The 288,358-nt window shown below is 43.6% G+C and overlaps 1 protein-coding gene across 1 annotated transcript; it reads right to left on the bottom strand.

The window, feature by feature from the left end:
• Positions 1-74,989: 74,989 nt before the first annotated feature.
• On the bottom strand, positions 74,990-216,387 carry LOC124620266. The gene is made up of 2 exons (XM_047146934.1): positions 216,338-216,387; positions 74,990-75,273 (listed from the first exon to the last, which is right to left on the bottom strand). The coding sequence occupies exons 1-2, from the start codon at positions 216,378-216,380 to the stop codon at positions 74,990-74,992; spliced, it is 327 nt and encodes a 108-aa protein (XP_047002890.1). The 5' UTR covers positions 216,381-216,387.
• Positions 216,388-288,358: the final 71,971 nt, after the last annotated feature.

The raw sequence follows: 288,358 nt of genomic DNA, 5'->3' as shown, positions 1-288,358 counted from the left end.
TCAGACTCCAAGCGATTCACTGTCCTCCTCCAAATTAATGGCCGGCCGATGTGGCCGTGCAGTTCTAGGCGCTTCAGTCTGGCTCCAGCCGCTCCCAGCTTCAGGCGGTGTTGACTTCGGTCACACAGCTTGAGGCTGTAGCCAATGGGCATCACTGTGGGGGTACGGATGGGGGTTTTTCGGGGACGGCCAGCTCGTCCCACGCATCCCCCGATCGGACTACGACTGTGGCTGCCCGGGATACTGCCCACATCGAGGCTGATCCCTCACCTGTGGTAGAGTGGGAGGTCATCTCGAGATGTGGGAGGGGGCGAAAGACATTCCGAAGGGCTGAACGGAAGGCCTCTCTGGTTTGTCTGACGAACCGGTTTCAGGCTCTGTCTCCAGCTGATACTGATGTTTGGCCGGAGATGGCTGCTTGTCCTGTTCCAGAGGTTGCCCCCCAGTCTGCAAGATCCGGACGGTCGCAGAGGGTGGGCTTACTGGTAGTTGGGAGCTCCAACGTCAGGCGCGTAGTGGGGCCCTTAGCGAAATGGCAGCAAGAGAGGGGAAGAAAACCAATGTGCACTCCGTGTGCATACCCGGGGGAGTCATTCCAGATGTGTAAAGGGTCCTTCCGGATGCAATGAAGGGTACAGGGTGCACCCATCTGCAGGTGGTCGCTCATGTCGGCACCAATGATGTGTGTCGCTACGGATCGGAGGAAATCCTCTCTGGCTTCCGGTGGCTATCTGATTTGGTGAAGACTGCCAGTCTCGCTAGCGGGATGAAAGCAGAGCTCACCATCTGCAGGATCGTCGACAGGACTGACTGCGGACCTTTGGTACAGAACCGAGTGGAGGGTCTGAATCAGAGGCTGAGACGGTTCTGCGACCATGTGGGCTGCAGATTCCTCGACTTGCGCCATAGGGTGGTGGGGTTTCGGGTTCCGCTGGATAGGTAAGGAGTCCACTATACACAGCAAGCGGCTACACGGGTAGCTGGTGTTGTGTGGCATGGACTGGGCGGTTTTTCAGGTTAGATGGCCTCGGGCAAGTACAGAAAGGGCAACAGCCTCAAAGGGTGCAGGGCAAAGCCAGGACATGCGGGGACCAAGCAGCAATCGGTATTGTAACTGTAAACTGTCGAAGCTGCGTTGGTAAAGTACCGGAACTTCAAGCGCTGATAGAAAGCACCGAAGCCGAAATCGTTATAGGTACAGAAAGCTGGCTGAAGCCAGAGATAAATTCAGCCGAAATTTTTACAAAGGCACAGACGGTGTTTAGAAAGGATAGATTGCATGCAACCGATGGTGGCGTGTTTGTCGCTGTCAGTAGTAGTTTATCCTGTAGTGTAGTAGAACTGGATAGTTCCTGTGAAATATCATAAGTGGAGGTTACACTCAACAACCGAGCTAGGTTAATAATTGGCTCCTTTTACCGACCTCCCGACTCAGCAGCATTAGTGGCAGAACAACTGAGAGAAAATTTGGAATACATTGCACATAAATTTTCTCAGCATATTATAGTCGTAGGTGGAGATTTCAATTTACCAGATATAGACTGGGACACTCAGATGTTTAGGACGGGTGGTAGGGATAGAGCATCGAGTGACATTATACTGAGTGCACTATCCGAAAATTACCTCGAGCAATTAAACAGAGAACCGACTCGCGGAGATAACATTTTGGACCTACTGATAACAAACAGACCCGAACTTTTCGACTCTGTAAGTGCAGAACAGGGAATCAGTTATCATAAGGCCGTTGCAGCATCCCTGAATATGAAAGTTAATAGGAACATAAAAAAAGCGAGGAAGGTTTATGTGTTTAGCAAGAGTAATAGAAGGCAGATTTCTGTTCCGACACTGACAATGTTGAGTGTTTATGGAAAAAGTTTAAGGCAATTGTAAAATGCGTTTTAGACAGGTACGCGCCGAGTAAAATTGTGAGGGACGGGAAAAACCCACCGTGGTTCAACAACAAAGTTAGGAAACTACTGCGAAAGCAAAGAGAGCTTCACTCCAAGTTTAAACGCAGCCAAACCCTCTCAGAAAAACAGAACTTCAAAGATGTCAAAGTAAGCGTAAGGAGGGCTATGCGTGAAGCGTTCAGTGAATTCTCAAGTAAAATTCTATGTACTGACTTCACAGAAAATCCTAGGAAGTTCTTGACTTACGTTAAATCAGTAAGTGGCTCGGAACAGCATATCCAGACACTCCGGGATGATGATGGCATTGAAACAGAGGATGACACGCGTAAAGCTGAGATACTAAACACCTTTTTCCAAAGCTGTTTCACAGAGGAAAACCGCACTGCAGTTCTTTCTCTAAATCCACGCACCTACGAAAAAATGTCTGACATCGAAATAAGTGTCCAAGGAATAGAAAAGCAACTGGAATCACTCAACAGAGGAAAGTCCACTGGACCTGACGGGATACCAATTCGTTTCTACATAGAGTACGCGAAAGAACTTGCCCCCTTTCTGACAGCCGTGTACCGCAAGTCTCTAGGGGAACGGAAGGTTCCAAATGATTGGAAAAGAGCACAGGTAGTCCCAGCCTTCAAGAAGGGTCGCCGAGCAGATGCGCAAAACTACAGACCTATATCTCTGACGTCAATCTGTTGTAGAATTTTAGAACATGTTTTTTGCTCGAGTATCATGTCGTTTTTGGAAACCCAGAATCTACTCTGTAGGAATCAACATGGATTCCGGAAACAGCGATCGTGTGAGACCCAACTCGCTTTATTTGTTCATGAGACCCAGAAAATATTAGATACAGGCTCCCAGGTAGATGCTATTTTCCTTGACTTCCGGAAGGCGTTCGATACAGTTCCGCACTGTCGCCTGATAAATAAAGTAAGAGCCTACGGAATATCAGACCAGCTGTGTGGCTGGATTGAAGAGTTTTTAGCAAACAGAACACAGCATGTTGTTATCAATGGAGAGACGTCTACAGACGTTAAAGTAACCTCTGGAGTGCCGCAGGGGAGTGTTATGGGACCATTGCTTTTCGCAATATATATAAATGACCTAGTAGATAGTGTCGGAAGTTCCATGCGGCTTTTCACGGATGATGCTGTGGTATACAGAGAAGTTGCAGCATTAGAAAATTGTAGCGAGATGCAGGAAGATCTGCAGCGGATAGGCACTTGGTGCAGGGAGTGGCAACTGGCCCTTAACATAGACAAATGTAATGTATTGCGAATACATAGAAAGAAGGATCCTTTACTGTGTGATTATATGATAGCGGAACAAACACTGGTAGCAGTTACTTCCGTAAAATATCTGGGAGTATGCGTGCGGAACGATTTGAAGTGGAATGATCATATAAAATTAATTGTTGGTAAGGGGGGTACCAGGAAAAGACCTTAGAAAATGTAACCCATCAACAAAGGAGGTGGCTTACAAACCACTCGTTCGACCTATACTTGAGTATTGCTCATCAGTGTGGGATCCGTACCAGGTCGGGTTGACGGAGAAGATCCAAAGAAGAGCGGCGCGTTTCGTCGCACGGTTATTTGGTAACCGTGATAGCGTTACGGAGATGTTTAGCAAACTCAAGTGGCAGACTCTGCAAGAGAGGCGCTCTGCATCGCGGTGTAGCTTCCTTGCCAGGTTTCGAGAGGGTGCGTTTCTGGATGAGGTATCGAATATATTGCTTCTCCCTACTTATACCTCCCGAGGAGATCACGAATGTAAAATTAGAGAGATTCGAACGCGCACGGAGGTTTTCAGACAGCCGTTCTTCCCGCGAACCATACGCGACTGGAACAGAAAAAGTGAGGTAATGAAAGTGGCACGTAAAGTGCCCTCCGTCACACACCGTTGGGTGGCTTGCGGAGTATAAATGTAGATGTAGATGTAGACCGCTACGGTCGCAGGTTCGAATCCTGCCTCGGGAATGGATTTGTGTGATGTCCTTAGGTTAGTTAGGTTTAATTAGTTCTAAGTTCTAGGGGACTGATGACCTCAGAAGTTAAGTCGCATAGTGCTCAGAGCCATTTGAATCAAATTAATGTCTTAAGTCCAGTCTAAGTCAGACACTCACTGTTATTTCTAAATTTGCGTGTTATCTGCCAGATTTCGGTTCCTTCACTATCTATTGTACTAGGTACAATGAGATAATGGATTACAAGCAGACCGTGCTAATAAGACGTCCAAATTGGAAATAATTTTTTTAAAACCTTTAACTTAAGGCTACACAGCCGTCATTTCATCTATTATAAAGGCTTCGACGATTTTCAAAACTGTTATTGCACATTAATGTCACTTTACCTGACGCAGTTCTAGAAATGTCTGACCAATTTTACTGTACTGTTAGCGGGCACATCCAAACGTGCTCATGTACTCGCAAAAGCTGTCCTTACACGGGACTTGAAATTGGAAGTGGACGAGCGGCTTGTCGAGTTTTGTGAAGGTAGAACGTGGAATTTCACGATGCACAGCATTCCCAAACGTGAAAGCAACATGGAGACGCGTCAGATTTTTGCATCTTGTAGAAAAACTTGGTCAATGAGATGCAAAATCGCTTCCTATGTCACATGCAGAATTTAGGAGACGCCACGTTGCGGTACGTCGTTTGCGGTTGAAGAAATTATTTGGTAGTTTTTACATTGTAACTTACGAGCTGTGAATATGTGCTGTTTATAAGCAACCGTACGTTGAGGATCTCTCGAAAACACGTAGCTTCTGATATTACTTGTTACAACATGTTGTAACGAGGGAAACGACGTAATTTGTGGATAAACGCTATACGTTTTCTAACTTGTATGCTGCTAAAGTATCCAGTTCCAATGCCTTGGCGCACTGGATTTTCGAAGAGATCTCGTTTTCAGAACGATTTGTTGTACGTTTGTCGTTATGTTCGTGCGCCTGTTTATGAAGTGTCCAACGTGTAGGTGAGTCGAGTGGCCACGCGGGGTTAGCCGAGCGGTCAGGGGCGCGACAGTCATTGTCTGTGCGGCTGGTCCGGGCGGAGGTTCGAGTCCTCTCACGGGCATGGGTGTGTGTTTGTCCTTAGGATAATTTAGGTTATGTAGTGTGTAAGCTTAGGGACTGATGACCTTAGCAGTTAAGTCCCGTAAGGTTTCACACACATTTGAACATTTTGAGTCGAGTGGATGACTGAACAGTGCATGTACAGTGTAGTGTTGGGTTTGTATTGTTATCGATGAATGGAAGAGAGATGGTGAAATGTGGCCCAGGATATGGGCTAATCCTGTCTGTAATAGCGCCAAGGGGCGCATAGCTCAACGTCCCCGTCTGACGGACGTTTCACCAGTAACAGTACCATGTCATCATTTCATGAGGCACTGAGAAGAGGTTAGGAATTCAACACGTCGACTGCCACACTGTTAATGGTGGAAGTTTCACCGCTAGGCCAGACCAGCCGCACGGCGTTAGTCACGAGGTTCTGTTACGGCAGGAGGCGTGTTAATCTAGGACACTCGTGATCAGAAACTTTACGCCACTACCTCATCTCCCACTGTAGGCGAAATAAATACTTGTAGTGAAAATGTCCCGCTGTCAAGATTCCAGCCAGCTTACCTCCGACTGTAGCGCCACAGAATAGCCTTGTGTTAGCGACCTCGGCTACGGAGGCGCGAGTTAAAGACGTTCCGGTGGTTGAAGTCTTCAGGACAGCAGAAGATCAAAAGAGTCAAGATAACGTTCGTCAAATGTACTGTAAAGGATTATGGAGCACATTCTGATCTGATGGTTGCCTGTTCGCACCTTGCTTTCACTATAAACTTTTATTCTTCAGAGACCAAGAGAATATGAAGCTCTGTAGCAGTATTGCGTCATCGAAGAAGCAGCAGCCGGCAAGTTTACTGTTTGAGAGGAAACCAGAGTTGCGTCAGAGGAGAGAGTGCAAACGTCACACGTCAGCATGTGTGCGCAGCGGGCAGTGTTCGCAGAGTTTCTGGTTGGGTTCGTGTTGCACAGCTTACGAACAGTGTTTGCCGCCAGTTGAGCGAAGGAAAGCAACGATTAAGCAGTCCGCCCGCAGTCACATCTGCTGGGTGACGTCATGCGTGTTGTCTGAAAACCTGAGCCTCTGCCGAAATGAAGGGTATCAATTTCGCTGCTTGACCTTTGGTACTATAGCTCTACGGACACGTATCTTCACGGACGGCGGCTGGCGGACTGCCGTCAAAACAATGCCTGGTTTATTCTTCTGTATTACAATTAGCCTCTTTATCACATAATATATTTTCTTTAGCTATTCATTCTATCTATACTTAATCCCAACCTAATTCTTATTCTCTTCTTCCTCACTCTCTTTCTTCCTTTCACAGACCACTTACCTTTTTATTTAAAACTAGTTGTATCAGCAGTTCTCTTAGATGAATAACGCTGGCTGAGAAGTAACAGGTTGTGCGTGCAATAACATGAGCTGCCCTGACATGTTTGCCTGTTCGGATAAGCATAGCTCGGGATGCATTGTAAATTATGCATTGTGTAATCTTTTTTTATCATGGTATACGTTCACTGATGTAGCAAAATTGTTTCGTTCTCTGCTGTACCCTTTTAGAGGTCGACGTTTATGTCTTTTTCTTTGTAAAGTAGCCAATGTTCTTCCTCTCGTTTCAAGCTATCTACATAGCAAATTTCATTTAATTTGGTTCAGCGTTTAGTCGTGAAAACGTAACGGACTTCTTTATTGTAATTCAGTTTAATTGATCTGGCAACTGGTTCGGAACTACCATATTCATTTTCAACCAGGCGCATGAAACATACACTAATAGTGCTTGGTTAGGCGACAATCAGTTCACACGTAAGTAATACACGCACGAAATATATGGGTGGACCATTGATCGTGACCGGGCCAAATATCTCACGAAATAAGTGTCAAACGAAAAAACTACAAAGATCGAAACTTGTCTAGTTTGAAGGTGGAAACCAGATGGCGCTATGGTTGGCCCGCTATATGGCACTGCCATAGGTCAAACGGGTATCAACTGCGTTTTTTTCAATAGGAATCCCCATTTTTTTATTACATATTCGTGTAGTACGTAAAGAAATATGAATGTTTTAGTTGGACCACTTTTTTCGCGTTGTAATAGGTGGCGCTGTAATAGTCACAAATGTATAAGTACGTGGTATCACGTAACATTCCGCCACAGCGGACGGTATTTGCTTTGTGATTGATTACCCGTGTTAAAATGGACCGTTTACAAATTGAGGAAAATGACGATATCGTGTAGCTATATGGCTATTGTGATCAAAATGCCCAACGGGCGTGTGCTATGTATGCTGCTCGGTATTAGAAAGCGAAGAGTGTATAAATTTTGAATAATATTATTATTTCTGAAGAGAAGAAGTTTGATGTAAGACTGCAGCACTGCGCAGCTAGTTTGTCACAATACTTATTGTCAGCTGGTTAATTTGCTCAGAGCTGAGAGAAAGACGACCCCATTTCCCTGAGTCATGCATTAACATATCAATTGATTTAGCTGTTTCTTTTTTATAGAAATTCTTTATTAATATTGTGCACCTTTTAAATCATTGTTCACTTTGGTATGCATAGTATTGTTCATACCAATGTCATGTGTGAAGATCACGTGAAGTTTTTTCTGTCTTTATTAATACTTACTTCATTCTAAAATCGTTGGCTGGGACTGTCATTTCATAGGAATAGTTACTCTGTTTACCATTACCACATTGTGATATGTGGTATGAAACCGTTGGAGTATAGTTTGGAAATTTTATTTATAAATGAAAATCTAGCTCAGTCGCTGGTTGCTTGCTGCTGTGCTTTCGAGAAGTCTGCAACAATGTTGTCAAGACGCGAGGTAAGTGCAAATTTTGTTTAGGGCGATATAGTTGTTTTACATCAGTTGGGCATTTAAATAAAGCGACAAGCTGCATTCAGATCAGATACAGTTCAGTTCAAATTAGGTTCTGTTTATTCAAAGGTTAGCGTACGAGTTTAAGCTGGATAACAGTTTGTGGGGACATAGTTTTGGTAACACGCAGATTTTATAATGTGGGGAGTAAAGTTGAGCTAAATTCCATACAGAAACCAAATATAGTGTGGAGGTTACACAGCAGCAAAATAAAAGAATTTGACAAGCAAATGTTATGTAGCTACCATTATGAATACCTTTCATTCGACAAGCAAGTCACCGATATGGCGTCAACTCGAAAAACTTGCACCAGGCGACAGATCTATCCGACAGAAGGCCCTAGCTACAAGACATTTCCATTTTTTCCCAATACCTTTTATGTATCAGAGTTATTTAGGAAGGTATGAACAGCAATACGTAATTTTTTTAATAGTACGCAACACTTTTTATTCAGCATTTCCATTTCCTTTCCTCAACACGGCGCATCGTCCTCGTAAACGTAAATGAAGATCGACTTCGACTCCCATCTACTAGCGCACAGTGCAGATACCCGGATTAGTGTAAATTATCTACGAGGGCTATCCACAAAGTACATTACGTTTTGAAAGAAGAAATAAATAAAGTATTGGAATTTTTTTTATTATATACAGATGAAAGCCACACTTAAATACTACTTTTCTACATAGTTGCCATTTAAATTAAGGCACTTATCGTAGCGATGGACGAGCTTGGAAATTCCTTCGTCGTAAAATGCGGCCGCCTGCGCCTTCAACCACGTAATGACTGTCTTTTGGGACAGAAAAGGTGTGATTTTTGTGGATTTCCTGGAAAGAGGTACTACAATAAACTCTCAAAGGTATTGCCAAACTCTGCACAACCTCAGGAGAGCAATACAAAACAAGCGCAGGAGAAACTTGGGCTCAAAGATCTTGTTGATTCACGGCAACGCCCGGGCCCACACGGCAAATGCCACTCATGAAGTTCTCGAATCTTTTAAGTGGGAGTTGTTTCCTCATCCGCCGTACAGTCCCGACCTGGCACCGAGCGACTTCCACTTATTCCCAGCAATGAAGAAGTGGTTGGCTATGCAGCGTTTTGATGACGACGCACAGCTTCAAGAAGAGGTAACCACGTGGTTCAAGGCGCAGGCGGCCGAATTTTATGACCAAGGAATTTCCAAGGTCGTCCATCGCTGCGATAAGTGCCTTAATTTAAATGGCAACTATGTAGAAAAGTAGTATTTAAGTGTGGCTTCCATCTGTATATAATAAAAAAAATTTCCAATACTTTATTTATTTTTAATTCCAAAACGTTATGTACTTTGTGGATAGCCCTCGTACTTGCTGGAGGTGACAGTAAACAGAAGTATTATGCACCCCAGTCAATTAACTCAGGGCCGGCCACGGCCTACCAGACTTCACACGCGGAGTGTGTACGGACCCGACACGGGCCAAAGTCTGGCCAGCTTCTCGACTTTGCTCGGTCCTCCTCGGAAGTAGCCGGGCAGTGCGCTATGTCATTTTAAAGTCGGCACTAAACGATGAGTTGGGTAGAATCATGGAGTCAGCGACCAGGGGAGAAAGCATTCCGATGGTTGCGGACATCCACACTGGCCTGATGCGGTGCACCGTCATGTTGAATCCACATCCTCTCACAAATAGCCAGGGGTACGTTCTCCAACAACTCAGGCAGAACTCTTTTGCACGAACTTTAAATACATGTGGCCATTCAGACAGCCAGAGAGACGATATGGCTCGTTCTTCTTTCGTTGCGGAAAATAAAGAATGTACAAGTCAATAAACAGCACACTACTCGTAAACTAGTACTCATGTTACTTGTAACTAAGCTGTAAAACAGTAATGCTAGAGAAAGCGGTGGACAAATTTACTTCCATATCTCCTTAAGCTGGCTTCTCTGTCCCCAGGTTCGCTATCTCAAATTGCTCAGTGGAGCATCCTCAATGTCCTGTTAAACTTTGCACGCTCTTAGGGGAAACATGCTGTATTATGAACCCGCAGTAGTTTAACTGCGCTAAAGGCACGATAAGTTGGCTGCTAGCCCCCAGGTGCCGATCGCTGAAAGTCATCCCATTCGGAACACTTCTACTCAGCTGCCACGCTCAGTGACGCCAGAGTTGTGACATTAATTGTATGACGAAATGTTGCGTTGTCTGTGTGAGCGAATGATTAACCGATTAACAACAGTACTTGTACTTACATTTAAATACGTTATACGATATGATACATGGTCTCTTGATATTTACTAAATGTATTGAATGTAATTTTCTATTCCTCACTGCATCGTATTACAACAGCCTTAAAAATGGTTCAAATGGCTCTGAGCACCATGCGAATTAAATTCTGAGGTCATCAGTCACCTAGAACTTAGAACTAATTACACCTAACTAACCTAAGGACATCACACACATCCATGCCTGAGGCAGGATTCGATCCTGCAACCGTAGCGGTCGCTCGGCTCCAGACTGCAACGCCTAGAACCGCACGGCCACTCCGCCCGGCACAACAGCCTTAATTTAATTTCAAAACCCTCGCTATAAATATCTACCGCACTTGAAAATGACCGTCTCTTTAATTCACAAATCAGTTACTTCAGTAAGAAATTTATACCACAGCAGCTTATCGGTAATAGTAGTGTACGTCCGTAATTTGTCACTTCTGGAAGAGAAACTACGCAACATTCCCCCACTAACATCCTCTTATTCTGCAGTAACTGCTCTACTTACATCTCAGACCCTCCAAGGTATGCGGGGCTACTTTATTCAGCTCACGGCCGAATTCACCACTGTCAATTAAAATTAAGCACATCTTAAAATATTACTGTCTCTGTAAGTATTTTTGTTCTTCAATGAGCAGGAAAAAACTGAAAGACAACGTTAGATGGTTTTGGATCCGGTAGCTAGTTGCTAGATGCATATCTATATTACTGAACGACTGACCAGCTGCACGGTGATCCAGGGAGAAAAAATTCAGTATTTCATACGATTATTACCGGAGCTTAAATATTTTTAAATGCTATTAGAATTTACTCATTGAGTGGTATAATCTTACGTGAACGGTTTAATACATTAAGACAAGTATCTAATTTAGGACATGTGGATGAAAGAGGCAGTGTAGCTCTGTGCGTACCAATTTACCCAGACTACATTCATCCAGTATCTAAGAATGAGACCACGTAGCGACTTCCAACAAACTTCCCTCACATTTTCTAACCTTTATGAAACTTTTTCTCGCTCACACTGCCGCATCATGACAACAGTAAAAAAGTTTATATCATACCACATTTTCGCCATTGACGCAGTAAAACTCCAGCATTAGGCATGACGTTTTAATTTATTACATATTTACTGTTAATTCCACTCGCAACGCATGTTGTAGAGAGTATCCACCCATACCGATAAATGTACCTGCAGAATTACTTAATTAAGCACATACAACGCCATAAACATTGAGCTGTGTTAGAAACTAGCTTTTGCGTAAAATGAAGGGCAAATTACCTAATCTACACTCATGTAGTGTTTTTTATAATGAAAACACTTAACGAGTTCCATCAAACGTTAAACATAATCTCGAACAGTTTCCTAACTTCGTCTCGCTTGCATGCTAAACATCAAAAATTTAACACATTAACTTGTTTGTAAAGTAATCAGAAGTTTCAAACAGTTTCAAACATGGGAGTTCAATTTCGTACAGAATTTGGGATTAACTGGTTGTTATAAAATTTGACTGAAAAGTGTGAGCGGCACCAATACCTGATTCGGGCCGGAGACCGCAGTTGACGAACACTGCTCTAGGTACATCAATCTGCCCTACAAGATTTTATCAACGAGCCGCTGCGCATTAGAAGGTTCTCTTTTCCAGATGATTGACAAAGATTTCCGCTATAATTCCGGATATGCTTATCTATAAAATCAGCCTCCATCATATAGTTCATTTGAGCTACAAATTATGATTTTCTTTTGTTTTTTGTTTTTTAATTTGGCCATTGCCTAAATCCCGGTATCGATGTTTAGAGGCTTCGGATGCAGAGGTTTTTCTTATAGTAAGTCTGGCATAAGGCATCTCTTTTTCTTTTTCTTTTCTAATTTTCGAATACAGTTCCCTGCGGCGGTTTATCACAAAGACATTCGCCGGCGCGACTGCTTTTACAGGTAGAGGCGCTACAAACGAACGCCCTTTGTGGGTCGTCGCGCTCGCTACAGTATTGCAGGGGAAGCGTCGCTCGGGTCGGCTGAGACCATTAATATCTCTGGATGCGGTAGCGTCTGAGCGTCTGGCGAACGCCGCTTTGATCCGCGGGGCGGCAAATTAACGCCTAGCGTTTTACCCGCCACATGCGGTTCTGGCTTTCAGCGGCATACGAGGAAACTCTGTTTACAGATTACCCAATACAAGCGTACGGTTCGATGGTTAGCTTATTTGCGTAAGTAGAAATACTTTTGCGAAGTATCAGAGGTCAAATGAAAAATTCGTAAAGGTAAATGAAAGCAGAATTTGCAGATAGTACAAGCGGCGTGTGCAGTACGCTGCTAGGGGCGTTCAGGAGCTGGATTTTGGAGAAGTGTGGACCTCAAAAATGGAACGAAGGAACTACAAAATAAGTCGTAGCAGATCTTGAGTGAGCTGTGGAATACAAGGTTAACCTCCACAAAAAGGAAACTTCGGTAGTTAATCAACATATACATTTTCTCCGCCGTGTGCAAACTCTAGGGACCGATCGATGAGAGAATAGGGAACAAAAGAGGTCTAATGAACTTTGTTCCAAAATGCCTGGTTTCCAACCTAGAGACCATTTATTTAGTCCTACATTGTTACAGAGACTGCGGTCTAATGCGCGCCGTACCGTACAGCCACGGTTACAGTAAGTGCTGAACATGGTTTCCATGTGAAACTTCCTGGCAGATTAAAACTGTGTGCCCGAACGAGACTCGAACTCGGGACCTTTGCCTTTCGCGGGTAAGTGCTCTACCATCTGAGCTACCGAAGCACGACTCACGCCCGGTCCTCGCAGCTTTACTTCTGCCAATATCTCGTCTCCTACCTTCCAAACTGTACAGAAGCTCTCCTGCGAACCTTGCAGAACCAGCGCTCCTGAAAGAAAGGATACTGCGGAGACATGGCTTAGCCACAGCCTGGGGGATGTTTCCAGAATGAGATTTTCACACTGCAGCGGAATGTACGCTGATATGAAACTTCCTGGCAGACTAAAACTGTGTGCCGGACCGAGACTGGAACTCGGGCCTCGGTCAGGCACACAGTTTTAATCTGCCAGGAAGTTTCATATCAGCGCACACTCCGCGGAGGAGTGAAAATCTCATAATGGTTTCCATGTGCTTCAATGCATGCGTGCACGCGCCGTAGCGTGCTCTGTCTCACGTGTTCACACCTGCCAGCCTGCATCCGAGCTGTGGAAAGGCGGCATGAATACGCTGCTCCAATGTTTCCACATCTGGAATGGTTTCTGCATACATGATACTTCTGAGATGGCCTCGTAATCAGAATTCGAACGGATTGAGACCCGGTGAAAGAGAACGATTGAGGTGTGTCCGGACGTTAACGGTGATGTGGGCTGGAGCACTGCCATTTAGCAGTCACATAACCCTTCGAATCGTCAATGGCACTTCTTCCAGCAGTGGAAGCAAATTTACCCGCAAGAAACGCCGATAGTTACTGCCTGTTAGGTGACGTGGAAGTAAGACCAATCACAAAATAGGTCTGCAATTATCCTGGCCCACAGATTATGGCTGCTCTGAGGCTAATGATTCGCTGTCACATTACTATGGGGGTTGTGCGCACTGTCCCGCAGTTGAAGATACCACTCCGCATGAAGGTGACCTTATCTGTGAATAGAGTGGATGACACAACTGTCGGAATTGGCTGGTGAAGAAAACAGTGATAATTCTGCTCCAGATGCGGAAAGTCTGTCGCTAGGGCACCCTACACACGCTGCCGGTGTTAAGTATAGTAACAACAGTCATGGAGAATGTTCCACCCGGTCGTCTGGCTTACCTGTACTGCCGGGCCAGCTGCCTGGTACTGACACGGCGGTCGTCTTCCACAGTGTTAATCACATTTTCCTTCAAGTCTCGTGTCCGAACATTTCGGGTACGTCCTCCATGATTTCCTGCTTCGTGAGACGACCCTGTCTCAGTCATATGGCGAAACACGGTTGCAAACATTGAATGCTGTGGTTGTTGTCGTCGGGGATAGGTCTCCTGATACAACCTTTGTGCCCGCCGCACGTTGCCATTTGTCCTTCCGTAAGTGAACAACATGTCGGCAAGCTCTCGATTCGAATACGGAACCTTTGTGTACAACGCTGTATCACATTCACTACAAGTTGAGTCAGCAAGAGTAGTGAATCGGACAACATTACCAATTGCGGCGGCAGGAGAGGGCGCTAGGGCATGACGTATGAGGAACAGTACCACGTTCTACATGGATACTGTAACTGCAGCTCCATGGTACAGCGCGTATTAGACCACAGCCTCTGAAACAAAGTATGATTGAATATATGAGCTCTAGCATGGAAGCCATGCATTTCGGACGTAAATCCATTAGACTTCGTTTGTTCCGTATTCTCTCATCGATCAATCCCTATAGTTTGTACACAGTGGAAAAAATCACCCCGTATTAGGAGTGACAATCATCTGTGGTGATTATTTAACATTACATTAATCGACAGCGGATAAAAAAATTGCATGAGAATAACAAGTTATTCGCAACTGCACATTTTTCCCGTGATCTGGAGGGTTAGACCGTGGTGGTAGAATAACAAAATTTGGCTGAATCACGTGTAAGTCATGATAAAATCAGAACTCTCCCGATGCATTTCGAGATCATGCTCTCTTGTTCCGATAAAATATCAAAGAATCTTTAAGAGAAAGACTTACCTGAGGATGTGAGACTGTTCCAAAAACGCTCCATGTGACTGGAGACTTATGTGGCTGGGTAAAATTTTTATGTTTTATTAAACTGTAGCGCTCAGCTGATGACACATTTGGGAACCCAAGGAAGATCGAGTGCAGATTCAATACTTACAATTTTTCTATTATTTTAGAAACATAGAGAACATAGCTGACCGCTCTATATTCTGTTGTTTAAATAAGGCAAAGCCTAGAACGGAGTGAAACAGACAATTGTAGTATACATATTATGGGATTATTAAATATTGTTTTCAACGGATAACGCAAGGGACGTGTTTCGTGAGAAGCATACTCCATCAAAGAGAGACGGGAGTATTGGCAAGGTGGAACCAGCATCCCTGTTAGGTTAGGAAATGAAATTTCCCTGCGCAGCCTTGTTTAGAAGTAGCCGGTAATGGTTTCATTTTGTGGTGCAAACAGCTGATGGAGGTACTGTTGTGTCTAGACAAGGCAGCCTAGACACAATGAGAGGAAGCCGAAAGGCACGCGCTACGCTCACGCAGATGGGCGTGAGGTCTGAAACAGGGTACGTAATGAATGCTATAAAGAAAAGTACGTACCTTCTGGAATGCTTAACTTTAATCCATCATTTTGGTACATCTGGAGATTGTGGCGATACAAGTGAGACTCTTTAGATACATGCAATGTTACTAATGGCGCCTTGCTAGGTCGTAGCCATTGACTTAGCTGAAGGCTATTCTAACTATTGGCTCGGCTAATAAGCAATGCTTCGTCCATGTAGTCGCTAGCAAAGTCGTCCGTACAACTGGGGCGAGTGCTAGTCCGTATCTCGAGACCTGCCTTGTGGTGGCGCTCGGTCTACGATCCCTGACAGTGGCGACACGCGGGTACGACATGTACTAATGGACCGCGGCCGATTTAAAGCTACCACCTAGCAAGTGTGGTGTCTGGCGGTGACACCACAGGTACAACCGAGCCTCCTGTTTTGGCTCTCCAACAAAAATGTCATCGAAGTACTGTGCTACAGTATGTTCCAATCTCCACTGACACAGGCAGTCCGACAATTTTGTTTCCAGAATGAGATTTTCACTCTGCAGCGGAGTGAGCGCTGATATGAAACTTCCTGGCAGATTAAAGCTGTGCTGGACTCGAGTTCGAGTCTCGGTCCGCCACTCAGTTTTAATCTGCCAGGAAGTTTCACGACAATCTTGCTTGGAGCAGTGACAGAGCACCGCTTATGGAACAGCCATTGAAATTTCAGGCAGAGTCAGCCTGTCATGACTGGGGCAAATACGAACTACAGCAATGTGCATGGATAGCGGGTGACGCAGGTCCCCAGAGGGGGGCTACTCTAGCATCAGCTGCCGACGCCTCCAGGACTTGTAACTAAGCAGAGAGGTCCGAGGAGATAGTGCGGAGGACAGTAGCGACTTGCTTAATTGAGAAGGATAAAGTAAAAGAAGAAATTAGAGAATTCTGTGTTCTACAGAGTAAAATTACATAGGAGTGGATGAAGCAAGGCAATATCAGAAATAGATTAACAGTAGTGATGAAAGCTTACTGCAATAAAGGAACTATTAGGTACGGAAGGTAAATGCGGACCATTGGAAATCTGGAGAAGAAGAAACTGAAAGCAAGTGAGGTTTGGTGTTACCGAAGAACGTTATAAAATAAGTGATGAAATGAAGTGCGAAATGAGGACGTTCAAAAAAATAGAATACCAAATAAGTAAAAGTAGGCCCCATAACGGAAGAAGTGCATGTGCTATGGTATGCACATCCACACTATCGAATCCACCTACTTGTGTTTGGCGGAGGTTACCTTGTGTAAATCCCACCTTTCCTGTTCCAATGGCAAATAAGGGTCCACGGGAGGAACGAATGTTTGTTAGCATTCAAGTGAGCTCATCCATCTCTGCTCTTACCTCCATAGTCTTTTCGTAAACCATATGTACGAAGAACGTATGCTCTCGGAATTTCAACCGTAAACCACACCACGATGCACAGCGCCTATCTTGTAGAGTGTGCCGTTGGAGTGGGCTAATTATCCCCATGACACTTGCGTGCCTGCTAAATGAACCTGTAACGAAATGAGCTGCTTTTCCTTGGATCTTCTCTTTTCTTTTTCAGTCCCGTCCGATACGGACCACAGACTGAGGAGCAATATTCAACTGCTGGTCAAACGAGAAATTTATAAGCTCTTTCGTTTATGGGCAAATTATATTTCCTGACGATTCTTCCAATTCATCTCAGTGTGGCTTTACATGTGATTTGTTTTATGTGGTTGCAAGAACCCCCCCCCCCCCCCCCACACTCGAACTAAACCTCCAGAAATGTCACAGTTTAGCCAGTGAGTCCACAGATGGTGATATAAGGGGCGTGAAGTATAACTGGCCACGCTTTCCCACACGAGTTTTGCGATAATTAAGCCAGTACGTCCTTGAACTGACTTAGTGAGCCGCCGCGTATGAATTCTGCCTACCTATTACGTGAAGATGCTTTCATAGTTTCACGTCCGTTTGTAGAGCCATACCAGCACCGTCGGGTTCTTACAGTGCACTACTACCATCTATGTTGTAAGAAGCGGGAGGAAGTTTTCTGTGTAAATAATTTTTTCACGAGATGCCATTCTGGTGCATTTACTTAACAAACGCCATAAAATGAACTTGCTCACATTGATTATAAGCTAACTATTAACTGTACGAGAGCATGGTCTCTCGCATGACTGACGGCCGAAGTGGCCGTGCGGTTCTAGGCGCTGCAGTCTGGAACCGCGAGACCGCTACGGTCGCAGGTTCGAATGCTGCCTCGGGCATGGATGTGTGTGATGTCCTTAGGTTAGTTAGGTTTAACTAGTTCTAAGCTCTAGGGGAATAATGACCCCAGAAGTTAAGTCCCATAGTGCTCAGAGCTATGTGAACCATTTCTCGCATGACTAGATCGGAAGGCGTGCTATCGACGACTGCCCACTATTGCGCACAGTCTGTAATTTGAACGTACAGTCAGTTTCTTTCGTATAAGATCGTACATCTTCGGATATGCCAGAGTTATTCATTTATTTATTAATATCAACGTTTCCTCACACCGTAAAATTATTGGGAGATAGTATTTATGACCCATAGACTCCTCCTTATAACTGAGTGGCAAAAGCAACTTTTGTTAGCAAATATTTATTAATAAAAATTACTTGATTCGCGCCAGAATAAGTATACTTTTCCCTATGTATGTCTTTGGTGACGTAACGAGCGACTTCTGCTCGGCAACTCATACCACTGGCTCTTGAAGTGTTGGATGGCCAACCGTCTCTACTAGCCTTTCGCTCCTTACTCCGTACGTACTGCAGCGTTCACATATGTGAAACAGAAAAACAGGGAATAAAGTAAAATGCGCTCTTATCTGCAAGTATGGGGTACCGTACATGGTACCACTTGAAATAGCTTGTACCCACACACTCCCAGTTGTCTTATGGACGTGACTGCATCCAGTGACCATCCTGTAATCGTGTTATCACACTTTAATGGGTCTCTCTATTTGTACGCAATGGGTTTCATTTGTCTGTGTTGAGGGTGAATGCTAATCCTTGCACAAAGTGTCGATTCTCTGGAGTCTTCCTGCACTGCACTGCAATTTTCAAGCGCTGCGATTTGTCTGTTTACAGCAGCACCAGCCAGTCTCGTGGAACGTATCGAGGATACTTATTCGGTAGTTTACGTATACGAGTATATTGCGAAACGTAATAGTCCTATAACATTCCTTTGGGGTGCACCCAAAGGTACTTTTACGTCTGAAGACCACTTTTCGTTGAGAATGACATGCTTCGTGTTTACTACGAACTGACCCAATCAGACAGCTGGTGTCATATTCAGCACGTTAGCACTTTCTTCATTAGGCGGTACGGCGGAAGTGTGTCTAACGCTTTCTGGAAGGTAAGGAACACGACTTCAGTTTAGGAGCCGGATTCTATTGCTTCTTGAGTCTCGTGGACAAACAGAGCGAGTTCAATTTCACGCCCTCCTTGCTTCTGGGACCGATGTTGATTCCTGCGGAGGTTGTTTACGGTCTCTATAAATGTTTTAACAGATGAGCGTAAAAACATATTCTAGAATTCTAAAATTAAAGCAAAAGCAGCCGTCCGTCGCAAATGAGTCTTTCGACCTAGATTTCGGCATTGCTATGAGTGCCTTCGTCAGAAGTAGAACGCTCAAACTGGCATGTCACATATAAAATCAAATGTTAAGCGATGAAGCTTTAGTCGCAAAAGCTAGGTCAAAAAAACTCCCTTTTTTGCGACCGAAGGCTGCTATTGCCTTAATTTTACTTTGTAAACGGTCGGTGACCACGCAGCCGTATTCAGAACTTCTAGACCGGCGTCAGCCATTTAGGCCAGTGGTTTTGTGTCTGTTAGACGACATTTCTTGTAAAAGGGAGTGACCTGCAGTTTTTCTTTCCATGACTACGAATGCTTCCCTTCTCTAGGTACGTACGTTACAATATTGGCTGAAGAGCAACAAGATCCCTTCGAATTTTCTATGTAAAATCCCATCGGATCCAGTGACCTTTCCTCCATTCAGCTATTTCAGTTGATTTCCTTTATCTTGCTCACTTATTTCACTACACGCCATACGGACCTTCGTGGGACGATTTAAAGGGGGAACTATAGTGCGATTTCCTTCAGTGAAATAGTTTTCACATATGAGTTCAGTATTTCGGCTTCCTCTGTGTCACACCTCGTTTCGATACCACTGCGTTCACACAGTGTCAAGAAAGACGATCAGTACATTGATGTAACGTAATACCTTCTTAGGATTTTTCTGTTAGATCCGTATCAAAGAACAGTTAACCCGGCGGTGAAGGAAGAGGAGGACGTTTGGTCTAATCTTGGGTAGGGAGGAAAAAGGTTAGCTCCACAAAGGAACAGGTGGCAGGGCAGCACCAAACGACGCAGAAGACATAACGAAAAACGACGAGGATGGAAAGAGAGGGAATGCGGATTAGGAGTTAAAAAACATAACGGGATGACTTCAGTAGGCGGCCAACGAAACCAACTAGAATTTTTAAGTAAGGAGCAACTGCATGTCTCTCACACATATAACGCTGCTGTGGACAACAAGAAGGAGGGAACTAGTGTTACGAGTGATCTTACCAGCAATGTTGTCGTGAACAGTGTAGGATGGAAAACTCTGGGTGCTGGATGGTTACGGAAGCATCCTACCGTTTGCTTAAGCGAAGTAAGGAAAGTACGGAAAAGGTAAATGTGGATCGGCGGCGTCCCGACTGCGAACCCACGGTCTTAGTTACTGTACCACCTCGTCCGGTGTGGTTACTGGACAGGATTTCCAGATTGCGAACGGCTAGTGCGGGTAGCGGCGCTCGAAAGTCCCCCAGACCAACTGACTCTGGACTTCCACCCTCCGCCCTCGCTAATCAAGTGACCATTCAGCGCCTTGTGAACAACTTCCGGGTCCCTACCAACCTCTCGGATTAGGTGGGACGAGGCGAAACGGCGGTGGAGAGGAGTTCCAGCAGAATTTTCAGTATCCTGTCTGCTACCAAAAACAGTTCTCATCAAAAGTCATCATCGTCTGACAGACACTTGTTATACGGAATGAGCAGAATGAAACCAAGCGGGAAAATATTTCACGCCAACTGCACTGACATCATGCGCAGCCGGGAAGAATAATGTGAGGTGGGGTGCCTATATGAAGGTGCAAGAAATATTTTCTGGGCAAGTTACGTTTTTCCTACCCTGTACAAACATTTCGTTAGTGTCAATTGATCCTTCACTGTTCGCTTATAAACTAGAGACGAGTTTTTAGCAATACCGTGATTTACTGTTTTAAAACATTCAATGTGACAACCACAAATTAAAAAAGAAAACTACTGTATCTTCATGGGACACTTATAAATGTTACTCATTTGAAGCGTAGCGTTGTGGAAGGCATACTGATCATGAGAACAGAGTTTTTAGAGCTGCGTTGGAAGTCCTGAATAGTCGGTCATCAGGACATCACGCTGACGTCAGAATTCGTTTGTGTCAGACAATCGTCTCCGGTGAGCCTCAGTGATTCTACCAGGTCTAGCCACAATACAACCTTCTCCTTCAGTTGGCAGCATAGTTCTGTCAGGTTTCCATTACGAGACTGCACCTAATCACAAACTACCGACCAGCAGAGGTATCGCGGCATGCTCTTCTATACAGGGTGGTTACCATATCAACACAAACTTCGGGACAGTTAACTTATACCAAAGACAAAAGCCCCGATAAACTTGATCTCCAAAATCCTTTGTTTTGATAGATATACACTCTAAGAGAAATAAGGAAACAGATGATGTGCCACGAAGAAATGGGACGGAAAACTGCAGACGTGACTTAAATGAAAGTAAAACCAATGATCACAATTTCAGAAATATTGAATGAGTTGAGAGAAAGAGCTTCACAAGTCACTTCTGGCACTGATGCAAGCAGTTATACAGCTGGGCATTGATTTATAGAATTGATGGATGTCCTCCTGAGGAATATCGTGACAGATTCTGTTCAAGTGCCAAGTTAGATCGTCTGAACCTCGGGATGGATGGAGGACCATGCCCGTAATGCTCCAATCGTTCTCAGTTGGGTAGAGATCCAGCGATCTTTCTGGCCAAGGCTGTGTTCGGCAAACACGAAGACAAGCAATAGAAACTCTCGCTTATGTGGGCGGGCATTATCTTGCTGAAATGTAAGCCCAGGATGGCTTATCATAAAGGGCAACAAAACGAGCCGTAGAATGTCGTCGATGCACCACTGTGCTGTAGGGTTCCAGGATCCTGCGGTCCAGGTATGAAATGAGTTTGCACCCCAAACCTACACGCTTGGTTGTCGGGCCGTATGGCGGCCGACAGTCAAGTTGGTTTTCCTCCGTTTTCCGGGGCATGTCCAGGCAAGTGTTGGCTGGTCATCGGGTATCAGTTAGAAGCAGGACTTATCACTACAGACGATTCTCCTCCACGCAAGAGATTAAAGGACGCCCCAAATTATTGTGGGACATGAACCTGAGTGCTAGCCGCCTTATGGTCCGATGACTGGGAGTAATGGTCTGGGTGCAACTTCATTTCACATCAAGACCCCTTTGGTTGTCATCGAAGGTATCCTTACAGCACATCAGTGCGTCAACGTAACTCTACGCGCTATTTTGTTTCCTTCATGGCAAGCTATCATAGGGTTACATTTCAGCAAGGCAATGCCCGCCCGCCCACGGTGGAGGCTTCTACTACTTGTCTTCTTGCTTGCCAAACCATACTTCGGCCCGAACGGTCACCACATCTCTTTCAAACCGAGAGCGTTCGGAGAATTATGAACTGGGCCTACCAAACAGCTCGGCATTTTGACGATCTAACACACCAGTTGGACAGAATTCGACATCTCCCTCAGAAGGAAATCCAACAATTCTATCAATCAATGTCAAGCCGAACAACTGTTCGCTTAAGGGCCAGAGGTTGACCAGCGCGCCATTGACTTGCTCAATTTTCGAAGCTCCTTCTCTTGAACAAATGATCCAATTTTTCTGAAATTCTAATCATTTGTTTGTCTGTACATGTATATCCACCGACTTGTGTGCCATTAGGATAATTCCTTCGTTGAGTTGCGCTCTTTTTTTCTTTTTCTTCTTACATTGTACTTCATGCACCTTAAATTAGGCGATCCAACTTACATTTGACAGGTCTATCCGTTCTCTCAAATGTTCAGAACGCGTTACTGGTGCTGTCTACAGGGATTTCATTCAGAACACTCTCCATAACTTACTAGGAAATGTATTACTACAAATAAGAGGAAACATGTAGTTTAGGCACGATGGGGCTCCCTTAATTTTAATGTCATTGTCCAAGATGTACGACTAGTATCTACTATTGACAGGTGGAGGAGGGCCATTTTTGCCGACCCTAATTCAAATGAGTTTCGTCTCTGAGGTAATCTTAAACAATTTGTTTATGCAACCAATTTGGATGCACAAACTCTTCATCAGTGTATAATGGAAGGCATTTGTAGGAATGTGCCAGTCCATGATTCGATAAGTGCTCCCGTTTTTGAAAGCCAAATTAGATCACATTAAATATCTGTCATGGTTTTGTAAGTTTATGACATTTTCGAGCTGACAATATGTAATTGATGTGTCGAAAATAAACTCATTAATAAACCAAGGTTTTTTTGTCAAATATTGAGTTCAACTTTTTATCTTGTTTTGGTGTAACGAACGTGTCCTAATTTTTAGACTTATTTTTTAACGACTGTACGTAATGAAACCTACCTAACAATTACTGCCATGTCGATAAAAATTAATAATTACAAATGGAGAGGAGATACATTAAAATTAAAATACATAGATACGCACAGATACGTTCATTCTCAACGAATAATTTTGTTCAGTGTCCTACTTTCATCTAACAGTCAAGGATACGTCATGCGTTAAACAAAAACCACGCTCCGGACTCAGCAAGTGCCCTTCAAACCTAGGACCAAACAGTTACATCTCCCTGTATGTGCCACGCTGTAGCATCCGAAGAAAGATTTGACGAATAGGGTTCGGTTGCTGGCGGACCGAAAGTACACTCGCCGTGCGCCCTCTCCTCTAAGGAACACCATCACGGAACGGCTTCCATATGGCACTGCAGTTCTATGAGCAACTTCTTTTAGCTGACTGTGAACCGACGGAGCAAAGCTTTCCGGTCTGATCGCATAATCATGTACGTCATGCGCGTCAAAACGTAAAACTTCAATACAGTACTGCTGTTTTCGCTGAAATAATACTGTAAATAGGAATTTGCATAAGGGTAAGATGTCTAACATCAGTTTACTCATCACGATGTACTTATATACCGTATGTCCAAAAGCGTCCGGGACTGATTGTGTTCCTGGCGTACAAGTGACGTTAGCGTTGTTACGACAGTAGCAGCTTGAACTAACAACAGTATAGAACAGGTGTGCAATGTGTCGTGGGCGTGCAATGGAGCAGCATCTCTACATCAAGTGTTCAGGGCATTTTCCAAAATGTATTGAAGAAGAGAAACGTGTGTGAAAGTTTGTTCTCCATATCTTCACTCATCAGCCCCCCCCCCCCCTCCTCCCAACTCCCACGCTTCCTCCCATTTCTCCAAACATACACATAAACAACAAACTGGAGGGTGGACGCCTGCCACGACTTTAAGGAAATAAAAAATGCGCACAATTACGTTCTGAAAAAATTATCACCTGTGACGAGAGGTAAATGTTAGTTACCAAAACGAACGTATCACAAAACAATAAAGTTCTGAAATTCACGTGAGGGATCAACATGACCGTTGTAACCGACACTCAAGCCAATGAGAGGCGCGTTTTCAAAGTCTCACAGTTATCAATCTGTATTATGAGCAATCAGTAAAGGAAACAAAAGAAAAATTCGGAGTAGGAATTAAAATCCACGGAGAAGATATATAATCTTTGAGGTTCGCCGATGACATTGCAATTCTGCCAGAGACAGAAAAAGACCTGGAAGAGCAGTTGAGTGGAATGGACAATGTCTTGAAAGGAGGATATAAGATGAACATCAACAAAAGCCAAAAGAAGATAATGGGATGGAACTAACTCGGGTGATGCTGAGGGAATTAGATTAGGAAATGAGACACTTAAACCAGTAAATGAGTTTTGCTATTTGGGGAGCCAATTAAGCAATGATGGTCGAAGTAGAGAGGATATAAAATGGACAATGGCAATGGCAAGACAAGGGTTTCTGAACAAGGGAAATTTAATAACATCGAGTATAGATTTAAGGGTCAGGAAGTGATTTCTGAAAGTATTTGTATGGAGTGTAACCATGTATGGAAGTGAAACATGGACGATAAATAGTTTGGACAAGAAGAGAATAGATTCTTTCGAAATGTGTTGCTAAAGAACAATGCTGAAGATTAGATGGATAGATCACATAACTGATGAGGAGTTACTGAATAGAACTGGAGAGAAAAGAAATCTGTGTCACAACTTGACTAGAAGGGATCGGTTGGTAGGACATGTTCTGAGGCATCAAGGGATCACCAGTTTAGTATTGGGGGGCAGCGGGGAGGGTAAAAATTGTAGGGGGAGACCAAGAAATTAATACACTAAGCAGATTGAGAAGGATGTAGGTTGCAGGGGGATACTGGGAGATCAAGAAGCCTGCACAGGATAGAGTGGCATGGAGAGCTGCATCAAACCAGTCTCCGGACTGAAGACCACAACAACAACACAGTTATCACGAAAGTTTTGTTCACTGTACTCGAATGCGGTGTTGGGAGACTATGTAGGACACGTGATGCATTAAACTACCATCTTCATGTTACTCTACTTTTCCCTAACCCAGTCTTGAATTTATTTGGACTGACGGATAAAAGTAATCTGCCTGTAACATTTGAAAAAGAGGAAAAGTTATTATCGGCCTGAATCACTTCGTGCATTGTTGCCGCGTAACGAAGTGGCAAAGTGATCAGCGCTGGCGATAATTGTGAATTGCGAGTTTTCTCGGCAGCCATTGACACTGTGTGCCGGCGTGAGTCTGCAGGCAATGCGGAGCATATGCAGATAAGCAAAATTATTTATTTTTGGCAATTTGTGGTAAGGACAGTGTTACCAAACTGCTGAGGTCATCGGTCCCTAGGCTTAGGCACTACTTAATCTAATTTAAACTAACTTACGCTACGGACAACATACACACACACACACACACATTCCCGAGGGAGGACTCGAACCTTCGACGGGGTGAGCTGCGCGGACCGTGACAACACGCCCTAGACCACACGCCTACCCAGCGCGGCAATTGTTTATTATTCCTTTGTGCAGGAAGAATATATTTGTAGTACATGCGGATCATTTTGAATGTAGATCGTAGATCCTCGAGCTATGTGAGCATACAATCATGATTTCGCCTTTTTGAGCAATGCTGAGTCGTGACTAAAATAAATGTTGTCCCTTGTGGAATTTCCACAGCCACACTAATAGCCTGCGTAACACGTCAAATGGCCGAGCGGTTCTAGGCGCTACAGTCCAGAACCGCGCGACCGCTATCGTCGCAGGTTCGAATCCTGCCTCGGACATTGATGTGTGTGATGTCCTTAGGTTAGTTATGTTTAAGAAGTTCTAAGTTCTAGGGGACTAATGACCACAGCAGTTAAGTCCCATAGTGCTCAGAGCCATCTGAACCATTTTAAGACGTCAAATCAAAGTCATGTGTAATACCAAAACATTTCAGCCAACAGCGTCTGATAAAGATCGAATGCCTCCTTCTTTACTGTGCTGTGGTTAATACTTGGAATGAGGACATCAAAATGGTTCAAATTGCTCTGAGCACTATGGGACATAACATCTGAGGTCATCAGTCCCCTAGACTCAGAACTACTTAAACCCAACTTAACCTAAGGACATCACACACATCCATCCCCGAGGCAGGATTCGAAACTGCTACCGTAGCAACTGCGCGGTACCGGACTGAAGCGCCTAGAACCACTCGGCTACAGCTGCCGGCGTGAAGACATCAAGTCAAAACAGTTTACAGAAGTTTGCGATCTTCGGCGATGCGTTAAGATCCAACAGCAACGGCACACATGGACTGCAGTTTCAGCAGAAATGAGGCCAGTACCATGGACGCTGTGCTAACATTTGTAGAGGGCAGGTTATTATAAAATAAAAATCGTAACCAATTATAAGAGAGTAGTAATTGGCACCATAATATCATGAACTGCTTGACAAAATATCTGTAAAAACAAAATTTTCGACCATTGGTTTCGAGGCGATTATCTACTCGGAACTAGTTAAATCTCAGAACTCGTTTCGTTCATTAACAATAATATCTGAAGCGGTGCCTAAGTTTCTTAAATTTCAGTTTCCCAACGGTACGTAACCAAAATTGAGGAATTAAGAAGACGACTTGCAGCAACTCCAATGGATGAGTCAAGAGAAACTGTGTAAATAATCTCTCAACAAGAAGAGGAGTACACCCAGAAGCATCGCATCTTTACCAGCCTACTCCAAGCCTTCCGACATCGAGACATGAATACACTTCTAAAACTAATTCTACACAACGTGTAATGAATTATATAAAATTATACTATTTAAAATTCCACTGTATGTCGAAGAGAAATTTTAAACGAGACAATGGCTGAAATCGACAATCTACTAATCCATGCACTGCCAAACCATGAATATTAATTAACAGGAAAGGAACTGGACTAGGATTTGGAAAAAATATCCATAGGTCCACCCTACTAGCATCTGCTAGAGTTACGTGGTACGAAGCAATTAGTGAGACGGTATCCACTCGATAGAAAAGACGAAAGTAGGAACATCTCTTTTTTTGGAACTGTGCTATATTATAAACGCAGTAGCAGGTCTGTTATGCGAAAGTTGTATCCAGATTTGGAACTGGAATAGACTGAAGCTGTCGTTCATAAACAAAACGTTTCCCCACACTCTCGACGCAACGCAAATACAATCGCAGCCATAGCAACTGCTCAGCGGTTACTGTGTTCAGTACATACTCAAGACAACGGTTTATTGAAGTACCTCGCTGCACATCACTGGTCATAGCACAGCATCTCTGGAATAAGTACATGACAGTTTCTCACCGGCCGATACGAACTACGTTACGCCCGCATTACACGTGCCCAAGGTAAAATAAGAAAAAAAAGAAAGTCTGGGGTTCTTTTAACCAAGAACTTTGGTAAAGAATGATCCTTGACTTAGTGATTTTCAAACAATTTCTGCCAAATTACTGTGTTTGCTTTCTCTTTATAGTTAATTTTATTGCAGAAAATCTGCGAATGCAGAACATTATCATTGTGCTGGTCATCCAACTGACTATGGAAACATACATCCAGTTACTGGGTTCAAATGGTTCAAATGGCTCTGAGCACTATGGGACTCAACTGCTGTGGTCATAAGTCCCCTAGAACTTAGAACTACTTAAACCTAACTAACCTAAGGACATCACACACATCCATGCCCGCGGCAGGATTCGAACCCTCGACCGTAGCCAGTTACTGGGAAAATGTTGTTAATGAAGCTGTTCACATTAAACCAGTAAGTGACCTCATAAAGAGACGGATTGCTTATATTATGTCTAGAATTCTTTTCTCTCCATGTTCGAAAACAACAAACAGAGTTGCTCCTACACTGTTGAATAGTACTCGTATTTTACTATCGTCTACATCTGGCGTTGTCTATCTTTTGCTGTATAATGGCGCTAGTTGTTTACGGTTTGTGTTGTCTCTCTGCATACACTGTCTTTTGATCTGGTTCAAAAATGGCTCTGAGCACTATGGGACTGAACATCTTAGGTCATCAGTCCCCTAGAACTTAGAAGTACTTAAACCTAACTAACCTAAGGACATCACACACATCCATGCCCGAGGCAGGATTCGAACCTACGACCGTAGCAGTCCCGCGGTTGCGGACTGAAGCGCCTAGAACCGCTCGGCCACCGCGGCCGGCTCTTGATCTGGTTGTGCAGCCTGCACATCGAGGACTTCAGTGAGGACGCAGAGCGATATATCGTATAATTTGTTTCTTGAAAATGGCGGATTCTTCACGCGTTGAAATAGCAGCGACAGCGTTACCCGGCAGCATTCCAGAGAGTTATTTGAACGCTCAATACGAGGGAAGACGCTAAAGTTTCACATAGTGCAGGATGCAGAACAACCAGCCACAAATTAGTTCCAAATTATGCAAACTCGACCGTTATTGTTAATACAGCTTACACGCTTTCGTCAAAACATATGGTGTACTGGTTTACTGGTGAGCTGCTCTCAAATATTCAGTAATACAGAGTTACAAACGTGTAAAATTTATTTCTCTGTCTACTGTTTTCTAAATTATGTTTGTAATACTGTAATTCAAAAAATCCCTTTTACAGTGAAGCGACAAAGAAACTAGTATAGGCATGCGTATTCAAAGACAGATATATACAGGCAACGCCTACATAACACAACAAGTGCCTGGCGCAGTTTTTAGATCGGTTAGTGCTGCTAAATGGTAGGTTATCAAAATTTAAGTGAGTTTGAAAGTGGTGTTATAATTGGCGCACGAGCGATGGGACACAGCGTCTCCGAGGTAGCTATGAAGTGGGAATTTTCTCGTACGACCGTTTCACGAGCGTACCGAGAATATCAGGAATCCGGTGAGACATCAAATCTCCGACATCCGTGCGAAATAATTGTGAGACGTCCTCTGCCCGAAGGGAAAACGGACGAACTAATATATTTAAGGCCGGTTGAAGCTCAGGTATCTCCAAAAATTTGTTTTCCAACTCTTCTTGTAATTCGCAAATTATTTGAATATTATCTGAAAAATCCACATCTTCTTTAACGCTAATGCACTGTTTTTCCACAAAATAAGCTTTTTTTTAATGCTTGAATCGTCTGCACTGAATCAACAACAGAGTTATTTTTCACCTTGGAGTGAAATGTTTAAAGTATTTATCTGACCAGTTTGGTCACTCAAAAAATCCAAATTCTTCTGGACTTCCTTTCATTTCCAAAAAGGTATTGACTTGGTCCCTCAATCAGAAAAACCGATGAAGCACCTTCTCTCTGCTCAGCCATCTTGCTTCGGCGTGGTAGGGGATGTCCGAGTATTCCGCTTCGATATCAGCCAGAAATACTTGAAACTGGCGATGCGTGAGTCAATACGAGTGAAGATAATTAAACGGTGGAACAATTGTGTCCATAGCATTTTTTATGTTGACAAACTTTGCCCACAGTGGCTCCTGGTGTATAAGACAATTGACTGCCGCGAGTAAGGAACAAAAACTTCAGCCATTTTCGACCTGTCGTAGTCCAGGAATCCAGTGCGTATCCCTCATAGCGCAGTGACTCCATCCGTTGTTCCATTGGTCAGGTGTTCCCATTTTAGACCCACTGACTCGAACACGTTTTCCACGGCTAGAAATATATCCAAACCCACGGTTGTGTCTTTTAATGGCATAAGGTCGAGAAATTCTTCGGTGACACGCAGATTGTCGCCGATACCCTGAATGAATACGACGAGCTATGTCCGCAACGTCTGTGGACTCTTCAAGAGCGATAGAAAATGAAACGAAGTTTGCCGCTCTCTCCGTTAATTGCTGCTCCATAACTGAGACCATGTCTTCTACTCGACGGGAAAGAGTTGAGGCGAAAGAGCTATTTTTTCAAATTTTTCCGCGAGGTCTGCAGGACTAATACAAGCTACACCGTCGACTAGACAATCCTTGATGTGATTCCCAGCCGCAAAAGGGTTCCCTTATTTCACAATTCTCAGCGAGTATTTGTAACTTGAGTTTGCCCACCTGTTTCCTGCTCCTACCTCGGCAATAAAGGAAAAAAATGCCGTTGGAATTAATTTTGTACTACACCGTTTTTAAAACATTTTTATAATTTTAACAATTGATTGTTTCATTCATTGAAATCCAAACAAAAAACTAACAAAAAAGATTAGTTTTAGCTGCGTTTTTCCCTAGTTCCTCTGTAAAGCGGTAGTAGACACTAGCAAGAACAGCGAAATGTGGTCGCAAATTAAATTTTTATTAATTGGAATATTTGCGTTTTAATTAATTATAAACATAGATAAAACTACAACGCATGTCTTTCCATACATCAAAACACAAATACACAAAAACAAAGTATGACTGTTAATGACACTTTGCTGTCCGGGAGAGCATTTGTGACGGCTTTTCAGAAAGCGGAAAAAAGTAACGCACCTGAAGCTTTTTCTTACGTCTGTGCTACGCGATTTAATGCAACCCTAATATAAAAATTAACCGAAAAGAAATGTTCCTTGTTGCTGACAATCAACTGGCACATTGCTGAATCACATACCAGATTATAAAATATAGTTATATTTATCAAAAAATGTTCAGATGTGTGTGAAACCTTATGGGACTTAACTGCTACGGTCATCAGTCCCTAAGTTTACACACTACTCAACCTAAATTATCCTAAGGACAAACGCATACACCCAATCCCGAGGGAGGACTCGAACCTCCGCCGGGATCAGCTTCACAGTCCATGACTGCAGCGTCTCAGAACGCTCGACTAATCCCGCGCGGCTTATATTTATAATTTTTATAAATAACAAACAGTCATACGACAGGAAACCATTGTAATGATGCATGAAATTTTCTTTTAGTTCTTCAAGCTTTGACTGGCGTTCCTCTTGCGACAAATCTTAGAACTGATCTTTGATATAGGTTCTAAAGTGCCGTTCAATCGAGTACTTTTTTAAAATACATGAGGCTCCGATTACATACTAAACATTTGGTGTGATTTTCGACAGCAGTACAAAGAATATTTTCTTCTCAGGTTTAAATAGTGCGGATGTGTCGCTCCTCCGCTTTTTGTCTGCAGCTGTTGGCCGTTCATCTCGATCCAGTGTAGCCTTACGTCTGTTTACAAACGGCTTTACGTCGTATCAATGCTTTTGTCTTCCGCATGAAGCGCGCGTACAGTCGCATGGTGAGGCGCGGCGGGCGGACCGCACGGCCAGCTAAGCGACAAGGCTCAGCGACTGCAACAATATATGAATTCGCCCGGGGCGGTGGCCTCGGGCGATCGCGGGCGCTAGCGCCCCAGAGGCACAGTTTGGACGAGCCTGAAGTAGTGGATCATGTGTCATTGTCAGGGTGGCAGCTACATGTATGACCTGTATGGCCGTGTCAAGCTAGTAGCAAGTTTCTTCAGCACAGCCAGCCACAGCTGCGCATGCGCGCATCTGCTGCCAAAAACTCGGTTCAGTCTGTGCTGCCTCACTCTACAAGACAGCTGGCGGCCCTGTGTGTGTGTGTATGTGTGTGTGCGCTACAATAAACAGCACTGCCCCGGTCGTCGCTCTGCTTAGGTGAACCGCCAGCGGGGTAGGCCATTAACCCTGCCCGCTATTAAGAGTCGCCAGTAAGCGAGGCTTGTCTGGTATGTCAGCTTTCAGATGTATCCACAGCTATCAATGTTTGTTGTTGTTCTCTGCATAACTACCGCAACCTTCATTCATATGAACGCACTTACTGTATTCAAGCCTTTACAGTTTTAATACCCCCCCTCCCCCCCTCCACTTCACTTCCTCCACCACCAAACTTACAATTTATTAATGCCTCACGCTGTGTCCCGTCATAAACGTTCTTTTAGTCAAGTTGTACCATAAATTTCTTTCTTCAAAAGTTCGTTTCAGTACCCTGTCATCTGCTATTCAGTTCAGTGCATGCATACTTCCAAACCTTCAGTCCGGAACCGCGAGTCTGCTACGGTAGCAGGTTCGAATCCTGCCTCGGGCATGGATGTGTGTGATGTCCTTAGGCTAGTTAGGTTTAAGTAGTTCTAAGTTCTAGGGGCTGATGACCTCAGATGTTAAATCCCAATGATTTGAATGGCTCAGAGCCATTTGAACAATTTGAACTTCCATACGTCAGATCCTATGTTTACGTCATTAACAGGAGGAGTCATGCATGTGGTTACAGTCCTCTTTAACGACATGAGAATCCATTCACACCTAAAACGACGCAAGCTTTTCCAGTGATCGAGATGTCCGCTAACCAGCACTAACTGTAACCGCAGGCTGTATGTTTTGAATGGTTCAAATGGCTCTGAGCACTATGGGACTTGACATCTGAGGTCATCAGTCCCTTAGAGCTTAGAACTACTTAAACCTAACTAACCTAAGGACATCACACACATCCATGCCCGAGGCAGGATTCGAGTCTGCGAGCGTGGCGGTCGCGCGGTTCCAGACCGAAGCACCTAGAACCGCTCGGCCACACCGCATGGCTGTATGTTTTGATACGTACCGCGACAAGTAATACCTTACTCATGGCGCATTTCTGAGCGTGATATAGATGGGAATTAGAATTTCATGTCATAACTGTATTTCTGATTTCGAAGGAATACATCATCCCACTGGGTCGCTGATAGTGAAGGAAAATATAAAAGACGGACACCCTGTACCAGTGTCAACAACGTTACCTCTGGAACTTTGAATTCTTGCTACACAGCAGTATCCTCAAGGTATTTATTCCATCGAAATCTAACATTGCTGCGGACGTTCTCCGAGCTCTGGTCAAATCCCTGGACGACTACACACATTTAAGTTTCTGACCACTTGACGTTTCTCTTTCTGCATAGCCTAACGCTCGTTTACAGTCAACAGTCTAAGAATATGCAAATATGCGTTTCTTTCTAAGTATGTACCACTGCACAGTTATTTCGAGCAGAAGCACTAGAGGTATAACACATTTTCGTCTACCAATTTATCTGCCAAATCCGAACAGCGATGAATTATATACGGAAGTAACTTCTGCATGATGTGTCACGGCCTAGTAATGTAGCTCAGTGAATCTTTTACTATACATAGAAATAATTGCTACGGTATTGTACAGAAGGTTGAGTCGTGGCCCCTCGTTACTGGCGCGCCAGTCTCTTCGATGTCCATTATCGATCATTCGATGTTTCTTATCTTTGCTTGCCTCGTTGTTTTCCGCATTCGCGTGGCAAGTGGCAGTTGACGTTTGCTCGGGCTACCTGCTGAGACACCGCGAGGTACGAGGTGGGAAGCAACCACGTATATGTGGAGTTGGTTTTATGTGGTCTGCCGGTTCAGCATGGAGGATATGTGTTGGCTGCCTGCCTGTCTGCTCTCCTGATTTTGCTCGCCGTGCCTTGCGACCGCCTAGCTTGGGTTGGTGCCTGGTGTATCCTACACGAGCCGTACCGGACGTCCAGCAGAAGCCAGCAGAAGTTTAGCAGCCTTGTGTTTCTCTAAAGAAAAGGAGCAGATGTATAAGACCTTTTGTAACCAATTTTGGTGGACTCTTAAGCGTGGCCTTCGCGTTTACACTGCCTTTGGGGAGAGCTAATTCTTTTAAATTTAAATAGTTGGGGTTCAAAACAATGGTTCAAATGGCTCTGAGCACTATGGGACTGAACTGCTGTGGTCATCAGTCACCTAGAACTTAGAACTACTTAAACCTAACAAATCTAAGGAAATCATACACATCCATGCCCGAGGCAGGATTCGAACCTGCGACCGTAGCGATCACGCGGCTCCAGACTGTAGCGCCTAGAACCACTCGGCCAGACCGGCCGGCACCATTTACACTAATTCGTATCTCTGCGTCTCCAGCTGCCATCATTCCTCACGTAGCAAGGGTGTACTACGTACACTCGTCCACCGGTTCCATGCAACTTCAGAAGAAGAAAGCATGGTAACAGAGCTCAACCACCTAAGGAACTTATTCAAGATGAACCACCACGGTGAAAGACAAATCCGATGTGCTTTCAGGCACTAGGTCCAGGTCCAGGAAATAAAACACGCGGGGGAGCATAAGACAACTGTCGAACAAAATCTGCGTCACCTTGGCTCGATTACATGTTAACTTCGTTTTCCGTCCTCCGAAAACAAGTGAACTATCAGTTATGGTGAGGGATGACTTGGGGCTTCGTAAATCAATTGTCTACATTATTCCATGAAAATGTGGTGTGGTATATATCGGGAAAAAGAACAAAAAGAACTACTAAGACAGGTAAGGTACTGGCTCTAAAGAGGGGGCTATCGAAATGCGTGTTGAACTGCCAGACGGGCTGATCAATAGTGTCAGCGCTTTCTGTCTCAGTAAACCGTGGGACCCACCATCAGCCAACTGAAGTCACGGTGTTGGCTGAGGGCGACTTTCGAGCCAGGCGTGGGTGGCAGAGATACCACGGAGCCGGCCGTTTTGGCCGAGCGGTTCTAGGCGCTTCAGTCTGGAACCGCGCGACCGCTACGGTCGCAGGTTCGAATCCTCCCTCTGGCATCGATGTGTGTGATGTCCTTAGGTTAGTTAGGTTTAAGTAGTTCTAATTTCTAGGAGACTGCTGACCTCAGATGTTAAGTCCCGTAGTGCTCAGAGCCATTTTTTGCTCAGAGCCGTTTCAACAAATTAGACATCGCGGAACCGAATTAGAGTCTAGGGCTCGGTGCCCGGCTGGGCTGTGAGAGAAAGGGTGAGGAACCGCGCAACCGCTACGGTCGCAGGTTCGAATCCTGCCTCGGGCATGGACGTGTGTGATATCCTTAGATTAGTTAGGTTTACGTAGTTCTAAGTCTAGGGGACTGATGACCTAAGATGTTAAGTCCCATAGTGCTCAGAGCCATTTGAACCATTTAGTGTGAATGGTTTTCCTGTGCAAACTGATCCTCATCATATGGTTCGCTTTGTACATGACTAGTAAGTCCAAAAAGGGAAGTTCGTCATTCTTGTGTGTTTTCATAGTGAATTCGATAATGACGTGCAGAAAGAGTGGACGCCGGATAACTACTGAAACCTTTCACTACCGCTTGGGTACACAAAGAGCATTTAATCCACATATCTGAAGAAGAATATGATCGTCATTGCGTTGTTTTTGCTTTTTTTTCAGACATTACCTTTGAAATCTTCCATGAATAAGTTTTTCACAATCTGTGACAGAGGGCATCAATAGTGACGCCTTTCGGTTTTCGTCATTGAAACAAATACAGATTTGAGGACGAATCGGAAGAAGTTGCCCCACCTAGTGTGGTAGGACCGCTGTTGCTCTCTATATACATAAATTGATTGGCGGACAGGGTGGGCAGCGTTCTGCGGTTGTTTCTTGATGATGCCGTGGTTTACGGTAAGGTGTCGAAGTTGAGTGACTGTAAGAAGATACAAGACGAATTACACGAAATTTCCTGTTGGTGTGATCAGTGGCAGCTAGCCCTAAATATGGAAAAATGTAAGTTAATGCGGATGAGTAGGAAGAACAAACCTGTAATGTGTGGTGTCACCGCCAGACACCACAGTTGCTAGGTGGTAGCCTTTAAATCGGCCGCGGTCCGCTAGTATACGTCGGACCCGCGTGTCGCCACTATCAGTGATTGCAGACAGAGCGCCGCCACACGGCAGGTCTAGAGAGACTTCCTAGCACTCGCCCCAGTTGTACAGCCGACTTTGCTAGCGATGGTTCACTGACAAATTACGTTCTCATTTGCCGAGACGATAGTTAGCATAGCCTTCAGCTACGTCATTTGCTACGACCTAGCAAGGCGCCATTATCATTTGCTATTTATCTTGTGATGCATGTACCGTCAGACCGATGTTCACCAGTTATGGATTAAAGTTAAGTATTCCAGAGGCTACATACCTTTTTTACTAGTCTCAACTCCTTTAACTGTTCCAGACCTCACGCCAGCCTGCGTGAGATTAAACGCGTGCCTTTCGGCTATCTCATAGTGGTTTGGCTGTCTTGCCAAGTCACAACATAATGCTCTGATGCAATATTGCCAAGTCGTTTATATATCTGGGCATAACGTTGCAAAGCGATACGAGGCGGAACGATCAAATGAGAACTGTGGTAGGGGAGACGAATGGTTGGCATCGATTTATTGGGAGAATTTTAGGAAACAGTGGTTCACCTGTAAAGGAGACCGCATATAGGACGCTTGTCCGGCCTTTTCTTGGGTGCTGTTCGAGTGTTTGGGATCCGTACCAGTTCCGATTGAAGGAAGACATCGAAGCAATTCAGAGGCGGGCTGCTAGATTTGTTACCGGTAGGTTCGAACAACACATAAGTGTTGCGGGAACTCAAACGGGAACACTGTTGAGAAAAATTTAGAGAACCGGCATAGGAAGCTGAGTGCCGAACGATTCTGCTGCCGCCAACATACTTTGCTCGTAAGGACCACGAAGATAAGATACGAGAAAATAGGGCTCATACGGAGGCATATAGATAGTCGTATTTCTCTCACTCTATTTGCGACTGGAACAAAAAAGGAAATGACCAGTAGTGGTACAGGGTAACCCCCGCCACGCACCGTAAGGTGGCTTGCGGAGTATCTGTGTACGAGGGCAGTTCAATAAGTAATGCAACACATTTTTTTTCTGAAACAGGGGTTGTTTTATTCAGCATTGAAATACACCAGGTTATTCCCCAATCTTTTAGCTACACAACACTATTTTTCAACGTAATCTCCATTCCATGCTACGGCCTTACGCCACCTTGAAATGAGGGCCTGTATGCCTGCACGGTACCATTCCACTGGTCGATGTCGGAGCCAACGTCGTACTGCATCAATAACTTCTTCATCATCCGCGTAGCGCCTCCCACGGATTGCATCCTTCACTGGGCCAAACATATGGAAATCCGACGGTGCGAGATCGGGGCTGGAGGGTGCATGAGGAAGAACAGTCCACTGAAGTTTTGTGAGCTCCTCTCGGGAGCGAAGACTTGTGTGAGGTCTTGCGTTGTCATGAAGAAGAAGTTCGTTCAGATTTTTGTGCCTACGAACACGCTGAAGTCGTTTCTTCAATTTCTGAAGAGTAGCACAATACACTTCAGAGCTGATCGTTTGACCATGGGGAAGGACATCGAACAGAATAACCCCTTCAGCGTCCCAGAGGACTGCAACCATGACTTTACCGGCTGAGGGTATGGCTTTAAACTTTTTCTCGGTAGGGGAGTGGGTGTGGCGCCACTCCATTGATTGCCGTTTTCTTTCAGGTTCGAAGTGATGAACCCGTGTTTCATCGCCTGTAACAATCTTTGACAAGAAATTGTCACCCTCAGCCACATGACGAGCAAACAATTCCACACAGATGGTTCTCCTTTGCTCTTTATGGTGTTCGGTTAGACAACGAGGGACCCAGCTGGAACAAACCTTTGAATATCCCAACTGGTGAACAATTGTGACAGCACTACCAACAGAGATGTCAAGTTGAGCACTGAGTTGTTTGATGGTGATCCGTCGATAATCTCGAACGAGTGTGTTCGCACGCTCCGCCATTGCAGGAGTCACAGCTGTGCACGGCCGGCCCGCACGCGGGAGATCAGATAGTCCTGCTTGACCTTGCGGCGATGATGACACACGCTTTGCCCAGCGACTCACCGTGCTTTTGTCCACTGCCAGATCACCGTAGACATTCTGCAAGCACCTATGAATATCTGAGATGCCCTGGTTTTCCGCCAAAAGAAACTCGATCACTGCCCGTTGTTTGCAACGCACATCCGTTACAGACGCCATTTTAACAGCTCCGTACAGCGCTGCCACCTGTCGGAAGTCAATGAAACTATACGAGACGAAGCGGGAATGTTTGAAAATATTCCACAAGAAATTTCCGGTTTTTTCAACCAAAATTGGCCGAGAAAAAAAATGTGTTGCATTACTTATTGAAGTGCCCTCGTAGATGTAGATGTTAGTCACTGTGGAACTGAATTTCTCATTGACGAAGTTGACAAATTCAGAAAGCGGCACTCTGTAGGAAAGGAAGTCTGCATCGAAGCTAACCGTAAGGTACCGGTCAAGAAGGTGTAGTTCTTACACCTGTTGAATGAAACGTAATGATATCCTGATATTGTGGTAATATTTATGGAAGTATCAGCTAACAAAACACCTGACGGCAGTACTGAACCCATACGTCGGGAAATGTCAGCTCTCGTCTACGCAAACTATTTATAAATTGAAGCGACTCGTAAAGCTAGCCCACAAGTGTGTCATCAACATATCTGAAAAAGAATATCGGGTTCCTATCGGTATGAAACCCATACGTATGCGGTAACTAACATACAGAGTACTGGGATCGCTTCTCTTCTTCAATATATATTCTTTGGAAGCATGAAAAACCGCTTTGTGTTTTATTCGAGTTTAACTTCGTTGTTTCCGAGTTGTTTCTGTTTGAGAGGGAGTGTAGGCAGTTCATTCTGATTGTCTTTCATTCTGATTCTCTCTTTCTTTATAATTGACGAAATTGATCATTCTCAAACAACTACACACTACAATATACGCAATTCAGAGCGCCTAAGATATTCACATCTTTTCCTGATTACGTATGCTGCCGGATACGATCTTCTTCACTACATGATATTTTGGCGATCCATCTGGCCGCCATTTTCAGGTGCGATCGCTGAGTACACAATCAGTTCCGGCGTGATTGTGTACTCAGCGATCGCACCTGAAGATGGCGGCCAGTTGGATCGCCGAAATATCGTGTAGTGAACACGATCGTATCCAGCAGCATACCCGTGAAGATCATAAACATGTAAGACGCCAGGAAAATCTACGGTATCACATCATTCAACTGTCTGTCCCACAGTAGTATACTATACATGAAATCCAGTGTGTTCGCTGAACAGAAAGGAAAGATAGCACTGGTGCAATGGACGGATGGGTAACGAAATCCGCAGTGGCAATCCATGCGTTTGCCCAAATCAATTTACAGAAAACATTAAGGATCGAAACGTAGATGGCCGGCTGTGGAATTGAACTGTCATCACCATAATGTGAATCTCTTGTGCTAACCAATTCAATATTTCGCGTGGTAGATTAGCTATGAGTAAGAACAGTAAGAGAAGATGCCTTGGTGAATTCGTTTGATAGTATTTTCTTTAAGAATATTCGCACACATTACAGGATTCTACTTGGAACCGGAAATCTTCTTCCTACAGCTGCTAACCTTTATGCCAAATAGATGTTTTACATACGGAAGAAAAGTTAATTTACGTCTAGCCACTACGAGTGAGTATTATGACTTTCGCCAAGGTGCAGATCGCATGTAGCCAGAGCTGGGAAATTAGAGCAGTTATTTACCTTACACTACTTTCGATTTTCTTTGCTGTGTTACATTAGTTGCGTGTCTGATATCTCAATCATCGCCAGTTTTGCTGACGCGCAGATTGAAAAGAGAGAACCAAATTCTTCCGTTATGTCCAATACGGCTTCTTTGTGCGCATAACTTCTTTCGCAGCTTCTTGAAGGATTATGAGGAATGAGCTCTACGCACACCAAACAAAATGACCTGCGGTAACTGAGCAAACGGTGCGTACGAGACTTTGCGATGATACATCTCGCCTGGCAATACGGTGAGATAATAATTACAATTTCTGTTGACATACTCATTTTTGTCACGACTGCTTGGAAATTCTACGTGTTGGAAACGTCTACGTACTGTGCAGAGAAAGTGCCAGAAGGCCTCATTTATATAGACGTATCTCCTTGCCCATCTAGCCGATCCTGACGAAATACACGGAATCCATTAAAATTAACGTGGAATCGGTGTGAATCACGGTAAGTTAGTGTTTTAAAATTTCTTTATTTTAGGGTGTAGGTAGAGCGTTCCAGTGTAAAGTTTTCCTTATTGGAGTTCTTGTAAGGTAGATCCTTTACCTGTTAAAAAAGAATGCTAACAATCACTGGTGTATAGCTAACAGGTCCACAACTTCTGAGTTCAATGACTGAACTTGCTTTTTAAGACCAGTGACCAGATTGGTTGATTGGTTTAAAGGAGGGAGGGGGAGGGGGAGAGGGGGGGAGGGGGGGAGGGATCAAACTACGAGGTCATCGGTCCCTTGTTCCGAAAGAACAATACCACAAGGGTGAGAATAACACAATGAGACAACACAAAACAGAATGATAGGAAAAACCACAGTAACGACTGAAGAGCAACGAACACTTAAATGGACAAAAGGGGAAAAGAAAACCACAAAGACGCAATAAACAGGGAGAATAGTTTAGGACAAGAAAGCAGGTTACTATGGCTGGCTGACCATGAGGATAAAAACGAAAAGCCAGCCACTCTGCAACACATTAAAACCTCCATCCTGAAAGCACTAGGGTGGAGGATACACTGAGACAAAGGACATGTGCAAAAAACTTAGAGCAAATGATGAAACTCACCCTCACGAGGAAAACGTAAAACTAAAGGTGCAGTTGAGGCATTGTCGTCCAACACCGAAGGTAGAGTGCTGAGCGGCTAGAAGTGGGCAATCCAGCAAGAGATGGACGACCGCCATTCGTCAGCCACGGGGACACCGAGGTGTGTCCTCGCGACAGAGGTGGAACCATGCGTCAGCCACGTATGGCCACTGCTGAACCGACGGAGAACCACAGAGCCCCTGCCAGAGGCTGACACGGAGGCCTTCCTCACATTCGTAGTCTCCTTAATGCCATGCAGCTTGTGCGCACAGAGGTTATGCCATTCCATCTCCCAAAGCCGCAATCCCTTGCGGCGTAATACTGAACGCAGGTCAGTTTCAGAGAAGCCGATCTCCATAAGCGGTTTCCGTGTAGCCAGCCGTGTGGCCAGCCTGTCGGCAAGTTCGTTACCTGGAATTCCGACGTGACCTGGGGTCCAGACAAATACCTCTGAACTACTGGACCGTTCCAGGACATAGATGGACTCCTGGATGGTCGCTACCAAAAGATGACGGGGTTAGCACTGGTCAATAGCTTGTAGGCTGCTCAAGGAGTCAGTACACAGGAGAAATGAGTCACCTGGGCATGAGCAGGTGTGCTCAAGAGCACGAGATATAGCCACCAGCTCTGCAGTGAAAACACTGCAGCCATCTGGTAAGGAGTGCTGTTCTATATGTCCTCCAAGAACATAGGCAAACCCATCGATCCATCGGTGTAAACCACTTAACGGCCCCGGTATATGTCGAGAATCGAGAGAAAGTGACAGCGGAGAGTCGCAGGGTTAACTGAGTTCTTACGGCCATGTCAAGGATCCAGGCGAAGCCGCGGCCTAGGTGTATACCATGGAGGTGTTCGTGAATGAATCTCAAGTACATGTTGTAAAGGCAAGGACTCCAGATCGGAGAGAAGGGATCGCACACGAACTGCAATTGTAAACCCTGACCTGGGCGGCCGATGAGGGAGATGAACCACTGTGGGCGGGAAAAGCAGACGGTAATTCGGATGCGCAGGAGAACTACAAACGTGTGCGACGTAAGTGGAGAGCAACTGCGCACGCCTAACCTGTAATGGAGGACCCTGGTCACCGGACTCGTCCTAAAGGCTCGTGTCACTAGGCGAACGCCACAGTGGTGCACTGGGTCGAGTAAACGCAACGCTGAGGGTACCACCGAGCCATAAACCACACTCCCATAGTCAAGGCGGGATTGATCTAGGACTCTGTAGAGCTGCAGCAGCGTAGAGCGATCTGCACCCCAGTTGATGTTGGTCATGCAGTGAAGGGCACTGAGGTGCTTCCAGCACTTCCGCTTAAGCTGATAAAGGCGAGGAAGCCAAGTCAATCGGTCATCGAAAACCAGTCCTAAGAATCGATATGTCTGCACTACCGTGAGTGGATCGTCATTAAGGTAAAGTTTTGGTTCCGGATGAACGGTACGACGCCGACAGAGGTGCATAACACACGATTTTGCAGTCGAACACTGGAAACCGTGGGCTAGAACCCATGACTGCGCCTTGTGGATGGCTCCTTGTAGGCGCCACTCAGCAACACCAGTATTGGTGGAGCAGTACGAAATGCAGGAATAGTCTGCATACAGAGAAGGTGAGACGGACCACCCTAAAACTGCTGCTAGAGCATTAATGGCCACTAAAATTAGAGATACACTCAATACGGAGTCCCGCAGGGCCCCATTCTCCTGGTTATGGGGGGAACTATGGGAGGCACCAACTTGGACACGGAAAGTACGAAGCGACAGGAAATCCTGGATAAAAGTCGGGAGTGGGCCTCGGATACCCCACTCGTATTACGTGCCAAGGATATGATATAACCAGGTCGTGTCATACGCTTTTCGTAAATCAAAAAAGACGGCAACAAGGTGTTGGCGTCTGGAAAAATGTTGTTCTGATGGCAGACTCGAGGGACACAAGGTTATCAGTGGTAGAGCGACCCTGGCGGAAGTCGCCCTGAAATGGAGCCAGTAGGCCACTTGACTCCAGGACCCAACCCAACCGCCAACACACCATACGTTCGAGCAGCTTACAAAGAACGTTGGTAAGACTGATGGGCCGATAGCTATCCACATTAAGTGCGTTTTTCCGGGTTTTAGCACCGGAATTATGGTGCTCTCCAGCCATAGCGATGGAAAGACGCCATCGCACCAGATCCGCTTGAAGATCACGAGGAGATGTCGCTTGTAGTCAGATGAGATATGTTTAATCATCTGACTGTGGAGCTGATCTGGCCCAGGAGCCGCGTCGGAGCAATGTGTAAGGGCAATGAGGAGCTCCCACTCTGTAAATGGGGCGTTGTAGTGTTCACTGTGGGGTGTAGCGAACGGGAGGACTTTCCTTTCCATCTGCCGTTTGAGGGTCGAAAGACTGGAGCGTAATTCTCCAACTCAGAGACTCGGGCATAATGCTCAGCAAAGTGCTCAGCAATCCCGTTTGCGTCGGTAAATAACACGCCATTGATGTTAATTCCATGGACAGCTGTTGGGGTCTGGTACCCAAAAAGACGTCTTATCTTCGTCCAGACTTTGTAAGGTGACCTATGGCACCCAATGGTCGAGACATATCTGTGAAAAGATTAATTTTTCCGTAACTTCTTCGATGCCGGCAAGACGCAAGGAGTTCTACGGTCTGGTTTTGCTTGTGAACTGCTTCTCTCTAAATAGAGTTGTTTTAAAGCGTTTGTGGTCGTGGTCGGAGAGGGGGGAGGGGTGGTTCCGAACGGATCCGCATTTGCAGCACTCAATTCTAGTGGCAATTCGCTTTGGTAGCGAACGAACGAAAATCTTGATCCGATTTGGGGTGTAAACGAAGGTTCAGTTTGTTTCTGAGATTGCTCGTGTGTTTCGGTGCTGTTTATTTGAAAGTTTGGGACAGTGCCACGGTCTTCTGTGGCCACGGCAGACTTTTATTTTCTTCAAGCGATTTCCGGTTGTTAGGTTCTTGGCTTCGGTGTAACGAATAATTCCTTAAATTAATTATGCTTTACTCACGCGCAGTTTTATGCTTCGACAATTTCAGTCCATTTTACTATAAAAGTAAGATTAGATTTTCACGTCCTGTCAACTACGAGGTCATTAGAGGCGAAGCACAAGCTCGGATTTAGAATAGATGGGAAAGGAAATTGGTCAGGCCATTTGCCTTAAGCGGTTTAAGTATCTACCGGAAAATGTATGGAGAGATGGGTAATGGTACGCTGTAGTGAGTGTAACGCATCATGAGAAGTCAGGTGCTTCCGAACCAAGACGCATGTGAGTGGTATCTACAGACAGGTTCACCAAGCCCGGAGTTGCTTCAGTGAGAGACGTTTGAGGTATTGTTGAATTTCTGTTTTGCTACAGATTCTTCTAAGAAGGTTTCCGATTTCTAAACAAGGTATGCAGAAAATTGTTGCTTTTACGTGCAGCCAAAGTGTCTAATGATATTCTGTGAACTATGGATACGAAATTCTTGCATCACATCTTTAGTTATACGATCTGTTTCAATGTGAAAAGGAACAAAACAAAATGGCGCAATCTGATATAATGGCAGGGCGTTCGAGACATGGCGCTTCCTGCTGATACACTACCCATTGCGTACTTATAAACTGTTTGATTTTTAGGTTTTGAAGATAACCAATATCTGAAATTTACTATGCTTTTTGTAAGCGAAAGATTATGTCTCCAAACGATTCCGAATTATTCCCGAAAAGTAATGGAGCTTATGGACAGGAAACACTCTAGCTGCAGCCGTGGTTGCAGTTAGAAATGGAAAGAAAATTAGAGAAACCTGACAACAGTTAGATATTTATGAGTCTACACTTCGGAAAAGGTTGAAGATTGGTGTTACTGTTGGTCCAAAAATGGTCACAAAAGCAGTGTTCAGTGAACAACAGTATATCGTCGAAATTGTTCTAAGCGTGAGACTAACAGAACAGAGGCGAAATCCTTACGGATTTGCTGATGGTAAACATTAAAAATATTGTTTTACCTCTAAAACTAAACTGTCAGAAAGATATTTGAGTCGGCAGCAAATGGAAGTGTGCGAACACCTGAGTCGACAAGTGTGCACAAGATTATTGCATGTAATAAACAAGAGATACAAATGCCTTATTACAACATCATGACAGTTACTGAGAAGCATATATTTCCACCTTCACGGATTTTCAGTGACGACGAGAAGGGAATTTCTGCTGTACAGAAACCTCTATCAATCATCGATCTGAAATTAAAGAAACAATTAGGAATTGCTACAAGTTAGGAACGTGGTCGAAACACAACTGTGAGTTGTGCAGTTAGTGCTATGGGCATGTTTATACCGCTCATGTTTATTTTTCCATGCGTCGGAATGTCGACCTCATTATTAACATGTGGAGAAAGCAGGTAGGGTGGATCACTAATAAATTGTTTCTAAGATGGCTGAGACATAGAAGAGACACAATTGTAAATTTAACCCTTCTCATTATGGACGGCCATTCCTCTCTTAGATCCCTCATGAATTACAGTTTCTGCAAATAAAATGGCAATATAGTGGTCTCCTTGCCGCCACACACTTCCCGTCGGTTGCAGTGGTCAGATACTTCTTCCACGGACCACTTAAGGCTGTTTACGAAAAAAGAACGCTCTCTCTTTATGAGACGTCGTCCACATGAAAGGATCTGCAAGGCAGACATCCCTGACTTATTTAGCGCTGCTTATACCACGGTTTCAGGAATTGATGAAGTTGTACATTGCTTTCAAAGGACAGAATCATTCCTCTCATACCTGATGAGTTCTCAGAGGATGACTTCATTGCAATGAATGACTGGCCTGTGAAGGTACGAACGACTGGAAGACGAGACGAATCAAACGCAGATGAAGAACGTATATGCAACGCTGCGGTGGATCTATTCTAGACACTTCTGCAGCACCTAGAATGACCACAAACCTATTTCGATCCATCAAATTAAGGCATAAATAACATTCAGTAATACTAACTTCCACTTCAAGGAAAAGGATATTGGAAGAAGCGAAAGTGAGGAAGGACAATAAAATGTTTTCTGCTACAGCAGCAGCAGAATCGGATGTACTTACAAGAAAGGAACAGAATATGGAGGAAAATAGACTGTTTTGCGGCGATAGCACTTCCCCGTATGAAACTGATAACACAGAGGGGCTGTGTCAGGACAATGAACTGGATGATGTTGACACTCATGAACTAGCCTCCAGATTATACAAGACAGATGAGAATCTGGTCGTGATGGAGTACTGTGATATCGGTGCATCCTGTGTTCTGGGTGGGTTCAAATTACGTATGGTTCAAATGGCTCTGAGGACTATGGGACTTAACTGCTGAGGTCATCAGTCCCCTAGAACTTAGAACTACTTAAACCTAACTAACCTAAGGACATCACACTCATCCATGCCCGAGGCAGGATTAGAACCTGCGACCGTAGGGGTCGCGCGGTTCCAGACTGTAGCGCCTAGAAACGCTCAGGCACCCCGGCCGGCTCTGAATGGGTTTACGCAGACGTTAGTCCAGCCAGTTCCGTAGCGAACTTCAAATGCGACTACTGCCTTAGTAACAGTTACACTTAAAAAGATCTACACAGTTTGTTCCATTAGCATTTCTTGTTACTTACGAAAAGCATATTATACATCATGTAAAGTTACTAATAAGTATGCCTTGGTATAATATGATGCCGTAAATATGGATCTTGAATTTAATTATATCAGAATGACGTTTAAGTATGGTTTCGGTGTATGATGTGTGTATGAGAAAGTAACTGTCTGCGTTCTATTACTCCTTACTGTTGGGGAATATTTTGCATATTTTGTGTATACTCTCATAATGTTGCAGAGAAACACAGATACTCTGGCGGAAAACAAAAATCGCTACACCAGACAATAATTAATGTAGAGTCTCGAAATTTCAGGAATACATTTGTCTAGGTAACGTACTTAGATGATTAACGTTGCAAAATCACAGGTTAATGTAAGCGTGAGAAAAACCATTACAAATGTAAAATGCTGATTCATTAATAATCGGTATAACCGACAGAAAGTTGAATGCAATCATGCAAACGTGCGTGCATTGTATTCTACAGGTGCCGGATGGCAGCCTGTGGGATGGAGTTTCACGTCTGTTGTACATTGTCGGTCAATACACGGTCGGTTAATGCTGGTTGTGGATGACTAGAGTTTTCGCCGGCCGAGGTGGCCGAGCGGTTCTAGGCGCTACAGTCTTTAACCGCGCGACCGCTACGGTCGCAAGGTTCGAATCCTGCCTCGGGCACGGATGAGTTGATGTCTTTAGGTTAGTTAGGTTTAAGTAGTTCTAAGTTCTAGGGGACTGATGACCTCAGATGTTAAATCCCATAGTGCTCAGATCCATTTGAACCATTTTAACTAGAGTTTTCAAATGATGTTCCATGTGTGCTCGATTGGGGACTGATCAGGTGATCGAATGGGCAACATTCTGTACTCTGTCAACCATGTTGAGTTATAACAGTGCTATGTGGGCAGGCCTTATCCTATTGGGAAACACCTCCGGGAATTCTGTTCATGAATGACTGTACAACAGGTCGGGTCATCATACTGACGTACACATTTGCAGTCATGGCCGTTGGTATAACCACGAGAGTGCTCCAGCCCTCATGCGAAATCTCACCACAGACCATAACTCTAGTTGTACCTCCATTGTAAGAGCCACTCAGATAGACAGGTTAGTTGTAGGCCCTCAACTGGCCCCGTCCTAATCAACAAACAGCCGTCACTGGTTCCTAGGCAAAACCAGCTTTCATCGGAAAACAACAGACCTCCCTGGCCTCCAATGAACTCTCGCTTGACACCACTGAAGTTACAAAATGCGGTGATTCAGCACCAGTGGAATGCTCGCCACAGAGCGGCTGCTGTCGTTGAAGTAACCGATTTATAGCAGTTACTTGTGTCATTGTGGTGCAGATGCAGCAGGGTGAGTCAGAGCCATATGCCGAACACGAGGGACTCCAATGTCTCTTCAAAAATGGCTCTGAGCACTATGGGACTCAACTGCTGTGGTCATAAGTCCCCTAGAACTTAGAACTACTTAAACCTAACTAACCTAAGGACATCACACACATCAATGCCCGAGGCATGATTCGAACCTGCGAGCGTAGCGGTCGTGCGGTTTCAGACTGTAGCGCCTTTAACCGCTCGGCCACTCCGGCCGGCTACCAATGTCTCTAACACCACGTGACTGTCAGGTGCCAGGTATGCTTGTACCAGTACATTACCATGGCCAACATTGCAAGGCATCATGTACAATGGCTACATTACCGCCAAGTCTTTCTGCAGTATCGCAGAAGGAGCATCCAGCTTGTCTTAGCCCTAATACACGACCTCGTTCTAACTCAATGAGCTGTTGACAACGGCGTCTTTGTCACCTTAAAGGCTTTCTTGACTAACATTAACTCGCAGATCACTAACGGTCACGATCGTTAAAGCGTGTATTTAAAGCAAACCCAATTCTCATCCTCATATTCGCGCTACTAATGCCACACATATGCTACTGGCCTGAAATTGTAATAGATATCATCTTTCAGATGTAGAAACTCGTCTACCAACTTTCGTTTACGTCACAGAACTCCTACCTGGTGTTGCGATTCTACTCCGTCAGTCCACGTTTAAAATGTTGAAATGTGCCTGAATTCCCAAGGGACCGAACTGCTGAGGTCATCGGTCCCTAGACTTACACACTAATTAAAGTAACTTATGCTAAGAACATCACAGACACACACACACACACACACACACATATATATATATATATATATATATATATATATATATATATATATGTGTGTGTGTGTGTGTGTGTGTGTGTGTGTGTGTGTGTGTGTGTGTCCGAGGGAGGACTCGAACTTCCGGCGGGAGGGGCCTCGCAAACTGTGACATGGCGCCTCAAATTGCGCGGCCAATCCCGGAAGCTGTCAGTGTATGATCCAGTCATGATTTGTGCTTAAAGTTAACCTTTGGTAGCGAGCATACAGCAGTTACTGGCGGTTCAAATTTAAGTGTGTTCAACTTCCCATCTTTCCCATACGTACGTATGGCCGGACGGGGATTTGAACTGTCGACCTTCAATGCGAGTCCAGTGTGCTAAGCACGGCACACCTCGCTGGATCATTCTATTGTATTTCCTTTCACCATAGGACTCCGCTTTGTGAGGTTCGCAGGCGACTGAGTATCAGCACAGTGTTTACAAGTTTGGTTTGAGCGACTTTTAATAGACTCGTCCGTGTTAAGCTGTTTAAAGCACGGTTGATCTTGGCATTCCAACCCGTTAATGAGTAAAGGATTCCACCGACATTAAATGAGACCGACGATAAAGAACTTCAATTTCAAACTGCTTGGTCCTCGTTTTGATGCTAAAAGCCTTTACTGGCAATCTTTGGTTTCATTTGGTCCCTCATACTAATTAGCCTGGCACACAGTTTTAATGTGCCAGGAAGTTTCACATCAACATTGGACTCCACTACAAAGTGAGAATTCATTCTGTAAACTATCCCCTAGGCTGCAGATAAGCTTATTTTCTTCCAGTAGTGCTAGTACAGCAAAGCGACCCGGAGACCTTCTGTGAAGTATGGGAGAAAGAGGAGAGGCACTGGGGAAGATGAATCTACGATGATGGGTCGACATTCGTGCTTTGTTAGCTCAGTCGATTACAGTATTTCCCATGAAAGGCAATGTTCTGTGTTCCCATCCAGATCACGTTTTTAGTCTCCGTGTAGTTTCAAGCTTAAATCAGTTTATTATTCACGTAGACGTTACGGAAAGAAAGTTGAGGGAGTTCTACATGACGACCAGTTCGGCTTTAGGAAAGGTAAAAGCATCAGAGAGGCAATTGTGACGTTGCGGGTGATAATGGAAGCAAGACTATAGAAAAATAAAGACACTTTCATAGGTTTTGTCGACCTGGAAAAAGCGTTCGATAGTGTGAAATGGTACAAGACGATCGATATTCTAAGAAAAGTGGAGGTAAGTTATGGGGAAAGACAGGTAATACACAATATGTGAAAGATCGAAAAAGGAATAATAAGAATGGGCGGACAAAAATGAAGAACTAGAGTTAAAAAGTGTGCAAGAGAGGGATGTAGTATTTCGCCCCTACTGTCCAATTTGTACATCGAAAAGCAATGACGACAATAAAAGAACGGTTCAGCAGTGGAATTAAAATTCAAGGTGAAAGGCTATCAATGATACGATTCGCTGATGACATTGCTATTCTGAGTGAAAGTGGTTAAGAATTACATGATCTGCTGAATGGAATGAACCGTCTAATGAGTACACAATACGGACTGAAGGGAAATAGAAGAAAGTCGAAAGTAGCAAAAATTGGAACAGCGAGAAACATATCAGGACTGATGGTCACGAAGTAGATGAAGTTAAGAAATTCTACTGCCCAGGCACCAAAATAACCAATGACGGTCGGAGCAAGAGGAACATCAAAAGCAGGCCATCACAGGCAAGAAGGGCTTTCGTGGTCAAGAGAACTTTACTATTATGAAATATAGGCCTTAATAAGAGGAAGAAATTTCTGAAAATATACGTTCGGAGCACATCATAGCATGGTAGTGAAACATGAACGGTGGGAAAACCGGAACAGAAGAGGATCGAAGCATTTCAGATGTGGTGTTACAGACGAACGTCGAAAATCAGGCGGACTCATAAGGTAAGAAATTCCCAGTCACATCGACCCGTGAGCCGGTATGATAGCTACTGTCTGTTTTCTGCGAATTAGGGAAGGTTGTACTAAGCTGTATGGGTCTTGTGTAGAAGTTAAATTTATTGGAAACTTATTCTTTCCTGTAAGTCTGATAAATGTTATGTTGATGTTGCACTAAGATTTTACTTGAAACAAAGCCTTTTCCAATACTATCTACTGTAGGTTGCGCGCGTGTCTACACAAGGCCCTTACATATACATGAAATGAGACGGACAAATCCAATGTGTAGCTTTGTCGGTCCGTGAAATGAGAAAAGACTGTAGACGACTGAGTTCCGATAACGTCAATATTGTATCAGCTTTGGACGTATATTGCGGATATGAACTGTTGGTTTAACAGTTATCTCTTTGTTGTGTCTAATCTTCTTCAGTTTCTGCCCTGGTAGGCACTCGTTACAAATTTTACAGTTCGTGGATACAACGTCCATGTCTCTGAAGTAGACCTTTTTCTCTACTTTACATTTCACCCCCTCTTCTGTACGACAAAACACGTTTTTTGAGTTTCTGCTCATTGTGGAGATCGGTTCCTTTAAGCAAAACCCTCGTTGGCTACAACTGGGACAGCCCTTTCCACTGCCCAATGTTGGTATGTGTCCATGGTCGTCGCCCCCCTCCCCCATCCACGCTCAGACACACACACACGCACACACACACACACACACACACACACACACACGCATATTCAAATTTTTTAGACCTAGAAGTCACTCTACTGAACTGCTACAGCGATTTCTTTCGGCAGGATTCAACACATCTTCATGGCTTGAAAGACAAGAGAGCGGGAGTCCAACTCACGAGAGGACAGAAAGGAACAGATACAATTTATTCTTCCCCCTCACAGTGGCACGTTACACCTGCTTGCCTGAATTCCTTCACGTTGACAGAACACTAGACAGAAATCACAGTGCCGTATTTACATTCGGTTAGCGTGCTCAGGAAGGACTGATTCAGCATATAGGAATATTAAAATAATCTTCGGTGCAATGAAGAGCAAGATCTTCAGCATTACCAGTGCACTGGGAATCCCACAGTTGAAAGCAGAGGAGAGACCGGAGACGTGACAAGAGCACATTGGAGTCCCTATTTGATGATGTGATGGAAGAGAAATAGATGTTGATATGGAAAACATACGGAATACGGGGTTAGATTTAGGGTTTAACAGAGCTTTCGAATACGTGCTATCGAATAAGGCATAAGGGAGAGATAACATTACTACACTACTTCTAAAATCATGGAGGTACGAGGCAACAAGGCGCCTAATAAAGCTTGTCTGTAGAGTCTACAAGTCTGGAGAAATACATTAAGACTTGCACAACAATATCATCCACACAATTCCAAGGAGAGCAGGAACAGATAATTGTGAGAACTGTCACAATCAGCTACAAAGTAGATACAGCCAGTCTGCTGAAAAGTATGATGTACAGAAAAAATTAGAAGTTTACAGTTCGTGGATTTGTTTTAGGAATAGTTAAGTCTATGAGAGGCAATTCTGATGTTGCACTTGCCAAATACAGCAAGATATGTTCACAGACTTTGAGGACTTAGAAATAACTATACATTCTGAGAAGAATAGGAAAAAACTATAGGGAAAGACAGGTAATATACGATATGTAAAGAATCAAGAGAGAAAACTAAATAAGTGAGACCGAGAAAGAAGTGTCGCAATAAATAAGCCGTAAGACAGGGATTTAGTTTGCGGCTCCCAATGTGCAATCTATGCACCCAACGATCAATGACAGAAATAAAACAGAACTTCAAAAAAAAAAAAAATGGTTCAAATGGCTCTGAGCACTATGGGACTCAACTGCTGAGGCCATTAGTCCCCTAGAACTTAGAACTAGTTAAACCTAACTAATCTAAGGACATCACAAACATCCATGCCCGAGGCAGGATTCGAACCTGCGACCGTAGCGGTCTTGCGGTTCCAGACTGCAGCGCCTTTAACCGCACGGCCACTTCGGCCGGCTACAGAACTTCAGTAACGAGAATAAATTCAGGATGAAAGAATATTATAGTTTTACATTACATTATTGGGAATTAGTGCTCTATCAGTTAAACAAAATTAGTAACAAAAGGAAAGTCCTAATCCCACCGTCATTCATTATAAATATGACTGGTTCCGGCCTAGCTAGTAATAGGCCACCTTCAGGTAATGCACCATGACAATTATGACGCTTGGAACAGCGATGCTGACCCCTGCCGCAAAGCTGAACGGATATCAGTAATAAGATTTTCTGATGATGTTGCTATCCTCAGTGAAAGCGAAAAAGAATTACGAGATGCGTTAAATGGAATGAACATTCTAATGAGTATAGAGTGTAAAGGGAGACTAAACCGAAGAAAGACGAAAGTTAAAAAGAAGTAACAGGAGTGAGATTAGCGATAAACTAAACTTCATAACTGAGGACAAAGGAGTTGACGAAGTTAAGGAAGCAAAGTATTATAGGCGAACGAAACGAGGAGGACATGAAAAGAGATTATCACAAGCAGTGAGGGCATTCCTGGCCAGGAGAAGTTAACTAGTATTAAACGTAAGCTTTGATTTGACGAGTAAATGTAAGAGAACGCACGTTTAGAGTGTTTGAGATGTGGTGCTATAAAAGTATGTTGGAAATTAGGTGGACTGATAAGATTAGGGATGAATAAGATTTCGCCGTGCTGGATTAGCCGAGCGATCTAGGGCGCTGCAGTCATGGATTGTGCGGCTGGTCCCGGCGGATGTTCGAGTCCTCCCTCGGGCATGGGTGTGTGTGTTTGTCCTTAGGATAATTTAGGTTAAGTAGTGTGTAAGCTTAGGGACTGATGACCTGAGAAGCTAAGTCCGATAAGATTTCACTCACATTTGAACATTTGTGAATAAGATTTCCGAAAAAATGGTGAAGAAAGGAACATACTGAAAACACTGACAAGAAGTAATGTCAGGGTAATAGGGCGTATTTTAAGGCATCATACAATTTCCACCGTAATAGAATGTAAAAATTGTAGAGGAAGACAGATATTTCAATATATCCATCAAATAAGTGAGGACGTAGGTTGCAAGTGCTTTTAAATATATCTTGAATTCGATATATCTCTGTTTAGTTCGGTATTTTTATCGGAACTCGATACACCGATATTTAGTCAAGTATCATTATCGGAGCTCGATACATCGATATTTAGTGAAGTATCATTATTGGAACTCGATACATTGGAAAGTGATATCAATGTATCACGAAAATATATCGGCTCTACATTATAAATATACTACTAGTTTTAGATCTGTACATTTGAGTACTGATTTTTTATTAGATATTTTTTACACCAACAAGCTAGCTGCATGCTTTTCTTCCTTACAGCAAGAATTGGAAGGAAAACGATGCACATTCACACTTCGCAGTGACCATATTTCTAACAATGGTAACTGCATGTAAGTGACGCAATGAGAGATGCCAGATGGGTCTGTCGTTCGGTTTCGTCACATATCGGATTTGTCTGGAACACCTCATGTCGAGTTTTTCCTTCATTTCTGCAAACAGCAGTGACCTAGCAGTTGTAGTATTAAATCTGTAGGCTTAAATGTTGCTATTTAGGCTGGTAGCGCCGAGCGCCGGTTACGTCAGCATGTCGCCTCACACGTCACCACCCACCGCAAAAACCGCATCTTGTCATTCAGATTATGGTTACCTTTCTCGACACCTGATTTTGGAGAATGCCAATGTGAAGAAATAGTTTGATATACTTCATACATCGAGAGAAGAGCTCTGACAGCTGGCAGTGCAGTTGCCAGTATTCGACACGGACTGGCAGCGAGCCAGTAGCGGTCACCCAGCACTACGGCAACACTGGGGCGTTGCCACGGTAATGTAAGCAAAAGCTCGCGATCTGATTGGCCGGCATTAGGGTGACCAGACGTCCGGATTAATCCGGACATGTCCTCCTTTTTAGCTCTTTGTCCGGGGTCCGGGCGTATTTTTACAGTTTCCGGCTTTTTCACAAAGTTGAGCGTAATACAGTTAAATTTACAATTCGTCCCGTTCTATTGCTCTTTTCTTAAATACTTTAACTATTGGACAGCCTTCGTGATAAGCACGCACCAAGGTGATGTTAGTAGGTGGCACCAGGATCGTCGATGTTATCGTTGATCAACCTATAAGCGAATGCAAATATCGATTATTTAAAATTTTCGTTTCGTATCTTCGCTTTGTATTGGCTTGGCTTCCTGTAGTGCACGTGTGATTAGTGAGTGTAATTTTTAACCGAGTGAGTTACGTAAAATATTTGGCTATGCCTAAACGAAAGTGTACATTTTCTGATGTCCGTTCCTGCAAATATCCGGCTTTAAGAAAGGGAAAAGTGAACTGAAGCGGAATGTAAGGTATGTGGAGCTGGTTCGTACGTCTAAGTGGCCAATAAAGGTAAGAAATAACTCGACAGATTGTCATGGTTTTATTTCATTGTTTCATAGTCATTCGATTTATTTGTATTCGGAAGGTTGAAGTGCAGTTTACATGTCGTCAGCAGCTGCTTGAATTGTAGATGTTAGTAGCGGTGCGTCGAATGAAGGGCGGTAAATGGTCTTAACGTTTTTCGCTTTGTAAACAATTCCGTGTTGTTGACAAAACAAAACAATTGACGCTACACTGTCACCACAATCAGTGTTTTTAATTTTTTTTTTATATTGCTCGTTTAACCACCACCTGACCATTAGTAACAATTAACTACTAGATTTACCGGTACTTCCCGTCAGTCACGTGACTTCTCCAAAGCTGACGGATGGTATCCTCATCTGCAGTTGACCCGTTTGATGTGTCCTCGTCTTTCTTCCTTTGTCCGACTTTTTAAACAATTGCATCTGGTCAGCCTAGCCGCCGTGAATGCGCGAAGCTCGTGCGTTGAGTCTGCCTCAACTGTCAGAGCTCTTCTCTCGCCGTACGCACTGTAGTTGTTTTAAAAATTGTCTTTTAGCGCAACTGGTGTGCTGTTCCTCCACATCAGAGATCTTGTTATTCCATTCACATCGCCATCTCCAGTACAATGGACTACTACTTTGTGCCTCCTATACTCGCTGCACACAGTCTAAGAGAAAGAGTGGACACGATGGGAGCTCAAAAAGCGGTAAAACTCCTTCGTACAGTGAAAGAATAATTGTGCTCTACAATTTCATATATTTTCCGAAAACTGCAAAAAAATATTGTATGAAATAAAAATATCGACACTCGATATGCTACTCGATATCAACATATCGATATGTTGGGGAAATAAATCGACGCTATTTATCGATATATGCTGTAACAACACTACCACAACAAAGATCAAAATTTAATAATGATTGTGGTGTTGCTCACGCTGCTAAATGCTGCATTTTCGGGCAACAACAAAGTTATTACGTGGCAGGTGTCATTAGAGCACAGTTAATAAAGTCATTACATGTAATAATGAATAAACTAGGCACTCATCTTTTCGTGTTTCCCACGCTGGTCTCGTTGTAAAACCATGGCTCAATCGTCGAAAATCTAGGTGGTCATGATTCCAAGCTCGGATGCAAAGAGGCCTAGGTTTAACTCTGCTATATTCAAAAGTTTTGTAGATGCGCTTAAAAAAACCATTCTTGAAGATTAAACCTCTCAGAGTTAGCACAATGGTGTTGTAAAAAAATAATCAGCACTCCGAATTTAAGTTGCACTTCCTTTTTATTGCTTTTGTAGCAATATCACGTAACACACAAAACATCACTTTACAATACAAAACATACTTGAAAACATCTTCCTCACTGTTAAAGTTCACGTTTTATAAGCTGACTACAATATGCGTCTTTCCAACATGACGTCCAAGACTTGACTTCATCAAGGTCCAACTCTAACTGCTTACACGCCCAAAAATCAGAGTTACAAGTACGACAAAGATCATAGTGACAAAAGAAAGCATACACATAAGAATAATATCATTGCAATATAAACATATCTCTACATTAATGAAATCAAATCTGAATGTTGTCTCAGAAACATGTTAACTGCTTTACAAAGAAATGGCTCTGAGCACTATGGGACTTAACTTCTAAGGTCATTAGTCCCCTAGAACTTCGAACTACTTAAACCTAACTAACCTAAGGACATCAGACACATCCATGCCCGAGGCAGGATTCGAACGTACGACCGTAGCGGTAGCGCGGTTTCACACTGTAGCGCCTTTAACCGCTTGGCCACCCCGGCCGGCAACTACTGTATAGAAAAGCAGTAGAATATTGCTGGTATCGAGAGGTTCAGGTGAGCTGCCGCTCAATCGTCGAAAATCTAGGTGGTCATGATTCCAAGCTCGGATGCAAAGAGGCCTAGGTATTATTCTGCTATATTCAAAAGTTTTGTAGATGCGCTTCACAAACCATTCTTGAAGATTAAACCTTTCAGAGTTAGGACAATGGTGATGTAAAAAAAAAATCAGCACTCCGAATTTAAGTTGCACTTCCTTTTTATTGCTTTTGTAGAAATATCACGTAACACACAAAACATCGCTTTACAATACAAAACATACTTGAAAACATCTTCCTCACTGTTAAAGTTCACGTTTTATAAGCTGACTACAATATGCGTCTTTCCAACATGACGTCCAAGACTTGACTTTATCAAGGTCCAACTCTAACTGCTTACACGCCCAAAAATCAGAGTTACAAGTACGACAAAGATCATAGTGACAAAAGAAAGCATACACATAAGAATAATACCATTGCAATATAAACATATCGATGTATCAAAGTACCTCTGCATTAATGAAATCAAATCTGAATGTTGTCTCAGAAACATGTTAACTACTTTACAGAAACACAGTAGAATATTGGTGGTATCGAGAGTTTCAGGTGAGCTGCCGTAATGGTTACGTAATTCAAGTACCATTACAATGCGGAAGGTAATACCGATATATCGGTATGTTATCTATATCCCTAGTCGGAAGGTACTCAAAAAGGAAGTTCTGTCGATGTGTTTTGACTTTCGCAAAAGACAGGGTGCAGGAGAGAACAGTACAGTGTGAATGTAGCACGTAACAAACGCTCCACCGACTGTTTCAGTGTCTCCGCAGGGCCACGTGGCACTTGGGTCTGTGATTTCATCTCTGAGGTGAGATCGCTTGTGGATCCACTCGACTGGCTTCCACGGCTCCTTTGGGAGCGGTAGTAACAGCAGCAGCATAAGGTGCAGCAGGAAGGCTGGCGGACAAACGCTCGCTATGCATTTCACCTCCGGCACAATGGGGCGCGAAACTCAGGCCTCTCCACAAGGCACCGCAACGCGCCGCGCCTGCTGCCGTGTGCAGACAGGGATAGACATCTGCAGGCGAGGCAGAAGAGGCGCGTCGTGATTTTCCGTAAAAGTTCACAGTGACACTATACGTATCATGTCAAATGGTTAAAATGGCTCTGAACAGTATGGGACTTAACTGCTGAGGTCATCAGTCCCCTAGAACTTAGAACTACTTAAACATAACTAACCTAAGGACATCACACACATCCATGCCCGAGGCAGGATTCGAACCTGCGACCGTAGCGGTCGCCCGATTCCAGAACCGCTCGGTCACCCCGGCCGGCAAAAAAAACACAAGCAGTTCCAAATGTAATTCATAACGATAGACATAAAATGGCGTTCAACTTCTTGTGTCTGTATATGGAGTCGGTTTACTCTAACTGCTCAATCATGAAATGGGTAATTATCACACAACCATTATCTAACTGCCGTTTTTATCAGTGACTGAGAACATTAGATCAAAGATACACACTCTCTCTCACAGCGTAGCACCAGCGCTTGAATTTGTCACCTGCTCGGTGGTGCGTGAGAACTTTGCACATTAACAAATGAGAACGGAGGTGCGTCACTTTACCACAATCTGCCACACGCAAGGTACTGCTGTTGGTGCGCCGCTGAAATTGCTCTATACCTGTTGTTGGGGTTGGCACCCCATACCCGGCGAAACACGACCAGTTGCAGTGTCATCATTCCCACGTCATGCGTGCCAACCTTCAAATAAGAACTTGCCATCATGGCCCTGGACTCTGTATTCCTAACTTGTGCATGAATAGTGTGGCACAAGACCACTAGTCTCCACACTCACTATCAGCTACACACACACAATGTACAAATTGCGGTGTTCCCACAGCAATCGAGCTACTACTATCAAAGTAACAGTAAGCACCCTCAAAAGACGCACATGACCTCGAGTTCTGCACGGAAGCATTTGCCTAAAACGCGCCACCTCCAGTACTCACTACCACATCTACGCTGCATGCAGACTTCGCTGCTTCGCCTCCTTTTTGACCCACAGTAGGAAACCGCCGGTTTATTCGTCGTTGGGCGGTCTTATGAGTGTCGCCATGTTGACAATACGTTCAGGAAGATTGTAATGTGTAACCAAAGGATAATGTGGTCTCTGAAATGAACAGTATAATGCCGAACCTAAATATTCAGAAATACATATTTTATTGTCATTTTTACAGGAGAAATCCTTCAGTATTTCACACCCACCGTTAAAAGTAAGTAATACTACGTTACAATCTTTTTCTTTATAAAATGATTGAAACAGAATCAAAACATATTGTTTATGTGATGTTGTTGTTGTTGTGGTCTTCAGTCCTGAGACTGGTTTGATGCAGCTCTCCATGCTACTCTATCCTGTGCAAGTTTCTTCATCTCCCAGTGCCTACTGCAGCCTACATCCTTCTGAATCTGCTTAGTGTATTCATCTCTTGGTCTCCCTCTGCGATTTTTAAGCTCCACGCTGCCCTCCAATACTAAATTGGTGATCCCTTGATGCCTCAGAACATGTCCTACCAACCGATCCCTTCTTCTAGTCAAGTTGTGCCACAAACGTCTCTTCTCCCCAATCCTATTCAATACCTCCTCATTAGTTATATAATCTAACCATCTAATCTTCAGCATTCTTCTGTAGCACCACATTTCGGAAGCTTCTATTCTCTTCTTGTCCAAACTATTTATCGTTTTTGCCAGTCTACTTTCTATATCCTCTCTACTTCGATCATCATCAGTTATTTTGTTCCCCAAATAGCAAAGCTCCTATACTACTTTAAGTGTCTCATTTCTTAATCTAATTCCCTCAGCGTCAACAGACTTAATTCGGCTACATTCCATTATCCTCGTTTTGCTTTTGTTGATGTTCATCTTATATCCTCCTTTCAAGACAGAAGCGCCTAGAACCGCTTGGCCACACCGGCCGGCTGCAACGTTTGTAACCTGCAACGTAAACATTATATGCAAATAACAAATGGTACCGTCTCGTGCGGAAAATTGTTTCTTTCAAAGATGTGTTCGTTACTTCTCTTCTGAATGTTGTTGCAAATGTTTCCACAAAGTTTCATTGTTCTACGAGCAATAGTTTTTCATGAGGGTCCTCTAGAGTAACTAAAGTTTAAGTATAAGCACCATGTACAATGGTGGCAGTCCCGCTCCAATAAACATTGCCTAAACTCGGGGCCAACAGCACATCGCGAGAACCACTTCACTATCCTTCAAAAAATTTCCTTTTAAGTTCTCCAAGCATTTCTGTTAGTTGATTGAGTGACGTGGTGTCACCGCCAGACACCACACTTGCTAGATGGTAGCCTTTAAATCGGCCGCGGTCCGTTCGTATATGTAGGACCCGCGTGTCGCCATTATCAGTGATTGCAGACCGAGCGCCGCCACACGGCAGGTCTAGTCTAGAGATACTCCCTAGCACTCGCCCCAGTTGTACAGCGGACTTTGCTAGCGATGGTTCACTGTCTACATACGCTCTCATCTACAGATACGACAATTTAGCAAAGCCTTCAGCTACGTCATTTGCTACGACCTAGCAAGGCACCATATTGAGTTACTATAAGTACTATCTTCAAGAATGTTTTCTGAACAGATAATATTGTGAATCATGTACCGTCAAGAGCGACGTTCATCATTAATGGATTAAAGTTAAGTATCAAACTAATTACGTCCGCTTTCTGAATTCTCATTCCTTGTCATGTTCCAGACCTCACGTCAGTATAGTTCATTCCTCCTCACGCCAGCCTGCGTGAGCTAAAACGCGTGCATTTCGGCCTCCACTCGTAACACGGTGTTGGCTCTTCTGCTAACACAAAAAGTTGACTGTAGCAAGTAACTGAATTCGTTAGACATCATTTTTTCTGCCTGCTTCATAAGAACTCTAAGCACTCTACTAAAGGGCTAATACGGTAAACTAAACTCTATTGCAGTTCGCCTTCGTAACCGCTCCCAGGGGCAACAAAAATCTAATTTTCAATATTCCATAGAATTATTTACCGAATTTAAAAATTTGAAATGCTCTCATAATTTACTCCTTACGGGGTATAATCTTACGTTGAAGATTCAAAACAGTAAGTCAAATCTTAAACTATGTGTGTCTTGACGCAGCATGACTCAGAGCAAGAAAATTACCCAGACAACATTTTTCCAGTAACGTATTTTAGAATGGGAGCACTTATCGACTTCCAACAAACTTTAAACCTAATTTCAAACCATTTGAAACTTGTTAACTCTGGCATCCCTCGTACAATAAAGGGAAAAAAAAGGTTAATCGGTTATTACATTTTTCCCCTCTTCGTGCAGCAAAACTGCAGCACCAGCCAGGGCGTTATTACATTTTTACTACCAACTCTTTGCAACACATACTGGCCATAGGTTCACATATACCACTCAACTTAACTGCAAAATTAAGTTACTGTGCGGCGCATAATACAAGGAAAAGTCTTAAAAACCTTCGAGATGCGTAAAAGACTAGCTTTACTTAAAACCGAGCGCCGATCGTCCAGATTACATTCATTCAATGTTTGATAATGATAAAACATAGCGACTTTCAACAAAATTTAAACATAATTTAAGGTATTGTTGCAATAACCAGGTACGACACGTTTATATAATTTCGAGTAAAACGGAAAATGTCCACAAACAGGAAACAAATTTTTTCATCGGGTTTGTCTTTAGGCCACAGGCACACCGCTGTACCTTCCTACAATAGGCGAACAAAGACTTATTTGGCATTCATTGAATTTCAGCTGTCATTTTTAATATCATGTGAAATAACCAAATAACTAAAAAAACAGCAATTATAACACTTTAAAGGGTAACGAGTATTATGATGTGGCTCAAAATTACAAAAAATAAATAAAAATAAAGAAGTGGATACACTAATGGAAGTCATAGGTATGGAAGGTTCGTAAATGCAGCATCCTTCAGCATGTGATGAACTGTATGTAGTATCCATAACAGTTCTGTCACAGACCCTCTTATTATATAACTCCATGTGTGAAGCTGGCATATACTTTTTGGCAAGCTTCTAGACATCTTTATATTTCTAGGAATTGACTGGCAGAGGGGATTTATAAGGTTTTTCCTCATGAAACATTAATGTAGTTGAGGTTTTCGGAACGACAGAAGCCGTGACAATGGTGCACTAGAGCCAACTACCTGTTTGTGTTCGTGGTAATTTTCAAAGAACCTGTACTTTGAAACAGTAAAATTCTCATTGCCAGTACTCTTAATGTTTGCCAGAAACAGCTTCTTTAAGTGTGAAGAGAAGTCTTGTACGAAATCAACCACACTGAAGTCCTTCGAACAATTTCACATGCCACAAAGTGACTAGTGATTGGTGCTACGACAAAGCAAGCCCTGGACGTGTCTGGTTTTTTCCCCAAACACCCGACCCTGATTTTTTTCATTTCCCATGTTATTCTGAATTGTTCCAATGCGCAGGTATCATTATTACATCCTAGAGCCGATCAATTTTCTAACTATGGAATCGAAGTAAGGTCTTATGTTTGGCAAAAGTTATTGCACCAACGCCGTCAATTTCAAATCTCGTCACAACTTTTTCATCAGTCTATCGATGAATAGTCGGAAACTAATGCAAAATGTAGTTATGATTCTGCGTCTTCAACCACAAACACCTTACATGCTTAAGGTCAAATATTTAACACCTTGGCTGCTTTGCAAACTAATCAGACGTCTTAAGCTACTTCTTATACGTAAGTTCCATTCACTTAAATAAGTGGGCGCAGGGGTGATGGTTACTGGGATAAGAGAACTAGTTACAATAGGCTCCTGTATGCGATTTCCTTTGAAGTTGCACAGCACTTCCATAGGATTATTCCAACAGTTCTAAGTCTTATATTTCCATTTACTAATACTGATTTTACGTGATTGTCCCATTTCCCAAATATTCTGTTACAAAAATTAGGTTGTCTTGAGCAAATACAAATTATTCTTGTTGAACGTCCAAACACGTTTCTGTGAAGTTACACCACTGTATTGTGTTTATTTATTTTCCACTTATCAGTATGTAAGTAATTTGCATGACAGTACATAGCCCATAGTTTGCTGATTGTGATATTTATGACATTGTTAGGAGAATGGACCATCCAGACATACAAACCATTGTGTTGCTACAGTGTGTGCTTCTGTTTGACGAATAAATATAGCTCGGATGTACATAAAACCCGAACTGCAGTCAACGCTAAGGGCCGAGCGCTGCTGCCATCTGAACTAAATACAAAATACGTGACACACTCACTGACAGCTACACTACGTGATCAAAAGTATCCGGAAATCCCCAAAAACATACGTTTTTCATATTAGGCGCATTGTGCTGCCACCTAGTGCCATGTATTGCATATCAGCGACCTCAGTAGTCATTAAACATCGTGAGAGAGCAGAATGGGCGCTCCGTGGAACTCACGGACTTCTAACGTGGTCAGGTGATGAGCTATCACTTGTGTCATACGTCTGTACGCGAGATTTCCACACTCGAAAACATCCCTAGGTCCACTATTTCCGATGTAATAGTGAAGTGGAAACGTGAAGGGACACGTACAGCACAAAAGGCCGACCTCGTCTGTTGACTGACAGAAACCGCCGACATTAGAAGAGGATCATAATGTACAATAGGCAGATATCTATCCAGACGATCACACAGGAATTCCAAACTGCACCAGGATCCACTACAAGTACTTTGACAGTTAGGCGGGAGGTGAGAAAACTTGGATTTCATGGTCGAGCGGCTGCTCATAAGCCACACATCACGCCGGTAAATAGCGAACTACGTCTCGCTTGGTGTAAGGAGCGTAAACATTGGATGACTTAACAGTGGAAAAACGTTATGTGGAGTGGCCAATCACGGTACAAAATATGGCGATCCGATGGCAGGGTGTGGGCATGGCGAATGCCCGATGAACCTCATCTGCCAGCGTGTTTAGTGCCAACAGTAAAATTCGGAGGCAGTGGTGTTATCGTGTGGTGCCGTTTTTCACGGAGGAAGGCTTGCACCTCTTGTTGTTATGCGTCGCACTATCACAGCACAGGCCTAGACTGATGTTTTAAGTAACTTTTTGCTTCGCACTGTTGAAGAGTAATTCGGGGATGGCTATTGCATCTTTCAACACGATCGAGCACCTGCTCATAATGCACGGCCTGTGGTGTAGTGGTTAGACGACAATAACATCCCTGTAATGGACTGGCCTGCACAGAGTCCTGACCTGAATCCTGTAGAACACCTTTGGGATGTTTTGGAATGTCGACTTCGTGCCAGGCCTCACCGACCGACATCGATACCTCCCCTCAGTGCGTCACTCCGTGAAGAATGGGCTACCATTCCGCAAGAAACCTTCCTGCACCTGACTGATGTATGCCCGCGAGATTGGAAGCCGTCATCAAGTCTTAAGGGTGGGCCAGCACCACATTGAATTCCAGCATTTACCGATGGAGGGCGCCACGAACTTTTATGTCATTTTCAGCCAGGTTTCCGGATACTTTTGATCACATAGTGTACACGGAATTACTAAGTGAACACTGGAGTCCTTTCTGGCTGGTGATCAAGATGCGAAGTTTTCGCAAGTGAATCTCACAGGCCGTCGATGAGAAGCTCATTAGAGCACAGGGTCTCTTACTACGCAACGATGGCGAAGATGACCTTCGCAAAGACACAACCCCTTCATTGCGTTACCTGATTTACTGAAACCACAAACAATCGGAATGTGGATGGTGCGGCGGGAATTTTAATTGCCATCCATGTCTGAGTAAACTATGCCAACCAGTGTGCACCCTGGCTCGGTCCAACTTACCACATTTATACCAGGTTCCAAGACTGAGAAACACATCGAAGAGAAATGTAAATTATTAGAATGTATCGAAGAACAGGAAGGTGCAACAGCTTAAATTAAGTAACATGTTTAGGAGAGATGCCACATAGTCGCAGAAAAATTCACAGTAATCAGGGAAGGTTCTTTTTTATATTTATTCCAATTATGGACCACAATATTTTACCCAGGTAATTAACATTCTTCTATGACAGCCATCTTCAAGACCCGAGTGTAAACAGTTTTTCAGTCACGTTGAGCCTACATGCAGGGTGGTTCAGGTGCCCCTACTGATAGGCTTTATGCAACCTGCAACGCCTTCAGAAACTACGCGTAAGATTTTCATAGTTTCACGCTTGCCACACGCGAACTATTCGTCCTACAGAAAAAATGAACAAGTCCTTTGTGAAGGAAATTTAATGTTCTAAAATTTTTTACTGGGATACGTTTTCACTGGAGGCCACAGGCCTATAGTTATTAAAAAAACGCCCTTCATGGTCACTTTTGTATGCTATTCTCGAATAATTCGAAAACTGGCCTCTACCAATAACGTACCATGTACGAAATTTAACTAAATTAAATTTTCCACAAAACAGGCCCTGTTCACAATTTGTGTAGGATCAACAGTTTGCGAGAAGCAAGCGAGAGAATAAGTCAATCTTGCATATGGTATTTGATGGCATTGTGGGTTGCAGAAAACCCATTGTCAGGATCATCTGAATCACACTGCTTGCAAATATGGTAGAGTCATAATGTAATTATGACTACCGTATTTACGTATATTGCCTCAATGTGACGGAAAAATGGATTGCATTCTGGTGTTGAAGATGGTCATCATATAAAGAACTTAATTCTCTGGTGTAAATCATATAATTAGAATGAATATAAAATACGTTTAGAATATGAGAAAATTGAGGTTACACAAATACTGACTAAAAGTGAACTCACCTAACAGAATTACGTATATGAATAGTGAATGATGTTTTAGCACAAAAGAAACTAAAATAAAAGAAAGCCCTCTTAGAGGAAGAAAGTTACTGAAGAAAATTTGACAGTCTGAAGCAGAGGATAATACGATTTCAACACAGTGTCATAATTAAAGACAACTATGCGGGTATGTCTTCAAGAAACTGTGAAAGAAAAACACGCACAATCATAATTTTGTAGGAACAAAATTTGAATATGAAAGGAGTATTAAGGAAAAGTAAGAATAAACATCAGATAATATCATCAGTTAGACTGGAGATGGCACGGCAACTGACGTCGGAGAAAGAACTGTATAATCATTTGAAGGTTCCTTTAAATGTTAGTGTAGTGTAGTGGATGAATCAGAGACACTGACAGTCAATATTAAAAATATTGGCAATCTAGATGAAATGCCGCATGAGTTGTATCAAGCCACCGACGTATGAAGAAAGTGAGAGAGCCAGGAGACGATGGTGTTACCTGGTCAGAGCTAACAGCAAAGTTACACAAAAGGAAATGGCGAAATGGTCGATAGAACGGGAGACAGTTTCCCAGAAGTGCAGAAAAGAGTAGTCGGGGCGCCCCCGTGGTCAGACCGACTTTCCGCCTTCCTGTGGTTCCCTCACATCGATTATCGCCTTCCCCATCCTATCCAAGTCCCTGTTCACATTAACTCCCAACTTTTACCTGCCCAACACACTAACTCTGCAACTTGCCTGAAACTGCCCTTGCCGCCAGTACAGGAAATCCGCAACTAGCAGCAGATATGCGACTTTTCTTGGCCACTCCCAGCAAACTCGTCCGTAGGAGTGTAGCAGTGTTAAGCTGCAAATCGTTACAACGAAAATATAAATTATTAAATACTCTGACAAAAGGATGACCAAACACCTTATGCAGTTACGAGCCTTAATTAGAAGTACTTGTACTCGGAAGATACTATTAAGCCTTGTATAAAACACACTTCAAATAACGCTGGCAGTCTATTTCGGCAATTTTGCACAAGATGAGTAATTATCGGCTCTTGTTTGGTTTTCCCTTCTGTTTATGGTATGGAAACCGAGCCGATATCGTATTTACGAATGTAAGACCTCACATTACTCACTAAAGCTTAAGTGCCAGGGTGAGCCGATTCAGAGGAAATGTTAAAGCGAAAATTCGTCCTTCTCGAAAGCGCATGGGATTTGTCATACCAAATATAAGGGGGAAAAATGATGCTTTCTCTAATCAGCATAATTTTGTATGAGGCAAGCAGAAAAATGGGCCGGTAATGGATCTTCTGGCATAATGATCTGCAGAGCACAAAACAGGTCTCCTACTTCTTCGTTTTTCAAGAAAATAACAGTAAAGAAGTCCTTTGCTTTTTTAAGAATCTCTTTCCTTTCTTTTTCATTGAATTTGTTAAAGTTTTCCTGCATGTCTTTTGTACTGAAGATGGGTCAAGATTAGCAGTTTCAACGAACGTGGACAAAATGTAGTTACTTGTCATTCTAAAAATTTTGACATTGGATTTTTTCTTTCTCGAGTATCCCCGACCTGGTTCACCACTAGCCTGGTCAGCCTCATTCCAATAGATGTTGTGATTCGGGTCTTGTCAGGTACGATATCAACCATGTACTGTTCTGATGTCAGTGTGCCTCGGCGCTATTCATAACTTCAGTAAAGCATTCTAAAATCATAGCAACCGTAATGATTACAATTCACTGTTCCAGAGACACACTGTTATTAATATAACTAAAGTACTTAACTTCCGATGTGTGTGCATTGCAAAACCGAAAAAGTCCAATTACACTATGCAGTCTCTATTCTTCCATGAAGCACTTATTAACAAATCTTTCACCATGGCAGTGCTCATGTTTGGTGACTATTTTAGAATCAGCTGATTTGTTCTCAAGCCTGGCCAACTGAGACGACACTTCAAGTGCCTGGTCTTAAAAACATGACAACAGACATCAAAATGTCAGTACATGCTTTATAAAACGTTCGCAGATGGCTGTTGCAATGTACATGTGTCTGTTTAGCAACTCAGAATCAACCTCAGACTCAAACTCTGACTTGCTAATTATGCACATTTTGATTGTGCCAATCATCTGTGAACACTTTATGAAGCATGTATTGCTGTTTTGACGTTTGTTGTTAAGACCAAGCACTTTCAGTGCAGCCTCATCAGGCCATGCTTGAGAACGAACCAGATGGTTCGAAACAAGTAACAAACATTTGTTTTGCAACTGTGACAGATTTGTTAATAAATGCCTCATGGTCCTGGGTCAATGAACTGTTGAAACTGGAGAGAGGTCTCTACTCTGTTTTTAACACTGCGGAAGAGCGTCAACCCTACCTCGACCATAAGCACATTATGGCTGGGAGCTGGATCGACAACAGCTGTAGACACACTAGAAGAGCCTCTGTACTGCATAACTCTCCGTTGGATTACACGAACTCTCCATCTAAGCGTCTGGGCGTGCCTCCGCCTGGAGTAATACTATAGTGCTTTGCTACTGGCTGTACGTCATGGGTGACGTGCAACGAGTTCCTGGCCGTTGGCGACCTCTGCAGGTGTCACTGGAACCCTGACGAACTTGTTCCGCCTTTCGTATATGCAATCCCCGTCATCTTTTGCGCCTGATGTGTAGCTTATGCGACCGAGATTTCTACTCGGGGTCGCAACAGTGAGCTTATTAGAAATTAGGACGTTATGGTCTCTCTGACTGCATATTACGTGTGCCTTGCCCTACGTATGTAAGAGTATCATTTCACTTTCTCGGCACTATATTCAATACTACTAGGCTCATCTCTGTCGCCTGCTACAAGCTACGTTCCCGGACGCACCTGTCTGGCAGAATGTGCTCCTCTATCGAAATAAGTTAGCAGAATTAATGTAAAGGGGTTAAGTACATCGTTCCTAGACTTTTTCTAAGTTGTGTAGCTCATAACCTGCTTTCCCAACCCGCCCACAGCCATCAACCTACGCTGCGCCGCCATCTGTACTGATCTTGTCGTGTATTGGACATTAATCGATAGTTATCTTACCCTTAGAACTAATGATGTAATTATTTCACTTCACAAGGAACGACAAAAGACACAAAAAGAAAGTATAACCTTATCAGTCTCCTATCCAATGTGTAAGTCATTAACCTTAGATGATGAAATTTATTTTGCAGCTATTTGAAAACAAAAGATCAAAAACTGTCTTTATTTGTGATAAATAACACACTTTCACTACAAAAAATATTTTATGCTGAGTGACTTTGAAAATCGATGAAGTTTGACACGTGTTCCGTGAACCTAACGAGATCAATGATTTCATGTGAACCTAGGAGTTTCAGAGTGAAATTTTTAATTTTAGAACGATTTTATCACAATGTCAATTGCGGAAAAAATACAAAGAATCAGTAGCAAAACGCATTTACTCTCATGACAACGAAAGACATGAAATATTACACACAAGATTTCAACGTAACATTGGAAGTTGGCTTTGAGACACGACACACGAAGTATTTTTTACGTTCTATGAAGTTTTCTGGAGAATATACGACCCACTACATATAAATGATGTAGTAACCCGCAGAGTTACTGTGGTGCGTGGTACTCTTCAAAACAATTAGTTACTTAGGACATTCGTGGAATAAGTAAGATGGTGATTTCATCTCATTTCCGTGAAACAGACACACTATTAACACATGTCATCCCATTTGATCGCTCGCGCAGCCTTCTATGTATCCACCTCATGGTTTTTTCTCGGGGTTCTGAAAGCCTCTCGCTACTTGTTAGCACTAGACAGGCATGAAACATAGATGTCCCAACTCTCAAAACTGCGTTTGGCTTTAATAGGCATGTGTATCCTATCAGCAACGAAAGGATTAACTATTACGGCTAGTAGCTCAGTAAGACACTCGAATTTTATGATAACTGTGGTGTCACCGCCAGACACCACACTTGCTAGGTGGTAGCCTTTAAATCGGCCGCGGTCCATTAGTATACGTCGGACCCGCGTGTCGCCACTGTCAGTGATAGCAGACCGAGCGCCACCACACGGCAGGTCTAGAGAGACGTACTAGCACTCGCCCCAGTTGTACAGCCGACTTTGCTAGGAAAGGTTCACTGACAATTACGCTCTCATTTGCCGAGACGATAGTTAGCATAACCTTCAGCTACGTCATTTGCTACGACCTAGCAAGGCGCCATAGCATTTGATGATTAATATTGTGAAGCTTGTACAGTAACGAGAGATGTTCTCCAATTGTGGATTAAAGTTAAGTATTCCAAGAACTACGTTCTTTTATTTATAGGATAATTACTTTACCTTGTTCCAGACCTCACGCCAATCTGCGTGAGCTTATAAGCGTGCATTTCGGCCTCCTCTAGCAACACAGTGTTGGCTCTTATGCCAACACTTCAATAACAACAGACACGGAGACTTAAGGAATGGATATCGCACCATTTACATGACTTTCACGAACTTAGTTTTATAGCAGACCAACATGCTTGCCTTACGCGTCTGAGTGGGATTCACACGTTTTCAGAAAAAGTTCGCCTCAATGTCTCCTGTCAAATAAAGAAATGATTCAGCTTCGCTTACACCCAGACTTCCAGATGCACACACTCCGATCAGTACCAACCATTGTTTCGCTAGAGTATCAACCAAAACACCGCTTTAGTTCGGGCTACGTGCTGTCGTCCAGTAGTACATGCGTAAAGGGTAATAAAAGTAACGCCAGAACGACAGAGGGTAGGATAAGGTATCTGCGAATGTTTGACTAGCAGATCTCGCTTGGTTGAGTTGGTGCCGGCACGGTAGCTCAGCATGTTCGGTCAGAGGGTTAGCTGCCCCCCGTAAAAATAATAATAAGGGAAAACTGAGTTTATGAATAAATGATTAACTTGAACGGGTGTCATGGGACGCCCGCATTGAACCATAACGAACAAAATGAGATAAAAAATGTTGGTAGAGCGTAAGGTCGGTGTACCAAAAGTCCTGCCTTCAAACCCCCCTTTGATGTCAATTTGTTTGGACTGTTTGCACTTGGATCCTTTACATTGGAAAATACTTTCCTGATATGTAAAATTACTTTTCGGTGTTTGTAGCAATTTTCTTTTAGGTGTCTGTTTCCGATTCGTTATTTGAAAGTAGCAAACCTGTAGAGCACACATCCGTAAATAGGTGTGGTGTTCTGTCGGCCATGTGCGACAGAACAAACGCCACTGGTAATGGAGCGGCTGGTACATTCGTAGATTCACAGAATAAACAGAAACGGTCGGGACAGTAGAATAAAGAAACAATTGCATCACACGTGCGGAAGTATTTTAAGTCCCATATATCACTTTCACCCAAAACACATTAAAAACATTCTTTATCGGGGTTTAAACCCAGGGCCCTTGGTAAGACGACCTAATGCTGTCCCAACTTCCCCACGGAAGCTATACATGTTAGTTACTTCAAGTTATTTTTTTCCTGTGCTCCGTAGTTCTGGTGTTACTTTTAATTCAAATTTACACCAGTTGTGCTGGCCGACAGCTCATAGTACGACTAAATCAAATTTTTTGTTGATACTCTATCGGCATACAACGTTTTTTTTGTACCGGTCTGAGTGTCTGGCACTTGGAGGTTTGTGTGCTACTACTCTGAGCAATGAATGAATCACTGCTAAAGCTTGCACAGGAAAAAATTGAGACAGGCAAGGACATCCTACATCACACCTTAAGGGAATCGCTTCAGAATGTTTAGCTCAGTGTATCCTAAGATTAGCTAAAGATCACTGCTCTTGGTTTGATATGTGCAGAACACTACATTATTCTCCATGTACTTCTGAGTACTCAAATCTGGAACAGATCCTTAAATGGTTGGTTGGATGGTTTGGGGAAGGAGACCAGACAGCGTGGTCATCGGTCTCATCGCATTAGGGAAGGATGGGGAAGGAAGTCGGCCGTGCCCTTTCAGAGGAACCATCCCGGTATTTGCCTGGAGTGATTTAGGGAAATCACGGAAAACCTAAATCAGGACGGCCGGACGCGGGATTGAACCATCGCCCTCCCGAATGCGAGTCCAGTGTCTAACCACTGCGCCACCTCGCTCGGTCTGATCCTTAAATGTTTTATCTTAGAGTGACGATAAAATGTAGTAATGTTTACCTATGCTACAACATATCCACTTGATGATGCTCAATTAGCGTCGTCGATGATGAGATTTAATGCACTTTAATCTCATGAGCTTAGGTTCTGATCTGCACACACCTCAAAGAATAAACAGCTGTAGCAGCGCAATGCGCAACATCTATAAAATTGTTTTGAAACATGGTTAATGAGAAGAATACCTCCCTAAATTTTTTGTGATTAAGGATGGGTTGGTTTCCTTGTGCTGGGAATAGATTCGACAATTGTTCCAATGTCTCCCAAAACGCTAGTGCTTGGTGTCTCTAGTGCGCTAAGTGTGTGAGAGTTTATCGCACAGTCCATGGATACTTTTAAGATCTTTAGGATGAAACCAATGGCACCGCAAGAGCGCTTGAAGGGACGAGCTGTGTATAATCAGAGAAGTCACTGTTTTGATCCGTCAGATGTCAGCGAGCTTCGACTGTGGATCGCGGTAGCTTTGCAGGCACGCCGCGGCCCTGTCCAGTTCATTTCATAATGGACTGCTTGCAGCATCAGAGTGAATAGGGGTACCAAAAAAAAAAAAAAAAACATTTACCTGGACATGCTTGACTTATATATGATGCCACATACTGACACGGACGCCGTGGATTAAATCTCTCAGGAAATGGCACACCCACGCCTTTGGATTTGGAGGTTCGTACATTTGAAATCAATGTTTTCCAAATCGTTGGATCGGTCGTACTGCCTATGACAACTCTGTTTTCTGCTCTCGGCCGCCTAAAGCTCCAGATCTGACCCACATTGATTTCTTTCTATGGGGCATGCGTCTCCTCCACCGAAAACAACTACAGAACTCAATGCGCGTTTTCTGAAGCTCTTGCGTCGGTGACTCCACATAAAATGCTGCAGAATGTATGGTGTGAAGTATACTATCGCTTAGATGTTGTCAGATTGACCAGACGGAGTGATGTGCAACTCCTTTAAAGTGTGTGAAAATAAATCTGAACTCTCTTAAATTCCCTGTAATTCTTATCAATGTATCGCTCCGTATTAAATAGTGAAAACCATTTGTAATGGATATACTCATTTATTTCCTCAGAACACAGTAGCATAGCAGTTTCCGACATTTTGAATATTACATCTAAACAAACAGGAGTATAAGCTTTACGTGGCTGTGTGCGCCTGGTCATATCATTCCAACTGCCAGTCTCACAAGAGGAGTCGTTGTGAGTGCACCAGTGCGAACATTCACCATGTTCCACTGCGCCTGCGAATTACGAAATTGCTGACTCGAAGGAACGGAGGATCTACTTAAAGTTTTGTTTCACGCTCTGTATAACTGCAGCTGTAACCCGCGGCAGGTCGAGCAAACTTTGAGACAAGCAAGAGACTATGAATGGCTTAAGAAATTTAAAGACGGTCTGGAGTCTGTGGAGGGTAACAGACAAGCCGACCCATCGTGCACAGCTCTGAAGAAGATCGTGTAAGTGCGTGAAGTCGTCCTGAAAGTCAGAAGGCAGACTATCTGTGATCTTTCTGAAATCCTTGGAATCTTATACGCATACCGACGTATTGTAGCTGTTGAAATGAACGTCTTTTGAACCTCCACCAGCGTGATCGTCTGGTCGAGTTGAGCGATGAACTGCAACTATAGTTCAAGATGACCCAAATTTCCTGTGCACGGTCATAGCTGCTAATCAATCATGGGTGTACTGGTACGATCCTGAAAGAAAACACCAGTATTCACAATGGAAGATACCATCCTCTCTGTTGCCAGAAAAAGTGTCTAGTTCGCAGGAACATCAAGCCAATGTGTAAGGCATCCACAATCCTTTGTAGTGAGTCATTGTTGAAGCCGCGTGGTGAAAGGAGTACGAAAGGACGAATTAGTGGCTGTCGCCCGCATTGCAGGTGGACCATCAGGAAAAAAAAAGAAAAAAAACGTTACTATCGCCAATATGGGAGATCTTATATTTTCAATTAAAACTGAGTGAAAGAGAAAAAGAGCTTCAACCGTGTCGTTCATAATTGGAGTGCAGTTTTGTACGAATTACAGTGTTGAACGTAAGTGTTCATCATTATAACAACATGTGATGACATTTCAATTTAATTGGCTTGTGTTGAGATTAATTGTGGGTCGCCCTTAAGACAAAGAGGTGGCTGTGCAACACTACATATAAGAGAAACACATTGGTCTACACAGTCCAAACTTAACAGTGGTTTTGATTACCATAAAACTTATGTTTAAATCACATATTATAATGCAGTCATAGACCTGCTGTAACATCTCCCTTGTCAAGTCGATTATCCTTACCATTACGAATGGTGACATAAGTAAGACATTTTGGCTGCTTTATTATTCTAAAATTGCTTGACCATGAGTTACCATGGGGTCCGTTCCATCTCCTTCAAAATTGGTCACTCCATCTTTTCATTGGTTTTCATCTTTCGCGTCATAGTTTGTAATTTTTTTATGACTTTAGTGATTCTAGTATCTTGCAAAAAGTCTATATTATTTCCATATTAACTGATATTGTTCTACTATTTGAGTTGTGTCTTGCATATTCAGTTCATTCTCTTTTTATCTATCAGATGGCATCGAGTCATGTATCTAAGAAAATTCATTTCATATGCTGCTTTTTTCTTTTCATCTCCCTTCTTAAGGGTCTAGTTTGCGCATCCATACAGCAGTGCTGGTATAGCAATAACCCTATAGAAATTTTGGAGAGTATATCTCTGTGGACTTCCTTCCCCAGTATTCTCAGTACAGTTCCACAGAAATCTATTTTGTACTTCATTGTTTTCCCGTCCGTAATACTGTCCCCCAAATATTTAAAAGTATTAACTTGTTCTGCGGTCTGCATGTCAGTTTCAGTCCTAATAACGTTAATTTTTGGCAGTTCATTGACTTTTCCATAAGGAATTTATTCCACGCGGTTAGACAACCACTGGAAATATATACTTATATGGATATGGCGTCTGTTCTTTCGGACATATCCGAAAGAACAGACACCGTATCCCTGTAAGTATATAGTTCTGGCAATACCGGTCATGACCTCCTTCTTCTATGCGGATGCACACATGTTCCTCGAACTCTTACGACACTTGGTAAGAATGTCTTCCACGAGTAATGAGTGTGTTGAGGTGGGACACTACGAACGTAGTGTGTGGACATACAAGGTGAGAATGTGGGTCTCGCGGGAGGCGTGCGCGATATAGTCCCCGCAGTCGCATTGTCCTCTGTGCCCTGAGTGGCTCAGATGGATAGAGCGTCTGCTGTATAAGCAGGAGATCCCGGGTTCGAGTCCTGGTCGTGGCACACATTTTCAACAGCCCTCGTTGATACATATCAGCGCCCGTCAGCAGCTGAAGGTATTACTATAATTCTAACCACAAGAAAATTTTGCTGCGATGTTTTGAGGAGGTTGAGGGAAGATGCTAGCTGCGAACAGCTTGAGAGATGGGACAAGAAGGACTGGTAGCTGCCTTATGATAATGTATCTGCATACCCTTCGCTCATTGTGGGGAAATCGTGGCTATATACAAATTTTGAACACGATTCAGCCAGCAGACATCCAAGGCTACTTTCAACACACTGCATGCGTGCGCGAGCAGACTACTTGAACTTGACATTAGAAATTAAGATATATATAAGGTTAGATGTCTGATTCTTATGCGTACATTACGAAAGCTCAGCAAAAAGGCCGCTTACCGTCTAGGATGCGCACACAGTTGGTGTTGTTGGGGTAGGTGTTGGGGAAGTAGGGCGACCGGAGGCTGTTGTCTTCGGGGTTGCCCTCGGTGAAGTCCCGGCAGCGAATGTCGTTCTCCTCGTCGGCGGAGCGCCTGCGGTGCGTCTTAACGAGGCCGCCGTCTCCTGCGGTGGGGACGAGGTCGCGGCCGGCCGGCGTCACTGCCGCAGCCGTCGACGGCGTGGGGAAGGGGTGGTGGCGCGGTGGCACCGGCGGCTCACCACCTGCGGCATCGCAAAGCGCGCGTCCCAGTTAGGCAGGTTGGTAGCTGCGTGGCAACCTCCACGAATGCATGCATTCACTCACTCATTCAGTCACCATTCAACCATCATGTACCTTAGCTATAGTCGAGAAGGAGAAACTTCATTGATGCGGATCAAGTCAAGGTATGGATTAATACAAGACGAAAACATCACAGAAGCTCTGCCTGCTTAATGGTTTTCAAGCTTGTTGTTAGTCTGAAGACTACTTTGAAGCGGCTCCATCCTGTGCAAATCACTTCATCTCACCGTCTGTAATATGCTCACTGTATTTACCGCTTTGTCTTGTAAGACGTCGTGGTCTCCTGACCTTCATTGCTTACATACTCCGCCCTCACAGTCATATTCCGCACATCAGGACGTTTCATTTGATCCCAAACTCGATCAGATAAAGTCAATGTTGTATGAATTCATGTGAACGATATGCAAATAACTAGTAAATCGCAAGTGCGCACCAAGATTTCCAGATTGGTCGCCTTAAACGAAACGTCATTCTCCCGTTTTAGAAGAGCAATGCTGATTGGCAGGCGATATTCCTGACACCTTGAGCTGAAGGTGTAATGGGAGAGACTGGAAGATATACCCCTTCACGTCTGGTGTGGAGAGGGGCCGTTCCGTTGTCGGTCTTTGAGCGAGAACACATAACGAGAGCGTGTGCGCTTGTACGTGTACTCAAAGAGTGAGGAACAAGTCTCTCCTCAGTACTTCACTGGGAGAGCACCTCTGTCGAGAGCAAATCGGAGTGCGACTCTATATTGAGTCCTTCCGATTAAGTGTTGTTCGAAGCAGCTTGAACAGGACAGAGAAGCATGGAGAGCTGCATCAAACCAGTCTCAGGACTGAAGACCACAACAACAACAACTATGTTGGCTGCCACACTTATTGTGTGGTGTGAACAGACAGTTTTAGTTAGGCACCTGCAAACGAATTTTTGAGTGGCATTGCGGTGGACTGGTTATCTGACCAGTGTACCACGCCGATAGTTAGACTAGGGTTGAATAGGAGTCCTTGACTTCATCTAGGCGTAGGGAGAGTTTGATTGGTGATGGTCAATTCACACAGAACGAGAGTTATCTTATTTGTCAACAGCGAGCGGCGCAGACAGGAGACATCACAGCTTACCGTATTGTGCGCTACAGCTCTTGCGAGCCCCATATTTCCTCCACAACAGTACACTTTACTGCATTTCACACGCGACAACCTCGACTGTACCTAACAACATTCTAACCGATAATTATTCAAGTTGAGTAGGCGCAGCTCTCAGCCATTCTGCCATGTCAATAACAATCTTAAACTTTGTATAGGAATTTCATTAGCGGATCCTATCGTTAAGAGGTAACTTCACATTCTGAAAAGAGCCCGGAAATAACTTGTTCAATTCATAACTAAAAGTGCCATTGTGATTACTCAGAATTTTTGCAAATTAAATAACAATTTTCGTTAGTTTCATGTTTTTCTTGCACTAACTAGCACTATTCCAGTACCCAAGTATCCCAGTAGTTACATAAGAAATTTTGTGAATTTTTGTGTCATTTCCTTACAGCGGAAGACTCCAGAAGATATTTATTGCTGAAAGTTTTTCAGGCATTTCTCTTTAGAACGTTAGGAGCGTCTGTCTGTCTTCTGTAATAGTGTGAGGGTGGAAATTGCATCTGACAGGAACCACAGGGTAAAGGGTACATCTCAGATTAATCCGTTGCGCAGAATGACAGAATAGCACCCACACGTCGCTCACAGTCTCACTGCACAATTTTGACCCCACTTATTACCTCCTTTGTCAAATTCACGAATTCCTGATGCCTTACATATGTACTCATGGCGTGCCCAATGGTAAATAACGTGTGTGAGCACATGCATTCTTGTGGTTGTGGTTGTTGTGGTCTTCATTCTGGACACCGTTCTCATGCAGCTCTCCACGTTAGTCCGTCTTGTGCGAATCTCTGCTGCAACCTACATCAACTTGAACTTCCTTACCGTACTCAGGCCTTGGTCTGCCTCAACAGTTATTTATCCCCACCATTCGTTCTGCTACCTTTATGACTAAGGACGTCTATCAACCGACCCCTTCTTTCTGTCAAGTTGTGCTGTAAATTTCTTTTTCCTTAATTCGATTAATTATCTCTTAGTTAGTTGCTCTAACTACCCATCTGAACTTCAGACTTCTTCCATACCACTAAATTTCCAAATATCAATCAGTCTTCCTTTCATAATGTGCCATTTTTAAACATTGCGTTATATCCCTAGAGTTTTTTTTCTACGTATGATGATAACAATATAGATTTTCAAATATTTCGGCACACATTGCGACTATAAGTGTTTTATAATTCCGGCTTACTGTTACAAACGGTACCCTTACTCTCTTACTCTCCTGACCCCACAAAACGCAGTCGGTTTATGGTCTCGTGAAGTAGCCCCTTCCACAGTGCTCTGTCTTCGCCATCTTCTTTCCTTGTCCCCAATACCAGGAGAACGTTGGCAACCTGGTCTCCCCATCTCATTTTCGGTCTGCCTAGAGGTTTTCATCCTTCCAGCTTATTCTCTGATCCCTCCTCTTGTCTATAGGCGTGGCCGGCCCATCTCAGTCTTTTTGTCTTGGCTTCTGCAACTACATCTGGTTCGTTCTATAGCTCCCTATTCTTTCTTCTTCGCCATTCTCCTCCCTCAAAGATTGGTCCAAATATCTTTCACAGGATTTTATTTTCAAAAACTTTTATCTTTCTCTCCGTGTATTTATCTATTCTCCACATTTCTCCCCCATATAGGTACACCGTGCTGATTATGGTTTTACATATTCTTACTGTGGCTGACCTTGAAAAAATTTTAGATGACAGCAGTTCAGTGAGTGAGTATGATGCTCTGGATGCAGCATGATCCTCGCCTCTAGGTCTTGTTTATAATTTTTTTTTTGTTTACTACAACCTCCAGACATTTGAACTCATCTACCTCTTCAAATATGTGATTATCGATCAGAAGATTTCCCGTCTTTTGTTTTGCAATTTCTTTCTACTCTCATGAATTTTGTTTTCTCATCACTTACTTGTAATCCAGCTTCCTTCACTTTTTGAAAGAATGTTTTTTCCAGTATTTTAAGGTGATACGAATTTTCAGCGATTAGTGCCAGTACGTTTATTACGAACGGTATCAGGCTAGATTCTCGTTGCACTCTGTCACAACATTTACGATCCGTATTCTACTAGAACTTTCACAGTCAAATCACGTTAATGTGACCACCCCCTAAATTTGACGTCAACGTGCAATAATTACTCACAGACGGTCAATGGTAGCAAGAGCAGGTGCTAGATATGAAAAGAGTGTCTGGGGGACGTGGCAAACAGTGCTGTCGCTTCGTGCCATGGGTGGAAGCAATTCATGTTCAAATGGTTCAAATGGCTCCAAGCACTATGGGACTTAACATCTGAGGTCATCAATCCCCTAGACTTAGAACTACTTAAACCTAACTATCCCAAGGACATCACACACATCCATGCTCGAGGCAGGATTCGAACCTGCGACCGTAGCAGCAGCGCGGTTCCGGGCTGAAGCGACTAGAACTGCTCGGCCACAGTGTCCGGCTTGGAAGCATTTCCGAAATCTCTAAGTTTGTAAGCTATCCGCGTGCCATCATGGTTCAGGTATACCGTGCATGGAAAAATGGCTCTTTCCAAAATAGGCGCCGAAGCAACCAAGGGCCATAGGTGACAGGGGCGAACAACGGCTGCGCAGGCAAGTAAGGGCGAATAGACGTGCACCTGTTGACCAACTGACCTCCCACATAAGCGGCTACTAACCCTGTCTCCCCGAAGACCGGTCAGCGACCGTTGCTGCGTATAGGCCCCCACGGCAGGTGCCTGATTCATACACCCATGCTGACTGCTGTTCATCAGCGATGAAGGATGGAATCTGGAGTCCAGCATTACAACTGTACGTCCACTGAGTGGCGACAGGGGGCCTTTTCAAGCAAACCATTTTATATGCTCTATCAGACAGAAGCCCTTTGGCGCATAACGTCTGAAAGCAAACGACCTGCAACCAGGAGTGGGCTTTAGGGCATGGGGAATGTTTTAATGGAATTACCTACGTGATCTCGCCATTCTGGAAGGCACAATAGATCAACACAAGTCTGCTTGTATCCTTGGGCACGATGTCGGCCTCCTATTCACTGTTCCTAACTCCGGGCACGATCCCATCTACCAGCAGGATAATGCAACGTGTCACACAGCTCACAGTGTAATCACTTGGTTCGAAGAGCACCAGAATAAGTTTATCGTACTCCCCTGGCCACGAGACTACCCATATTTAAGCTCAACAGAGAATACGTGTGACCACTTTGATCGCAGTGGTAGCGGCATGGATTCTCAACCGAGAAACCTAGCATAGCCGGCCACAGCAATGGAGTTGTGATGGCTCCACATCCCACACGGTACCTCCCAGAAACTCACCAACCCTCTTCCTCTATGTCTCTCAGTGATCCGTGCTGCAAAAGGAGGATATTTAGGCTTTTGACAGGCGGTCACATTAATGTGACGGGACAGTGCAATAATCACTGCACTGCTTGGTGATTTTCTCACGCTTTTTGGTATTTGTTTTTTTCTAGTCTTAATTCCGCAGACTGGTTTAATGCAACTCTCTACCTTGTGTATCCCGCACAAGCTGCTTCATCTCCGAATAACTGCCGCAACGTACATCCACTTGAACCTGCTGAACCTTAAGTATGTCTTTACGGGGAGCTAATGAAGGAACGTCCGTGACCACAGACGTTTTTTGTCGTCGTTCTGGTTTGGAGTCCGAAGACTACTTTAACGAAGCTTTCCGTGCTAGTCTCTCTTCCGCAAACCTCTACTGCAAACTACATCTGTTTGAACTTGCTTTTTCTGTTCAGGCCTTCATCTCCATCTACAATTCTTACCCCCGAAATTCTCTCTTCCACCTCGATGACTCAAGTTATGTCAAAAGATTCCTTCTTTCAGTCAAGTTGTGTCATACATTTCTTTTCCCCCAGTTCGAATCCCAATCTCTTCATTAGTTGCTGTATCTGCAAATTTCATCTTTAGCATTCTTCTATAGCACCACATTCCTTTTACATGTTCCATTTTGTACATGGTATAGTATCCTAACAATTTTATTCTAGGTGTGATGAGTAAGATATTAATTTTTTAATATTTCAGCACAAATAGCTTGTAATGATACATGTTTTACACTACCTTGTTACTGTTTGTGGACCGTATCGGACAAAATTCTGCTTGCAAACTCTAGCAACATTTCTTGTTGGAATACTACTAGAACTTATTACATTTGCAGAAATTATCAGACTCCGCTACTTCATCACTACAACGGAAACAAAGATTTAAATAAAAGTTTGCCTTAACATTTTATTCTAAATATGAACTGATTTGTGTGCTGTCATAGTAAAAACTTGTCGCTTGCGTAAGTCAATGGCTAACAGCGCTGCTTCTCTAGTACTTTATATTTTTTTTATTACATTAATGACAGACGATCTGCTTTATATCTATGTCCATTTATAAACAACGCTAACCAGGAACAGACACCGACTCTTTCATCTTCTTTCAGAAAACGAGCCAACACCGATAACAAGAAGTTTCAGATACAATTTCGATTGGTAGCAGTCGCTGCCAGGAACTACATAAAATATGTTTATAATATACAGTTATACGGCAGGCTCTAGAGTGGTCACCATCGAGTTCTGTGGCCTTACGCCATCGTTGTGTAAAAGCCTGTATTCTCTGTCGCAAAAGCCATTCTCCTGAGCTCGCAGCTTAATTTCCGCTCCACGAATTACGAAAATCATTTTGTACAGTTACGTTGTTGCCTCTGTATGTGTAACAATCTCTTCAGACTGAGCAACAACTTTGTCACCTAATGCATCATCGCTGTTGTTGTATGCAGATTAATAAACGGCGATAATTTCGTCGTTAGTAATCATACCGTACTCAGCGTCAGTGTCATTTATGTCACTAACGCAAGTGTTGAACATCCTATAATGTGTGGAAATGCTTCAACGATATCATTTTCAACACTTCTCTATGAAGTGCATCTAACTTTGAGACCGTTGTCACGACCACCTATCCTCTCATCCATGCCATTTCACTCAAGTAACAACGGCGGAATTACCTTAAAGGGATACTCAATATTAAGTTGTTTTCTGAATCCGTGTCACAATCCGTGAATTTCATTAATTTGATGAATTTTTGTTGTCTATTGCTGCCGCTATTGTTTGCAGATCATCGGTTACTGCACTGTAAGAGGCAATCGAATGAAAACGAGACATGCGAAAAAAGTAAGTAAACTGGTATTGTATTAAATTGAACTGCCGACCTAAAAACGACGGAGAGGCTTCGTCCCTGCCGTAGCCTTCAGTGGTACACAACCCCACAACAGGCTACAGCAGTCCACTCACCCCACGGCCGCCCCACAGCGAACCCAGGGTTATTGTGTGGTTTGGCCCCCAGTACACCCCGCGGGAACGTTTCACACCAGACGAGTCTAACCCCAATGTTTGCGTGATTGAGTAATTATGGTGTACGCAGTAATCGCCGACATAGTGTAACTGAGGCGGAATAAGGGGAACCAGACCGCATTCGCCGAGGCAGATGGAAGAACGCCTTACAAACCATCCACAGACTGGCCGACACACCGGACCTCGACACTAATCCGCCGGAGAGCAGTGCGTTAGACCGCACGGCAAACTGGGTGGGCTAAACTGCTTATTATTTAAAAAGGAATTAGAAGAAATGGTTGAAATGGCACTGAGCACTATGGGACTAAACTTCTGAGGTCATCAGTCCCCTAGAACTTAGTACTCCTAAAACCTAACTAACCTAAGGACATCACACACGTCCATGCCCGAGGCAGGGTTCGAACCTACAACCGTAGCGGTCGCGCGGATCCAGACTGAAGCACCTAGAACCGCTCGGCCACAACGACTGGCCAAAGGAATTACCACGTTAATACATTTCTCTCACTGAAAGCCAAGACGGTAAATGTCTCCACAGAAAAACGTTGGTGGTTGCCTACAGAACAAGGTTCTACACAGTGCGTGCACCTCCGAAGCAACTCTACGGCCACGAATATGTTTCTTCAGGGTTCCAGAGATATGGAAATCTCATGGGCAGATATAGGACTGTGTGGAGGAAGTGTGTGGTTCGCCCGCGACATTTTTGATCGTACTCGAAATAACAGTCACGCCAGTTCCGGGGAAGTCATGCTGACCTATTTCCTTAACAATTGATCACTGACTTGCTGGGACACGACGCCGCAATTAACTTACAGCGGTACGTGGACACTTCGCAAAAATTGAAGTGCAATGTCTAGTTCAAATATCCAGGAAATTGACATACACTATCATTCTTTTGCACGATAAGGCCTGCACCCATGTCCGTTACTTTCACTGCCTGCCGGAGTGGCCGAGCGGTTCTAGGCGCTACAGTCTGGAATCGCGCGGTCGCAGGTTCGAATCCTGCCTCGGGCATGGATGTGTGTGATGTCCTTAGGTTAGTTAGGTTTAAGTAGTTCTAAGTTCTAGGGGACTGATAACCTCAGATGATAAGTGCCATAGTGCTCAGAGCCATTTGAACCTATTTCGCTATTTTCACCATCTCTGTCCACGCGTTTTCCTTATTTTTTTTGGAGTCGTCATGGGAGACCTTCGTAGCCTATGATTAACTTTGGACGAAGAGGCGAACGCTTGGACGTATGCACGGTTCCGTGTGTGACCGCAACTACAAACATTTTTTTCACAAAGGTGTTGATCGATTTTTCTCACAGTGGGATAAATATTTGAACAGTTGTGGCGATTACTTTTTAAATAAAGTTTACCTACTTTTTTCCCATGGGTCTCGTATTCATCTGACCACATATGTAATCCAAGTGCCTTTGAAATCCGGATTAATGTCTTCAACTTTTATAGTCCTGTCTTCCTCAGTTGCGTGTAATATTATGGTATATTAATAATTTTTACTTATGGACCGTCTGTAATATGTAGGAAATTGTCCACGCAACCTGTAAGTACAGTTCAAAACATTACTACTTAATAGGAAATACCAACCACCAGAACTGTTTATAACCTATAGGCACAATGACAAAAATGTAAATAAAATAGCTAACATATGTACATATTCCAGGTCACTGATGATGCCTTGCAGAAAATAAAGGCGAAACGCGTATGGCACTAAAATTGTGTTTTATTCAGTTGCTGTCAGACGGTCCATAAGTAAAAATTATTAATATACCGGATTAATGAGTTTCGAGAGGACGAGTTTCCACTTAATGTTCAACTATTTGGTACAATACTAAAAATGATGGAAGACACAGCGTTATGGTAGAATCTTAATTTAAATTTTAGTGTACTACGCAAGGCGTTCAACAAGTAATGTAACTTTTATCTGAAAGCGGATCCCTTTTTTTCGGAATTCAAGTACACCACATTATTTCCCACTCTTTTGGTACAAGATGCTGTTTTTCAACATAATCTCCGTTCCGTGTGACAGACCCACGCCAGCCTGCTGCGAGGTCCGTATGGCCGCATGGTACCATTCTAATGGTTGACGTTCGAGCCAACGTTGTGTTGCATAAACTCCCTCATCGTCCATCCATTGCTTCGCGAGGAGTGCATACTACACTGGGCCAAGCAGACGTAACACGGAAGGTGTGAGACCCCGGTTATGAAATGGATAAGGAAGAACGGTCAGAACCTGTTTTATGAGATGCTCTACAAACAAACTGCCACGATCAGCCTCGTAACGGGCAACCAGTTCCTCACAGATGTTCCTTCTGTGCTCTTTATGGTCTTCTGTTACGCGGTGAGGAGCCCAGTGGGCACAAGTCTTTGAGGACTACCAACAGACGTCCAGTCATGTAGCGAGGTGTTTGTGATCCGTCCATCACCTCGAATGAGAGTGTCCGCACGTTCCATCACTGCAGGAATCACAGTTGCGCACAGCCGGCGTGCAGGAGATCGGACATGTGCGCGCTCGGCCTTGTTGCGATGATGAGACACTCCTTGCACAACGACTCGCAGTGCTTTCGTTCACTGACAGGCCTTCGTTGACACTCTCCAATCGCCTGGAACTACCTGCGATGCTCTGGTTTTCCGTGGAAAGAAACAATGACAGCTCTCTGCATGAACGCACCCCCATTACAAACGCCAATTTGAAAGGTACATATAGCACCGTCATACTTGGGAAATTACACTACTGGCCATTAAAATTACCAAGAAGAAATGCAGATGATAAAGGGGTATTCATTGGACAAATATATTATACTAGAACTGACATGTGATTAAATTTTCACGCAATTTCGGTGCATAGATCCTGAGAAATCAGTACCCAGAACAATCACCTCTGGCCGCAATAACGGCCTTGATACGCCTGGGCATTGTCAAACAGAGCTTGGATGGCGTCTACAGGTTCAGCTGCCCGTGCAGCTTCAACACGATAACGCAGTTCATCAAGAGTAGTGACTGGCGTATTGTGACGAGCTAGTTGCTCGACCACCATTGACCAGACGTTTTCAATTGGTGAGAGATCTCGAAAATGTGCTGGCCAGGGCAGCAGTCAAACATTTCCTGTATCCAGAATGACCCGCACAGGACCTGCAATATGCGGTTTGCATTATACTGCTGAAATGTGGGGTTTCGCTGGAATCGAATGAAGGGTAGAGCCACGGGTCGTAACACATCTGAAATGTAGCGTCCACTGTTCAAAGTGCCGTCAATGCGAACAAGTGGTGACCGAGACGTGTAACCAATGGCACCCTATACCATCACACCGGGTGATACCCCAATATGGCAATGACGAATACACGCTTCCAATGTGTGTTCAACGCGATGTCGCCAAACACGGATTCGACCATCATAATGCTGTAAACAGAATCTGGATTCATCCGAAAAATGACGTTTTGCCATTCGTGAACCCAGGTTCGTCGCTGAGTACACCATCGCAGGCGCTCCTGTCTGTGATGCAGCGTCAAGGGTAACCGCAGCCATGGTCTTCGAGCTGACAGTCCATGCTGCTGCAAACGTCGTCGAACTGTTCGTGCAGATGGTTGTCGTCTTGCAAACGTCCCCATCTGTTAAGTCAGGGATCGAGACGTGGCTGCACGATCCGTTACAGCAATGCGGATAAGATGCCTCTCATCTCGACTGCTAGTGATACGAGGCCGTTGGGATCCAGCACGGCGTTCCGTATTACCCTCCTGAACCCACCAATTCCATATTCTGCTAACAGTCATTGGATCTCGACCAACGCGAGCAGCAGTGTCGCAATACGATAAACCGCAATCCCGATAGGCTACAATCCGACCTTTATCAAAGTCGGAAACGTGATGGTACGCATTTCTCCCCCTTATACGAGGGATCACAACAACGTTTGACCAGGCAAAGCCGGTCAGTTGCGGTTTGTGTATGAGAAATCGGTTGGAAACTTTCCTCATGTCAGCACGTTGTAGGTGTCGCCACCGGCGTCAACCTTCTGTGAATGCTCTGAAAAGCTAATCATTTGCATATCACAGCATATTCTTCCTGCTGGTTAAGTTTCGCGTCTGTAGCAATTTTAATGGCCAGTAGTGTATGTAACTATAGGAGTTGAAGCGGGAATATTTCATCGCTTCCCACAACAAAATCCGCATTTTTTTAAACCGAAACTATCCGAGAAAAAGGTATTGTATTACTTATTAAACGTCCCTCGTACAATCAAATTAAGACGTGTAAATAAGTGGTATGCTGAAGAGCGATATTGTTTTCTTTAGTTCAGTCCTGCGGCTCTCTGTACAGTGTTTCTAGTGAACAGTTACGTTCGTAAAGTGACATTTCTCACAAACACTCATTGAAACAGAATAACATCTCTGGTTTTAGATTAAGCTTATCCATCATCGATATTTTAGAACCCGTGAATGTAAATACATAAGATGGGCACTAACGGAAAAAAATCCGCTCATACTGTCGCAGAAAGTAAAAAACTGAATTTGCATCCATATGGACAGATAAACAATAGTCATGGCCGTACATTAAAACGTGTTCCATCTTCTTGTCACACAGCCAGCACCAAGCATTACGCTACAAATAATGATGTAACTTCGCAAACTATCTGAAGATGAACCTGAGAAGGTTCGAAAGCCGGTTCATGGAATAATAAATAATTATTCAAGAAAGTGACTGGTTGCCATTTTATGTATTTACATCTCTCGTTGTAATGCGCTTCACAGTGTCATGGGAACGTCTCTACTTCATTTTTACATCGTTTAATCTTAATCCCAATGGCAGAAATTTCATCTCTGATAGTATTTCGTAATGGGAAATTTTTAGTCCCGTAGAAAGTGCTTTTAAGTTTGTTCTCAAACGTACTACGGTCAGACTTTTTATTGTTGTCTTTGTTATAAAGCATCAGCCCCTGCTCACCTTCAGAATAATGGATTTACACCCTTAGGAAAAGAAAAGCATTTAATTCACCCTTTTGCAGGAGAGGTCTACGTTTCCAGTTTTCGCTCCAAGGAAGTATCTTCACATTAGTTTTTTTTTCCTTTCCTTTTAACTCCTAACAAGCATTTCCGCCTTCATCCGACGGACCCATGCAGAAGAAACCTCGAGAAAGCGCCGCCTTCAAAGCCACGAGCTTTTGATGAGGGAGGCAAAAATAGCGAAAGTTACGTGAGCTCGTGAGCTTGCCAAAAAGCGATGGCAGTTCATTCGCGAAATCTGCTTACTGGTAAGTACTGCATACCAACAGAATCCGGAACGAATCTCACTTTCAGCAATTATTTTCGTTTTACTACGTTAATTTGTATAATTATATAAAGAAATAAAATCACATAAAAGTAAAAAAGTCGCTGTGCCGGAGTCCCTTGTAGTTCACACCCCGTTCAGCCGCTTACGTCGTGAGGGTGAATATGGGCGCTAAAGTGGTTACTGATTGTTCCCGACTTATTTTTACAAAAATTGAGCATTGTTCAAATTTTTGTTTATTGTCATGAAAGTAAACAGAAACGCAATGTGAAGTACTCAGTGGTCTGTTTCCACGACACTGAGGGGAAAAGTGTGCCTACTTCAACGGCTGTATTTGTGTGAACTAAAGAGTGTCACCGACTACAACTGCCTATTCGGAACCAATCTCCTTTATCATGGAAAAGAGTGTCAAATATTGTACTAGCAAGAAAAGGAGAGCCATCTCATGGGAGTAATACTAACTTACGGGATGAGAACACGATGAAGCGAATATCATAGCTATAAAATACGTTAAGGCACCAGTAACAGAACAATAAATATGTAACCAATAAAAACGAAATTAATTTGGTCTCACTTGCTCTTTTTAAATGTGAAAGCACATTTTAAAACATTTTCTGTCGCAGAAGAAACAATTCCGATTCGTAAATTGAAATCGGTTCTATATGCATTGTTAATTGTATACAATTTCAGTGAAGAACAAAAGGTAATACATCCCATTACCAGGCAGACAGAGACAAAAATTAAATTTTTAATGCGATACCGGATGAATTCAGAATTCTTCTCCAAAATTAAATTACATACGGCGTGCGTTTGATTAGTTTTGCCATATAACAAAAATAATTTCGTTAAGGGAGATGGCTGAATAGACGGATATATGGACACAAAAGTGTTAAAGAAATCGGCGTACTAACAACTGCTCATTGCGAGACAGCGAAGCGTTGCGCTAATGAGATAAGTTGGAAGAGAAGCGCTTGAAGTCAATGGAACGCGTACATTCGTTCACGATTTGTGCTCTGCCAGAAAAAGAAAATCAACACCAATCGAAACTACTCTGGATGCCGGCCGAAGTGGCCGTGCGGTTCTAGGCGCTGCAGTCTCGAACCGCGGGACCGTTACGGTAGCAGGTTCGAATCCTTCCTCGGGCATGGATGTGTGTGATGTCCTTAGGTTAGTTAGGTTTAACTAGTTCTAAGTTCTAGGGGACTAATAACCTCAGGAGTCCCATAGTGCTCACAGCCATTTGAACCAGCCTACTCTAGATGCACTTGAGTTTTCAAGGCTGTGAATTTTTTCCTGCGACCCGTCATAACAGGGGACCAGACCCGGTGCTACTAATTGGAGCTGGAGTGAGGCAAGCAATCACCACAATCGCAGTGGACCTCTATCTGCAACATATTTCGATGAACAAGAATAGACGGTTGTCATCGGTAATTCGATCGATTCTAAAGCAAACCATCACTAAACACTCTAAGTAGATTTGCTGAAAGTTTACTGTTGCTTTTGGAGATATGTATAGTACAGTAAATAACTGTAATTACTTCGTATCTCCGGTTTTCTGCATTTAGTGACACTGTTGTGATCTTAGTAATTCCGAAGTCTAGTCTGATGCTACTGCTGTTCCCTACGAATATAAAACTGCTTACTGCACTGAATATTTGATTTCATTGTACGGTTGCAACCTCTCCTCTCACAAAAAACGCAGTTATAAAATTAACCATTCTCGGAACTGCAGATTGTGTCCTACCAATGTATGTATTATTTTAGTTTCGTTCTACAAAGCTCTTCTCTCTTCGGTTCTATACAGTAACTCTTTATTGGTTGTCCATTCAACTACCCAATCTTCATTGTTCTCCCTATAGCTTCTGTACTCTCGTTTTCTGTATTGATTATCCTTCATTTTCATTTTGATATGAGATTACCCTTCAAAGAAATATTTCCGAAAGATACCTGTTGATAGTTAAATTTAGCTTCAACGTACATATATATTCCTCTGAGGAAAGATTTTTGACGCTCTACATTTTATACATTCATTGTAACTTGAACTCTTCTGCGCTTCATATATGTACAATATTCTTATAGATGAGGAAGCGCCTAGTATATATGAGAATCAGTCTACATTTAAAGTAAAATGTCACACGGTAAGCTATGAAGTATAAAAGTACGCATATTTGCAGCCTAGGCACTATCACAGAGGTTAATACAATTAGTTGTCACAGCATGAAAAACAACTTGACGCAAAACCCAATGGCAGTCGACATACTAAGACAAAATACCATGTAAAGCGAAAGCTAAGAATATTCACAATTACGTTGTGGCCTAGGTTACACAGCAAATCTAAATAAAAAGATACGATTTGGATTCCTTGATATCACTTAACAGGTCGGCATTACCACAGTGAAACAAACCAACAAGGATCTCAAATCTTACTTAAGCAAGGGGAGTATAAGGCACTACCTTAACGACTTATCTATAGACAACAAAACATCTAAATAATAAGGCATAACAAGTGGTGTGGCGATAATGAACGTGGGTACGGAAAAAATAGAAGATAAAAAACTGTGCGTAGACCACCATGTGATCAAAGTTGAAGTCCATAAAGCGAGTAACATCATGTAACTCCATTAACACCAAAACACGTCTCTAGTATGATGTTCCCCATACATCTAAGCCGTCTGGGGAAGTAAGAACAATGCTGACATGGTGATAAACTATCTGGGGCTTAATCATACTCTTAAGATGTAGTCAAGACGCACGGAATTCCAACAGGTGAAATGGGGAATGTTTCAATTTGGGTCTAAAAATTCAACTGGCTAAAAGGTGCAAGCTGACAATAGATAACACCATTTCCCATTAAAAGGAAGCAATAGAATGCTTCACTGTCCTAAGCATAAAAGTAGCGTTGAAAATGCTAAGAAGCCGAAAACTTGCTCATTAATAAACATATGCTGCCTAGCAAGGGAGTCGACTACTATAAAGCGGACACAAAGAGTTGTAGAAAACAGGATCTGCGAGCTCATATTAAAGTGACATATTGCATGCCTCAGCTAAAGAATCAGTGCGTTATAGTAAGTATGAAAAATTAAATTCATACTAAGCTTCTTAGATAAAAAATATAGGAGAAGAAATGTATAATGTCAGAAACAATGGTCAAACATGAGGGCTAAAGTAACGTAGAGGTATATGAATATTTGCTGAACAAGAGTAATACATATCATCCAAAGAAAAGCCCCAAAAATAACAATATGAAATATACTAAAGTAAGTCCCAGAAATGACGTATTACTAGACAATGACGTGCCAAAATCATCACTTGTTATTCTAGCTAAAACAGTGTCATAGTTGTGACAGGGATCACCCCACTGGAATGTGGGTCGCTAACAAACTACATATCTCATCCACAGAACCGACCCTATCACGATGAAACTCATCTTAAGTCTACTATCGGCAAACGTGCATCGCCAAAGAAATGATAGAAGCGTAAAAAGTGACAGCTATCTAGGTATTCACAGTTACGATAATGACACCACCGCCCCCTATTATAGGTTACATGGATATCTCTTATGACAAGCACTTCTGCGGAACAGTCCCGCTGGACTACTGGTGGGAGCACCTGACAAAGAAATTCATGTGAAGGACAAAGTGGTCTGTAGTAAAAGAACGGCATATGTTGACCAATAATTGTAAAATGCTATGCAAAAACCTATTCGACCTCAAGTCATACTGCTTCAGGACAGGAAATACGGCAGTTCTAACTGAAACGAAATGTATTGATCCTACATATGCAGTAAGAAAACACGTAAGTTCTCCACTATTACTGAAGTCGACACATGATAATATATTATCAGATTACGGTAACACTACTGTTGATACTGAAAACAAAACGGAAGATCAGTAAAACTTAAAAATAAATCTTCAGCTTTCGCCCTACCCCATTTAATAGGCGTTAAAATAACAGTGTTAACGCGTATCCGTATTACATCTAGGTGGAGTCATCTCTATGAAAAGAATGTTACCGATCGTAATGCAAATACTACGTCACACCTCTTACAGTAAAATCGCTAAGGAACTGAGTCAGTAAAAATACAATAAGCATTCTACAAAACGCTATATCATGTGACGTATCGTGATGGAATCCTATCTGTGTCAAGATGTGTACAGTAATAACGTAAGTACGATACCTGAACCTAGCCATAACACTCCAGCGAGGCCACATAGGTGAAAAGCTAATACAATTCCACTATCCATTTCGTCATATCAGTAGCTACTACAGAGCACAAATTAGTCACCATACGCTTCTATCCAAATAAAGGAGTTTCTTGTATAGCGCCATAAATCACTGGATATCATGAATCCCAAACTAAAAGTACAAAGTCAAATCTGAAGTAGAAGTTCAACATGAACATCAAATCCATTCGTGCTGCACACCTACTTACCATTGTACAATCGCTTCACACGAAGACGCCACAGCAACTGAGCACACCTACAGTCTATGAACGTGGGCAAAGGTAGTGCCATAGGTGGCATTATCTTTGACCACGTTCATAGACTGTAGGTGTGCTCAGTTGCTGTGGCGTCTTCTTTTATCTTTTAACTAGGGTTAAAAAATAAAAGAAGACAGTCAACGGTAAGGATCGATACATCATAATATCGTAGACATGTAGAATGCATACTATAAGCAAACGCAACGTGAGACAGACTGCGGGAAGAAATAACACGCACAGATGCTATCCACATCATCTCCTTTCTAGATTCGAGAATTCAATTCACAACAGGTTGTGAAAAATTTCGAGAAAGAACATTCTTTGATTCCGTTTTTTCATTTAAAAGACTCCCATGTTCTTTCTTCGCATATACATAGATTACCATACCTTCAAGAACATCCATCATCCCACCTTTATCAGTGATGTGTAATACCTCTAGATTCTCATTAATACCTACAATGTCATCGTTTGTCGTTCGCAGGTGTTCGTTTAAAGTGGAATGCTCCATGGTACGCAGAGCTGTATGCTCTCGAAATCTTTCTTCGAAAGTTCTACCGGTTTACGCAATATACATTACATCACATTGATTTTGTAGATCCCAGACCTCAAAAATGAGGTGCCACTCGATGGAATGAGTGAGTGCCTTGGATAATGCATTTTTGCTAGTAAAGCCAACTTCAATGTTGATTTTACGGAATGCTTGTGCTACTCTGTAGGAAATAGAAGTATAAACTCCATGCTTGAGTGATTTTTTTATTCATCTGTAGTCAGATGTACAGAGACAGAATGCTGTGAACTGTTGTAAAAGGAGGTACCTTGGCAAAACTATGAGGAAAGAGACCAGACTAAATATTTTCACCATTTCGCGGCCCTGTCAGCAACTGTATAAATACTAATTTTAATAACCAACAGCCTCAGTTGCACCGTTTACCCAGAATTTACCTGGGTTTCAGTCGGGATAACCCAGCCTTCTTCTGAATAAAAGTAACTACCGTTTGTCCGGCAGAGTTCCAGTACAGCACTCATGGCTGTCGCATCGCGGTAGCGAAGTGGGGCCGAGGCAGTTTCAGATAAGTTTTTACAGACTGACGATAATTTATGGATTTGTAGTTTTAGCTTGACAATGTCCACTATGGACAAACGATAGTTACTTTTATTCTGAAGAATGTTGGGTTATCCCGACTGAAACCTAGGTAAATTCTAGGTAAATGGCGCAACTGAGGCTGTTGATTATTAAAATTTAAAAAAAATTGATAACTGTAACACTACACAATGTGGAGGCTAAGTCTGAGTCTTACGTATGGCAGTGAAAACTGGATTCTAAGATAAAACTTAAATAAAAAATTTAAAAAAGTTTAAAAACTAAAAAAATTAGTTTAATGTCCCACTATACATAATACAGTTCTAATATTTTGATCCAAGCATCGTCGCGTTGTGAGACAGCTGAGTAAATAATAATAATAGAAAAAAGAGTTAACAGCAGCTATTCTTTCTAGCTCAGCATAATTTCGTTAGTTCTGGGTGTGAGCCTCTTGTGTTTGGCTTCATCTACAGTCCTGCACGCCTCGCATCCACACCTCCAAATAGCTTACTTACTTATTATGTAATTACTTATTATATAAAATGAGTAAACCAATTCGTTTTTAATTAGCTCAATGTTGTTAAAGAATACAGTTGCCTATTTATTGCATATGATATTTTTACGTAAATAAGTACGAACTTCGTTTCACGCATTAATTTCTTTTACGAGGCGTATGTCCTGCAGTGGTTTGGTGATAGCATACTGAGCCACGCTTCACTGAACTATGAGCGTGATTCGCTCGGTGCGCGGTATGCGGAGTGCGGGCCGTGACCCAATGCGGTGACTCGAAAGCGCATTCGCGTGACGGCAGGACTGCTGACGGTTGTGTCTATATTGCAAACGTTTTAAGTAAATTAATTTGGTCTTAGACTCAACGATGAGATATTGTTGTTTTGATGTTTACCTATGTTGCCTACGTAGGTTATTGTATTTAAATTTCATACTTTCTCATTTTTAGATGTATTCTGGTTTTGTTTTATTTACTTAACGATCCGACAACGCGGCAACACTAGTATCAAGATATTACTATTTACATTATACTTAAAGGGGCAATATTCATTACGTCTTTTTATTTCTTAGAGACCTAAGGTTCGATAGCGAGTACTTTCTTTGTTCCATTGACTTTTGTATATTTCAGAGTACTGTTTGGCTTATTATTCCGTCATCAGGGAACAAGTGACTAGCGCCTGAAACTGATTCTAGTTCTTAGGTAACAAACATTATAAGCAATGGTACACTCCGCTTACACAGAGCGTTGGTCATCAAACTTGTTTGTTAATGTGGAAATTACAGTTTACACAATGGACTATGTTAAGTGCAATATATAATAAAACTACGCAATACTACAGGTTAAATCGTTCTAATGCTGAATTTTGTGAGGTCGTATGATGTTAACTGAGAAAATGTTAAACCGAGCACTCTTTATTTATGCTGTGCAACGAACTTGGTAAACTAAACTTTAGGTAATGGACGGTATTACACACAATAATAAAATTATAAAATCTTACAGTATTACAAGTTATATAGTTATGACGCCATTTCGAGGTTTTCTGGATCTCTTTCTAAATTATTTTAGTTTAAGTTTTATCTTTGCTTTTTAGCTGTATATTTTACCATCAGAAACGGTAAAATCGATACTCCATCCCCACATTCACATAAATACTTCGCAGGCGCCAAAGGGAAGTAGTTGTGAGCGTAGGTTACATCAAACAAAAAATTCCATAATATTTCACGATCTAATAACACTGCAGTGCAACTTTCCTCCAGGCTCGACAGGGATGCAGAAGCTATGGCTCGGTCTGTATTAGATGAGACTCCAGAGAAATGTTCTATAAGACATGCCAGAAACGCGCTGTCTACTGCTGCGTCTCGTTTCAACGAGACTGCACAGCAATATTCTTCTAGGCGTGGTAGGAATACAGAGGCTACAGCTTCCACTGTATTGAATGAGACTCCAGAAGAACGTTTTTCTTTTAATTTTTAGTTTAATTTTGTTTCATGCTTCTTGAACTCTATATTTTACTAGTACACACGGTAAGATCGACACTCAGTCCCAACATTAACACGAATACTTTGCAGACATCGGAATATAGATTAATATACAGATTAGTATGTATTTACCCGACTTGGGTAGCATAACCAATAAACAGTGGTGATCTAAACCGAGTAGGAAGAAAGTTGACCACCACTGCGTTCTCTTGCAATAGGCTGCCTAAACAATTAGCAAAAAAATCATTAAATTTAGTACTGAGCTGTAGATCTCAGAACTAAGCACAAACAAGACTGCGAGAGCATATGTTTATCTTTTACAGTGGTGTTACAATCCCCATTTTTCTGATTTTTAGATGCGATGAGTCGCCCGGACTCAAAAGGCAGAACCCATCTTTGTTGGTCAACCGTACCAGATAAACATATCGTCTCAAGTACTTTTATTAAAATTTTTTTCAATTATGCAGTCGGGTACCACGCACTTTACGTGGATCTTATGTATTACGTAGCGGGTATCAACAGAGCACGCTAGCGGAAAACATTTTTGCTTAAATTAGCTGATTAAATTTAAATGGTTGCAGAGGCTTTCATGGAAGAACCTTCCGATTAAATCAGCTTTGAAAATAAAAACTTGCTTTGAAATAGAACCTTTCGTTTGTGAGCTAGGATGTCCCAGACAGTTACACAGATAAACACACTAAACTTTTATCACCTCTCTGCTTGCATCAGGGGTTATAAAGGAGAAGAACTAAAATTGAAGCAGCTGAGGTTACTTCTTGACTTAACATAAATAGATACATTGCGAAGTGAAGAATAAGGCATAAACAACAATAACAGAGAGATTAATAATTGGCAAAATAATGGTGTGACCATATCAAGAGGATACCATCTGAGTACTTTCCATGGCACGCATTACATTTTAATCAAATGCAATACATATAATACGTTCAATGAGGAGATGGGGACAACCGTTTGTTAAGTCATTAGGTTTCGGAACGACCCAACACCCACTGCTAGAAATGGCAGAAGATAAGACAAGGTGTTAGTTACAGGACTGACATGTGTTCTGCAACAGCAGAGACATCACATGAAAGTCCCAAAAAATATTAGCAACCATTACAATACCATACGATTTTACGGATTGTACATCCATATCTTAGATAGCCAAAAGAATTTTTTTAAATAATTAAGAAATCTATTAAAATGTTCCAAAAACGCGGTTCTCACAATTCTGATGCCGTTCTGAATGTTCGGAGAACGTGTATCTTTAATGACCGAGTGTTTATACCTGAAGATGCGATTATATCATCGCGAACGGATTGTGTACAATGCTGTAATAAAGGAATTATTAACAGCTAATGCACCTACCTATCAGGACTGTTTCTTGGAAGATTTTAATATTTTTTAAAGAATATTTTTAAATTATTCCGTTAAAATACCAGTTTTGGAGCACAATCTTGCTGCAGTGTGATGAAGGTGAGCTGTGCCGGTTCGCATCGCTCAATAGATCGCTACATCGCGGTAGCGGGACCGATCTTCGGTGGTTCTTCGCGCTAGGAGCTTTGACCGGCACGAAGGTTGACAGACTGCATTGGGAGGATCACTCGCGGCGGGGCGCGAGGCTGGTTTACCTCCGCTATCTGGACCTCATCCCCCGAAGACGGTGTTTTGGTTTGGCTGTAGTGGCGATGGAACTCCAGAAACTGCCTGTGCCGAGAGTGTGAAGATTTTGAGGTCCACTTCCCTACGAATTTGTCAAACATTTTGGTGAGACTCCTCCTGAGGCTTCTGCTGCGACTTGTTTCTCCTTCCCGAAAGCTCTGCTGCGTTTGCTGTTTATGGGGGTTCGCTCTGAAAGACCTGAAGTTTACCTTAAAGGGAAGCTCCTGCGTTTCATTACAGACGTTACTTTTTGAAATGTGGGAAGGAGTGTGGTCTGCGTTGCAGAGCAGAGCTAGTGGAGATATATTAATGAGAACTGACAGTTTATATTGGTCATATTTCTAGTGGCTTACCGAGGACCATGTTGAGGGTTGAACTGTGTGTTGTTCTTCCTTTTAAATACAGTGAAGTCTAATTTAATCGAGTTTCTTTTCACTGTAATTATTTTATTTAGGTCATTGTAAACATTTCTGTACAGGATGGGCGTATGGGCAGGCGGTGGGAGTAATGGAATGAATAGGGTAATTTTTAGATAAAGGCCATTTATTGGCGAAATCATGTTGAAAGAGGTTACATAGGCCTTGGGAGGTGAGGGTGAGCCAGAGCGTAGAGTTTAGCGAGACATAGTTCGCGAACCTAACGAAAGTGGGTGTCTGCCAAAACGAAGTCCACAGTACCGCAGCCCCGGCAGAAGCGGGAGGTGTTCACTGCTACAGGGCGCGCATCCGACTCGCGGGTGAGCTAGAATACTAGAGAGCGGGCCCGGCGACGAGCGGCCGGGAATAGTCGACGTACCACACGGCTTCCTCCGCCCTGATTGGCCAGAATCGATAAAACTGTGAGGGCTGCATGCAATTTTCCAGAGCGTTGCCTGCTAAGCGACGCCTGGGGCGGCGTTACCTCGTAAGCACATGAGACAGGCGCGTGGCCAAGATGCCCTTCCTCGGTGCTGACTTCCTGTTGCTAGACCTTGGGACGAAAGAAATTACAGGCAGCTAACACTGCCGGCCGTGGCTTGGCCGCAATGGAAAAAATGAAGTTTCCGTTTGGAAGCTGATATAATAAAGTAAAATCTCCTACTGTCTGGATCATCCTTTACATTTCTATGGGGTTGTTAGTTGACCAAACCTGAGATTTTCTATTGTAAAATCTACTAAAACAAGAATCTACTTTTCCTTTGTACACACATCAAAAAAAGTTTTGCATCACCCCGTTTGCCGGAACTCATGCAGATACACGTTGACTGTGGATATCGTATCACAGACACAGCCCCTTTGACTGTTCAGAGATGTCACTAAACCCGCCCAACGATATAAACAACCATGTATGAGCAGCGCTCTATTAGGCGGAGGGGGTCCGACAGGCGACCAGCTCCAGTCATTCCACCAGGAAGGAGGTACACGGCTCGTTTTGCCTGTACTTCAACCATGCCTAGACGGTCAATACTGTAATTATGTCGAATGGACCGCTCAAGATGAGTGTCTCATATGCCTTCAACCAGACAATCGGAGACGTGTTTGGAGGCAACCCCGTCAGGCTGAACGCCTTAGACACACTGTCCAGCGAGCGCAGAAATACGGAGGTTCCCTGCTGTTATGGGGTGGCATTATGTGGGGCCGACGTAAGCCACTGGTGGTCACGGAAGGCACCGTAACCGTTGTGCGATACGTGAATGCCGTCCTCCGACCGATAGTACAACCATATCGGCAGCATACTGGAAAGGCATTCCTCTTCATGGACGACAATTCGCGACACCATCGTGCACATCTTGTGAATGACTTCCTTGAGGATAACGACATCGCTCGACTGGAGTGGCCAGCATGTTCTCCAGACATGAACCCTATCGAACATGCCTGGGACAGACTCAAAAGAGCTTGTTATGGACGATGTGAGCCACCAACCACTCTGAGGGATCTACGCCGAATCGCCGTTGAGGAGTAGGACAGTCTGGACCAACAGTGCCTTGATGAACTTGTGGACAGTATGCCACGACGAATACAGGCATGCATGAATGCAAGAGGGCGTGCTAGTGGGTATTAGAGGTACCGGTGTGTACAGCAACTTGGACCACCACGTCTGAACGTCTCGCTGTATGGTGGTGGAACATGCAATATTTGGATTTCATGAGCAATAAAAAGGGCGTAAATGACGTTTATGTTGATCTCTATTTCAATTTTCTGTGCGAGGTGATGCAAAACTTTTTTGTTGTTTGTCTGGAACCGCGAGACCGCTACGGTCGCAGGTTCGAATCCTGCCTCGGGCATGGATGTGTGTGATGTCCTTAGGTTAGTTAGGTTTAACTAGTTCTAAGTTCTAGGGGACTAATGACCTCAGCAGTTGAGTCCCATAGTGCTCAGAGCCATTTGAACCATTTTTTTTTGTTGTTTGTAGTTGTTACGGGCAGCCTAGTCAATCATATTTGACATCTGAGATTCTGTTGTTTACCTATTTGAAATAGGGGTTCTCATGTTATCAAATGCCGCCCGCTTCGTTACTTATGGCTAGTGTCTTTCTGCTAAACATGTTTGAAGTTAGCGAGTCTGATTTTCTTTAATTTGAAAACAGTGTTTAATGACTGTTTCTGCTGCATTATTAGTACAAGTAACTGCTTGCCGATTCGTATTGTGAGCACGTAAGCTTTATTGGGTTTCTTATCCCTGTAATGAGAGTGCTACCCAGTTGTTAAGTGCTTTGGTGCTTTTCACCATATTCGCTGATTGGGGAGATGCCTATTTTTTATTTAAGTATGGAACAATATTGTTAATATACGTTATGGATTCTGAACAACTACGTATGTTTCGTTTAGAATGGATTAAGTATGAATAACGTGCAATCTAAAACTTTTTTCATCCTCAGCATTAATTAATCGCTTTAGCTGTATATAGTCCTTTATTTTTAGATCACTAGAGGTTTCGCGGCACTAAAAGCCACATCTTCAGGGGAACTGATAACTGAAATATCAGAACTTATTGTAACTTTTTAGTTATATATTCACCTGAAGATGTCGCTTTTAGTGCCGCGAAACCGTTAGTACTGTAAGAATAAATGACTAAATACAGCTGAAGAGGTTTATTAATACCCAAGAGGCTTACTCATAGCTGTGGCTGCTTAAGCTCAAGGTTGCCTACAGAAACTTTGTTTTGTACGGCCAGTCGCCACTAGAGGCCAATGTTGGCGAATGTTCATAAGGAATCCTCCTTCAACAGCGAATAATGCACAGAGGAATTCAAAAGTTCCTTGACGTTTGTTGTGGAGGACGTCCGAAAATTGCTACTATAGGCAGAAACGTCGAAAAATGGCACAATGTGTTATTGGGTGATCAGAGAATAAACAGATACGAAACAGCTGTCGCCATAGGCGTATCAGAAGAAAGTGTTTCACATGAATGATTTACTATGATAAGGTTTTGTCGAAAATGGTGCAACATTTCTAGAATGCTGACGAAAAGCTAGAGTGCACGCGAATTTATCAGCAGTTTCCTGTCCTTAGAGAAAAACGTCGACATTGTTTTGTTTATTATTGTAGATGGGACACGAGGTCGCCTCTTCATACCAGAAACAAACGAGGAACACATTAGTGGACTGTATGTAACAGCCCCGCAGAGAAAAACGAAAGTTTTTCCACTTTGAAGGATATAGCCATTAATTCCTAGAATGAAAAATTGTTCTTGTATTTGATTATTTGATTCATCGTGGCTTTTCCTGTCTGGTTTGAAATTATCCGAGAACATACAAATACACTATGCGATCAAAAGTATCCGGCTGAAAATGACTTACAAGTTCGTGGGGCCCAACAACGATAATGCTGGAATTCAATACGGTGTTGGCCCACCATTAGCCTTGATGACAGCTTCGAGTCAGGTGCTGGAAGCTTACTTTGGGATAATATAATGAAATATGTGCCGCCCTTTCTAAGGCACTGCATTGTTACTAGTGTTCGAAGGTTAGTTCACAGTCTCCTGTAGTTCACGTTGAACGGGACCTGCCCCATCCACCAGCACAGCCGTGGGTGGCGAATTCAGACAGCCCAACCTGCCCGTCTGGTAATCCCGCCTGTCGTGGGGCTGAACTGTATCCACATAATTTCTCCTGGTTCTGAACTTATGTCACCAACAGACGTGCCGCATTGCTACTGTTAATTGTTACAAATCTGCTGCAATCATTTGAGATTTTACATTGAATGAGCGACTGAAAAATTTTATAATCGTTAAGGTTTTGAGTATTAATATGGAGCTTATCTGACTTCTGATACCTGTTAATGTTTGATAGATTACTTGTTTGTTTAAAAGATATTTTGTTGGCAATTCCTAATCTCATTTCCTCATTAATATTTGACAAGTTGTTTAATTTCTTACTTGGTTCTAAAAGGTATTTTACTGATGTTACTAGGTTGTTGACTGTGGAGGCTGCTTTGATGCCTTCTGGCCCAGCCCTACCTCGCAATAGCGTATTAAGCTGCTTTAGGGTAATCGCATTCTGTTCATTAAGTTCACTGGTAACATCTTTCGAGTTATGTTATGTGCTTACTACCTTGGGTACCTCTACGTGTCTCTCATTTTCGAACAACATAGACGAAGAGTACATTTTAACCGATCACTGGGCTTTCTGCCTACCATAAGTACTGGACCTCCTTAGACTCCCACTCAGTGGAACAGAAGTGGTGATTCTGGAGCCCCAGCTAACCAGTCAGCTCAAAGAAGCAGTAGTAAGTCCCAGCTTGCAAAACACCACACAGCTTCATCCACTTTTGGAGCTGAAATATTTAATATTACGTGCTTAGCTACTGGCTGAGCCGTGGCTGGCTTATGCTATGCGCTGGATTAAACCTTCGTTGCGATTCTATGTTTAGTCTCCCGCAGTTATCGCGATTATACTGTTATCCTCTCCTTCCGTGGATGGCAGCATTGGTGTGTATCGATATTCGCAGTTTGGACTATCTTTGACATGGTGCTTATAGTTTCTGGCTCGGCGGTGTGCGAAGAGTCAGTCGGTTGGCGTGGAGAAGCGGGGAATTCTCTGCAGGGCGTAGTTTTTGGCCTGGCCAGCTGGCGGTCTCTACGCGGTGGCGGAGTGTGTGGTGCTGTTCCCTTTGCTACGAGTTCCGTGGTTCACCGACCCTGGACACGAAAGTCAAGACTGCTCACATTGTGTCGATTGGAATTCGTTGTCGGCTGTTGAGATATTCCCGTGAGCAAAAATGTCCTTTTCAAAGTTCGAAAATTCTAGCCACCCTCCGATGGAGTTTGACTGTATTTGGTTATTTGAATTGAAGGGCACCAGTGTAATCTTCTGCCTTGTGGCCGTTAACATTCCGGTTACCTGCCCTGGCCGTTGACGTAAATTTCAGGCAGTGTAGTTTCCTCATCGTGTTATTGCTGTCCAGCACGGTGTGTAGTTTGACAGCTCCGTGTATGATTGGTTGTGGGCGCCAATATCTTCTACGTTGTTCTGTTGAACTGGCTGTTGTGCCCTGGTCGGGTGAAGTGGAAGTTATCTTGTCAGTGGGTCCGTTGCCTGTCGGTCGGTTGGGTTGTCATCGGATCGCGAATGGTTGGGCCGACTGCCTGTGTCAGCTAAGCGAGCGTCAGTGTTTGAACTCCATGCCGACCCTCGAACATCTGAGCGCTCTTGGGTGTACTGCCCTATTTTTTTATTGGTCTTGTTGTTTGTACTTGTATGTCTTCTAGCCGATTTTTTTAAAATTAGACTTGTTGTGCTCGTCAAACCTTTAGCCTAGTTCAAAGAACTGTGTCACGTAAGCCCTTTTGCATTTTAAAAATTTTAATGTTGTTGAATTTAAAGAGTTGGGCCTTCAGCGGGTATTGTGTTTGAGTTGTTTGCTCTTAAGGCCTTCAGCCTAAATTGAAGAACTGTTTAACGCAAGGCCTTTTGTATTTAAAAAAATTAATGTTATGGAGGTTTAAGTGTTAGGCCTTCAGTCGATTTGAATTTAACTTGTTTACTTCAGCCTAACTAAAGAACTGTTTTAAGATCAGGATTGCCTTTTAAATTTCTGATTACGCTTGCGTTTTAAGTTATTGGTATTTAGCCGTTTTCAAATTAAGGTGGCTTTCAACCGGTAATTAAGTCCCAAAGATTAAAGCTGTGTGTTTAGAAAAAAAAAATTTTTTGGCTCTTGTAATGTTTGATCAAATAATAAAGTCCTATGTTCAAGTGCAACTGAAAGCCTCTTATTTTGACCCCTTTCCACAAATTATACTATCTATCCTGTCCCGTGGGTTAAGCGGGGGCCCCTCACTGGCAGTCCTGTCAGCAACCTCTCATATTGTACCGATGTTGGAATTTGGCTGACAGTCACAAGTGAACTGTTGGATGCCCTGTCGTAGCGGTGTGGGTACAAGCCGGGGGGTCCGAGGCCGAAATCTGAACTCTTGCAAACCGCCGCTGGCTTAGCAATAATGCCCTGTTAGCGGCTCTGCAACTGTAACTCGGCCGCAAGAGTCAATAACTGGCGTTTTGAAACATTTGGGCAGTGCTGTTCCGGAAGCAAACGTGACGTGAAACGCAGCATGCCATTCGTTGTATAAAGCTGCCCATCAGGACAGGCTTGGCGTGACGAGACAGCTGGGCTCCAAATTGGCGTCTGCAGTATGTTGGCTGCCACTGTGAAAACATAACGTCCATCCAACTGCAGGCTGCTGGCTTTCAGAGTCTGACAGATGAACGCCGAGTCACCTGCCAGCGTCAGGCACTCGCCTCAGCCGATACACTGAGGAAACCAAAGCCATGGGATACCTCCTAATATCGTGTCGGACAGCCTTTTGCCCTGCGCTGTGCAGCAGCTCGAGGCAGCATGGACTCAACAACTCGCTTTAAGTCCCTTGCAGAAATACTGTGCCACGCTACCTCTATCTCTGTCAATACTTGCGAAAGTGCTGCCGATATTGTGCACCAACTGACCTCTCTATTACGTCCTAAAGATATTCGACAGGATTTATGTCTCACGATGTGGCTGGCCAGGTCATTCATTCAAATTGTCCAGAACGCTCTTCAAATCAGTCGCGAACAACTGTGGCCCGGTGATATGATATCGTTGTTTGGGAACGTGATGTCCATGAATGACTGCAAAAGGTCTCCAATTAGCCGAACACTGACACTGTGGATCGCAGAATATTGTATCCCCTAACGATTTCCCAAATGTAATAGCCCTGTCCCTTTAGTTCCAACTACCATCCGGCGTTCAACCTCTGTCGACTTTTCTTGTTTTTCTTCCTATCATTCTTTTTTCGTTTGACAACAGCTTGTGTCGCCTGCAGCCAAATGCCAACCAAGACTGCTCATCGGCAGTTAATGCACCATACAATATAGCCAGTATGAGTATTGTTTCAGGTAACCAACGACAGCGACAAATTAGTCTTTACTTTTACAACTGAAAGTGAAATTTTGCTGTGGGAGGAGGCTATGTGAACAAACATAGTATGAAATTTTTCTTCCTTGAGTTATAGTTCTGCTGGAAATTGTTAATCACCGTTTTCTCGGATATGCTGCACATCACGAGATTGTGAGGTTAGGACATGAGTTTAAAATCAAGGCCTGCGAAACCTGCCGTCATTGGTCATTTAAGATCAGCTGTCCACAGAGCATCTCCCATTTCCGTCATACCTCGCGGAGGCCGTTTTCAACATTTCTCAGCATCTCACAGTGACAGAATTTGTGAAAAGACCCGTCGTGTTTGTGTGTCGCCTGTAATCGAGCGTAGCCGGCAGAGGATATGGCAACTCCGTAGCGACAAGTAACAGACGTCAACTATTAGTTAATTTTAAACGAACTAAAGTGCTTCTATAGCTGTTAATGTTTGACTCAGGACTAAAACTAGAGCAATTAGTTCAGTGGAAACATAACCTGAATGTATTACAACAATTATTCTGAGTAACATATAAAGGGTGTAAACGGTATAAGGCGCCAAAATTATACAGACGGTACATCGCGGTGTGCTTGACAAAAAAGTCTAATGACATTTTCTTGTATCTTGTACTTTCTTTTGTATTATTAAAACCTAAAGTTCGAAGGATAGTTAGTATACGCATTTCTGTTTACGTAGTCAACCGACAGTACACGGTGTACCGAGCTTATTGCCTACAATGACGGGGCGGCCAGAGAAAGGCAACAAGTCGACCAGAGGATTTAAATCGTTAGACGTGTACAACGACGTGGTGTGATAATCAGGTGGTACCGAAAAAAGGAATGTAAACGCTTTTTGGATTGTCAAGAATGTGTAATTCGCTTCACGTGAATTGAATACAACCAGTCTGTTTCACAAGAAGTCGATAACGAAGGTCGTAGTAGTAATGACAAGCTATTATCAAACACAATGTATTTCCTCTGGTACAAATTCAATCAATCACCAAGTAGATAGTCGTGCATTAATTACAATCAACTGTTTCACCTTTTTACGGCAATTCCATAACGAATACTAAATTCACATTATTTTCCTTCTGTACAGCAACATAGTAACGTAAAGAAACCCATTACTTCGTTTCCTCTTATGCCAATACTACAATAAATGTTCGAAATAGCCACCATTCGCTTCTACACATGCTTCATTACGGCGAACCCAGTTTCGTCGCACTCATTCACACACATGCACATTGGCCTTTATGGTATTGGCAGCATCTAAAATCTTCTGCGTCAATTCATCCACATTATTTACTGGCTCAGCGTAATCAAGTTCCTTCATATGGCCCCAAAAGTAAAAATCCAGCGGATTTAAATCAGGGCTGCGTGCTGGCCATCGACGTGGACCCGAACGCCCGATCCATCGTCCTGGAAATCGACTCTCCAAAAATCTGCGTACTCTGTGACCAATGTGGGGTGGAGCACCATCGTGGTGGAACCACATGTTATGACGAATGCCTAACGGAATGTCTTCCAACAACGTTGGTAACAATGCTTCCTCTAGAAACGTTCGGTAATAGTTACCAGTCAAACGTGCAGGTAAAACATAGGGCCCAATAATGTAATTATCGAGCATTCCCGCCCACACATTTACGGAAAATCGTCGCTGAAAATGTGTTGCCACAACGTGGCGAGGATTGTGTACACTCCACGTGTGCATGTTATGGAAATTAGTTATTCCGTCGCGAGTGAAACACGCTTCATCTGTGACGAGTATTTTGTTGACAAAATCATGCTGCACACTGTGTAACAACATCCACTCTGAGAATTCACGTCGTGGAGAGAAATCTTGTTCTTCCAATGCTTGTACGCGTTGAATGTGGTAAGGCCGCAGACGCTCCGCTTGCAAAGTGCGATGAACGACAGTGTGTGGTATACCCACGTGACGGGCGATGCTTCTAGTACTCTGAAAAGGATCTTCCTGGATGCGGTCCAGAATTCTTTCCTCAGCTTCCAATGTACGATCGGTGCGTTGTGGGCCTCTGCCTTCTGCGCGGGGCAGTAAAGAGCCAGTATCTCTCAATCTAAGGAAATTAAATACGTACTCGGCAGTTGTATTCTGTCATGATGTAAGTGGGCTGTTTAGGTGACAGGCGCATCTGGTGGCCCACCAATACCGTAATCTCTACCAGGACTACAGTGGGTCTACTCTGTGATGATCTACCTACTAATATTCTTCAAAATTTCGACTGACTCTGCGTTGGGTTTGCTCTATTGTGGCCCATTACCCGTCTGCATGTCGAGAGTCAGCACTGTCTTTCCGTTGGAAGGACAACACTGCTTCTTCAAAACTGCATGGAAATCCACTACTTCCTTGTGCATTTTCTTTTACTGCTCAGACTTTGAGTAAAACACTGCTATTTTACTGTGATGAACGATCAGGACTGTCTTTATGGACTGTGAGAAAATTTTAGGTTTTGACCAACATTGTATCAATAAGTGTGTGCATTCGATTTCTTTGTTATTGTTATTGTGAAAAAATTTAACAAATATGTATTGGCCAGTGCCCAAAACAATTTGTAAAATTTTTTGTGGGAAGCATGGGGGCTATGTAAGTAGGCTGTTTAGGTTTTCTTATTGGTAACGCCACGCAGTGCTCTGTATGAAAATCACTGGCTGTGCTGTGTGCAGTCTGTGGCTAGATTGCATTGTTGTCTGTCATTGTAGTGTTGGGCAGCTAGATGTGAACCGCGCGTAGCGTTGCGCAGTTGGAGGTGAGCCGCCAGCGGTGGTGTATGTGGGGAAGTGAGACGGCGGATTTTTGAGAGCGGATGATCTGGACGTGTGTCCATCAGAAACAGTACACTTGTAAGAATGGATGTCATGAACTGCTATATATATATTATGACTTTTGAACACTATTAAGGTAAATACATTGTTTGTTCTCTATCAAAATCTTTCATTTGCTAACTATGCCTATCAGTAGTTAGTGCCTTCAGTAGTTTGAATCTTTTATTTAGCTGGCAGTAGTGGCGCTCGCTGTATTGCAGTAGTTCGAGTAACGAACATTTTTGTGAGGTAAGTGATTTGTGAAAGGTATAGGATAATGTTAGTCAGGGCCATTCTTTTGTAGGGATTATTGAAAGTCAGATAGCGTTGCGCTAAAAATATTGTGTGTCAGTTTAAGTAGAGTCATGTATAATTTTCCAAGGGGACGTTTCAATGATGCAACAAAAACGGAAAGCATATCAGAAGAGAAGATACGTTTCGCATACGGACGAAAATTTACAAAGATGCAGATAACTACTGTACTTAAGATGTAAATGCATAATAATCGCACACAGGTAGAGAATTACAATGACACAAACCTTTGGTGCACAGCAGCAAATGTCTTTCGTGCAGGAAGTCGTCGCTGTTGGAAGCGTTCTGGATAAATTCGTACAGCTGCCCTCGCAACACCTTTTGCCTCGCCATAAATTAAATGCATATCGCATAGTTCAGCTATAGTAAATCTCCTTTCCGTCCTAACAGTTAACAGAGCTGCAATAACATCTGTACAGGTTCCACGCTTACTGTCGTCGCTCGGTGTATTACAAAGACGCATCCACTCAGGCCGCAGTTGCCTATGTGTTTACGATTTACGCTCTCGATGTCAATACACGCAGCGGGCAATAACAGGAACTGATTGTTTACGTACGTGCACGGCCAAGTATCTACTTTTCCAAAACCATTATCCTAAGACGAACTGTTTTTTCCTGGGACAAACGTAGGAAATACGCAAACATATTACTAGACTTTTTTGTCAAGCATTCAAGCATTGCGAGATGTGCCATCATTATAATTTTGGCGCCTTATACCATTTACCTCCTGTGTACACACACACACACACACACACCACACACACACACACACACACACACACACACACACATATATATATATATATATATATATATATATATATATATAATTCATTGTTGCATGTGTGACGTATTGAATTTATTTCAATAACATAGCACCATATTTTCACTGAAATAGTTCCACTCGTTTTAGTCCTAAATCAAGCATAAACAGCTGTCATCTCTGGAAATAAAATGATAGACTCTATACATGACTAGTTTAAAGTCTTTGATCATACAAAAAAATTCACATCCACACATACAATGAAGAGCCGAAGACGCTGGTACACCTACTTAATATCGTGCAGCGCCCCCGCGGCCGCGCAGGAGTGCCACAACACTGCGTGGTATGGACTTCACTAATGTCTGAAGTAGTGCTGAACAGAATTGACACCATGAATCGTGCAGGGCTGTCCATAAATCCGTATGAGTACGAGGGGGTTGACATCTCTACTGAACAGCACGTTGGAAGGCATCCCAGTTATGTTCAATAACGTTCATGTCTGGGGAGTCTGGTTGCCAGCGGAAGTGTTTAAACTCGGAAGAGTCTTCCAGGAAATACTTAGAAGGAGAGACAGCGTTGGTCGTATTTTTTTGTTTTATTAGGCGCAAAATCGATTTTCGGTTACTTAGTGACCATCCTCAGTGCTGTAATATACAATTTAAATTGGTAGGCACTGGTGTCAACAAGCTTAGAGCGATCACATAAACTCTTGTTGACACCAGTGCCTACCAATTTAAATTGTATATTACAGCACTGAGGATGGTCACTAAGTGACCGAAAATCGATTTTGCGGCTAATAAAACAAAAAAATACGACCAACGCTGTCTCTCCTTCTAAGTATATCCATTATCTGGTCGTGGTGCACAGGACACTCCATGGAGTCGCCAATCAATAAGTCTTCCTGGAGCCTCTCTGTAGCAACTCCGGACTTCTGGGGTGTCCTGCTGGAATTGCCCAAGTCCGACGCAATGCACAATGGACATGGCTGTATGCAGGTGATCAGACAGGATACTTACATACGTGTCACCTGTCAGAGCCGTGTCTAGACGTATCAGTGGTCCCATATCACCCCAACAGTACACGCCCCACACCAGTACAGAGCCTCCACCAGCTTGAACAGCCCCTGCTGACAAGCTCTGTCCATGGATTCATGAAGTTGTCTCCACACCCGTACACTTCCATCCGCTCGATACAATTCGAAACGAGACTGCTCCGACCAGGCAACAAGTTTCCAGTCATCAACAGTCCATTGTCGGTGTTGACGGTCTCAGGAGAGGTAGTCATAAAGGGAACACGAGTGGGCCTTCGGCTCCGAAAACCGATAACGATGATGTTTCGTTGAATGGTTCGCAAGGTGACAATTGTCGATGGCTCAGCACTGAAATCTGCAGCAATTTGCGGAAAGGTTGCACTTCTGTCACGTTGAACGATTCTCTCCAGTCGTCGTTGGTTTCGTTACTGCAGGATCTTTTCGGTCGCAGCGATGTCGGAGATTTGACGTTTTACCGGATTTCTGATATTAACGTTACACTCGTGAAATAGTCGTAGGGGAACGTCCCCACTTGATCGCTGCCTTGGGGAATCTGCGTCCCATCGCTTGTGCGGTGACTGTAACACCACGTTCAAACTCACTTAAATCTTGATAACCTGCCATTGTAGCAGCAGTAACAGATCTAGCAACTGCGCCAGACACTTGTTGTCTTATATACGCGTTGCCGCATTCTGCCTCTTTACATCTCTCTGTATTTGAATACGCATCCCTATACCTGTCCCTTTGGTGCTTCAGTGTTTTATGTGAACAGCTGCGTTTTAGCCATAAGTTGTACGAATTGTTATCTATTCTTCACCCATTTCCGTCACTGTAGAATAAACCAGTACATCAAGCTATCATGATGCTGGCTAGGACCGAAATCGGCAAAGAATGAATAAAAGTCGTACAGCTGACGACTAAAACGCAGTTCTTCAAGTTTCTCTCCGCCGTAGCAACTCACTTCACTAATATATTATACGCATTTGTACCTGATGACGATCGGTTTGCAAAATAAATAATAATTACTGTACAATATTACTACAGTGACGTGTGTGCTTTCATTCATAGGATGATTGACTGATCTGGCCTTCTAACACTAACCAAAATGGCCTTGCTGTGCTGGTACTGCGAACGGCTGAAAGCAAGGGGAAACTACAGCCGTCATTTTTCCCGAGGCATGGTTACATGATGATGGCGTCCTCTTCGGTAAAATATTCCGGTAGTAAAATAGTCCCCCATTCGGATCTCCGAGCGGGGACTACTCAAGAGGACGTCGTTATCAGGAGAAAGAAAACTGGCATTCTATGGATCGGAGCGTGGAATGTCAGATTCCTTAATCAGGCAGGTAGGTTAGAAAATTTTAAAAGGGAAATGGATAGGATAAAGTTAGATATAGTGGGAATTAGTGAAGTTCGGTGGCACGAGGAAGAAGAATTTTGGTCAGGTGAATACAGGGTTATAAATACAAAATCAAATAGGGGGAATGCAGAAGTAGGTTTAATAATGAATAGGAAAATAGGAAAGCGGGTAAGCTACCACAAACAGCATAGTGAACGCATTATTGTGGCGAAGATAGATACGAAGCCCACTCCTACCACAGTAGTACAAGTTTATATGCCACTAGCTCCGCAGATAACGAAGAGATTGGTGATATGTATGATGAGATAAAAGAAATTATTCAGATAGTGAAGGGAGACGAAAATTTGGTTGTCATGGATGACTGGAATTTAAAAAAAATGGTTCATATGGCTCTGAGCACTATGGGACTTAACGTATAAGGTCATCAGTCCTCTATAACTTACACTACTTAAACCTAACTAATCTAAGGACATCACACACATCCATGCGCGAGGCAGGATTCGAACCTGCGACCGTGCGCGGCCGCGCGGTTCCAGACTCTAGTGCCTAGAACCGCTCGGTGAATCCGACCGGCAACTGGAATTGTCTAGTAGGAAAAGGGAGAGAAGGAAACGTAGTAGGTGAATATGGATTGGGGGTAAGAAATGAAAGTGGAAGCCGCCTGGTAGAATTTTGCACATAGCACAACTTAATCATAGCTAACACTTGGTTCAAGAATCATAACAGAAGGTTCTATACATGGTAGAAGCCGGGAGATACTGACATGCTTCAGATAGATTATATAATGGTAAGACAGAGATTTAGGAACATTTACAGGGGCAGATGTGGACTCTGACCACAATCTATTGGTTATGGACTGTAAATTAAAACTGAAGAAATTTCAAAAAGGTGGGAATTTAAGGAGATGGGGCCTGGATAAAATGGATAATTCAGAGGTTGTACAGAGTTACACGGAGAGCATAAGGGAACAATTGACAAGAATGGAGGAAAGAAATACAGTAGAAGAAGATTGGGTAGCTTTGAAAGATGAAGTAATGAAGGCAGCAGAGGATCAAGTAGGTAAAAAGACGAAGGCTAGTAGAAATCCTTGGGTAACAGAAGAAATACTGAATTTAATTGATGAAAGGAGAAAATATAAAAATGCAGTGAGTGGAGGAGGCAAAATGAAATACAAACGTCTCAAAAATGAGATGGACAGGAAGTGCAAAATGGCTAAGCAGGGATGGCTAGAGGATAAATGTAAGGATGTAGAGGCTTATCTCAACAGGGGTAAGATACATACTGCCTACAGGAAACTTAAAGAGACCTTGGGAGAACAGAGAACTACTTGTATGAATATCAAGAGCTCAGATGGAAACCCAGTTGTAAGCAAAGAAGGGAAAGCAGAAAGGTGGAAGGAGTATATAGAGGGTCTATACAAGGGCGATGTACTTGAGGACAATATTATGGAAATGGAAGAGGATGTAGATGAAGATGAAATGATACTGCGTGAAGAGTTTGACAGAGCACTGAAACGTCTAAGTCCAAGCAACTACTGACAGCCTTGGGAGAGCCAGTCCTGACAAAACTCTACCATCTGGTGAGCAAGATTTACGAGACAGGCGAAATATCCTGAGACTTCAAGAACAATATAATAATTCAAATCCCAATGAAAGCGGGTGTTGACAGATGTGAAAATTACCGAACTATCAGTTTAATAAGTCACGGCTGCAAAATACTAACGCGAATTCTTTACAGACGAATGGAATAACTTGTACAAGCCGACCTCGGGGAAGATCAGTTTGGATTCCGTAGAAATATTGGAACCCGTGAGGCAATACTGACCCTACGACGTATCTTAGAAGCTAGATTAAGGAATGGCAAACCTACGTTTCTTGCATTTGTAGACTTAGAGAAAGCTTTTCACAATGTTGACTGAAATACACTCTTTCAAAATCTAAAGGTGGCAGGGGTAAAATACAGGGAGCGAAGGGTATTTACAATTTGTACAGAAACCAGATGGCAGTTATAAGAGTCGAGGGAAATGAAAGGGAAGCGGTGGTTGGGAAGGAAGTGAGACAGTGTTGTAGGATCTCCCCGATGTTATTCAATCATTATATTGAGCAAGCAGAGAAGGAAACAAAAGAAAAATTTGGAGTAGGTATTAAAGTCCATGGAGAAGAAATAAAAACTTTGAGGTTCGCCAATGACATTGTAATTCTGTCGGAGACAGCAAAGGACTTGGAAGAGCAGTTGAACGGAATGGATCGTGTCTTCAAAGGTGGCTATGAGATGAACATTAACAAAAGCAAAACGAGGGTAATGGAATGTAGTCGAATTAAGTCGGGTGATGATGAGGGAATTAGATTAGGAAACGAGACACTTGAAGTAGTAAACTGGCAATGGCAAGGAAAGCGTTTCTGAAGAAGAGAAATTTGATAACATCGAGTATAGATTTAAGTGTCAGGAAGTCGTTTCTGAAAGTATTTGTATGGAGTGTAGCCATGTATGGAAGTGAAACATGGACAATAAATAGTTTGGACAAGAAGAGAATAGAAGCTTTCGAAATGTGGTGCTATAGAAAAGTGCTGAAGATTAGATGGGTAGATCACATAACTAATGAGGAGGTATTGAATAGGATTGGGGAGAAGAGAAGTTTGTGGCACCACTTGACAAGAAGAATTACTGTGGTACCAAACCGACTTTGTTTGACGACAATTTTCTACCTAAAATACGCGCATGAGGAAATGTTGTACAAGATATTATTGTACTGTCAGTAAGCAAGGAATTGCTCTGTTTCGTTCGAGTGTTCGAACTTTCGTTCACCCTGTGTTGAGGAAGCAAGACGCAGTTTGGTGTAGGCAGAAGTGTGTAAGAACTGCTGCTTGTGTAGCAATGTACAGAAACACTTCACTCGTCGGATAGGCATAAACTTCAGGGAAGAAAAAAAATTTAATATATATCGCGTTTTTAAATCGGACTAAAGGTCAAAAATAGTGTTTCCTAGCCCAATGCAGATAGTATCACAAATGTGTGCTAGTGAATTTGTAATAACTATGACAATATGGAAAACACTGCCAAGAAGAAGGGACAGGATGTCAGGACATGTGTTGAGACATCAGGTAATTACTTTCATGGTGCTAGAGGGGGCTGTAGAGGGCGAAAACTGTAGTGGAAGACAGAGAAAAGGATCATCCAGCAAATAATTGAGGATGTTGGTTCCAAGGGCTACTCTGAGACGAAAAGATAGGCACAGGAGAGGAATTCGTGCTGAGCCACATCAAATCATTCAGAAGACTCAAAAAAAATAATAAAATAATGAAAAAATGAAAAAGACAACACTTATATGACTTTTAACTAAAAACAAATGGTTCAAATGGCTCTGAGCACTATGAGACTTAACATCTGAGGTCATGAGTCGCCTAGAACTCAGAACCACTTAAACCCAACTAACCTAAGGACATCACACACATCCATGCTCAAGGCAGGATTCGAACCTGCGGTCGTAGCAGTCGCGCAGTTCAGGACTGAGGCGCCTAGAACCGCTCGGCCACGGAGGCCAGGTGGCACACTCTGTGCATAATTCAAGCATGAATAGCTACCTCCTAACTATTATGCTTTGCATACTCCCCACGTTTATCATTATAAACTTCACAAGTTTTGTCTTAACTATTAAAAATTCTCAATAGTAAAGTTTCAGCACTATCTGTATGTGTTAGGAATTTGTATGTGGCTAGGAGAAATTGTTTTATACTTTCATGTTCAATTAGACTGTGTTACATTAAAAATTTTATTTGCAATTAAATATTTTTTCTGCTTTTTGTACTTCTGTTTGTGAAATTTCTCAATGGCGTTTAATGGGAAGAGATTATATTCTTTATATGAATACTTGTTTATCTGTGTACTAGCTGTTTACCGACAGCTTCACCCACGCACACATACGTTTTGTGTACAACACACTCCCTCTCTTTCTCTGTCCATGTCCTTCTCCAGACCTCCCCTTCCATTTGTTCTGTGCTGAGCTGTTCCAATCCATTCAGACCATGCATTCTGATACTACCCACACAACACTCCGGTCCAGCAAGACAGCCGAGATGCCAGGCGTTACCAAACTGTTCCACCGCTACCGACCAGACCTACAACAGACAGAATCAGTGCAGTCTAAGTCTGAACTATGTTTATAGTTTCAAGTTTCTAGCAAATCAGGAAGTAAGTTCATAATTAATTGAAAAATCTGTACCAAACAGTCAGACAAGGAAGTGACCTAATAAAAACGTGCTAAAATAGAAGCTGCCGCTACACTACGTCTCGAAAATGATGAACTGAATAGATCGGTACCGCATCGTGGCAAGAAATGAAGAGGCGCTTATCCAATCAAATTAACTCCCATGCATATAAAAACATTACAATATACTTATTGACAAAGAGGTTGGTTGCATGTTCAAGGGACCTGTTATCGGTAAAGAATCAGTATATCTCAGTCGCCAGGTCGCTAGAGCTCACATGCGGCGCCCGTGAAGATTTCGCTGACAGAAAGCTCCCACGCTGAGCTGGCGCTCGCCTGCGTTCAGTGGCCACTCCAGCGCCGTCAGACTTGTCGCTGCCCAGGGCCAGCGGGCACGAGTTGAGTTAGAGCGCGCGAGGCCAAGTGCTCTGCAGCTGTGAGAGGCCTCGCGTAATAACCGAGGAGGGGCGCGGCACAGTCGGAGGCGAGAGCACTCGTGACGCGCACCTCGACGGAGTGTGCAGCGGAAATATTAGCACGGGGGCCGGGAAAGGGGTAGAGTGGGACTGTGGGGGGGAGGGGGGGGAGGAGGGAGGAAGGAAGGAGGGGTATCTGTCTTCCGGCAACCGGCGCCCTTGCAATTAACGGCGGAGGAAAGCTGGGCAGAGCAGACGGGACAAGAGAAAGCAGCGCCGTCTTTTGTCCTGCGCCCGTCGCGTCACGCCTCGAGCGGCTGTCGCGAACGGTGAAATCGAGGTTAAGTCGTGCAGTCTGAGACCGGAAAGTTCGGAATGTATTGACTGGGAGAGAAGTAAAAGCCAAAAGTAAATACACAAGCCGGTTTGGGAAAAGGGCTGCACCTGAGTGTGACTGTGGCGCATCGGAGGTTACTTCCGACCATGTGGTTTACGAGTCCCCCTTTTCGATGACGAAGCAGACAACAACTACCAAACAATAATACATACGACCTACTAAGACACGAGGAGACTTTAGAAACTTTGAATAACTTGGCAAATGAGGTGTCACGTAAAGTTCTGATTGCATACCTGAGGGACATTAGCGATTAAAACCAACTACTGAACGTCTCCTAGTACCCTAATCCTGTACCGCCTGTGCGTGGACAGGTCGACTTGTTAGTTGGAATCCGCCACGTGCCGGGCTAGGGGGCCTGGGGTACACCAGCTTCACGATTATGACAGCACCGGTTTTGAAGTAGGTTAGTTAGTAGTTAGTAGGATTAGAAGTACATACTAAAATAGGAACTTGCAACGAATAGTAGTTTTGGCCTGCCCAGTGTCAGGTCGATGAGCAAGGCCTTGTAGTAGGTTTATATCCATACTGACACATCAGTAATGCTTCACGCAGTCAGGATTACTAACAAGTAGGTAGTAGTCTATAGTTTAACAAAATCGTAATTTTGCCCATTAACCTGCACTGTTTACACTGCCTGTAGTTTACAAATTAACAGTAATAACTGTAATATCCGTAATAGCTGCAAATAACATAAAACATTGTATCATTTAGGACCCACTAATCACTAAGGTGGTGGGTTACATTGTGTAATTATTACGTATTGCAATAAACATTTAAAATTTTTTTTTTAATACATGAGAACCTTAATGCAGCTCTTTTTTTCACTTTTCCTATACGAAGTGTACTTTGTGGGGCATGTGACCCAGCAACATTTTTCGTACAGTTGTTGATTATGCTCCAATATTTTGTTGAAAACAATAATGATAATAATAATAATAATAATAATATGAGGAACTTCATAGAAGAAAAGTCTTCTTTTAATATTCACACAGGGTAAATTTGAAACAACATAAAGTTTTCAGTGACATCCCACATTACTTTTCCTTTATTGTATTTTATTCTTACGTTATTGGTTGTAGTTATGACACAATGAGTCACATAAATATTGACAAAAATCATAAATATGATACAAAGGCAATTACTTCTGCAAGCATTGACCTTTATTTTGTAACATTTGTTCTTACTCACGGGGACAAAAGTTGGTGACATTTATTTTGAAAACGTATTTATCGCATTTACCACGCAATATTTTTGTTCTGTGTTGCTTGAGGCTTTTCCGACGGACTAACTGCAAATACGGTTCGCAAGCGATACATCGGATGTCGTTGTGAAAATTCCACAATATTTTGTCGCTGCAAGTGATCTAAATCTTGCGTGAGGCGAACACACAGCTAACGCTGTTTCTTTTTCTTTTTATGTTTGTGTGTGTGTGTGTATGTGTGTGTGTGTGTGTGTGTGTGTTGCGTAGGTTAACATACAGCATAACCGTTAGATCTCGGTCTTACTGTCTTGGTGGAAGGGTAAAATTGTGCTATCCCACAATGACATCATCCCGATGACGTCATTGGAGCGCACGTTGAAGGTGTGGCGGTAGGACTTAAAGTCTCGTGCCACTCTCCGGCTGTGATCGAAGTCTCTTATTTATGACACCGCAGGCGTGAAAGTGCTAAATTTCGACGACAAGTGGCACAGATACGCAGATCGGTAGCGAGAGAGACAGCTAAGCCACCTGTCGGACGATGAATGCACGGGCAGATGCGTGTCAGTCTTAATGCGCGATGCCGTGGGTTGCCCTAGCGCCCTCTGTGGGGAGCCTGTCTGACGAAATACTAGTCCGCGCTGGCGAATGCCCGTCCTCGCCGTTGTCGACCTAATATCTACGTCGCAACCGCAGCGTCATCCCGTGTACGATGCACTGTTTTTTTTTTTTTTTTTTTTTTTTTTCGCTGAGATTTTAACGTGACCAGCGCTGGATCCCATGCCATACTGACTTGGTATCGTGTGTCTCTGTTGGACAAAGTAGTCGAGCTCCGCATCTTCTTTAGTAATGCCGTCCCACTTCGAAGAAATTGACGCCATATGGTACTTTTGTATTCCATACAGTATTTAGTACCGAGGTAATGGTCGGCTACTGTAGATTTCTCTGGCTGGCCCAGATGTGTGTTTCGTTTATGTTCGACACATCTGTTCTCCACAGTGTGACAAGTTTGTCCAGTGAGTAGCAGTCTGCAGTTATAGGGAATCTTATAGGCATCAGGCCTTCTAAAACCAAGTTCATCTTTCACTGAACCTAAATGAGCTCTGAGATTCGCTGTCGGATGAAAGGTCCATTTAAGTTTGTTTCTCTAACTATCTTCCTGGTTTAGAAGAACTATCGCCGACGTAAATTCTTCACTTTCTTCCAGCTCTCCACATTTTCTCGCGTGCACCTAGCGTAAGGCAAGGCGAATCTCCGTTCAGAATATCCATTCTCCAAACATACGGTAAAGAGGTGGCGTCGCTCATCAGATAAACTGTCAGAATCCGACATGGCCTGTGGTCTGTGGACCAACGTCCCTGCACGCCATTTCGTTGTGCGGGATGGTGACAGCTGGTGGCTTGTAAGTATAAGTACCTGTCTATAGGTTTACAGTACTCAGCGTGGCCCAGGCTGCCATCCTCTTTTATACTTACCAACATGTCTAGGAACGGTAGTTCACCGTTTTTCTCCATCACCATCATAAACTTTATGTTCGGAAGAAGAGAATTCAGGTGTAGCAAAAATGAATCCAAGAACGTAGTGCCGTGTGGCCAGATGACAAAAGTATCTTTCACATACTGGCAAATGCACGTATGTTTCAATTCCGCTGACTGGACTGTTTTGTACCCGAAATCTTCCACAAGAGGCTACCCACTATGACACCATCATTCTGCTCATTGTGTTGGTCACTGAATAACAAGTAAGTCGAGATTTATTCGAGATGGCGGCTCTCATTGGGGAGATCGCCCCTTCTGTGTGGGGGTAGATTTGGCAATGCCGCTTTAACGTTATTACTATCCCCACTCCTCCCCCTCCTCCACTTCCCCATCTGACTTCCATGTCCATCCTCCCCTCCCTCATTTTCCCACACCTCCCCAACTAACAATAGGCAGTCTCCACTGAGCTGCTGGAGCAGCAGGATTAAAGTTACTATCTATGTTTGTGTACTTATGCAGCTGAGGAATACGCAGATAGCCTCCTACACAAGGGAGGGAAGGAGGTGATAATGGATGAGCAAAGCAGGAATACATTTCAGAAAATAATGGCGATGCAGTTGGTTTTACTGAAGATGCATTTCGCAACTCATAGAGGCTATTGTCTGTGCTGCAGCTGTTCATGTTCATTGTAACGGCCATAAATCCACAATGCGAAAGAAAACTTCGTCCTATTTCACTATCCCAGACGGAATGCACAAGAGGTGCGCACCTTGGTGTATTGTAATCATCTTGGGTTTGAAGCTCTTTTTTTCCGTGTTTGCTTTACACAGAACACAGAAGAGCACTAAAAAGTAACAGCTTTCATTCCACATTTGATGAGCACCTCATGGACAAGAAACATAACCCAACTAACATCAATACTGATTTGAAATTTCTCAAATGCAGCAACAGCCCCCCCCCCCTCCCCCCAGAAAAACTAATATTGGAAGAAAATTATCAGATACAAAATGCCATAGTGGAAGGAAAACAAGTGATAAATAAATATACAGCTCTCTGGAATGGAACTTTGTTCTCTGCCCTCACAGAATTATTAGATAAACCAACTCAAATAGTTCTCCGCCCCCCCCCCCCACCACCACCACCTCAGCTACCCCCCCCCCCCCACACACACACACACAAACACACACAAAAATTCACAGACACCTCTGAAAGATTCGGAGCAACCTTCAACTGTTCCACTGTCAGCCATGTTTGTTTTTACAGCTGGTCAACGGTGATAGTGAGAGTGGCAACTCAATATATAGTGTTTGACAGTGATGAAGATGAGGAAAAAGGAAACGTAAGTGAAACATAATGTAAATAGACACACACACACACACACACACACAGATACATACACACAGAATTAATTAATTTGAGGCATAGAAATAACAATTTACAAATCGTAATTTTGGCTTAAACAATTTAGCTACCTTAAGACATAAGTGGTTGCCGATAAACCGTGGAGCAAAACAGTCAATGTAGAAATATAACACATCAGAAAAACCACACCATGTGGTAAAAAGGTATGAATTCATAATTTTGTGTTTTTTCAAGTATCTGTAATTATAATTTAAGAACTAATAGCTACATGTATAGAAACAGTAAACAACATTCTTTATTTTTAACAGCCATAAAATAAAATTTTGTGTTTTTTCAAATATCTGTAATTATAATTTAAGAACTAATAGCTACATGTATACAAACAGTAAACAACATTCTTTATATTTAATAGCCATAAAATAAAAGCCCATTGAAGATGCTGCAACTGCAGTGAAACATGTTTGGTTTAAAAAACAAAATTGTGTTTTGCTAAAGGCGGCCTCTATCCTAAAACAAAAATATTGGTGTATGGTGTTGATTGAGGACGCTTGACCGAGGTTTTATTCCCCTTTTGAACCGTGTGTGTTTATACTGGTATTCATCTTTATGTGTGGCCTAGTTCACAATACCACTCGAAATTGGAGGGAATCTGTCTTATAGCCGTTGCCAGATGAACTGCCTCCTACTCCTCTACAAGTGTTTAGCTGCTGAGTAAGTTGTACACAGGTACATGGTAATAAGGGATAGGAAAGAGAATTATCACTGAAAGGTAGGAAAAACAATACACGCTACCACAACTAATGGAAAATGCTTTCGTGCTCTAATTACAAATCAACATTGCCATGGTCTACCAGTCATAACAAAACGAATCAAAATGGAACACACACATAGGCAACTGAGAAAAATCACGACATGAGTGTTCACCTCTGTGAGTGGATACAGACTAAGTCGCTTAGACCCAGCCTTATCTCCCCTCCTACCCTTCTTCCTCCCTCCCTCTCCGCCCACCAAAGGTGAAGATACTGGTTTTCCACGCCTGTCCTAACTTGTCACGGACGGTACACAAAGACATCCATCTGCTAACACTGATCATCTGTTGCCAGTCTGCAGAAATCAGTCACAGATGGGTAAAAGATTCAACCCTGCAAGGTTGCAAGCCATTAAACGTTTTTCTCATAAAGACTGGGCACCGTGGAATAACAGTGGAATACCTCACTGTCACAGATGAAGAATTAAACGGTCAACAGCAGTGTCCTCTCAAACGTTGTGGATGTTCCAGTTCTGTCTGACAGTGATCCTCAGCTAAGTAAAATCAGTTCCCTGTAGGAAAATCAATGAAACAGTATGTCCCGTGTAAATGAGGTACGCAGGGATCTTTATACTAGTCCTCCCACTGTGCACCGATCTGCCCGCCTCTCCCTCGACAGGTGGAGAGCAGTGTTTACACTTGTTAGCCTTTGCTGCTTGGTGCAGTTATAACCCATCATCACTCACGTTTATTCTGCTTCTTTACGTGAACTGTCTGCAGCCTGACTGGTAGAGGTTTCAGTAGCTTCCAACATTTCTCCGGAATCCAAACTCATCTTCCCATAGATAGACTTCCACCAGTTTTTGCATTCTTCTGTAGGCTTCAGATGTGACGAAATGTCCCTGATGAATTTTTTACCCGTGTGTCAGCCAGTGACTAGTCCAAGGTCACACAGATCTCCTGCCCGACTCATTATGCTGTCACTGTTGCCAACACGGTACTCCCTGCTTCATTTTATACTGTCGCGTCCACCTCCCGTGACATCTAGTGGACAATTCTGCATTACATACATACGGGTGTCTGGATAATTTCTTTCGGATATTGCATGTTATCGTAGAATATCTCATGAAAATATTTGAAATGTAAAGTTATATGCAATTTAAATAAGGACCACAATCACCACTGAGAAGAACTGAATAGAAGCTTTTGAAATATACAACTACAGAAGGATGTTTAAGATTAGGTGGACGGATTGAGTAGCTGATGAAGTACTGAACTAATTTTAGAGAAAAGACCTTCATGTTGCAACTCGAAAGCACTGGTTTACAGCACAACAACGCAGTGCCTCATAACGTTTTAGATAATTATTTCTGCAGTTTTAAAGTAATTTCTTATATGTAAGTGTTAATTATCAATTTTGCAAGTATTCATTATATAAAACTGTAACATAATTATGAATTATGTGGTGGTAAGTTCCTATGGGACCAAACCGCTGAGGTCATCGGTCGCTAGGCTTACACACTACTTATCTAACTTAAACTAAATTACGCTAAGTGCAAAACACACACACACATATGCTCTAGGCATGACTCGAACCCCCGACGGGGAGAGCCGCGTGAATCGTGGCAAGGAGCCTCAAACCGCACAGCTAATAATTAGGAAAAAAGAACTATTCAAAAATAGTATTGTAAAACTTTGTAGTTCAAATGCCGGCAAAATCAGGGAAGTTTGCGTAGTATAGAAACCAAATATCTGTTTCAAAGTTGACAACTGTACTCTTGAGTGCCAGTGCGCGCAGCGTCAGTAACACAAAGGAAGTTGCTTCTGCGGTGAAGTATGGACGCAAAGTAGCGGCGCTAAAAGGCGTAATGAAGTGTGTTTTTGAAATTGTGCTTTAATCTTGGCATTGCACTGTCTATGGATGAGCGAGAATTTACGTGGACACGTACGAAGCAGAGTCTTCAAGACTGCTTGTGTCGCAGTCGTAAGTTATTCGACACTTTCTTTGAGTTGTCAAGGCTGTACGCCTGGTTGGTTAGGAAGGAGTTGAAGTTTGTGATGTCTGAAGATGGGTGTGATCCCGAAACGCGTAACATGTTCTAATAAAAGAGTCAATTGAACATCCCAAGACTTTATTGTGATTCTACAGCATTGGTTGCCAATTATTAACATAAAAATGATCGCAGGACACAGACAGGATTTTATGTCCTGTATATCAGAATATTTAAAGCAACTTGTTGTTAAATAAGACCCTGTTGCTGATAAAGGTCGTTACAAAATGCATTACGTCGCAACATATGGAACTCGCAACGATGGAAAATCAAGTCAGTTGTTTTCTTAGTTATGTACATGAGATCCCAAGGTTATAATTTTAACACATTGAACATTATACTGCTTTTTTGCGTTGAATTATAAATAATGTGTGCTGATTATCCCAATTCGTTGACCATCAGGAGGGTCCTATCTGTTCATAATTATCACCGAGACATTCACAACTAAAAGCAATGAAGGTATTTTAATCTAGAATAAATTAATAACGTTTACAGTTTACTTAAACCAAGCACTGAATGAAGCCGAATGAAGTAATATTTGATTTTGTTTGTGAATTGCAGTGCTTCTACTGCATTCAGTCAGTAACTAAGCAAATACAATGCAATGTGAAATTGATTTCAAATAACTGACAAAATAAAGTGAATATTCGTTTTTCACTGCAGTTACTTTTATAATTTTCGTTGTGTTTTTGCAGACATTTAATGTGTTTTTGAAATTCGTAACTACGGTACTGCGGAAGTATTTGTTGTTAATTAATGAACTCATTGCGAACTTATCAGAGCAAACAATTATTACTAAACAGTGATTAGCCACACGTATTTTACTTCACTAAACCTGACGGCAGTTAGTATTACAGTGACGTGGAATCATTTAGTGCATGTTGCGTGACGTATTGCTAGCTAGTAACCATTATTGGCTTTCGTTAGTTGCAAGCAATTTCAGTGCATTTCTAATAGACTAAAAATCATTTTTCCGTTAGTAGCTATTGCGTTCAAGTTCACGTGTGTGCATTTTCGGCCTTGTACTGCCTTCCTACATACTCGTAATTATTACGTGATTTCAATTTTAATTACGTCGTTGACAATTTTGCTCACTTGCTGATGACGGCAAAGTATTAACCTGTAATTCAAATTCATTACCGTATCATTTATTCAAAACTATCGTTCACTATAGTGTATTATTTAGCATTATTTATTACTATATTGTGATACTTGCACTGGTGGCTTCTTTCGTCGACTCACAGCACCTGCGACCCAGAACGAAGGAAAAGTCAGAACCCGTAGGGCGAGCGCCACCGACGCATTCCGCAAACACGCACTGGGAACCCCGACAGATACCCGCGCCTCGCTGAAGAGTGGTCACATTGAGAAGAGCCTTGCGGACAATCAGAAGCGTGCCCAGCTGCCACTGGGACGCAAAAAAGAGAAAAGAAGCGTCAAGAATGCACACGCGGTGGCATGTGAAAATAGGGCTGGCACCAGCCGTTTATACATTCCTTAAAAAACGAGAAACTGCCGAGAATTCAAGCACTCGACAGTCACTGACACAGAGCGTAGACACAAGGCGACAAGAATTCGCACAGGAACACATGCGAGACTAAACAGCTACGGAAGATGAGAACTTTTAACATTGCGTCAGCAATCGTGAATAATTTAATGATTATAAACATCCGGTTTCTATTTGAAATCGAGGCAGATTCATTATAATCATTAAGCTACAGAAGAATTCAGCCTGCTTAAGTCAAATGTTCTGTGGACAGAAAGGACGTTGTTGCTAAATCACGGAAGCCAGCAGATTCTTAGACGAAGCACCTACCTGAGACTGACAAGGCCTCTCGCTAAGATAGGCGTTACGAAGAAACATTGGGTAAATGCTTTTACAGCAACTAAGGAACGCAGAAAAAACTTGCGAAGGAAATGCTACCAACGCTGGGTAGAGTCGTGACAGTGAAAACGTGAGAAAGATGCCAACTTTCGAGTTACCAGCCCTCTAAATACAGAACTGTCCATTCCGCAATGGGAGGCGTGGTCATGGAACGACTATCGGTCATTGGGCGATAATGCAAATTTAGTCCGCCAATGACAACGCCGAGAAGAGGAAAAACTACACGAGTCGGTGAGCATAGAGAGTGATGGAAGGCTGGAGTTGGATGAGGCAGCGCTGAAGTAAGACGAGGAAGCTTTATCTGTCTCCCAACACAGTGATATTTCAGCTTCAGCCCTGCCACGCAACCCACAACGAGTGTCAACTTGGAGACCGGCCTGAGCCCTCACCGTGAGACGCGGGTTGCCGATGAGATCTGCAGAGTCGCCATAGTCGCACGGTTATGACAAATGATTATGAAAGGTGGTGAGATGACTCATTTCCCCTTCTTCCCCACAATAACTGAGTCTGAGGATGACATACTAAAGGCCGAAATACTAAATGTCTTTTCCCACAGTTATTTCACAGAGGAAGACTGCACTGTTTTCCTTCTCTAGATTGTCGCACAGATGACAAAATGGTAGATATCAAAATAGATGACAGAGGGGCAGAAAAACAATTGAAACCGCTCAAAAGAGGAGAGGCCGCTGGACCTTATGGGTTACCAGTCCGATTTTACACAGAGTACGCGAAGGAACTAGCCCCCCTTCTTGCAGCGGTGTACCGTAGGTCTCTAGAAGAGCGTAGCGTTCCAAAGGATTGGAAAAGAGCACAGATCATCCCAGTTTTCAAGAAGGGACGTCGAACAGATGTGCAGAACTATAGACCTATATCTCTAACGTCGATCAGTTGTAGAATTTTGGAACACGTATTATGTTCGAGTATAATGACTTTCATGGAGACTAGGAATCAGCATGGGTTTCGAAAAAGACGTTCGTGTGAAACCCAGCTCGGGCTATTCGTCCACGATACACAGAGGGCCATAGACACTGGTTCCCAGGTAGATGCCGTGTTTCTTGACTTCCGCAAGGCGATCAATACAGTTCCCCACAGTCGTTTAATGAACAAAGTAAGAGCATATGGACTGTCAGACCAATTGTGTGATTGGATTGAAGAGTTCCTAGATAACACAAGGCAGCATGTCATTCTCAATGCAGAGAAGTCTTCCGAAGTAAGAGCAATTTCAGGTGTGCCGCAGGGGAGTGTTGTAAGACCGTTGCTATTCACGATATACATAAATGACCTTGTGGATGTCATCGGAAGTTCACTAAGGCTTTTTGCGGATGATGCTGTGGTATATCGAGAGGTTGTAACAATGGAAACTTGTACTGAAATGCAGTAGGATCTGCAACGAATTGACGCATGGAGCAGGGAATGGCAATTAAATCTCAATTTAGACGAGTGTAATGTGCTGCGAATACATAGAAAGAAAGATCCTTTATCATTTAGCTACGATATAGCAGGTCAGCAACTGGAAGCAGATAATTCCATAAATTATCTGGGAGTAGGCATTAGGAGTGATTTAAAATGGAATGATCATATAAAGCTGATCGTCGGTAAAGCAGGTGCCAGACTGAGATTCATTGGAAGAATCCTTAGGAAATGCAATCCGAAAACAAAGGAAGTAGGTTACAGTACACTTGTTCGATCACTGCTTGAGTATTGCTCACCAGTGTGGGATCCGTACAAGATAGGGTTGATAGAAGGGTTTCTTTATCCATTGCAACTGGTCGGCTGTTTATAATTTTATTATAGAGATAGAGAAGATCCTACGGAGAGCAGCGCGCTTCGTTACAGGGTCATTTAGTAATCGCGAAATTGTTACGCAGATAATAGATAAACTCCATTGGAAGACTCTGCAGCAGAGACGCTCAGTAGCTCGGTACGGGCTTTTGTTGAAGTTTTGAGAACATACCTTCACCGAGGAGTCAAGCAGTGTATTGTTCCCTCCTACGTATATCACGGGAAGAGACCATGGGGATAAAATCAGAGAGATTAGAGCCCACACAGAGGCATACCGACAATCTTTCTTTCCACGAACAATACGAGACTGGAATAGAAGGGAGAATCGATAGAGGTACTCAATGTACCCTCCGCCACACACCGTCAGGTGGCTTGCGGTGTATGGATGTAGATGTAGATGTTGTCCATGCCCAGACCCACCGGCCCTGAAATTTGTAATTTCTGTTTTCGCGTAACATGTATTGTAATAAACGCAAACAGTTCATGTGTTAATCATCTTAGCTATCCGTTCCAATCTAATCTCTATCACTTAATCTCATAACATTTTGCTGCTGGAGTTCACATAGTTATTGACTTTCCGAAAAACATCATCCACATAATTCCGAAAACTGCAAGAGGTGACAAGAGCGAGAATTATCGCACACGCAGGTTAACAGATCAGGCATCCAAGTTACTGACAAGAATGGAAAAGAGAATTGAGGATGTGTTAGATGACGACCAGTTTGGCTTTAGGAAACGTAAATGCACCAGAGTGGCAATTCTGACGTTGCGGTTGATAATGAAAGCAAGACTAAAGAAAAATCAAGACACGTTCGTAGGATCTGCCGACTTGGAAAAAGTGTTCGACAATGTAAAATGGTGCAAGATGTTCAAAATTCTGAGAAAAATAGGGGCAATCTATGGCGAAAGACGGATAATATACAATATCTTAAAGAGAGCAGAGGGAATAATAGGAGTGGACAAACAAGAACGAAGTGCTCGGATTAAAAATGGTGCAAGACAGGTATGTAGTCTTTCTCCTCTACTGTTCAATCTATAGAGCGAAGAAGCAATGACGGAAATAAAAGAAAGGTTCAGGAGTGGAATTAAAATTTAAGGTGCCATTGATACGACTCGCTGATGAAATTGCTATCCACTACCTAGGGAGCAAAATAACCAATGACGGACGGAGCAAGCACTAGCAGTAGCAAAAAGGACATTCCTGTCCAAGAGAAGTCTACTAGTATCACACACAGGCCTTAATTTGAGGAAGAATTTTTCTGAGAATGTACATTTGGACCACAGCATTGTATGGTTGTGAAACATGGACTGTAGGAAAACCGGAACAGAAGCGAATCGAAACATCTGAGGTATGGTGCTACAGACGAATGTTGAAAATTACGTGGACCGATAAGGTAAGGAATGAGGAGGTTCTGCGCACAATCTGGGAGGAAAGGAATATGTGGGAAACACTGACAGAGAGAAGGGACAGGATGATCGGACATCTGTTAAGACACGAGGAAATGACTTCCATGGTACTAGGAACTCTAGAGGGCAAAAAATGTAGAGGAAGACAGGGATTGGAATACATCCAGCAAGTAACTGAGGACGTAGGTTGAAAGTGCTACTCGGAGATGAAGAGGTTGGCACGGTAGAAAAATTCGTAGCGGGCCGCACCAAACCAGTCAGAGGACTGATGATTAAAATAAAAATTATTGATGACACTCAATTATTGGCTCCCAAGACGTGACTGTTTCGGAAATTTGCATATGTGATGCCACAGGGAATTTTGAAGGATTCATTACGTTTTGGCGCCAATGTGGGGCAGTATAATTAGTAATCAGCAGGTCAATTTATGTAAGAGATTAAAGAATACATGATTCATTGCGTTTTTGGCTCACAGTGCTGGGCGTTCTCACTGGTAATTTGCATGCTATATGATATCAGACAGAATTTTGAAGAATTCATTACATTTTGGCGCCCAATGTGGGGCAATATAGCTGCTAATCTGCATGTCAATTTATGCAAGAGATCAAAGAATGCTTGATTGAGCATGGTTTGGCTCTCAGTATGGGGTGGTCTCATAGTTAATGTGCAAGCTACGTGTTATCCCAGAGAATTTTCAAGAATTCAAAAAAATGAGAAATCTTTTTCCAATCATTACTTTTCACCGTAAGTTTGTGATAGCGATAAAAGCTATAAGATTGGTTGCATTGTTCTGATTAGCATTATTCTTCAGAATTGATGCCTTTTCAGTAAGTTAAGGAATATCACATAAAACCAGTCATTAAAATCTCTTGTTACCGGAGGGTGCAGCGACTTTATAAATTCGCAGGAGACATCCTACGGTGTTGAGAAATAGTTAATTCCATAACGAGGTGTTTCGAAGGGGGAGGGGGTTACTGAATGTGAGCCCAAAGTTTGTGTGAAGTAAACAGTTTCAAGCAACTATAGGTTGCTGTGGTTGTAACGGGTGTACGAGTATGAAACCGGAATTTGGCTGAGATAATTATGTGTCTGTTGTTTGAATCTGATAACCAATATTTTATTGAAAATAATCTCCATTGCTATTTGTACATTTCTCCCACCTCTCCGGCAGGCTATGAATGCCACGCCAAAAAATCTGATCTTTTCAAGCAAACCAGTCAGCGTGCCACTTTCGTACATTTTCATACGAACTGAAGCGTTGTTCAGCGAGAGCGTGTTCCAGTGATGCAAACAGATGATAATCGGACGGAGACAAGTCTCTCGAATAAATCGCATGCCCTAGTATTTCCCAACTTAAGGCTTCGATCGTTTGCCTGACACGTTTTGCTGTGTGTCTTGTGAGTTATCATGGAGCATAATGACTTTGTGTTGCCTTTTTCCATATTCCGGTAGTTTTCCATGTAATTCCCGATTTAAATTGATCATCTACTGTTGGTAGCGATCAGTGGTAACGAAAATAATGGCTCTGAGCACTATGGGACTTAACATCTGAGGTCATCAGTCCCCTAGAACTTAGAACTACTTGAACCTAACTAACCTAAGGACATCACACACATCCATCCCCGTGGCAGGATTCGAACCTGCGACCGTAGCAGTCGCGCGGTTCCATACTGTAGCGCCTAGAACCGCTCGGCCACCACGGCCGGCAAGTGTTAGTGGTTTCACCATGTTTTAGCAGTTCGTAATACATGACACCCTTCTGGTCAGAGCATTGTCTTCTTTCCAAAGCGATTTGCAGTGGGTTTGTCGACGTTTCGCCTGTATTCACCCATGTTTTACGACGCTTAGGATTCTCAAAATATATCCATTTTTCATCATCTGTCACTATTAGATGGAGAAACGACTTTCTTTCGTATCTGGCGAGCAGCTTTTCACAACTGGTCTTTCGCTCTGCTTGTTGTCTTTCATTCAGTTCATGCGGATCCCCCATTTTCCCATTTTCTGCACCTTTCCCAAAGCTTTCAACCTAAGAGAAACAGCTTCCTGCGTCACATTCAATAGTTTCACGAGTTCCTGTTGAGTTCGAGTATCATCTTCACCCAATAAAGCCTGCAAATTCGTTGTCTTTGAACTTTTCAGTGGTTTAACGCGCTCGTCGTTTCTCACATTAAAATCACCACTTTCAAATTTTTTCAAACAACTCGAAACACCTTGTTTTCCCAAGAGCATGTTCTCCGACAGCTTCGAGAAGCATTAGATGCCATTCTGCAGCAATTTTCTTCAAATTATAACGGAAAACCAATGCTGTCCGCAAATCGTAGTTCGTAGGCCAAAAAAGCGAGATGTTTACGGGTTTGTAACAGGTACCGATGTATGGAACTTGGGTTGACATTAGTCGTCAGACGTTACAGGAAGCAGATGGCACTGCACACGTGGTCTCATGGGCCTTACACTGAAGGCGAGCACCACCTGCAGGAAAATTCCGGTTTCATACTTCTACACAAACGTAAGGATGTACAGCCTTATCTCACTAGGGGTAAGATAGATACTGCCTACAGGAAAATTAAAGAGACCTTTGGAGAGAAGAGAACCACTTGTATGAATATCAAGAGCTCAGATGGAAACCCAGTTCTAAGCAAAGAAGGGAAAACAGAAAGGTGGAAGGAGTATATAGAGGGTCTATACAAGGGCGATGTACTTGAGGACAATATTATGGAAATGGAAGAAGGTGTAGATGAAGATGAAACGGGAGATATGATACTGCGTGAAGAGTTTGACAGTGCACTGGAAGACCTAAGTCGTAACAAGGCCCCGGAAGTAGACAATATTCCATTAGAGCTACTGATAGCCTTCGGAGAGGCAGTCCTGACAAAACTCAACCACCTGGTGAGCAAAATGTATGAGACAGGCGAAATACCCTCAGACTTCAAGAAGAATATAATAATTCCAATCCCAAAGAAATCAGGGGTTGACAGTTGTGAAAATTACCGAACTATCAGTTTAATAAGTCACGGCAGCGAAATACTAACGCGAATGCTTTACAGACGAATGGAAAAACTGGTAGAAGCCGACATCGGGGAAGACCAGTTTGTATTCCGTAGAAATGTTGGAACACGTGAGGCAATACTGACCCTATGACTTGTCTTAGAAGCTAGATTAAGAAAAGCCAAACCTACGTTTCTAGCATTTCTATACATAGAGAAAGGTTTTGACAACGTTGACTGGAATTCTGATGGTGTCAGGGGTAAAATACAGGGAGCGAAAGGCTATTTACAATTTGTACAGAAACCAGATGGCAGTTATAAGAGTCGAGGGGCGCGAAAGGGAAGCAGTGGTTGGAAAGGGAGCGAGACAGGGTTGTAGCCTCTCCCCAATGTTATTCAGTCTCTATATTGAGCAAGCAGTAAAGGAAACAAAAGAAAAATTCGGAGTAGGTATTAAAATCCATGGAGAAGAAATAAAAACTTTGAAGTTCGCCGATGACATTGTAACTCTGTCAGAGACAGCAAAGGACCTGGAAGAGCAGTTGAACGGAATGGACAGTGTCTTGAAAGGAGGGTATAAGATGATGATGCTGAGGGAATTAGATTAGGAAATGACACACTTAAAGTAGTAAAGGAGTTTTGCTGTTTGGGGAGCAAAATAACTGATTACAGTCGAAGTGGAGAAGATATAAGATGTAGACTGGCAATGGCAAGGAAAGCGTTTCTGAAGAAGAGAAATTTGTTAACATCGAGTATTGATTTAAGTGTCAGGAAGGCGTTTCTGAAAGTATTTGTGTGGAGTGTAGCCATGTATGGAAGTGAAACATGGACAATAAATAGTTTGGACAAGAAGAGAATAGAAGCTTTCGAAATGTTGTGCTACAGAAGAATGCTGAAAATTAGATGGGTAGATCACATAACTAATGAGAAGGTACTGAGTAGGATTGGGGAGAAGAGGAGTTCGTGGCACAACTTGACAAGAAGAAGGGATCGGTTGGTAGGACATGTTCTGAGGCATCAAGGGATCACTAATTTAGTATTGGATGGCACCGTGGAGGGTAAAAATCCTAGAGGGAGACCTAGAGATGAATACACCAAGCAGATTCAGAAGGATGTAGGCTGCAGTACGTACTGGGAGATGAAGAAACTTGCACAGGATAGAGTAGCATGGAGAGCTGCATCAAACCAGTCTCAGGACTGAAGATCACAACACAACTTCTACACCTGTTGAGAGACTTGTTGAGGACAGACTAGAGTGCAGAGCTTGATGAAACCAGTATCTAAATAGAAGTCTACAACGACAATATCAACAATCGCTATTACGCATGGTACGGTGGGACTGCTGTTTATCATGTCTCTGAAAGTACACCGTAGGCAGAAGCGGCGTCCCAGAGGGATTCGGCCCCTCGCCTGATGTCGGGAAGCGCCGAAGCTGGGAAACCCACTGGCCACCCGCTCCTCCACCCACGCCATCGGCGCTTTTGCCGCCGCCGTGTTCACGAGCGCATTATCTGGAAATCGCCACTCCGTGACGCAGGGAGCACGTCTCAGAGGAGAGGCGGGGCATTAAACTTTCATGAGTGTTTTGCGGCAAAAGCGGCGGGAGGGATGATGGTCCAATATTCCTGATAGATATCGCTTCTAAAATATAGCGGCGGTGGTCGTGAAAGAAGGCCGATGAATATCGCGTCCCCAGCGCCGGCAGGGGCAGGTACTGCGGCCGTGTTCCAGCCAGACAGCGCTGCACGCATTCGAAATTCACCTTCCCATTTCCGTGTTGTACACCGTACTGGTGTCCGCGGCATGATGCTATACTCATTTATATAGTTATCAGATGACGTAGGACAATGCGTGGCGAAGATAATTGGACGATGATCATTGTACGAGTCAGCACACAGTGTACAAAATGCTGTTCCTTATTCATCTAAATGATATGCCGTCTAGTATTACAGGTGACTAAAATATTTTGGTTGGTGATGACGCTAACGTGGTAGTAGTGCCTAAAGGATGATGTTTGCAACGTTGGTACTGTTTCAAATAGTGCAGTTAGTGCCGTAAGTTCATGGCTTGTGGAAAATAAACTAATGCTAAATCACACAAAGACTCAGTTTTTACACTTTCTAACACACAATTCAACAAAACCCGACGTTTTAATTTCACAGAATCGGCATATCATTTGTGAAAGTGAACGGTTCGGATTTCTGGGTGTTCAGGTAGATAGTGAACTGTCGTGGAAAGCCCACATTCAGTACCTTTTTCAAGGACTTGATGCTGCTATTTTTACTATTCGAACGGTATCTGAAGTAAGTGATTGTTTGACACGAAAATTAGCCTACTTTGCTTATTTTCATTCGCTTGTGTCGTATCGTATTACATTTTGGGGCAACCCTTTCCATTCTCAACGGATGTTTTTGGCTCAGAAACGGGCATTTCGGGCAATAAGTGGCGTAAGTTCGCGAACTTCTTGTCCACCTTTGTTCCGTAGTCCGAGTGTACTGACATTGGCCTCTCAGTATACATATATATATTCCTTACTGTCATTTCTTGTTAAGAATATCAGCTCATTCCCAAGAATTAGCAGGTTTCACTCTGTTAATACTAGGCAGAAATTCAGTCTGGGTTTCGATCACACTTTCTTGACTCTTGTGCAGAAAGCTGTGCAGTATACTGCTGCATCCATTTTCAATAAGATACCACAAGAATTCAAAATCTTTGCAGTAATTCATGCGTTTTCAAATCGAAACTGTTTCCTAATGGGTCACTCCTTCAGTTCTGTCGAGGAGTTCCTTATAAAATTAAGTTGATTCCCGTGTTATATTGTTGATTGCGTTTACATTACCTTATGGCTTGTCTTTTTTTAAGTTCATAAATACTTTAATTTATCGGTTGTTACTTTCATGTTGTAATTTCATGTACTGACACGTTCCATGACCTTGGAGGCTTATTCCTCAATTTGGTTCTACGTAACTAGCCGTGTAAAATAAATAAAATTCGTAACAAAAGAGAAGATAATTGAGGGCCTCTTAGATGACGATCAGTTGTCCTTCAGGAAAGGTGATGGCATCAGGGAGGCGGCTCTGAGTGCGTTTGATAACGGAACCAGGACGGAAGAAACGTCTATGGGATTTGTCGACCTAGAAAAAGCGTTCGATAGTGTAAAATGGTGCAAGACGTTCGAAATTCTAAGAAGCATAGGTGTGAACTGTAGGGAAAGACAATGGGTACTAGAAGCAAGATGTAACAGTAACATGGAACGAAGAACAAAGAACTCGGATTAAAAAGGGTGTATGATAGGGATGCAGTTCTTCGCTCCTGCTGTTCACTTTATACATCTAAGAATTATGACGGAAACGAAGGAAAATAAAACTGGGATTAAAATTTACGGTCAAACAATATTCATAAGATTCGCTGATGACATTGCTATCCTCCATGACAGAGAGGAAGTATTGCAAGAGCTGTTACAGGAAATGGAAAGGAATGGAATAAGTGTACAGTATGGACTGAGAGCAAACAGAACAAAGATGAAAGAAATGAGGAGTAGCAGAAATGATATTACTGGTGCGCTTCAAGAAGAAATTACTGACCACGAAGTAGACGACATTAAGAAATTCTGCAACCTTGCCAGCAAAGCAACATTTGATGGTCGAAGCAAAAACGAGTATGAAGCCGAGTGGCATGGAAGAAAAGGGGATTTCAGATACAAATAAGTCTACCAGCATCAGAAATACGCCTTATTTTCAGAAAGAAATTCATGGGACTGTACCTTTGGAGCACATCTTTGTGTGGTAGTGAATCATAGAGTTTAGGAAAACAAGCACAGGAGACAATCGAAGCATTCGAGACATGGTGCCATATTAGGATGCTGCGAATTAGGTGGACTGATAATCTAAGGAATGAGGAGGTTCTACGCAGGACTAGTGAAGGAAGTAATACTAGTTGTTAGAAGGCTCATAATCACACGAATCTGTTAAGACATCAAGAAAAGACTTACATAGTATTAGAGGGAGGCGTAGACGGTAAAAACTATAGGGGAAGACAGGGACTGAAATACTGAAACTTCTAAATATATTTTCTTCACTTAGTTGAAATAACTGGGAAGGTGAAACTTCAACGATTTTACTAAAATTGTTTAATGCAACTGAACCTTACAAAATTGCTGAGTGAAACTGAATTACTGTCATTTCCTTTATGACCTACAGAATTATTCTATTCATTAATGACCCACAATATACGAGGATAACGCAATCTCACTATTAATTAACACAAAAGGATGGCCCTGAATTAGAAGAAATCCTAACAATAAACTATACATTTCGTAAGTCACTTACCTCACAGAAAATCTTCATGGCACGAACTACAGTACATACAACACGCATACAGCCAGCTAAATAAAAAGATTCTAACTACTGTAGGCTCGAACTGCTAGCAGGCATGTAGTTAGCAAAGGAAAGATTTTGTTGCAGAGCAAACAATGTATTTAGCAGATTTTACCTTAATCAAGTGACATCCATTTCAAAAAATTATATAATCGTCCGTGACATTCAGTTCCGAAAATTATATAAACGTCAATAATTCCATTACCCACATCTTACGAACCATGCCCAACCAATATTAAATCTCCGTGACGGACACACGTCCAGACCGTCCGCTGCTACAACGAAATCCTCCAAATTCAGTAGTTGGGATTCATCACTGAACTTTTCAGATCTGCTTGAAGTCTACTGAAAATAAGACTTGCCGAATAATCCAATACCTCATGTCCAATGGTTAAGGAAGTGTTAGGGCAGTTGAAACCGCTTTTCCATGTAGTGTTCACTCAGTGAAAGTTTCCGTTTCCTCTAAATGGTTCGAGTGGTGTAAGCGGTTCTTTCTATAGAGAGAAAAGTACCTGTCGTTCAATTTTTATTTGCAGACCGAGATCCACGGTTCTTTCTCTACTTCGTTTAACATGTTACCCACTATCATTACATGGTAAATATGACATTGTAAAGCCAAGAAAATGTGATGCACTTTTAGGAATCTAGATGCGTAGCTTCTGAAAAAAGTGAAGTTGTGATAGAAGATCATATCCATCTAGAAATTCACTGGTTAAACAGAGTACTACTATAATACAGCCTTCAAATCTCACTACGTATTAGGTGTTCCCCACGACTCCACTCGCATCTCAGCAGTCTTGTTAGGAGTTATGGTGAGTAAGTAAGCTGCTGCAGCCACTATAATGTCCGATACCTCCAGGTGTCTGCCTGTTCCGATAAGCATAGCTAGTGGTGCGATTCTCTCCCCCACTCCACCCCCCCCCCCCCCCACTCCCCTTGCCTACCGCCACGCCGATTCACGATCCCAATGCACGACGTGGAGCATGCGCAATGTAGCTTCCCAGTCGTGCGTGCAGAGGGGTGTGCGTAGGAGCGCACTCCTATGCATCATGTTGCTTATGTAACTATACGTCATAAAACTTGAACATTATGCAGACAAATTTCGTGATTTTGTAACGTAATTTATGTTCACCGATGTGAAAAAAGATGTTCTGTCACCTACTCACACCCTCGGGGGTCAGTTACCTCTTTTCTTCCATCCCAAAGTAACCTATGTTCTTCCTCACGGTTCAACGAAATTGATTCAGAAGTTTAATCGTGAAAACGTAACAAACAGTGCTATTTTAGCATTTGAAAATATTACTACAGATGAAACTCGTTGAATCATATTACACAAAACATATAAATCAATAAAATACCATACAGTTCAAACGTCAAAGAGTAAACAGCTTCAGAGAGTAAACACGTTCCCCTGTGTTGCATTATGATCTTCAATACGACTTAATCTTTCAATTACTATATCTTTTTTCTCCGTGATCCGACTTTGATGAAAGGAATTCCACATGTTCCCCCAAGCTACACTCAGATTATTGTGAAAACCCAGCGAAAACTCGTCTAGTAGTTTTCGATACTAAGGTGTTTAAACAGACAGATTTGACTGTTTTACAGTTTAATTATTAGTATAAGGGGCGACAGTTATGGCATTCAAGATGAATACCCAATACGGTCGAAGACAGTTAGCAAGAAAATATTTCAGCACTTTTTAATTTGTGGACTGCGACTCGCGTTATGATTGTGTAATATGTTTTAGATTAAATCTGCAATAATTTCAAGCAATGTATGGAAAAATCAGCATAAAAACCAAAAGAACGCCACCATAAATCATACACAAATCTAATATTACAAACTATGGTGTGACACCGTAACAGTTATTGTGCGGAAGAGCAGGATAAATAAAAACGAATAATACGACAGCTAAATACGAGCAACAGGGATGAGATTGTAGACGTCCATCAAAGTTGCAGTGAAATGGAGCAGATTACTATTAAAACGTTCCATCGTTTATGTGGCCGTATGGGACGCAGATGTATAGTTACTTTTCAAAAAATAAATTGCCTCAGAGTGCAATTAAATTGCCTTCATTTTATTATGTCATAGTCGATGTCGACGTTTCATCGGATGTATGTGACGATCACTTAACTGCGGTCTAAGGCAATTACTTTTTGCTAATTGTTCTAATCTGAAATGGAAACGTTAGTAATTAGCGTAATACAAATACTTTTAAGGAGAACACGATTCCAGAACAAGATATTTCGGAACAATATATGAACACAGTGAGAAATGAGTCTCTACGCAAGGAAACAGTAATTTAGAATGAGAGAGGAACGAGACACACAGGCCGACCAAGGAAATGGAGGGCATTAACGTTGTGGAGATAAAACAGGAAGGTACGTAATCCGTACATGTAAGAAGAAAATGATGATGACACACTTCTAACGTGTCTCGTCTATTGTCAAGCGAACAATATACAGAGCCGTAAGGTACATGTATGCTCTACGAGTGACGTGGGATTCAGAGATTACCTGATACCGGTAATAAGTCTTCTGTTTTCTGTTAGTTGAAGGGAAAGGCTAACAGTAAGGGTTTGTGTAATAGGATGATCATGTTGGATAATATTCTTAACGAAACTCTTACGCACTTCACTTGTACTAATGTTGGGACCTTCTGCCATTTCTTACACTTCAGAGATTTAACTGACTCTTACATTATGTAAGACGTTGTTAACGTCCATGTAATACGTTCCATATGCACTCAAAGTAACGTGTAGCTACTCACAGAGGTCCATTGTGGGCTGTGATTATCTTATGGGAGCGTAACTAGGAAGACAGTCTAAGGCGTTAACGAGGATCCGATTTACGCTGGAAAAAAATTAGTGCCAATTTTGCCCACCAGACTCAAATGTGGTCCCATGAATACAAGAGCCACGTACACAAATGTTTCCGTATGTCATGGATGAAGAATGGGATCTGGGCAGAAAAAGTCCAACACGTGAGACAGCCATAACGCTGATTTTATTATTAAACCGCTGATTACGCAATTTGGTCAGATGAACACTGGAGACGTGGACGAGTTGCTGTACAGCGCCAGATGTGCACCTGGTGGCCAAAATTGGAACTAATCTTTTTTCAATGAAAATCGGTCCCGCATTAACACATCGGAATATTTACGAAGTTTCGCTGCCATACGATAATTATAACACACACTGGACCTCCGTAACTATCTGGTGCTTGTAACCACTGTATTTTCCTTTCCGTGATTACCTGGCGAAAGTAACAGTCTGAGAAATTTTCATTTCGTACTGTCGGTTGCCACTGTGGTCTTGCATTTGCTGTTCGGTACACTGCTGCACAAAGACAGTGCTTTTACGACTATAAGTGCGTTGATACGCCAAGAAAACTAATGGTTGCATTTTGGCTCGTAAGATTTGAAATCAGGCGACTGTACATATGTCCTAACATGTAACATGATTTACGTTAACTTATTTACACCTGGTGTGACTTCATATATGGTAAAGAATTTGCAGAGGCTTAAATCCATATCCTAATTTACAATATTCAAACTATCTTTAACTTTGGGAACGTAGTTCCTTATGTTACTGAATAGTTCCTATTCTCTTTCCTCACCCATTTATATGGAGGAATTTCAATTTGTCCTTCGTTATGGTGTAATGTTGTATGTTTGGTTTTCTAGGATCCACCCACTCAGGATTTCGTAAGACGATTAGTTACTATTTTAAGTTCGTCAGCACGAAGAACTTCCGTTCCCGTATCTGGACTTTTATTGTATCGTCAAACAATTTCCTCCTCTCTTTTAAAAGAATACTTGAAGCATGATTCACGTTTCCAATTTCAAACCCTAGGTTTGTTCTTTGCTTCAGTTTTTTTCTAACTTGGATATTTTTCTAAAATACATTTACGCTGCTCAACCATATTCACCCCAAGCTGCAGTTTGGATAGGTTTACCGTTTTCCTTTCCTTGCTAAAATAGAGAAAATAAAAAAAAACTGACATGGATATTCTGGAATGCTTCAGACTGTTGATTTCCTTTTTTTCTAAATTAATGGCTTTACCAGGACGTTAAAATGTCTGAAGTTAACTGAGTGTGTCTGCCTTAGTTTAAAATAATTGTTAAAATGGCTCTAAGCACTACGGGACTTAACATCTGAGGTCATCACTCCCCTAGACTTAGAACTACTTAAACCTAACCAACCAGAGGACATCACACACATCCATGCCCGAGGCAGGATTCGAACCAGCTACCGTAGCAGCAACGCGGTTCCGGACTGAAGCCTCTAGAACCGTTCGGCCACAGCGGCCGGCTTGCCTTGGTTTCATTGCGTCTCTACAATAATGAAAATTCTGTATTTAACTCAATTTGTTTGCTACGGTTTTTTCGGTGTCGCAAATATGTTGAATTGTCTGCACTTGAAAAATGAGTGTTTGCCTTGTTTTACGGTCTTACCAAATTGTTGAAACTTCTACATTTAACTGAATTTGTTTGCTCTGTTTTAATGACGTGTCCAAGGTTGCAAAATGTCTGCACTTAACTGTGATTGTTCGCTTTACTTTAACAGCATTACCAAAGAACTGAAGCTGAAGCAGACTTATGTTGTGTGAAGTAATTAATACGATTTTGATTTATAGTGGATTGTGTAGTCTTTGATTTTCAAGAGAAAGGATATCTGTGAGTTACAATACCTCTCTTGTACCCTTTGGCGACTACTTTAGTGAGGCTCTCGCATTGACTAAGAATGTTATGACAAGTCGCGCAGCCCGCCTTTCAATCCTCTCTAGATCCATTGCTACAAATTAGTAACGGTCAAAGACCAGAGAACAGCACTCAAGAATCGACCAAACGAGAATTTTGGATATATCTTCTTTCGCATGTGAGTTTTCTTGAGTTGAATTTGGGTATCACATTTGCCTTCCGGCGACTTTATTTACGAGATCATTCCATCGTAAATTGCTCCACACCCATACTGTTATACTGCGAACCACGCGTTCCGAAGACGGTTAGCAGTTATGGAATACATTATGTCTCAAACCGTTAAATGTCTGTGTGCCACACCCTGTTTATGAATTCTTCGTCTTTATATTCGGTTAATCACTGTAGGCTCAAATATACGAGAAAAGAAGATTGGTGTGTCTCATAAAAGCCAACTGGCAATAGAAACCTAGAGGCAATGTGCTATGGTACAGGTCCTTTGCTATTACGCAGACGTCAGATTGACGAGAAAAGTCATAAGCCTTAAAAGGAAAAAAAGGCACAGTAAACATATTACAATGCAAAATCTGTTTATTCTCCTTCCCCTTAACACATACGAACTCCCCATCCCCCCTACACACACACACACACACACACACACACACACAAACTTCCCTCTACACCTCTAAACCTTGATGCATCAGATGTTTCGCATAAACTAGTTCCTTCTATCTGTAGATATTTTCTCTCCACTTTCATTCAGTACATCTTCATCACTTGCTCACTCTTCCCAAGCAATCTTCAGCATTCTCCTGTTGCACCAAAGGAGTCCATTTTCTGCTGGTCTGTTCTGTTTACTGTCAACATTTCACTTCCATGCAAGAACGAATTTCACACCAATATTTTCAAGTATAACATTGTAATTTATATTTGATGCTGAAATGCAGTAGGTAATACTTTACTAGAAGAGAACTTCCTATAATGGTATGTCCGAAAACCAATACTCGTTGAGATACGGCAATTGAAGGTCCGCAGTTCACAACCTGCGTTTTATTTACAGATGAGGCGGGATTCATAAGATAATGTATGTTAAATTATCACAATACACACGTTTGGACAGATGCAAGTCTTCGATAAATCACTGAGGTTAGGAATCAGGATTGCTTCAGTACCAATATGTAGGTAGGAATTGTCCATGAGACTCATAGGGCCACACAGTTCACCGAACTGTTTAACATGTTCTGCTTATCACGGATTTCTGCACAAAGAATTATCAGCATTGTTGAGAAACATTACCCATGAAGAAGCGAAATGTAGTGTGAGGGGAGCTATGCGAGAGGCGTTCAATGAATTCGAAAGTAAAGTTCTGTGTACTGACTTGGCAGAAAATCTTAAGAAATTTTGGTCTTATGTCAAAGCAGTAGGTGGATCAAAACAAAATGTCCAGACACTCTGAGACCAAAATGGTACTGAAACAGAGGATGACAGACTAAAGGCCGAAATACTAAATGTCTTTTACCAAAGCTGTTTCACAGAGGAAGACTGCACTGTAGTGCCGGCCGAAGTGGCCGTGCGGTTAAAGGCGCTGCAGTCTGGAACCGCAAGACCGCTACGGTCGCAGGTTCGAATCCTGCCTCGGGCATGGATGTTTGTGATGTCCCTAGGTTAGTTAGGTTTAACTAGTTCTAAGTTCTAGGGGACTAATGACCTCAGCAGTTGAGTCCCATAGTGCTCAGAGCCATTTGAACCATTTTTTTGCACTGTAGTTCCTTCTCTAGATTGTCGTACAGATGACAAAATGGTAGATACCGAAATAGACGACAGACGGATAGAGAAACAATAAAATCGCTCAAAAGAGGAAAGGCCGCTGGACCTGATGGGATACCAGTTCGATTTTACACAGAATACGCCAAGGAACTTGCCCCCCTTCTTGCAGCGGTGTACCGTAGGTCTCTAGAAGAGCTTAGCATTCCAAAGGATTGGAAAAGGGCACAGGCCATGCCCGGTTTCACGAAGGGACGTCGAACAGATGTGCAGAACTATAGACCTATATCTCTAACGTCGATCAGTTGTAGAATTTTCGAACACGTATTATGTTCGAGTATAATGACTTTTCTGGAGACTAGAAATCTACTCTGTAGGAATCGGCGTGGGTTTCGATAAAGACGGTCGTGTGAAACCCAGCTCGCGCTATTCCTCCACGAGACTCAGAGGGCCATAAACACGGGTTCACAGGTAGATGCCGTGTTTCTTGACTTTCGCAAGGCGTTCGATACAGTTCCCCACAGTCGTTTAATGAACAAAGTAAGAGCATATGGACTATCAGACCAATTCTGTGACTGGATTGAAGAGTTCCTAGATAACAGAACGCAGCATGTCATTCTCAATGGAGAGAAGTCTTCCGAAGTAAGAGTGATTTCAGGTGTGCCGCAGGGGAGTGTCATAGGACCGTTGCTATTCACAATATACATGAAGGACCTTGTGGATGACATCGGAAGTTCACTGAGGCTTTTTGCAGATGATGCTGTGGTGTATCGAGAGGTTGTAACAATGGAAAATTGTACTGAAATGCAGGAGGATCTGCAGCGAATTGACGCATGTGCTACGTATACATAGATAGATAAATCCCTTATCATTTAGCTACAATATAGCAGGTCAGCAACTGGAATCAGTTAATTCCATAAATTATCTGAGACTACGCATTAGGAGTGATTTAAAATGGAATGATCATATAAAGTTGATCGTCGGTAAAGCAGATGCCAGACTGAGATTCATTGGAAGAATCCTACGGAAATGCAATCCGAAAACAACGGAAGTTGGTTACAGTACGCTTGTTCGCCCACTACTTGAATACTGCTCAGCAGTGTGGGATCCGTACCAGAAAGGGTTGATAGAAGAGATAGAGAAGATCCAACGGAGAGCAGCGCGCTTCGTTACAGGATCATTTACTAATCGCGAAAGCGTTACGGAGATGATAGATAAACTCCAGTGGACGACTCTGCAGCAGAGACGCTCAGTAGCTCGGTACGGGCTTTTGTTAAAGTTTTGAGAACATACCTTCACCGAAGAGTCAAGCAGTATATTGCTCCCTCCTACGTATATCTCGCGAAGAGACCATGAGGATAAAATCAGAGAGATAGAGCCCACACAGAGGCATACTGACAATCCTTCTTTCCACGAACAACACGAGACAGGAATAGAAGGGAGAACCGATAGAGGTACTCAGGGTACCCTCCGCCACACACCGTCAGGTGGCTTGCGGAGTATGGATGTAAATGTAGATGTAGAAGTAAGACGACTACTGCGTATGCACGACATTGTACCAACCTATTTTCTACGTTTCGTGCGACAGTATTTCACCACAACGTGTCATGGGCGAAGGTTCAGATGGTTCAAATGGCTCTGAGCACTATGGGTCGCAGTCACGCGGTTCCAGACTGTAGAGCCTAGAACCGCTCGGTCACCCCGGCCGGCTTTAATGTATACATTCATAGTGTGTAAAGTACAACATAAAACCCACCGAATATCGGCATCTACTGCAAACGACACATACAATGTATGTCTTGTTTTCTGCCTGTGGCGTAGCGAGCGTTGTTGCTTCCTATTGGTTCTCCTTTACGTGGCACGTTGCCGAAATATCGCGGAACTCATTCTCTGTTTCACGTGACGGAATGGTCCTCAATGTAAAACAGCAGGAAATGAAATCACAAACCTAGTAGAGCGATCGGTCAACGTTATCCGTGTGACGACGGTTTAAGGCTGAGCCGAGCCCCTCCACTTGCAGGCTACCGGCTGACAGCTGCCGCCCACGTGACCGCCGGCGACCGCGCGTCGCGACTGACGCCGTCGCCGGCGCCGGCCGACCTCTGCGGGGACAGCGCGGCCCACATACCGGCGCCCCACAGGTCCGTATTTATAAAGCGGGCGCCGCGACGGTGAGTCAGGCAGCCCGTCGCGCCTCCTCACGCCGCCTGCCCGCCCGAGCGCCGTCTTCCACCGGCGCCCCCGCGCTGGGACTGTCGATATTTTTAAAGTTATCGGTAATCCGATATATCGATATTCTGAAATATATCGCTGCTAGATCTCGATATATTGGAAATGTGATTGACATATCGGTATATCGACGGAATAAATATCTAAGCACCGGCCTATAAAAATAGCGGTTGCACATAGTAAATGAAGTACCGGTTTCACAGTTGTATACTGAAGTATTGATTTATTATTGGATATTCTGTACATAACGAATCCGGCAGCCTTATTATCCCCCTTCCCCTTATAGGCTTAGAGCATGAACTGAAGGGAAAATGATGCACGTTCACGCTTCGCGATTAATACTTTGCAAACAATGGCAAGTGCCTGTAGCTGTCACAATTAAAGGAGTACTTTTAAGGTGGTCTCGTCGAGATGCTTGTCGCTCAGGTTGACCACCGTGCGTGTGTCCCCAACCAGTTGCACTTTCTTGAGGCGCTCAAACTTTGCTAGTTGGTTTGCCGTTGACTTCTTCCTGGTGCATTCTGTTAAAGACCAGCAGCCACTATCAACGTGATCCCATTCTTGATTGGTTAAGGAAGCTGCTATGAAATTGTGGAGAAACACCAACTGCCTGGGCGTCACATCTAGTCGATGGCGCAAGTCAGGCACTCTCTCCCTTACCAACCCGATGTTAGCTCGGTGTTTGAAATTGTTCACCGTTCTCGAGATAACGTGATCTTGACCTTGGCGAAAACTGGAACTACCTGTCCCTCTCGGACCTCAGCAAGAAACTGAGAAATCCGGAACTACCTCCCCCTCTTGGCATCTCAGCATCCTCCCTTTCCTTTGTCGAAGCTTATCCAGCTTCTTGATGTTGCGGTATGTGTCTAACTGTCGAGTCTTCTGGCGTAACTCATTCCCAGTGATCTGCTCACAAACTCAGGCAGGATTTTGCGCATGTCGGTTTTGCACGTACAAAACTATGGTGGACATTAGGTAAGCACAGCATCTACCCTCATTTACAGCTGCTTCAACAGCTTCGAAGGGGAAATAGAATTTTATTGCTAGTTAATTGGTTTGGTTTGGTTTTGGGGTTTGATGGGGGCTAAACATCGAGGTCATCAGTCCCCTGTTCAAAACAGATATATTTGTAAAAGGACTGTACAGTAAAAGCGTATTCTCTGGACCCAGAGGGAGGGAACACCAAGGGGTACAGAGCTAAAATGAACACCGCAGTAACACATAATACAGGACACTTAAAAGGAGCAGAGCTAAAGGTTGACTAGGGTAAAACAGACTACAGTGGTTGATGGATCAGGTAAAAGGCCAACCATTCAATGACAAACGAAGAACCTCCAGCTGGAAAGCGTTGATAGAGGTACCAACACAACTTGGTACCATAAGAGACACTATTTTGGTATCCACGACACAATTAAAAGATGCTGGAGTGGGTGTAGCCTGAGAAATGATGCGAGAGCGTCCACACTAGAGTGAGAGATAAAACCCAGCTGCACGGATAAAACGTAAAACTGAGTCAACTACAGAGGCATCATCACCTAGAAGCAAAGGAAGAGCAGATGGTAAATTAAAGGACTGCCGCAAGGGGGCTAAAAGGGGACAGTCCATCAGAAGATGGACCACTGTCAGCCCTGCATCACAGCGACACTTGGACTGATTCTCACGGCGAAGGAGATAGCTGTGGGCCAACCGCGTATGTCCAATTCGGAGACGGCAGAGAACAACTGAGTCCCTACGCGTGCTCCTCAAGGATGAGTTCCATACGGCCGTGGATGACTTTACCATGCGGAGCTTATTTTGCTAGTTAATTGCAAAAGTCCGAATAGTCCAATTATACTGATCAGCAGAGCATTATGACAGCCGACCAAGAACGACATAAACCCTTCCAGGCGATAGCGTCACCGGGCGAGGAATGACTGCTAGTCAGACACACGCACGGTACGTGTAGTATTAATGAGCGTGTTGACCGTCTGTAGAATGAGGAAGGCGCGCGATCTATCTGAGTTTGACGGAGGGCAGATTTTGATGTCCCAGAGGCACGGCACGAACACTACGGTAACTGCACGACTTGTTGAGTGTTCGAGGACTGCTGTGATGTCTTCAACACATGGCGAAACCATATCCAGACGTCGTGAGTTTAGGTAGCCACCCCTCATTACAGATTTCGTAGACTGGTAAAACAGGACAGGCGGTGAACTGTGGCGGAACTAACATTATACTTTAATACTGGGCAGAATATAAGTGTGTCTGAACACATAGTGTACCAATGGGCCTCTGAAACCAACGACTCATGCATGGGCCAATGGTAACACCACGATAACAGCAAACTACTACTGAAATGTGTACGTGACCGTCGGAACTCGACATTGTCGCAGTGGCAGAGTGTTGCATGGTCTGATGAATCCCGATACCTTCATTGTCATGTCGATGGGAGGGCGTGAATTCGTCATGTTGCAGGGGAACATCTCCGTAACACCTGCACTGAGAGACGGAGATAAGCTGCTGGTGGCTCCATTATGCTCTGGGAAACATTCACGTGGGAATTCATGGGTCCAGTACAATTCGTGCAAGGCACGGTGACGGCCAAGGAGTACCGTCGTACATTGCCTGCAGACCACATACGCCCCTTCATGATCATGTTGTCCGACGGCAGTGGCATTTTTCAACTAGATAATGCACCATGTCACAAGGTTCGAGGAACACAGGCGCGCCGGCCGCGGTGGTCTCGCGGTTCTAGGCGCGCAGTCCGGAACCGTGCGACTGCTACGGTCGCAGGTTCGAATCCTGCCTCGGGCATGGATGTGTGTGATGTCCTTAGGTTAGTTAGGTTTAAGTAGTTCTAAGTTCTAGGGGACTGATGACCTCAGAAGTTAAGTCCCATAGTGCTCAGAGCCATTTGAACCATTTTGAACACAGGCGCGAGTTCCAATTGATGTGCCGGCCCCCCAATTCACCAGATCTGACTCCGATTGCAAACATCTGGGACGTGATTTAAAGTGGCATCACAGCTCACCTCCCTCCTACACAGAATTTACAGGAATTGTGTGACTTGTGTGTGCGTATTGGGTGCTAGTCCCCTCCAGCGACCGACCAAAGCCTCATTGCTTTTATAACACGACGCGTCGCCGGGTTATACGTGCCAAAGGTGGAGCTATCGGCTATTACATGGGTGGTCATAATGCTCTGGCTGGTCAGTGTATTCACTCGGAACGTTATCAACAACTCGTAGCTCACATCGGTGATCCAACGAAAACCTGCATGCCTCCGTGGAAAGATGTTTTCAAGAACGCGTCTCCGTAAATGCGTGACATTGTTTGGTGAACAGTCATCTGGTTGGTGCTGTGATGCCGCATCGTCTTATGTCTCGTTATCTAGACCGTCCTACAAGGCCTCCTAACCTAGACTTTGTTGAAAACCAGCTTCCAGCGTTACTGGAAGACCTATCTTCTCACAGACAGGCACTATGAGGCCCTTGGCTGTAGCGCAGTTATTATTTTTGTGATTTAAAACAGCAGCCAGCGTCAAGTGTGCTTCAAAAAAATTATTTAAATCAAAACATTAGCAATTTTCGATTTATTGCAAATCTATCTTCATTTGACTCCACAGATATTCTTGCGTTCCTGATACGGCCTAGTTTTATAATCGTTACTGGTTTTGTACGCTACGTTAAACAAAAAGTTTTGGTCCAGCATTCGGTAAATATTTGCCTCGTTCGAATTCCTCCGGGTTGGTCACACATCCACTTAGCCTGCGGTCCAGTTAAATACCACGGATCTCACCTTGGATTATAAGGCGGTGGAGGCAATGGGCTGGCCATCATCCCCCTGCTCGCGCCGCAGCGAATGAAAGGCAGCACTCTACATGCAATCAGGCCAAGCCCTCTTCACAGGTTCAGAGGCAAAGGCAGCATGTTCTTTGAAACTTCTTGGCAGATTAGAACTGTTTGCACAACAGGCACTCTAGCCTGGGACCTTAGGCTTTCACGGGCGAGCGCTCTGCAAATTGAGTTACCCAAGCATTCTCACTCTGGAAAGTAGGAACTAAGGTACTGCCGAAAGTAAAACTGTGAGGACGAGTTGTGAGTTGGGCTCGTGTAGCTCAGTAGTCAGAGCACTTGCCCGCGAATGGCAAAGGTCCCAGGCTCGTGTTGCACTCCGGCACTCAGTTTTAAGTTGTCAGGAAGTTTCATATTCACACACACTTTGCAGTAGAGTGTAAATTCACTTTGATTAAGTCAATTACTTTACTTATTAAGGGAACATACATGTTTCCCTACAACGGTGGCTATGGCTTTCCAACACGACAAGTCCCTTGCATATTCAGTTCATCAAGCGGGATATAATTTAAGCCCAACACTCCACGGAAGATAGATCGACAGAAATGTCCACTGGCCGCCGAGGTCCCCGGACATTACACAAGAGACGAAACAGAGATGAAATAACGCCAAAACGCTCTGAGAAGAGCTACGCGTAGTATTGCCAAGTGAATTCGAAAGTGCATTGAAGTCGGTAGCGAAAATTATCAAAACTTACCTTCAAACTACCCATTTAGAGAACGTGCTGCCCCAAAACTCGTAAATATTTTTATAAAAAAGTTATGATTCAGCGCCAAGAGCTGCTAATATAACTTTTTTATCGTAAGAGCACTTTCAGTCCGCAGACCATCATCAGGTGTCATGAAATACAAATTACCAGTTACGTTATGTAATACAAAAAATTTTGTCACTACTCTCAGACAACGCCTTGTGAAGTATGGTAAATATTTTATGATACGTGATGGTGGTCTGTTGACCGAAAGTGGTTGTATAATAAAGAAACTCTAATCACCAACTTCTAACGGCGAATCGTGACGTTTTTTTAACTATTTGTCTTTACTTAACGCCTTCTATGAGCATTTTTAGGCTTACATTCTATCAGCTGTACCTATGTGACCAATAATAATGGAACACATTTTGTGTAGGGTTTTGTTCTATTTAGTCAGTAACCTTTTTGAGTCATCTGTCGTAGCCGGCCGAGGTGGCCGAGCGGTTCTAGGCGCTACTGACTGGAACCGCGCGACCGCTACGGCCGCAGGTTCAAACCCTGCCTCGGGCATGGATGTGTGTGACGTCCTTAGGTTATTTAGGTTTAAGTAGTTCTAAGTTCTGGGGGACTGATGACCTTAGAAGTTAACTCCCATAATGCTCAGAGCTATTTGAATCTTTTTTTTATCTTTTGATCTGTCGTCTGGCTGGTTATACTCGGCTGACCACTAATTCTTATCTTGTTTCAGCGTCTTCGTCTAAGAGTAACAGTTGCTTGCTGCACCATAAATCATTTGTTGGAGGGTGTTCAAAAAAAAAAAATGGCTCTGAGCACTGTGGGACTCAACTGCTGTGGTCATCAGTCCCCTAGAACTTAGAACTACTTAAACCTAACTAACCTAAGGACATCACACACAGCCATGCCCGAGGCAGGATTCGAACCTGCGACCGTAGCAGTCGCACGGTTCCGGACTGCGCGCCTAGAACCGCGAGACCACCGCGGCCGGCTGTTGGAGGGTGTATTCCAATCTCTGGTTCAAATGGTTCAAATGGCAATGTAGGCTGGTTTTCATGTCATCACTTCAGATACCTTCGAATAGTAAAAATGGCAGCATTAAGTCTATGAACAAGATCCTGAACGTAGGCTTTCCACGACAGTTTACTATCTATCTGAACACCTAGAAATTTGAACTCTTCATTTCACTAATTATATGCCCATTCTGTGAAATTAAAACGTCGGGCTTTGTTAAAGTGTGTGTTATAAACTATAAAAACTGTGTCTTACTGCGATTTACCGTTAGTTTATTTTCTACAAGCTATGAACTTTGGTCATGAACTGCACAATTTAAAACCTAGCTGGTGATGCACACAACACTCTTTATTACCAAACTAGTGTCATCAGCAAACAGAAACATTTTAGAATAACCTGTAATACTAGAGGGCATATCATTTATATAAATAAGGAACAGGAGTGGCCCCGGCACTCATCCCTGGGGCAGCCTCCCCTCCCCCCCCCCCCCTTTGATTGTGCCCCAATCACTCCAGGTCACAGCCGTTCCCAACAATGTGAATAATGACATTTTGCTGTCTATTGTTAAAATAAGGGGTGAACCAATTGTGAGCTGTTCCCTGTATTCCATACTAGTCCAACTTCTGGAGCAACATGTTACGATCAACACATTAAAACGCCTTAGTTAAATGAAAAAAAGATGACTACCGTCCGAAACCTTGTTAAGTGATGGTGACTGATTGCCACTGTTCCCAGTGGAGAAAATTGAGCTAGCTGCTGCATAGGCGGTCCCTTTCTCCTACGAACGTGATGCTCTGTTGCCTCGGTGGATGAGGGTTTCGGACACTGGTTTCTCTCTTCAGTTTATTTTTCTCCTGGAACCCTCTAAATTTTCTACCGATTTTCAGTATACAGTAGAAAAATAAACTGCAGTTGGAAATCCGGGCCCGCGAAACTGTCTTCTGCCGGAGCAACAGAGCACCAGATTCATATGAGACAAGGCCTGTCTACGCAGCATTTAGGTCCATCTTCTCCACTGCCGATTGAGGCAATCAGTCGAGATCACTGAATGACAAACTACACTGCGTGTACTTATACGGATATGGCGTCTGTTCTTTCGGACATGTCCGAAAGAACAGACACCATTGATGACCTGCAGCCGTCCAGAACTAAATTAGAATTATATATTAATACCTTCAGCTGCTGACGGGCGTTGATGTATATAAACAGGAACAGGTGTAAATGTGTACCGCGACCGGGACTCGAACCCGGGATCTCCTGCTTACATGGCAGACGGTCTATCCATCGGAGTCACCGAGGGCACAGAGAATAGTGAGCCTGCAGGGAATATCTCGCTCACGCCTCCCGCGAGACTCACATATATATGAACGGCCGTCAGCAGCTAAAGGTATTAATATATAATTGTAACTAGATTGCTAGTCGTTCCATCTACGCTCCGTCAGCGTCACGTTTGTTGCCGAAAGGATGGGCTGGCTCTGTAGCGTCGTTGGATGAAGTTTCCCGACACGGGTTCCTGTCCTGAATTTGTTTCTCACGATACCCTATACAAACTCTCTAAGTTTGTCGATACCGTTCTGAATCGACCCGTATGTACCCGCCCAGATTTCGTACAGGTATCACTAAGCAGCTAGTGGCTGGAAGACTTGTCTGCCGCAGCGGTAGTAAATTTTATAAACAATATCATTCTATCCACTGGTGAAAACCGTAGACAAACTGCTATCGTAATTCCTGAGATTAGCGTTCACGCTCAGAAAAGAAGAGGCGGGGAAAATTTAATTGTTCATAGGTTAGCAAATTTGCACGAAATATTTGTAAACTGTATGCGCAAAACTTCCTGATGAATCAGTCTGTGTATTAGTGGAAGTCGTATAAAATTCCCTACAAGAATTTTTGTTATTAGTGTTCACACACAGAGTGAAAATCTCAGCAATCGACCTTAATTTATAATATGTATAGATACCAGTAAAAGGTAAAGAAAACTCCTCCAGTTTCAAAACTTCCATTTACGAAGACGAGTTAAATGACAAATACATTTTTAAATTGCTGTACAGTGTTAGGTTTTGCTTGGTCATTGCATTTAGCACACTCATTACCTTCTTCAATAATGCTCAAGTCAGTGCTTGGAGACGGCTTAATTTTCACAGATGTTTCATTTACTATTCATGTGACTTGTTATTAATAAAAAAAATTTGGTTTAGTCCGAAACCTTTATGAATATTTTGCAAATGGAATGGAAATGTCGTGTGGCTAGGGCCTCCCGTCGGGTAGACCGTTCGCCTGGTGCAGGTCTTTCGATTTGACGCCACTTCGGCGACCTGCGCGTCGATGGGGATGAAATGATGATGATTAGGACAACACAACACCCAGTCCTTGAGCCCTTAGGATTGACAGTCTGTCACGTTGACCACTCAGCTACCGCTTACATCACTAAATAAAATGTCTTTATCGTGGCGTTTCGGAAACTGCCATCATAAAATATCCGCAATTAAGATGAAAGGACAGAAAGAATGATAGACATTTCTTATACAACTTCAAGCTCCAAATACTTTAAAAGTTAAAATATGTTTTTAAAACTTTCAATGATTAATAAACTTTGAGCTTGCGAAAGAAAGTTGGTGTGGATATTAAAACCTATATCTCAAATTATACAAAAATATGACTTCTAGCCGAAAGGTGTGGGAAGTTACATAAAGAATACTTTAATTTTATTATTGTTCTATTTTTTCCTCCATTTATACTCACAGAAAGGCAGACGTACTTTGAATTACGAGCATATACAGTCAAATTATTAAATACGATTTAGATGAGTGTAATTGCTTACTAATGAGAATAACTTTTCTGACGGGAACAGTTAGTCCATATGGAGTTCACCTAAACTTGACAAGTATTCATTGAATCTGTTAATAATTTCTGTAAAGCAACCCAATGAAACTTTAGCATTAAAACATGCCACCTTTCGAAACATGCCAACACTAGTTCCAACACCAGAAAGTACCGCAGAAAAGTACAGGTAAAAGAGTGAACAGCGTTATATTGAAATCTACGGATTTTCTTTCTAACGAAATCACTGCTGTCTAGTTACAGAGATATTGAAAATAAAGATATATTACTCCAGCGCCTCATATGGTATAAAACCCATGCAACAACAGAGACGTGGAAAGAAAGACAGAAGAGTGAAGAGCGGTATATGGAAATATATGGACCTTCTTTCTAACGAAATCATTGCTGTCTGCATTCAAAGATATTGAAAATACTGATACATTCCTCCAGTGCCTCATATGGTATAAAACACATGCAACAACAAAGACGAGGAAATAGCGCCAGAAGCAGCAGCAGTAGCAGCACAGCTTGTAATCATCGAGCCATAAGTGAAGTCGGTCAACCCATACAAACATTTGATGTACCTATTTCTAGAGATATGAAGTGCAACGATGTCGTAGGCTCAATCCTATATAAACATGTGGCAAATTTCTGTTCATTGATAGGATACTAGGAAAAAACAATCAGCCTTCAAAAAAGATAGTTTACAAAACGAGCGATACAGCCTAAAACATTGCACATGTGTGTATTTCCCGTACCAAATAGCACTATTAGGGGGGATTGACCGGATGAAGAGAAGGCAGTATGAATGGTCAGAACTTCATTTCTCTCATCGGAGAGTACCACAGAAACGCTGAAAAGAATGAACTGACAGATGCTAGGTGATATATTACGCCTACCCCTGAAAAGTTATTTAAGACCTTTCAACAACCAACTTCAAGGTTCGAATCTTGGAATACATCCTCGAAGCGATCGCGAAAACAAGAAACTACAGCGGGCACAGAAGCTTTCGACGAAGCATTGTTCTCGGATCTGTAAGTGAATGAAACGTAAGTAAGCTCTAATAATTGGTACAAAAGTGCAATTATCCACTCCCAAGCATTTCGCAGAGGGTTGCTGAGTTTGGATGTAGATGGAGAAAAAAATGGTTCAAATGGTTCTGAGCACTATGGGACTTAACATCTGCGGTCATCAGTCCCCTGGTACTTAGAACTACGTAAACCTAACTAACCTAAGGACATCACACACATCCATGCCCGAGGCAGGATTCTAACCTGTGACCGTAGCAGTTGCGCGGCTCCGGACTGAGCGCCTGAACCGCTAGACCACAGCGGCCGGCTGTAGACGGAGATCTGGATGTAAATTAGGTGCAGATAAGACGCTATTTCCCAGCGTCTTGAAGCGCTACATGAACCTTTAAACTTTAAGCTCGTGATCTGTGCGGTAACTTCCTTATTCCTGACCTACAGGTCTTCCATATTGTGGATCAAAGCGACAGATCTAAAACCATGTGCCGGACCGAGAAATGAAGCTGCGACCCTTACCTTTCGTGGGTGACTGCTGTTACCAACTGCTCTATCCAGGCACAACTATCAGTCCGTCCCTACGTCTATACTTCTCAGTTTTCCTCCACACACGGCGGGATTAGCACCCCTGGAATAGGGGCTATTGCGAAGAAATGGGTAAGTCAAAGCCAAGGTCATGGCACACTGATATTTCATTTTGCAGTTAGAAGCTCACCTGTAAAATTCTGCTATGTACACTCGCTGCCAACGGAAACACATGAGGGAGTGCAGATAAACTCGGTGCAGGCAGCGCCATCCAGACTGCACATTGTCGCTACTACCCTGTCTGACAACGCTATCTACGACTGTGGCTGGCTATAACGAAGTCTTATGCGGTTACCGCATCACTGTAAATGACATTCAGAGCGTTAGTGTAATTTTTAGGGTGTGATAGCATAGACTATTTCGAATGATATGTTCCTTATGTGTCCAATTGTACAGGTTGCACGGGTATAGCTTGTTACGTAGGTAAATTTTCGTTTTGCGTCTTGCCTTTGTTTATCGACTGAGGTTTTCTGTTTTGAGATATACGTCTTGAAGCTGTGGTAGAACTTAAATAATTGATGTTTTCATCTGTCATTGTCACTGTATTTAGTTGGCCAGTTCGACGAGGAGAATTCAATTAGTACTGAAACACTTTTCTTTCTGAAAGCAGGTTAGATTTTTTCAGGAGTCCAATACACCGTATTATTCCCAAGTCTTTTGGCTGCAAAACTGTTTTTTCTAAACATAATCTCCGTTAAACACGACGGCCTTACGCCCCCTTCCTGGAAGAGCTTGTATGGTTGCACGGTACTACTCTACTGGTCGCTTCGGATCCAACGTCTTGCTGCATCAATAATCCCCATTTTTTTTTCATGACTTACAAGCTCCTCTGCAGCAGGGAAAGAAAAGGAACCGCTCCTATCGGAGCCCAAAAAGGCGAATCTTCTCTAGTTAAAAAGACTTTGTCACACCTTTATTAAAAGACTCTGAAAAGTCTACCTTCCTCAGTACCTTTAAAAATTTTCCCAAAAATTTTGGCATGTGAACGTATTAGTGCTTTCTTATGCGTAGAGAGAAGACTGTGGTAATGTCAAAGAGATGGAAAAGTAATAAATACTTGAAGATAATAGGCGGTGGTTCTGTGGTATTGAAAGAGCGAAGGAGGAAATGGCAGTGTGAGAGAAATAGAGGGACGCAATTGCAGTTCAACATAGTTCAGAGTAACAGAACAATGCTAGGAAAAGTGTGAAGAAGTGCCGTGGAGTGGGGGGGGGGGGGGGGGGGAGGGTTAGGTGAGAGGAATAAAGAAGAAGAGAAAGTAGAAGTGGGTAAGGGTATATGACAATGACAAAGACGAAGAGAGAGAATTTTGCCAATAAAAAGAGACAGCAGCAGTAAGAAAAAGGAGTGACGCGTTAGCAGTAAGAGGGAGGAGGGAGCTGGAGCAAGATAGTGGCAGTGACAGTGACAGTAACAGGAGACAGTAGTAACAGCACAGATCTTGCTCGGCCTTGTGTCAGCTAGGCTCTGATCGGGGTTGGATATCCCGCGTTAAATCGCATCTCCGATATCAGAGAAAGTCTAACGGGGGTAGCCTTAAGAGGGCGCACACGGTGGCACTAGAGAGAAGGCAGACAGACAGAGGAAGAAGATAGAGACAGAGAGAGAGAGAGAGAGAGAGAGAGAGAGAGAGAGAGAGAAAACGACCGCAGAGTGAGTGCTTCCCTGCGCAGAGTGAGTGCTTCCCCGCGTACATAAGAGGTGGTGCCATAGTGCATCTAGACGGACGGATAGCCGCTATATGTGGTATCCTGTGCGGACGGGCGGTTGTAGGTGCTCGTTGCGTCCAGTCAAGCTGAGTGGGGTACGTAGTGTCGCACCTGTTAGCTCGTCTCTGTTACACGAGTGGATATTACTTTCAGCAAAGCACTTCCTCTTTACTTCCCATTGAAAGCACTGTTCCGGAGAGCGGGTGTCGAACAACTTGTTGGTCCTAGTGTGTGCAAAGCGCTCAACTTTAGATGGGTCACGTAGTGTGGCTAATGTGTACGGGAATGGTATTCCAGTACAAGCAACGAAGGTCGCAGTGAAATTTTTACATTTTGTACGCACTTACACTACCGTAAACATTCGTACTAAAGCAAACGTGTGTGAAATTCCCCACACTGTTTACCAGACATAGATATAGTTCCTGTACCTACGGAGTAATATGACGGAAAGACGTCCTGAAATTTAAAGAGCGTAGTGCACAAAGCAATTTTGGTGTTCTTTATTCATATTTAAATATTCGAGTTGAGTTTACTCAACTTCTTTTCTTGTTAAGTAATTTTCGTTTGGTGATCTAAATTCCTTGCTTTAAACTGCATCAAGTAAGTGAGGTACTGTGTTTCTTTTTAATATTTAAAATCGTCGGCTGGTTCGCCAGTGAACTTATCTAGCTCCTTGTGTAGTTTAGCCTTCTCTCTGAGTAAAGTAACTATGCCAGGCTTGACGTTACCAAGGGCCAAGGCATTTTATTTAAGTTGCTTTGTTATTACAAGTGTTTTAAAGCTGTTCTGTGACAGGAGATATTACTACGATGTGTGGAAATTGTGTTGATGTAAAGCGAAACTACGAAACAACCACAGAGATGGCGGGTACGTTTGGTACAAGCCGACCCGCCGATCTAAAGTTGATCCGACATGCAAAAGAATTCTTTTGGAAACGAAGCGCTTGATGTTTTCTTATTGTAAAAGGGGCTGACCTGCTTGCCATCGCATTTCCTACCTTTCAGGGTTCAAAATGGTTCAAATGGCTCTGAGCACTATGGGACTTAACTGCTGAGGTCATCAGTCCCCTAGAACTTAGAACTACTTAAACCTAACTAACCTAAGGACATCACACACATCTATGCCCGAGGCAGGATTCGAACCTGCGACCGTAGCGGTCGCGCGGCTCTAGACTGTAGCGCCCAGAACCGCTCGGCCACACTGGCCGGCACCTTTCAGGGGGTTTAATTTGTTGACAATCGCGAATATTTGTTGTCTTAAAATTTTTGTCGATTCTACCTAAACAAATTTAGTTCTTTTTTCTTTTCTTTTTTTTTTTTTTTTTTTTTTGAGATTTAGTTTGACTGCAAGATCTTGCGTAGATATAAACTGCTACATTTTTGCAAGTGAAAGAAAGGTTTGCCTGGAGTCCAATCGATGTTGGTAACTGTGACTTGAAATTACTAGTCCTTGGGTACTTAGTGAAACAAACAAGTTTCTTTATTTTTTTATTTGAATTTTAAACAGTGCTTAACGTATCTTGTCCCAGTACCCTTCCTACTTCACAAGCTCAGCTCTACCCGTTTGGTCGAAAGTTGATTTCAATTAGTTTGACTAAAACTGCGTGGATGAATTTAAATTATGTTTTTCCAAAGTATGGGACCACTTCTGTACGATGCTCTTATTAGTAACTTTGATAACTGAGCCGTTACGTTGATTTTGCCATTCTCACAGTTTACGCCCTTGCTGTCATCGGGATTGGGTGGATGGATGATTTTTTCCCTAAAATCTGATGTTATGTCTCCAAATTCATAGATTCTACATACCAACCTGATTAGTCGCTTGATTTTGAGTTTGTCCAATTCCGGAGGTGTTTGTCTATCACTCTTCCCTTATTCGATCACAAGTTTTGCTGAGGTGTGTTTAACACCGACTAACACTGTATCCCCTATGCCTTCCATTTCGACTCCCATTTGTTCCTCAGTCACGTCATCAGACAAGTCGTCCGCATCGTAGAAGCCTTGAGTGTACTCTTTCCACGTGTCCGCTCTCTCCGCAGCACTTGATATTGCTATCGCATTTTTAATATTGCCACCTTTGTTCTTAATTTCATCAAAGGTTGTTTTGGTTTTTATGTTCGCTGAGGCACTCCTCCCAACGGCTAGGTGTTTTTCCATTTCTTCACAATTCCGCCATGGCTTCCCTTCATTTCCTGTTTACACAGAAGAATCAATGTCGTAAATAAAAGGAAGATTCAAGAGTGGGTTAAAAATTCAAGGGGTAGGGATAGCAACGATAACATTCGCTGAAAACGTTGCTAACCTAAGTGAAAATGAAGAAGAATAGCCGGACGTGTGTGGAATGAACTACCTACTGACGGAATATGGAAAGTGATGAGAAGTAGCAGAAACGAGATAGAGATCAACTTAACATCAAATTGGGGACCGCGAAGTTGATGAAGTTAAAGAATTCTGCTACGCTGAATAACACATGCCTGACTAAGCAAGGAGGACATAAAAAGCAGAATAGTGCAGGCAAAGGGGACATTCCCGGCCGAGAGGAGCCTGATAAAGGTATGAAGAATAAATTACTGTGAATGTACAGTATTGTATGGTACTGAATCGTGGACGCTTGGAAAATCGGAGAAAAGAGAATCTAGGACATTGAGATGTGATGGTACAGAAGAAATCAGAAATCAGTAGAACTGATCAGGTAAGGAAAGAGGAGGCTCTCAGATGAATCGGCAAAAAAGAAGAACCTATGGAAAATAGTGACAAGGAGAAAGGACACGACGAGAGGACATATGTTAAGACGTCTGGTAATAACGCCCATGGTATCAGAAGAAATAATAAGGCTTAAAAACTACAGGGGAACCAGAGATTGCCGGCCGCTGGTAGCCGAGCGGTTCTAGGAGCTTCAGCCTGGAACCACGCGAGCGCTACGGTAGCAGGTTCGAATCCTGTGTCGGGCATGGATGTGTGTGATGTCCTTAGGTTAGTTAGGTTTAAGTAGTTCTAAGTTCTAGGGGACTAATGACCTGCTATGGTAAGTCCCATAGTGCTCAGAGCCGTTTGAACCATTTGAACCAGAGATTGGAATACATCTTCCAACAAATGATTTATGGTGCAGTTGGTATATAAACTTGTACCACTGTGGTAGGCGTGGGCTTCGTATCTATCTTGGCCACAATAATGCGTTCACTATGCTGTTTGTAGTAGCTTATCCGCATTCCTATTTTCCCATTCATTATTAAACCTACTCCTGCATTACCCCTATTTGATTTTGCGTTTATAACCCTGTATTCACCTGACCAGAAGTCTTGTTCCTCCTGCCACCGAACTTCACTAATTCCCACTATATCTAACTTTAACCTATCCATTTCCCTTTTTAAATTTTCTAACCTACCTGCCCGATTAAGGGATCTGACATTCCACGCTCCGATCCGTAGAACGACAGTTATCTTTTTCCTGATAACGGAATCCTCTCGAGTAGTCCCCGCCCGGAGATCCGAATGGGGGACTATTTTACCTCCGGAATGTTTTACCCAAGAGGACGCCATCATCATTTAACCATACAGTAAAGCTGCATGCCCTCGGGAAAAATTACGGCCGTAGTTTCCCCTTGCTTTCAGCCGGTCGCAGTACCAGCACAGCAAGGCCGTTTTGGTTAGTGTTACAAGGCCAGATCAGTCAATAATCCAGACTGTTGCCCCTGCAACTACTGAAAAGGCTGCTGCCCCTCTTCAGGAACCACACGTTTGTCTGGGCTCTCAACAGATACCCCTTCGCTGTGATTGCACCTACGGTACGGCTATCTGTGTCGCTGAGTCACGCAAGCCTCCCCACCAACGGCAAGGTCCATGGTTCATGAATGCTGCATTCATTTTTCAATAAGCTACCATACCAATTCAAAGATCTTAGTAGCGATCCACGCGCTTTCAAATCGAAACTGAAGAGTTTCCTTACGCGTCACTCCTTCTTTTGCGTCAAGGAGTTCCTTGAAAAATTAAGCTGATTCCTGTGTTATATTCTTGATTGCGTTTACATAAACTTATGGCTTGTTTTTTACCGTTCATAATTATTTTATTTTATTTGTTATTACTTTTATTTGTAATTTCATGTACTGACACGTTACACGAGCTTGGAGATTTTCTCCTCGGTTTACTTCTACGGAACTTGACGTGTAACATAAAAATAATGAAAAAACAAACATCACTTTACAACAATAATCAATGCGACAGTTTCCGCGAATGGTCGTCAACGTGCAAGGTCACGTTCGCCAGCGGAGGGGGTGGCCTAACGGTACTCGTCGGCGCTTTTAATTTCGCCTCTCTGAACCGTCGTTGAACAACATTTCCGGACACGGGTACCGACCCGTAATTAGTTCCCCACCAAACCCTCTACAACCCGCCGAAATTCGTCGGTATCGTATTGTAAACTCTGTACACAGATTTTATATTAAAGGTTTGTGACCCCGAATGCACTTCCGTAGTCAGATTAATGTACATTGTAGACAAAATATCTTGCACAACCGTTCAATTACGCTGTGTTTATTATTTTGTAATGATGTCTCACAGATGTCCTGTCTCTATCATCGTATGACATTATTGCATCAGGTGGAAAGAGCTTTACCTGAAACAAAACAAACGAATAAAAACAGAGGCACTAGTTCTTGGCCGCAGTCGAAAGCGGCACTTTGCGTAACGCAACAGATGTTCAGAAACTGCGACGAAAAGAACGTTTCAAGGGGTCGCCGTCATATTTGTTTCCAGCAGAAGTGCAGACAAAATCCCCAAACAAAGAACTATCAAGTAAAGATGATGTATAGGGATCAAGCAGTACTGACGACGACTGTGGCAAGGGACCAACGGCCGATTATGGCATGCCGTAGATGCGCCTCATTTTTGCAGTGTTGGCACAGGTATGGCAAAGAATGGCAGACTAGCAGTGGACCTCCCGCCTCAGGCTCCATCAAGACGTTGTGCTTTGACAGTCACATGCCCGGTATCGACAGATAAATATGATGTTGCAGTCCCTGTGTAATTCTGATGACCATGGACTGCAGCGTCTGATCTGTGCGGGAATACACATAATGGATGTGCGAGTACAGATCGTAGACACATGGTTGATGACGTATGGAAGTTTGGGTCTGGCCTTGTGAAGTTCACGGATAGCCAAAACGACAAACTCAGTGGCGTGGATCACAGATATGATTGTCCATTACATCTATAGAGACACACGTCTGAACATACTGGAATACTGGCAATACAAGGATTGAAATGCCAGTTTCCTAGTAACGGTTTCTGCGGACCCTCCATATACTTGGGGTATTCCGGGCGCGCAAAGATGAGCGGCGGTGCTGTCTTTGTGAAACCGATGAAGTAAAATGATCAGCTAAGGACAACTATGCGAGTATGCGACCTAGGAAAAACTAACGCTTGCACAGTTAGCAGTGGGATGTACTTCAATTTTGTTTTCTTATCTATAAATACTTTTCTTTAGGGTGCCAGAGGTGGCCCCACTTTGACTTTGTTGTTATTTCATGCTGCATGGTAGGACGGCAGCGATGTTCCCTCCAGGACAGTTATAATGTGTATTTTATGAATAATAAAGGTTTCTGCTCCTCCTACCTTCCTTTAAAAAAATGGAAAGGCGACCGCTCGCGATAAGTGGGAAATCCGGGTTCGAGTCTCTTTTCATTTTCATCATTCCATTCTACAGCCGATGGTAGTCATTATTCGCAATTGCGAATTCCTCTGATGTTCTTGGTAACGGCTGTGGTCGCTGCAGTACATCGTCATCAGAATTACACAGACACTTCAATATCGTATATCAACAACTGGGTTTCGTAGTGACTGTAGGGAAGCCACAGTAGGGCCGTTTTAAATTTGTATCAATTTGCCACTCAGTAGTCGTCGATCATTTAATGTGTGCCAAAAAATAAGTCCACGTGAGCAGTTTCACAGCCATGGCCGAGCCTGGCGAGCAAAGGTAAGTCTTGTTGCAATTAATAAAATATGACTTATTTATAGTGTTCTAGTTAACTGTTTTATTTCCAGGAGCCTCAGTGTCCAAGAAGTCGGACACAACACAGAATAAATCAGTCCAGTCTTGGGGTCGTCGTCCATTTCACTTCTGCTCTCATGACGTTTATCTTCGCTTTCTACTTGTTCTTTCTGTTGCAAGCTGCCACATTAAAGTGCACCATAGGTCTGGATATACGGTACTGGTGCCGTGATGGGCTACTTTTTAATTTCTTACTTGTTTATTTAGCCTGATCTACTGAAAGCCATAAGGACCTCACTCACATCTGACCACGCACCGTATACATCAGAGTTACCTAACAAAGTAACGCTTTCATTATGATAAATAGTATCAGAGTGTCTGGAGTGGTGGTGTGAATAAATTATGCGACTACGTACGCTTTACGGGTTTGCTGCCGGATCCTAAAATAATTCTCAGTTCTCAGCGGGACTCATCAGCATAAGCAGCATTCTCCTGAAGATGGCGACCAGTTGGATCGCCGAAATATCGAGTCAAATTGATTTTAGGATTCGTCAGCAAACCCGAAGAGCCTTCAGAATGAATAAATTATACTGACTATGAACTAACACGTTAATACTGGAATTACTGGCGCTGCCGCAGCTGCAGCCCTTAATAATCACAACAGTATTAATAATAATATTCTAATAATAATAATATAATGGCGCTAAATGTGGCGTTAATAAGAGTAATGACAGTAGAAGAAGGTATTGTATTAGAGGCACATAATCTAATTCAAAGCAGGTATGATACAGCCGTAGCCAACTGCCTTGCCGCAGTGGCAGCACAGGTTCCCCTCAGATCACCGAAGTTAAGCACTGTCGGGCTGGGCTAGCACCTGGATTGGTGACCATGCGTTCTGAAGACCGCTGTTGGTAAGTGCGTGCGCTCAGCCCTTGTGAGGCAAACTGAGGAGCTACTTGATCGAGAAGTACCGGCCTCGGTCTCGTAAACTGACATACCGCTGGGAGAGCGGAGTGCTGACCACATGCCCCTCCATATCCGCTTCCAGTGACACCTGTGGGCTGAGGATGACACGGCGGCCGGTGGGTACCGTTAGGTCTTCCTGCCTGTTCGGGAGGAGGTTTTATTTTTATTATTATAATACAGGCGTGTCGGTACTAGCCGTCACCACGCGCTCGACCGTGACTCTCGCTGCCCACCGCAGCGCAGGAAGAGCGCATCGTTAAAGCGAACACTTGGGCCGCCGTTACGCCTAGTAGCGCTTCTACACTGGCTGGAATCGGTGGGTGCGACATGCGTAGGAAGTGGTGCTGCCTCCCGGTGGTCAGTGAGTGAAAGGTCGACATCGCCTGCGAGGACGGAACGCATGCAGAGCAACCTGGCGTTTGGCGACACGGAGGTGTTTGGATTTCACCTGCTGGACTGGCAGCCATCGAGCATTTTGTTTTGGATACCAGTCTGAGTGAGTTGGTGCGGCGGAGGATTCCGAATAAAAAGGACACAACCATGTATTCTGTGGCCTTAAGTACTGATGCTTCGATCCGTAGTCAGAAAGGGTCAAAGTCTATGGGTGTTGTGTGGACGTCCATATGTTTCTGTTCTCTCTCCTGCTGTCGCTAACTATTGGTGATTTAACCCGTTGTGAATTTTGCTGCGCTGTTAACCAGTGAGGCGTGTTTGTACTGAAGAGTTTCGCAGCCGAGGAGCAGTTTCCAAGACAATGTTCTTGTTGATATAGTTAAAGAGATGTGCAACATCTGCTTTGTGCAGGGCTGGCCGTCTATTGGCGTGTCTGAATCCTGTGTTGACGCTTGCTTTTGGTGGTTAATCATAGGAGAGCAGACTCCTTCAGTTGCTTATTATCTTCTTTTCTTGACTAGTAGAGCTTAAAGTCATTCGTGTACCACATACCTTAATGCCCTCCCCCGCCCCCCACCTTGGCAGTAAATGATCATTTACGTAATCTATTGCCAGCCATTGCTATTTTGTAATGAGTATTCTTAACACAAGCGCCAATCGGACACGCTTGGCAGCGAACTGGTTGTTTTTAGAATTGTGGAATTAACAGTTAGCTGCGTTATGCACAGGTTACCTTCAACCTTGGAGCTTACTGAAATCGTAATTGAAACTAGAACTTGAACAGCACTTGTGTTTTTGTGTGGACTGAGATGTTTGGGCGAATACCTTGTGTAATCATTTAAAGACATTAATTTGAAAATGTTGTATCTGGAGCTTGACCAACCTGCATCTGCCAGGTTTGTGTTGGTTGGTTGGATTAAGAGAGATGGGACCAAACTACGAGATCATCAGTCCCTTGTTCCTAATAAAACAATGCCACAAGGCTGAGAATAAAAAGGACGAAATATGTAACACAAAACGGAACGAAAGGAAAAGCCACAAGAACGAAGGGAAGGTAACGAATTCTAAAACGAGCAGAAGAGGACAAGAAAACAACAGAGACGCTAGAAACAGAAGGGAGTAAAACATGAAAGCAGATTACAGTGGCTGGCCAACCATGAGAATGAAAAGGGAAAGCCAGCCACTCGGCAACACATTAAAACCTCCACCCTTAAAGCACTAGAGTGGAGGACACAGAGAGACAAAGGACATGCGCTAAAACCTACATAGAAGTATAAAACCCATTCTCACGTATAAAACGTAAAACTAAAGCTGCAGGCTTGTGTTATGAAAAGTGTTAAGTTTCGTATTTGAGTTTTAGGAATTGTGCTAATGTTTAATTTTGTTGGAGGGTATTTCGACATTTTGTAGGATAATAGCATGTTCATAGTTGGGAACTGTGTACACACCCGCTTGGAATGGGTATTTCAGTTATTTGGAGAAATAAATGACGTGTGTACACGTCTCTCAGCCCAGGACCACCGCTCCTTAGATTCCAGTTTCCGTTACAGTGACGTCCTCCAGAGGATTGCAGGACTTAAGTGTATTTCTTTTCGTGAATGCTAGAAAAATGCTGTATCACGTCCTTGCAGCATGCTTTCTGACAGTTTCGTTTAGTGACGTTTGAGAACTGCTAACTGAACTGCCAATGTTGACTTGTACGGTCACGGTTCACAAGTCATTTAAGCCCAAAGAAAGAAATTTCCATGGTAAGACAATATTAAACCAGCTCTTGTTCAAGATCTTTGTAGGTCGGCCTATTTGGTTTCTGCTCCTTCCTCTGACGTACTGTAGTTCATGTTGGACTACTTCATAAGTGTTGTTTTTGGAACATTAAACTATTTACCAGCCTTCTTCCAAACCACCTTTTCCTGAACTGCATTAATTGCTATAAACATCATAAGGATTACACTGCCTTTGATCAACTTTCTCCAATAGCTTCTTTCAATCAGAAATAGACTTCCAAGGGAACTGAGGCATGTGTTAATGCAGGCAGACATTAAACATGAAAAAGCATGGCGTCCGATTTAAGCAACCGAAGCGGCTGCAGTTTACGCAACAGCAGCCTACATTTTGTGCACCAGACAAATTTTTGGCAAAATGTAAAAAATAAAATGGTTTAGTTATTATTACTAACTCTGAAAATTACTATTCATGAACACATATACACTGCTCAAAAGTATTAAGGGAACATGATTTTTGGTGTCTGATGTACTCCAGTAAGCAATAACTTAGGGCTGGGTACGTCACAAAATTACACCTTTATCGTTAAAAAAGTAAGTACACAGCAAAACATCATTACATCCTCTTTAATACACGTAACGACAACTGAAATGTCCGACAGGTATCGAAAACAAAGTGGGAATCATCATTCATCTCATCGTCGATGTTTTTCACCAAGCATCGAGAGCTCCTCCATGAGCGTAGCATGTTCTGGAGATCATACTGTGGTGCCCGTTCCCACTGTTCAGTCAGAGACCTTGAGAGCTCTTCGAGAATGTGTGCTGAAAATGGACGATCACAAACACGTCTGTCAAACGGGTCGAGATCAGGCTTTGTTCGGGACTCACCGCTGACCATTGTCCCTGCAAATATCTAGGAGCAATAACGAAAAATGTAGCACAATGTAAAAAGTTTTCTGTTGCGATAACTGATAAGCAACAAGTGAAGCGGGCGAATTGTGCATTTTGCCTCGGGGTGGTAGAAACCAAAGCTAGCATTTACACTTCGTGGCACTTGTGTTCAGGAGAATGCAGATCTGAGAACCACGGGGTCCGCTTTAGGGAGGGAAGGTCAAGTTTAGGGAACTTTCCTCTAACAATTAATTAATGAAAATTTGAGTTTTTCCGCACTGGCCCTACGGTAATTCCTCCACCTTCTCTTACTGCAGTCGTTCATTTTACCACCTACGAGCGTCGTTCAATACATAATGCAACACTTTTCTTCAGCATTCCAATACCCACATTATTTTCCACTCTTTTGGTTGCAAAATCTTATTTTTCACGTTCTGTACGACAGCCTCAGGCACGCTTACTCAAAGGGCCTCTATGCCCACATGGTACAACTCTACTGGTCGACAAGGCAGCCAACGTCTTGCTGCATCAATAAGCTTCCTATTACCCATGTACTACTTGCAGCGGAGTGCATCCTTCATTGTGCCAAATAGGTGAAAGCTAATATAATTGCGTAGGCTTCCACGGCCAAAGTCATTCGACATAAAAGTTTTCGGGGTATGGTACCGCGTCATAATGTAAAAAAAACTACTGCTGCTGGAGAAAAACCAACGTTTCGGCCACGGTGCAAGCGGTCTTCTTCTGCAACGAGGTGTTTCGTTGTGATCCGTGGATCACCTCGAATAAGAGTGTTCGCACGTTCCAACACAGAAAGAGTCACAGCTGTATGCGGCCAACCAGCATGCGGGAGATCGAACAGATTTGTGCAATCTTGTTTATGACAAACGCTTTGACCAATGGCTAACCCTGCTTTTGTTCACTGCCACCCCTCCGAAAGCATTCTGCAAGCAGTTATTACTATCTGCGATGGCCTGGATTCCCACCAAAAGAAACTCATTGACAGCTCTGCCTTGGAATGCACCCCTGTTACAGACGTCAGTTTGAGGCCTGCGTATAGCACCTCCACCTACCGCAACTTGTTAAAATTACAGAGACTGAAGCGGCAATATTCTACGAAGTCCCACGACAAGTGCCACATTATTTCAACCGAAACTGGCCATGAAAAGATGTGTTGCATCACTTACTGAAGGCCCCTCGTATTTTGTCGGCGCAGTTTCTCACGATAGGTGTACTTATGGGAGCATGTTGTTGGTCAATTATTCAACATGACAGTCACAATAGCATTATTTATTTTGCCGCCAACTGGTTTCAACCCGCGATTGGGTCATCTTCAGGGCAATTTACACTGTAAAGTTAAAATATTAGTAAGTAATCATGTACGTCCCCTACAAGCAATTAGTCAAAGTTAGATAAATAAAAAGAATTTTATATCCATTTGGTCACTCGCTGGCGTCGTCACCCTGCCTGTGCACGGTTGCTAAATATGCATGGTAAATTTTAAAGTTTGTTCCAGTTGTAATATAAAAGATAATAAATAATAAATAACTATTATAACTAATTAAATTTTGAGAAATTTACAATTACTTAAAATTCAGGTAACTGTTGTCCCTTTCATTTTTCGCATCATTTGTGGACAGAGTAGAACCCTCTATCGTTTGTGGTAGGGACGCCGTTGCCGTGGGCGATAGTGTATATCAAGCGCCCCCTAGTCTGTGTGGTTGGGACGCTGTCGTCGTGGTAGCCGCTTCGTATAAGTCCTCTGCTCTAATATCATCTTTGCGTGGCGTTCGTTGTTATGGTTAAGCATGTAGCTACCGTTGCTCAACGTGGAGAGCGTTACCGTCTGCCCACGTGTTGTTGGCCGTTATTTAAGCTCATACAGAGACCCAACCATGCATAGTTACCAACCGTGCACAGGCAGGTGACGACTCCAGCGATCGACAAAATGGGTATAAAAATCTGTTTATTTATGTAACTTTGACTAATTGCTTGTAGATGAGGTACGTGATTTTGCTATTATAACTTTACAGTGTTAATTGCCCTGAAGATGACCCCATCGCGGCTTGGTTCAAATGGCTCTGAGCACTATGGGACTAAACTGCTGAGGTCATCAGTCCCCTAGAACTTAGAACTACTTAAACCTAACTAACCTAAGGACATCACACATCCATGCCCGAGGCAGGATTCGAACCTGCGACCGTAGCGGTCACGCGGTTCCAGACTGAAGCGCCTAGAACCGCACGGTCACACCGGCCGGCTGAAGCGTAGGAATAAAGCTAATGGCTCCCAGAGTCAGAAAGGCTAACGATGATCTGCGTGAAGAGGGCTACAATAGTAGACCCGGTACGTAGCCCAGTGGGACCCCTGCACGGATATGCCTGCCAGTCGTCGCACCCATCCAGTGCATTCGTGGAATGACAGCACCCTGCAGTTGATGGTAATGTAGGGTTTACTGGTGGGCATTTCCTGCTTAATCTGTGTGTTTTACGGGAGAGGAAACATCAGGGTTGGAATTATGTCATCTTCATTAGTGGAGTGTATCTGTCATCTACTGCGGAATTTGTATGTCATCATGTAGTTCTGCTGGGGCATTCATCGTTGCAGCAGAGCTACGGGAGTTTATATATAGCCCTGTCGTCATTAGGGGCACCAAGGTTCAGGATTAGCGGATTTCCGGCTTCTTCCTTCTTGTCGTAGAATCTCTTGGTAACTTATTTGAAACGTTGGAGAACTTCTGATTCCGGTGTGAGTTCACGAAGATATCTCGTAGGGAACTGCGAGTGGACGTGCATGATTCTTCGTAGTGCCTTGTTTTGCAGTGCTTGTAGTCTCGACAGATGCTTGGTGGCAGCATTTCCCCGTACCGTGCAGGCGTACTCCATGATGGGGCGGATGAACAGGCGGTATATACGCAGTCCATTGTCACTGGAGGGTGTCGAGTGCTCGTTGAGGAGGGGGTAGAGATCCCCCAAGCGCTGATCAATTTTGCTGGGAACGGCAGTGATCTGTTGTAGCCATGTGAGTTTCGCATCCATTATGACTCCCAGGTAAGTAGCCGTGCGTTTCGATTTCATCTCTTCTCCAAACAGCTGGAGCGCTGGCACCAGGATGGATCGCTTCCGTGCAAAGATAACGGCTTGGCTCTTCTGTGCGTTGACCAGTTCTCAATGTCGCGGCATGCGTCTCGTAGTCGGTGGTGCATGATTAGGGCCCATCCGCTACGGGTGTAGACAGCTGTGTCATCCGAGTGTAGGGCCAGTAGGAGCGGGGGCGCTGGACGTGTGTCGCAGGAACGCGGAAGGCCGTCGTGACGCACGGGTTGCCGCCGCTGGCGGAGCACCTGTCGTATTTATCGCGGCGGCGCCGGCGAGAGGCCCGTGTTGCGGGCTGCCTCCGTCGCGCGGCGCGGCGCGGCTCCGGTCGCGATTTACCGCCGTGTTTACAGCCGGCCGGCGGGCCGCGATCAGCGCCGGCCACTGTTTACGGCGCCGGCAGTCAGCGCCGCCGCGCGCGCCGCCTATATCCGGTCGGCAGGGACCCTCCCCCCCTTTCTCCCCCGCCTGCCCCAACCACTTCTGTCAGCACCCCGCAGTCTCCGCCCTTCCCCGGCTGTACTCGGAAATAGCGCAGCAATGCCCCGGCGGCTGCGGCGCCTCATACATTACCGAAGATATAAAAACGTCCCTGACTGCCGGAGCCTTATCCGTGTTACAGGAATAGTGATATTTACGTACGGCAAACTGAGAGGCGACGTATAAAAAAAGACAGACGCTGCCTGGAGACAAAATAAACAGTTAATGTTCAACAGAGATCATAAAAACAAAACGTAAAATAGTAAATGAATACTGAAAGGAGGTACAATATTTTTTAATATTATTTAGGAATTTGTTGCACAACTTTACTAGATGAAGGAATCGGTTAGTAGGACACGTTCTGAGACATCAAGGGATCAACAATTTAGTACTGGACGGGAACGTGGAGAGTAAAATTCGTAGAGGGAGACAAATGGTTCAAATGGCTCTGAGCGCTATGGGACTTAACTTCTGAGGTCATCAGTCCCCTAGAACTTACAACTACTTAAACCTAACTAACCTAAGGACGTCACACACATCCATGCCCGAGGCAGGATTCGAACCTGCCACCGTAGCGGTCGCGCGGTACCAGACTGTAGCGCCTAGAACCGCTCGGCCATCCCGGCCGGTAGAGGGAGACAAAGAGATTAATACACTAAGCAGATTCAGAGAGATGTACGTTGCGTAGTTACTCGGAGATGAAGAGCCTTGCACAGGATAGAGTAGCACGGAGAGCTGCATCAAACCAGCCTCTGGACCGATGACCGCAACACAACACATTTAGGAACTACAACATTGTAAGTTACCACCTTCAGACAAGTGGCTCCGAAATGTACTTATATTGGCTAGGTATAACTAAACATGTTTAACTTAAAACTAATACAAAAGCAATACAGTGTAGTGTCGTAGTCCATTCTTCGGACAAAAATTATAAGTCTGGAGGGAAAGTAAATAGAAGTCGCCGCAGAGTGCTGCGTAACCAGTGGCGAGTTGGAAGTCGCCAGTGCGACATATGGGTCGCAATAACAGAAGCACCAGTGAATTGCAAAGCTAGGACAGTGGAGTTTAACGGCAGACGGCGCTGCACAACAGTAGCCGTGTAGCAACTGGTGTGGTGATGATGTTGTTTAGTCTGTGGAGCGGTCAACTGCGCAGTCATCAGAGCCCGTCTCAAGTCCCAATTTCTACACAGTCCAATTTTGTTTTCACAGTACAATCGAGCCACTGTCACAAATGATGATGATGATGAACTAATGAGGACAGCACATACACGCAGTCCCTGGGCTGCGAAAATCCTATACCCGGCCGGAACTCGAACCCGGGACCCCGGGACCCAGAGACAGCAACGCTAAACGCTAGACACTAGACCACGAGCGGAAGTGGTTTGGTATCACCTCACCAGAACGAGCCTCTTGTTATGGAAACGTGACTGGGCGACGGGCCTTAGTGAAACAAATGCTCACTGTATTTTATGGCAGGGTCATTTGTCGTTGTCGGAACCAACAGCACCCCAACGACGCCAAAGGGACGCACGAGTTCGAGACCAGGCTGCGCCTGTCGTCTTGCACTTTTCATGGAACTTGGTACCACAGCCCCGCGACAACTGCTGTAGCAGGTGGTGACCTCCTAATGGGACTTGCCGCTACAGAGCCAGCCGTCATCCGACTGCCGTCCGAAGACAGCAGGTTGTACACCGCGCCCAGTAGACTCCACACTTTGCCACCGTGGCCACGTGCGGATCCGAGTAGTAGTTTCCCAAGTGGGACGCTGCTGCAGTACAATACGAAGTGCTGCTGACATTAACGGCTAAAGGCTGCCAGCCTAAGCAACAAAGTGTGCCAGGTCAGGCTCTCCGGGCAGTATCTGCTGCCTGTTCTTCACCCCCAGCCAGGGACAACGAGGGCAGGCGTGCCAGTCTCACTACACCATGTACTGAAGTCAAATTCAAGCCATTTGCAGTGTTTGCCTTCGGCTCTACAGCCTCTCACTACCGCTACTCATCCCTCAGTCTCCACGGCGCACTTCAAAAAATATAAAATCAAATATCTTGTAACCCTATGACAGCGCTTCTGTGAGTACCATCTGACGCCTGTCATCAACTGCTGACTAGCTAGCGAAGATTAAGCCTCATAAAGCGGAAGCTCCGACAACCGTTGGTGACAGGCACCAGCTGGTACTCAGGCAGCTCCGTATACCTTCTCCTCGCGTTATCTGGTAACACATCATTTCATTTTATGACTACATTGTTTTTATGTCAGCTTTTAAGGTGAATACGTTTTCTCATACCTAGCCCATTATATTACACATTTCAGATCCCTCCGTCTCATGGTCATATTGGAGATCAAGAGCACCTAAACTCCAACCTTCTTCCTTTCTTTCTTTTCGAAACCGGAACTGGTATAATTGACTACTCTTGGATACTGAAACAGTAATTATGAGATTGACTTGGCCTCAAATGTCTTCATAAACTTAAGAAAAAAATGTCGTGGTAAAATATGTGTGATGGATTATTTGGTTCATTTTCGTAAGTGCTGTTTCACAATGAGTAGTTCTTAAATAATGTATGACACAGTCAATAATGTTGTCTGCTACACTCCACTTCATGCAAAGCAATAACATTTTAATGAACAATTTCAAATGAAAGTCGCTGAAATAAAATTATACCAGAGCGTTAACGCTGGACAGACATCTAAACTTAAGAGCCAAGGAAACTGGTACGCCTGCCTAATATCGTGTAGGGCCCCAGCGAATATGCAAAACTGCCGTAACACGACGTGGCATGCTGGAACGAACTGACACCATGAATCCTGCAGGGTTGTCCATAAATCCGAAAGACTACGAGGGGGTAGAGATCTCTTCTGAACAGACGTTGCAAGGCTTTCCAGATATGCTCAATAATGTTCATGCCTGGGAAGCTTGGTGGCCACCGGAAGTGTTTAAACACAGAAGAGTGTTCCTGGAGCCACTCTGTAGCAATACTTGACGTGCGGGGGTGTCGCATTGTCCTGGTGGAACTGGTCAGATCCGTCGGAATACACAATGAACACAAATGGCTGCAGATCATCAGCCATGATGTTTACGTACGGGTCACCTGTCACAGTCGTATCTAGATGTATCAGGGGTCCTATATCACACCAACTGCACAGCCCCATATCATTACAGAGCCTCCACCAGCTTGAACAGTCCCCCGCTGATACTCAGGGTCCATGGATTCATGAGATTATCTCCATATCCGTACACGTCCGTCCGCTCGAAATAATTTCAAACGAGACTCGTACAACCAGGCAACATGTGTCCAGTCATCGACAGTCCAATGTCGGTGTTGACGGGACGATGCTAGACGTAAAGCTTCGTGTCGTGCAGTTATCAAGGGCGCACGAGTGGGCCTCCGGCTCCTAAAGCCCATATCGATGACGTTTCATTGAATGGTTCGCACGCTGACAGTTGTTGATGGTGCAGCACTGAAATCTGCAGCAATTTGTGAAAGGGCTGCGCTTCTGTCACGTTGAACGATTCTCTTCGGTCGTCATTGGTTCTCAGAGATGTCGGAGATTTTATGTATTACCGGATTCCTGATATTCACAGTTCACTCGTGAAATGGACGTACGGTAAAATCCCCGCTTCATGGCTATCTCGGAGATGGTGTGACTCATCGCCCGTGCGCCGACTAAACACCACGTTCAAACTCAAATCTTGATAACCTGCCACTGTAGTAGTAATAACCAATCTAACAACTTCGCCAGACACTACTTTTCTTACATAGGCGTTGCCGACCGCAGCGCCGTACTCTGCCTGGCTACATATCTCTGTACTTTAATAAGCATGTGTGCGTCAGTTTCTTTGGTGCTTCAGTGTATTATTTCATTTCGTCTCCGCGAGATTCAAGTCGTTCATATATCACATATTTTCAGATTTCGATGAGCTGCAAATCATTGACTTTAACATAGCAGATGTCGCGATATAATAGCATCCAAGCAAAGCTAAACCGATCAAGTTGCAGCACCAAATTATGTAAAGTGTGTCCCTCCTAAGAATCGCCAGACGCATTTTCTCGGTTGTTTCGGCAGAAATGTGGAATTCCCAAAATTATTCTAAAGCCAAGATTGCATAAATGCTTCTTTGTTTAAATCGTTTTCGACAGACTTTGCTGTCACCTTTAGGTGTTAAAAAATCTTTTTGTTATGAAACGTGTTCATGCCAAGTTGTCATGAGGATAAGAAACAGCACATTGTAAAAGATTTGTCATACTTAAAATATTTAAAAACGTAATGCGCCTTACGCAGATGGCCATGTCGTACACATACAGCTCACAGATGCTTGGTACATCACAAAAACACAGTACACAGTAGCACATCTGTTTACATAAGGTGAACATATACTTAACATTGAAAACCCACCTTCAACGGCATGATGTATTCGGCTCCGCTCGGAGTTATGCACTTAATGGGTCCCAGGTTTGGCCACGTTGGTCGTGGTTTGGTACGAGACCTGATGACACGGCGGTTCTCCGACGTTATTCCAGAGTGCACCTTACTGTACCGATCTGGGCCCTGTGTGTTCCTTGAGCGACAAAATTTATTTCACTTGTATCTTAAAGTCCTTTTCCACTAATTTGAGGATTCAGTTTGTGTAAACTAATGTACGGAGAGTCTAACGTTTCGGAGAACCGGATTAATTAAGTGCTTTGGTCTTTGGGTTATCATAATCCACTGTGCTGTCCGTCGGCTCAGTGGAGCTTGGAGCTGGTTAAGGACGTTAGATAGGCTTGTCTGGGTTGTTTCCTGTCCCTTTATATTGCCTCGCACTGCTGAGTAGTATGAAGGGACTGCAATGCCTGATCAAATAAGCACATGGTCAGCAGTAAGTATGACAGAGGAAAAGCATTTAAAATCATGTAAATGACTGATGGTTCCGTTTTCAGAGAACTGTTTACTTTGCTGGATGTCGGGACCGCTAAGGGAACCCTTTCCTGGCGGAACAACCGATTATGGGAGATTGTGGAAGGGGCTAGCGGTGTCCCGACTTTGACATTCCCTTAGTTTGTTCCATCCGCACCTCATTCGTCTGGCTCTGGAGGCGCCCGATGGCCAACCGCCTCTGCCAGCCAGTGTGGGAACCTACCGCTTGCTCCTCACTAAAGAGGTCGAAACTGTTGCCCACATAGTTCGCATGTGGGCATTCTTCCTGGGTGAATCACTGCCGACATCGTCTTCGCCGAGCCTGCCGCGTCCTGTATCACGTCACATAGCAAGGAAACATATAACTTTGTAACTGTCTTCTGCCGCCTGTAATCTTTTGTTTTATTCTTTAAAAATTAGGGGATGAGTAGCGGTAGTGACAGGCTGCAGAGCCCATCCTATCTAGAGTTATAATTAATGTGACTTTAAGAGTTTCACTGTGTTGGATTAAAATTTTGTAGGGCCGTAAACGGCCGTTGCCCAGATTGTTATTTTTTCTTAAATTTTGTCATCTGGGCACTGGCCAGATCTAAATTCTCGAAGAGCTGTAATTGCCCGTTTCTTGATTTGTAAATTTTTTTTAAAGGTTTGTTGTCTGGCACTGACCTAGTCTTTGGTTAAAGGGGTTTTTAGATTTGAATGCAGTATGTCAATGGGGATCCAAGCATAAGTAATGGTCCTCGTTACGCATCCTATTTCTGGTTTCATGTTAGTCGAGATCCTGTTTGTAGATTCGAATAATTACGCTTCATATTGGCATTGTTAGTTTCTTATCCTTTTCCTAAATGTGTTAAATTCAGAGGCTGGCCGGAGTGGCCGATCGGTTCTAGGCGCTACAGTCTGGAACCGCGCGACCGCTACGGTCGCAGGTTCGATTCCTGCCTCGGGCATAGATGTGTGTGATGTCCTTAGGTTAGTTAGGTTTAATTAGTTCTAAGTTCTAGGGGACTGATGACGTCAGAAGTTAAATCCCATAGTGCTCAGAGCCATTTGAACAATTTTGTAAAATTCAGAATTAGACTACACTGTATTTCTTGTTCAAGTTTCACTCATGGGAGCTATGGCCTTGTTTTTTAAATTATTAAAGAATTTTTTAGACACACTATTTTAAATCCATTAAGCGGCAATAGCGGTTTAATATATGACGAAAGTTTGATTAATGTGAAACTGGAAATTGACACTTTATAATCTGTTGTAATAAATGTTTTCCGAGTGGTAAATTATGTTTTCCCGAAAGCCGGTCCAGTTCTTTCCCGTAATTTACTCTGAGCTCCTGGCCTCCACATGAATGGTAATTCAGAGTGAGAGTTCTCCTGGTACAATGGATTTCGGGGGCTTGTGCTCGTAACATTATTTACCACTGGTTGTTTCTTTCTATTTGAGTTTTAATTTGATTTGTTGTGTCGTATATTGGCACTAACGGAATTGGTTTCTCCAGATACTTACTGCTGATCATGTAGTCTCATGGCTATACTGGGTTGTCCCTTTTTAAAAAGGAACATTTAGCTTACGGGCTCAGAATACTCTGCCTTCAGGTTGATGGAAGGGTTACGGAACTAGGGGCCCGCTTGCTCGATGGTTTAGACAGACCATTGTTTATCGGTATTCGCAACGTTGGCGAGGTACGTATCGTGCTAGTTAATTTCACCTCTGCTATAACAATCTTACCTCACATCGTTGAAATTTTGGAAAGTAGCCTACCCATCGGTAACCAAATTTACGGTTTCAGGAGCAGCTTGTTTGTGGGGGTAACCGTTTAGGTGATATCCAGCAATTCGAACTTAGTGCTGAGTAGTTTAAGAAAGTCCAGCTAGTGCGAGACTTACAAGGTAGCGCTGGCTGCCACGGGTGAGAGGACTTAGGTGCAATGAGTAGGGAGCAGAAGTCTTCTCTCGGACTGTTACCTGTCGGAAAAAGTAGTGTCATAGGTGCTGTGAAGGGGCCAGCTGGGATTCCTTCTGTAAACTGTGTAACGCGATGATTCTTTTGGTTCAGGGGATTGAGGAACTCTGTGTCGAAAGTTTGAACCAGGTAGAAGCTATTTTGTGGCTAACAGTCAAATTTAAATTTCATGCTGATACCTTAGGAATTCCCCAAAATATTGTAATTCGGCTGTTTTACCCATCAACGCGTGCCATATTGAGCTGCATATTCCCTGAAATTTTGCAGGAAAACAGTGCGCTGAAGAATCTGTGAAAACGTATTGTCAAATTGAAATTATATCCACGTATTAAAAGGGAATTTCAGTGCAAGCATTTTTCGCGGGTTCGGGCCTCTCAAGAAACTTTAGCCTGGCGTGGTTGAAACTTCCCCTTAGAAAAGTTTATATTTTACTGTGCTGGCAAACCTCGATGTTAGGCCGGCCGAAGTGGCCGTGCGGTTAAAGGCGCTGCAGTCTGGAGCCGCAAGACCGCTACGGTCGCAGGTTCGAATCCTGCCTCGGGCATGGATGTTTGTGATGTCCTTAGGTTAGTTAGGTTTAAGTAGTTCTAAGTTCTAGGGGACTGATGACCATAGATGTTAAGTCCCATAGTGCTCAGAGCCATTTGAACCAGCTACACGCTGTTCACCTCCAACTGCCCAACACTACAATAGCGAATATTCCAACAATGTCAACCAGTCACAGGCTGCACACAGCACAGCCAGTGATTTTCATACAGAGCGACACGTGACGTTACCAACATAGAAACATAAACAGCCTACTTACATGATGAAGAGATTCGGACTGTGGTCTAAGCCCTGGAATTGCATGTCGTTGAGCTGCGAGTGTTTGACATCATACCGGAAGGCATGGGCCAGAGGGCCTTCGCGTATTATATTCTTCAATAAAATTTCTACCTTTGTGGAATTAGATGCTTTCGTTTCCGCTACTGAAGGATTGAGCAATCGTGGATCAAAAGCTGGGAGCGGGAGGGAGGGGTGTTAGAGTGTAATTACCACGTGCCCACGTGGATTTCGAACAATTTAAAACTGCCTTCGTGCAAAAGGGGCAAGCGTAAGGCGTGTTTCCGGTGCAACAAAGAGAGGCATTGTGTGCGTCAGTGTCCTTTTCAATAGAGGGAGAGGCCGAACTCCTGAAGACATCAGAGACAATAGAGGCGTATAGGCTGTGGTTTGCCAAAACGCTGTCTTTGTATTAAGGCTGTGATGGACAAGCCTCTACCATATCTTTCAGCTCAACTTTATCAGAACGTTGTATTTCCACTTATTGATTCAGGTAGCTCTGTTTCCCTGCTTGACTACAAGTGGTGCTTCGAATTTAGTGCTGTTTGTAAGCTGCCTTGCTTTCACTCTTCCTCCTGGGGATCTCATTCTGTTAATGAGCAGATGTTGCCTCTGACTGAGGAGATGCGAGCGAAATTGAGTGTTTCAGTCTCTTCGGGGCCGATTAATTTGGTGGTTGTGATTTTACACACAGCACGGGTCGAATGTTAGATTGTCGGGATAGGGTTGCTTACTTTAAGCTTCGTCTTGTTGAGAGGCTGGCCTTGTACTCCTGTCTAAATTCGTTGGGAATCTGTAGTGTGTTACCTTCTGCCTCAAGATTTGCGATCAGTCATTTGGGTCTGGTCGAGGGAAACCAGCTTTTGGAAGTCCCTATTCGTTTCCAAGATTTGTTGACAAACAAACTGTTCATTAGCAGGAAAACGGAGTACAAGATTCCCTTTACTAATATTCCAGTGAAGCAAGTTCCGTATAAGCTTTCTCATTCTAAGATGAGGAGTTTATGTTGTTTGATCGTATGTTGCGCTGGGAGGGTACTTAAGCCATCCTCGCCACACTATTCTTCACCCAGACTTCTGGCACATAAGGCCGATAGTGGAGCGTTTCGTCTGCTGGTTGATTATATGATAGTCAACGAAAATGTAGTTGTAGAGCCTGTACCGCTCCCAGGTGTACATAATTGTTTCACCTGGTTTGCTGGGACCAAATTTTTTACAATTCTCGATCTCAACCAGACATATTATCAGATTCCTTTAGCGCAGGTGTACTGACTGGAATCCATATGTATTCAATATGGTCCCCTGTTGTAGATTGTGTTTTGGGCAATCTTAAGTCCGCCAGCCGGAGTGGCCGAGCGGTTCTAGGCACTACAGTCTGGAGCCACGCAACTGCTACGATCACAGGTTCGAATCCTGCGTCGGGCATGGATGTGTGTGATGTCCTTAGGTTAATTAGTTTTAAGCATTTCTAAGCTTAGGGGACTGATGACCTCAGAAGTTAAGTCCCATAGTGCTCAGAGCCATTTGAGCCACCTCAGAAGTTAAGTCCCATAGTGCTCAGAGCCATTTCAACAATTTATTTTTATCTTAATTCCAAGTGTCTCTACAATCATTTGGATGTTATGGTCATTTGCAGAGCTACATTTTCGGAACATCTGCAACACCTGGAATCATTTCTAGTCTGCTTTAGAGAGGCAGGGCTGACGGTGAAATCATCTAAAACCACCACAGCTCGTCGTCAGATTTCATTTTTGGGGCATCTACTTTCTGCTGACGGCATTGGGATTGACCAAGAGCCGCTAGTGATTCCCCTGCTCAAGGAATTAGAAAGGTGTGTCCAGATTTATTGACATGGCCAATTATTTTCCTACATTTGTACCGAAAAAGGATGTCGTTTTTAGGTGGGACGAAAGTCATCAGGCAGACTTTAAAGTCATTAAGGCTGCCTTAGCAATCCACCCATGTCGCCATAAATTTAGACAACACTGTCTATTGAGTGCAGCGATCTGGTGTTATATGTAGGTTAAAATCATCAGTCGAGATCGCAATAACATTTGGTTATTGACCAGTTTCGGCAGCTGTGGGGCCGCAAAATTCTGAAGATGGCTTTAACATAAGCCGAAACCGGTCAATATACAAATGTTATTGTGATCTTGACTGTTGACGACAACCACCCGTTTTTGCTACTCCCACCTTTGAGCTACAGTTTGTGGTCCGAACGGATGCGTCTAATTCTGGGATAGCAGCAGTGCTCTTCCAAGTAGCAAATAGTGGGCTACGTCCAATAGCCTGAGCATTGAGGAAATTGTCGTCTGCTGACGTGAAACATTCTGTGCACGAATGGAAAGCCTTGGTGGTCCTTTTTGCTCTCGAAGAATTCAAGTTTTATCTGGAGCACAGAGAGTTTCTTTTAGAAAGTAATAATCAGGCCCTTAGCTGGGTACTCGCTCGTCCCAAGGAAACTCGACGAATTGCTCGGTGTGTGATCTACATTACCGCCGTTCGCTTTCAAGTCAGGCATATTAGGGGCCCTGATAATCTGGTGGCGGATGCCCCAAGTTGGATGTTTGAGGACGAGGGATCAGGCTGCGATGAACAGACGGCTTTCTCTGTTTATGGGTAACATAACAGGGATGTTGACTGAAGTTCCTGAGCTGTTTGTGAATATGAAGAGCAAGTACGAAAAGGACTCTGCGATTGCCAGTATTAAGAAGAGATTGTTGCGTGGAGAACAGGTATACGGATAGAGCCTGCATAGGGAACTGCTTGGATAGAGTCGACGCGGCAACTTCAATCCGTAGATCTGTTTGCCCAAGAAGTTGGTAGTGGCTGTATTTATTTATTTCAACAACACCGTTTCGGGCGGGCACTTTGGGATTTGTAGAACTATTGCTAAGATCAAGCAACATATTAGTTGGCCTACCTCTCATAAAGGTATTTGTAGACTGGTGGAGGTGTGCAAAAGCTGTAACAGCGCAAAGCCCAACCCCAGTTCCAGTAAGGGGTTTCTGCAGTCCACTAGGGAGGAGCATGCTGTGGGTAAAACTTTTATCGATTACATAGGGCCGTTCCTCCGTTCTCGCACTAGGAACACCTATATACTAGGCGTGTGTTTTAAGTACGGTCTGTTGAACGTAAGTACATACCGAAGGGTTATTTCAAAGAAGTAAATGTGTTTTCAGGAAGTATACACTTCACTCTATTTTTCGACATAGATTCCAAGTTTGTTGAAACACGTATCATACCTCTCAACCAATTTTAAAATACCCTCTTCATAAAAACTTGCCGTCTGCTCCGATAACCAAGAGTTCACTGCCGTTTTCACGTCGTCGTCATCATTGTAACGGTTGCCACTGAGGTGTTGTTTGAGGTGGAGGAACAGATGGTAATCGCTCGGCGCAAGATCAGGACTGTAGGGTGGGTGGTCTAAACCTTCCCAGCCAAAACTGTCAAATAAATCGCGAGTCTGACCTGCAGTGTGAGGTCTTGCATTGTCATGGAGAAGGATAATTCTCTTTGTCAGCATGCCGTGTCTTTTGTTTTGCATCGCTCTGCGTAGATTTCTCAGGATTTTGCAGTATGCTTCTGCATTTATAGTGGTTCCTCGTTGCATGACGTCGACCAACAAAAGACCACGCCTATCCCAAAACACCGACGCCATGTTTTTGCGCTGGGACAGAGTCTGTTTGGCCTTCACTTTTACAGGCGAGTGCGTGTGTCCCCATTCCATGGTCTGTTGCTTCGATTCGGACGTGATATGCGAAACCCATGTTTCGTCTCCAGATACGATCTGACTCAAGAAACCGTCGCCTTCTTCGTGATAACGACTCAAGAACTTCACCGCACACTCAAATCTTTGGTTCTTGTGGTCCTCTGTTAGGAGTTTCGGGACCCAACGGGAGCACAGTTTCTACGTGACTATTACGGGATTCTGCCCCAATAATTGTAATCTTTTGTTTCAGTCTCCTTTTTTATATTCTTCCTTTTTTTTTTAAAAAAAAGTGACATCACCCTATCTCGAGTTTTAATTTAATGTGAGAGTAAGAGTTTCATTCTGCTGGGTTAATGTTTTTGAGTACCGTGAACGGCCGTTGGGCAGGTTGTTAAATTTTCTCAGATTCTGTCATCTGACGCTGGCCTTGTTTGAGTTTTTCAAGAGCTGTGATTGGCCGTTTCTTGAAATGTTAATCCTTTTCTTAAAGTTTCGATATCTGGCACTGGCCAAGCTTTTTCTCTAGAAAAACGGTTTCTAGATGTAGTGGCAGTATGTTTCTGGGGATGCATTTGTATTTGGCTTTATTACTCACCATGTTCTTGGTTTCATTTCAGTCCGGATCCCCTTTCTAAATTTGAATTGTGGTGTAAGATTCTAGAAAGCCAGCTGGTCGTCGTCATCAGAATAATTACGCAGCATGTTGCCACTGATACCTTTTTTTCTTTCGTAAATGTCTAAAATTCCTAATTAGACTAAATTCTTTTATTCTTGTTTAAGTTTTATTTAAGGGCCCTACGGGTTTGTTTTTTGAATTGTTTAAAAACTTTTGGATTGATTATTTTAAATTCATTAAGCGGCATTAGCCACTGGGTATATGCTCAAAATTTGCTTAATTTGAAGCTGGAAATTGTACCTTACAATCACTTTGTTAATGTGAAACTAGAAATTTGCAAAATGGTTCAAATGGCTTTGAGCACTATGGGACTTAACATCTGAGGTCGTCAGTCCCCTAGATTTTAGAACTACTTAAACCTAACTAACCTAAGGTCATCACACACATCCATTCCCGAGGCAGGATTCGAACCTGCGACCGTAGTGGTCGCGCGGTTCCAGACCGAAGTGCCTAGAACCGCTCGGCCACACTAGCCGGCAGAGATATGCACTTGATAATCTGTTGTATTAAATGTTTTACGGCTTGTAAATGATGTTTTCCCGGAACCCGGACTAGTCCTTCCACGTAATTTAGTTTGCCCGCATCTCGTGGTCGTGCGGTAGCGTTCTCGCTTCCCACGCCCGGGTTCCCGGGTTCGATTCCCGGCGGGGTCAGGGATTTTCTCTGCCTCGTGATGGCTGGGTGTTGTGTGCTGTCCTTAGGTTAGTTAGGTTTACTTAGTTCTAAGTTCTAGGCGACTGATGACCTCAGCAGTTGAGTCGCATAGTGCTCAGAGCCATCTTAAACGTAATTTAGTTTGAGCGCCTGGGCACCGTATGAGCAATGTTCTTTCGGATTTGCTCATGTGGCTGGTTCATATGGCTCTAAGCAATACGGGACTTATCATCTGAGGTCATCAGTCCCCTAGACTTAAACCTGACTAACCTAAGGACATCACACACATCCGTGCCCTAGGCAGGATTCGAACCTGCAACCGTAGCAGCAGCGCGGTTCCGAACTGAAACCCATAGAACCGCTCGGCCACAGCGGCCGGCTTCGGATTTGCATATGTGTCCGAAGGGACACAGCCTCGAACTACACAGTGTCAGTTACAAACATTGCATTAATGTATAACAATAATATGCCTGTTAACACTGATGAATGTCTCGGTGCCGTTACCAGGGATCTTAGTGATCGTCATTCGGCAACAACCGGACCATCGGTAGGTGGAATGTGAGGGGAGCTCCTTGATTACGTGTGGTAAAGAGCAGCGTCGCTGCACCAGGCGCCGGCCCGACTGTCTGTGCATCGGCAGCTACAGAAACTGCAGCAGGCGGTGCTGTGGACGTGAGCTGGAGGCAGCGAGTCTTTTGGCTGCTCTAACGGCTGCATCTCGTAAGTCCAACTGTGGGCCGGCTGCTCTCAAGGCGAACCTACCAACCGAGTCCGTCCTGTGACACCTGGCACTTGTGCCGCCCTTTGACGATCTTTCTCCTAGTGTTCCGTAATGTTTTTCTGTGGGCAAGCCCATACCCATGCATCTGACTGATCGGCTCATGTTGTTCTCGACAATCGACATATATACAGGAATAGTTACCTAATGTTACATACTGCCCACATGTCTCCAGGAAAAAAACACAAACACTCACCCAGAAAGTTTACTCTAAAAGCATTGCTTCTTTGCAGTTGGTGGCTGGAGTGGCCGAGCGGTTCTAGGCGCTTCAGTCTGGAACCGCGCGACCGCTATAGTCGCAGGTTCCAATCCTGCCACGGGGATGGATGTGTGTGATGTCCTTAGGTTAGTTAGGTTTAAGTTTTTCTAAGTTCTACGGGACTGATGACCTCAGAAGTTAAGTCCCATAGTGCACAGAGCTGCTTTTTTTTTTTAAAAAAAAAAAAAAAGATTGTTTGGAAGATCAATTTTCGGTGGTTTACGCCAGGGACAGAATTAAGCATTGCAGTCTTATCTTTATGAGGAATACAGACTTAGATTGTATTTACTTGACTCAGATATGCGGATGTACTGATTTCACTGTCTGTATTAAAAAGTTAACGACATTGTTTCTTTCAATGGATTTTATTTATATTCTTTGCTAGAAAAAAACGAATGTTTTAAATGTGCTTTGTGATTTTGGTGCCTACTCATTACATTTTGATTTCGTTTCCTTCATGAATAAAAATTGCTAAGAAGTGGTCGCGTCTTTCTGAATACACCACAACGGGTAAAAGACTGAGCACTATACGGTGTCAAGAGTTCAACTAAGATCATGAGGCGAGGCTTGCTGCTGCTCGAGAAAGCTGTATTTCGCTCCCTGGAAACTCTTTCCAAAAGGTGTGGCACGATGTCGCACCTCAGTTCTCTTCACACACAGAGGCTTAGGAGTTACTTCTCTCCAACTTCACATTATAGACATTTTGAGCGGAAGTGGCTCAGGTGAGCAAGTTTTTACACCTGAAATCCAGCCAATTCATCACAAATTACCGTTCGCTTTAGACGTGTACAATTCCTGGTGAGCTTATGTTATCGCTTGACTAAACCAAAGCACACGGCCAAACGCAGCTTGTTGTGGGCGTGGACCCTAGTTTCAGTTGCTTTTCGCACAGCGAGCTACACATGGCTCTCTCCCATGTTACTGAAGCAGACAAGCTCTTTTTCCTTTTCCCCAACCGTACTGCTTCGAACGTTGTATACAAAGAAGCTTTATAATATCAAAAGTAAATTCCACGCTTACGCAGTATCGGGCACGGCTATAAGAAATACCCTGACAAGACTATTTCTCACGTAGTTTAGGAACATGATTTCTATCTGTTGCGCTCCATCGTTGGTTTGCAGAATATAGAGCGAGGAAAGGAGCTGAGTTTCTAATTCCGTGTTGATTTGTAGACAACAAGTTTTCGCTGTCAAGGAGGTTTATTAAATTCCAACTTAGATTATGCTCAAGGACTCTGTAACGGGCATTAAGTAAACCGATCTGTAATTCTGCGGGTTCATTATGTAAGCTGTCATATAAAACGGAGTCGCAGGTGCTTTTCTTCTAATTGCTTGGGACTTTCCAGTGACAGAGGGATTCGCGATAAATCGAAGCAAAGTATGCAGCTCTAAAGCCGAAGAACACTCTTTTTATAACAGAACTGGGAATACGTCTGGACTTGGCAACTTACGGGTTTTCAGGCCTTTCTGCTGATTTTCACCGACACTGATGCCTATCTATCTGTTCGACACAGGAATTTGTGCGACAGTCAAACGATTTACATGATTCCTGTGGGTGAATAATTTTGTTAAGCGCCAAATTTAAAACTTGAGCATCCCTCTGTTGCCGATACACGGATAGGCCTGTGAGCAGCTTGTCCCTGCGTGCCTCCGCTCGACTAAGCGAAGCTAGTGTCGCCTCGGGCTATGTATGACATGTGGGCAGCTTGTCCCTGCGTGCCTACGCTCGACTAAGCGAAGCTCGTGTCGCCTCGGGCTATGTATGACCTGTGAGCAGCTTGACCCTGCATGCCTACGCTCGACTAAGCGAAGCTCGTGTCGCCTCAGGCTATGTATGACCTGTGAGCAGCTTGTCCCTGCATGCCTACGCTCGACTAAGAGAATTCGTGTCGCCTCGGGCTATGTATGACCTGTGAGCAGCTTGTGCCTGCGTGCCTACGCTCGACTAAGCGAAGCTCGTGTCGCCTCAGGCTATGTATGACCTTCGCCTTCCAGCAGACGCCTGCAAGCTCCCAGGTCCCTCCGCAAGGCCAGTCCCATTCGACGGCCGATTGCGCGCGCTTTGTCTCATTCAGCGTCTGCGGTCGGCTGCGTGTCTCTTCCGATTAACATATTTCAATACAAATAGGGTGATTGCAGTCTGAGCATTATTAATAACTGAATGTGGACCGCAAACCGCGTTGATCAGCTTTTAACACAATAACACAGTGTCTAATAAACTTTCCGCTTAATCAATTCTGTAACCATAATGTAACTGTGATGGAATATTAGTCATATGTGCCTCTTATTTGTTAATTTTTAACGTTAAAGATCGATTCAGACGATCTGATTAAAAATGAATCTTGTAATTTTTTTTCTGAGTCACTAGTCTTCTGACTGGTTTGACGCACCTGCGACAAATTCTCCTGAGACAACCTTTTCATCTCAGTGAAGCACTTGCAACCGACGTCCTCAGTTACTTGCTGGATGTATTCCTATCTGTGTCCTCCTCTCCAGTATTTGCCCTCTACAGCTCCCTCTAGTACCATGCAAGGTATTCCCCGATGTCTTAAGATATGTCCTATCATCCTGTCCCTCTTCCTTGTCAGTGTTTTCCATATACTGATGCTGCCCATAACCACCTCATTTCCTACTGTCAGTACACCTAATTTTCAAAATTCGCTTGTAACACCGCATTTCTAAAGTTGCGATTCTCTTTTGTTCCGGTTTTCCAAAGTCCCAGTTTCACTGCCATACAGTGCAGTGCTCCAGATGTACATTCTCTGAAATTTCCTCCTCAAATTAAGGGCTATATTTGGTACTAGTAGACTTCTCTTGGCCAGAATGCCCTTTTTGTCAGTGCTAGACTGCTTTTGATGTTCTCCTTGCACCGTCCGTCATAGGTTATTTTGCTGCCTTAACTCCATCTAGTTCATGACCATCAATCGTGATGTTAAGTTTCCGGCTGTTAACATTTCTGCTGCTGACATTACTTCCGTCTTTCTTCGATTTACTCTCAGTCCATAATCTCTTCTCAATAGACTGTTCATTCAGTTCAGCAGATCATGTAATTCTTCTTCACTTCACTCAGGATAGCAATGTCATCAGTGAATAGTATCATTGATATCCTTTCACCTTGAATTTTAATTCCACTTCTGAAACTTGCTTTTATTTCCATCACTGCTTTTTCGATGTACAATTGAACAGTAGGGGGGAAAGACTACATCCATGTCTTACACCGTTCTTCGTCGTCCACTCTTAGTATTACCTTTTGGCTCTTGCACATACTGCATATTACTCGTCTTCCTCTATAGCTTATCCTTATTTTTCCCAGTATTTCGAATATCTGGCACCATTTTTATATTGTCGAATGCCTTTTCCTGGTCGACAGAGCCTATGAACGTGTCCTCATTTTTCTTTAGTCTTGATTCCATTATCAACCGCAATCTCAGAACTCCCTATTGGTGCCTTTACCTCTCCTAATGACAAACTGATTGTCGTCTAACATATCCTCAATTTTCCATTTTTTTTTCTATGGGACTTAACTTCTGAGGTCATCAGTCCCCTAGAACCTAGAACTACTTAAACCTAACGAACCTAAGTACATCACACACATCCATGCCCGAGGCAGGATTCGAACCTGAGACCGTAGCGGTCACGCGGTTCCAGACTGAAGCGCCTAGAACCGCACGGCCACACAGGCCGGCAATTTATCATTCTTACGCAATTATTTTTGCCAGTAATTTGGATGCATGAGTTGTCTAGCTGATTGTGCGGTAATTCTGGCACTTGTAAGCTCGTACAGTATTCGTAATTGTGCGCATCTTGTAATTATGATGAAGTAAAATCACTATCCTAGTCAGGGAAGTTTGCTGTTGTGTAGAGCCCTGATGCCACAAAAGCGAAGCCACCGCCGCCATATTGGTGTGTCCATAATATTTGATGTCGAGTCAGTTTTCACACTGCTTTGTAGTGACACTTCCTACGGTATCAAAATGCATACTCACAAGCGCGACACCCCTCAGGTTTAGTGGTGAGATGGCCCAGTGGATAGCTCTTCAGAACACTGAATGCAGATCAACCGTGAAAACAGGAAGAAGGCCTACTGAACTGCGAAAAAAGAATCAAAATAGGAACACTTAACGGTCCAAGCTTAATATGTGCAACATGTTGAGCTTGTGTTTGACTGCGAAGCGGAGGAGATCTGTCTTCATCTCGCCCTCGTACCCCCCACATATCTTTTTTCTCTTCTTTCCACAGAATTATGAACTGTCCGACCTGTCAGTGACGTGTTTATTCGCCGTAATCAATTTTGTCTTTGTGTCGTGGTGTAAGGTCCGTTTGCAGCAGTGAGGTGTAAGGAAGGGGCCTTCAGACATACTTTCAATCTATTTGTTTTATAGAAGTGTCCCGCGTTCCGTTTTAGAAGTTTTGACTCTTGAATTCCTTCGTTGTAACAGAGTTCACACCCGTTTATTTATTGTTTTCATTTTTGTGAGAGGTCTCAAAAATCAAATGGCTCTAAGCACTACGGGACTTAACATCTTAGGTCATCAGTCCCGTAGAGTTTGAACTGCGTAAACCTAACTAACCTAAGAACATAACACACATCTAGCCCGAGGCAGGATTCGAACCTGCAACCGTAGCAGCAGCGCGGTTCCGGACTGAAGCGCCTAGAACCGCTCGGCCACTCCGGCCGGCAATGAACGAGTGCAAACGCCTTGTGTGGTAATGTAACGGATGAACTGCAAGATTTTTAATACATAGCCGAGTATATTATGCGGTTGTAAACGGGCACAGTACTTCGTCATAAAGGGAGATTGATATTCAAGAAGAGTATTGTGCGGCCAAACATGTTAAACGAAGCATCAGCAGCAACTCATGAAAGAAGGATCTGACCAGTTTCATCTATAGACTGTACAAGGCTAGACAACGTAGCAGCTATCATTAACTGTATAACAAAGTGATAGTACCACAGCTGTTAAAGTAAATGAACTTTACCTCAACAATTTATGTGGCAGTAAACTGTCCTATCACCGTTATTCATTCAGAGAATACCACCAGTGAAACAAAAGGAAAATACTGAAAGTGACGAGCTTATAACATATCGGAAACTAAGATAAAGAAGTGGAACGTAAAAAACTGAGAACTATGCAAATGGTTCTAATTGCTCTGAGCACTATGGGACTTAACATCTGACGTCATCAGTACCCTAGAACTTAGAACCACTTAAACCTAACTAACCTAAGGACATCACACATATCCAAGCCCGAGGCTGGATTCGAACCTGCGACCGTAGCGGTCGCGCAGTTCCTGGCTGTAGCGCCTAGAACCGCTCGGCCACCCGGCCGGCTATAAATGCATGATTACGAATTTTCCAGAAATAACTTACTATATAGAATAAAATTATTTATTAACATCTGAATTTCTAAAATCAGTAACAGTAAGCATTAGTTTCAAGGCTGGAAGGCGTGCCGGCCCCCGGGACGAATACGCCCGGCGGATTAGTGCCGAGGTCCGGTGTGCCGGCCAGTTTCTGGATGGCTTCTAAGGCGGTTTTCCATCTGCCTCTGCGAATGCGGGCTGGTTCCCCTTCTTCCGCCTGAGTTACACTATGTCGGCGATTGCTGCGCAAACACTTTCTCCATGTACGCGTACACCATAAGTACTCGACCACGCAAACATTGGGGTTACACTCTTGTGTGAGACGTTCCCGGCGAGCTCCACTGGGGGCCCAACCATACAATAACCTAGGTTCGGTGTGGGGCGGCGGTGGGATGGGTGGACTGCTGTTGCTTGTTGTGGGGTTGTGAACCACTGAGGGCTCCGGCGGGGACGAAACCTCTCCGTCGTTTCTAGGTCCCCAGTTCCATAGAATACTATACAATACAAGCATTACAGTGTGAACGCAACGGTATTAACTAAGCAAACTGTTGGGAAACAATTGACTTTTACGTGCATATGTTAACTGTAAATTATGCTGCTGCCTTCCTGATTAACTTTAATTTCGGTATTGTGTTTACATCCGAGTTTTAGTCACTGCCTTTGGTTCCGTTCTCTCCTAATTACAATTCAATGATTATTTCGTAGCTTCAATTTATAAACAATAATCATACAGCAATTTTTGTTCACCCAGTGAGCTCGTGACCGTTCTTTGGTAACTTACAATCAAAAATTATAACATTCAGGTTTTTTACTTCAGACTTCATTATTTCTTATTTTTACCTTTCGGTGTCAAAATTTCTTTCGAAAATAACTGCATCTGCACTTACTCGATTTTGATTATCCTTCGCATTCGGAACAAATGTTCAAATGTGTGAGAAATCTTATGGGACTTGACTGCTAAGGTCATCAGTCCCTAGCCGGCCGCGGTGGTCCAGCGGTTCGAGGCGCTCAGTACGGAGCCGCGCGACTGCTACGGTCGCAGGTTCGAGTCTTGCCTCGGGCATGGATGTGTGTGATGTCCTTAGGTTAGTTAGGTTTAAGTAGTTCTAAGTTCTAGGGGCTGATGACCATAGATGTTAAGTCCCATAGTGCTCAGAGCCATTTGAACCATCATCAGTCCCTAAGCTTACACACTACTTAACCTAAATTATCCTAAGGACAAACACACACACCCATGCCCGAGGGAGGACTTGAACCTCCGCCGGGACCAGCCGCACAGTCCATGACTGCAGCGCCTGAAACCGTTCGGCTAATACCGCGTGGCGCATTCGGAACAGATGCATTTCCCGAACAACAGGGAATATTAGGAGCACATGTAATGTAAAAATTCTGGCTGGTCGTATTTGAAGTATGTTAGCGGCAAGAAACAATCAATGCCTTCTCTGCGCGATAACAATGGAGATACTATCGAAGACAGTGCTGCCAAAGCAGATTTACTAAACACAGCCTCCCGAAATGCCTTCACAAAAGAAGACGAAGTAAATATTCCAGAATTCGAATCGAGAGTAGCTGCCAACATGGGTAACGTGAAAGTAAATATCCTCGGAGTAGTGGATCAACTCAAATCACTCAATAAAATCAAGTCTTCGGCTCCAGACTGTATAGCAATTAGGTTCCTTTCGGAGTACGCTGATACATTAGCTCCATACTTAAGCGTTCGCTCGACGAAAGATCCGTACCCAAAGACTGGAAAGTTGCACTGGTCACACCAGTATTCACGAAAAGTAGTAGGAGTAGTCCACTAAATTACAGGCTCATATCGTTAACGTCGATATCCAGCAGGATTTTAGAACATATATTGTATTCGAACATTATGAATTACCTCGAAGGAAACGGTCTATTGACACACAGTGTAATGTCTCTTGCAGCGGTCTCTCCGCGATATTTTCAGAAAATTTATAAATTATGTAACTCAGTACATATCTCGAAATATCTCTTCTTATCTTACCGAATATCAATGCAAAGTAGTTTCAAACCCAATTATTCTTGGAGCGTCCATTTACTCCATGGAATAGCTTCTCTGCTATCTATGTTTTCTCTTATGAAAAGAATGAAGGAATTCTTGCCGATTAGTCGTGAAAGAAGGAGGATGTATATGTATGTATTGTTGAGCTAGTCGCCATCTTGATGAGATTCTGTATGAGAAGGAATTTAATACATGAACTAAACTAAAGTAAGTTTGTTTGCGTATTATTTAACTGATTATTATTGACAGTGTCTGCTTACTACGCTGTGTTGCACGGGATCAGTGGGAAACGTCTGATTTACACTGGACGAACCTGCCGTTTTGTATGCTCAAGATATCCAGTTACTTCAAATAAATAGGCTAACACGGTCTTACCAGCAGATCTCCGGTCTTCCCCATGTGATCACCGAAAGTTAATAATTATTACAAATGTTTCCAGGAGATCGACTGACAATTTTAGTCGCACCGAGACTTCGAAATTGATTCACTGCCTTATGGAATTTAAGTTAAGCTCAATTTAATCAGGATAGAGAACTGTGTGAATGTGACAAGCCTGTTTTGTGAATGAAAATTCCCTTAACATACACATGTTTTTACTATCCTGATCAGTGAAGCTAAATCAGGCCGGTGTGAGAGAGGTTTTTAAATTTTGGATTCCACAAAAAAATATTAAAACAGTCAACATGGGCTTAAAAAACATCGTTGCTGTGAAACACAACTAGCTCTTTATTCACATGAAGTGCTGAGTGCTATTGACAAGGGATTTCAGATCGATACCGTGATCCTGGATTTCCAGAAGGCTTTTGTCACTGTACCACACAAGTGGCTTGCAGTGAAACTGCGTGATTATGGAATATCGTCTCAGTTATGTGACTGGATTTGTGATTTCCTGTCGGAGAGGTGACAGTTCGTAGTAATAGACGAAAAGTAAACAGAAGTGATTTCAGGCGTTCCCCCAAAGTAGTGTTATAGGGCCTTTGCTGTTCCTTATCTATACAAACGATTTGGGAGACAATCTTCGGTTGTTTGCAGATGACTGTCATTTATCGACTAATAAATCCATCAGAAGATCAAAACGAACTTCAAAACGATTTAGAAGAAATATGTGAATGGTGCGAATAGTGGCAGTTGGCCCTAAATAACGAGAAGTGCGAGGTCATCCACACGAGTGCTAAAAGGAATCCGTTAAACTTCGGTTACACGATAAATCAGTCTGATCGAAAAGCCGTAAATTAAACTAAATACCTAGGTATTACAATTACGAACAACTTAAATTAAAAAGAACACACAGAAAATGTTGTGGGGAAGGCTAACCAAAGACTGCGTTTTATTGGCAGGGCACTTAGAAAATGTAACAGACCTACTAAGGAGACTGCCTACATTACACTTGTCCGTTCTCTTTTAAAATACTGCTGCGCGGTGTGGGACCCTTACCGGGTAGGACTGACGGAGTACATCGAAAAAGTTCAAAGAAAGGCAGCACGTTTTGTATTATCGCAAAATATGGGAGAGAGTGTCACAGAAATGATGCAGGATTTGGGCTGGAAATCATTAAAATCTTCATATGTTCAAATGTGTGTGAAGTCTTATGGGACTTAACTGCTAAGGTCGTCAGTCCCTAAGCTTACACACTACTTAACCTAAATTATCCTAAGGACAAACACACACACCCACACCCGAGGGAGGACTCGAACCTCCACCGGGTTCAGCTGCACAGCCCATGACTGCAGCGCCTAAGACCGCTCGGCTAATCCAGCGCGACGGAAATCGTTAAAGGAAAGGCGTTTTTCGTTGCGAAGGAATCTTCTCACGAAATTCCAATCACCAACTTTCTCCTACGAATGCGAAAATAATTTGTTGACACCGACCTATATACGTCGTAATGATCACCACGATAAAATAGGGGAAATCAGAGCTCGTACGGAAAGGTATAGGTGTTCTTTCTTCCCGGGCGCTATACGATAATGTAATAATAGAGAATTGTGAAGGTGGTTCGATGAACCCTCTGCCAGGCACTTAAATATAATTTGCAGAGTATCCATGTAGATGTACACTCAGTTGCAAAAGTATTCGGACAGCACGTAACGGCGCATAATTTTGCAGTTTTCCGCATGAACGAATACAGAAACTGCACTGTGTAATGTACAGGGCTATTACAAATGATTGAAGCGATTTCATAAATTCACTGTAGCTCCATTCATTGACATATGGTCACTACACACTACAGATACGTAGAAAAACTCATAAAGCTTTGTTCCGCTGAAGCCGCACTTCAGGTTTCTGCCACCAGAGCGCTCGAGAGCGCAGTGAGACAAAATGGCGACAGGAGCCGAGAAAGCGTATGTCGTGCTTGAAATGCACTCACATCAGTCAGTCATAACAGTGCAACGACAGTTCAGGACGAAGTTCAACGAAGATCCACCAACTGCTAACTCCATTCGGCGATGGTATGCACAGTTTAAAGCTTCTGGATGCCTCTGTAAGGGGAAATCAACAGGTCGGCTTGCGGTGAGCACCGAGTGTGGGAGGAACTTGATTATCGGCTCTATGTCTGCCGAATCACTAAAGGGGCACATATCGAACATTTGTGAATGCCTAAAAAAACTTTTTGAGTTTTTGTATGTGTGTGCAAAGCATTGTGAAAATATCTCAAATAGTAAAGTTATTGTATAGCTGTGAAATCGCTTCAATCTTTTGTAATAACCCTGCATTTGGGACTCTGGGTACGATGTCGCAACGTAAAACACGCGTCAAATACGAAAATTATTGTTGGACGTGTGTCTGTTACGTAATATTTCCTGAAAACGGCATGGGAAGGTGCAACAAAGTATTCGGACAAAGGCGGGCAACGTGAGAGAACAGTTCATTCCGAGACGCACAGGGGGTGAAGCGACTGCAGTGTGTCCGACATTTCCGCGAGACGATAGCGATGATCAGTAAACACGTATCGCGAGCCTGTGCAGGTCGACGATGGGACGCAGAGGGAAGTGTTCTACCTTCGAGCAAAGACAACTTGTCGTTTATCATCACGCGAAAGGGAAAACCTGCAGGGAAATTGCCGCAATAGTGAACATGAAGAAAAGTACAGTTCACGACATTATTAAACGGTTCGAGAAAGAAGACCAATTGGAATTCCGTTGCAGTACAGGACGGCCACGGACATTTTCACAGAGAGATGAAAGTGTGATTGTGCGAAAGGTACAACAGAATCCGAAAATATCTGCCACACGAATTGCAAGTGAGGTGGAGGGAGACATTGGTATAAAAGTTCATCCCCAAACCGTGCGGAGAGTACTACGACGATCGCAGTACCATGGTCGAGTGACACGGAGAAAGCCGTTCATAAATGCAGTGAACCAGAAGAAACGTATGCACTTTGCGAGGGAATACGCCGAATACGATCAGACTTGGTGGAATCGGGTGATATTTTGTGACAAATATAAATTTACATTAAGGCAAAGGGACGGAAAGGCAAACGTGTGGCGAAAGACCAATGAAGAGCTGAGTCCCAGGAACCTCAAACCAACAGTAAAGTTTGGAGGTGGGAGTATCATGGTGTGGGGATGCATTTCCGGCAATGGTGTGGTTGATTTAGTGTCATTGATGATACGATGAACCAGGAAGCGTATTTGAATATACTGCGAGGACATTTGAAGCAGAGTGCACGACATCTAGGTATTACCGAGCGAGGTGGCGCAGTGATCAGCACACTGGACTCGCATTCGGGAGGACGACGGTTCAATCCCGCGTCCTGCCATCCTGATTAGGTTTTCCGTGATTTCCCTAAATCGCTTCAGGCAAATGCCGGGATGGTTCCTTAGAAAGGGCACGACCGACTCCCTTCCTCATCCTTCCCTAATCCGAGCTTGTGCTCCGTCTCTAATGACCTCGTTGTCGACGAGACGTTAAACAGTAATGTCCTCCTCCTCCTCTAGGTATTGCGAACAACTTTCATTTTTATCAGGATAATTATCCCAAGCATACCACGAATATTGTACAAATGTGGTTGCTCTTCAATTGCTAGAAAGTATTGCACCCCCCTCCTCAATCACCAGACCGTAACCCAATCGAACATTTGTGACATTTGTGGGATGAATTGAAACGGAGCCTACGCGCGGATAACATCTATACGAAGGAGACCTTGAAAGAGAAACTGCGCCAAGAATGGGAAAATATAGGCCCAGATTTCACGAAAAAACTCGTGGAAAGTATGCCTAGTACATTGGAGGAGGTATTGAAAATGGGAGGTGGACCCACAAGGTATTGACATTTTCGTCGTACAACTTATGAACATTTATTGGACAGTGTCCGAATACTTTTGTAGCAGCAGGGTGTGCAGGATGTTTCATTTTTGTTGTTAATTTTTCTGGTATTTATGTTATGGAAACGAAATAATACAATAATTCTTATGTAATTAATGTTGTTACACATATATATTGCTAATAAATATGTTTGGGTTACATAGTCAGTGATTCTCGAGTACTCATTTTGAAACTTCCCACTGTCCGAGTACTTTTGCGACTGAGTGTAGATGTAGAACAGGAAGTGTAGGTCCGTTACACGCCGGAAAAATCTTGTGGACTAACGTGTTCAAATCTTTGCTCTGGGGACAAGGGTGCCCTCTTTCGTGTGAACTGCGTAACTGCCCTGGCCCCGTGCGCTGAGCTAGTGGAACACGATCGCGTGTGTTATTGCCCAGTTGTACGCCGGCCTTGGGTCAGCGGTTTGCACAGCCCTGCTCACTTGTGTTTGTGCCCACCGCGCTGTCCCCGGGAGGCCTCGCATGCTGGAACAGGCTGTTGTAGGTAATGAACAACACTTGGATGACGTTAGGGAACTGCGATGGAAATTACTGACGGACAAAGAAGCACGTTTATAACACTGTCAGAAGAGGGCTTGCTCACGGCACTGTTCACCATCCTAGGGTAGCGCGCTTTTGTCACAGGCATGTTTTCTGTTTCCGCGGTGGTACTGTAGAGGAAAAGGGCCTGCAGGCAGGTTCATCGATTAACACGGCGTCAACTGACCACTACTCCAAACTTTCCATGCTGCCATTGTCCTTGCCCTGTTGCAGTGATTGTGAGAAATGCAGGGTGTCACTTTGGTTCTCTCACCTCGTCCCATTCCTCTCTCTCCCCAGACACTCTGGGATGATGATGATGGCATTGAAACAGAGGATGACACGCGTAAAGCTGAAATACTAAACACCTTTTTCCAAAGCTGTTTCACAGAGGAAGACCGCACTGCAGTTCCTTCTCTAAATACTCGCACGAACGAAAAAATGGCTGACATCGAAATAAGTGTCCAAGGAACAGAAAAGCAACTGAAATCACTCAACAGAGGAAAGTACACTGAACCTGACGGGATACCAGTTCGATTCTACAGAGAGTACGCAAAGGAACTTGCCCCCCCCCCCCCTTTCTAACAGACGTGTACCGCTAGTCTCTAGAGGAACGGAAGGTCAAAATCATTAGAAAAGAGCACAGGTAGTCCCAGTTTTCAAGAAGGGCCGTCGAGCAGATGCGCAAAACTATAGGCCTATATCTCTGACATCAATCTGTTATAGAATTTTAGAACATGTTTTTTGCTCGGATTATGTCATTTCAGGAAACCCAGGATCTACTCTGTAGGAATCGACATGGATTCCGGAAACAGCGATCGTATGAGACCTAACTCGCTATATTTGTTCATGACACCCAGAAAATACTAGATGCAGGCTCCCAGGTAGACGCCATTTTCCTTGACTTCCGGAAGGCGTTCGATACAGTTCCGCACTGTCGCCTGATAAAAAAAGTAAGAGCCTACGGAATATCAGACCAGGCGTGTGGATGGATTGATGAGTTTTTAGCAAACAGGACACAGCATGTCGTTCTCAATGGAGAGATGTCTACACACGTTAAAATAACCTCTGGCGTGCCACAGGGGAGTGTTATGGGACCATTGCTTTTCACAATATATATAAATAACCTAGTAGATAGTGTCGGAAGTTGCATGCGGCTTTTCGCGAATGATGCTGTAGTATACAGAGAAGTTGCAGCATTAGAAAATAGCAGCGAAATGCAGGAAGATCAGCAGCGCATAGGCACTTGGTGCAGTGAGTGGCAGCTGGCCCTTAACATAGACAAATGTAATGTTTTGCGACTACATAGAAAGAAGGATCCTTTATTGTATGATTATATGATAGCGGAACAAACACTGGTAGCAGTTACTTCTGTAAAATATCTGGGAGTATGCGTACGGAATGATTTGAAGTGGAATGATCATATAAAATTAATTGTTGGTAAGGGGGTGCCAGGTTGAGATTCATTGGGAGAGTCTTTAGAAAATGTAGTCCATCAACAAAGAAGGTGGCTTACAAAACACTCGTTCGACCTATACTTGAGTATTGCTCATCATTGTGGGATCCGTACCAGATCGGGTTGACGGAGAAGATAGAGAAGACCCAAAGAAGAGCGGCGCGTTTCGTCACAGGGTTATTTGGTAAGCGTGATAGCGTTAACAGTTTAGCAAACTCAAGTGTCAGACTCTCCAAGAGAGGCGCTCTGCATCGCGGTGTAGTTTGCTGTCCAGGTTTAGAGAGGGTGCGTTTCTGGATGAGGTATCGAATATATTGCTTCCCCTTACTTATACCTCCAGAGGAAAAAAAAAAAAAATTGTTCAAATGGCTCTGAGCACTATGGGACTCAACTGCTGTGGTCATTAGTCCCCTAGAACTTAGAACTACTGAAACCTAACTAACCTAAGGACATCACACACATCCATGCCCGAGGCAGGATTCGAACCTGCGACCGTAGCAGTGGCACGGTTCCGGACTGCGCGCCTAGAACCGCGAGACCACCGCGGCCGGCCCTCCAGAGGAGGTAATGAATGTAAAATTAGAGAGATTCGAGCGCGCACGGAGGCTTTCCGGCAGTCGTTCTTCCCGCGAACCATACGCAACTGGAACAGGAAAGGGAGGTAATGACAGTGGTAAGTAAAGTGCCCTCCGCCACACACCGTTGGGTGGCTTGCGGAGTATAAATGTTGATGTAGATGTAGTGGGTTTCCCATTGAGCTAGGATTTCCAGGTTTCCGGCCTAAATTGGAAAATTCCGGATTTCCACGCGTGTGTCCGCGCAAATATATAAAAGTCCGGCCTGCACGGCTTTTGAGCCTGCATCGCTTTTGAGCGATGAAGCAGAGAACGCACGCCTAGTCTCCCTTCCAACAAAATGAAACAACTGCCAGAAATAATACAAGGAGGGGTCAGGAGATATGAGGGTAAATAGATATACCAATCAATGCTATTCTTATGTCTGTGTCCCGTGTTCCTCTTCATTGACGTCACAACCACAGTATGTGCAGAGGCAAAGTAGAATGTACGTGTGTCGTGTCTGTTCTTTCGTACACGGCTATTACGGCCGATGATCCGTTCAGTCCAGATACGCACCAACCGAGAACTCTCGTGAGAATTAGCGAGATAACGCGAGTAATGAGGTTAATTAGCAGGGCACTACATTAGTTGTGTGTTGTGTAAGCAGAGAATTTGGGTCTGATGAGAGGCGGCTAGGGTACTCCGTGGGTTTGTGCCGACTACTGTATCCGGATGTCGTAGTGGTTCAAATGGCTCTAAGCACTATGGGACTTAACATCTGAGGTCATCAGTCCCCTAGACTTAGCACTACTTAAACCTAACTAACACAAGGATATCACACACATCCATGCCCGAGGCAGGATTCGAACTTGCGACCGTAGCAGCAGCGTGGTTCCGGACTGAAGCGCGTAGAACCGCTCGGCCACAGAGGTCGACTGGCGTAGTGGTACCCACATCGTCATAGTTATCAGAAGAGCTGATTCTATCCCGGAGCAGAACAAATTTTAAACTTGTCCCATTGGTATAAATCAAAGACCACTGCTGCTAATGTCTTCAGTTTCCTTGTCCTGAAAGTAGGAATATGTAGATTACCCGATAGCGACCTGCCATGCCCCATGACGTTCGTGCGTCGCTCGTGTTGAAAGATAAACCTGACAAAAGTTAGACGACATGATTTTACAAGAAAAATAACGTCCTTAATAAAGTTGATTCCTATGAGAAGTATTAATACTTACCGTTACTAAAGGTTACTGTCTTTTCTTTGTAAGTATAGTTGAAATGACCGAAATTATTGAATATGTTTCCGTTTTCCGTTCCAGAAGATAATGATGTTTAGTTTAATGAAGAACTTTTATATTACTTTGACGTAATCTTATGTTAGGAAGGAGACTGACGACTTAGTTGCTGTCATAATTGCTAAATTATAAGACTGTTTACTGATTGTCTAGTTTAAGCACGTTTAACGTTGATCTTCCAGTATAATAGTTGATTGAGAATACTCATCTGTAGATTCCCCTTTAAAACAGGTATCCCGCTTTCAGGGTAAAATCTCCGGCTGAGTATAATGCTGAGTCAGACTATATTTTTAGACCTGGCACCCCTCCGTTATCCGTTCTCAGATCTTCCTTTCGGGAAGACGGCAGTGGGTTGCGGAGTTGTTGCTGATTTGGCAATGTATATGACGTAGTAAAGGTACGTTCACAAAGACGATGGAAATTGCATATTGCCGAAAATGTAGCACAGTAATGTTGCTTGCAACAAATCGCAGCAGTATGTTGGTAACATTGTCTGGCTGACAATGACCGACAATATTTTCCCGGCAATATTTGCTGCAATATATTTCAGCGCGAGAAATGTTTCCACGGACCATAGTATTGCCGCAAAATGGATAAAAATGAGCTACTGGAAGTGAGTACGGGTCTCCCACAATTGCATTCCACAAGGAAAGAAGTTAACTAGATGAAGATAAATCCGGCTTTGTGGATGCGCTGCTTTTTGAAAACGAACTGCTTCCGAAATTGTAGCTCTGCAACTGATGCTGGATACGCAGCTCTGGTACTGACACACGACTTCAATTTGAGGCAAAAGAAACTTGTTCATGAACTGGTAACATCAAAACTAATATGAAAGGTTGTACATCTGTAGACAACCTCACTGGCTCTCACCGTTCGGTTTTTGGTTACTAGTGGCTCATACAAACGTTTGATGTATCTATAAGTAGCACATATGCCTCTTGGTACCACACTTCGCAGCGCTTTGTGGAAGCACTCAAGGACTCAAATGTTTAAGTTAATATTTTGGTGTTGGTCATCAGTGTATGGCTCTGAGCACTATGGGATTTAACTGCTGAGGTCATCAGTCCCCTAGAACTTCGAATTACATAAACGTAATTAACCTAAGGACATCACACACATCCATGCGCGAGGCAGGATTCGAACCTGCGACCGTAGCGTCCGCGCGGTTCCAGACTGTAGCGCCTAGACCCGCTCGGCCGCTCTGGCCGGCTCATCAGTATATGTTTGCATACAACAAACAAAGAGCGTGCCTATACGCATGCGTCCCAATTTTTTGAAATAAGCGAAATAATATTGTTTCACGGCTGAGATTATGCGACGCGCTGACGGCATAAGTACGAGGGGCGTTTGAAAAGTCACAGAAGAGTTAAGGTGCATGAGATTGCCAGTGCTGTGGGCATCTCGAATGAAGGGGTACATGATATTTTGCATAAACATTTGGACATGAGAAAGATATCCACAAGATGGGTTCCGCGATTGCTCACACTTGACCAAAAACGGAATCGTGTTAAGTGTTGCAAGGGTGGTTTGCAGCTGTTCAGGAAGAACACGCAGGACTTTATGCATCGTCACTGTGGATGAAACATGGATATCTTACTATACTCCTGAGACCAAACAACAATCCAAACAATGAATTACCGAGGGAGAATCTGCACCAAAAAGGTGAAGACCATTCAGTCGGCACGAAAGGTTATGGCAACTGTCTTTTCGGATTCGCAAGCGATACTCCTCATCGACTATCTAGGAAAGGGTAAAACTATCTCCGGTGCATATTATTTATCATTATTGGACCGTTTGAAAAGCGAGCTGCAAGAAAAACGCCGGCGATTGGACCGCAAGGAAGTCCTTTTCCATCACGACAATGCACCAGCACACACCACAGCAGTTGTTGTCGCAAAATTAATGGGAATAGGATTCCAACTCGTTTGATATCCCCCCTATTCGCCACACTTGGCTCCCTCGGACTATAATTTGTGTCCCAATTTGAAGAAATGGCTGGGGGGACAAAGATTTTATTCAAACGAGGAAGTGATTGCAGCAACTAGTAGCTATTTTGCAGACTTGGACAATTACTATTATTCGGAAGGGATCAACAAATTAGAACAGCGTTGGACGAAGTGTGTAAGTCTAAAAGGAGACTTTGTCGAAAAATAAAATAGGTCTACCCCAAACACGTAAGTAGTTTTTATTTTTCCACGGACTTTTCAAACGCCCCTCGTAAGTGAAGTAAGGATGACAGCGAGAGGGAAGCATTTACATCATTTACATATGACTCAGTCGCCCAGCCATACGAAATATTCTCCAACATTGGAAGACCAAACCGGCCAAACCTTGGCAACAACTACTTGTAACAACATGTTCATCAGCAATATTGTCGTGCTATACCGCAATACTACCATGTGTTAAAGCTACATTGCAAAAGTGTTGACGGAAACACTGATGCTTTCATTTTTTTTGAGTCATCAATTTTCTGACTGGTTTGATGCGGATGCGGCCCTCCACGAATCCCTCTCCTGTGCCAAACTCTTCATCTCACAGAAGCACTTGCAACCTACGTCCTCAATTATTTGCTTGATTATTCTAGTTTTTACCCTCTACAGATCTCTCTAGTACAATGGAAGTCATTCCCTGATGTCTTAGCAGACTCCTATCATCCTGTCCCTTCTGCTTGTCAGTGTTTTGCACATATCCCTTTCCTCTCCGATTGTGTGCAGAACCTACTCATTCTTCACCTTATCAATCGACCTAATTTTCAGCATTCGTCTGTAGCACCACATCTCGAATGCTTCGATTCTCTTCTGTCCCGTTTTTCCCCGCAGGACATGTTTCACTACCAGGTAATGCTGTACATTCTCAGAAACAGCTTCCTCAGATTGAGGCCTATGTTTGATGCTAGTAGATTTCTCTTGGCCAGGAATGTCGTTTATGCCAGTGCTAGTCAGCTACTTAGGTCCTCCTTCCTCCGTCCGTCATTGGTCATTTTGCTGCCTACGTAGCAGACTTCCTTAAATTCGTCTGGTCAGTGACAATCAATCCTGATGTTAAGTTTCTCTTTGTTCTCATTTCTGCTACTTCTCATTACTTTCGTCTTTCTTCGATTCACCCTCAATCCAAATTCTACACTCATTAGCCGTAAAAAATCCAGATAAGTGCGAGAAGGACTCGCGTACCGAGCAAACGTAGTCATATACAGGGTGAGTCACCTAACGTTACCGCTGGATATATTTCGTAAACCACATCAAATACTGACGAATCGATTCCACAGACCGAACGTGAGGAGAGGAGCTAGTGTAATTGGTTAATACACACCATAAAAAAATTCACGGAAGTATGTTTTTAACACAAACCTACGTTTTTTTAAATGGAACCACGTTAGTTTTGTTAGCACATCTGAACATATAAACAAATACGTAATCAGTGCCGTTTGCTGCATTGTAAAATGTTAATTACATCCGGAGATATTGTAACCTAAAGTTGATGCTTGAGTACCACTCCTCCGCTGTTCGATCGTGTGTATCGGAGAGCACCGAATTACGTAGGGATCCAAAGGGAACTGTGATGGACTTAGGTACAGAAGAGACTGGAACAGCACATTACGTCCACGTGCTAAAACCTTTTTATTTGTCTTTTGCACTGACGCACATGTACATTACCATGAGGGGTGAGGTACACGTACACACGTGGTTTCCGTTTTCAATTACGGAGTGGAATAGAGTGTATCCCGACATGTCAGGCCAATAGATGTTCAATGTGGTGGCCATCATTTGCTGCACACAATTGCAATCTCTGGCGTAATGAATGTCGTACACGCCGCAGTACTTCTGGTGTAATGTCACCGCTGGCTGCCACAGTACGTTGTTTCATATCCTCTGGGGCTGTAGGCACATCACGGTACACATTCTCCTATAACATACCCCACAGAAAGAAGTCCAGAGGTGTAAGATCAGTAGAACGGGCTGGCCAATTTATGCGTCCTCCATGTCCTATGAAACGCTCGTCGGACGAGTACCTCACCCCTCATGGTAATGTACATGTGCGTCAGTGAAAAAGACCAATAAAAAGGTGTTAGCATGTGGACGTAATGTGCTGTTCCAGTCTCTTACCGAGCGAGGTGGCGCAGTGGTTAGACACTGGACTCGCATTCGGGAGGACGACGGTTCAATCCCGCGTCCGGCCATCCTGATTTAAGTTTTCCGTCATTTCCCTAAATCGCTCCAGGCAAATGCCGGGATGGTTCATCTCAAAGGGCCTGGCCGACTTCCTTCCCCATCCTTCCCTAGTCCAATGAGACCGATGACCTCGCTGTCTGGTCTCCATCCCCAAACCAACCAACCAACCTATCCAGTCTCTTCTGTACCTAAGGTTCATCACCGTTCCCTTTGAATACCTACGTAATTCGGTGCTCTCCGATACACACGATCGAACAGCGGAGGAGTGGTACTCAAGCGTCAACTTTAGGTTACAATATCTCCGGATGTAATTAACATTTTACAATGCAACAAACGGCACTGATTACGTATTTGTTTATATGTTCAGATGTGCTAACAAAACTAACGTGGTTCCATTTAAAAAAACGTAGGTTTGTGTTAAAAAACATACTTCCGTGCATTTTTTTATGGATTGTATTAACCAATTACACTAGCCCCACTCCTCACGTTCGGTCTGTGGAATCGAATCGACCAGTATTTGATGTGGTTTGCGAAATGTGTCCAGCGGTAATGTTAGGTGACTCACCCTGTATATAGGCAGCTCATTCTTCCCGGGAATCGATTAAACCCACGATTTTGGCCTGTTATCGATAGCGACACTGCCATGATTTCGCTCCTGAGAATTCCATGACCTCCGACAATGTGTTAATTTTAACTTTAAATTTTTTCTGTTATTTCACATTTGTTACTGTTATTATTCTTTCACTTTATTTATATGCTATATTAACTGGCAACTGCAGATGCGTTGACTTGGTCCACTCGCGTCCCTATTGCGATTACTCATAAGATTTGACGGAAGCCTCCAGAGAAAAAAAATGGTACAGCTGTTATAGGGCAACTCTTGTTATACAAATGCCAAATTGTTCTGCGGAGCCGGCCGCGGTGGTCTCGCGGTTCTAGGCGCGCAGTCCGGAACCGCGCGACTGCTGCGGTCGCAGGTTCGAATCCTGCCTCGGGCATGGATGTGTGTGCTGTCCTTAGGTTAGTTAGGTTTAAGTAGTTCTAAGTTCTAGGGGACTGATGACCACAGATGTTAAGTCCCATAGTGCTCAGAGCCATTTGCGCTATCAGTAGATGTCTCTGTGGCACTGGTGTCGCGATCCTACACAGTGATATCCACTCTAAGAGACGAAGCAAAGAACGAACTCGTTACAGTACCAGGTGGTATTTTCACTTCAATTTTGGAAGCTATTGTTACCATTTCTTACTTAATTTTCGAAGCTTACATGCGTTTTACAGTGAGAAATAAGTTCCCACTAACAATACATTGCAACTCGTCTTCGTTGAACTGGAAAAGCCTGATGGGTTGGGTGCCCGAGTCAGTGAACACCGTACGACTAATGTGAAGTCTGGGATTCAAACCCATCTTAGTCGTATGGTTTCCACGTTGTTGAGAAAGATTCAAAGATCGAACTTCCTGGCAGGTTAAAAGAGTGTCCAGGACCGAGACTCGACCTCGGGATCTTTGCCTTTCACGTGCAAGTGCTCTACCACTTTTTTTCTATTATCAGAATGACTTGGTACTATCATGAAACTTCAATAGAAAATAGTCAAATCATCATGTAATATAAGCTGCAAAAGGGAAAAAAAATTAATTATGATAACAAAATAATAATAATGAAAGAAGAAAGGGAAAACGAAGTCGGGCACACAGCCGAAAAACCACCTCCAAGATCTCATGATATGTGTAAACAATTTTTTTTATAGGTTTTTTATATTGATTTAGGTTTTTTAAATTTTTAGTTAGAATCTACAAGCAGAAAGACAACGAGATCTGGTTCTATTCGAAATAGCAATGCAAGAAAAATTCAAAACTCATTTCAAGTATTGTATAGGCTCATGTGTATATATACTTCATCTATACACTTTTTACATTGGAACTGGAGTGACACTGTGTCGAAACACAAAACAAAACGAGCAGGTTAAGTAGGAGAGAACAAGCTGTAGCAAATCAGGTGGAAAACATACATAACAAGGGAAACACCAATCATCAGAAAAATGAAATTAACCAACACGTTATCGACGGAAAACAAGATTAAATTGTTGGTGTAGAGGTCTCGATATCGGGGCATTTGCTAGCATGTCCAATAGGCCGTGATCATGTACTGCATGAAGTTTATGTGATCTCTCCCCTCGCCTTCTACAGTATAATGAACGAAGTATCCCAGCAACCATATAACTGTATGGGTTTTCTACCGTTGAAAGAGGGAAGAATCTGGGGGCAATATGATGTCCTTAGTGTATAAAGTCTCAGAAGATCGGGTAAGGAAAGCAAATTGCGTCCTAATCCAAGACCAATTTGTCATATGACCTCCACAAGTAAAGCGATGTCGTATCGTATCTGTGGACGTACAACGACTGCATAAATCCGTGTCACTAAACCCAATAAGGAAAGGTCGCTCATTCGTTGGAATCATTTACTACTATACACCAAGAGGAAGCCACATGCATCGACAAAATCGGAAGACTGGTATTGCATCAAACTGTCGTCCTGTTTGTTTTCGGCGATCCTCTTTCAACGAGGCTCGGGCATCGGACTCCTTTCCAACCAGTCTGTAGGAATTTCATGGTGGGGGCTGGTCTCCACAAAATGTGAGCCCCTAAATAGCTCACTACGAGATAGAAGTCACGAATGTGTTTTAACTCATAATTTATGCGACCAACATCAATAGGAGGTTCAAGACTAGCAAGACGGACACAGAGAAATAAACGAGACTTGAATGTGAGAGTTTCTTGAGTCATCATCAAAACAGTACGTCGCACATATAGCATCTGCCGTCTTCCTTCGTATGTCTGCCAGGCCGAACCCCCCCCCCCCCCCCCCCCACCAATGCAATGAGGCTTCGTGACCACCTCATACCGTAAGCGAAATACGAGACACATGTATCCAGTATTCGTACTTTCTGGAGAAGAGTAAAGGAACACCTTTCATGTTCTAGTATTGCTCCCTGAATATTTTCCGTAACGGACTGCCAGGTGAGGGTCGCCATTTTTAGTGGACAACGATCAATGATGATACCGAGAGACATATGCTGAACCAATGCAGTAGGCCATCGAATAACGGTCCCATCAAAACCTCCTAAAGTAAGTAGGCTGCATTTACCCTCATTAAGTAGTACAACAACACAAGTAGTGCACCTAAACTCACAATAGTAATCGATTAAAGCTCTTAGACGAAGTATCTCCGCAGAATTGCGGAGCAGAACCATCACGTCATCCGCGTATGCACGAACAGCTATAGACCCTCCGGAAAGCGTCCAGCCTTTCAGCTGGGATGCTTGCATCCGAAGTAGGGGCTCCACAGACAACACAAAGAAAGTCGTCGACAGCGGGCTTCCTTTAGGAACTCCCAGACGGACATTTATCGGGAGGCGCCAGTTGGACGTTAACAACCATCAAAGCTGAAATACCCGTACACAAATTTGGAGCACTCACCGTGTGTCAGCAGTAAAACCAACTGCCTCCGTAATCCGGAGCAAAACGTTGTGATTAACACGATCAAATGCCTTATCAAAGTGTAGCAAAGCAAGTGCACAAGGGACGGACGTTACAGCAGCAACCGAAACCACGCCACAACACTCCGCTATAGTGGTAACAATGGTACGACCAGGTGCGCACCTTTGATGTTTTGGAACAATCATGTCCATCAGAGACGGCATCCTACTGTTAATTGCCCTCGCCAAACTCTTATAATCGAAGGTTAACGAAGTAATTGGGCGAAAGCTATCAGGGGAGCTGGTGCCGTGCGATTAAAACAATTTTTCTCACTTTCAACTAGATCGGCACAACTCTACCCTGGAACATTTAATTCAAAAGAGACGTAACAGTAGCACCCAACAATGGCCAAAAGCACACGTAAAATTCCTTGGGAAGTCCATCCAGACCCGAAGACTTTTGAGAAGGCGATCCCAATATAATTTCGTGGACTTCCTCAGGCTGAAACGCAGCTAAGGACGTTTTATTATGTTCAGATGCAAGTGCCGCAGCCAAGATCCTGACTTGTGGATCATAAAAGGTTGCACTGGACTCATCGATGTCGTAAATGTCTACATAGTATTGGAGTAGGACACGCGCTATATCAGCTTGCTCCGATACGATAGTCCATTATTTGTAGTGAGAAAATGAACACAAGCGCGTCGGCGACAGGTCTGATGCCGAAGCAAATGAAGTCAGTTCTTCCGTCACCAATGATCGTGGCTTGGATCCCTTTTTCAACCCTTCCATTTGTATTCTTTTCAAGGTCAACAATTTTGCCTTTACACGCATAATATCCGTAATTCGCAGAAGGGCGTAATCCGCAGCATCATAAAGTTCACTTAGGATGGAGTAGTAATATTCTTAAGTTCTCCGAAAGTCCCACACTTTGTCAGCTCAGAAAAATATCAAAGTGGCTTGTGCTATCGACCAACTGTAAATCGGGTGATTGATGGTAATTCTGAGTCAACACCTAAGTCTACTGCCTTTCTGCCTTACGTAGGAAACACGTCCAACAAGATCGGTCGTATTTTACGGAAATACGATGTGAAATGTGTTTACCGACCTCCATCTAAAATTAGAGCACTTTTGAGTTCTGTTAAGGATGATATTGGCCTGCGTAAGGAGGATGTATATCGTATTCCTTGTAGCTGCGGCATGGTACGTATTGGTCAAACTATCAGGACCGTTGAGGACCGATGTACTGAGCATAAACGGCTCACAAGATCACAGTAGCCAAATAGATCTGCTATTGCCGAACATTGCTTGGACACTGGTCACCCCATGTTATATAATAACACCGAGGTATTGGCATGCACGTCCAGCTATTGGGACAGTGTTATTAAGGAGACAGTTGAGATTAAATTAGCGAGCGACCTCGTTAACAAGGATGGAGATTTCTGTTTAAACTCTGTTTGGAATCCGGCTCTCTCCCTTGTCAGAAAAGAGGGAGACAGAGTCAATGCTACCTCACCTGCGAATTCGTAGTCTCACTATCGATTGCTCTGACTTCGGTCATCTTTGGTGGCACTAGTGTTCAGTGTGTGTGTTATCTTTCCTGCTTCAGTTCGAGAACCGTCCGTTGCAGTGTGCCTTGAAAATGGCGGGGTGTTCTCCCGCCGAAATATCGGCGGTCACTAAAAGTGTTACCTGGCTGAATTCGCGGAAGTTATTTGAAAGTTGTATACACCAGGAGAAACTCAGGTCTCAGCCTGGGGGATGTTCGGAGACATGGCTTACCCTCAGCAAGGAAGATGCTTCCAGAATGAAAGTTTCACTCTGCAGCGGAGTCTCACACCAGTGAACACTCCGCTGCAAAGTGAAAATTTCATTCTGGAAGCATCCCTCAGGTTGTGGCTAAGCCATGTATCCGCACTGTCCTTTCTTCCAGGAGTGCTAGTTCTGCATTGTCTGCACGAGAGCTTCTGTGAAGTTTGGAAGGTAGGGGACGAGGTAGCGGCGGAAGTAAAGTTGTGGATAGCTCAGGTGGTAGAGCACTTGCCCCCGAAAGGCAAATTCTCAAGTTCGAGTCTCGGTCCGGGGCACAGTTTTAATCCTCCAGGAAGTTTCCTATCAACGCGCACTTCACTGCAGAGTGAATATTTCATTCTGGATTCAAAGACGAGTTTCACGAGTTTTTTGTAAGCAGTTTCCTTTGTAGCCACGACCTTTAATTATTCTTAGAGCATGCCACTTTACAGATATTCTGTACCTATCTGGGGAACGAATGACAGCTGCTAGTTGATGCGATCTTTGCTGGTGTGTGTCACGCTGAGTTTGACTCCCATCTTTTAATGGTTTGGGAGACGGTGTCACGATGTGAGAAGTTGCAGACGTCGGTCGCTGTGGCCGAGCGGTTCTAGGCGCTTTAGTCCGGAACCGCGCTGCTCCTACGGTCGCAGGTTCGAATCCTGCCTCGGGCATGGATGTGTGTGATGTCCTTAGGTTGGTTAGGTTTAAGTAGTTCTAAGTTCTAGGGGACTGATGACCTCAGAAGTTAAGTCCCATAGTGCTTAGAGACATTTGAACCATTTTTTTTGAAGTTGCAGACAAACAGTCAGTGAACATAAACAGTTCTTTATAAATCTGTTAATTGGAACTCGCATTAGGGTGCACTCTCTTCTCTGGCGCTGTTTGCAAATGGATCGTAATACACTCAGTCGCAAAAGTATTCGGACAGTGGGAAGTTTCAAAATGAGTACTCGAGAAACACTGACAATGAAATCCAAAGATATTTATTAGCAATATATATGCGTAACAACATTAATTGCAAAAGAATTATTGTCTTATTTCGTTTCCAAAACATAAATACCAGAAAAATTAACAACAAAAATGAAACATCCTGCACACCCCGCTGCTACAGAAGTATTCGGACACTGTCTAATAAGAGTTCATAAGTTGTACGACGAAAATGTCAACACTTTGTGGGTCCACCTTTCATTTTCAATATCTCCTCCAATCTACTAGGCATACTTTCCACGAGTTTTTTCGTGAAATATGGTCCTATATTTACCCATTCTTGGCGCAGTTTCTCTTTCAAGGTCTTCTTCGTATAGATGTTGTCCGCGCGGAGGGTCCGTTTCAATTTATCCCACAAATGTCACAAATGTTCGATTGGGTTAAGGTCTGGTGACTGGGGAGGGGGGTGCAATACTTTCGGGCAGTTGAAGAGCAACCACATTTGTACAATATGCACGGTATGCTTGGGATCATTATCCTGATAAAAATGAAAGTTGTTCGCAATACCTAGATGTCGTGCACTCTGCTTCAAATGTCCTCGCAGTATATTCAAATACGCTTCCTTGTTCATCGTATCATCAATGAACACTAAATCACCCACACCATCGCCGGACATGCATCCCCCCCACCTCCAAACTTTACTGTTGGTTTGAGGTTCCTGGGATTCAGCTCTTCATTGGTCTTTCGCCACACGTTTGCCTTTCCATCCCTTTGCCATAATGTAAATTTATATTTGTCACAAAATATCACCCGATTCCACCAAGCCTGATCGTATTCGGCGTATTCCCCCGCAAAGTGCATACGTTTCTTCTGGTTCACAGCATTTATGAACTTCTTTCTCCGTGTCACTCGACCATGGTACTGCGATCGTCGTAGTACTCTCCGCACGGTTTTGGGATGAACTTTTATACCAAGGTCTCCCTCCACCTCACTCGCAATTCGTGTGGCAGATATTTTCGGATTCTGTTGTACCTTTCGTACAGTCACACTTTCATCTCTCTGTGAAAATGTCCGTGGCCGCCCTGTACTGCAACGGAATTCCATTCGGCCTTCTTTCTCGAACCGTTCAATAATGTCGAGAACTGTACTTTTCTTCATGTTCACTATTGCTGCACTTTCCCTGCAGGTTTTCCCCTTCGCGTGATGATAAACGACAAGTTGCCTTTGCACGAATGTAGAACACTTCCCCTTGCGTCCCATCGTCGACCTGCACAGGCTCGCGATACGTGTTTACTAATCATCGCTACCGTCTCGTGGAAATGTCGGACACACTGCAGTTGCTTCACCCTCTGTGCGTCTCGGAATGAACTATTCTCTCACGTTGTCCGCCTTAGTCCGAATACTTTTGTTGCACCTTCCCATGCCGTTTTCAGGAAATATTACGTAACAGTCACATGTCCAACAACAATTCTTCGTATTTGACGCGCGTTTCACGTTGCGACATCGTGCCCAGTGTCCTAAATACATTACAAAGTGCAGTTTCTGTATTTGTTCATGCGACAAACTGCAAAATTAAGCGCCGTTACGTGCTGTCCGAATACTTTTGCGGCGGAGTGTATATCCACCCCTAGCGGCAGGCGAGACAGATGAAGTAAACAGCGTGCGATATAGTACACACGTTGCTCGGCAGGCGTTGCTAACACGCAGGAGTTAAAACAATGGTGGGGGCCAACACACCCGACGCAGCTCTGCTGTGGACGTTCCGGAGCCGGCGACACCTTGAACCTTGCAACAGGTCGCCACGTCACCCAGAGTGTAACTCTGGACCTATGGCTGGACAATAGTGGCGGGCGGCTTCTGAGTTCCGACAGCGCAGAGACGCCAGATTGATCCTGGTGACCAAGTAGAAGAGCGAAGGGCAGCCCAGGGCCTGAACGGACAAGCAGTGGTCGTTGGTTCAATACCCGGGGGCGGCATTGATGGCTGCGTCATGAACACAGCGTGGCTCCACGACTGCAACCAACACAGTGTGAGGTGTTGGTTGAGCTATTTAGCATAACACTCAAATGCTACAGATTCTATCCCTGGGGACCTGCAGTGATAGAAAACTCGCCACTAGACCATGCGAGTTTAAAGTAAATGAGATCGCGCAATGGATAACGGGTTATCTAATTAAATTAACAGGGCTGGTCCAAATAAGCAAGGAAGTGTGGGTGCCAAATGTCACACAGACATATTGCTAGTGGGATACACCAAACTACAGAAGGAAACTAAGGGTCACTATAGCAAACTGATTTATTGCTAAAAAACATCTAAAAATTGGTGGAGATATGTACCATCTATGCAGCTAAATGAATGCAGTTTGTTTATTTCCACACGCGTTTCGCTTCTTTTATTTGGGAAGCATCATCAGCGGTCTGTAATACATGTTTCCTTTTGTACATACAACAACAGTTGGCAACACTGCACACCAGAAACTCACGTACGAGGGTCACTCCAAAAGAAATGCACACTATTTTTATAAAAATACAGTTTTCATTCTGCATGTGTGAAAGTTTTACAGTGTGTAGATACATCCTTCCCGCTTATTTTAAAACTTAGTTCAACCTGTTCCCGTGAGTGGCGCCGTCACAGCATGTCTTAAAGATGGCTCCTATACGTGACATTCGTCAGAAGCGACGTGCTGTCATAGAATTCCTGTGCTGTGAACACGAGACAGTGATAAACATCCACAAGAGGTTGAAAAAGGTGTTTGGAGATGCTGATGTCGATCGCAGTACAGTTAGTCGGTGGGCAAGCACGTTACGTGATGAAAGCCGGCACGGAAATATTGAGGATTGTCCTCGTAGCAGCAGGCCTCGTACTGCACACACTCCAGATAATGTGGAGAGAGTTAACGAATTGGTGACTGCTGACAGACACATCACAGTGAACGAATTGTCATGCTACGTTGGGATAGGGGAATAAAGTGTTTGCAGAATACTGAAAGTGTTGGCGTTAAAAAAGGTTTTTGCCAGGTGGGTTCCCAGGATGTTGACAGTGGCTCACAAAGAAACAAGAAAAATGGTATGCAGCGAACTTTTGGAACCGTACGAGAATGGTGGAGATGTATTTCTTGGAAGAATTGTGACAGGTGATGAAACATGACTCCATCATTCTTCACCAGAGACGAAGAGGCAATCAATGGAGTGGCATCATGCAAATTCACCCAAGAAAAAAAAATTCAAAACCACACCTTCTGCTGGAAAAGTTATGGCTACCGTGTTTTTCGATTCCGAAGGACTCTTGCTTGTGGACATCATGCCAAGTAGATCCGCCATAAATTCTGATGCGTAAGTGACGACACCGAAGGAACTTCGAGCTCGACTCAGTCGTGTTCGACCACATCGGAAAAAGCAGGATGTTTTGCTGTTGCAAGACAATGCACGGCCACATGTCAGTCAAAAAACCATGGAAGCTATCACAAAACTCGGATGGACAACACTGAAACATTTGCCTTACAGTCCCTGTGCCTATCATCTCTTTGGGAAACTGAAAGACTCTCTTCGTGGAACATGGCTTGAAGATGATGATTCCCTTGTGCACGCTGCCAAACAGTGGCTCTAACAGGTTGGTCCAGAATTTTACCGTGCGGGTATATAGGCGCTGGTTCCATGATGGCGTAAGTCAGTTGAGAGGGACGGAAATTATGTGGAGAAATGAAAATATTGTTCCTAAAGGATGTATCTACACACTGTAAAACATTAAAACATGTTCAATAAAAGACGGATTAAAAAAAATAGTGTGCATTTCTTTTGGAGTGACCCCGGTATGTTGATCACCAAATGGAAAATGCAAGTTAAACATGCGATGTGACAAATGTGGATGAATGAACGCCAGAAATGGGCCAGGTGGAGCATGAAAACTTGCAAATATATCTCCAGGACCACTCCCATGTGTTAACAGCGCTAGAAATCTTAAGTAACGCCGAACGATACATTCACAATACGGAACATGTGCTAAAAAGTTTCTTCTAACCTAAAAAGCAGGAGAAAAAGACGATAAAATGTAACATAGGAGCATATTATATTTACCACATAATACGTTTATTCTATGTATAAAGGGAAACATGTATTTGAGGCCACTGATGATTCTTCCCAAATAAAAGAATCGAAACGCGTACGACAATAAACAAAGTGCCTTCATTTAGTTGCACAGACGGTACATACCTCCACGAAGTTAGAGCAACGAAGGAAAAGACGGAAAACAGAAAAAAATGACGACATCTAAACATGATTTATCCACTGAATCAAGAATATAATCAATTATTAAATGGACAGGAGATTGAAAACAGGGAAGACCGCCTTAACATGCGTAGCTGGACATATGATAGAAACGATATAAAACTGTGTCACGAATGTGATCTACGATTGCGATGAAAAATCACGAGTTAAGAAAGGTTCTAGAACAACACGAACTAACACCTGTACTCTCACCTAGGCGCATGGTAGGTTGACATAGCTGGCTGTAAAAATCAGATCAAAAAAAGAAAGCCTGATCCAAGATAAATGGCTTTGCACTCGCCCCATCTCGGTGGCTGCAAATACAGCCCGTGCTTACCACTCGCAGAAGTTGGCGGCACCAGTGGTTGAGACTCCTTAGTTCAGCCATGGAATCTGAATACTGATCTATGTTGTACTCACGTTACTCTGCAGCTCTAACATCAAGCATGCTGCCTCCAAGACCTGTGGAAGTGTGTCTTCTGTGGTATCCCGGGAGCTAGTGTGCTGTGACACGCCGTGACGGGAAATGTGCTCTTACTCTCCTCTACGAAAGTTAGGTGGTTCTGCCAACTTCAAAATTTCGCTAACCAACTGGAACAGAACTTTTGAGCCTGACCAGTGATAATGTAATAAACATGCTAACAATTTCCCTGCTCTTACGGATATTGCTGTGTTTAACCAATGAAGTATATTTCTCTTTTGGGTCAGGGAACAAGGCAGAGAATCTTCCGCACTAGGTAACAGATTTCTAGTTACGGGCAATAAGATGATTTCCATGTACGCACTCGCGGTAACTCTCCAATCACCTAAAATAATTATTATCAATCAGTCACCGATCTCCTTACTGAATTCTGAACAAACATTCCAGCTTGTCTCCGGGTCTAATGGCTGGTCCCACACTCTTAGCCGACGAGTTTTCTCCTGTCCTCCAGATCAGTGTCTTTACCAAAGAGGATTATTTTCGCATCACACGCAATGAAGCTTTACAATGGGTTGGTCGCCCTGCTAATCGCTCTTGCTGTGCTCAGTCAGCAGATTTCTCTTTCCTGAGATTACCTGCAAGAGACTCTGCCTCTCGAGAGGAGTAACTTTACGACCCTTACAGTTCCCCCCAGTGCCTTTCCCTGTCGCCAAACAGGCAAAATCTGCAATCCTACCATAATTACAAGACCTCTTACTCATACCAAAGGGAAAAGAGGTGGTTTTAATTAAAATTGCCACCATTGACAGTTGCTATTGTTACTGCTTCCAGTTTTATGCAGCGTTAGCGATTCGATTTGATTTGCTAGTCGGAACAGCATATTGCATTATGAAACCGGCAGTGAGATACTTTGGAAGAACACGCTACATAAAAACAGGTGGTCAGCCTGTACGTGCTGGTCTGTGGGATTTGAATGCAGCCGCTGTGGGCTGACTTTAAAGAAAGATGCTGCGTTTGTGTGTAACGCGGAAGCGTCTGGAACCGAGGATTATGACTGAGGGGTGGCTGCCGTCACGAACCAATGGGTGAAAAGCCGAAGCTTCCCGAAGGTTGGCCCACTACCAGGGCGCTGACACGCGGAAGTGGTGGTACGGAAGCTGCTGGCCGTTGCTGACTTACTGAACTGGGAGACCGTCGTCCGATGACATTCAACCCCTGGTTTCTGGAGTTCTTTCTTCGCTTCTGAACACCGCTATGGCCTGTCCCATTACACTAGAATTAGTTTTCTTTTAAGTGTGGGTCTACCATCTTCCAGAGTTTGCACTGTCTAATATCAAAGTCTCCATTTCCACAGTAACAACATATTACAAAATTATGGACGGTTTTTCACATCTAATTTGCACCCGCAAATTGGACGCATCAACTTCTGACGGGCCTTATCATTCGCACGCGCAGAAAAAGCATGCATATGTACGTCACGTGAACTCTTACGACAAATGGTGTTCTGGAGAACGAGAAGGTTCGTGTATCCACTAAATATGAGTATGTGATGCGCGTCTTTCAAAACTTGCGAATCTCTTTTATCATCTGAAGGGTTTATTTCAATAGCGGTACAAGTCCATTTTTGATCATTTTAAGATACAGAGTCCTAAAGTTAAATGAGCACTGAAAAATCTGCAGTTGAGATACCAGAAATATTCAAGCATATGGCTTCTTGCTAGAGATGAAACCTTTCTTTCTGTTTGTTTGGATCATTAATTTCAGAACCATTATAGGCAGAAAAGTGGAGGTAATAGACTTGTACCACTACTGAAATAAGCCCTTAATTTCGCTACGAAGTCAATTTTCAATATTGTCGCTATTAAGAGTCACAGTACCGTGAGCAAACTGCAAAGACTGCGAGGACATCAGTGGGTTAGCTATGACGTCATCAACATTAGCCATTCAACACCATCGCAACACGTAGCCAGTCTGCCCCAAAGGGCAGGTCATTCTCCTGTCAAAAAGTAAAAACAGCACAGCAGTGGAAATATGAACTAGGCCCTACCTATGACACCTTGACATGCTTGACGCTAACCTAATTGCCTTTCTCCAAGTCGTAAATCACTCACACTATAATATAATGGAGGACTTGCAAGTGTTACCCTAGCAGAATTCCTAGGAAGGGTAACTCAGAATGTGTTGACGAGAATTAAAATCTGTGTACATATCTCATTCTCATTCGTTCACTCGTAATTCTGTTTTAATCTTCGGATTTCACATCAATTTATAAATTTTTATAAACTATAAATCTGTAGTGAATTTTGTGAGGGGAAGTCTTAAGTTGCACTGAAGGAAAAAAAAGCATGAGTGTTTAATCTGACTGCACTGTATATTACGAGTGTCTGGATGCAGGCCGGTGTGGCCGAGCGGTTCTAGGCGCTTCAGTCTGGTTCAAATGGTTCAAATGGCTCTGGGCACTATGGGACTCAACTGCTGAGGTCATAAGTCCCCTAGAACTTAGAACTACTTAAACCTAACTAACCTAAGGACATCACACACATCCATGCCCGAGGCAGAATTCGAACCTGCGACCGTAGCGGTCGCGCGGTTCCAGACTGTAGCGCCAGAATCGCTCGGCCACCATCGGCCGGCGCTTCAGTCTGGAACCGCGCGACCGCTACGGTCGCAGGTTCGAATTCTGCCTCGGGCATGGATGTGTGTGATGTCCTTAGGTTAGTTAGGTTTAAGTAGTTTTATGATCTAGGGGACTGGTGATCTCAGATGTTAAGTCTCATAGTGCTCAGAGCCAGTTGAACCTTTTTCTTTTTTTTGTATGTGTGTGTGTGTGCGTGTGTGTGTGTGTGTGTGTGTGCGTGTGTGTGTGTGTGTCTCGCTGGGACCAGAATGAAGTGGTGCCCATCAAATCGAGAAAGTGTGTCACCAAAAATATGGATACTATAGTGTAGCATTCAGCTGTAGGCAAGTTCAAAAGACAAATCTTTACCCAACTCCAAAAAGCAAACAGTGATATACATGGGACTTCAGGCGCATTTTCTCTGGTGTTCCATCAGATTTTGTCCTTTCAGTGTGTACCTGGAGAAAGCCCAAGCAAATACTGATCATTACGTCTCTCATGAGATGCCCCGTCTCGAAGGATAGCGTCCGTTTGTTTGCCTTTACAAACAAAATGATTTTTAAATCCGAATTTTGTGTGTCCATTCGACGCAGCGGCCCCAGATTAGTCTAGCGCGACATTAGTTTTATCGCAATGTGTTAATAGTGGCAATAAAACACGAGAATAGCCCAGTACTGCAGCAGCAAATGAGCAGCGCGGACAATGGCGGTCCTCTCGCTGCTGCAATACCGGTTATTCTTCGTGTTTTACTGTTCCTGTTAATACATGTCGATGAAACAAATATTGCACTAGGCCAATTTGAAACCACTCTGTCGAATGAACACGTAAAATTTCGATTTTTTTTTTTTTTTTTTTTTTTTTTTTTTTTTTTTTTTTTTTTTTTTTTTTTACAGGTACCCAACCGACGATTTCGATCGACGCCGGATGTCACACGTACGACGTGACCTACATTCACCTGACCAATAACAACAAAATAAATGGAAATCGTGCTTTACTTTTATCTCGTACAGTTTTGCGATGGTTTCTTGTTAGAGAAGTTGCTAAATTTCAGGCAAAATTTTTTACTAGCCGTAACTCCGTAACTAAACATTTGCGGACGTATTTTTATATGACCTTTATTCTTTAGTTTTACTTCTAGAATATCATATTAAAATATTTGCGCATCTTCGTGGATGACCCTATGTGTATACAAACACACACACACAGACGCAGTGTGTGTGTGTGTGTGTGTGTGTGTGTGTAATTTCATTGTAGATATATGAGAGAGAACCATTTACCTTTGGCAGAGGAGCAGTGGACGGCGGCAGGGAGAACACACATGGCAACTGCAACAGAAAAGGAAAGCACGTGTTATTGTCTGACGTGGAGCTGAATACGCTAATTAGTGGCTACACCACAACACACAAGGCACTGCCAACAGTAATTACGTTCCGAGAACACTGATTTCGCACATTAGTAAAAAACGAGCTCAGTTTCCACACACATACCGTGATAAGCATACACAGTATCACATTTACGCACACAGCAGAATACCCTTGAGGTAAACAGCCTATGGTCGGTAACGAGTAGCTCACGTGGTCTGAGATCTTGAATATTCAACAGACGTGATGTACAAGCTGCGTAAACTGCTTGTGTTTCATAGCAAGGAAGTACTGGTGACATTAGCGTTGGTAAGAACGTGACTATTTTTTCTTTTTTTTAAAAAAGAAAGAAAGAAAGAACAGACATGAAACGATCGCCTACGACGAATCCACTGAGAAGCTAAACATTGTTTACTGTTCATGACTAAGTTAGTTAACCTGTTAGTGAATTAAATGTTTCATACATAATTTTAAGGATTCTTTTATAGAAATGAAGTGGAACGGTTCAGTTTACAGGATATGTATGCGTGATTAGTGTTAACGTTAACGAATAAATACTTTTTGGTCGTCATGCAACTACGCTTAAAAACATATTTCTTTCAGGGTATCAGCTTTTAAATAGAAATTCTTCCATGAAACAGAAGGAAAGATTCAAGAGAATGATGTTAGGTTAGGTTTAAAACTTATTTTACTACGTTTCAGATGTTTTATGCTATTGGACAGATGATCAAAAATTTTGTTCTTGCATATTGAACTCATTTCTGAGCCACTCACTGCTTTTATAGTCGGTAACAATTTTTCCCACTAGTGTTTTAGGGCTGGACAGCACTTATTCTCAAATTATGATACATTATTTTTGACCAGTTTCATTAGCGACTGTATGAATTGTGACGGCGCAGTTAAAATATCTAACTCCCACCCCCATTCCCCAAAGACGTACTTCCATGACAAACGATGGTGGACACCACATATTATACTTTCTGCTCAAGTATGAGCAGTCAGTACTTCTTTTCTACTTGGTAAGTTGCCTCTGAAAGTTATTCCATAAGGATTTACTAAATGAAAAAATACAAAATAGGTCAGGATGTTGACTCGTTTGTTTCAGAGACTATCAATTACATGAAGAGAAAAAGTAGATGAACTTGTTTCAGAAATTGTGTAACAGATTTCTTCTAGTAGCTTAATCTGCTGACCAAAGTGGTCGGTTTTACATGCATTAAGATAACTTGAATAAAAATGTGATACGTATATCTATATTTCTAAGAATGCATCACTACACTATACACAGATCTGTGTATCTGAATCTCCTGCTTCACTTCTCACACATTACCCACGTTTGGTACTGAAAGCTCTCTGCCTCCCAACCCGGTCCGTCAGGAAGCGGCCGAGTATCGAATTGTCAACGCCCCTGTAGCTCTGCGACAAGGTGAACGAGTTCTTGCAATGCACGGTCTAGTTCTCTGACGGTCGTTTAAAGTTCGGATAGCTGATTCTGACTCGCACGGAATTGTGCGAGCACTGAACGTTCGAGCGCGAAACAGAGCTGAGTTCCGTTGTGTTCCGTTAGTTCATCAGAGCCCGTATTTCGAGCTACTTTTGGGTTACTGGCGACAAACTAAGCTTAGCTGTATCCGTGTAGACGGTGTCGTTTGAACATCCTACCACCATATTTTCAGCATTTGGGAGTTGTTCCCTTGGCATGCAATTCGAGGGGAGTCCAAAAAATAAAAAAAATAGAATAACTTGAAATAAAAAAATAAACGGAATAACATTGCCGTGGGAGGAGCTTGTTTAGTACGCATTTCTGCCGCTAGGAGCGTAGAGCGCAACTCATTGCCAATTCAATGCCAACTGTGTACGAGTAGTTGACGTGGCTTGTTCTGCTCATCTGCAGTGATATTTTTGCTAGCCCTGTTGTATTCTTGTTTCGTTTCTTATGTTGGCAAGTTTAACTGAACAAAGCGCAGCTGTGAAATTTTATTTTTTATTCGTTAAAAATGCTGCCGGAACTGTTTTTATGTTGAAAACAGCTTACTGAGATGACACTGTGGAAAACATTCAGGTGTACGTGTGGTTTGTTCGATTTAAAAATGGTGACATGTCGATTGATGACAAACCTCGTTCAGGAAGTCCACGAACTTCCGAATAGACGAACATATTGAAAAAATTCGAGAGCTTGTGCTCGCAGACCGTCGACAGACAACTTATCAAGTTCACAGATTAGTGGACTATTTTGGAGCTCGGTTAAGGCAATTTTAACGGAAGATCTGGGAATGAAAATGGTTGCTGCCAAGTTTGTTCCTCGGGTTCTGACTGTCAAAAGGAACGTCGAGCTGAAATATGTACATTGAAACAGCAGGTTGAAACTAATCCAGATTTTATCTCAAAGGTCATTACTGGTGTTGAATCATGGTGCTTTGGCTACAACCCAGAAATAAAGCGTCAACCAAGCTAGTGGAAGACGTTATCGTCACCCTTTCCTAAAAAATGTCGTCAAGTCAAATAAAACATGAAAACAATGCTGATCTGCTTTTTTGATGCAAAGGACGTAGTTCATTCAGATTTTGTTCCTCCCTGTTAGACGGTCAATCAAACCGTTTGTCTGGAAGTTTTAAAAAGATTGCGTAACAGTGCTCTTCAAAAAAGACCCGATTTGTGGCAGACAGGAAACTGGATCTTCCGCCACGACAATGCACCTGCAAACAAAGCCATTTCTGATCTACACCTACATCTATATCCATACTCCGCAAGCCACCTGACGATGTGTGGCGGAGGGTACCTACCGGTTCTCCCTTCTATACCAGTCTCGTATTGTTCGTGGAAAGAAAGATTGTCGGTATGCCTCTGTGTGGTCTCTAATCTCTCTGATTTTATCCTCATGGTCTCTTCGCGAGATATACGTAGGAGGGAGCGATATACTGCTTGATTCCTCGGTGAAGATATGTTCTCGAAACCTCAACAAAAGCCCGTACCGAGCTACTGAGCGTCTCTCCTGCAGAGTCTTCCACTGGAGTTTATCTATCATCTCCGTAACGCTTTCGCGATTACTGAATGATCCTGTAACGAAGCGCGCTCCTCTCCATTGGATCTTCTCTATCTCTTCTATCAATCCTATCTGGTACGGATCCCACACTGCTGAGCAGTATTCAAGCGGTGGGCGAACAAGCGTACTGTAACCTACTTCCTTTGTTTTCGGATTGCATTTCCTTAGGATTCTTCCAATGAATATCAGTCTGGCATCTACTTTACCGCCGATCGACTTTATATGGTCATTCCATTTTAAATTACTCCTAATGTCTACTCCCAGATAATTTATGGAATTAACTGCTTCCAGCTGCTGACTTGCTATATTGTAGCTAAATGATAAAGGATCTTTCTTTCTATGTATTCGCAGCACATTACACTTGCCTACATTGAGATTCAATTGCTATCCCCTGCACCATGCGTCAATTCGTTGCAGATCCTCCTGCATTTCAGCACAATTTTCCATTGTTACAACCTTTCGATATACTACAGCATCATCCGCAAAAAGCCGAGGTGAACTTCCTATGTTCTCCACAAGGTCATTTATATATATTGTGAATAGCAATGGCCCTACGACACTCCCCTGCGGCACACCTGAAATCACTCTTACTTCGGAAGAGTTTTCCGCTAAAGATGGTATTATTCCACTGCTCCACACACCTTGCACGCCTGACTTGTCTGCGTGCGACTTTATCTTCTTTCCACTCATGGAAAGGGGCATGAAACAACCGTGATTTGACAACACTTAAGAAGTCAATAGAAAAACAACGGAAGAGCTGTCAGCCATTTCCAAAGATGACTACAAAAAATGGTTCGATCAGTGGAAGCACTGGTGCGACAAATGTAATACTTTCAATGGAGAGTATTTTGAATGGGATAAGGTCGTTTTGTAAACAGTATGAAAATACATAGCTTTTAGAAAGTAATGCCGATTTTTTTGGCTACTCTCTCGTAAATGATAAATTTTGAGCATTCCAGAACCCCTTGCTTCTACGAGTAATAACTCACTAGCACTATATCCGAGCGGTTCTAGGCGCTAGAGTCTGGAACCGTGCGACCGTTACGGTCGCAGGTTCGAATCCTGCCTCGGGCAGGTGATGTCCTTAGGTTAGTTAGGTTTAAGTAGTTCTAAGTTCTAGGGGACTGATGACCTCAGAAGTTGAGTCCCATAGTGCTGAGAGCCATTTGAACTACTGTTTCCGTACTGTACCCGTTTCAGCTGAGCGAGCTGGCGCAATGGTTAGCACACTGGACTCGCATTCGGGAGGACGACGGTTGAAACCCGCGTCCGGCCATCCGGTTTTAGGTTTACCGTGACTTCCATAAATCGCTTCAGGCAAATAATGGGATAGTTCCTTTGAAAGGGCACGGCCGATTTCCTTCCACGTCCTTTCCTAATCCGAGCTTGTGCTCTGTTTCTAATGACCTCATTGTCGATGGGACGTTAAACATTAATTTCCTCCTCCTCCTCCTCCTCCTCTTTATACCCGTTTCACCATCTCGTCGTCCGCCACCTGCATAGTTAGTGCTAACTGACGGAAGACTCAGAAGATGACGATGATGTTTGGTTTCTACACAGCCCAATTTTTTGTACACAGTCGAATCTAGCCACTGTCACGAATGATGATGATGATGATGAAATGATGAGGACAACACAAACAGCCAGTCTCCGGGCAGAGAAAATCCCCAACCCAGTCGGGAATCGAACCCGGGACCCCGTGACACTGAGAAGACACGGCCGAATGTCAAAGTAACTTCGTACATGGACACACCATAGGCAGGTACGCAAATTATTAAACTTGCAGTTCTGTGTGGCACCTATAATGGGAACTAAAGCGATTTTGTATTGTTCGTGTTTAGTGTTGTTACCAGGCATGGCAGGATTAGTAAGGGACGAGAACAGCGTCAGATTTTGAATGATAATTGTGAAGAACATGTAAATACCACGTGCAGCGTTATCAGCTTCTGACAGAGTCTGAAAGAGAACTCTGTTGTTGGTCTACAAAATGGTTCTAATGGTTCTGAGCACTATGGGACTCAACTGCTGTGGTCATAAGTCCCCTAGAACTTAGAACTACTTAAACCTAACTAACCTAAGGACATCACACACATCCATGCCCGAGGCAGGATTCGAACCTGCTACGGTAGCGGTCGTGTGGTTCCATACTGTAGCGCCTTAACCGCTCGGCCACTTCGGCCGGCTGTTGGTCTACAACTAGACGGCTGGTAGAATAGAGAGACTTCCACATTTGTGGGGTGTTTGGATATGACAATAGCTCCATAATGGACTGCATGAGAACATGGGAGCAGCATTCTCATCGTCCAGGTTCCGAACAACCACCTCTGTCCACCAAAATAGAGGGTAGCCATATCGCGCACGAAGCACAGCGCAACCGCTTAACGTCTGCACCATCTTCCATCGACAAGTAAAGGACCCCTCGCAACGTCCTGTGCCATCCGGCAGCATTAGCTGAAGTATAGCCGCAGCTGGGCTCGAGAATTACTGTACCATGCGTTGGCTGAGATTAACACAGCAGCACACGGCTGCGTTTTATGCATTACTGAGATTGGGAAGCACTGACTGTTGAGTTCAGCGATGAATCGCCGTTCTCCACTAAACCCGATGACCATTGTCGGCGAGTATGGTGGTGACCTGGTGAAAGGGCCAAAGTTCTGAAGGTCCACAAAGATACTACCCCTGGCGTCGTGGTGCAAGGAATCATCGGACATGACATCATGTTACAGCTGGTAGTGGCTGAGAGAAATCGGAAGGCACAACTGTACGTCACGCAGATCCTGATCCCTCGTGCGACAATATGGTGGTGATAGATTTCTCAGGATAAAGTCGGCCCACATATAGCTCTTGTATCTGAACTGTCTGCGTGATGTTGAGGTTTCTTCTGTGGTCAGCAAGATCCGCACCTCTGTCCCCCCATATATCATGTGTGGGTCTAAGTCGCCAAGTGTCAGTATCCAGCATATCAAGGACCGAGGAGAAGATTCCTTTTTGCTCTCTTTTTCTGTCTGGTTTGATGTGGTCCGCCACGAATTTCTCTCTTGTGCTAACCTGTCTCCCTCTTGTGACTGATGTCCTATAACCTCTCCCTTCTTCTTGTCATTGTTTTCCATATATTCCTTTCATTGCCGTTTCTTCGGAGAACCTCCTCATTTTTTATCAGTCCAAAACTGGTTCAAATGGCTCTGAACACTATGGGACTTAACTTCTGAGGTCATCAGTCCCCTAGAACTTAGAACTACTTAAACCTAACTGACCTAAGGACATCACACACATCCATGCCCGAGGCAGGATTCGAACCTGTGACCGTAGCGTTCGCGCGGTTCCAGACTGTAGCGCCTAGAACCGCTCGGCCACTCCGGCCGACTTATCAGTCCACTTAACTTTCAACATCCTTCTTAGCACCATATCTCAAATGCTTCGATTCTCCTCTGTTCCGGTTTTCCCACAGTCCATGTTTCACTCAGAATTTCGAACACCTTGCGTCATTTTACACTATGAATCGCTTTTTCGAGATCGGCAAATCCTATGAAACGTATCTTGATTTTTCTATTATCAACCACCACGTCAGAAGTGCCTCTTTAATGTTTTATCTTTCCTAAATCCAAACTGATTGTCATCTAACATACCCTTAATCTTGTTTTCCGTTCTTCCGTATACAATTGTTGTCGTCACCTTGTTTCCATTAGATGATAAGCTGATTGCGCGATAATTCTCGCACTTGTCAGATCCTGCAGTCTTCGGAATTGTGTCGATTAAAATTTACCGAAAGTTGGATGCTATGTCGCCAGATATATACACTCTACACACCAACGGGAATAGTCGTTTTGTTGCCACTTCCTCCAATGTTTTAGAAATTCTAATGGAATGTTATCTATCCAGTCTGCCTTATTTGATCTCAAATCCTCCGAAGCTCTCGTAAATTCCGCTTTTTCTGCCTTCGTAACTGTGTGGATGATGTTTTTCCGGAAGTCTGTTGCTATTTCACCAGTCTCATACACTATGTGATCAAAACTATCTGGACACGGCCAAAAACATACGTTTTTCATATTAGGTGCATTGCACTGCAAGCTACTGCCAGGTACTCCATATCTGCGACCTCAGTAGTCATAAGACATCGTGACAGGGCGGAATCGGACGCTCCGCGGAACTCACGGGCATCGAACGTGATCAGGTGATTGGGTGTCACTTGTGTCATACGTCTGTACGCGAGATTTCCACACTCCTAAACATACTTACGTCTATTATTTCCGATGTGATAGCGAAGCGGAAACGTGAAGGGACATGTACAGCACAAAAGGCCGAGTTCTTCTCTTGACTGACAGAGACAGCCGACAGTCGAAGAGGGTTGTAATGTGTAATAGGCAGACACCTATCCAGATGATAACACAGGAATTCCAAACTGCATCGTGATCCACTGCAAGTACTTAAACAGTTAGACGGGAAGCGAGAAAACTTGGATTTAATTTTCGAGCGGCTGTTCATAAGCCACACATCAGGGCGGTAAATGCCAAACAACGCCTCGCTTGGTGTAAGGAGCGTAAACATTGGACGATTGAACAGTGGAAAAACATTGTAGGGAGTGAAGAATCACGGTAAACAATGTGGCGATCCGATGGCAGGGTGTGGGTATGGCGAATACCTGGTGAACGTCATTTGCCAGCGTGTGTAGTGCCAACAGTAAAATTCGGTGGCGTTGGTGTAATGGTGTGGTCATGTTTTTCATGGAGGGGTCTTACACAGACCTACATTGATGTTTTAAGCACCTTCTTGTTACCCAGTGTTGAAGAGCAATTCGGCATTGGGGATTGCATCTTTCAACAAAATGGTTCAAATGGCTCTGAGCACTATGGGACTTAACATCTGAGGTCATCAGTCCCCCAGAACTTAAGAATTACTTAAACCTAAGGACATTCCACACTGTCATGCCCGAGGCAGGATTCGAACCTGCGACCGTAGCGGTCGCGCGGTTCCAGACTGAAGCCCCTAGAACCGCTCGGCCACACCGGCCGGCTGCATCTTTCAATACGATCGAGCACCTATTTATAATGAACGGCATGTGGCGGAGTAGTTACACGACAATAACATCCCTGTAATGGACTGGCGTGCACCGAGTCCTGACCTGAACCCTACAGAACATCTTTGGGATGGTTTAGAACGCCGACTTCGTGCCAGGCCTCACCGACCGAAATCGATACCTCTCCTCAGAGCAGCACTCCGTGTAGAGTGTCCTGCCATTCCCCAAGAAACCTTCCAGTAAAATGGTTCAAATGGCTCTGAGCACTATGCGACTTAACTACTGACGTCAGCAGTCGCCTAGAACTAGTTAAACCTAACCAACCTATGGACATCACACACATCCATGCCCGAGGCAGGATTCGAACCTGCGACCGTAGCGGTCGCCCGGTTCCAGACTGTAGCGCCTAGCGCCTTCCAGCACCTGATTGAAAGTATGCCTGCGAGAGTAGAAGCTGTCATCAAGGCTATGGGTGGGCCAACACCATACTGAATTCCAGCATTGCCGATGGAGGTCGCCACGAACTTTTAAGTAATTTTCAGCCAGGTGTCCGGATACTTTTGATCACATTGTGCACATTGTACACGTCCATATGAATAGTTATTTTTTGCGACTTGCCCAAATGATTTTAGAAATTCTGATAGAATATTATCTGTCCCCCCAGGAGGATACAATCGATTTATAACATTACATTCCCTCTCAACCAGTTATGATATTACATTTCATTTCCTCCTCCGTTTCTAGAGTATCATTCCTTTCTTTTATTCTTTTTGTTAGGCAGTGTAAATGAAGTATTAGGTTTTACTCCTCATTACGCATTACTCAGAAGACATGTACAGCACTAAGTCTATGCAGTAATTTAGTTGCCAGTGCATCTAACAGCTGGACCATCCAGCACTTACCCTGTAGCCGTACTCGCGAGTGGAACAGGAGGGGAGACTCACGTTGTTTGCCCGAGAGGCGGTCCAACCTACTCGAGTGCCGAGTTACGGCCGGGGACGCGTGCCAATTACAGAGACACGCTGCGAGCTGGTTTACGGCTCGGCTGTTAATTTCCCGGCTCTCATTGTGCCCTTGTGTCCACCGACAGAGGAATCCTAGAGCTATTACTGCCCTCATCTGCAGGCGACTCCCGAAGCAACAGCCGCGTCTGCACTCGTGTGTCCCTGCAATGCAGTCCTCACCGTTTACGACTCACTAGGCTGGTGGCTGTTCGTGTGTGTCGCGATACAACTAGGCAGCTGCTTTAAGTCTCGCAGCTCGTCACTAAGCGGTGGCACGTTGGCAGTCTTCTTCTGCACAGTGATGATTGTCTTTCTCTCTTGCTATTTTAATGCCAATGTTTGATGCGCTGCTGTCTTGGCTACAATCCTCGACTTACACGTGCCATGTCAATGCCGTCCGTCAACTGGTTCATTTGATGAATAGGCGTGGCCTGTATCCAGCTCAGTTTGAGCGCTTCTCGCTTTCTCCGGGCAGTAGCTGCCGTTGTGAACATGGATCCTCTCAACGCATCGTGCTGTACTGTGAATGAAACTCACGCGCACGGCAAAACTTAACAGGAATCACAACAGAAACACTAAAGCATGTGCTCAGGGACTCAGATAAGTGGGGACAACTAAGTGAACTAAAGACGACATCTCAAAGAGAGACCACACCATCTATAAAGTAATGAGACCTTACAAGCATGGTAGCAGACGTCAGACAGACGACTGGATTAGTTTAGATGAGCACTTCAAAACTGCAGACTTCTCCTAAACGGAAACACACAGGACGTAACACACGAAGAAAAACATGGAGACAGCTAAGAATAGAAGTATTGAACATAGATTAAGCCGGAGACATTTAAATTGTCATAAAATCGTGGCCGGTTATTGTACCACACGCCACTTTAAACTTGTTACCATAAAACAGAAAAACACATAGCGTGAGTTAGATTAAGAGTAAACACATGATAAAACACGTGAAGAGACATAATACGTAGCATATACAACACATATCAATAGTAATCTTTTATCACATACCATGCAGACACGATGTAGAAGATATATTGTACTACGGCTGGTTATTGTACAAGGTACCATGAGAAAACCTGGAAAACACTAACCTAGAATAGAGCAGACTAGCATATCAACACAGTGTAGTAAGTAACCTTGGGAGGTGCTGATCAGGGGTGTTGGGCTTGAGGTCACATTCTGAGACCTCCTACCTGGACAGTGTAGGTGAAGGGGCCTCTACTGCACTATCTATCCTATCCTCTTTTATCTCTCTTCTTCAATCATATTTTTGTTTATAATTTCCTACTTCAATTCGGTGTGTAATAGCTGTGTGATACAGCTGCATTAACACAAAGAAAGAGGATAAAACATCTCGAAGTGGCCCCAGCTCCACGTTGTACTGTATGGGTACTGGAGCTCACTGCTTTAGCTGCATAGCATCACAGGTGCGTGGTGGGGGATTGTTGGTTCCGGCTAAGTGGACTGAATGGAACCCTACAGACTGGGCAGTACTTACACTACTGACCATTAAAATTGCTACACCAGGAAGAACTGCAGATGATAAACGGGTACTCATTGGACAAATATATTATACTAGAACTGGCATGTGATTAGATTTTCACGCAGTTTGGGTGCATAGTTCCAGAGAAATCAGTACCCAGCACAACCACCTCTGGCCGTAATAACGGCCTTGATACGCCTGGGCATTGAGTCAAACAGAGCTTGGATGGCGTCTACAGGTACAGCTGCCCATGCTGCTTCAACACGATGCCACAGTTCATCAAGGGTAGTGACTGGCGTATTGTAACGAGACAGTTGCTCGGCCACCATTAACCAGACGTTTTCAGTTGGTCAGAGATCTGAAGAATGTGCTGGCCAAGGCAGCAGTCGAATATTTTCTGTACATTTTCCGTACAGGACCTCCAACACGCGATCGTGCATTATCCTGCTGAAATGTAGGGTTTCGCAGAGATAGAATGGAGGGTAGAGCCACACATCTGAAATGTAACGCCCACTGTTCAAAGTGCCGTCAATGCGAACAAGAGGTGACCGAGACGTGTAACCAATGGCACCCCATACCATCACGTCCGATGATACGCCAGTATGACGATGACAAATACACGCTTCCAATGTGCGTTCACCGCGATGTCACCAAACACGGATGCGACCATCATGATGCTGTAAACAGAACCTGGATTCATCCGAAAAAATGACGTTTTGCCATTCGTTCACCCAGGTTCGTCGTTGAGTACACCATCGCAGGCGCTCCTGTCCATGATGCAGCGTCAAGGGTAACCGCAGCCACGGTCTCCGAGCTGATAGTCCATGCTGCTGCAAACGTCGTCGAACTGTTCGTGCAGATGGTTGTTGTCTTGCAAACGTCCTCATCTGTTGACTCAGGGATCGAGACGTGGCTGCACGATCGGTTACAGCCATGCGGATAAGATGCCTGTCATCTCGACTGCTAGTGATACGAGGCCGTTGGGATCCAGCACGGCGTTCCGTATTACCCTCCTGAAGCCACCGATTCCATATTCTGCCAACAGTCTTTGGATCTAGACCAACGTGAACAACAATGTCGCGATACGATAAACCGCCATCACAATAGGCTACAATTTGACCTTTATCAAAGTCGGAAACGTGATGGTACGCATTTCTCCTCCTTACACGAGGCATCACAACAACGTGTCACCAGGCGACGCCGGTTAACTGCTGTTTGTTTATGAGAAATCGGTTGCAAACTTTCCTTATATCAGCACGTTGTATGTGTCGCCACTGGCACCAACCTTGTGTGAATGCTCTGAAAAGCTGATCATTTGCATATCACAGCATGTTCTTCCTGTCGGTTAAATTTCACGTCTGTATCACGTCATCTTCGTGGTGTAGCAATTTTAGTGGCCAGTAGTGTATTAGATGACTGGCTCTAGTAGTCCTGAAAAAAAAAATCCTCAAGTATCCCAACACACTGAGACATCGGGCTGCCCACCACAATGTTTCGACCATCTTGGTAGCTGGTAGCTTGTCTGACAAACATACTGAGGGTCCGGATTTAGGTCTCGGTAATGTCAGGGGATTCGGAGAGAATACAGGAACGGGGTATACTCAGCCTCATGATATCATGTGACAAATAGGGCTCTAAGGTCTGAGAAACTGAGAACGACAGCGAGGGAGTGTAGCGACCCAGGGCCCAGGGGTATACAGAGCTTGTGGAAACCTGCTTGCAGGTGTGCCGTCACCAAGGTAGGGCCACTCCAGAGAGAAACCGTGCGAGGGGACCTGCACCTGCTCCTCTTCAACAAATTTTGTCCAAATTTATGAACTTGGATTTGGCCAGAAATGAAAGTTACAGAAGTGTAGGCTCAAGGTGGGAAACGTTCAGAAAAAATACCGTTTTCGTCAAGGATCGGGCATGGCATGAGCCATTAATGTTAGCAGCTTTGTAAGGGAGTGGTTGTCGCAGCATAAACGTTACAGAACGCTACTGCAAATGGTCGTGGTGTTAAGTCCCTATGTGGAAACATTTTATTTTCAGTTTTTTCCTCTCTTACAATGCAAATAAACAGCAATAATTCCATGTGTATTCTGTTTATTAATACTGTCATAAAATACATGAAACAGAAAGACAAATAAAAATACGCGATTACAAATAAATATACAAGATTTTTTGTCGTAGGTAAGGAATTTGATGAAAAACCTTCAGAACTGTTCTGATCCCATAGGCAGGGAAAAAGAAATCGCATTCCCAGAAGAATGCATCGAAGTCCATTCCACTGTACATCGTCAGTAGTTCAAGCTAATATTTGGCAAAATGCGTTATGTTTGATTTGCTGCCAAACTGAGCGACGAAAGAGAACCTTTTATGAATGGAAATTCAAGCTCTTTTTCTATGGAAACTTTAAAACAACCATGTAATTGTAAGAAGAGGGTGTTCATAATGAGTGCAAGAAGCCGAGAAAATTACGATGAATATCACTCCAGCACGTATACGAAGTTTTTTGTGTGCCTTATAGACCACTTCAGTACATTTGTTTGCGATCCCGTACTTTCCTTTGTCTTTCCTTTTCATACCTTTTATGAAAATACACTGAAGAGACAAACAAACTGGTACACCTGCCTAATATCGTATAGGGCCCGTGCGAGCACGAAGAAGTGCCGCAACACGACGTGGCAAGGACCTGATTAATGTGTCCATAAATCCGTAGGAGTGCAGATCACGTCTGAACACCATATTACAAGGCATCCCAGATATGCTCAATAATGTTCATGTCTGTTGAGTTTGGTGGCCAGCGGAAGTGTCTGAACTGGAGCCACTCTGTAGGAATTCTGGACCTGTCGGGTGTCCCATTGTCCTGCTGTAATTGCCCAAGTTCGACGGGATGCACAATGGACATAAATGGGTGCACCTGATCTGACAGGATCAGATCGTTTCTAGACGTATCACTGCAACTGCACACGCCCCACACTATTACAGAACCTCCACCAGTTTGAACAGTACCCTGCTGACATGCAGGGTCTGTGTGTTCATGAGGTTGTCTCCATACCCGTACACGTCCATCCGCTCGATACAATTTGAACCGAGACTCGTTCGACCAGGCAACACGTTTCCAGTCATCAAAAGTCCAATGTTAGTGTTGACTTGCCCAGGCGAGGAGTAAAGCTTAGTGTCGTTCAGGCTACGAACGTCCATGTCAATGATGTTTCATGGAATGGCTCGCACACTGACGCTTGTTGATGGCCCAGAACTGAAATCTGCAGCATTTTGCGGAGGGATTGCACTAATGTCACGTTGAACGAATCTCTTCAGCCTCCGTTAGCCGCGTTCTTGCAGGATCTTTTTCGATGATTTGATGTTTTACCGGATTCCTGATACTCACGGTACACTCTTGGAATGGTCGTATGGGAAAATCCCCACTTTACTGCTATTTAGGAGATGCCGTGTGACATCGCTTGTGCGCCGACTACAACACCACGTTCAAACACAATTAAATCCTGATAACCTGCCATTGTAGCAGCAGTAAGCAACTGCTTCTTGTCTTGTTGTCTTATATAGGCGTTCCCGACAGCTCCGCCAATATTCTGCCTGATTACATATCTCTGTATTTGAATACGCATGGCTATACCAGTTCCTTTGGCACTTCTGTGTATTAATAAGTGCATTACGTTGAACATTTTTTCAGTTTATTTTTAGTGTACGTAACATAAAAATTTAAAAAAAATAAACATTTCCCCACGATCTTTTACCGCTCTGTACTATTCCCGCTATGCCAGCAGCTGCCTAGAAACTAACCTGACGTAAAGGGTTCATCCGTCGTCTGATTACTTCCAAAAATGACATTCTTTCCAAACGCCTGGGCATCGGGACTTCGACTGTCATTTCTGGCCAAACCCCGCACATTCCATAAATTTGGATGAAATCGGTGGCTACGCGTATGCACTGTCAGGCCGTAAGGCTGGTTTCCACATCCATGATCGGTAACCAGAACCAAGAACAACTTTGACGACGAAAGTAATCATTAACTGAGAAATTCTGTCAAGTACGTAACGCACTGGAATGTCCACTACGTTTCAGTGGTTCCTCTAAGCTGCTTAACTGGGCCGAAACAGTGCCTTAATGGTCGGTCAATCCTACCGACCAAGATCACTGCCCAGAGCGACTGAATACCATGAGCTGAACCAAAATTTTTAGAGCGAAAGCTAGACGGATGGTGCTGCAGCATCAGTCTCATTAAAGCACATCCAGAAAGACGAGAACATTGTGCTCAATTATGCTCTGGGCGTTGTGGGGTGGCGGCGGCTCTCTCAGACTGCAGGACGTGCAGGTGCCCACCCGGGATTCGATAGCCACGGAGCGGCTAGCATTTATTTTCTCGAAACTGCCCGTATATACAGAGGAGGCTATCTTGGTATAACGAGATTCACAGGCTGCCTTCTGCTGGCAAAAGAGCTGTTGCCGGCGTCGCTCTACCCGAACACAAGATTTGAGATGCGGCTGCCCCCCCCCCCCTGACCTGCTTCACCTAATTTTTCTATTTCTTATATGCAAATCCATTTAAATAAAACAATGAGTTTACTGGTACCAGTCACTGTTTATTTATCTCCACGATGCATTTAAAAGGTTTAAACTTTCATCACACGACGGATTTACATTTTTTAGTATACCGTTGTAAGACGTCGTGGTCTCCTGACCTTCATTCCTTACATATTCCACGCTCACAATCATACTCCGCACATCAAGACGCTTCATTCGAACCCAAACTCGATAAGATAAAGTCGACGTTGTATGAATTCATGTAAACGATATGCAGATAACAAGTAAGTGCACCATGGTTGAAATACTCGAGGCTGGCGTACACACATACATTCCAGACACGACACTCACAGGAGCTTTTAGTTCGAGAGAGGCAACCGCACGCCAGGAGGCCAGTCCCAACCCATCTACGGCGGCCAGTGACCAGCCGTGGAGCGGACAGCGATTGCCCAAGGGAAAGGAAGAACGACCCGATGTTCGGCTTAAAAGCAAATTCCGCTACATTGTGTGGGAGCGGCCAGCCTACGCATTCTTTACACATAGCAAGCAGTTTCAGAGATTTTCACAGGGAGACAGCAAACGTCAAACGCCGATACTACAGATTTCCGGATTCGTCGCCTTAAACGAAACATCATTCTCCCGTTTTAGAAGAGCAATGCTGATTGGCAGACGATATTTCTGACGCCTTGAGCTGAAGGAGTAATGGAAGAGACCAAAAGATATACCCCTTCACTTCAGGCGTGGAGAGGGGCAGTTCCGTTGTCGCTCTTGGAGCAAGAACACGTAACGAGAGCGTGTGCGCTCGTACGTGTACTCAAAGAGCGAGGAACAAGTCTCTCCTCAGTACTTCACTGGGAGAGCACCTCTGTCGAGAGCGAATCGTAGTGCGACTCTATACTGAGTCCTTGCGATTAAGCATTGTTCACTGTGTTGGCTGCCAGACTTACTGTGCGGTGGGAACGGACAGAGCTATAGTTAAACGCCTGCGAGCGAATTTTTGAGTGGCATTGCGATGGACTGGTTATCTGACCGGTGTACCACGCTAATAATTAGACTAGGGGCGAATAGGAGTCTTTGACTTCATCAAGGTGTAGGGAGAGTTTGATTGGCGAACGTCAATCCAGATAGAACGAGAGTTATCTTATCTGTGAGCAGCGAGCAGCGCAGACAGCAGCCATTGCAACTTACGGTATCGTGCGCTACAGCTCTTGCGAGCCCCATATTTCCTCCACAACAGTACACTTCACTGCATTTCACATGTGACAGCCTTGACCATGCCTAGCAACATTCTAACGGATAATTATTCAAGTTGAGTAGGTGCAGCTCTCAGCCATTCTGCCAAGTCAATAACAATCTTAAACTTTGTATAGAAATTTCATTAGCGAATCCCATCCTTGAGAGGTAACTTCACATTCCAAAAAGAACCAGAAATTAACCACTTCATAACTAAAAGTGCCATTGTGACTTCTCAGAATTTTTGAAAAATAAATAATAATTTTCGTTAGTTTCATGTTTTTCTTACACTAACTACCACTACTCCAGTACCCAAGTATCCCACTAGTTACATAAGAAATTTTGTGAATTTTCATGTCATTCCCTTACAGCGGACGACTCCAGAAGATATTTATTGCTGAAAGTTTTTCAGGCATTTCTCTTTAGAACGTTAGGAGCGTCTGTCTGACTTCTGTAGTAGTGTGGGGGTGGAAATTACATCTTGCAGGAGCCACAGGGTAAAGGGTACATCTCAGATTAAGCTGTTGCACAGAATAACAGAATAGCACCCACACGCTCACACCGTGTGTGTGTGTGTGTTTTGTGTTACGATATTTTGGAGGAACTTGTGGCACCGTCTCCAGCAGTCACAGGTTCCTTTCACTGTTGTAACACAACACACGCACTCATGTACTAACAAAAGTAAATCTGTCTGATGATGGGCTTTTAAACCTTTGAAACCTGTCTTGGAGATAAATAAACTGTGACTGGTAACAGTAAACTTGTTATTTCATTTAATATCAATGACAGTCACTGTAAGGCTTAACGTAAAATGTTTGCGTTTAAGGCAAATCGAATTAATAATTCGACGAATCATGTTCAGATCGCTTGAATATTTCTCTAATTTAATGACAGAGAAGTAGTAGCGACTGTGAGGTCAGATCACTTTCTTCTTCTTGTAAGGTGTCAGGCAAATCCAACACTTTCCATGAAAACCCTGACATGATAAGCAAATCCAGTAGTATGTCACATAGCTCCGAATAAATCGTGACATTAAATTAACCGAAGTAATACGAGTAACGAGTGAGCAAATGGAATATCACAGACTAACATAAGAATGCCTAAATACATGTCATACCTTTCCACCGTGAGACAGAGGCAGTTCCGGGGGGGGGGGGGGGGGGGGGAGAAACGAGAACAGAAGCCGAGAGCAGAACCGTGTTAAGCTGGAAGGCCCTACGATAAGGGACGGACACCCACGTTGCCAGCTAACCGCTAGGACCACACACCACCCGCAAGTTTTAGCGTGAGACTTTTTCGCGTCTCTGTTACGTTGGGAACACCCCCCAGCCCATGTCAAAAGCTAGAGCCATCCAGAAGAACAGTATAGATTACGATAACACAAAAAGGGCCACACCACCCGCAAGTCTTAGCGTGAGACTTTTTCGCGTCTCTGTTACATCAGGACCACCCCCCAGCCCATGTTAAAAGATAGAGCCCTCCAGAAGAACCGTATAGATCTTACGATAACGCTACAAGGACCACACCAGCTGCAAGTTTTAGCGTGAGGCTTTTTCGCGTCTCTGTTATGTTGCAAACTTCAAAAGCATTGCCCCACCACGAAAAGTATAACGTTTCTCATTGGATAGACAGAATTTTTGTAGGTGGAGCTTAAGGTTAACATTGAGACTATGATTGGTCAGATGAAAACACAGCCAGATAGTTTTTTTTTAAACCAACTTCGGTAAATTGTAGTAAGGAGAAGTTAGGACAGAGTTACTTCCGAGACGGCGAGGTGAGCGGAGCTGTGCTGTCCGCCGCCCCCTGATGAACACCGACGAGGTAATGAACGCACGTGATGCCGGATAACAGCGCATAAAGCTTCACTCAGAACTGCAGAAGTCTCATCTGTTACACCCCTTTTTGCGTAATACTAGTGTCGATCGTCAATTAAAGCTCATGGAGTTCACATTTGCCACTTGAAGTAAACATCTGAAACGCGATGATTTTTCTGTTATATAGTTATTGAGAAGCCACATCAGCCACGGTAATTTACGACAAGTTAGATAAGTAATTAAAGATAATTGAGGGTCACTGTAGACCATTTTGATAGTTTTCTCTTTTGTGAAACTTAATTTAAACCTAGATTATAGATGTGATATGGCATAGGTCATCCTTCGATCCATTGTAGAACTTGGAAACCCATTCAGGGAATATTCGTTCACATTTTTGTTGAACGCAGTTGGTTTTTACCATCCTGTATTAAAAGATTTCCTTTTATCAATAGTGCAATTTATAAACAATGTTTTGTGAGTAGAATAAAATTTCCAATGGTAAACTTAACTGCTTTTTCGACTTTATTTTACCAGCTAACTAAAAATAGGAAAGCCTTGAACTCCTTCCACTAAATTTAGTTAGTATTAAGATTCTTTTACAGGGAGTGCAGTGGAGCTGACGCTGATATCGTTAAGTACTTGGTTATATCATCGCTAGCCTCACTGTACTCTTCTGAATTCTACATGTCATGTATGGTCTGGCGTCTCCTTACCAGCAACAGGTCCCGGGTTCAAACTAGTCAGTTCCCTAAAAAACACGCTCAGAGCGTCGTTGCGTGAAAGTGGTAGGGAGACACGATATAGAACAAACAGACACAACGCAGAATGGTAGATTCTCTAATTAACATTGTAGGCTTACGTGCACATTGGCTTTCGCTTTTGAAACACAGTTTTTGGTGGTATGGTGAGACCAGAGTGCGGATAGCATGCTGGTGGATCTCTAGCATGCGGACATCTTGAGAAGGGTGCACTGCTCCAACGCACAGCAGGGAAGCACGGAAAATGTATTCAGGTGTGACGTCACGAGGTGGTGAGGGTCAGATTTGGCCAGCTACAAGACAGTAATAGCAGACTCGCCCTCCATTAACACGGCACCGCAGCGCATCTCCCCACAAGCAGAGCGGCAATTTTTCTGCTCAGAACTACTACTGAAAGATGGCTTTTTTTATATATATAGTTTTGTTGGCTGTCTGGCGAACTCGTGGAAGCCTTCAGTCGTCTAGGGTCTAGAAAAAATTAAAACACGAGTGGAGAGTGCGATCGCTGTGCAATTCGTTTACCAGCTCGTGATCAGCAAAATTAACCGCTACGGTAGTAACAAGAAAATAATTGTTCGTTGAATTTTCTCATGTTTAAAAATCAAAAGGAACGGTCTGTTTTAATTGGGAAAAAATTTGTTGTGACTTGGCAAGACAGCCAAGTCACTATGAGAGGAAGCCGAAAGACACGCGTTTAAGCTCACGCAGGCTGGCGTGAGGTCTGGAATAGGTCAGGGATATGAGACTAGCAAAAATAGTACGTATCTGTTGGAATACTTAACTTTAATCCATAATTGGTGAACATCGGTCTGACGGTACATGCATCACAAGATAAATAGCAAATGATAATGGCGCCTTGCTAGGTCGTAGCAAATGACGTAGCTGAAGGCTATGCTAACTATCGTCTCGGCAAATGAGAGCGTAATTTGTCAGTGAACCATCGCTAGCAAAGTCGGCTGTACAACTGGGGCGAGTGCTAGGAAGTCTCTCTAGACCTGCCGTGTGGCGGCGCTCGGTCTGCAATCACTGACAGTGGCGACACGTGGGTCCGACGTATACTAACGAACCGCGGCCGATTTAAAGGCTACCACCTAGCAAGTGTGGCGTCTGGCGGTGACACCACAAAATTATCAACAGCCGAGATCGTATCCATTATTCTTTATTTTTCAGAACCTGTTTCAGCAGATGTGACTGCCATCTTCCAGTCATCAAAACAGTTTTTTGTAACAAAATGTGTTGATTGTGAGTTAGAATCTCATGCCACGTTTCTGTGGTGTACGAGATAGAGCACACCATACACAGCTTTGTCAGAAACAAAAAATTTACAATTAAAAAGCACCACGTGCGCATGATCATGTCTGTATACCTAGCGCTCACTAGTTGCCTCCACGGTTCCGATTTATGGAAAGTCTGTGGGTTAATAATCGCTGTTTGTGTGTGGCGGAAGAGGACGAAAAAAACGGCCGGAATGAACCACGACGTCTCGCTTGCTACGGTAAAGGACGACACGGCCCCACAGAGCTGCGAACAGCCGCCGACACAGTGGCAACTCTGACCTAGCGCGGCCCATACACTGGCAGTCTAATGTGGCAGCAGTAAGTTAGCACGGAGGCGGCGGTAACGCCCGCAAACAACACACATCTCCCGCTTTTTCTCGGTGTTATCGCATTACGACGATTGGCCCGGCGCGCGCCGGTCGTCAGCGGCGCTGCCCGCGGCGCCGGCTGCCTTCCGCCCCCAGCCTCCGCCGGTAGCCCTCCGCCCCCAACCCCCTGCCGCCGCCATCACCACAGGAGCAATAACTCTCAGCCGGCCCCATCGGACCCGGCCTCTTTCTTCTCCTTCACTCCCCCTGCCACCAGCCCCCACGCTGGCGGACGTAGCTCCGCCCCTTGCAGTGGCCGGAGGTGACCCCCACCTTCTTCCCGGATGCCCGCTGGCAGCGCCCAAGACGTCCACCCCTACCCAATACCCACTACAGTCACCCACTCGCCGCCCCCTGTTGCTCCCAGCTCTGTGGTCGGCTCGCCTTCCGCCGCCTTCAGTGACTCCACAGACACGTTGACAGTTCTCCTCGCGCATGTGACTGCAGGGTGGGCCGAAAAAGAGAAGAAGGAAAACAAGTGTCCTCAAGAAATATCCTACATCTACCACCATACGCTTCAATTTCCTTAGTTCTAACATCGTGATCTCATGTATATTGGAGGAACTTCTAGGTTTCCTGCCATACATTTGAAGTAGGCCTGCGCGAACTTCAGAGTAAGGTTGTCTGCGATATACGGCTCTCAGTGAACTTGGGCTACCATTAGACCGGCGCTGTCGCACTGTCAGCCAAACCCGCGGCGTATCGTCTACACCTCCTCAGTTCTTTCAAACTAATAAGTTTCTCAAACTGTAGAGTAACTCCTAGGCACTTACATTCTGCAAGATATATATATATATATTTTAATGTGTAACATGCACTTGGTAGCATACACTTTTTTAAGAGTCACACTGGTAGGCAATTAACGTTACCATCGAAATATGTCGCCATCCCCCTTCAGAAGGTAATTTACTTTTACTCCATTTTTTCAGTATTAAGAATGCACTTGAGTTCCAGATTACTAACTATACGAAGTAAACAAATTAGCTAGATAAACTGCAAGAAGCATCAGCTGTAGTTGAGACACGAAGAAATCAACACTGCAGCGCCAACAGCCTAGCCTCGTTGACAACAACAATTCTCGTCAGATCACTGAAGTTAAGCAAATGTAGTGTGTCGCCAGTACTTGGACTGGTAACCAGTCCTTCGATGGTAACTACATGTGTACGCCACTTGCTGTTGCCTGCGTTTCGTTAAGCTTTACTGTAAAGGGGAAGAGAAGTGTTAAAGTGCGTGTCATTTATGTTGGCGGCCGAGTTTGGGTTCGTTCTGCGCATCTGACGTCACAAAACACAGTCAGCCAATGAACAGAGAACGACGTTGCCACATCTCGACTGCAGTGCAGAGCATGGACGAGTGTCTTCAGTTTTAGAAACGTTCAGTCATAAAGAAAGTAATAGAACAAAAGCAATGTCTTGATAGCAAACATTCTTTTATAGAAAGTTTGGAAAAGCATTCTTTATACCAATTGCTTCATATTCTATTAATTAATTAAACCAAACAAGCAATAAGACTCCTAATTCAAGCGATAGCAAGGAAAGGTGTTTGTATCACTCTCACGAACCGCTTTTTCGCAATAAAGAACAGCGGTAATTGTTTATTTCCTATTGTACTTCGACGAAGCGTGAGTAATTCATAATCATATCAACAGTGTGTTTCAGTATTTTGCGTGAGGTGTTATAGTTCTCATGGCGTTACGTTGTTGGACGAGGTGCGTTAGCGTAATGGTTAAGGTGTTCGGCTGCTAAGCGAAAGGGTATGAGTTCAAACCTTGTGCAGTGCTTAATATTTTCATTTTTTGAAAACAATATCGAAGTGCCTTACTTCACGAATTATATTCGTTTGAATGAAATTTTTTGAAATTTCTAGTGCTTCGTCTCTTAATTAACCCTTTCGCTGCTGCACACACGTGCTCGCCGCATTCCGTACTGTGCGCGATTTTGTCATCACTGCACTGCTCGCCTGTGCAGACACATGGTGTTCCCACTGCTTTGACAAAAACTATTTGGCCCAAAAATTTGATTTTTACATGTCTTCTTGACTGATACCTTCCGCCCATAAATGACTTAATTTTGTTTCGATGTTCAACGCAGTTATTATGCAGCATTAAATGTAGTAAACCATTGCATGAAATTTTGAAGAGTGCAGGCGAGCAGTGCAGTGGCAAAATCGCGCGCAGCGCGGAATGCAGGGAGCACGTCTTTGTATCAGCGAAAGGGTTAATGCGGCCGTGGTGGCTTTACTTCATGAACTGCGCGCTCCCTCCTAAACGTAAGCTTGCGAACTATGCTATACTATGGCGCTGCTTCTATTGGCGCGTGCGTCGTGTGCAACTGGCAACGCAGCAATCTCCCGCGTCTGGGCGGGCATGCGCGAAGATAAAAGAATTGAACTATAGTGCAGAGTTTCTGATGACCTGATAGTCAGCCAACGTCCTGGATTAAACTACTAACGTCTCGGTAGTGTTCCATGAAAGGGGGACGTGTGTCACTGTCAGTGATCATCGGCACCCACGTGATTTACCAACTGACCTGCCTACACTGTGATGCATTCTATGTGGGAATGACCAGCAACAAACTGTACATTCGCATGAATGGACACAGGCAGACAGTGTTTGTTGGTAATGAGGATCACCCTGTGGCTAAACATGCCTTGGTGCACGGCCAGCACATCTTGGCACAGTGTTACACCATCCGGGTTATCTGGATACTTCCCACTAACACCAACCTGTCAGAACTCCGGAGATGGGAACTTGCCCTTCAGTATATCCTCTCTTCTCGTTACCCGCCAGGCCTCAATCTCCGCTAATTTCAATTTGCCGCTGCTCATACCTCACCTGTCTTTCAACAACATCTTTGCCTCTGTACTTCTGCCTCGACTGACATCTCTGCCCAAACTCTTTGCCTTTACAAATGTCTGCTTGTGTCTGTGTATGTGCGGATGGATGTGTGTGTGTGTGTGTGTGTGTGTGTGTGTGTGTGTGTGTGCGTGCGTGCGTGCGCGTGTGAGCGCGCGCGCGCGAGTGTATACCTGTCCTTTTTTCCCCCTAAGGTAAGTCTTTCTGCTCCCGGGATTGGAGTGACTCCTTGCCCTCTCCCTTAGAGCCCACATCCTTTCGTCTTTGCCTCTCCTTCCCTTTTTCCTGGTGGGGCGGCGGTTTGTTGCGAGGGCTTGAATTTCATGTGTGTGTTTGTGTTTGTTTGTGTGTCTGTCGACCTGCCAGCGCTTTCGTTCGGTGGGTCGCATCAAAAAATGGTTCAAATGGCTCTGAGCACTATGGGACTCAACTGCTGAGGTCATTAGTCCCCTAGAACTTAGAACTAGTTAAACCTAACTAACCTAAGGACATCACAAACATCCATGCCCGAGGCAGGATTCGAACCTGAGACCGTAGCGGTCTTGCGGTTCCAGACTACAGCGCCTTTAACCGCACGGCCACTTCGGCCGGCTGGTGGGTCGCATCATCTGTGTTTTTAGATACATAAAAAAATTGTCTTTAATATAAATGTATTCTTTGCAGCATTTCACAGGAAAAAGATCCATTAAAAAAAAAAATGATTAAAACTGATCTAAGTTCTGTGCAGTAGGACCTGGTACACAAAATTCAGAAAAACTGTGAAAATAAGCTGTATCAACCAGACCTCAAAGTGTTACTGTGTTGAAGCAGGTTGTCCATCATACGCTCAACACTTGATGTAGTGTTATGCATTTCAAATGTCATAACTTTGTACTCTTAGACCTGATTGTATAAAGCATTTAACTTTAGATTAAGACAGAAAATAACGTCAAATCAAGCTCAACCCAGAAATCTGTGTTGTATAAACGTTATCTAGAACTATACCGCCGTGATGTAGGATCATATTTGACTGGTAAAAATTCACAGTTTAAAGTCGGGTTCAACTGTAAACGCCAATTTACAATATAGTTACATTACAAAACAGTGCTTTGTTTTTAGAAAACAGCAATTGAAATGAATAAGAATTAGCTATTAACACAGAGTATAGTAAGTAAATTCACGGAAGGGCCAAAGAAACTGTCACGGGTATGCGTATTCAAATACAGAGATATGCAAACAGGCAGAATAAGGCGCTGTGGTCGGCAGTGCCTACATAACACGACAAGTGTCTGGTTCTGTTGTTAGATCAATTACTGCTGCTACAATGTCAGGTTATCAATATTTGTTGTGAGTTTGAATGCGGTGTTATAGTTTGCGCACGAGCGATGGGACACAGCATCTCCGAGGTAGTGATGAAGTGGAGATTTTTCCTTACGACCATTTCACAAGTGTATGTTGAATATCAGGAATCCGATAAAATATCAAATCTCCGACATGTGCTGTGGCCAGAAAAAAAATCCTGCAAAAACGGGGCTGACGATGACTGAAGAGAATTGCTCAATGTGACAGAAGTGCAATCTTTCCGCAAATTGCTACAGATTTCAATGTTGGGCAATTAAGTAGCATCAGCATGTCAACAGTTCAACAAAACATTATTGATATGGGCTTTTGGAGCTGAAGGCCCACTTGCGTACACTTTATGACTGCGTGACACAAAGCTTTACGCGCCGCCTGGACCCGTCAACACTGACATTGGTTTGTTGATGACTGGAAACATGTTGCCTGGTCAGATGAGTCTCATTTCAAATTGTATCAAGCAGATGGACGTGTATGGGTATGAATACAACCTCATGAATCCATGGACCCGGCATGACAGCGGGGGACTGTTCACACTGGTGGAGGCTCTGTAATTGTGTGGGGCATGTGCAGTTGGAGTGACATGGAATCCCTGATATGTCAATGACTCTTAACAGGTAACACGTACGTAACCATCGTGTCTGATCACATGCATCCATTTGTGTCCATTGTTCATTCTGATGGACTTGGGCAATTCCAGCAGGGCAATGCGACGTCCCACATGTCCAGAATTGCTACAGAGTGGCTTCAGGAACGCTCTTCTGAGTTTAAACACTTCTGCTGACTGCCAAACTCCCCGGACATGAACATCATTGAGCATATCTGGGATGCCTCGCAACATGCTGTTCGGGAGAGATCTTCATCCCCATTATACTCTTACAGATTTATGGACAGCCCTGCAGGATTCATGGTGTCAATTCCCTCCAGCACTACTTCAGACATTAGTCGAGTCTATGCCACGTTGTGTTGCGGCACTTCTGCATGCTCGCAAGGTCCTACACGATATGATGTTGGTGTACCAGTTTCTTTGGGTCTTCAGTGTATGTAAATGTGCCACTTCCACACTGCTGATGATTAATATATATATATATATATATATATATATATATATATATATATATATATATATTTCGTTCTTTAAGGTTAGGTTTAGAAAATTATTGGCTATGTTGTAATGAGTGCAGACATTAATTGAGCTCATAACAATTCTTAGGAGACGACTTTTAATGTGTGTCATTAATTGAATGGCGTTTTATAGACACCTAAGTGTCATAGTAAGGAAGGAATATTCAAAATATTTGCAGTGAACAGGTAAGTATGTGGATTTTCAGAGGAGCCAACAATGATTTAACATCTCTTACAAATGTGCTCTCCCATTTTGAGTAGCAGTAACCAACAATTTGTTTTAAATTCTTAACCACCAAACACGTGCTTAAACTGATATGAGAACTGCACACACATTTATGAATATGACATAGGCAAGCATCAGTAGCTCATTTGGTAACATAATATTTATCAAGGAGTGTTTCTGAAAATGAATCAGTGGCTCAGTGGTTCCGTTTGAGCATCTAGTGCAGAAGATCTGAGGTTCAAACCCAACTTAATTCTCTCTCTCTCTCTCTCTCTCTCTCTCTCTCTCTCTCTTAAATACTAGTTTTTCTACAGATCATAAAGGCAATTATAACAACACTACATTTTGAAATCATACCGTAATTTCCATTTTTTGAGCACTCTGGGCGAGTGTAATGGGCAGCATTCTAGGTACAGAAACCTTAAGTGATGCGAATTACATTGTTTACTTTCATTTACTTTACAGATACCTGAGCATTCTGACGAGTCTACTGAATGTGACTACGATGAGATCCAACAAGCTCCCCACATATTCCGTGAAAGAGCAGACCTATTCTTGGAGTTAAATGAGAAATCGTGTAAGCTGAGGTTTCTCTTGGACAAAAATATTGTGCAGCAGTTAGAACTGAGGGTGAGAGAGTATTTGCTGAAATCAACCAAAAGAAACCAGCCACTGAGTCCAATGTGCATGCTGCTATGCATTTAGACTTCATGCTACCGTAAGCTTTTAGATGGTGGTTTGTTATATGTTTAGTATAGCTGTAGCAACTGCTTGCAGAGGTGTGCACAAGGTATTGGTCTACATTGCCTCAGTGAAGAAAGAATTCATCAAAATGTGAACTAATGAAAATAATATGAGAAAAACACAGCATGATTTTTATGAAAAGGCGTATTTTTCTGGTGCTTTTATCCCCATCAAGTCTCCTGGTGGTGGAAGTGCAGAGATATTTTGGAATCGATACGGGTGGTTTTCGTTAAATGTGCTAGTGGCCTCAGATACTGTGATGCGATGTTTCAATATTGTTGCTGGATGGCCAGGATCTGCCTTCACCAGCAATATTTTTAGAAAAGTGTGTGTACATGTGCTGAGACGGAAACAGGAGAAAATCCAGAAGGCGTACTTCTAGGAGACAGTTACTGTCAGTGTTGCAGGTATCTGTTGATGCCGGTACTCTGTGGAGAAATGGCAGCTGAGCCAACTTGTAATCGAGCCCACAAGAAAACCAGATCGGCAGTTGAAAGAATGTTTGGAGTGTCAAAATAAGATTTCCCTGTTTACGTTTAGGGCTTAGACTATGAGTAAATCATGTGGCAGCTATTATCATTGCAACATTTTTGTTGCACAATTTAACTGTCAGTGCTTCAGATGAGGAGCCTGAGATGACAGTGTATTTGTTAGGAGAAAAGTGTACAAAGAGATTCCAGTACCTACAGAAAATTAAGCTAGCAGGGGTCACAGTGCAGTGAGGGCAGCATTTATGAACCATGTATTTTTGTAAAAAGTTAAGAAAATCAAAATAAATTTGCAAATTATCAGTTTGAAAGCCAGATATTCTTTTAGTTCTATTTCTCTTTTTCCTGGTTGTATAACACTGTATCAGAAAAAGAATGTCACAAATAATATTACAAACTACATTTCACACAAGAAATTCAGCTCAAAACATTAATCCGAGTGTATTAAAATGTATGCAAAGCACCGCTTATGACTTCAGGATGAAAATCTGATCTCTTGTGAACCTTGGATGAAGGATATCAGATGGATGACATATTCCTTGACTTCTGGAAAGCGTTTGGCTCGGTGCCCCACTGCAGACTCCTAACTAAGGTATGAGCATATGGGATTGGTTCCCAAATATGTGAGTGGCTCGAGGACTTCTTAAGTAATAGAACCCAGTAGTTCTCCTCAATGATGAGTGTTCATTGGAGGTGAGGGTATCATCTGGAGTGCCCCAGGGAAGTGTGGTAGGTCCGGTGTTGTTTTCTATCTACATAAATGATCTTTTGGATAGGGTGGATAGCAATGTGCGGCTGTTTGCTGATGCTGCTGTGGTGTACGGGAAGGTGTCGTCGTTGAGTGACTGTAGGAGGATACAAAATGACTTGGACAGGATTTGTGATTGGTGTAAAGAATGGCAGCTAACTCTAAATATAGATAAATGTAAATTATTGCAGATGAATAGGAAAAAGAATCCCGTAATGTTTGAATACTCCATTAGTAGTGTAGCGCTTGACACAGTCACGTTGATTACATATTTGGGCGTAACATTGCAGAGCGATATGAAGTGGGACAAACATATAATGGCAGTTGTGGGGAAGGTGAATAGTCGTCTTCGGTTCATTGGTAGAATTTTGGGACGATTTGGTTCATCTGTAAAGGAGATTGCTTATAAAACAATAATACGACCTATTCTTGAGTACTGCTCAAGCGTTTGGCATCCTTATCAGGTTGGATTGAGGGAGGACATAGAAGCAGTTCAGAGGCGGGCTTCTCGATTTGTTACTGGTAGGTTTGATCATCATGCAAGTGTTACGGAAATGCTTCAGGAACTCGGGTGGGAGTCTCTGGAGGAAAGGAGGCATTCTTTTTGTGAATCACTACGGAGAAAATTTAGAAAACCAGCATTTGAGGCTGACTGCAGTACAATTTTACTGCCGCCAACTTATATTTCACGGAAAGACCACATAGGTAAGATAAGAGAGATTAGGGCTCGTACAGAGGCATATAGGCAGTCATTTTTCCCTCGTTCTGTTTGGGAGCGGAACAGGGAGAGAAGATGCTAGTTATGGTACGAGGTACCCTCCGCCACGCACCGTATGGTGGATTGCGGAGTATGTATGTAGATGTAGATGTACTTGTCAAGGGGATATTAGTATCGGCGGGTCACTTGGCGCTACTTTCCGGCATTGGATTTCACCATCTCTTTTCCTTCAGCATTGCACAGCACAAACACTACACTACACGCAGCCATTAGAGTCGCTTGCACTTACAATGTGTACCTGATACACAGAACGCCAACGGTTTCCGAAGGAAAGGAGCTATTGTGCACGAAGGACGGTGAAACGTTTCCAATTAGTTGGCTGAACCTGGCCATTGCAGTTTCCCACTTAACAATGTCAAACGAATTTATTTTTTAACATCGCAGCAAGCGCAGTTTGCGGCATATACGAGTACTTACCCTCGTTAAACAGTGCCCTGGTGTCACGTCTGGAGGTCTAGCGGTAAACGCGTGCGTGGAAACCGAGAGGTAGTGGTTTGTCTTGGCGGCCTCCCACTAAACAACGTCACACGACTGTACTTTTTAATATCGCTGCAAGCGCCTTGCGGGGCATCATACTTACCATCATCTATCAGTACTCTGGCGTCGGGCCGGGAGGTCTAGAGGAAAAGTGCATACCTGAAAACCTAGGTGTCGCGACATGGAGTCCCAATGGGATCAGAAAATGTTCATCCTGCTCTTATTCCGGCCTTCAGCTCTCAACGATGGGGGGGGGGGGGGGGGGGGAGGGGGCGAGGGGGGACAGTCGCCAGGAATCAGGAATGACTCTTGGTTGGGACTGGGCGTTAAACTGTAGGTTTCCTTTCCTATGTTCGGTACCCCTGAAAATGCGACCAATTGAAAGGCAGGTTGGCACACGAGTCTCTGCAATACTGGTTATTCTTCCTGTTTTACTGGCCTTGTTAATACGTGTCGGTAAAACAATTAAAGGATCGCACTAATTTGCAACCACTCTATCGAATGGTACACTAGAGCGCCAATGAAACTGGTACAGGCATGCGTATTCAAATGCAGAGATATATAAATAGGCAGAATAAGGCGCTGCGGTCGGCAACGCCTACATAAGAAGAAAAGTGTGTGGCGCAGTTTTTAGATCGGTTACTGCTGCAACAGTGGCAGATTATAAATATTTAAGTGAGTTTAAACGTGGAGTTATAGTCGGCGCCCGAGCGATGGGACAGAGCATCTCCGAGATAGCAATGAGGTATCGATTTTCCCGTACGATCAATTCAAAACTGTACCTTGAATATCAGGAATCAGGTAAAACATCACATCTCCGACATCGCTGCGGCCGTAAAAATATCCTGCAAGAACGCTACAAACGGCAACTGAAGAGAATCGTTCAAAGTGACAGACGTGCAACCCTTCCCCAAATTGCTGCAGATTTCAGTGCTGGGCCACAAACAAGTGTCAAAGTGCGAACCATTCGACGCAACATCAGAGATATGGGCTTTCGGAGCAGAAGGCTCACTCGTGTACCCATGGTGATTGCACGACACAAACCTTTACGCCTCGGCTGGGCCCGTCAACACCGACATTGGACTGTTGATTAATGGAATCATGTTGCCAGGTGGGACGAGTCTAGTTTGAAATTATACTGAGCGGATGAATGTAATGGGGTATGGAGACAACCTTTGTCTGATCACCTGCATCCATTCATGCCCATTGTGCATTCCGACGGACTCGTCTAATTCCCGCAGGACAATGCGACATCCCACACATCTAGAACTGCTACTGAGTGGCTCCAGGAACACTCTTCTAAGTTTAAACACCCGAAACTCCCCTGACATGAATATTATTGAGCATATATGGGATGCCTTGCCACGTGCTGTTCAGAAGAGATCTCGAGCCCCTCGCACCATTAATGATTTATGGACAGTCCTGCAGGATTCATGGTGTCAATTCCTTCCTACTTCAGACGTCCATGCCACGTCGTGTTACGGCACTTCTGCATCCTTGCGGGACCCTACACGATATTAGGCATTTTCTTTGGCTCTTCATTGTATTTTATTCCATCGATATGAGGACTAGAGGTACAGCTAGTGATGGCAGTCTTGGTTTCAGTGCTCTAAACTGTATACCTTCGGGAATACTTAGACTTCAAGTAATGGAAACGGTGCCACAGTTCCTACCGTAATGCTGCAATGCCGTAATGCGATTTGCCTGCACTGTGCTGAGGACTGCTGTCAGTAACCATTGGTCTGCGCATTACTGTAGAAAACTGTGGTGCCATTGCCGTCCTTTAAAGTCTACGTGCTTCAGAAGACATGTTTAGAAAAACGAAAAGAAGTCTGCCGTCGCTATCTGTACCTCTAGCTTACATTTTGGAGGAAAAAAACACACAAGTGCCGTTAAGAAAAACGAAACTTTGTGTAGAAAGTAATGTTTGTTTACATTTATGGAGTGTGCTTTTGTGGCCATTGTGTGAGCCCCAGCCATAGGTGCATCCTTGTCGTAGGTGTATCCCCATCAACCGACAAAATTTCAGAATTTTCGGTCATTTTGGCGTGAGTGACCTGTGGAATCCAGTGGCTTGTTACAGAGTATTACACTCACAAGAGTGACACATGCTGTAATATGCAGTCACCAATGCCTACAACACAATAGACATAGCAATGCATCAACTGTTGGACGCATCGTGACCACTTTGTAGTTGCCATCATTGCAAGAACAGCTCATCTTACAAGAAGAAAGCACGGAAATTGAATTTTCAAATTATTTGATATTTATGGTAAATTAAGTTCAGGACGCAAGTATCAGTATCCCAAAGCAGATCGTTGTGCGGTAGCGTCCTCGCTTCCCACACCCGGGTTCCCGGGTTCGATTCCCGGCGGGGTCAGGGATTTTCTCTGCCTCGTGATGACTGGGTGTTGTGTGCTGTCCTTAGGTTAGTTAGGTTTAAGTGGTTCTAAGTTCTAGGGGACTGATGACCATAGATGTTACGTCGCATAGTGCTCAGAGCCATTAGAACCATTTTTGAACCCAAAGCAGATCAATGTAACTATAAAAAATTCTCTAGAAAATGAACATCGAAATTTTCCGAGCGTATTTAATTCCTTAAATTAAGGTCCATTGCTTTCGACAGGCAGGGTAACTCTGTGGTAGAAAGTTTGCCTACCATGTGGGGGTCCATGGTTCGATTAGCGGCCGATGCAGAATTTAGACAAACGTGCATTCTATGAGCATTTCTGTGAAGATTAAACTACATAAATCTGGAAAAAAATCAGTATCTCACGAGACTGGTAATGGCTGGATCGCAGGTTCCCGTCTCATTTCGGTAATTGGTATTGTCGTTGCTTTTTCGTTCAGTTCAAATATCTGCATCGTTTAGATTAAAATTCATTAAATATACGTTGATTAAAATATTTAATTGTGACTTTTATGGAAAACGCACGTCTTCTTACCTCTAATCATTTATCCCACACGAAAATCCAGTTTTCATTGCAAATACAAATTTTTAGATACCGATCGTTAATAAAATATTATTAATAAGGACTGATTCGATTATAAAATTACAAATTAGTTTCATTTTTCATCCTTATGTATTTTTTGCTTCGCGGAAATGCTCATGGGACATGGACTTTCGTTAAAAAATTTACAGCGGCCTAGAAGCGAGCGCAGGTCGCCCACATGGCGATCAAAAGCATTCTTTCATTGAATTAAAGACGCTGGGAGAACTTCAGAGTTAGTTTACTCGAGAATTTTTTTGGGGCTGTGTCAAACCGCTTGGGGCGATTGATATATTAGTTCTGAACCTTATGTATCACGAATATCGCCCGCCCGGTTGGCCGTGCGGTCTACCTCAAGGTTTTTCCGGGCGGAAAGGAGCGCCGGTCCCCGGCACGAATCCACCCGACGGATTTGTGTCGAGGTCCGGTGAGCCGGCCAGTCTGTGGATGGTTTTTAGGCAGTTTTCCATCTGCCTCGGCAAATGCGGGCTGGTTCCCCTTATTCCGCCTCAGCTACACTATGTCGGCCATTGCTGCGCACACAAGTTCTCCACGTACGCCTACACCACCATTACTGCCGGCCGGAGTGGCCGAGCGGTTCTAAGAGCTTCAGTTCGGAACCGCGCGACCGCTACAGTCGCAGGTTCGAATCCTGCCTCGGGCATGGATGTGTGTGATGTCCTTAGGTAGGTTTAAGTAGTCCTAAGCTCTAGGGGACTGATGACCTCAGAAGTCCCATAGTGCCCGGAGCCATTTGAACCATTTAAACCACCATTTCTCTACCATGTAAACATAGGGGTTACACTCGTCTGGTGTGAGAGGTCCCCTGGGGAAGGGAGGGGGGTCCACCGGGAGCCGTACAATAACCCTGGGTTTGGTGTGGGGTGGCGGAGGGGTGAAGTGGACTGCGGTATTCGTCGTGGGGTTGCGGACCACTGCGGCTGCGGCAGGGACGGAGCCTCTCCGTCGTTTCTAGGTCCCCGGTTAACATAACATAACATCACGAATATCAAAATGTACCAAGATCCGATTGCCGTTATTGTGGTATCCATAGCTACGACGCCACAATGTACGTGCGCTCTCGTAGGTTGGCACCACGAGAGCGGACGACCAACGCCGACCACAGCACCCTCTAGCCGACGCTGTGGAGCTCGGCGAGCGCAGCTCCAGATTCAGTCCATTTGATCAAGAGCAGACAACCTAGCAACTTAGCTGCTACTTGTAGCGGGGAGCTAGCCATTACAGACTTTGGCTTTGTAACTTCTAGTAACTGTTAGCTTCGACACATGAACGGCTTCGCACCTACGTGCTCATCTGTACCAAAAGTTAAGTAATGTGTTTGTATCTGTTTATACACTTTACATACTTTACTTGAAGTGCCGAAGTACTTCACCTTTTCCTGCTCCTACTCGCGTCCTTCAGTCTCGGCCTATTTTGCATAAGCAGTTCATTGGAGCAGATCAACCTATCCAGGCGGGATACAAAACTTATTACTGTCGCTGCCGCGTTATTTCCTCGCATTCACTGGACCCATACAACAGATTCGTGTCGCCAAGTTTCCATCAGTAAACTTACCCACACTGCTGTGTGTCGCTGTTATCGTGCAACTAACGCTGCCGGATAAACAATCCGAGACAGAACCGAGTGGTACTGAATGAAAGGTAGAGGCCGAAGAGGACCATGTTGTCAACAACAAGTACCGATAGTGAGCTGAAAACGTTTGATCTCAAACAAGACATAAAGTGGTTACAGTCGACATATATTTTCGGTGCCATACATGAGGAAGGGTAGAAAATTAAAGAAATGAAATTACTCCGACACGAATCACCAGAGATCACGGCCCCCTTATACTGAATCAATCAGAAAATATCCCTGAACAACCTCCAAACTCATCGTTAGTGCTGTGGCTTAGATTCCATTGTTCCTCGCGAGTGCTTCTCCGCAGTTTACACATGGGGTACAACTACTCCTAAAACAAAGTCGCTGGGAGATTAAACTATGTAAACTAATGAACTCAGCCAAAACTGGCCAGGTGTTGTCTGAGGCGTTGCTTACTCACGCTGCAGTCTCCTCTAGCAGTGTTAATTATACACTCCTGGAAATGGAAAAAAGAACACATTGACACCGGTGTGTCAGACCCACCATACTTGCTCCGGACACTGCGAGAGGGCTGTACAAGCAATGATCACACGCACGGCACAGCGGACACACCAGGAACCGCGGTGTTGGCCGCCGAATGGCGCTAGCTGGGCAGCATTTGTGCACCGCCGCCGTCAGTGTCAGCCAGTTTGCCGTGGCAAACGGAGCTCCATCGCAGTCTTTAACACTGGTAGCATGCCGCGACAGCGTGGACGTGAACCGTATGTGCAGCTGACGGACTTTGAGCGAGGGCGTATAGTGGGCATGCGGGAGGCCGGGTGGACGTACCGCCGAATTGCTCAACACGTGGGGCGTGAGGTGTACACAGTACATCGATGTTGTCGCCAGTGGTCGGCGGAAGGTGCACGTGCCCGTCGACCTGGGACCGGACCGCAGCGACGCACGGATGCACGCCAAGACCGTAGGATCCTACGCAGTGCCGTAGGGGACCGCACCGCCACGTCCCAGCAAATTAGGGACACTGTTGCTCCTGGGGTATCGGCGAGGACCATTCGCAACCGTCTCCATGAAGCTGGGCTACGGTCCCGCACACCGTTAGGCCGTCTTCCGCTCACGCCCCAACATCGTGCAGCCCGACTCCAGTGGTGTCGCGACAGGCGTGAATGGAGGAACGAATGGAGACGTGTCGTCTTCAGTGATGAGAGTCGCTTCTGCCTTCGTGCCAATGATGGTCGTATGCGTGTTTGGCGCCGTGCAGGTGAGCGCCACAATCAGGACTGCATACGACCGAGGCACACAGGGCCAACAGCCGGCATCATGGTGTGGGGAGCGATCTCCTACACTGGCCGTACACCACTGGTGATCGTCGAGGGGACACTGAATAGTGCACGGTACATCCAAACCGTCATCGAACCCATCGTTCTACCATTCCTAGACCGGCAAGAGAACTTGCTGTTCCAACAGGACAATGCACGTCCGCATGTATCCCGTGCCACCCAACGTGCTCTAGAAGGTGTAAGTCAACTACCCTGGCCAGCAAGATCTCCGGATCTGTCCCCCATTGAGCATGTTTGGGACTGGATGAAGCGTCGTCTCACGCGGTCTGCACGTCCAGCACGAACGCTGGTCCAACTGAGGCGCCAGGTGGAAATGGCATGGCAAGCCGTTCCACAGGACTACATCTAGCATCTCTACGATCGTTTCCATGGGAGAATAGCTGCCTGCATTGCTGCGAAAGGTGGATATACACTGTACTAGTGCCGACATTGTGCATGCTCTGTTGCATGTGTCTATGTGCCTGTGGTTCTGTCAGTGTGATCATGTGCTGTATCTGACCCCAGGAATGTGTCAATAAAGTTTCCCCTTCCTGGGACAATGAATTCACGGTGTTCTTATTTCAATTCCCAGGAGTGTACATCAGCACCAGGTGAGTATCACCGAAATATTCTCCAAGATCACAGCCCGCAGAAACTATCGGATGGAAGTGGAACATCGTCTGTCGCTATCTTGTCTTAGTCTCAGAGAAACAACGTACAGCGACAGAAGTCAAGACTACGTTCGCCGTCATCACAAAAGTACCTGCTCCGGGCGCGTACGTGGCAAAGTAGCAGAGTTAGACTTGGGACTGAGACATTGAGCGTATTAGATGAGTACTCCCTATCACTGTTTGGGTAGCAAATTGATTGATGGCGCTCGAAGTGGAGCGGATGTTAAATAGCAAGTGGCAATAGCAAGCAAGGCGTTTCTGAAAAAGGCAAAATTAACATCGACTAATAATTTAAATGTTATGTAGTCACTTCTGGAGGTATCTGTCTTGGGTGTAGGTTTTTTTACTTAAGTGAAACGTGTACCCTGTGAAATGCGGTGCTACAAAAGAAAGCTGGAGATCAGATTTGTACATCTGGTAACCTATAAGCGGTGTTGTATCGAACTGCGAAGAAACATGCGTGGCCCAATCGTTGACAGGACATCTCTTTACACACAAGGGATTTGTCAGTTTGGTAGCGGAAGAAAGCGTGGCAGGTTAGAAATTCTAAAGGCAGATCCAAGTCTGAATATAGTAAGCAGGTTAAAACGTATGCAGGAAACAGTAGTTATGCAGAGATGGAGAGGCATGCACTGTATAGACCAGTGTGGAGATCTACATAAAACCAGTCTTCCGTCTGAGGACCAAAACAACAATACATATCCCTAATTTTTTTTTTTCCTTCTTAGACATATAAGTTGCACATACCTGGATTCTTACGTATCAGAAAGCTGCATGCAAGACGAGATTATTTCCCTGCCGCCGCCAGTGCAGCCCGGCAGCCGTAGGCTCTGTGTCGGCAGGTCGGAAGAGAGAAGAGAATTGGAAGAGAAAGAAGAAAAGGAGGAAGGCCAGAGCAGAGGCCGCCGGCGTGTTTATCGACGCGCAGAGCCCTTGCCCGCTGCTACCGGCACTCAGGGAGCGCGCAATGAAAGTCCTCAACAAAAAGGCAGCGAAATAAGCGGGAAAATTTTTGAAAACTTGCAACATCCTCTTTCCTCTCTACGTAAGGCTGGGACGAGCACAAGGACCTGCTTCGTGGCGCAGCGAAGTGGAAACAATGGATGCAAAACAGGCAATAGAGGATGGAAATTGCCGTGGCTGAAGATTGTAAACGCTTCCCCTTTTTATCCACTTCTGTAAATAATTAAATACACTGGTGTCCGAAATTAGAGCAACAGAAGGAAATGTCGCAAGGTTGCGTTTATTTTTTCCACAAAGCACTGTATGCGGGAGACAGTCAGACAGAAACAATGTAAAGAATACAGAACGCAATACAGGCCTGACAACGATGGGGCGTGCTGTGAATGATGCCATCTGTCAAATGTTTAGGAATTATCGCCATTTCTTCCTGCAGAGCAGCTCGCAAGTCTTGGAGAATTGTTGGTGGATGGTGACGTGATGCACACCGTCTCCCTATTGCATCCTAGACATGCTCTGTAGGATTCAAATGGAAAGAACGAACAGGCCATGCCATTCGTCCAATGTCTTCCACTTTCAAGAAAAAAGTCAACCACCTGTGCTCTATGAGGTCGAGCATTACCATACCTCTGTAAGATGTCTGGGTCCAAGAAACCTCGTGACGACCGCAGATGGATCCCAAGGTCTCGTCACAATATGTGAGAGCAGTTAAATCTTGCCGATTCACCCGTACAATTTCATGAACAGGGGTTCCCTGCCCACACCGTTAGGGATCCTCCTCGATCTCTGTCTCTTTCCACACTCTTTGGTTCCACGTTCTCTCCAGATACTAATCCATCGAGAATCACTCTCCAGTCTAGATCGGCAGTCATCTGTGAAAACAACATTGTTCCACTCTTCGACCGTCCAGGTTGCATGTTAATGATTCCACTCTAGACGTTCCCTTCTTTGATGACGCGCCAGAGGTACATACACAGCAAGCCTCCGAACATAAAGGCCTTCTGCCCACCAGTGGATACTGGGAGCTGACATGCCAGCTGCCGGGCAGTACTAAGGTGGTACCGTCGTGCCCTTACAGCTAAATAAAGGTTCCCTACCGTGGGTTCTAGGCGCTTCTGTCCGGAACCACGAAGCTGCTATGTTGGCAGGTTCGAATGCTGCCTCGGGCACTGATGTTGAAAGGGTACAGTACCGCCCGACATTGAAAATTCTTCGTTATTCTTGTCAGAACAACGTATTTCTTGTAATAATAACTCTGTTTCACTTAATACACCGAAGCCGGATACCAGTGTAGAAAAGAATGACAATTTATTTATTTAATTGATCATATGTGCACTCCCACAAAATAAATCCCTACATCCAATTTGGTGAGATCTGTGAAATGAATGAATGTGTGGCCGTCTGCTAGCCGCAGATAGTGAATTTGCAATATGTGATCATCTTTGAGACGGTCCTTTGGTCACCTTTGGTGGAACCAAAGAGATGAAATTTACCTGAACTTTGAGCACCTGAAATGTGGCTAACCAATACAGTAGCAAGGTGCTTCCCCACTTCGGCAGAGGTGCGAGATGACCTGCAGAACGGCCATGTTTCAGCACTCTGGCGCTGGATCTTGTGTTGGTACGACCTGTCTTAGGTGTGCTCCGTAAAGACAAAAGAGTGGAGAAAATGGTATGCATATGAAATACTTAAGAGTAGTTTGGAATAATTATTTCTCTATTTCAGGAACTTTTGGGGGGAGAATTAAATGACAGGCAGGTAATGTTAAAGGGATCGTAGTAATCTTCAGAAGTGACCAACGATCACAGTGAAACCACATGCAGCAATAAGTTGAAATACTTGCGAGTGCTAGTACTAAGTTGGAATACTTGCGAGTGCTAATACTAAGTTGAAATACTTCCGAGTGCTAAAGTTAAGCTGAATTACTGGCGTGTGTACTGTAAGTCGGAAATATTTAAGAAATGGCGTGTGCAGGACTTGAAATTACAGACGCGTACTTCCACGTGGTGAGTACTGTGTGAGTCTCAATCTGTGTATGAGACAAAGGATAAAGAGAAGTACTCGTCCACGGTATCAGTTGAGGACTCGCGTGTGTGACGAATATGTTCTTAATATTACATTGCGTGTTATGTTTCCGTGTGACGCTGGATTCAAACTCTAATACTCTGAGAGAGAAGCAAGGAGCGTCAGCCGTCTATCCAGCAACGCCACTTGGCTTGCATTGCACAGGAAGACGTGCATATATCCTCCAGAGTTCGTAGTAGGAAAGAAAAGTTACAAAGTGGGGCAGTGTCGTGTGAAACTGGGATGAATACTAATTTGAAGTGGGAAAGCTGAAAGTGAAGTGATTCTAACGTTGTGACTATTCTTTGTGATGTATGTTGCCAGTATGATGTATTTCATGTAATTTAAGTATGTGTGGTTTGCATGGGAGAGTAGCAAGGTAGGTTCAGAGGTAGTGGGATATGCATGTTCTTTTTTGTAACGCTCGGTCTGGAGTAAATTTTCGTGATCAGGGGTGTGAGAGTCGAAGTGTGAGATATAGCAAAAGATCCACCATCCTATCCAGAAAGTGCACTGTAGTGTTAGATAATTACGAGACCATAAGATAGAGAATCACCATTGTAAAGCCATGCCCACTGGGCGGGATTTCTTATGTGTAATTGTTGTATAAAATGTAATGTGTGTTTACGTCATAGATTTTATCGGAATAAAAAAGATAGTGGAAAGAAAAAGATTGGTGGCCTTGTTCTTCGAATAGTGTGTAGCCATGGTATCCAGAATTTATAATGTGTGTGCCAATCATATTCAGTGCGATGGCCACGTGTTGATCAAAGCCGTTAAATAAGAAAGAAAATGTGGTATTGCCAGTGCGTAGTGAACAGTCAGAGTTGTGTAAATTTTTAATAGTCGGATGTGCGTTATCCGTTTCCGTTGCGTAATATTCAAACAGGAGAATAATTTGTAGCTTAATTGTGAGTACTAGAGCTCACAATCAGACATTGATGTTGTTTTGCGATAAATAAGAATAAATCCACTCGCTTGCCAGACCACTCATCTTGCAGGATTGACTGCTTGATGCCACAGTATGAGCAAGGCATGTGGGTGCCTCTCAATGTGTGTGATGTCCTTAGGTTAGTTCGGTTTAAGTAGTTCTAAGTTCTAGGGGACTGATGACCTCAGATGTTAAGTTCCATAGGGCTCAGAGCCATTTGAACCATTTTGAAAAGGTCCTCTGTCTCTGATGTCACACGTGGGCGCCCCTGACCTGCTCTTCAGAGTACAGCTTCGATCACTGTAAATTGTCGCCACATCTGAGAAACAACAGAACAACACACATTAATCCATCGGGCCACAGCAGTTTTCGACTGTCCTGCTTCCACCGCAGAGCATCTGGTAGGCATCTTCTCTGTGGCATACTGCACCGTCTGTGACTGTGTGCACAGTGATTCTCAATGTGGGCCGCCCCGGCAAGCACTACCTCATTTCATAGGTACCCTGACATCGTCGTTGGCATGACTGCCCATTGACTGGAATGTCATCTTCGTGCAGAAGTGGATCAAACGGACATCTTGTTGACAGTTTGTATGATTAAATTGTCCACAGGAAGGGGAGATAGCAGTTTGTTGCTTTAATTTTGGACACTAGTGTAGTTCACCCAAGTTCGCTTCCCTTGTACGAAGGTATTTACTTCGCTACATCAGATACGCAAATGGTAACACGTGTGACCCGTGCGCCTAAAACAACTTCTGCACTGCATCTTGGCCGTGGCGTCCAGAAACGGTTTGTCAGTCTGGCAAAACAGCCATCGACATTGATGCACCAGGTTGAAGATGCTCGTTTGGTAAAACACGTGAACCAGTCCGTAACTGCTTGCCGCAGATATTAGTCCGACAGCAATTGTTGACCCTTCAAGGCATTTTTAATGAACCGAAGGCGTGATAACCACATGGAGAGAGGTAAGGACTATAGGACGAATGCTCGAGTTTCTCCAGTAGGTGTAACTTCTGCGGTACGACAGCTGTTGTGTGGGGATCTGCGTGATCAGGAAGCAGCAATACCCCTTTGGGCACTATTCCGCAACGGTAGTCTTCGAAAGACATTCTAAACCATACCAATCCTTCATTGTCCGTCGGATGTGTAGCGGTGTTCGTCCTTCGGCAGCTAAGACAGTCATACCAGCAGAATTGTCCTGTTTGGACGCGTTTGATAATAATGTCGCCGTAGTTTACGTTTTCGCATTCACCGCACGCACGTCGGAAGTACACGAATGCCGCGCTAACCCCTCATCTTCACGTCGATGCTTATATACGTGCATCGCAGTCGTGCTACGTTGCATATACGCTGCAGCAACGCCCTTAGACAGAAACTTGTTGATCACCGCTTATATATGTGCGTTGTTGTAGATTGTTGCAGAGTCTGTAAGTGCTGGCGGGATGTAAATGAGGGTTTCTGCCTGACATCGTGTTCGTCATCAGCAGATAAAAACGATCTCACCTGTTAATCTTCTGTTTCCCTGACCGTGAAAGCATCAGAGTACGTTACAGAGAGCAAAGCAATCTTTTGGCTAATGCGCTTGCAGCATTGGTACCGAAGTTAAGCGCTGTCGACCTTGGCTAGTACTTGGATGGGTCACCGTGTGGGTCTGCGATTGCTGTTGGCAAGCGGGGTGCACTCAGCCCTTGTGAGGCCAATTGAGGAGCTACTTGACTGAGAAGTAGCGACACCAGTTTCGAAAACCGACAATGGCCGGGAGAGGCGCGTGCTGATCACATGACCCTCCGTATCCGCATCCGGTGACACCTCAGGGCTGAGGATGACACGGCGGACGGTCGGTCTCGTTGGGCCTTCAAGGCCTGTTCGGGCGGCGTTAAGGAATTCTTTTGCCGAGATGAGTAAGTGGGGAAGCACAGACCAGTAAGAGACAGACTGCTGTAATCATGTCGATTGTATTCTTGATAGACACTTGGAAACGCAAAGCAGTCTCGTGAAAAAGAATGGGATTCAGCCAGCCCCCAATTCTGGACTATATGGCAGTCTGAGAGCCTGTCGTATGTCGAGCTAAACGCAAATAAAATCAAACCAGAAACAACTATAACTCCTCCAGCCAGTCTGAGTGGCCGAGCGGTTCTAGGCGCTTCAGTCTGGAACCGCGCGACCGCTACGTTCGCAGGTTCGAATCCTGCCTCGAGCATGGATGTGTGTGATGTCCTTAGGTTAGTTAGGTTTAAATAGTTCTGAGTTCTAGGGGACTGATGCCCTCAGAAGTTAAGTTCCATAGTGCTCAGAGCAATTTGAACCATAACTGCTCCAGTCCCTAGACAGCACAATAAACGGAGAACCAGAGACGAATTTTGACACTGAGATTCACGAAAGAAAGCAGTTAGACATGAAGAGCCATGTGATGCGATCGTACATACAGAGGAAGCACGACATGAAGTATCGCTCCAACACTGGTGGGCCCGTAATGCTGGTTGCCCGCGGTGCGAAAAACGCATCTACAGTTCAATCAGGGACGAAGTTTCCACGAGCATTCTACCACTAAATGTTTTGACTAAAGCTGATGAAAGCCAACACAATTACCGCAAAATACCACACTACTACGGATCACGAAGGGAAGTCAACTACGAACAGCAACGAAATAGGGCTGAGAGAGTGTCTCTCAGTAGTTTAGTGTCCACCTGCTTATCTGGGGGGGGGGGGGGGAGGGGGGGGCGGTAACGTGCTTGCCTCCCATGCACTGGGCCAGGGTTCGAATCCCGGTCCGGAGATTTTCTCCGCCCATGGACTGGATGTTGTGTTGTCCTCATCATCATTTAATCTGCATCGTTGGCCGCAAGTCGCCCATTGTGGCGCCGAATGAAATAAGCGGCCACTGCGGCCGGCCATCCCATCCCGGCCAACAATTCCGTACGGTCATTTAATTAGGAGTTTTGTAACTTCGGACACAGAGCAGCAATGTGCCTCCCCCAACATAGAGAGGCCCCTGTAGTGGTCTCGACTCGGGGCGGCAATGCGAACCGTTGCTACTGTTTTCAGCCGAAAGGGCTGATTGGACTTGCAGCGTTCAGCTTAGAAACCCTGTGGTCGCGTCTGTCCTCCAGTATTCCTGTGCGCCGGCGTTGCTTTGCCTTCAATTTGAAATTAACACTCCCGGAACTTCAGCTGATTTTTCTCATCATGTGTATTTTATGAATTAAGCAGCGTCCGTAAAAATACCTCCGCACGCGCCATTCGATACTCCTGTAATACACAAGCTTTTGGCGGCTTCAAATTACCAGGAAAAACATATTAATGCACACACTGGCAGATTAATTTCATTGACTTTTCTCTATTAATTGATTATAGGCCCGTGACCGCTACTGTTGTACTTGTGATTACTAGAGCAAGTCGAATCTGTGGTTGGAAACGTAATCATTATTTTTTTAAAGGAACACACCGCCATTTGACTGTTTTATGTTTATGTAAGTACAACTCAGGCTTCGGCCTTTTATGCCTATTTCAAGTATTTGATTTTATGTCATTAACATATACTGCAGGACCGTTACTTTATTATGTAGCTCAAAGTTACTCTTATCAACTCCATCCTTTGAACAGCGACAGGACTGCACAACTAATGACATTTCTCAGCTTACTCTTCACTTCTCAAAAAACAAGTTGGTTACATTCTGAAATAATAAAAATCCCTTAAATAAAAAAAATTGTTCTTTCATTTGTAGCCAGTTTAAGGTATCTCATCAGTCTCTCTCAATCCAACACCACTCATACCGTTTAGAAACGTAATTCGATTCCTGTCAACTGCACTACTCGATCATTAGAATATTGACACTGCTATCGGCTATGGGACTGACCACTACTTGTCTCGCGTGGCGGACTCCTCAGCATGAAAAGAAACAGGCGGGGAATATCGTGTTGTTGGCAGAGGTGCAGTAACAGCAGAGTGCATTCGTCAACAGAGCTCAGTGACTTCGAATGCTGACCAGTTATTGGATGTCGCCTCACAAGGAGAGGTCCCCAGCGGTGCGACCGACTTTTTGAAACTGTCTATACGCTGATGTAGGTCAATATCCTAGGTATCACTCACTGGTAGGCCCTCGTTTGCGAATAATTGACAACAGAAAAATTTGGAATTTTGTGTGACAATGTGTAGCGTTAAAAAAGTTTGACCGTATAAATTGGAGGCGTTGTGTAACGCATATGATAAAGGCTACCTGTGCAGCAGGATGTCGGTTTGAATTTTGTCAGGTGAAAAAAAGAATGTCGAAATTACTTCTATCATTGCTTTTATTTCCATTCCTTTGTCGCCGGCCGGTGTGGCCGAGCGGTTATAGGCGCTTCAGTCTGGAACCGCACGACCGCTACGGACGCAGGTTCGAATCCTGCCTCGGGCATGGATGTGTGTGATGTCCTTCGGTTAGTTAGGTTTAAGTAGTTCTAAGTTCTAGGGTACTGATGACCTCAGATGTTAAGTCCCATAGTGCTCAGAGCCATTTGAACCATTCCTTTGTCACATCATTGAAATGAACGTATGAACTTTTCCAGTTTTTTAATATTTTCTTTACATCATTCTATTTCCAATCGGACTTTTTGTGAATATGAATTTTACTGTTTATTACGGTTATTTATTATAATATTCAATTATTTAAAAATTCCAATCCATCACTTAAAAAAACAAAATAATCTATTTATATTTGTGCAGTTGTATGAAAAATGTATTTTTGTTACGAGATGTGCAATTTATTTTGCATGGTAATCGTCATACAAACATTTAAAACATAACCCAAATGCCTATTACACTATGGACAAAATAGCGCAGATGAACATTTAAATTAAAGACAGGTTTATAAATAAAACGAAATTCAAGCAAAATGGGAAACAGATATAATGAACGCGATAATCTGAACGAAAAAAAAACAGGGTGATAAAGCTAATGAAATTAGTCGAAATTACTACACAAAATCAATCATAAACACATGAACAAAGATTTCAAGTGGAGAATGAGTGACAGAAAGAAAAATGAGAGCAAATGAAAACGTTGATAGTATGGAGTGAAAATCTCATTCTGGTTCCACAACCCCAGTCTACCATTATCCCCCTTCGGATCACAGTGATACCTCATTATGCATGGTGATATCGCATCATACGAGAAAGTCAAGAGAATTCAATTGTACCTCACATCAGCATGCGATGTGGCAGATTTGGTTCGGTGAATACCCTAACACACATGCTCGAGACGGGAAATGCATCACCATAACTGCATTTATGTGTAACACATTGGCAATTATAGAATCAAAATTATATCAAGTCAATCATCTTTTCCATCCCGAGGAGCTCCGATATCCACACACAAAAATCAATAGCACAACACGGATTATGGGAAGCGTTCTGACACGTAACACCGAACGACTGCAACAGCTTCGATGATTACTATTCCAGGAAAGAATGAAATGAGAAGCAACCAGTCAAAACATATATTGTCCACCTGTGGACATTGCATCTATCTGTATATTGTAACACTGAAAAAGTATCTTGATAGTGAGCACTTAAAACAAATCGTATATTCTCCAGATGACTTAATGAATGAGAATGTATACAAAGCTTTAGTCAGCAGTGTTTCCTTCTGGTAATGTCTAACATCGTTTTAGCAAAATCTTTAATGTTAGTACTGCTTAGCTGCAGTTTTCTGTTGTGTTTTGTGTGTACTGGTTCCAATGGATTTACAGGAGGAACGTGTGACTGTAGGGGAGGAGCATAAAGATTGTGGAATAAGAAAAAGAATGAAGAAGAAATCAGAAAGAGCAGTGGAAACTACAATCATGTAAATCTTCTGTTTATACCTTCTTATTAGAAAAATAGAATTTGTTTCCGTAACATTTATCAGCAAGTAAAGCCACGATAAACAGCACTTTCTTATTCTTTTAATCCTAAATATCGCGATAAAGATCCTCATTTAATGAATTTTGATCCTCCCTGCCAACATAGAGAGGGTCGTTTTAATTGTTGCTTTGTCCCAGTAAACGTTCTATGTAGAACCAAAAGAAATGTTGTAAATTATAGATTGCAGCAATTAGTCGTCCTTGCTCAAATTTTATTATGCAGATCTAGATTTCAGCTATAAGCTAGCAATTCTCAATGCTAAGAATACAGGAAGTACACAGATTACGTCATAAAAAGTTACAAGTAATTGCATACCACTATTATTTTCGCTCATCTTTCGACAGCGGAATTTTAACGAACACCATGAGAAAATGGCAACGTTAGCTCAGATGCATATACAGTATCATTAACAGCAATTCAGCATATTGGTTGCTTTGCATTTACAAGGAAAATCGGTTTTAAGGGATAATGGGGTTAGTACCCTCTATATTTATAGCGGAATAGCCAAATTGCATCAACTACGCATCTGCCTGATATTTGGCGCCATCTATAAACTATTTAGTAAATATGATGAACAATATATTTATTATGTTTTGTTAAAGGGAGATATAATATAAAGATAAAAATATTTAAGCCTTATCAACTAATAGGTGTATACAGAACGCATCTTCTTGTATCTTATAATTTTTTACAAATTTAAAAAGTCTTACCCATCTGACGTAATTTAGATGTTTTAATAATAATAACGGACTCACAAGGAGTGAACATGGAAATTTTATTACTTCCCGGCAAATATGAAATAAGTCGGACTACAATGTAAAGAATTTTACTTATGTTCCATTTTATGTAATTCTCATGCAAATTTGAAGCGGTTTACTTTCCTTGAATTTTATATGCGTAGTTCATGTATATGGCGCAATGTAACCAACCGATGTATTCTCCATACTGCCTGCCTTCCGCAAACAATAGTATTCAATGAACTGTGGGTGCAGCCAGATCAACAGGGACTTACATGCTTTGAGCGAAAATAATAGTGGTATGTAATATACAAACTATATGAGTTAAGCCATTACTTGTCTTGCCCACCAAATGCACCTGATGTGACTCCGACGGAAAACATCTGGAACGCTCTTAGGCGCCAGCTTCACGTCCATTCCCCAGTGGTCCGCCACTTGGGGGAATTTTAAGACCTATGCGAACACATTTCGTGCAATATGCTTATGACTAACTACCAAGGTCTTGTCGAACCCAATGATGCAGAATCGCTCCTGTATTGCGTTCACATAGCGGACCAACACCCTCTAAAGCAAGAAGTGATAATATATTGGCTCACCAGTGGACACTCTCTGATCAAAAGCACCCCAACACCCTTTAGGGAACATAAATATGGAATGAGTCCCACTCGCTCTCACGACGGAATGAGCTCTGCTGGGGATACTTTCAACGTTGCGTCTGAAAGTTTATGGAGGATGGGTAGCCAATTCTTCGAAAACACCTGAACTCAGGGAAGACGGTGATGTTGGACGCTGGGGTCTGGAGCGAAATCCTGGTTCTCTCTCATCCCAATAGGTTCAGGTGGTGATTCTGGGGACGTTAGTCCATTTCGGGAATATTATTGTCCGCACAAAGTTGTGTCACAGCTACTGCTTTGTGACAGTCATTGTCTCCGATCTGTTTCTCTCCTGCAAGCAATGAACAGTGGTGTACAATGTGTTATTATGGTGCCGCAATTAGGAATAATAACGGGAACAGTTCATAAACACTACGAACCATAAGGTACTACAAACCTATACGGTAACACCACCTCCTCCGTACTTGACTGTAGACACTGAACATGAAGGGCAGTAACGTTCTCCAGTCATTCTCCAAACACAACTGTTCCCTCTGCCACAGATTATGCTGTAAATCATCACCCCAGATCAGCCGCTCCCATCCATGCACTGTCCAGTGGCGTAGCTGTTCATCTGAACCGTCGCCTAGCAGTGACTATAGATATGTGTGGCTTATGAGGAGCTAGGAGTCCATTATGCCCCACTATTTCTAACTTTCTGCTCATCGTCACTGTGCTAGCTCCAATGCCAGTAACTGCTCCCGCTAGCTTTATGCGATATTTTACAACAAATCTCCACAACTCGCGAACGTCCGTCTACAGGGTGGTCCATTGATTGTCACCGGGCCAAATATCCCACGAAATGAGCGTCAAATGAAAAAACTACAAACACGAAGCTTGTCTAACTTGAAGGGGGAAACCAGATGGCGCTATTGTCGGCGCGCTAGATGGAGTTGCCATAGGTCAAACGGATATCAACTGCGTTTTTTTTTTTTTTTTTTTTTTTAATAGGAACACCCATTTTCATTACATATTCGTGTTCGTAAAGAAATATGAATGTTTTAGTTAGACCATTTCCTTCGCTTTGTGACAGATGGCGCTGTAATAGTCACAAACATATGGCTCACAAATTTAGACGAACAGTTGGTAACAGGTAGGTTTCTTAAATTAAAATACAGAACGTAGGTACGTTTAAACATTTTATTTCGGTTGTTCCTATGAGATACATGTACCTTTGCGAATTTATCATTTCTGAGAACGCATGCTGTTACAGCGTGATTACCTTTAAATACCACATTAATGCAATAAATGCTCAAAATGATGTCCACCAACCTCAATGCATTTGGCAACACGTGTAACGACATTCCTCTCAACATCGAGTGTTTCGCCTTCCGTAATGTTTGCACATGCATTGACAATGCGCTGATGCATGTTGTCAGTCGTTGTCGGTGGATCACGATAGCAAATATCCTTCAACTTTCCCCACAGAAAGTAATCCGGGGACGTCAGATCCGGTGAACATGCAGGTCATGGTATGGTGCTTCGGCGACCGATCCACCTCTCATGAAATATGCTATTCAATACCGCTTCAACCGCACGCGAGCTATGTACCGGACATCCATCATGTTGGAAGTACATCGCCATTCTGTCATGCAGTGAAACATCTTGTAGTAACATCGGTAGAACATGACGTAAGAAATCAGCATACAGTGCACCATTTAGATTGCCATCGGTTAAATGGGGGCCAATTATCCTTCCTCCCATAATGCCGCACCATACATTAACCCGTCAAGGTCCTGATGTTCCACTTGTCGTAGCCATCGTGGATTTTCCGTTGTCCAGTAGTGCATATTATGCTGGTTTATGTTACCGCTGTTGGTGAATGACGCTTCCGTCACTAAATAGAACGCGTGCAAAACATGTGTCATCGTCCCGTAATTTCTCTTGTGCCCAGTGGCAGAACTGTACACGACGTTCATAGTCGTCGTCATGCAATTCCTGGTTCATAGAAATATGGTACGGGTGCAATCGATGTTGATGTAGCATTCTCAACAACGACGTTTTTGGGATTCCCGATTCTCGCGCAATTTGTCTGCTACTGATGTGCGGATTAGCCGCGACAGCAGCTAAAACACCTACTTGGGCATCATCATTTGTTGCAGGTGGTGGGTGACGTTTCACATGTGGCTGAACACTTCCTGTTTCTTAAACAACGTAACCATCCGGGAAACGGTCCGGACACTTGGATGATGTCGTCCAGGATACCGAGCAGCATACATAGTACACGCCCTTTGGGCATTTTTATCATAATAGCCATACATCAACACGGTATAGACCTTTTCCGCAATTGGAAAACGCTCCATTTTAAAAAGGGTATTTTATCAGGAAGCAAATACCGACCGCACTGGCGGAATGTTACGTGATACCACGTACTTACACGTCTGTGACTATTACAGCGCCATCTATCACAAAGCGAAAAAAGTGGTCCAACTAAAACTTTCATATTTCTTTAGGTACTACACGAATATGTAATAAAAAATGGGGGTTCCTATTTTTAAAAACGCAGTTGATATCCGTTTCACTTATGGCAGCGTCATCTAGTGGGCCAACTATAGCGCTATCTGGTTTCCCCCTTCTAGCTAGACAAGTTTCGTTCTTTGTAGCTTTTTCGTTTTACGCTTATTTCGTGAGATATTTGGCGCGGTCACTATCAATGGACCACCCTGTATACAGGAGGCTGCTTGGTCCTCGCTTAGCCGTTTCTGCGTTTCTGTTTCGCATTAACTTCACCAGTAAGTGGACAACTTTACACAGCAGGAATGTATTGAGAGCAAATACAAAATTTCCTCGCTTTCCGGCTAACATCAAGCCAGGAAAAGCCAGGCCAACGCCCCGCGTCGCAATCAGAACACAAACAGGTAGGAAGCGGATATTGTCAACAGCGGAGCAAACCCGGCAAATATTGCCTCACCTCGCTCGAAAGAGTGGCCTGAATCGTAAACTCAGCTACATGACATTACCGAAGAGAAGACAACGTAATTCTAAAAGGTCTGATTTCGCAAGAGAGAGTGAAAGTTTCATAATAACACCTATCAGCCTGAAGCCTGAATGTCATAGCTGCGAAATAGAAGGTTGGCGAATACCGCTGAAAATCCGGAAAAAGTAGGCCAGATCCGGTCATTGCCGGCCAGGCATATCGTAATTGGCTCATCTGAGCAACAATACTCAGGCTTCTGAGCCTCTAGAAATATTACGTTGCAATACACCAGCTTTGATATGCCGAGCCTGTGGCGTGCGGCTACAGTTCGCCAAGAAACTGCTACCTGTCTGGTCTGCTTTACTCTATTGCTGCGAGCTGCCGACCTCGCAGCCTCTGTTGAGAAAACGTGGGAAATTCTATATCCGGCTTATTGAGCTGAGTAGATGGTGTTTGGCGTACCGTCCAGCTGTTGCAGTGTTGTGGAGGCGCGCTGTTGCTCTCCATGACTAACAACTGTAAGTAATCATCGACATCCCCGGCCTCTCTTGGTGGAACCGCACGGCTGTTGTCCACTCCGTGCAAATCTTGTGAGCACACTCTTTTTCGACAGCGCTCTGGTAATAGGCAGTCGCTGTACTGAGCACTACTGCCTGCTTTTCAGTGATGTGACAAAAGTCATTGGATAGTGATATGCATATTTATAGATGGCGGTAGAATCACTTACACAAGTCACTGCGTAAAAGGGCAATGCATTGGCTCAAATGGCTCTGAGCATTATGGGACTCAACATCTGAGGTCATCAGTCCCCTAGAACTTGGAAGTACTTAAACCAAACTAACCTAAGGACATCACACACATCCATGCCCGAGGCAGGATTCGAACCTGCGACCGTAGCGGTCGCGCGGTTACAGACTGAAGCGCCTAGAACCGCTCGGCCACACCGGCCGGCACAATGCATTGACAGAGCTGTCATTTGTGGCCAGAAAATTCGTGTGAAAGGTTTCCTGTATAACTATGACCACACGAAGGGAATTAACAGACCGAATGGTAGTTGGAGCTAGGAGCTTGGGGGATTACATTCCGGAAATCCTTAGGGAAATCAAAAGATTTAGCCGAGTATACCAAGTGTCAGGCATTACCTCTCACAACCAACAACACATTCATTTAACGACCGAGAGCAGTGGGGTTTATGAGTGCTAACAGAAAAGCAACAATGTGTGAAAAAATGGCAGAAATTAATATGGGTCGTACGACGAACGTATCTGTTACGACAATGCGGTGATATTTGGCGTATGACAGAAGCGATTTCCTCTGCTAACAGGAAGATACCGCCTGCAGCACCTCTCCTGGGCTCATGATCATATCGGTTCGACCATAGACGACTGTAAAAGCGTGGTCTGAAGACTCCAAATTTCTTTTGGTAAGAGCTGATGGTAAGGTTCGAGTGTGGCGCAGAACCCACGAAGCTGTGGAACCAAGTTGTCAAACAAGGCACTGTGCCAGCTGGTGATGGCTCCATAATGGTGTGTGCTGCATTTACACGGAAAGAACTGGTTCCTCTGGCAAAACTGAACCGATCATTGACTGGAAATGTTTATGTCGGCTACCTGGAGATCACTTGCAGCCATTCACGGACTTCATGTTCCCAAACAACGATATCATGTCACCGGGCCACGACTGTTCACGTTTGTTTGAAGAACATTCTGGACGGTTCGAACGAATGATATGGCCACCGATATCCCCGATATGAATCCCATAGAAGACATATGGAACAAAATCGAGAGGCAAGTTCCTGCACAAAAACCTGCACCGGCAATGCTTTCACAGTTACGTACAGCTATAGGGGCAGCAAGGCTCAATATACATGCAGGGGACTTCCAACGACTTTTTGAGTCCATGCCACGTCGAGTCTCATGACTTTCGTCATCTCATTGTATGGTTTACGCCGGGCGCCAGCGAGACACAGGCCGGCTGCCCGGCACGTAAATAGACACTGGCGGGGCGACGTGCTCAAAAGATTGCTGAGACGGCATCAGCACCTCCAAAGACGTCAACTGCACTACCACTAGTCTGAGCACCACCACAAAGATAAATACACGACTGTAAACTTGCATGTAATAGACTGATCCCAACCGCCCTGCTCCATCGCACTCCACACTCTGTCGTCACGACAATAATAGGGGCCTCGACTGTAACGCCCCAACGACCATCTTAAAGTCAATTAAGAAAGAACATGAAGTAGGGAAAGTTATCTTGGCAGTTACGACATCTTTGCCGATGAGCTAACACGGAAGAGTTTTTTCAACAACTACATTGTACACCACTGAGCATATTTGTTAGCGAAAGAGAAACATCGAATTTCAGCAATGGACAAATATCCATGTGACAAATCTGAAATTAATATCTCAAAAGTAAAGTCCAAAGTAATGTCATCAGAGATAACTTTTATGTGGAAGAGTGTTGTAAGCGTAACGAAGAAATTCAATGCGCCTACAATGCTCTTCCACAGAAGAAGTCCCTTGCTAGAACTCATCCATTGCAGACGTACGAGAGCAGTTCTGGTCTGAATTATTGAGACTGCGAATCGTGACGAGACTGATTTCGAGTTTAGAAGTGTTTGTTGCGTGACGGGATTCACGGCATAAGAAACTGATTTTATGAACTGAGACAGGAACAGGTAGACTCATTTAACCGTGCACTACGGGTTAATTGAAGTCTAATAACGGAATTAGTGAACATTGGACTTGACTTTAAATTAGTTGGACCTTAAGGAGAAGTGAACATTCTAGGAAAGAAAACACGCAATTAGTTTTGAGTAGGACCCAAGTACACGACATCATGAAAATAAAAGAATTACGCTAAAATGTTGAGTTGTGGTAATTGCCAAGAAACTATAACTCAATCGGACTGACTTAAGTCGGCCAGTGTGGCCGAGCGGTTCTAGGCGCTTCAGTCTGGAACCGCGCTACCGCTACGGTCGCAGGTTCGAATCCTGCCTCGGGCATGGATGTGTGTGATGTCCTTAGGTTAGTTAGGTTTAAGTAGTTCTATGTTCTAGGGGACTGATGACCTCAGATGTTAAGCCCCATAGTGCTCAGAGCCATTTGAACCATTTGACTGACTTAACTAAACTATTCCGTGTGCGTGTGGTGCGGGAGTTATAAGTATTTAGTGACAAAATAACAATAAACTCTTTGTTACCAGTTAAATACCCGGTGTGGACTACATCATTAAACAGTTTGATAAATGACTAAATCAACGACTACTCATGAAAGACTATTTCATTAAAGTGCAAATATTCACGTCATTAGTTTGAGAAGTGAACTTTAAAATACACTCCTGGAAATGGAAAAAAGAACACATTGACACCGGTGTGTGAGACCCACCATACTTGCTCCGGACACTGCGAGAGGGCTGTACAAGCAATGATCACACGCACGGCACAGCGGACACACCAGGAACCGCGGTGTTGGCCGTCGAATGGCGCTAGCTGCGCAGCATTTGTGCACCGCCGCCGTCAGTGTCAGCCAGATTGCCGTGGCATACGGAGCTCCATCGCAGTCTTTAACACTGGTAGCATGCCGCGACAGCGTGGACGTGAACCGTATGTGCAGTTGACGGACTTTGAGCGAGGGCGTATAGTGGGCATGCGGGAGGCCGGGTGGACGTACCGCCGAATTGCTCAACACGTGGGGCGTGAGGTCTCCACAGGACATCGATGTTGTCGCCAGTGGTCGGCGGAAGGTGCACGTGCTCGTCGACCTGGGACCGGACCGCAGCGACGCACGGATGCACGCCAAGACCGTAGGATCCTACGCAGTGCCGTAGGGGACCGCACCGCCACTTCCCAGCAAATTAGGGACACTGTTGCTCCTGGGGTATCGGCGAGGACCATTCGCAACCGTCTCCATGAAGCTGGGCTACGGTCCCGCACACCGTTAGGCTGTCTTCCGCTCACGCCCCAACATCGTGCAGCCCGCCTCCAGTGGTGTCGCGACAGGCGTGAATGGAGGGACGAATGGAGACGTGTCGTCTTCAGCGATGAGAGTCGCTTCTGCCTTGGTGCCAATGATGGTCGTATGCGTGTTTGGCGCCGTGCAGGTGAGCGCCACAATCAGGACTGCATACGACCGAGGCACACAGGGCCAACACCCGGCATCATGGTGTGGGGAGCGATCTCCTACACTGGCCGTACACCACTGGTGATCGTCGAGGGGACACTGAATAGTGCACGGTACATCCAAACCGTCATCGAACCCATCGTTCTACCATTCCTAGACCGGCAAGGGAACTTGCTGTTCCAACAGGACAATGCACGTCCGCATGTATCCCGTGCCACCCAACGTGCTCTAGAAGGTGTAAGTCAACTACCCTGGCCAGCAAGATCTCCGGATCTGTCCCCCATTGAGCATGTTTGGGACTGGATGAAGCGTCGTCTCACGCGGTCTGCACGTCCAGCACGAACGCTGGTCCAACTGAGGCGCCAGGTGGAAATGGCATGGCAAGCCGTTCCACAGGACTACATCCAGCATCTCTACGATCGTCTCCATGGGAGAATAGCAGCCTGCATTGCTGCGAAAGGTGGATATACACTGTACTAGTGCCGACATTGTGCATGCTCTGTTGCCTGTGTCTATGTGCCTGTGGTTCTGTCAGTGTGATCATGTGATGTATCTGACCCCAGGAATGTGTCAATAAAGTTTCCCCTTCCTGGGACAATGAATTCACGGTGTTCTTATTTCAATTTCCAGGAGTGTATTTTCGTATTACGACGCAATCTTACAAAGACTGAATCAAAGAGTATATCTGAATCTCTCTGCATATCAGCACAACAATTCCATAGCAACGAGAGAACAGCGTAAGAAAAAACTGTTAACTAAAATATTTCCTCGAAATCAGTGGTGTGTGCTATGCGAACGAGAGAAGAATTAATAACTACTGCAAATCCGGGCAATTAACAATACAATATTAATAATAAAAAGCATCAATTATACGAGTTCGCGTAAGTGGAAACGCTGCGGACTTGTAATAGAGATACAACGACTACGTGAGGAACGCCTTTTCGGAAGTTTTTCAGGTTTTTTCTCCCGTTAATCTATGGGGACTGACGTTATATCGCATCGTGTCTCTACTCTGCCGCGACAGCTATGGCTGTAGCAGCTCTACGGTGTCGACTACATCAGCACGCTGTTCGAGTCCGGGGGCACGCGACACAACTAAAGCCCTGAGGTGATATCCAATGAGTAGTTCACGTTCGAAGTTACTGAGCTGTCCTTAACCACTCCTGTCTGCTATTACTGTTTCCCTAATGACAAATCAGTACTCACTCGCCTTCTTTTATAATGGTGAGTCCGAATGTCATGACTGTAGTAGCCAATTCCTTATTACATAGACGTCTGGATTTTTTGATCAGACATTGTTCATGACACCCCACCCCCCATGAACCATACACCTCGGCAATGGCTGCTACGAGGCGACGCGACGTAGTAATCCAGCGGCTGCCGCAGTCCTTATCACGCGCCAAATGAGCCATGAACTATGGAACTTGCTCTCTGTGCCGTGGTTTGCGTGCTTCAGCGATACGGATGGCCGCACCATATGTGCAACCACGACGGAGGAGTATATGTTAAGAGACCGGACAAACGTGTGGATCCTGAAGAGTGGCAGCAGCCTTTTCAGTAGTCGCAACTGCAACAGTCTGGATGATTGACTGATATGGCCTTGTAGCATCATCCAAAACTGCCTTGCTGTGCTGGTCATGCGAATGGCTGAAAGCAAGGGGAAACTACAGCCGTAATTTTTCCCGAGGACACGCAGCTCCACTGATTAAATGCTGGCGGCCTCCTCTTGGGTAAAATATTCCAGGGTTAAAATAGTCCCCCATTCCAACTCTGGACGCAGACAACTATGGAGGATGCCGTTATCACGAAAAACAAAACTGGCGTTCTCCGTACATCAGTGTGAAATGTCAGATTTTTTAATGGAGCAGGAACGTCAGAAACTTTAAAAACAGAAACGGATAGATTGATGTCAGATATAGTTGGAATTAATGAAGTTCGTTGGCTGCAGTAACAGGATTTCTGGTCACGTGAGTTCCTGGTTGTAAGTACAAAATCAAATATTGGTAGTGCAGCAGTAGCTTTAATAATGAATAAGGAAACAGGAATGCCGGTAAGCTACTACAACAGCATAGATAACGCATTATCAGAGCCAAGATAAACACACTAACCACAGTACTACGAGTTTACATGCCAACTAGTTACGCAGTTGATGAAGAGACTGAACGAACGTAAGATGAGATGAAAGAAGTTATTCCGATAGTTAAGCGAGACGAAAACGTAATTCTGATGAGGCAATGGAATTCGACAGTAGGAAAATGAAGGGAAGGAAAAATTGTAGGTGAATATGGAACTGCGAGAAAGGAATGAAAGAGGAAGCCGCCAGGTAGAATTTTGCGCAGAGCATAATTTAATCATCAGTAACACGTGGGTTAAGAAGCACGAAAGAAGGCTGTGTACCTGGAAGAGACCTGGAGACAAAAATGGTTCAAATGGCTCTGAGCACTATGGGACTTAACTGCTGTGGTCATCAGTCCCCTAGAACTTAGAACTACTTAAACCTAACTAACCTAAGGACATCACACACATCCATGCCCGAGGCAGGATTCGAACCTACGACCGTAGCGGTCGCGCGGTGCCAGACTGTAGCCCCTAGAACCGCTCGGCCACACCGGCCGGCCGACCTGGAGACACCCGAAGGCTTCAGACTGATTATACAAAGGTAAGACAGAGATTTCGGAACCAGATTTTAAATTGTAAGACATTTCAAGGGGCAGATGTGGACTCTGACCACAATCTATTGGATATGAACTGCAGATTAAAGTTAAGGAAATTGCAAAACACAGGGAAATTAAGATGAGACGAGAATAAACTGAAAGAACCAGAAGTTGTAGAGTGTTTCAGAGGGAGCATTGGAGAACGACTAGAGCAGGGGAAAGGAATGGAGTAGAATACGAATGGGTAGCTTTAAGAGATGAAATAGTGAAGGTAGCAGAGCACCAAATAGGTAAAGAAACAAGGCCTAGTAGAAATCCTTGGATTCATAAAAGGAGAAAACGTAAAAAAATGTAGTAAGTGAAGCAGGCGAAAGGAAATACAAATGTCTATAAAAATAAGATTGACAGGAAGTGCAAAATGGCTACGCAAGAATGTATAGAGGACCAATAAAAGGATATATAAGCATGTATTAATAGGGGAAGATAGATACTGTCTACGGAAAAATTAAAGAGGCCTCTGGAGAAACGAGAAGCAGCTACACGAGTATCGAGAGCTCCTAAGCAAAGAAGAGAGAGCTGGAATGTGGAGGAAGTATATATATGGTCTATTCAAGGGAAATGAAATTCAAAGCAATATTATAGTATATGCGAGAGAACGGAAACGAAGTGTAGATGGGAGACACGATACGGCAAGAAAAATTTGACAGAGCGATGAAAGACTGAAGTCGAAACAATTCCCCTGGGGAAGACGACGTTGCGTCAGATCTTTTGATAGCCTTGGGAAAGCCAGCCATGACAAAACACTTCCATCTGGGGTGCAAGAAATTTGAGACAGGCTCAGTAGTCTCAGACATGAAGAAGAATGTACTCACTCCAACTCCGAAATTGCAAAATACTAACACAAATTCTTTACATAAGAGTGGAGAAACTGGTAGAAACCGATCTCTGGAAGATCATTTTGGTCGTCGGAGAAATGTGGTCACATGCTCGGCAATAGTAGCCCTATGGCTTATCTCATAAGATAAGTTAACGAAAGGTAAACATACATTTATGCCATTTGTAGACTTACAGAAAGATTTCTTCAGTGTTGACTGGAATACTCTCCGTGAAATTCCGAAGGACGCAGGGGTACAATACAAGGAGCGAAAGAGTATTAACAACTTGTACAGAAACCAGAAGGCAGTTATAAGAGTCGAGGGGAATGAAAAGAAATCAGTGGCTTTGAATGGCTGAGAGTTGTACTCTGTCCCCACGGTTATTCAGTCTGCACATTGAGCAAGCTGTAAAGGAAACCAAAGAAAATTTGGAGAATAAATTAAAGTTCAAGGAGAAGAAACAAAATCTTTGAGGTTCGCCGATGACATTGTGATTCTGTAAGAGACAGCAAAGACCTGGTAGAGCAGATGTAAGTGTCTTGAATGGTGGGTATAAGATGAACATCAACAAAAGCAAAACAGGAATAATGGAACGTAGTTGAATTAAATATTCAACTTCAATATTAATTGTATAAGTGATTGTGCAAGGAAAAGGATGCTGGTAGATCTCCTTTATTCATATAATCTTATGCAAACCGTATTCTTTCCAATGAGAGTGCAAGGGAACAGTAGAACAACCATAGACAACAGTTTTGTTCATTTCTCATTACTAGAAGGGCATTCTGTTAGGAAAAAAGTGAATGGCCTTTCACATCATGATGCACAAGTCTTAACTCTAAAAGATTTTTGTGCTGCTACACATGTTAAATATAATCATCAACTTTTTAGGAAAGCTAATCCAGTTGCTGTAGAGGCCTTTGTAAACCTTATCGAGGAACAAGAGTGGCAAGATGTTTATAGTGCTGATACAGTAGATGATAAATATAATGAGTTCCTCAAGACTTTTATCGTGCTCTTTGAAAGTTGCTTTCCGTTAGAATGTTCAAAACAGGGTACTAGCACAAACAGGCACCCTGGGTGGCTGACTAGATGGATAAGAATATCCTGTAGAACAAAGTGGCAATTATATCAAAACGTTAGAAATAGTCAAAATCTAAATGCAGCAGCCCATTACAAACAGTATTGTAAGGTGCTTAAAAAAGTTATTAGGAAGGCAAAAAGTATGTGGTATGCAGATAGAATAGCTAAGTCTCAGGATAAAATTAAAACCATATGGTCAGTCGTAAAGGAACTGGCTGGTCTGCAGAGACAGGGCGAGGATATAGAATCAGTGCATAGTGGGAATGTCCGTGTTACTGATAAGTCGCATATATGTACAGTATTTAATAATCACTTTCTGAATATAGCAGGTGAACTAAATAGAAACCTAGTCCCAACAGGGAATCATATAGCGCTCGTAGAAAAAAGTGTTCCGAGACTGTTACCTGAAACGCTCCTCCATGATACTGACAAGAGGGAGATTGAGTTAATAATTAAATCACTAAAGACCTAGAACTCTCATGGATACGACGGGGTATCTAGCAGAATACTGAAGTATTGTTCTATGTATGTTAGCCCAGTACTTAGCCATATCTGTAACTTTTCCTTTAGGAGTGGTCGGTTTCCTGACCGATTAAAGTACTCGGTAGTGAAGCCACTTTATAAAAAGGGAGACAGGGATAATGTTGACAATTATAGACTTATTTCTATGCCATCGATGTTTGCTAAAGTTATCGAGAAGGTTGTATATACAAGGTTACTGGAGCATTTAAATTCACATAATTTGTGTCAAATGTACAGTTCGGTTTTAGAAATGGGTTAACAATTGAAAATGCTATATTCTCTTTTCTCTGTGAGGTTTTGGACGGAGTAAATAAAGGCTTGCGAACGCTAGGTGTTTTCTTTGATTTAACGAGGGCTTTTGACTGTGTTGACCATAAGATATTGCTGCAGAAGTTGGACCATTATGGAGTAAGGGGAGTAGTTTACAATTGGTTCGCCTCTTACTTTAAGAACAGAAAGCAGAAGGTAATTCTCCGCAATATTGAGAGTGGTAGTGATGTTCAGTCCCAATGGGGCACTGTTAAGTGGGGTGCACCCCAAGGGTCAGTGCTGGGGCCACTGCTGTTTCTTATTTATATAAATGATATTCCCTCTAGTATTACAGGTGATTCAAAAATATTTCTGTTTGCTGATGACACCAGCTTGGCATTGAAGGATCTTGTGTGTAATATTGAAACATTATCAAATAATGTAGTTCATGAAATAAGTTCGTGGCTTGTGGAAAATAATTTGATGCTAAATCACAGTAAGACTCAGTTTTTACAGTTTCTAACTCACAATTCAACAAGAACTGATATTTTGATCAGACAGAATGGGCATATTATAAGCGAGACGGAACAGTTCAAGTTCCTGGGCGTTCAGATAGATAGTAAGCTGTTGTGGAAAGCCCATGTCCAGGATCTTGTTCAGAAACTAAATGCTGCTTTATTTACCATTAGAACAGTATCTGAAATAAGTGACAGTTGAACACGAAAAGTAGTCTACTTCGCATATTTTCATACGCTTATGTCGTATGGTATTATTTTCTGGGGTAATTCTTCTGATTCAAAAAGGGTGTTTTTGGCTCAAAAACGGGCTGTTCGAGCTATATGTGGTTAAGTTCGAGAACCTATTGTCGACCCCTATTCAATAGTCTGGGAATTCTGACATTGCCCTCACAGTATATATTTTCTTTAATGTCGTCTGTTGTTAGCAATATTAGCCTATTCCCGAGAGTTAGCAGCTTTCACTCAGTTAATACTAGGTAGAAATCAAATCTGCATGTGGAATGCACTTCCTTGACTCTTGTGCAGAAAGGAGTGCACTATTTTGCTGCATCCATTTTCAATAAGCTACCACAAGAACTCAAAAATCTTAGCAGTAACCCAAACGCCTTTAAGTCTAAACTGAATAGTTTCCTCATAGCTCACTCCTTCTATTCTGTCGAGGAGCTCCTGGAAGAGCTAAAAAATTAAGCAAATCCCAGTGTTACATTCTTGATTTTCTTTATTTAAACTTACGAATTGTCGCCTGAAAACCTTTCTTGTATGTCATTTTATCTGTTTCTACTATCGTGTTATAATTTCATGTATTTACTCGTTCCATGACCATGGAGACTTCTCCTTAATTTGGTCCCACGGAACAGTAAATAAATAAATACATAAATAATAAAATCAGATGATGTGAGGAAATTAGACTAGGACATGTGACACTTAACGTAATGGATGAATTTTGCTTTTGGGGCAGTAAAATAACTAATGAGTGCCAAAGTAGGGAGGATATAAAAAGTAGACTGGCCATGTCAAGAAGAGCGTTTCTGAAGAAAAGAAATTGTTAACACTGAATATAGGTTTAAGGGCTACAAAATTCTTCCTGAAAATATTTTTATGGAGGGTAGCCGTGAATGGAAGTGAAATATGAACGATACACAGTTTAGACAAGAGCAGAATAGAAGATTTTGAAATTTGGTGGTACAGAGGAATGCTGAGGGTTAGATGGGTAAGTCAGATAATTAGTGAGGAGCTACTGAATTGAACTGGAAAGAAAAGAAATTTGCGGCACAACATGACAGTAACAAGAGATCGGTTGATACCACACATTGTGGACATGAAGGGCTCACGAATTTAATACTAGAGGGAAGTTTGGGGGTTCAATACTGTAGAGGGAGACCCAGAGATGAGTACAGTAGGAAGATTCAGAAAGATGTTAGGTGCAGTAGTTGCTCGGAGATGAAGAGGCTTGCACAGGACGCAGCAGCATGGAGAGCTGCATCAAACCAATCTTCGGACTGAAGACCACCATCAACAACGATTGTTGATGAACTTGAATATCTTCATAAAGGGCCGTTTCGTGTCTGAAATTGAGGGACCTGCTTCAGAAATGAGTTCCATCTTATCAGCGCAGCCCTTTCCGATGAGCTTCGGTATTGTGGGGAGGGGGTGGAGGGATGACGGAGTAGATAGGCGTCGAGGGAGGCTCGACTGTGGCGTTGCACCGCAGGCCGTACTCTGTGAGGGCTGCCTCGCATCCTCGTAATCTGTCGGCGTTACTCGCTTAGCGCCTAACAGAATTAAAGGTAAACGAAGTTCGGTGCGCACAAAGGGCCGGTTTAAAAGCCTGGCGCGGTCAGCGACCGCCGCCACGGCCAACGCACGTCATCGACTCCTCGTCCCTGACAGTGTGGTTTATGTCATCAGCGTTACGCGGGATTGTGGTAACGAGAATGAGATGGAGTGCACAAAATAACACGATGAAAATACCTGACACACTTACGGAATAAACAGGTCTGAATACGGTCATCTCTGTTTGGCACCGGTAGTCGAAGTTGATCAAAAAGTTCTGTTTATCGTATATGTTTTGCAAGACCTTTGGAGCTCACTGAAAGATAATTAATTGTGCAGTAACTCAACTAAACGATACTTCTCTCAAAGCAACATCACGGTTTCGTGGAATATCACCCATACGAACAATTCATTGTACGCCATTCTCGCCCATTACTTCTGGCATAGTACGTCCAGATGTGAAGTCAATTTTTGTCTTGTTGGCTATACGAAAGGGATCCAATTTAGTACCGTCCTGTTTCCTGCAAGTCAGTATATAATGGCGCAGGCTATCTTCTCACATATACGGTTCACTCTATAGGCTCGTGCGCAAGTGTTTGTCCCACATGTAAGTAGAGGCATGCATGTAGGCGCATGCCTCTTTCTCAGCTTGAGCGTATGAGTGATCCCAGACACACCTAGATTCTTTGCCCACGTCGACGCGCTATTCACACATACCGAAGGAGAGCTCACATAAGCTACTCTACAATATTTCGCAAATGATATTACGGTAACTGCTTGATGAAAATTTTTTTTCTTCAGTGATTTGTGAGCTTATACATCATCTTCAAGATGAACAGCCTATCTTTTCGTTAATGGTCATAGCTCATGTGATATTTAGAGATTACTTACATCACCACACGAAATTAGAATAGCATCCGATGGGAAACAGGGGTCGCTATGAGTTTGTGTTTGGTGTACTGCTGTGTACGAAATGTACCTAACATACTGAAGTTTTCTTTAGACTTTGGAGGCAATCTTTGTCTGTCTCCAATCCAAATTGGTTTTATGTATCACTCTCTCTTCCGTCCATACACACGGTGACACGGTTATAGGAAATCATTCACAACATCCATCATATTTCGCTTACAGAGTAAGATATCGAAATGAGTTTTTAATAAATAGTAGCACACACAGATACGAGTATTTTGGGATCTCATTACGACGTGAAACAGTATTTCTCGCATTAGAAATGACTACAGATTTTCTCAGTGAGATACTTTTTCAAATTATCTAATTCCAGTCCTTGATTACAATATAAAGTCCTTCGACGATGACCGGTTTCAGTCAGTAGTGACCATCTTCAGATCTACAATATAAAAAATATAAAACTAGTGGGTATATCAAAACAATACAGTATTTCATATCACGATATACTCTCATACAAACTGGGAATGTAAAGACGAAATAAAGTAAAGCATACCTGTTCTACACAATGTCCTAAGGTGATAAAGCTGTAATGGCGTTGTCGAAACATATAAATACACTCAGCAAAGCATCGTCAAGTAGAAATAAGATATGGTGTAAAATAGGCCACATCGTCCACACGGTCATTTTGCAACTGGCGCTACTGTACAAAACATACTGAAGTGCAGTCGACACGAGAAATATCTTGGCCTATATGCTTCCTAGATGTCGCTTCTATGGTCTTAGACGTATTCTTCCTTTACGGAAGAACCGTAATATGACGAAAACACAGCAGGTAAAATACATGTAGCAGACACTTAAATTTTGATAACTATTATAGAATCTGAGAGTGCATGTAACTGAAACTGGCCACACTACAGAGCATGAGAATTTTATGCGTATTCTACACAAGGCGGAAAAAATGTCGTACTCTGAATTTGTGGGAAAAGAACCGAACTTCTACATTGCTTTGTTTGATAACGTACTAAAATGACCATTTAATGCCTCACCTATTTTTATCTAGCCTTGTTGCTGATTTCTGTCCGGAACAGTATGCATTTGCCTTACTTCCATACATTCATCCCTCTAATCTTGTAACTGATTATATTCTACCCATTTAGGGATTGTATAGTCAGACTATATAATCTTATTTATTGACTGTTAGTATGTTGTAGAAATCTTTTCTGTGGAAGATTTATCACGATGTACGAAAAGCCCTCTAGCGGTTAAGTTCTTACGATCTCTCCACTCCTACGCAACATCCTGGCGGCCGAGCCAACAGAGGGCGCTGATCATTGCTCTATCTGTCTGCTCCATACGGCTATTTTGTCATATAGACATTTTATCTTTAGTAGGTAATTTATAGGTCGCTATAGGCAGTGTAATACGTATATTTTATTTTGACCGTAAATTCACCATGAAAGTGTCAGACCTATTATCTTGATATATTTCCTTTAAACAATTTTATATGTTTAACTGTATTCGTCTTGTATTTTATCACAATTGGTCTCTATAACAGTTATCAAAATTTAAAAGCCTGCTCCATGTATTTATCTACTGTATTTTTATCATATTATGATTCTTACGTAAAGGAAGAATACATCCAAGACCACAGTAGCGGCATGTAGAAAGCATATAGGCCAGCATATTTCTGTTAGCTACTGCGCTTCAGTATGTTCTATACAGGAACTCCAGTTGCAAAATGACTGTGTGGACGATGTGGACTATTTTGCACCATATTTTAGTTCAACGTGACGATGGTTTGCTGAGTTTATCTATCTATTTTAACAACACCATTACGGTTTTATCACATTAGGACATGTTGTAGAACAGGTACGGTTTGCCTTATTTTATCTTTACATTCCCAGTTTGTATGAGAGAATATCGTGATATGAAATACTGTATTGTTTTCATAGATATACAACTAAAGGGCAGTCTATTTTTTATATTGCATATCTGAAGATGGTCATTGTCGAAGGAATTAAAAACATTTGGCAGTACCAGGATCACCGTTGGTATTCGCAACAATGTCGCAGCTTGCGAGATACTTTTTATTTAATTCATTTCGAATACTTACATATTCTATGCAACATTCATCATAGATATGCTAATTAACAGATATCTGATCATTATTTTTATGAAAAATGCACGTCTTCTAGTTTGTAATTGTATATTAAACACATATCTCCAATTTCAGCTACAAATATAATTCCTTGATTATCGTTATTATATAAAAGACTATTAAAAAGACAGTGTAAATGTTTTTAAATCATAATTTTTTATAAAATATCCCTAATTAATAAGCCATTTTTTGCAATGAACTCTGGTATTTTGCGTGCAATACATAATTAGAAACAAGAAGACTTGCATTTTTCAAAAATTAGTGATTACGTATGTGTCAATCATCATATATTTGATGAATGTTGTGTGTAACTCAACGAAAAGAAAAGTAAAGAATATTCTAACCAGCGATCCATTGATTACCTATTTAACGTTCTCCAATGCTACGAAGTTGGCCATACTGTACTTGCGCAAATCGTCTTTGTCGTTTGAATGCTACATTTATTTCTCAGGGACTATAGACAATCATTCTTGTTAATTTTGTCTTTATAACCGTCAATCATGATGAACCACAAACAAAGAAAGGAATGATATTCTTCCACAAATTCTGTTTCTCATCAGCCACAGTCAGTCATGATGTTATTGCAAAACGTGAGCAAGAAACTGAATCTTCCGGCTGTGAGTTACAGTCAAACAAATGCGCACGACTGTTCCACGTGCCTCCCCTACTCCTGCGCCTGCACACTGAATCCCGTTCGCACGCACCACAGTCATGCGTGACTTCTCACCGCTGGATGCGCTCCTTTGCCTGTACGAGCAATGTCCGCATGCGCCAACTGCGCACGGAAAGTCGGAGAGGTGTAAACGCTTCTTAGGAATGTAGGTCATGTGGGGGGACTGTTCCTCGATGAATACTCTGTAGAAATGAAAGAGTCATCTGCATCTCCATGGCAGGTGCGGAAGCAGACTTCTGGGGTACATAACTGGACGCTCTCCAATTCCGTGCCTTAATCATTAGTAGATAATGACTTTAACAAATGGTTCAAATGGCTCTGAGCACTATGGGACTAACATCTGTGGTCATCAGTCCCCTAGAACTTAGAACTACTTAAACCTAACTAACCTAAGGACATCACACACATCCATGCCCGAGGCAGGATTCGAACCTGTGATCGTAGCAGTCCCGCAGTTCCGGACTGAGCGCCTGAACCGCTAGACCACCGCGGCCGGCTGACTTTAACACATCTGCTCATACGTTGCTATGGGAAAACGTGCGTTGTGCGAATTCTCAGAATAATCTGTTCTTCATTTTTGTCTATTCACTGTAGCGATATGTTGATATCACGGTAAGACTTCGTTTGTGTTGGTATGAACATTAATCCGAAGACTAGCTTGATGCAGCTCTTTAGGTTAGTGTAACGTATGAGAATCTCTTCAACTCTGCATTCTACATCCGTTTTAAGCCTCTTATGGTATTCGAGGCTCCGTCTCCCTTTACTGTCTTTACCCCTCACGCTTGCTCCATAACCTATCTGACGATTTCTTGATGCCCCATAATAAATCCCTTTAGTCACATTGTGCCATAAATTTATTATTTCGTCAATTCGATTCGCACCAGTTTTTTAATTAATCGACCCACAAATCTAGTCTTTAGCATTATTTTGTACTTCTTTCTGTTCTTTGAGAAGCTTCTATTTTCCTCTTGTCTGAACTGTTTATCGTCCACATTTCACTCGCGAAATGCTCTCCAGACAAACAGGGCCAACCTTTGGAAAATCTCTTCCAACTTTTAAAATTATATTATACTTTCAAAATTCCTTGTCAAGTTTTTCATCGCCAGAATAGCCGAACTCAGAGACTAGTTTTAATGTCTCATTTCCTAAACTGATTCCCAAAGTATCACTTCAATTGTCCGCAGCTCGTGGTTGCGCGGTAGCGTTCTCGCTTCCCGCGCCCGGGTTCCCGGGTTCGATTCCCGGCGGGGTCAGGGATTTTCTCTGCCTCGTGATGACTGGGTGTTGTGTGCTGTCCTTAGGTTAGTTAGGTTTATGTAGTTCTAAGCTCCAGGGGACTGATGACCATAGATGTTAAGTCCCATAGTGCTCAGAGCCATTTGAACCATTTTTTTTAATCACTTGAATTAAATCGCCTACGTTGCATTCCCCTTGTTCTACTTTTTCATGTTCATCTTACACTTTCTATTGAAGACAATATCCAGGCCCCTCAACTGCTCTAACAAGAACCCGCCGTCCCTGACAGACATGCAACACGTGTTCACTCAGGTACGAGCAGCCTTTAGCGGCTCGCCATCTTATCTTATTTACAACCTTTCATGACGTCGCCTTTCCGGCTTAGATTTTTTAGAATGTGACTTGAAAGTACTGCATCTCTTTCCGGTCAGTACACACTTTAGTTTATTAATGTCTTATATACCTATTATGTTTTAGAACAGTTAGTTTAATTCTGAAGACGACGCACATAGTAGCGTCGAAATCTGGTCAATTTTGACTTAATGTTTGTGACCGAGGGCTTATTTGTTCTAATATAAGATCGGGATAGTCCAAAGCCTTGTCTCATCCCCTTCTCAATTATTCATTCCATTTAACGTTCTTTGACTTTCGTAACTGCAGTTTGGTTTCTTGACAAGTTTGATTGACCTTACGTTCCCTATACTTCTTCTCTTCCACGTTAACAATGTCGAAGGGATAATCAAATCAGTATTGTCAATAGCTTTTCTAAATTTACAGATCCCCGAAATATCTGTTGGCTCCTTTCCCTATGCTAGCTATTTGAAAAGTATGAAGTTGAAAACAGTGCATGAGGAACGAAAGTAGTTACAGAATGTATCACACACACTGAAGCAAACAAACACATTACTAATTTATATTTTTAATGGACGAACGTGATGTCTGGGGCACCGTAGAGGTCTCACAGTGAGTGGGAGATTAATTGAAGTAAGGAAGATTATGGTTTAACATTTTAAGACGCACACGATCACTAGAGGTGGAGCAAAAATTCAGATTACAGAAGGAAATCGTACAAGTTCTTTCCAGAAGAATGATACAGGATAACATGAAAAACCTACGTTTCGATGGCTGGATGGAGATTAGAGCTGCTGTCCACCAGTGAGCGAGTTCATACTCTGCTCGCTACCTGAATCAGTTTACCGCTATCATAATTTGCTATGCACCACTCTTTGTGCACTTATATATTATGAGCTCTGGTCAATGTAAAGTGTATGTCAGTATTCAGTCGAAATTCTATACTATGAAATGTCAAGATATAATTAGCTGCTGACTTTTTGTATAAAGCGCTATCAGAGTCACCAGTAAATGAAACTTAGGTCATAATCGCAACAAAACTTTAATAAGGTACTTATGTGATTGCTCGTACAGCAATAAACCGGATTTCTGGACAGATGATTGCTACCCTACAGAATATTTGGACTGAGACTCGCACAAAGAATTCAGCACCCATTTGAAGTCAACTAAGGAGGTTTCAGCAGACTGCATATGACAGCGTCACACGACTTCAAGAATAAATGAGAAACAACTCGCCCAAATCGAGATAATACAGAAGATACAGAAAGTTTCGGAAGGGAGAATGAAGTCGGACATGAAATCTAACCAGAGATGGCATGGATTTTGGCCCAGCGGCAAATCCACAGAGAGGAGATCAGATAAATATTACATAAAAAGCACATGAATACGTCATTTCAAATGGTTCATAGAATATTTAAAGGGCTTAATCGAGTTTTTCTTTATTTGTACAGAGATTGGCAGTATTTACTGAAAAGATTAAATTAAAATTTTTAAACCTATTCGACAGAAATATCCCGCCGTACTGTATAGTGTCGAATTTAATCACGCCCGCCGCATTCTGCACAGAGCCGTAATATTGCATTAACATTATGGCGGTCTCCGACGAGAAATATTCCGGACAGGCTACGGGAATTTCATTTGAGATGGCTCTGTGTTCGGATAAAGCGACATACGTTATTTTTTTTTTTTTTAAGCAGCAGCCCCTTTTTGTTGCTTTGTAGTGAAATGCAGCTTATTGACTCGCTAACAGCAGCTGTCAGTATTGGTAGAATCACGTGGCACACACGTTAATACGGTATACGCGTAGGAGATGTCTGCAGTGTGAGAAAGCACGGTAACAGATAGGGTCGAGTTGATGCAAAGCTGTTCTTGCCACAAAAATGCAGAGAGAGCCGGAAACTGTAATATTGTAAGGTTCAAAATGGCTCTGAGCACTATGGGACTTAACTTCTGAGGTCATCAGTCCCCTAGAAGTTAGAACTACTTAAACCTAACCAACCTAAGGACATCACAAACATCCATGCCCGAGGCAGGATTCAAACCTGCGACCGTAGCGGTCGCGCGGTTCGAGACTGAAGCTCCTAGAACCACTCGGCCACTCCGGCCGGCAATATTGTAAGGACAGTGGTAGGGTAGTGCTAGTCTAATGACAACGTCTCAATTTCGGATACTGTAAATGCCGCTGAGACTCGGCAGAAAGTAATTTTTTTTTATTCAATTGTTGTTTTATTGTGGCGCTGAAGGTTATGTAGAAATTAACTGCACGGCTGTTGAAAATTTAATCTGTAGAATAAAACTATCATTTTTTATGCTATTTGCAGAGATATAACTGCTATTTAAGTTTTTGTTGTTATAATCTGAAAGTGTGATTTTAATAAAAGATTCCACGATGTGCAGCGCCCGTATGAAGCGTAATTAACACCAGTGTGGCGTGAAATTGTGCTACAGGCGCCTTTCAGATTACTAAAGTTAATAACAACATTGTGGCGTATGAAATATCCGCAGTTTCTAACGATCCGCAGTTTTTTACAAGTAGTATCACTTTCATAGAGTTTGTCTGTAATTTTGTTTTCTAGACGTTGTTGCTGCCTTAATACAGAAGACTGGTTTCAAGCAGGTCTGCAGGTTAACCTGTCCTCTGAAATCTTCTTCATCTCTGGATACCTATTGCAGTACACATATATATTTCAACTTGCTTGCCGTACGCAAGACTTGGTCTGCCTCTATAATTTTTAACTCCACCTAAACTTCCTTCTATTACCAAATTGACGATCCTTTGCTGCCTCCGGATATGTACTATTAGCCAGTTCCTTCTTTTACTGAAGTTGAGCCACAACATTCTCTACCTCCCAATTCGATGAAGTACAGTCTCATTAGTTGTTCTATCTATACATCTTCAGCATTTATTTGCAGTGCACATTTGGAAAGCTTCTATTCTCTCCTTGTCCGAATTGTTTGTTCCCTCTTTTCAGTTCTGTACAACCCTACACTCGATAGAAGTACCTTGAGAATAGACTCCCTAACATCTAAATATATATTCGATATTAACTAACATTTATTTTTGAGAAACGCTTTTCTGGCCATCGCTAGTCTACGTTTTATATCATGTTTACTTCAGCCATCGTCAGTCATTTTGGTGCTCAAACATCAGAACTCGTCTCCTAGTGTCTCAGTTCCCAATTCATCACCTGATTTGATTTGACTGCAGTCCATTACCCTTGTTTTACCTTTGTTGATGTTGACCTCACAAACGTTTTTCAAAATATTATCTATTTTATTCAGCTATATTTCAAATCTTTTGCAGTCTCTGACGGAATTGAAATGTTATCGGCAAATTTCAAAGTTTTTCTCCTTGCTTGCTGAATGTTCAGATTAATTAACTTCCCAAGAGTCTGCTGTTTTCTAATCTTATAACTGAAATCTGGTTTCTCAACACGTTGTAGGTAACCCTTCGCACCCTCTGTTTTGTCCCTGCTACACTCACAATTTCAGAGACTGTATTCTAGTCAGCATTGTGAAAAGCTTTCTCTGAATCCACAAATTATGTAAGTGTATGTTTGCCTTCATTCTGTGTTCTAAAATAACCCGTAGGGTCTGTATTGCGACTCATGTACCCACATCTCTGCGGAACTGAAACTAACTTTCTCGTAGGTCGCTTGCTATCAGTTTTACATTCCTCTGTAAATACACTCTAAGCAAAAAATAAAACAAACAAAAATAAACGACATTCCACGAATGAATTATCCGAATGAGAAGAAAATTTGTAGATGTGATGTAAATATACAGACAAATATGTGATTACAATTTCAGAAAAAAGTGAATGATTTGTTCAAGAGAAAAAGAATCACAAACTGAGCAAATCAACAACGCGATGGTCCACCTTTGGCCCTTGTGTAAGCAATTGTTCGGCTTGGCATTGATTGATAGAGTTGTTGGATGTCCTCATAAGGTATATCGTGCCAAATTCCGTCGGACTAGCGCGTTAGATCGCGGAATCCTCAGATGGTTGGAGGGACATGCCCTTAATGTTCCAAACGTTCTAATTGGAGAAAGATCCAGCAAGCGTCCTAGCCAAGATGGTGGTTGTCAAACACGACACTCAGATTGCTATCCCATCAATGTCTGGGACGTCTTCAGATACATCTTCGCTTGTCATCAAGTCTCAATTCGAAACGAGGATCGTCGCTGAAAACATTTCTACCCCAGGCAATGAGATTTTAGTCTGAAAGACGTGCCTGGAGACTGCCCGGGCAGTGGCCAGGTACCAGCAGGACTGTCGCCGGCATACGGTTCGACAACCGGGAGTGGTGGTCAGGTGTGCCGCCATTTGATTCCATAGTAGGACCTCTTTGGTGGTCATCCACGGCACCCATACAGCACAACAGTACTCCAATGATATTCTATGCAACGTTTCGTTGCCCTTCATGGTAAGCCATCACGTCCTTACATTTCAGCAAGATAATACCCGCGCCCACAGGGCGAGAGTTTATACGGCTTGTCTTCGTGCTTGCCATACCTCATCTTAGCCAGGAAGGTCGCCCGATCTGTCCCCAGTTGACAAAGTTTGAAGAATTATGGGCAAGGCCCTTCAATCATCTCGGGATTATGAAGAAGGAACGTGCCAATTGGAAAGAATTTCTCATGATACCCCTCAGAAGGATCTCCAACAAATCTATTAATCAGTACTAAGCTGAATAACTGCTTGCATAGGAGCCAAAGATGCACCAACATTATTGACTTGCTCAATTTGTGAATCTCTTTGCCTTGAATACATCATAATGACAATC

The sequence above is a fragment of the Schistocerca americana genome, chromosome 6 (assembly GCF_021461395.2).
Source record: "Schistocerca americana isolate TAMUIC-IGC-003095 chromosome 6, iqSchAmer2.1, whole genome shotgun sequence".
NCBI classification, from domain to species: Eukaryota; Metazoa; Arthropoda; class Insecta; order Orthoptera; family Acrididae; genus Schistocerca; species Schistocerca americana.
The sequence above is the reverse complement of the archived record's forward strand: the minus strand, read 5'-3'. Positions and strand labels throughout refer to the sequence as shown.

Bases quoted from the DNA above. Each gene is read 5' to 3' on its own strand.
- LOC124620266 (XM_047146934.1), bottom strand. From the start codon at position 216,380: ATGTGTGTTCTCCCTGCCGCCGTCCACTGCTCCTCTGCCAAAG. The intron at 75,274-216,337 runs GTAAATGGTTCT...GCGATGCCGCAG, and splicing joins CCACTGCTCCTCTGCCAAAG to GTGGTGAGCCGCCGGTGCCA.